Genomic DNA, 286548 nt, shown 5'->3' with positions numbered 1-286548 from the left:
GCAACTTTGGCATCGAAGTGATCGATGATCATCTCTTTGCTATTGGAGGCTTCAATGGCTCCAGCACCAGCTATAGAACGGAGTACTATGACGCTGCGACAGATCAGTGGACTTCAGCCTGTGGGATGGAGATCTACCGCAGTGCCCTCAGCTGCTGTGTGGTGTATGGCCTCCCCAACTTGAGCAACTATGCTTACCCTCGTGACAGCTTGCCATATTTCCATTTGGAAACCGAAAACTTAGAGTTTGAAGACGCTTTGTAACATTTTTTGGCATCTGGCAAGACCTAAAAATGAAATATATTTCTTTTGAGCATTAAATTGTTGTTTATGTTCTGATTTCTATAGTGTTTCAGTTTAAGAACTTGTATGTTTGACATTTAACAAGGAAGCAGACTGAGGGTTTGTTCCAGAGGGGACAGTTACAGAACAAATAGAAAGTCCTGGTAGCTACCTGGTTCCTGGTAAATCTAGCTCTCTGCCCTCTGCGACATTTTTCCAAAACAATCTGCTGTAGCTGCACGGCAGTGGACTTTTGGCAGATAACTGATGTTAGCGGAAACAGCTGGAATCCCTCAGTTATATTCAAAAGACACAACATTCATATTTAACTCATCTTTATTTTGACAATGAAAATGATGAAAATACCAGATGAAAAGGACCAGATGATCCCCTCTAAAACAATCCTGTCTAAGAGATATAATACTGAATTCATCCAAATATTGGATAAATTCAGACCAAACCAGAAAATCTGTAAAAGAAAATGTGACAGGATGTGCCTCGACTACCAAACCTACACAATGTCTTCAGTGTTTCTATTCAGGTTTTCAAGCATAAATTGAAAATGTTCATGAAGACTCGGGGATGGAAACACAGAGCAAAAATCAGAGTTCAGGAGTGAAAGAAATGGGAAAAGAAAACAGAGTGAAGAAGAGAGAAAGAGACCTGCAGAGAGAGGCATGTACAGGAATAATGTCAGAGGGATTCAGTCTCAATATAAGTTGGTGCTGTTACATGACTTTCTGGCTGATGTCAAGGACTGGATGTTCCACAATCTCCTCCAACTAAATTTGGACAAAACTGGGATTATTCAGGGGGAAGAAAAGCTTGAATGACTTCAGTCTGTCCTCTGTTTTGCCGCATGCACTCCCTCCCCTCTCTCTCTCCCTCTCTCTTAATCTCTCTCTTCCTCTCTTTTCGTCCTCTCTTCTCTCTCTTTTGTCTTCCTCTTTATCTCAAAGAAAAAGCATTGGTTGTTCGTTGTTGGGCAGAGTCACCTTGAGGAAAGAAATGTGGAGAGCTTGCATCTGTGTGTTTGAATACATCTGCATTGGAATATAGTGCATAGTATAAAATTGTACATAATGGAAATAATGTCCATTTTTGTTATTTGCAATAACCAATTGCCCAGAATTCCCACCTCTAAAAACATTTTAAAACTTGTTATCAAGTTATGGAGGAGGATAGCAATTCATGACTTTGCTGCTGTCGCTTTGTATATTATTTGTATTTTCTTGTTGTCATATATTTTAGTCTTGAATGACTGACCTTCAGGCTTTGCGAGTTTATACATGAGCATTTGTGGCCAGAAATAGACTCTTATTTATCACTGCAACCATCACACTTCACATGAAGGCGAAGCAAGGGAAAGCAGCGCAGCTATCGCGGTCATTGTGGGCTCGTCATGATTTAGCGGCATCCACCCTGACAAGCCTTAGAAGGACACGAGAGAGCGACTTCAAAAAGCTTATCAGGTTAATGCTTGGCCTTTTCGTTAAGGAACAGAGCAAAAGGCATGTAGTGGAAGAACATTTAGTGAATGTTTCAACAGGTCAGCTCTCTCATTTTCTTTCTCCTTCTTCTACCTCAAGGATGTGATGTGCATTCTGAGAGGCGTTTGTGATTCACCACAGTTAAAGTAAAGTAAAGAGTGGTTTTCTGAGTTACCAGCTCCAAATGGCTGGTTGATTTGATAATTGTACAAATAAGCAGGTGTGTAGGTGTTCCATATAAAGCATCTATAGCTGTGTCCCTGATCCAGGGCTGCACCCTTTAGAGGCTGCATTTGAAGATTATTTGCTTGCTCAAACTGGCATTAGCCTACTGGGCTTTTCTAGGTTCCAGTGAATGTGACCAATGACCCAATTGATCCTTAATTTTCCAGGGCTACAAAGAACCCAACAGGTTGTTCCTCTGATCCAATCTGTCTCAGGATTCATTGCATGCTGATAATTAAAACCAACAACCCATACATAGAGGCACCTTTAAATCTAAGTATTGTATTTCTGTTCAGCTGAACAATTAGCAGTACAACCATTTAAACACAGGCTTTAAAATCTCAAGTTTTTGTAAAAAGAAGTTGCATGTTGTCCAGTTTGATAGATAAAACGAAGGACCACACCTTTGGAGGATGCAAATGTGTTACTGCTTGGCATCAGTTGTGTTTCATTTACGCTTAACAGTCCCTCACTAATTTGCAATTTGTAACATCTAAAGATATTCCAGTTCCCTCCTCTGCCTGCTTATTATGTGCTATATTTTTGGTGTTGTTGATTCATGCAATGCAATAATGAATAATGGTCATGTGAGTTTAGATTAGTTCTGTCAGTACACTGTGTAGGAATTCCCTGGACGGTGGGGGAGTCCTTTCTGCAAAGTCTGGCTGTGCAGAGCTGGGTTCATTTACAATGTTCAGTTCCTCAGCAGAAGCGTTTGCCTGAACTGCCTGTACGACGGCTTTCATTCAGAATTGTGTAAGATGTGACGAAATATTCCCTGGTTCTCCGAAGGCCGACTTAAAGATAAAAACCCCCGGCTGCTTTTCAGACGGGATAAAATGTAAAATTAGCAGAGCATTCGCACACGGCAGAACATATCTAAAATGAATTCATGCGTGCACGCATGTGTCTCTAAAAGATGTGATGAAAAGTCGTATACAAATACAGGACGACAATCCCAACTCCTGCACCGCCTACACACACACACACACACATTGGGAAGGAGCCCTGACATGCACAAAGCACAGAGGTTTTTAAAAAATTATTAGCTAAAGTTGCTTGGCTGATGGTCGATGTTCTAAAAGCCCTGTGCAATACAACTTTAATAGCACTGGCAACAGGGTACACACACACACACACACACACACACGCACACACACACACACACACACACACACACACACACACACACACACACACACACACACACACACACACACACACACACACACACACACAGACACACACACAGCCATTTTCTCTTCCCTTATTTGCAATGTCTAGTTTCTGTCTCCTCTACTTTCTGTCTCAGTTTTTCCTTCATCTGTCTGCCTGCTCTATAGCCGAGGGCTAACACTAAAATACTGATTCTTGCTCATAAAACCAGTGAAAAACACACAAACAGTTATTGTTGTGTGTGAGCCACTGTCAGTGAACTGACAAACGACTCAGAATTTGTACCTCGCTGACACAGTTAGCTCCTGACATCATAAGTGTAGGGCCTGTGTGTGCCTATGAGTGTGTATGTGCGCTAACATGTTTGTGCATCTTACATATTGTGCAAACTGGTAATGATATTAAGCCAAATATAGTGTGTTATGTTTCAGCATGTGGTCTGTATGAGAGAATGTGTGAGGTAGAAGAGGGGTTATATAGATGTGTGTGTGTGTACAGCGCCTGAGGGCTTTGTTCTGTACTGGTGCAATAAAAGACACATTAGAGAAAGAGAGAGATTACAGGAAAAAAACATTATCAGCCATAAATGGCGTTTTCTTTTTTCATCTCACAGAAAAAAAAACAATAAATCTGTGTGGGTGTGAGAAGCAACAGAGCAGAGTTTCACATGATACATCTGCCTGGAAATCCAGGAAATGCAATGATCCACCACAACACATATTTTTTTGAGGAATATGACAGTGAGTTTGTTGTAACATAATCAGACAAATATTCTACAGCCTGAAATATACCATTGTATAAGCTGTAGCACACTCACAGTTGCATTTGAGAAGAAAAAACAGATGGAGTATGTATTTGCACCTGGGTGAAAATAGTCACATGGCACCTAGTCGTCGTTATTTACACCAAATATCCTCTACGCAGATGATACAGCTTTTTTTCCACACAGCATGGTCACATCATCAAGACAACAAAACACAACAATCGAAAAAACAGTTTGAATTAGCGCTTGATTTTTGCCACTTGTTTTCATTTATCAGCAGATCAACCCAGTACAGGATCATATCAGTCTGTTAACGCTCTCTGTTTTCCCTCCAACAACAGTTAAGACATTTCAGCACTAACTGCTTTATTAAGCAAAGAGAAAGCACAGAGCACAGAAACAGATCACAAATTGTATTTATTTTCTCCTGATCAATGGGTCTGAAAAATACAGTTGATGTCAGTCTGCTCAAAGGAGCTGTGGTTTGTGAAAATGGTTCTCACTTATTTTAGTGACGATGGAGCAAAAGAATCTGTGATAACCTGTGATCTTGTCCCATCAGGCTTTTTAATTTTAATTCTTTAAACTTTTAATTCTTCAAATAGATTAGCTGCCTGACAAATGATTTTCACTTTGGGATGAATAAAGTTATTCTTTTTCTTATTCTTATTCTTATTAGAGATAAATGACTGATGACTGATGGTGTGGTAGAAATTGTTGTATTGCATCGTACCAGCGCCATAATAGTGGATGGTATGTGCTGCTACTGTACAGAGACTCCAGTTCCTGTTTATCCTTATATTTTCTTTTCTTTTCTTTTTTTTATCTCAAAGCTCGTACTTGCCCACTGCCAAAGAGGGTTCTAAACTGTTTCATTGTTTAGTTTTTCTTTTTTGACAATGACATTAAACGGTTTAATTCTAGGTTTAAGTTTGCGGCCCTTTCCTGCATGCCATTCCCCCTCTCTGCCTCCCCATTTCCTGTCTCTCTCTCTCGACTGTGCTATCAATTAAAGGCATTAAAAGCCCAAAAAATATACTTAAAAAAAAGACTAGATAATAATAATAACTAGACTTGTGTTCAGTTTTCAGTTGCAGCTTGTTTGGCTTAGGGAGCAAAACACTTATAGCAAAAGATGATAGTTTGGATTGAAACAGGCCTCTGCCCAATGTGTTAGAAAGCTCCTCTGCCAGAACTTTCCCCAGATAGCTCACTGAAGTGGTCCAGGAGAGACTAAAACTCAGGTGTGAATAGCCACATTGACTCTTCACCTCAGGTGCAAATAGCATCACTGGCTACAGACATCTAGGTGTTCTTTCTACCGCGCTATACATATATCTAGGTGTAAATAGCCACATTGACTCTCCAGCGTGGCTGCATATATCATCTGTCAAAAAACTGTCAGTGGTACAGGAGGTGAAGAATCTGGAGGATGGAGAAAGAGAGAGGAAGAGGATGAGAGGAGGATGGATTAAAGACAAGGAAGACAAGACAGGTTGGGAGAGAGAACATGGGGGGGTTAATGGTGTGTGTGTATGTGAGGTGGAATCACGCTGAACACCTGTCTCACCCTCACAGCGTGTGTGAGGCAGGTGTGTGTGTATTTTAGTGGTGATGAACAGTCAACAGCTCCCCAGTTGGAAAGGATTCAATTTGTACCCAATCTTTCCTCTGTCTCCATCTCTTTCACACACACACACACTGTGTAGGACAGCTCTTACACTCCCTTTTGACCTCTGCGTGACCTCTGTCTGTTTCCTCTTACCTGCGTGTCAGTCATATGAAATCAGACCGACAACAGCGCTCCGCTTTAGCTCCGCGTTCCTGTCCTGTTCACCGTCCAGCAGTTACGTAGGTGGATGAGGTTTTTTCCCCCAAGTGCACATTGAAATATTACAGACCGAGCTGAGATAACTGCTGATGCGTTACCCAGTGAAGTCGAGCTGCAGAGGTTGGAGGAACATGGCAGATAGCAGGAGAGCATGAGTTAAGTTTCTAAAAGATAAATGTGATTTATTATAACTTGGCTCTTGTTTTTGTTGTTTGCATCACAGATTCCCGGTTCTACAATGTCATCGCCCCTTAAAAGTTTAATGCTGAGATCTGGGAACATTGTAACGTTGCTAAAACAAGGTAAGACAATCTGACAGGTGCTAAACAAACCCTCAGGTCAAGTAAACAAAGGTAAGTGCTAAAACATTTACCCAAGCTGTCCACTGTTTACTGTGGATTCATGATAATGCAATGTCCATTCATTCCATTGAAAGCTGTCGTCTTTGTTTTTAGTTTACTTGTGTTGGGCAGCGTCTCACATCTGCGTTGGTTTCTGTTACTGCAGGCCTGTTGGCTCGTCTCGTAGACATCATCACACATAAACATCTAGGTTTTTATAAGCGTAAGGAAAGTCTTGCAAACATCAAAACTTCATGGTTTAAAAATTCATGATTAAGATATGAATGATTGATCTCTCTTTGAGGTTCAAGGTGTCCAAGGTGATATTTTTAGTTGGGAAATTTGGAGGCAGGGCTGACTTAACATGTTGTATCTACTGTAGCTCTTTTGAAACATCCTGGGAGAATACAAACCGGTCTTTGCTCCAATCCAGGATTCTTGCTGACCTGCTGTAGGTCACAAGATCATACACACCTTCTCCCTACAGAATGAAGGATCAGTGGTAACATTTTTGATTCTGGGACGTTTCGTTTGTTCATTTGCCTCGGTTATTGAGGAGGAATATTCCTGAAGCTTCCACAGTTTTTCAAAATGTAGTCTGCGCGGTCTCCACTGTGATATGTTTGTTTATATGCTACACTGCAGCACTATGCACTGAGTTTTTTTTTCCATGCTGTACTAAAAGCGAACTCCACCAACTCTTGTCATGTGGCCATTAAAGTGAAGTGAACGCTGTTTCAGACTGTGATTTTGGGCTGTATAAATAAAATAGACTTCACTTCACTGTTTTTTTTATTGCTAACAAGCATTGGTCAAAACTGAAGTCACATTTTCAAAACTCTTAACACAGTCTGCAAAACAGAAGTCCATGTGGAACAAACTGTGAATCACTTCATTGCTCTCACACAAAATGCATTCAGTGACCATAGTCACCAAAATTCATGAACTCTTTTCTCAGTTTCTAGTCCACCACCTGCAAAAAACTAAACTTTTGCAGCACATTTTTCAACACACTTTGTTCAAAACAGTTACAAACACAATCAAAACAGAATGATGAAAAAAAAAAAAAAAAACATTGGTATTTTTGCTGCAGCCACATTAAAATCTGTAGAAAATCATGTCAAAATATTGAATAAATGAAATACGAAAAATATTGAAAAAAATAATGTGCAAAATACGAAAAATGAAAACGGCAGAGGAAGAAGCATCATTGGTGGGCAGCAGGCTGTGGATGTCCCTGGCCAGAGAGGAGCAAACATTACAGTGTGTGCCACTCTCCGCCATGATGGGTTGTCATCATTAGTCTCATTGGATCCTACAATACAGAGAGGTCAAAGGTCAAGAAACACAACATTTGTTGTAGTGCTGCAGTCACTGACTGTTTTGCTCATGTTGATGAAAATGCAGTCGAGAGGGAGTGAAAATGTTTTTTGTGTGCGCCCCCTTTGGAATTTTTTTCTTTATTTACAGTCAAATGTATTCTTCGTAAGAACTGTGAATCAATATACACACAACACACGTAATTGAAGCAAAATGCGGAATTGCTGATTGATTCTTGTTACAATATACAATACAACATGCAATAATTTAGTTCACTCAATGAAGTGCATCTTTTTCTATGATAAAATACTGATTTACCTGAAAACTTAAAAGATAAAAATGTCATGCTCTCTGTTGTTACTTCCCTGCACTTCGGCATAGCCATGTTGCCATGTTCCCAGATCTCAGCAATTACTTACATGAGTACAATGTTGACAGCTATGAAAACACAACCCATGCTGAAATAACAATATTTCATAATAGGTTAATATTATGCAACTTTAGGGACAAATGATCTTGCTGACAAGGCTGCACTCTGTTGTTAGTATTGTATGTACACCATGTGCGTAGTTGTGGCTGGATGTCCTCTCCCTCCAGCCCTCAGCAGACTGGTACCCAGGGAGAGACTCCTCTATTCAGGCTGTCTGTGCAACAGCCTCCCCTGACAGCCCAGGAGGTCAAACCACTGTCACTCACATTGATATGGAGAGAAAGACAGAGGGAGAAAGAGAGAAAGAGAGAGAGAGAGAGAGAGCAAAGTGAATATACAGAGGGGAGATAAGTAGAGGAAGAGGGAGAGTGAGAAGAAAGGGCACATACTGAAGTGAAGAGAGGAAAGAGAGGAGATGAGAATCCAAATGAATCTTCTTCACCCAGCGGACAGACTGTCAAGATCCGTGTGTGTGTGTGTGTGTGTGTGTGTGTGTGTGTGTGTGTGTGTGTGTGTGTGTGTGTGTGTGTGCATGTGTGTGCATGTGTGTGCATGTGTGTGTGTGTGTGTGCGTGTGTGTGTGTGTGTGTGTCTTACCTACTAATTGAAATGCGATGAGGTGTGAAACACCCCTTTAAAAGACCTATCACCATGTGTGAGGCTAAATGTGTGTTTGAGGGGAGGTGTGCGTGCATACGTGTGTGTGTGTGTGTGTGTGTGTGTGTGTGTGTGTGTGTGTGTGTGTGTGTGTGTGTGTGTGTGTGTGTGTGTGTGTGTGTGTGTGTGTGTGTGTGTGTGTTTGCGCGCAGTGCACATCCACTCATTTTGACCATAGAAAAAAGAAAGTGTATGAGTCTGTTGAATGCAAATTTGTGAGAACCATGTTGAAGCAGTCCCTTTTTGCATTCAAAATATTAGTGACAATTACATTAATACATGATGAAGTGAGTACACAACATAAGCAAGTATGTGCCACGCCACATATGAATCATACATTGTTTACATGAATAAAACAATAAAGGATGAGAGCTTGGCAGTTCCTGTGGATGTCTGTGGATGTCTGTGTGTGTGTATGTGTGAGTGCGTGTCTGTGTGAGTATAATTTCATTTTGCTGTCTCAGCCTCTTGTTAAGGAGCCATTTAGAGCTCAGGTCGAGTTTCCTCAACGCCTCCTGACACCTCTTTCCTCCTCACTGCCTCTCTGACTTCCACCATCTTTTCTCCATCTCTGTCTCGTTATCTCCGTCTCTTCCTCTCGTCTCTCCCATCATCTGTTCTCTCACTGTTGTTTCTCCTCCTGAGCAGTTACTTCACAACACTGTGTTTTACCCGTTCAGCAGTGGGTCATGTCACCGGTTATCATCATCATTGTTTTTATTCTGCACAGTTAAAAATGGGAACAATCATGAGTCCACAATTTGACTTCAGTCATTAAATAAATTTACCTATGGCTTCCATGGAATCTAATATAAAAAATGAAGTTTCTAAAGATCAATGAATAATTATTGATATAGTATATACTTTAATTTGTCTATTAACAGATTTGTACTATGCTACATGATTCTTTCCAGGAAACATCCTTGGAAATTATTTTGAAATCATACAGACCCATAAAAAAGCCTGACTCACAGATCTCAGTAGAAGCTTCTGGTTAAATCATACAGCATATTAAAGCAGAAGTAAGTGATATATTTGTGTTAATATAAGTCTTAAATAGTTATATCTTCCGACAGCAATCACTTACATAGAGTGTTTGGACTGAAACACGGGTCTCTCAGTCCCTCTGCTCTGCTCTGAGCCGAAGAGAAAACATTTATCGTATCCTACAGTTTTTATCCAATGAGGAGAGAGAACGGCATGCAGGGCTGTGTGTGCAGCCAAGGAACGCCGTGAATGTGGTGACGTAGCGACGAGGACTGTTATGGTGCGTTCAAGGAAACTCGTATTTTTCCGACCTGAAGTGGTACCAGTTCGATCTGGTACGAGTTCACCGGTCGGAAGTTACGAGTGGCCGTTATAGTGACTTTCACCGGTAAAACAGGTCGGAAAAACACGAGTGGGTTGCCTGGAACGCTACAAAGTCGTAAGTTGTGACTTGAAGCTGTAATTTACGATTTCAAAAACCTGCCTGGAACGCAGCATTAGCGAAAACGACCAGATCACTCACTTCTGCTTTAAGTAAAGTGGAAATAACACCAGTCAGTGCAGTTTCTCATCAAGCTGCCTGTGTGAGAAATGTTTTGGCTCATTACTAAAATAGTTTTTTCTGTGATAGCTGATAACAGCAGCAGCAGCATGGTCGTCCAGGAGCGTGCACTTTAAAAAGGATGCAAGTGTTTTGTTAACCCTCCTCCCGGCCATGTGCATTTGTTTACAACGAAGCAGGCAAAGAATCAATACTGTGGATAACGTTATATAACATATACCTACAGTACGATGTTACGACATGTATGTTTATGTAGTCTTAACTGTCATAAACAAAAGATTACGGGTTATGGAGCACTTTTGTGTTGCCAGGTACTACACTGATGTTGCAAGGTTGGTTTTCAGCCATGAGATGCCAGGTGAAGGCAGAGAGCCTCCATTCGCACAAACAAGTCACAAGCCATGTAGTTAACTATCACAATTACTCCAGAGCTTTTTAATTAGGGTAAAAAGCCACAGGAAAAATCCTGCATAGTTTCTCTTTAAGTGTGTTTGTGAGTGTGTGTGTGTGAATATAAGGGAGTTTATGAGTGGGGCCACACACACTTACATGCATACACACATACAGCCTTTGGGCTGCAGGTGTTTGCATATAGATTGTGTATGTGTGTGTACGTATGTATATAGGAAGCCCTCTATATGTTCCTATCAGATTGGTGAACCGTGATATTACACAGAGCTTTTATACATATTCATACATTTGCACACACACATGTGCACACTAACGCTGAAAGTCACTTGGCCTCAAAGGCCCTATTAAAATGATGCTGTGATATCATCAGGCATAAATATCCTTTTTTTTTATAATATGCAGATTTTTTTTTTTTTCATAAAGGTAAACACGTCCCAGGCCTGGAACATGGCACACATCGGTATTGCCATCACAAATTGCAAGCAGTATTTCCAAGCCTCTCATACAATTATAAAAGATTACAAGCGTTCATGGGACATTCAGTTACACAGTGGGCTCTTGTCCTATTTAAAACCATTACAAACAAAACTAATGAATAACCAGATGTTAGTTTCTACATTTGAGCCCTCTCCAAACTCATAACCTAATAGGTTTTTTACATCATCTCCATAGATATGGACTAGATTTTCCCGAACCTCTGTGAGACTGACATCTGCCTGAAAATGTCAGCATATGATGACATCTCTTATTATTATCAAACAAACATGTTAATTAAGTATAAAAGTCAGGCTAAATTATATTTTCTAGGTTATGTTTTCATAAGAACAAAATATGTTGACAATATGTTGTTGATACGGAAAAATTGTAAGTATGTTTTTGTTTTAGTCTAATTTTCCAGTACAATACCCATTTGTCCACACCACAGCATTGTTAAACTTTTTTTTTGTGGTTGTGTTCAGACACTCACAGCATTTATTCAAAGTCAGGGAAAGATCATGTTCTGGTTTGATACACGCTTCATTCATTCAATTGATAGATAAATAAGTGTTGCCTCCTAATCAGTAATTGGGAAAACAGTTTAATAATATTTACTAAGCAACTCCTTTACACCTCAGCATGTGATATTAGACATGAATAAATATGAGACAAATAACCTGGGAGCATGTGAAACATTTTATTGTGAGGTGAGCGCTCACTGTTTATCCACAGGGGATCTTACCTGTATGAAAGCAAAATTTAGTCAGTGATAGTAAAATCAAAGTTTCCTTTTGGGAAGTTTTATTGACTCATAAAAGCAAAGGGAAACACAAATAATGAAGCAGTACTTTATCTTATCATAAAATGTTGTATCTTTTTTCAGTCCAAACTGCACTCAGTGAGTCTATTTGCTATTTTTAGGGCTATATTATAGGACTGACTTATTAGTAATGGTGTTCACTGTGTAGGTGTACGTTTGAGTTTCACTGCCTTTCTGCTTTATGCATGATTTAAGGTGAAAACTACATACTGTAGGGACTGTGTATGAACTATTTAAACCTTCACCTGCTGAAGGCCAGAAGGTCAGGCATCATGGGAAACAGGAATTAACATATTTAAATGCTTTGGGGCAATAAATAAAATATTATCTATTTTTGCCTTCCTTTTCTCATTTTCTGTGTTCGACAATCCGTCTTCTTCTACGTCCCTTTGATTTGTTTCTCAAGCTCTTTATTAGTTGGTGTGTCACAGCAATATTTCATTGGGTCAGAGAATTTAACATTGTGATAGATTAACTGAAGTAATGACATAATTGTAAGATGATACAATAAACGTCAGATTTTAGTTGGTTAAAATCTTACATCAACAACAAAACAATACACCTTGTTGACTTCTGGACCCTTTGTGTTTTGGTACTGTCCAGGTGGGCTTGCGTGCACTGTGGCCCTGCACTGTGATGCCATGTTGTATAGGTAGGCAAGCACACACACGAACAGAGGCACTGACAGTAGCCATTATAGCTAGCAGGACTTTTTTTCAGCTTCACTGAATGTTAGAATTAATATCATTAGTGGACCGAAGGCAATAGAGGAAAATCAATATCTTTAGTAGGAACAGGAGAAAATCAATCACCTTTTAATAGAAGGTCATTTGTCTATAGAGGTAAAGTTCTGGCAGATGGTAGCCAATTACAGTCAATGGGATCGTCTGTGCGGCCAATAGTAATCTAAGTAACAGTGTTATGGAGACCAGCTTCAATAGGAATCATTGGAATCCGGTGAGAGCATGTGACGGTTAGTCATGCTAGATTTACTCTGGAGCTAAAGCTAATGTGGTGGTGTCTTCCTATAGATTGGATGGGTTATAATTAGTTAATAGTGTATTATGGTTTTAGAGATAACAGGATCTGAATCCCTGCAGTAGCCTAGTTTTAATGCTACATCACTAAAGTGAGATGATGAACATGGTAAACATGGATGTACAGACAGCGTACTTAGCATTATTTCAAACAACCTTTTGAGAGTAAAGAAATTACAAAAGAAATCAAGACAAAGCATGCTTGAGACTGACTGCAGTCTCCAGACTCTTACGTTACTCACTTTCTTATTTATTTTATACCATCTAATTAAAACCACATTGGTACACGTGTGCTCTCAGTTACTGTACATTGAAAACGAATCTTAATCACCTTCTGTTTATGTGGCTGCACCCATGAGAAGCCATTTTGTAACCCATGTGTCTAATATAGGCTTCATAAGCTGCATAATGTTATTTTGTGGCCACAAGTTACATATTAAAGGCATATTGTGTTATTCTTGGTTACAGTAGTTGTAGAAGATTATTGTATGTGATGCTGCAGGGTTTTTTCAATGTTTGTAAAGGTTTTGTTTCTAATAATATGAAACAGGCAAGTTTGTTTTCTACCAGAATGCACAGTTAATTATGTGCTTAGAGCAGAAAAAACCTTGACACACAACTTCTTTAAACTAGTTTTTATTTAGGAAGTGAAACAAAATGCCCAGTGTTGTCTTTGTGCTTTACATTGTTTCAAAAAATCCTCAGAGGAAGAACTCAAAACAAAGCAGGAAGCTCCAGAAAAAGTCATTATCATCATCGTCATTATCAACATCATCATCATTATCATCGTCATCATCATCATCGTCATCATCATCATCATCATCATCATCATCATCATCACTCTATACAGATCTGTAGAAATCATCGGACACCAAAGTCACATCAGTGCTTATGTACAAGGCCTCTTGCCGCAAAAAGAGTTTTCATTCACTCTAAAAAAAGGTGTGGTGAAGATTTTTTTTTTTTTCAAAAAATTACACGTGTATTTAAGTTGTTGATTTACACCGTGTGTCATTTTTTTTACCTACATTTTCATGTGTTATTCTCAAACAACACAGCATGTGTCATACCAGCATCTTTGTTGCTCTGATGTTGTTTTTATCATTGATTCATCGTAGTAGAAAAAAGAGAAAAAGGTTGTTATTTCTACATACAAGGCATTGTCTACCTGAATCTAACTCTTTCATTGTGCTACTATATTTGAAAAAAACAAATGTTGTAAGATATAGTTCATAAGAGGAAGTGCTTTTATATAAGAATAGGTAAACTAGCTTGTGGCTATATTAGGCTACAGTAGTTCATAGTAGAATCTAAGTGTTTGTCAATGCACTCTGGTGCTGAAATATTGACCAAATGTCTCTTCTTTCTCAACAATCCTTATAATTGCATTGGGAATCACCACAACAACCTGACAACAGAGAGAGAGATGATGGAAAGAAAAACAAGTGAAATTGTGCAGGAGGTTTAATGGATGTTGTTGGCTCTGGAGTCCTCGCAGGGAGTTTGTAAATTCATCTCTCATGTGAAGCCAAGGAGCAAAACTGATTTTTATCCAGACAGGGGGAAAAAAACAGTTGCTCACTGATTCTGACCGACTCATAGGAGGAAATCTCCTTCATCACCAATTAGAAACTCACCAGGGGAGAAGCAGAGACCTGCTCAAGGACTCCCAAGGACTATGGAGAGTCAAGGAGGCCCACATTCAGAACCAACGCTGTTGTAAAGCTGTTTCTCTTGAACAGATAAAACCAGCAACATATGAAGTACCAAAACTTTCAATAACTCTAGTTCTGGGTTTTTGTCTTCATCCATGTTTCAGCACCAGAGGCCTACAGTAGTACCTTCTACTTTCTACAATATTTTAGAATAATAATACGAGGCAGGCAGTGCATAAACCAAAAAGACCCATCCCGACCCAACCCAGAGCCCTCCATCTAGAGGAGTCATGCCATCTGTGTGAATCCCTGGAAGCCCCAACAGCTTCTAATGCTTGCACAGACATAGCTGTCAATAAGTTATTGATGCCAAGATACAACTATAACTAGGAGGCAGTTGTATTGGATAATATTACATAGTGAAACAGAGGTTTGAAAACTGGAAAACTGACACTCTGCTCTTTTTCAACACAAAGTCACTAGAGGAGGCCTCGAAAAGATCACACCAGTGTCACAGTTCTTGTAAATGTAGAGCTCTTAACCCAACCCTCCATATTTAACACTAGCTTGGTTTACTAACTCCCTGAAATTGTATTTCTCATAAGTACATAGAATAGTGGTACTTGACAAAATCAAGATGTTACAAGCAGTTATGACTCACGTTTCTTCAAAAAATATCATGCATTATTGCTCTATTGGATATGAATGAAATATTGCCCAAGACAGAAATTTGCTTAATTTGCCTGTTATCTAAGAGGTTTGGCAAAATATCCCAAAGATTCAGAAAATTGGCATAGATTCCATTATTAGGCTATTATTTTTTGCATGCAGTAGTTTTTTTTCTTTTAATAATTAAAGTGGCAGACAAAAGTAAAAAGTTATTCCGTAATTAGAAAGTGTCAAATGCTTTGGCATATTTGTAACAAAGGCAAAGAAAAATATGACAAAGTGCAAATCAATACAAAAACATAAAAATAAATAAATAAATTAGGCAATAAATAGACACATAAAAAAACATGTAAACCTCAAAGCTGAATACTGTGTGGTCCACTGGCAACAAAAACACTATTTTACAGCAACTGAGAAAGGTTTGACCTTTTGAAGAAAATCATTTTTAATGTCTGCGTCCTCGCCTGACATTGACAAGTAAAAATAGATAGCGGAAGATTTAGTTTGTAGGAAAACACTGTTTTCACCCTGGTGGCTCAGTGGGAGTTTTCAGCCATCTGATCCCTAACTGGAAGTCCAGCTTGCCTCCCTAAGTCCCTCTCGCTTTTACACTGTTAAACGCCGTCAAGTAAAGCACAAATGACAAAATTAAGTGTTTTAAGTGGTGTCTGTGCTCAAATATGACATTGGTTTAAAAGAAAATCACAAAAAGACAAATAGAAAAAACTTTTTTCCCCCACTACACTGGTGTACTTTGCCATTTCTACTATGTTCTGGCAGGTTTGCACAATATATTTTCTTCGCAATTCAGTGTAGTTGTGTACAGTAGGATGTCACTAGTGTAAATGGAAAAACATTATGTATTTTTGCTTACTTGCAGAGAACAATTACGATGTGCTTTCTTTGTTTTGATGCTTTATCCCCTTGTCGGTTCAGTCCAAGGTCAGTTTCACTAAAAGCAGGATACTAGATGTATCCTGAGATTTTGAACGTTTGTTTTTCTTTTTTCTTTTCTTAAAAAAAGCATAAAATATAAGTTCATTGAATCTCTTTGCAAGAAAATGAAAGATGTGATTCATGCTTCAAACCTCCTGTGATATGCCTGTCACACAAAGAGGAAGAGAGACATAGAGGAAGAATTGTGCTTCAGTGTTGTTTCGTTGTGGGTTGGGGAAAAAAAAAAAGAAGGACAAGGATAGATATGGACATAAATAGATCTAGGTATCTTCAAAAATGATGAGCTAGATGTGCTGTGCTTTATTTATCTTCACAGATACTCAAAACAGCCTGCGAAGGGGACGTAAATTATCGAAGCAGGTGGCAATCTAAAACAGGCATCGAAAAGTTTTCACTCCAGATAAGGAAATAGGAGACAAAGGAAGGAATGGAAGGGTCTTGATAAAAACGGACCTGTCGTCAATCTATTTTTATCATTTGCCTCATGATCCTTGCAGAGAAAAAAAAAAACACTCCTCCCTTGTAGCGCTTAAGCATACAGTACAGGTCATGTTGTTGGGGGAGAGCAGGAAGAGCAGGGAGTGAGTTCCAGGAGGATCTGATCTAGATAAATAGAATAAACCCCAGAGTCCATCATTCATCCACTGAGCTCATAGGAGAGAAAGCTCCCTTGAAACATGCAGACTCGTAGTGTTTGTTCAGGTAACTCTTGAGTGCAAACGTTTTGTTACAGCGTTTACACTTGTAGTGTTTGAAGGCCGAGTGCGTCTGCATGTGAGCTCGTAGGTTTGACCGGTCAGCGAATGCTTTCCCACAGTGGGCACATCCGAATGGTTTCTCGCCCGTGTGCGAGCGCATGTGGCCCTGCAGCAGCCACGGCCGGCTGAACGCTTTGCTGCACACGTCGCACTTGTGCTTGAGGTCGTGGGTCAGCAGGTGCATGGCCATGGCAGGCATGGAGACGTACACTTTCCCACACGTGGGGCACTTCTTGGCCATCTTGCTGTCTATGCTCCTGTGCGTCTGCTTGTGCCGGCTCAGGTTGGAGGAGGTGGCGTAGGTTTTGCCGCACTCGCTGCAGGTGTGCCTCTGGGTGGCTCCTCTGGGGCTCGCAGCAGCAGCGGCGGCTTTCCTCCGCGACCGTCCGTCCATGATGAAAAACGCGTCCACTGTGTAGCCCTCACTCACGGCCGTGTCCCCATTGATGTATCCGCCGGCCGACGACGAGACCTCGGACCGCGGGCTGTCCGGCTGGTCCGAATCGCCATTGATGTCACCATGGATGTCACCATGGATACCAGTGTAGGTATCATTGATGTGGCCATAGATGATTGACGAATGGCTTGGGGAGGGTACTTTAGAGATGACAGATGAGTCACTTCCAACCACGTCATCGTAGGGATTTGGACTCAGATAATCACTGACGTAGCCTGAAGGGACAGAGGAAGAGGTTAATCATTGGGCCTTGGCAGGAGAATTGATTGGAAATAAGAAACTGATCGGTTTGAAAATCTTTACAGAGATGCTACATGAGTACTAGAAAGGTGCAACAGAATCCTGAAAGGGAAATCCACTCCTTGAGAGGAATCATTCTTTCCTTCCTTTGACACTTGAGAGTACTTAGATCTGCTCTTTTTCCAACTGTATCACTATTATTATTATTTCAAGCTTAGGTTTTTGAGTTTAAAGCAATGTGCATCACTGAGGTCATAGTGCCTGGTCAAACAAACTATTTGCTGTCTTTCTAAAACATGAGGCTTATAATATAAGATGCTATAATTTGTTATGTTATAACTTGTGATAATTGTGTTGATTCTACAAATGCGTTGTGTTTACTGCAAAGATCTTTCAACCCATACGTTGCATCATGACAGTATCAGGAATAATAAATGAATCAAACCACAATAAACGTGATTACATAATTATGCAAAAACAATGGCATGCACTAAATCATTAAAAACAAGGCAGTTTACCCGAGGGCTACATGTTACTGTTGTCCTCGTGACCCCAGGGGCTCCATATCATCCACTGCTACCAATACAATTCTTTTATATGATGAATCGTTCATATAATTGTAAAAACACAGGCCACAAATCAAACTCATTCACCCAAGTTCATTCATTATTAATAGCGCTGCTTCGCATATTGTCTCCAGATAATATTACTGATTACAGCCTGGTGTCTGAGGATCACATTAACAAGACATTAACAACATGTACATTATGCTTTAAGACCGACGTCTGCCTTCCCATTAACACATGCATTCATATGAGACACAAGTCTGTTCCTGAGAAACACGCTCACACTGAGAGCTGTGTCACAGGCACAACCATTTTTGGAGGCAATATAAAGAAGGAGAAGGAGTTTGTGGTATTTATAGTGGTAGTAAAGTGCTTTTATGTCTTTGCCAGCAAGGAGGAGACAGTTTTCCCTGAGTGGGAAATCTTTATTCTTCATGGAGGGGTTCAGTGAGCACTCTTTCTCCTCATCAGCACCACCTTTCCTGACAGGTCTACAACGGCACACAGTCACACCTCGAAGCTGTCAAAGCTGCACCTGTTGTAGAGCATCTCTATTAGAGCAGCTGGAGTCCAGTGCTTTGCTCAAGGGCACCCTGACACAATTAAATTTAACTGTGTAACCTTTCCCTCTCACTCTTGAGCTGAACAGTAGGTTTATTTGCCTGAGACTCACAAATTCCTGAGCAATTTGCATATCCGTGCACAGCTCCTGACAAATGTGATTTGTTACCACGTTACGATGTCAGCTCCTTCATTATTTCTATTATTGGGTTCTGCTCTCAACAGGCTGGAGTCTAACAGAGACAAGGAGAGACTGGTAGCTAATACCCCACAGCCATGACTCCTGTAGATCTATGGCGATCAATAGCTCTCCATTTCAATTAGCACTCTGTGAGCATTTAGACAACGGCTGCAGAGGAGATACTATTGCTGGTAATATAATTTCATGATGCAGTTCTGAGAAAAGCTCAGAAGTTGGTCGATAACATGATGAAAGCAAGAGACAGAGATGGAGGGGGAAAGAAAGGAGAGGGACGGCGAGGTGAGACATAGACAGCAAAGAAAGAAAGAAAGAAAGAAAGAAAGAAAGAAAGAAAGACCAATTTGGTGGTTGTGGTTGGGTGGTTTGGCAGAGCTGTTTACAGCTCTTGTGATAATTTGACGGTTTGATGTAAATCAACATGTAGCTGTAGTTGAAGACAGAAAATGGAGGGGTGAGGTCAGATCAAGGAGGTTGTAAAAAAAAAAAAAAAGGTGGAGAGACAGAGAGAAAATCATGAATCATGAATATTCAATCATTGCACTCTGGAAAATAAGCACTATGTTTGTTTGTACATGTGCCTGAGTGGAGCGTGTTTTATGGAGCATGAGTGAACTCCAGAGAGATGACCGAGCTTCCAGTCTGGCTCGTCATGCTGACCTATGGACTCGTAAGTGGCGGACACTGAACAACTTCAGTGGAACAGTCACTATAGTCTCTTTGAGGGGACTGACGTCATGGATTTTACTTTCCCAGATGTTTCCCAGCTGTGCCATTATAGACATTTAAAGGGGGAAACAAAACCTGGCACATGTTGCTGTTTCTCATTCTCATCCACTTCTGTCCTGAAACTATACTGCACATAGATGTGGAAATACGTATCAACAAAGGACAGGCATCTTAATATCTAACTTATATTTTGTAGAAAATTAAACATGTTAGACATAGTATTTGATGTCAATGCAGTTTGAGTAGTGCAAGAGTATAATGTTAAATTGGAAAGAGGCACATCCTTTGGACACATGGGTATCCTCATTACATATTACTGTAATGTGCCCTGGTTTTCTTGTGCATAATTGTGGCCTGGTAGTTATGCAGGAATAAAGGATAAGCTCACCTTCTTGTGCTGGTAGTCTCTAGCTGATCTTATGTCTCCCCACTAAAGCACTATGCTCTTGACTTAGTCTGCTTTAAACAACTGTATGCACTCCCTTTAGTCAGCATCCTTTCACCTTTTCAGTGGATGTGTTTGTTTACTCTGCTCTGAAGATGCTAAGAAACAGGCTGAGTTGTGCATGTGACCAAGATGCAGTAACACAGAAATATAAACCGACTCCATCCCTTGTTTTAGGATACGAAATGTCAAAGTGCAATAATAGTGTGCGTATCGCCGCTTTCTCTCACAGACTTCCTTTTTATGATCACTGTCAATTAAACATGACCGTTCCCTGCAATCCCCCTTTGAAAACACTGTGTTGTGAACTGTAATTGCTGCGCGTCTCAGCATCTGTGTACTGTCTCTGTTTGTCTACGTCTCCCGCCAACTGTCTCCGTCTCCGTCTCGCTGTGTCAACTCTCTCTCTCATTTCAAAGTACTTTAACAGCATTAGAGCCGATCGCTGTTCTAAATGCTTATTAAAGATTAAAATACTCTGCCAAACCAGAGCCATCCTTCTTTTTATGTGTCTTTGAAATGCAGAGAATAAGAAACAGACAGAAAAACAGAGAAAATGAGAGACAGATACAGAGGGAAAGAGAAAAGCTGCAAGCTACAATTTAATTTTTGATCCAAACCAGCAGTAACTGACACACACTTGTGTGCTTTGGACACTTGTAGGTCACTGACTGCTTCCTCTGTGTATGTGTGTATGTGTGTATGTGTGTATGTGTGTATGTGTGTATGTGTGTATGTGTGTATGTGTAATGCTGTGCACTCAGCTGTGCGAGCTGCCTGGGAAATGTGCCGAGTTGACAGAAACACAGCAGTGTGTATGTTCACGTACATTTGTGTGTGTGCGAGCAACAAGCTGCAGCAGCTTCAGTCAAACTCTTGTTATATTTATAACAAGGGATAGCAGTCTGAGTCTTTACATGCTTGCTGCACTGCTGCTGCTGCTGCTGCTCTTGCTGCTGCTGCTCTTGCTGCACTGCTGCTGCTGTGCTGCATGTTCCTCTGTTCACTCTGTCATCAGAACACCTGGGATCTCTTCCTCTCACATTTGACCTTGCTACAATGTGAAAACCACCAGGCTGCACTAACACTGTAACACACCTCTCACTGCGCACCACTGACAGCCACAGTTTTTCCTTCAGCTCTTTAAAGCTGCATACATCAATTTCTGGGGCCACTAGAGGACAGGAACAAGCCGATATAGTCCCATAACCCTACACACATCATATATTATAGCATGGCTAACAGGTTAGCAGCCTACAGTATATTTACATATCCATCCCACAGAGAAGGAACAACATAATGAGATGCCATTTTTACTGTACAGTAGCTACACTAAAAAACTTTGAATACTGACTCCTCATTTAGTGAGGTTTGCTTCTGGAAACATTTCAGAAGAATCTGTAAATGTGCCATACAACCAAAACATTAAGCTAAATTAGGCTAAAAGGGTTCATAAAACTGCACACTGCTAGACTACACTTTCATTTTAGAGGTTTTTTTTTGTTGTATTTTAAAAGAAATGCTGATTCAACATTTAGTAGTAAGTAAGTAAGCCCCCATTGCTGTGGTGTTCACTTTGGTTTCTAACCTAACACCAGCAGAACAAAAAATAAAAAGCCAGAAGCCTTCAATAGTAAATATGAGACCATCCCCCTGTGTTCGGAAACTGGAGGCGAGAATTTCATCAATGCTTGAATTCTTCACACTGAACGTTTGACCCAATACTGTCCATTCTTACTGACTATTGTATTTTGCCTGTGCATCCAGGATTATATGGTGCGTGGGAACCATTTACAGTCGCCGCAGCAGGCCAATATTGTCAAACTCTTCACGAGAGACTTGCAGCTGCTGGAAACAACCTGATTTGAATAAAATACTGGGCGATAGATCAACGGAGAATCCCACTGTATGTGTCCTGGTGCCATATCAGCATAATTATTTAATGTTGTTTTCTGCAATCATCCTAGCTCTCTGGCTCCCTGTTGCTCATCAACCGTCTTCCTCCTTCCCCTGAGGAGAAAATATCTTTTTTCCTACTCAACTTGTTCATTCAGCAATTATCCTAGAGTTGAATATCTAGTCACTTTCTGCTTTAATTGAAAGACTAATGGTGATTTATATGCTGCTCATTTGTAGATTCAGTTTTTTTTTTGTTTTTTTTACCACTGAGTCATCAAAAATTCCCCCTGATGAGGGGTCTTTTTCAGAAAGACCCGTGTCCTCTGCCCTGACCTTTGACCTGGCTGTGGAAAGGGTCATCATGTATCACACACTCATCAGATTATATTACTTATACTTCTATTTTCTCACTCCTGGTCTGTTTCTCCGCGTGAAATCTGTGGCTGTTTCATGTTTCATATTTGCATGAAATACAAAAAAATCAGTAATAAGAATTTCACAGCTTGCAGTTGGTATATTTTTGGGTTGAGACCGGAGTTTGACCCTGTAATTCCTTTTTCCTCCTCCCTCTGAAAGAGTCATGACTAATGCTTTAAATCTGGGGATGAAAAATAAAAGATGATGAAGTATGGCAGACATTGTGTGTGGGTGTAGATTGGGGGGGGGGGGGGGGGGGGACTAACCTTTGTCATGATGGTGAAACCGCAGACTGAGCTCCTCTCTTCGGCTGTGACCGTACGAGCTCTCGAGGTCTGCAGCCGAAAAATCGTCCAATTTGACTTTCTTCACCAAGAAAGAGCGAGGCATGATGGGACAATAGTTGCTCCTACACTCAGTAAACACACACACACACACACACGCACACACACACACACACACACGCTTCCTTCTCTGATACTAACCCACTTTAAACTTGACCAGAGCCTGTTCAACACTCAATGGCCTGACTGAACTCTAACGTGCTGCCTTGTTTCAGCTACTTCAGGTGCGTTTGCTTCCTTCCACCAGACAGCCTCCAAAGTGCAGAGAAAACATGGCTTTTAAAGATCACACTAATCAAACGCTCCTCATGTGCCTTCGTGTGTTTTTTCAGCATGCCTAATGTTTACTTTTGATATCAATCAAATACACGCTGTTTGCGGGTGACTGTTGGTAGAATAAAAAAAATAAATAAAAAGGTCAGTTTTCATTCCCAAAACCTGTGGAGCTCTGAAAGGTCGAAAATAAATCAGAAAAAGTAGAATTAACCAGTTCCTGGTTGGCTATTGTCCCGGCAACACTGAAGATGGAAAATCCAGTGACGGAAAAAAAATGTTGTGTATTTGTTTGTTCGTGATATTCCCGTTTTTGTTTTTTGTTCTCAAAAGAAAAGCGTTTGGTTTCTCGTTGTTGGTGTTCAGCACGCGGAGAGCTCCCAGCAAACAGCTCCTCGCGCTTCCCTGTCCTGGCTCGCGGGTTCAGCACCGGACAGCTCCCCTCGTCGCCAGACTCTCTCCGCTTTCTGCTGCTCAGCCTGCCCCAACAAACACCAACCTGCCGCTGTTCCGTTCAGCACCAGGGGGGAAAGAGAGGAAGGAAGAGGGGAAAACAAACACTTTATCGTTTCCACCGTTTCGTATTTTGGCTCAAGTCGGAGCGACACACACTCGGGTGGAAATTCCCATGCAGGCGAGGAGTCAACTCAGCTCACCGGGTGTGTAGCGATGCCTTCAAACCCAAAAGAAAGACGAGACGAGTTGGTCGCGGTCAGCGAACGGTCAAAGAGAGACGAAGGTTAAAGGGGTTCAAAAGAAAGAAAGAAAAAAGACCAGGTCCAGGAAGATGTCTCGACACGTTCAGCGCCAGACTTCAGTTTCTTAAAAGACGCAAACTCAGGAGAAACGCCATCACAGTTCCTTATAAATATTGCTCTGGAGGTTTTTGTAAAAAACTGCAGTTGGAAGACCGGAGCAGCTCATCTCTCTCTCTCCCTCTCTTTCACTCTCTCCTCTCTTCGGCGCGTGCAGAGCTGCGGCTCTCTCTGATGCACGAGATCAGCTGTTGCAGCTTTATAGGCCGAGAGAGAGAGAGAGAGAGAGAGAGAGAGAGAGAGAGAGAGAGAGAGAGAGAGAGAGAGAGAGAGAGATGAAAGTGCTTAATTTTATTCGTCAGAAGAAAAAAAAAAGAGCATCTCGTCTTGTGGGACCAGCAGCGGCGCGCGGCGATGGCCTGGGAGGGATTTAATGCAATGGTTTTAAGTGCTCGCTCACGCTGATTTTTGATTTTTGTGAACGTGAAATGAAAAGGTAGAATAAGCTTACTTTATTGGCTTTAGTTTACGAGTCTTTTTTTGATTGGTTGGTTTGCATTTAAGCTTCATTTCATTTGTTGAGATACTCATTGTTTCCATCAAAACAAAGGAAAGTCTACACATTTCTTTCATTTACCTCTTGTGTTAAAGTAATTTTCAGATTTGATTGACATAGGGCAATAAAAACATGATGAGTGTTAGTCCACACCCACAATGTTGCGTGGATAGTAGAACATGTTAATTGATTTAAACTTAGTAAATTAAACTATGAAAAAAAATATTGATGTAAACATGCAACATTTTTCAAGACAAAACTTCCCACCTTTTACAACCCACATTCACAATAGCAGAAGAGCTCTAAAGACTGACAGTTATTCCCAGTTAATGTTCTTGACCACATGACAGATTCATTAAACAGAAAAGTGCAGAACAGTCGGTTTGCATGATAAAGATACAGCACTATAACTGTTGCTTTATAGGAGGAAAATCCTCCACCATCCCACCTGACGTTTCAGGCCTTTCAGGGGGACTGTGAACCATCAAACCAACCACTGAAAACCAACTTCTTGTGGCACTGAACACAGGTCAATGCTTTCACACTGCAATTGACCAATTGAGTTTCCTGTATGCAAATCAGTGCTGCTCCCGGGCCAATCACATCCTCTGTGTGTGAATCCATACACAGCATTAGCCAATGAGTTCAGTTAATGTAAGTGAGGTGAAGGTGTTTTTGCTGAATGGTCTCTCACAGAGCCAGAGCAACAGACAGAGAGACAATGTCAGGACTTTGCTACACAGTGTTTGTTGGTGTGTTCATCTGTCAGAGGAAAGGAACATGGTGCGGAGTGATGATGCACTGTTTTCATGTTTACACACTCATACAAACAGACTTCTCCCTCCAGCCACTACACACACACACACACACACACACACACACACACACACACACACACACACACACACACACACACACTTATGCAAAGCCCTACCCCCATTCATAGACATACGGGCGGGCAGGATGATGGTGTGTGATGTAATTCAGTGACGTGTGCATTTATGTAAGATCTATTCAGTGAGGTCCTTGGAGTTAACCTATTTTTTATAGTTCATTGATAAATGTTTGGGAGAGACAGAGAGTGTGTCTGTGTGAGGACGTGCTTTTTAAAACTCATGTTGTGCATGTGTAGCAAAGTGCATTGCAGAGCATTGCTTTTAAACTCATCAGTCTGTCTGCTTCGTTGGTTGTTGTCACTTAAAATTCCTGCTTTATTTATGTGTTGGTGCACTGTATGGAAGGGGTTTCTCCTTCAGTCTCAGATGGACTGTATAATTTTAGATACAGGGCCTAACAGTGTGCATCTGAACATGTTGTCAAGGGCTCAGAAAATACTCCAGAAAGTAAAGAGAATTGTCAAACTTTGATTTGGAGTTAAACCTGCCCTATTTCAACCCCTGTTTTTGCCTTGTAAAGGAATCGTTTGTAGTGTTGAACCCACTGAGATTTCATCCTTATGCAGCTCTCAGCTCCTTTTTGGTTCTTTTAACTTCCGGCCCACACATTAACTGTGTTCTGTATGGCCATGTCTTGTTGAGGCAGTTTGTAGCATTTCCAGCAAAAAACACTCTGATAATGACAGAAGCACAGGAGGCAAAGTCCCTATAGAAAGTCTGAGGTGGATGGATCAAGGAAAGATCAGACAGCAGATGGGAAACTGCTCCTCATCTCCTCATCCTGCCAGTCAGTCAGTTCAAATAAGTAACATATTTGTTATTGTGACCACTATAACTAGGCCTGCAGGATATGAGTAAAATGTGCAATGACACTGTTCAATGATGACGATATGACTTTCGATTAATAAGCAGAGTGCATATTAACCATACAGTTCCTGTGTCTTTCTGGGTACCTTGGTTATAGGTGCCCTGAAACACTGAACATAATTATAGAAAAAGCATATTATTACAATATTTTGAGCATACTTTTATTGAACAAATTGCACATGAATAATCAATCAATTAAACACAATGTTAATTTAAACCTCTCCAGCCTCCTCTCCTTACTTCTCTATACATTCACACACATTTTAGGCAACCTTTTGCGATTTATCACGCATGTTTATATCGCGATATCAATGAAAATACGATTAATCGGTCGGCCGTCATGAAAACATAGTTTTCCTAACCTTAAAAGTCAGTTTTGTGCCAGGAAGATATACTCAACTCAAATCTTTAATAACTAGTGTCAGTGAAAAGGATCTATTTTTTCACTACTCAACCGTTAAACAGACAAATTGTGTTGTCCTGCTGATCAAAGGGTCAGAATGGAAAACTCATGTGTCTTTCCTGAGGGTCTGGGCAAAGGACATATTTTCTTATTTAATTTGGAGGCAGAAAGCAGAGTGATAAACAAGTGGCTGAAGTCAAAATCAGGGTCTGAAAAACTTTTATTTTTATGTAGTTTTTACACTTATGATGAATGTATCCAAGTTTATTGTGCAAGGTACAAAGATGTTATACTGATATACAAATTCTCTATGTACTGGCTTAAGCCATGATGTGATAAGATTATCTGTTTTGTGACATTGTTTAGGATCATTACTGCCCCCTAATGGTCAGGAATCATCTGTTTGTACTTTAAGATGTAAGGTTTCACATGCATTTCTGTAAAATTAGTCAAAAAAAAAAAGATTTGCTGTGTTAAGTTTACAAATGATTCATAGAAGAAAAAGATGATTTCATTTCATTTCACTGTCTTGACATTTATCTTTTTCTGCAGTCTGTGGTGTCAACTACATACGCAGAGACTCAAATTAAAACCTGCTCATCTTATTTTATGGTATGTTTAGTTTCTTGGCTGCAGAGGCAGAGACAAATGCAGAGAGAGCAACAGCTATAGAAAGATTTTTGTTGGCGGGGGTCGACTGTGATTCTCTCAGTGTCTCTCTGTGCCGATCGATGACACACCAGGTAATACCATTTCTATCAGGACTATTTCAATGATGGTGAAATTGTCCACTCCTTGTTATTCTTCCTGCTAGCCTGCGAGTGCAGCTATACTGCTGAGCTCAGCGAAATGTATCTGTGTGTGTGTGTGTGTGTGTGTGTGTGTGTGTAGGCTGTGCGGGGACATGTGGAGACTAGAGACTCATTAGCATAATAATAGACTTGGATGCATGTAGACAGCCAGGCGGTGTGTGAGCATGTGTGTGTGTGTGTGTGTTTGTGCGTGAGTCCTGTCAGGAAAAAAGGGGTCCTTGTTGACTTTTCATTCCTCTGTCTTTTAAAGAGCCATTTAAATGACAGGGTTTTAAATAAAACTCCATTCAAATAGAAGGGTTTTACATATAAAGTAATATCCAGATGAAAGGGTTTGTAAACAAAAACTGACAGAGAGAGATACAGAGGAGGAAGGGAGGAGGAGAGAAAACAGAAGGAGGGCAAAAGACAGACAGAAAAACAAAGAGAGGGAGAAAAACTGAGGAAAATACAGGGGGCAAAATACTAACAGAGGACAAAAGGAAGGTCAGATGGGGTTTCAATGTAAAGGATAAAGAAGGAAGTCCGTTCAGAATCACATAAGTGTCATCACTGGGTTGATAAAGGTAATGACAGATGATCCTGACATTGATTTAAACCAACATAAATATCTTACATTAGTCTATGGTACAACCATTTGAGAAAAACACCTTAGCTCTTTAATTTTAGTGATGTAGCTGCTTTTCTTTTTCTTATAAAACCTGAGAGTGAGACTCTTAATTCTGGTATTATGCTAATGGTGGGTTGTCATTGAGCCAATAGAAATAGAAAAAGAAAAATGTAATGTAACATATATTTGAAGCTCTCCAAACTTGACGGCAAAATGTGTTGTTTGTCAGTGCTCTCCAAAATTAGCTATAAGGATTTTGTGATTACACACCCCCAACACTGGTTTGGTTTGGTTTGGTTTGGGCACGTAAACAACTTGGGGTCAGAGACACATTATGGCCATGGTTTAAAACAAACAAGGTCATGTGATAAGGAACAGGAAGTTGTAAATCTTGACACTAGTCACTTAAATCCATTTGAATATCTTTTTAACCATCTCTGTTTACGTGATGGTTATACATGTTTGTTCTTAAATTAACATAAATGAATCACTATCCCAATGGAAACATAACACTACTGTACATGAGCTGAACTTTGAGGAACTTTGATTTGTCACATGATTATTAATGCAACAAGAAAGAAAAAAGGTTTTGGTGTGTTTTCTCTCTCACTTATGTAATATTTGATACCAAGTGGTCTCAGACTTTTGAACCCCACTATCTCTCTTACAGGATTAAAAAAACAAAACAAAACTTGAACTTGAAGTAAATCCATCATGGAGGAAAAAAAATACTCTTTTGTTAAACTGCTCTCATGTACATATGCTCTGCTTTAAGGGGTCACAAGTGAAAACCAAAAAAATCACTGCTCTAATTCAGATCAGTCCCATTCAGTGTAACACAGTGTACCATCATAGGCGAGCAGAACAAAATGCAATACTCCAGGGTTAAGGAGACCAGCACACAGCTGGTTATAATAAAACAAAACAGAGAAGAAAGGAAGAGAATATCACCAGTAAACCCGTCATGTCCATGTCATTAAGATACATATATGACCCTGCATGTGTGCTATGAATATGTATGTTGTATGTATAAGATGTGACCCTGGACATTAATATGTATTGGGTGGTAATGAGGCGAATGGGCAGATCAGATGGGTCCTTTTTAACTGGTCACATGTGGCTCATTAGGATGGGGCCACACAAAGCACCTGATACCCTCAAGACGACTACTGCACCCCAAGAATTATTTTATGTAATTTTCTGTTTACAGGCAGGACACTGAGAGACGGACGAGAGATGACCAGACCAATGTCACCTCATCTGGACATGAACTCACTTGACAGGGATGTGGTAACTCACTGAAGTGACCGAAAGACTTCAAGGAGATGGTGTGAAAGTTCAAATGTGAATGATAACGACGTCCTGGAGCAAGATTTTCAGGTCTCAAGTGATTAACTGCTGCTCCTGTGCTTGACCCTGACCCTTGACCTTGTGGACAGGGGATACCAGATCTTGTCCAGAGGAAACCATCAAACAGCACTCTGTATGAGACGTGGTGATGACACACAGGCAACATTTTGAGCCGTAAAAAATTAATAACTATCATGTATTTGTATTTGTATTTGCAACTACTCCCTGGAATCATAGGAACAAAAACAAAATGATTATAGGAAATGAGTGGACAGAGAGCAGCATAATAGATGAGTGTGTCCATAATAACTAGGCACATGTGTGTCATTATAATAGGTAGATATATAACAGCTGATACCCAAGTGGGCAATGTGGGGTTATAGTTATATCACTGATCCCCACAGTGTTTCTCAGTGCACCTCACAATTTGTGCTCCCATCTCTGACTGCACAACTAAAAGTCCAGATTTTACAAGCTTTCAACTTTGAAAATGTTGAGTAAAGCAACAAACTCGTATAAAATACTAAAGTGCTACTATACTGTATATACATATATACTTGTGGTTTATGGGACCAGATTGACTGTATGGACGTTAGTCAACCTGACAGATAATTAGGTCTGTCACAGTGGAAACACCTGATACCAAAGACTTCAGACAAGTGATGATACTTGAACTGTTTGTGGCATAAAGGTATATACGTAACCTTGACATTGCAAATATAACAGTTATACAGCAAGCACAATGATATTATTTCAACTTCCTCTAAGTTGGATCCATCCCTATGTCATCATCCAACAGCTAATCTAATGATATTGCTTAAAAATGCCATGAAATTGGAGTTTTAACTGAACCAATAATATTGCAATTTTGCCACATATGACAATGAAACACCACTCCAATCCATATCTGAATCTAAACGCGCCCCTGCTTTGATTGTGCAAGGACTGATATTAAACTGGGAACACATTAGTCATAATGAATCCCCAGCTCTGCTTGAAACCTGAAAGTGATCAAACTTGTTGGTGCTCTCTCTGTAATCTTCACCTTAAGGACAAAAAGCTGCAGCAATGATTTCAAACAGAGGCAGAGCCTTAACTTGTTGGGAAAGGAGCAACCTTAAGACCTTGGATAGATGCTGATATGAATAGGATGAGACATGGGCATTGGAAGAAAGAAAAAAAAGGCCTCTGAGGCTTGTATATACGTCTGCCTGTGAAAAACAACCCCTACGTCCTTCAGTTAAGATTTTAAAACTTGGCAATAAATGAAGGCAAAGCATATCTCTCTGTCAGGGTAAAGAATGAACAGAGGTAAATTAGATCAGTCTAAACTACGTTTTCTAACAGCAGGAAGGATTCATTTGTGAGCAATCTGTTCATGTTTTAATGATTTGGGTCTTTGTTCTATCCAGGATCACTGTGATTATTGGATTTTGTGTGTCATTGCTTTCTGTAGTTTCACTTTATCTCTTTGCCATTACACACTGATCTGAATATAACTGATACATGCGTGTCCCAATATGATATAAGCACAGACAATTTTTCCAGTCTTATCGCAAACAGTTTAGCTGAAGTTGAAGAAAAGTTACATGCTGATAATGAGCTGCTGTGGAAAAGTTAGTTTTTTAATGTTTTTTTTTCATGTGGCTAAATTGTATGTGAATGCATTTTAAACTGGATGAGATGTATATTTTTATCTTTACTGTATTCATCTGTAAATGTTTATTATTCTGTCCTGCGTGTAAAAACTATTTTTACAAAGCCCAGATGAGGACAACACATGTACACAGACAGGCAGATAGATAGATAGACAAGTTTATGAGTCATTAATTCAAACACAGACAGCTTATTAACCAGTCTGTGTTCGCGGCTGGCTCACACCTGATACCTTCAATTGCCCCTAGACACCTTCAATTATGTGTGTGTGTGTGTGTCTGTGTGTGCGTGTGTGTGTGTGTGTGTGCGTGCATGCTTGTGAGGTTAGGAAATGCTTTTACTGCTTCCTTTCTGGTAACCATGCCTTATACTGTTGTATTTAAGCACCGGTATTTATATTTTAAATTGTAAACAAATATTTTTTTTTATATGTATTTGAGCACTGAGTTATGAAGGTTACAGCACAAAATGAGACGCAGGCCAAGAGGAACATGACTGAGTCTCACACATCAATGAATTTGTGATTGTGATGGAAAGATTCAGTACATAAAGAGCCATCATAAGACAACGGAGCACCATGTTGCAGGTGCAGGCGAAATGAAACTTGCATATAATATATAGAATGAATTGAAATGAACACTGGGGGTTCCTGGGGCTTTGGGCCATTTTTTATGTTATCTGATGTTCAAAATCTTTTTTCATGTATAGTATACAGTAGCTGTTCTTTTGCAATGACTGCATTAGGGGGGAAAGTCTTAGGACATGGGGCCGTGTAACATGCACATCAAGTATAGCTACTTCTTTAAAATAAGGCACAGTTCAGCTGAATCTACTGGTTCAGGCTTACCCTTTTTTAAAATGCATTTTGGCACTTTGTAGTCTGCTGTTATGGAAAGCATTTCTGTTTTGCAAAACAGGAAGTGTTTACATTCTCTGTATGTGACAATGTAGCATGCAAACACAAAATCTGCTTTAATACAGTAATCCTGCAGGAAGTTTCATTTCAACCTCTGGTGGTTGCATCCAGTGTTCAGTAAGAAGAAGAAAAATACCCTTCCATTACAAAATATGCATGTAAAAAATAATATGTATAAAACATTAAAAATGAAAGTGATTTCATTTAAATATTAAACCAGTATTCCTGTAGCGATACCAATTTCTTGCTCTACTGAGGTTTAATGCTTATTTCCTGTAGAATTATCAACAGGAGCTCTTCTCGTTAAATGTATGCATTTAAATAATATTTCTGATTCCTATTAGATGTTTGTTTATTCTCTAATTGGAATGAATCCAACCAGCAGGAGCACCACCAACCCATTTACCCTCCCTAGCGTGAGTAAATTAAAACATCTTCAACACTGATCATTGCTAATTTTATTAGTTTTCTTCTTATCATTAGTGCTGCTATCATTGCTGCTGTTATTATCAATGACATTATTACACTTATAAGTATCACTTTAATTGTTATCACGATGATAACCAGTGTGTTCAAAGAAAGGTTTTCTCTCTACTGTTGCTGAGTGCTTGCTCCTTATGGGAATTGTTGGGTTTCTCTGTATAATAGTTTAAGGTATTGACCTTATTCTGTAAAGTGCCTTAGATGAAAATCATCTAAAATTAGAGAGGTAAGAAGCAAAGCATAGACAGGTTTGATTGACATAACTGTGCTGTGATATTTGCCCCGTAATTTTAATTTGCTGGAGTCCATCCTCTAATTTGAAGCCACATCTATTTGAGCTCAGGTCGTAGCTGCGTCAACGTGCAGACCTTCGTGCGAGGAAAAGACAGTTCAGTGATCGCCCTGCTGTGATCTCGGACAATTTACTCTCCATTTGCAAAGATGACAACGTCACACGTAGCTAGTCATTTAAATTGTCTCTCATTTTGTGCAACAATTCAGCAGAGAGAAGAGATTCAGGGGGTTAATTGGGTCTAGGGACACAGCACACACACATACACATACACACACACACACCACCACCACCACCACCACCAAATCCTCTTAGCTTTATAATGAAGGAAGTAGAGATGGGTAGAAAAAAAATAAGCAGAGAGAGAAACATGGTGAAGCAGGGAGGAAGAGAAAGAGGATGAGGATGGAGAGATGAGAGAAAAAAAGAGAGAAACAGAGATGCAGGTCAAGATAAAAGGATAAACACTCAGGGATAAAATAAAAAAGGGAGGGAGGGATGCTGCAATGGAAGGAAGAGAGGAAATAGGAGATGGAGGAAAAAGTTGAAGGGGTGACAGTTAAGAGTGGATTGTAAAATAACAATGCTTTGTTGCCATGGAAACAAACATTTTTATCAGCCCCAGAGGCAGGGAAGTAACTTGCTTGTTAAACCTCCTGTGCTATCTTGTTAAGCTGTTGTTGTGTTTGTGCGAGCAACAGTATGTTTGCAGTCGTAGCGTTCCCTAATGAAACACTCTGGGCACACGTCTGGCTTTTGTTCTGTTCTCTTGTTTTTTTGTCTTTATTTTATTTTATTTTTTTATCCACCTTGGATTTTTTAGATTGATTGCTATTTGTATGAATGTGTGAGGATTCGATATGCTCACAGTGTCAGTAAAATGATCCATTTTTGTTCAGACCACACTATGGATTAGAGAAGTTGTAAAACTCTCAGTTTCTATCACCAGTAAGAGAATAAAATAATATTTCTTTCAAAATCCACAAAGGATCACATAGATTTTTTTCTGTAGCTGGTTTTAATCTGAAATCATGAAAGTCATCGTAATCCATATCTGAACTTCATAACTTAATGAACTGACACCAACAAAACACAGTCATATCCAGTCAAAGACACCCACATACAGTACTGTACACTTGCTTTTGTCACTTGTGAGTATTGATTTCACTCCCCAGAAGTTTACAGTAATGTTCACCATGACCTCAAATGCCCTCAAGGTTCAATATGGTTTAAACAAACTAGTGCGTATGAACCATGTGTGACGGCTACAGAGAGCTTCAGAGAGCCATTTATACTCTCTTACCTCCACACATCTGAGCTTCTCTCCAACTAAATAACAAGTCTGGACATTATAAACTGTTTTTTTTATTTCTCACTTCAAAAACCAAATGTCTTCAAGCTTGCATTATTATCAGTTTGGACAGAGAATCATTTGTATTCCAGCAGCATGAAGAAACCCAGAGCATTAAAAAAAACCCACAAATACCACTGATTTTTACAAAGAAAAATGTGTCTTTCTGATCCCTCCAGGGAGCACTGTGATCACAGACAAAATGCTAAAATCAGGTCAGGTCATATCAGCAGCTCCCATACCTCACATCACATGGTAATTTGGCACATCCTTTTTTCAGCACAAAGCACTGTCAACAAAAAAAATATCTGATCTAAGTCCTCACCTGATGATATGAAAGCAGGCTGATAGTTTATTTGATGGGCTCCAAACAGCCACAGAAGAGTCTGCCATTTTCAGGACATGTAAATCAAAACCTGTCCTCCCGTCACTCCGTTCCCTGTCTTTGTGCTACTGAGTGCTACATCACATCTTTATATCCTTTTCATGCTGTTTATATTTTCAGCAACAGCCATTAAATGTATTTAAATTCAGTATTTACCTTTTTTATTGTTGGAAGTGAACTTCACTGTTACTGATTGTAATTTATCTCATTCTCAACTCTTCATGTTTACAGATTTTTCTCCCCGTTGTTATCAGAGCTGTGTTAAGTTACAGCGTTTCGGAAACCAATTTGTCACAATCACGTTTATGTTTATTATGGTAACCATGACACACAAGGTCCAATATGTGTGTCGCTGTAGGTGTGCTACTTCAGGACATGCTCTTACAGTATGGGTTGTATCAGACAGTTGAAAAACCTATATGGCTGACCTATAAGGTTGAAAAAATAAACTATATGGTTGTTCGATTGGAAGATTTGTTGCAACAGCACACTTCCAGGAAGAGTTGGACAGTGTCTTTTACAGGAGAAGTCTTCCAAATTTGAAGATGTCCTAATGTCCAAACCATGTTGAGTAAAACAACATCATTTGTGTGTAACAAATCACTGAAGCTGGTGGATATTCATCATCATGTTTACATTGAAAAATGTAAGTTGCTGTCTTAGTTTTTCAGAAGGGCTGCTCTGACATTGTTGTGAAGCACGACGTTGTGTGTGCATTGCATTGCAATGGACTGGAAATTAGCAAAGGCCAATTACTGACTTTCTAATCCCTTGAAGTAGTATTTTAACTTCAACTGTATTTAGATTGCCTATAACACCTGTTCATTGTGTTGCACTCACTAAATAATGAAGTGATTATATCTATAAATGTGCAGCAAGGTCTTGTGTTGTAGTGTGTAGTTAATGTATTTTCTCTCACAGACACGTAAAAGCAGGACATCGTGGACGTAAAGCATGAAATTATTTTTGGGTGCTGTACTGCGCTTGAAAAGTGACTCATCCACACACAGTGACGCAGATGATGGAGCTGTATTATATTCTGTCATTGTCAATGTCAGTTTATTTATATAGGCCTAGAGTTTTAATCTGATATGCGATATAGTGGGTGGATTATTGCACAGGAAAATCTTGGTCAGCTAAGACGGTAAATGGATCAGAGGAGAATATCATATAGACATTTGGCACAAATACACGTACACATGCAGCAGCCAATCCTTCTCTCTCACCCTTTTCCTCACTTCCAGCGAGCCTCTCTCTCCCTCTGTGTAATACTGCTGATTTCAGTGTGACAGAGTTGCAGAGCCATGCACTTATTCCATTGAGTTATACTGTATCTACTCCAGTGGTGGAGAACTGGATCATATCTGGGCTTCCTTCAGTTTGAGACAAAGATGAAAGGCAGAAGTTATGTGTTTAATCGCCAGAAACCACACAGACCTCACTGAAGGTCCCCCCCACCCCAAAAAAAGAGAGACAAAATTAATGATAAGGCATAAAAGGCTTTGATGTCGTTATTAACTCAAAAAAGCTTTAATCTTTATTTTCTATCATTATCTTTTTTACATCAGGGTGTTAAATTTAATTTTGTCTGTGAAAAGTGAAGAAAAGAGACGACACAATGTCTTTCTTCTCTTTCCAAGAGATATAGTATAAAGATATTTATTAATGTGTTTATTAGCTTACTTTTCATTAACCATAATGAGACTAATAAGACATTTGTCCCTGCTCACTTTCCTATTTTGTCAGACAATTCCCCAACAAAAGGCTGTCACTGTTAGATAGATGATGAGACGGCTTAAATAGACCAACTCACTCCATCTGTGTTCATGTGTGTGTGCATGTGTTATAGGACGCAGGGGGAACAAAGGATTTCCATGACACAAGGGGCCCAGGACAGGACTGAAGGAGGGGGGGTTCGAGGAGGGGGAGGAGAAGGAGAAGGAGGAGGAGGATAAATTAGGAAAACGCACCCCAGCAAAGCCCTGGACAGATTTCTGGAGGAGTGGAGCCAACAGAAGAAGGGATCAGAGGATAAATGAGGAATAAATGACAGGGAAGTTTTAGAAAGACATGCTTTAATGGTTTTAGGTTGAGCACTTTTGAGGGCTTTTTTTTTCTTTGCAGTTTCTTAGCCCTGCCTCATTCAACTTTGTCACAAAGCTCACAGAAAGTCTGGTTAAGTCAGCTTAGGTCAGCTCAGTTAATGGGAGGCTCCAGCCGAGTCAGTGTAAACTAGTTAACAGAATTTTGGGCTCCCAAAGTCAACTTCAGCAAAGTCAGCCTGACCTTTTGTTCAATGCAAATTTTTAATCCTTGTCTGACATTGTCTGAAGGACTTGTAGTTTCTGCACTGCAGTTCCACAGTGAATTAACAAGTAAACAGCGCAGGGAGTCCATGCTGGGGCCATGTCAGTGCAGCTGGATCATAGTAATTTCAGGTTAAGACACCGAGAGGCTTTAACTGCAGCTCCTACAGGGATATTTTTATTAATCGTGTAGAATTTTGTGTGAAATCAGTTGGATTGTTTCATGGGATCAAACAGAACCAGGCCTTCGGAAAACAAAGGAAAAGCCTTCAAAGTTTCTCCGGGTGGCAGACGGTGCAGCAAGCAAAAGACCAAAGAGAAACTCATTTCTAATTAAGTTATTCTCCTCAAGAAGGTAAAAGTGAAACAAGCACATGCAGGGTAACAGGATAAAAGGATATACGGACAATTGGATTTTTATCTGAGACACCGGCATCCACAGTGACTGTGAAACAGCACTCATTACAACTGTGGCTTGTTTCCAAACACATGCTTTCCCAAGCCATTACAATTCATTTGAGAAAAACCTAATGATGGTTAAAAGAGTTACATTTAGCAACAAAAATAATAAGGATACTGACTACTTTTTATTGAACTTATGACATTATGTTTGTCCTGTGTGACTTGATGTTCTTATTCAGCTGTTAGTTGAGTCGAGCTCATGTAGAGCAGCCGAACACTTTTCCATGTTGTCACGCTTTTCTAGAAAATGCTTTGTAAAATCTGGTTTGATGGTTGATTATCAGCGCTCACCCAGACGTCTGTTGTTCCCCCAACAATAGACTACCACCACCAGCCCCTCTATCTCGCTTTGTGTGTGTGTGTGTGAGTGTGTCTGCGTGCGCGTTAATCATGCAGCTCTTATCAGCAACCGTCAGACCTGCAGAGACTCCGATGTGCTCCCTGCTGATAGCTGCACACAGAGAGGTCTCCTCCCCTCGTGGGGTTTTAAATAGAGAACTAATAGACCCCGGCATGGAAAATAAAAGCCGCAGATCATTACCAAGCAAGAACGACAACTCCTACAACAGTAACTAGAGTAACAGCTGATACACTGGCCTCTTCATGTGAAGTCGCTGCTGTACGAATCTATCTGACGGTAAATACGCTTTCATGACATATGCTGTGAAGTCTAATGAAAATCTTTCATCAAGTATCAGGTTTTTATTCTGCTCTACACTCCCATGCACACATTGGATAAAAAACAGAAACATAAAACTGGTTAAAAAAAAAAATTAAAAAAGAAAAAAGTTCATCCTCACAGTCTTCTCTCAGTAAATTAAAAACAAGTACAAAAAAACAGATTTTTAAAAAGCATTTCCTGCATTATATGTTTTTTGTTGTGTTTTGTTTTTTGCATCCTGAGGCATCAGGTCAGAACGAGTTGACTGTCTGCGTTTGAATCGTGTCCTGCAACTCGTGACTCTTGACTCTGATTTCAGTTTTGATGTTGAGAGAAAGAAACATGGAGAGGGGGGTGAAAGGATAAAAATCAATCATTAGTGTCTATTCACTCTGTCTCTATGGTGCCAATGGAACGGCTCTTAACCTGCTGACACACACACACACACACACACACACACACACACAGAGAGAGAGAGAGAGAGAGAGAGAGAGAGAGAGAGAGAGAGAGAGAGAGAGAGAGAGAGAGAGAGCTGTAATGAACAGTCGAGGGAGTCCATTGCCCCTTCTGCTCACATTTAGACTTGATTGGTCGAGACCTTTGACCAGGAAGGTCAAAAGGTCAAAATGTTGACTCTGAGGACAAGTCTGTGTGTGTGTGTGTGTGTGTGTGTGTGTGTGTGTGTGTGTGTGTGTGTGTGTGTGTGTGTGTGTGTGTGTGTGTGTGTGTGTGTGTGTGCGCGTGTGTGTCAGACAGTGATACCAAACATTACCCTTTATGAGACTTTAATTGTCAAATCCTGACAAGAGTTCACAAATATCTCTGAATAGACACATTATTAAGGGTCAGTGTGAATAGCAGGTCGGCGGCACATGAACTCCAGGTCCGTTTGGATGTGTGGGAACTCCAGTCTGCAGATGACAGCTCGTTAACAGGAGGAGATTTGACTGCCAACCCAATCACTCTCTTGCTCTCCCCTTCCCCCCTCAGGCTCTGCAGCAACAAGGTCAAACACAGAGGCTGAGTCGGAAGGCGTGATACCGGCAGGAGAGTGTTTGTGCCGATATTTCACACACAAACACACACACACACACACACACACACACACACACACACACACACACACACATCTGACATATCAGTGGATGAAGAGTCTGTCTCCAACACATTAGAAGTTCAGCCCACAAAAGTATATCTGAGGATGGAAGACGAGGATTTCTCTCTGTCTCTCCCTGCATCTTTTGTCTCCTTGCGTCACCCTGCACAGCACTGAGAGTGAGTCAGACCTCAGGATTAACACCATTGACCATGAACTGCATGGTCCCAGGTTCAAATCCAGCAGAGGACCTTTGTTTTATGTCATTCCCCATCTCGCTCATCACCAGATTTCCTGTCGTCTTTAGTGTCACCCCTACAGGGGGGGTCGCATAAATGTCCAAAAAACACTTTCAAAAACCAGGAATAGAGCACGATTTATGTCTAAGGAGACTGGTACTTTATAAAAGTTTCTATATTAGCAGTTCGACACCTATTTTAGGGGCTGTTTTATATATGTTTTTGAAAAACTACATTTTAAATGTAAATGTAAGAAGAAAGGCTTTATGAATTTCTGTAGCTAAACTGTCAACAATCTGAAAATCACAGTGGCAGGAAAGAATGACATCCTCTTTTCTCTTATCAGTTTCATTCTTCTTCTGTCACCTTGCAGTCAGTTACCTGCATAATGACTTAAATGCAGCTTTTAGCCACTTTGGAGACATTGCTCACCTCCAAACTGTCAGTAAAACAGGAGCAAATGACCAATTTTCTCTTCTTTTTTTACCACAGTAACTCACTTGCGCACGGGTGAATGTGGGAATTGTGATTGAGGCAGGTTTCTGTGGTCGTGCTGCTGCACAGTTTGCTCATTTGCAACAGTTTTTGCACTGTTTAAGAAAAAAGGTAAACAACAAAAACTTCTAGTGAGTGTGTGGTTGGACTGTAACAGAACAGGCAAAAACTGAGGATGTAGTTAAAAAGGAGAGAGGAGGAGAATCTCCAATAAAGCAGTTAAAGCAGAAGTAAGCGGAATTTTTGTGTTACTGTAATATAAGTCTTAAATAGTTACAGTATATCTTCCAACGGCAATCACTTACATAGAGTGTTTGGTCTGAAACACGGGTCTGTCAGTCACTCTGCTCTGCTGTAAGCCGAGGAGAAAACTTTCCTTGTATCCTACAACCTTTCTCCAATGAGGAGAGAGAACGGCATGAAGGGCTGTGTGTGCAGCCAAGGGATGCGCGTGAATGTGGTGACGTAGGGACGAGGACCAATAGATCCATGATGAGGGCGGGGGCTGCTAACTCCATCGGCTGACAAGAAGTTAGCCAAAACGACCGGATCGCTTACTTCTGCTTTAAGTTAAAAAGCTAACACGTTTTATATAGTGAGTGAAACAGCCCATTAAGACAACTTATAAACCTGGAGTCACTTCCAAGCTGCTACTCTGTACTGCTAAAATCCTGATTCAACAGGATTTGGTGACAAAATCATCCGACACATAATTAAAAAGACAAAGGCAACACTTGTTAATGTCAACTGCAACAACTATGAATATGGGACAAGCCATCATCAGTATCACAATGACAATTATAACTTTTCAATTCTATTTGCATAGTGGCACATCATGATAAAAATGATCTTGAGGCACTTTACAACGTGAGATCCAAACCTTACTTAGCTGAATCGCGTTCATTTTTCCCCTTTTTAACATCAAGTGTATTGAAATGTCGGCGCGGCCAAGTAAACTTTGTCCAGAAAATGGATGGACTTGGTGCTACTTGCAAAAGCCAAGAAACTTGCTGAAAATCCAGCAGCAGAAGGCAGCTCTGTCTGTAGACGCTCCCTAATGCCGGGATCAGACCTACACAATTTTTTTGTCTTTCACGATGGTCACCATGTCAGAGTAAACACTCTCAGTGACATAAATTATTGCTGTGTCTTGGTCTGGAGCCTGGCAACACTACAAGTGTGACCCCGACCAATCATCGTCCACAACCCTGTGCGAGTTCATGGGTCATCGGGTTGGCGTCACAACAAACTGTCATTCATTGCTACCATAGCGCTGTGTGTGATGCTAGCAGTCTTTTGCTCAGACACGAAATAGAAAAGGAAGAAAAAATGATCGTGGAGTCCTCCCTGGGTCTGGTGAAGAGGACAGTATGACCGTATGACCGTCTGTCCTTCAGAGAGAACATGAGGGACATTAACAAATGTGTAAACCTCAAAACCATTAACCAGTGCGTACATGAAGCGAGCTAACGTACGGTATCCTAGATCCTATCCAAGTATCCTAGATCAAGTATCCTAACCAAGACGCGAAATCGTTACACTACAGGCCCAATGCTCGAAATGTGTCGACCACAACAAAATCGTGTGAAAATCGTCCTGAATTTGTGTCGTCTGATCCTGGCATAATGGCATTAATACAAAATGTTTATTCCAAATCATTAACAGAGGAACGGCCAATGGGGAAACTCTTTGGTTGCCGGCCCACCAATGGCGTAACATGAGCTCTCAGTCACATGGCATCCAGTTGACCAATGGTTTAACTTCATCACTCAGTCAGTCAGTCAGTCATAGTATTTATACTTCTGGCCCTGCTGGTGCAGTCCAGCCAAAAATCAAATCTGCTGGAAGTCAACATGATTGTCAAACACCTGACACATTGTTAGTCACATCACATCCTATTTGCTTATCATTCCACCCTCCTGTCTTTAATCTTTGCCAAACGTGACAGTAATTGTGGGGTGCAGAGGCACATGTCAGCGGATGGATCGCTACATGCAGAGAGAGGGGTAAGGATGACAATGAAAAGAGATACAAGAGGAGCAAATACTGAAAATACTCCAGTGGAGGTCCCAACCTATATTAAAACACCAAACTTAAGCCTTTATGTTGCAGTTCATCTATACTGTAGCATCATATATGACAAAACTAAAGAAGATAAATAAACAGAGAGAGAGAGAGAGGGCAATGGAGAGGTGTAGAGATAGAGGGAGGTAAAGAATTGGGCCAAGCAGGGATCAGCTTCACACCGAGATCACAGACATGGAGAGCTGCCTCCCTATCTCTTATTTCTTCTGTCTGTCTGTCTGTTTACCTCCCTCGCTCCATCTCTACCTCCATCACTCTCAGATTTTTTCTTTCCTTTCTGTCTCAGCTCGTCTCAGAGAGAGAGAGAGAGAGTCAAAAAGACAAGAGCGAGAAAAAGAGATAAAAGATAAGCAGTGACAGAGAGATGGGGCAGCAGTGAAAACAGGCAGTTAGAGGAGAAAGAAAGAAAGAAAGAAAGAAAGAAAGAAAGAAAGAAAGAAAGAAAGAAGGGACAGAAGGCAAGAGAAAATGAAAATAGTTGTTTTATGGCCGGGTCAATAAAAGGAACAATGGTTCGCTTTCCATGCTCTCTTATTTTTCCTCTACAGGCTGCGGACAGAGCAATAAGGTCAGAGAGCAATCACAGAGCATTACAGACAGGGAGGGAGAAGGATCACGACCTGATCAATGGGCACGGCCAACAAACCTCTTTCTCCTGCTTTGTAGAATTCAAAAGGGTTTTTCATCGAGTCCAGCTCACACTGCCTGTTCCTCGAGATATAGTATACACTTAGATCTCAGAGTAACACTTTCCTTCTTTGTGCAATGAAAACCAAAGAACAAGAGGGGCATATGGATGGTAGCTATAGCTCTTTTTCTCTCTGTGTGTGTGTGTGTGTGTGTGTGTGTGTGTGTGTGTGTGTGTGTGTGTGTGTGTGTGTGTGTGTGTGTGTGTGTGTGTACATGTGTCTGATTGGACGGATTGTGTTGAGGGGAGTTCATGATGACACACGCACACAAAAAAAAATAACACGCACACATTTAGACATATACACAGGAAGAGAGGGAAGGAGAAGTGCAATCATCTCCAATCATGATGTTATTGATTTGCTGCTTGATTTCTCTCTCTTCACTCCCGTTCCCCCTCTCTCTCCCTCTCTCTCTCCCACCAGCACCTGGCTCTTGTCACAGTAGGACACTGAGGCTCAATAGCAGCAGAGACAGGCGCAGTTACACATCATTATCTTTCCGTCTTGCATGCGCGCGCACGCCCACACACACACACACACACACACACACATACACACACATGCATACACACACACACTTTCTCTTTTGAAGTACAGTACGCACACATAAACTCTCTCTTCGTGTGTCTGTTCTCTGGCCATTGGCTCTGAAATGAAACACATACAGATGTTTTCTGCTCCCGTCTGCTCACCAGTTGCGATTGGCTGCTTTTTGTGCAGCAACAACAACAACAACAACAACATCAACAACTAAACACAAGAAGAGGAACCTCCAGTTTTGGGGACACAGTGTGTTTCCATCGAGGACCGAGTGTCTTGTCTGCTCTACAATAACCTGGTTGAGCTTATATTTCATCATCCTTTTAAATTTGAACATGAAGGCAGGAACATGGGCCATGTTACTGTGTTACTGTTCAACTGTGTGTCCCAATTCCTTTCAACATAGTCTTATTTGTATTTTATATGTACATCACATATTACAGTAATGTGCATTATTATCAATTATGGTATAGTAGAAAATGTGTCAGTTAATTAGCATTTAACAGTAATGTAATGACACAAGGGACAATGATACATCGTTTTTGTTTTGTTTTTGTTTTGACGCCATTTAAGGAAATGAGGAATTAAGAAATGTTAATGTGTATGTTTGCATTTATTAATAAGTATTTCATTTGATATTTGCTGTGTTGAGAATTCATGCCTGAATCATAAAATTAACACAGAGTGAACAACTGGGACACACAGGTTGGCTTTTCAGCAGCAGAACTAAACTCATTTGTGTAATAATACATGAAACGCTCTGCAACAACGTATTTGCCTTTGGTGTGAAGACTGGTGCCTGTTTTGCATCTCACAGAGGTTGCAGATGAAGGACGCAAAGTAGTGCGCAGGAGAGGCTAACTAGGATGTTTTCTTACATAACTCAGACGATTCAGAGAAGCACGAAACTTTTGTTCCACTGTACTGTGATAAAACTCTCAGAAATTTCATCTTCTATCAAAGCCAAAGCTGTGTTGGACGTGCAGCATGGAGGTCACTTCAAGTTAGCAGAACTTTAGCAGGAGGAAAATAATTGTAGTTCACACTACTACTTGTATGGCTCCTTCTATTTCAAAACTGAGCTTTTATTGTGAAAGTCCTGCCATAACATATCTACACTGTATCCCACACAACACGAGTTAGAATATTCAGTATTTTCTCAACTAAATGACATCAAAAAGTAGATTTATTCTTAATCTTTTAAAACTCATCAATAAAATGTGTACGTGTTTATTTGCAAGTTGGGTCTTTAGTGTTTTAACAGACGGTGTGAAACCCGGTTGCAGGCTGGCATCACAAGGGATTCCCCAGATGTGTATGTCAGTGTGTGGGTGGGACTGTGTGTGTGTGTGTGTATGTGTCTATAGCCGTATGTTAATCAATGCCGTTAATGTTGCAATGAATTAGTAGTTTAGATGTCACGGGACGCTTAACACAGCTGATCCTTACCAGACACCCACAGAAACACACACACACACACAGGCACACACACACTCTCAGCCCACAGGACCCCTGGGGACCACAGGCGGACATTGTATAGTAGGCTAATTATCCCAAATTGCTAAAGTAGTAGAGAGGGTGTGAGTGTGCGCGTGCGTGCGTGTGCTCTCACAGCTGCTCCTGGTGTCAAACCTTTGATAGATGAGAGATAGAGAGAGTTTTCATTTACTGTTCCTCTCTCTCTCTCTCTCTCTCTCTCTCACACACCCCCCTACCACACACACACACACACACACACACACACCTGACTGCTCATTTATTGGTCTAACAGATTGGTCTTTTGTTGCTCGGTCGCTGGTTCACGCTGGAGGAACCGCTGAAGTTCAGACTACGACGCTCGGGGGGAAAAGCACCCTGTCGACGAGCATAAAAGCTTTAAACGCTGCAACCAGACCTCCTATGAAATTTGTGGTTATAATTAGGAAATCAGAGGTTTCATAAACAGACAGTAGTTTGACAATGAACAGACGCAGGGGAGAGCGAGAGTGTGATGGATGAGTGAATATGATTGCCTTCAGCACCAACAACAACTCCCACACAGGGCGTCTCTGTTGTCGAGAAGTTTTCACACTCTCTTATTCCCATTTAACCAAACTTTTAATCTGTGTGTAGTTATTTAAGGAGGAGACTGTTGGACTTATAAATCCAATTAGATTTTTATTAGATTTTTATCTTCAGATGGACACGTCACTCACTTTAGTCTTTCCATAGGTCAAAATCAACCATAAATTAAAAGCAACAAAAACAGTTTATTATCGTAGACTTGTCATGATAATTTAATAATTTTTTTATTAGAGGGAATTATTCATTTTCATGTTTTTATACATGTTTGATGTTCAATAGTCCTCTATTCTTGCATGTATTTAGACATTACATATCTACAAATACAAAATTTAATTAACAAATACTGTAAAATAACATCTGCCTTATCATTGAAATCTTTCTAACTCTAGTACATGATGATTATGCTGAAATCATTATTCCACATATGAATTTGTGTACATTATGATCCATGTGTAGCTACATAATTACGTAAATTGACTCGAATTGTGTTTTCCTCCCTGATAGTCTTCATTATGTAATACTGTAACAGAAACTATCCTAGAGAACTACAATATGGGGCATTTGTTCAGTTTACACAAAGTCAAGGCAACAACAAACCACCACCGTTGGATCAAAGGATGTACAATATAAGTTAGATGACTTTTTTCATTTGTATCAATACGTTCTTGCCCTGAAGTAAAAACATTTTTTAAAGATAGATAGATAGATAGATAGATAGATAGATAGATAGATAGATAGATAGATAGATAGATAGATAGATAGATAGATAGATAGATAGATAGATAGATAGATAGATAGATAGATAGATAGATAGATAGATAGATAGATAGATGAGACAATGCTTCCTTCCCTCCTTTCCTCTTTCTCTTCCTCCTCCACTCATCCATCCATCTCCTCATTCCTTCATCCCTTCATCTGTGTGATATTGATGAAGTGACGGGGCCACAGGCTGAAACACACCACCTCATCTGGTCTAAATTACCTCCACATCACACACACACCTGCACCACCACCACCACAGCCGTGTGACTGACTGAGTGTGGGCGGGTGAGGGGCGCGGGGAGGCGGTGTTAGTGCCTCTGGGATAGGTGGTGGGGGAACGCCCATGACCCCGACCATACAGAGAAACACACACACAACAGACAGATAGCAACAGAGCAGGTGGGGTGTGACATGGGCTGTAAGGCAGAGGGGATATTAAACTGCCACATGTGTTCTGTTTACTATTCTCTAATTAACCCCCAGGCTGTCTTATACACCCACACACTCTCCATCACACACACACACACACACACACACCTTATCTTCTCTGTAATAAATTGGATCGGGTGTCACACAGTCTGAACATCAACAGTGATAGTGTGTTGCTCCAAATTCAACATTTAAACGGCAGAAACTGAAGACTCTTGTACAAAGATAAAAAACACACTGGACCTTCAGTGAACTGTACATAAAGGACAAGTGTGTGTGAAGACGCTGACCTCCAAGTTTGACTTCTTTACCCGTCCCACGGCGCACAGAGGGAAGCCGTCTTACTCCGTGTCGTTGATGGATGGCTCGCCAGGAAACACAGACCGGAGATGTATGAGTTTCCTCCACCTGCACCATTTTGTATGTCCAAAAGAAAGATGATTGTTGGGCTCCAGGACTGAGTGTCTCAAAGGCAACTACACTGCAGTGGGAAGTAACTACTGCACAGTAATCACAAAGGTGTTATTCAGCACAGACAGGTACAACGGTTCTGTTTACATTGATGTTGTTCATGTCACATGCCGCTGTCCAAGGTGCTGATCAGCACGACTGTTTGCCAATATCCTGCTATAACTGATAATCAATTTCTTCACTCAATACTACACTCTATTTTATCTTCTCCTTTGTGCCTTTTTGAACTTGTGTTCTTGTTGTCAATACTGCTGCTTTGTATAAGATGTCTTTAGTTTGAAACTAATTTTTAGGTCTGTGAAGTAACATTGTAAACTCATCTTCTTTTTCATGTTTGATGCCTTACCTGTACTACACATTCGCATTATGCATGTTTTTCCTCAGCAAACATTTACATTGCATCATGTGTTTATGCAAAATTTGAATGCAATAAAAACATTGTTTTATATGCTAATGGTCAAAAACTCCACAGTTAACCTTTAATCCTGTTTCCCCCTTGGACAATTTTCAGAGAAGAAGAACTCAATTTCATCGAAACTAAAGGTCATTGTTTTCCACATTATGCAAATTAACCAAAAAATCAATCATGGTGCTCTCTATTGTCCACAAGGGTTTTTTTGTTTGAGTGTATTGAGTTGGAGATAGGAGTCAATTGTATAGTCAATAGAACTCGTGGTCCTTGGGGGTGGTGGGTGGAGGGTGGGGGTTGTCCAGTTATGTCGCTAACTCATTTCAGTTCACTGCAAATTGAGTGCTTAACAACCCTAATAATGAGACAGTACAAACACAATTGGGTTCTACACTGTCACTGTTAAACCCACACTCAAAAATCTAACCACAAAAACAAAGACATGCAGGTCCAGTCAAAAGTTTGGAGACACTCAGCTGTAGGTTTTTACAAAACCACATTTTGCCGTATTCACACAAATACAGCAAAAGAGAGAAAGTGAGCGTAGACTTGAAAGGTGAAAATACCCGTCATGACACGTTGTCACAGCTGGTAATTAGTTCTACGTAGTCAAAACTATTTCTGTAATGATAGGCTTTATAAGGGGCATGAGTCCCTTGTTGCCTCAGAGTGAGTGTGATAAAGTCACCTGTAATGCAATCAGCTGTCAACACTAATGCTCTCATCTGCCCTAATGGAGTGAGTCAGAGAAGAGAAGAGAAGAGAAGAGAAGAGAAGAGAAGAGAAGAGAAGAGAAGAGAAGAGAAGAGAAGAGAAGAGAAGAGAAGAGAAGAGAAGAGAAGAGAAGAGAAGAGAGGTGGACACTTGCTGCGTTTTGAGTGTTGGAAAATGAGCGGCCTCTTAATAGAATTCACCACGGTGTCTTTTCCTAAGGTGTCACACACAGATATAGACGCACAAAATACACAACAGTTGATATACACCCAACACACACACACACAGGGTTGGGGAGAGTGAGCAAGTCTAATTGAAAAGAACCAAGCAGAGAAAAATCTGATAGCTGCAGTTTGGCCCGAGGGGGGAGAAAGAGGGAGAAAAGAAAAGACAGACAAGGAGACGGAGAGAGAGACAAGAAAGGGAGCAAGGTAGAGAGAGGAGGAGGAGGAGGAGGAGGAAGCAGACTTTACAGGTGCAATGAAGTGACAGCTGTTGTTGTTGTTGTTGTTGTTGTTCATCTTTTATAGCTGTGTTTAAAGGGTTAATTACTGTAATTTTAAAACATTTAAAAACAACCTATATTTTACATCCTCTTCTGATTTATCAAGGTTTTAAGATCTAAAATTAAATTTAAAAAAGAAGAAAATGGAGGTTTTGATGCTGAGGGTGTTGAGAAACCAAAAACCAGGAAATGGTCCCAATGAAAAGTTCTACTCGTCTCGTTCTACAAACAAACAAACAAACAAACAAACAGGTTCTGCCTCAGATGTAATGAAACGCTGGTCGATCAAACTACAAACATAAGAAACAAGAGAGATGCACAAAGTGTGGACACAAACAAGGAATAATGAGAGGGAAGAGTGATCTCTGTCACTGAGATCTGGTTATAGCAAAGGACACAAAGTGAATGATATTAAGAGCCAAACAAAGAGCATGCACACTGTCTCTCACACACACACACACACACACACACACACACACACACACACACACACACACACACACACACACACACACACACAGTCTTTGTCTTGTTTCCACCGTCTTAACTCTCAGATGTAATTAGCCTCATGCTCTCTGTCCATAGCAGATACCGATAGCACACAGGAGGGGGTCACTGTGTGTGTGTGTGTGTGTGTGTGTGTGTGTGTGTGTGTGTGTGTGTGTGTGTGTGTGTGTGTGTGTGTGTGTGTGTGTGTGTGTGTGTGTGTGTGTGTGTGTGTGTGTGTGTGTGTTAGTATACTTACCCAACGGTGGTCCTCCCCATCCTTACTCACTCTTCAGTGATTGACCCAATAGGGGGCATCCCACAGAAGAATCTTTGTCATGTCTTTAATCATGATATAATTATTTAAAAAGAAATAAATAATACAAAAAATTATTTATTTATTTTAATTTGAGCCAAGATGAGTTTCAGGGTTTAAAGACTCAACACTGCCTCTGCCTGCATGTGTACAGGCTCACTAGTCAAAGACTCTGAGAAAAAAAAGTGAAACAGTCATTAAGTGAAAAGCTCAGCGTGATAGAGGACTGCTCTGAAGTGAAGAGCACTCAGAGAGAAACTCCCAGTGAAAGTGGCAGCGTAGTTGCTTCACTTAGGACTGTAAGGATCCATTTGTGCGACGTCTGGATGAAATGCTGCTCAATTTGCACCAAAATGTTTTTTTTTTCTAAATAATTGTGTCTTTCCACATGAAAATTAAGATATTCATAAAAACCCGTTTTAGTTATAAAAGATGATTTTAAACAGTGGACCACGTTTGTCATAGTTTCTACTGTTGGTAAGGTAGGAATTAACTGTGTGTGCGCGTGTGTGTGTGTGTGTGTGTCTGTGTGTGTCTGTGTGTGTGTGGGTGGGTAAGGGAACAGGGAGGGGGTCCAAGCGTCTCAAGGGACAGGTTATGACAAATAAGATTAATGTGTCCCCCATTTCCAGACTGGTGCACTGGCCTCTCTCCTTCACACACACATACACACGCACACACGCACACACGTCATAAAAAAAACACACATACTCCCTGATAGCTTTCTCTTGCAGGAGAGGGTCCATATGGGGACTAGACGAGGGTGGGAGTACGTGTGTGCCCCCACTAGGACGTCACCTCTGCCTTTCTCTTTGTTGTCACATACAACTGAAGAACAATTATATTTCACAATGCAATCCAGCTGCTAGTTGTTGTTAGTGTTAACACGGGTTGGAGGAGACACGTTGCCTTTATTTACCTTCTTATGATGATTGTATTAACAGCAGTAATATCAATGTTTGGTCCAAGCACCATTGCATACATTCACTTCATGCTTGTTAAATAGTGAATTCTTGCTGTTTCTATTCTCAAGTTCATGAAAACTGAAAATAAATTTTCCTTTTATTCAACTCGATTTGCTTAAACCTTTTCTTCCTCTTCTTAACAATTGCGGACCAATTGCATTTTGCATTTCTTCAACCCCTTTGTCATAAAGTAAAATCCATATTCAGTTTAAAAGGTTATTTGATATGTTTACTATCACTATGCATATCATTCCCAACTATAACCTGGATTACAAATGTTACCATCTGCACATTTACATCACAACATTTACATTAACATTGCTCTCTGACAGCATCTTTGTAATTTACAGAAAGTGAGTGTAAATAATATCGTTTTTTTTTTTTTTAGCACAGTTACGTTGTGTGTCTGACGGTGGATGTGATCACTGACATGAGCACGTGGCTGCAGTTTCAGCAACAAATATGACGTGTCTTCTCACGGCTCAGTTGACACAACAACTCTGCATTGATTCAACATGAGAACTGATCTGAGTTCAGCGCTGATAAGCTATGTCAGCAAGCGCACTGATGCTCTTTGTCAAGCTACAGTGCGTATGGTGTCGTCAGAAGGGTTGTGCTCACTAAGGGAAAAGCAAGCATGTTACTCTCTCTCTCTCTCTCTCTCTTGTTCTCTCTCTCTCTCTCTCTCTCTCTCTCTCTCTCTCTCTCTCTCTCTCTCTCTCTCTCTCTCTCTCTCTCTCTCTCTCACACACACACACACACACACACACACTGCTAAACCCCCTGACCCTTATTCACCCTTGGCCTCCGATCTTTGGGCCCTCCATGCTTGAGTGGTCATTACATATCACCAAGACAAAGAGGAAATCTGCCTGTGTCTGACCCAGAGAGCGAGAGAGAGAGAGAGAGAGAGAGAGAGAGAGAGAGAGAGAGAGAACAAGAGAGAGAGAGAGAGAGAGAGAGAGAGAGAGAGAGAGAGAGAGAGAGAGAGAATGTATGTAAGTTTGTATGAGCTTCATAAACCTTACTCTTACTCATCCTGATCAATTAAAACCAGACATCCGATGGCTCTGTTTAATCATGGTGGCAGAGGTTCTTGTGTATAATGTGTATTTCATGTACTTTTGCAAACATCTTAGTTGCCAGGCAGATGATACTGAACTGTAGGGGATTATCTCAACTGCCTGCAGATGTATAAGGGACACCCATGATGATTGTTACAGTTATTTAGAAATAAAACTGTGTGACACTAATAGAGCAAAGGGATAGTGTCTAAACTCCTGATTCATTAAGTATTTTCCTGCTGTAAATCACACATTTTACTCATTTCCTCAACACAGTCAACAATATGGGTAACACTGTACTTGAAGGTATCGTCATAAGAGTGACATGACACTGTCATAAGACTGACATGACACATTCATGAACGTGTCTTAAACATTATGTCAATGTCTTAATGTTGTAATTAAAGCAGAAGTAAGTGATATATTTGTGTTAATATAAGTCTTAAATAGTTATATCTTCCGACAGCAATCACTTACATAGAGTGTTTGGGCTGAAACACGGGTCTCTCAGTCACTCTGCTCTGCTCTGAGCCCAGGAGAAAACATTTATCGTATCCTACAGTTTTTATCCAATGAGGAGAGAGAACGGCATGCAGGGCTGTGTGTGCAGCCAAGGGACGCCGTGAATGTGGTGACGTAGGGATGAGGACTGTTATGGTGCGTTCAAGGAAACTCGTAACTCGTGTTTTTCCAACCTGTGAAGTGGTACCAGTTCAATCTGGTACGAGTTCACCGGTCGGAAGTTACGAGTGGCCGTTATAGTGACTTTCACAGGTAAAACAGGTCGGAAAAACACGAGTGGGTTGCCTGAAACGCTACAAAGTCGTAAGTTGTGACTTGTAGCTGTAATTTACGGTTTCAAAAGCCTGCCTGAAACGCAGCATTAGCCAAAACGACCGGATCGCTTACTTTTGCTTTAAGTGTCATTCGGTTTTTGTAGGGTTAGGTTTAGGGTTAGGGTTAGGGTTAACCGAATGACACTTAATGACAATGTTATGACATTGACATAATGTTTATGACACGTTCATGACTGTGTCATGTCAGTCTTATGACAGTGTCATGTCACTCTTATGACGATACCTTCAAGTAAAGTGTTACCCATATTTGTCAATGAGGCACTATTAAACCTTAATGTAAATATAAATTCTCATTCTCACGCTGTAGTCTGTTTCTTTATAGACTATACTGCATTCTTCTTGTTCTTGAATAGATGGATTCAGGCTTCATCCTCTAATCTCCAGCCATCTCCAGCAGGCCAGGTTTGAATCACACAGTCCCAGTCACAGTTCACATGTGAGGTTACATGTAGGCACCTTTGATTTTTTATCCCTGGAGTAGAAAGTGTATTTGATCAACACTGACTGAATGAAGAGTTTCATGTCCATGCAAGAGTTTAAAGAGACGGCCAGGCAGCTTTTTGTCGGAGCACACAAGGACTGGAAACCTTAAATGTCCAATATTTGGTTCCTCTACTGATAAAAAGTGAAAGGTGGTTTGCTAGATTTGGCAACACACTAAAAGTCAGTGTTGCTGTAATGTTGCTGTGGCCTAAATAGTTTGTCATAACATCTAGAGACAAATGGTAGAAAAAACTCAACTGTGGATTCAACTAAGAGGTGTGTTGTGTTTTTCAATCTCAACCCGATGTTCAAAGTTCAAGGTTTGGTTTGTGATGTTGCTTTGTGTGAGAGTTCAGTTTGTGTGTGTGCGTTGTGTGTTATAGCCCCAGAGATATAATCTTTTCCCCTTGTCCTCCCGCTGTGCATGTCTCTCCACAGATCTCTGCCTGTACCTCCGACTGGGACAATGAGTGTGCGTGCGTGTTGTGTCCTCCCAGTGTGTGCATGTCGCAGATCCCCAGGAGACACACAACCCATGGGATCTCCGGCACACACATGCCCGAGGGCCCCCAAAGGAGCAGAAAAGAGGGATAAATGGATAGAAATAATTAGTTTTGAAGCTGGATACCATGCACAGAGTTTGACTTATGTAGTTTATGTTTGAAATACAGATGTATTATTAGTGCCACGAGGCTCCCGCTCCAAGGCACTACTGCTATCCTGAGTGTTTCTTCTTCGTCTTCTTCTTCATCTTCCATGTCAAAGTTTAGTTTGCTATTCCTCCGACAAATTCTAGGACCCAAATTATGCATTAAAAAAAAGCCGGGATTTGTGCACTATTACTTTAGGTACATTTCAACTGATTCTCACTCTAAAGACTAAGCAGGTAAAATCATAAAGGCAACGTGGGCAAGGGCAGGCTGACACAGAGATGTTTTAAAGCAGATTATTGGGAATATCTAGGATGTTTGTTGTGTTTATCATTTTCTTTATTGTCAAAGTCTAACACACACACACACACAAATACACAGACAGGTTGACGGTGTTCAGAGACAGAGATGATCATGTATCTGTCTGATCTGCTCTGTCTGTGCATTGTGGGTTTGATTCCCATGTCGACAGAGACGCTCTCAATTTCTACGAGGACATTTTCTAGTTATTATTATTATAGTTGGTGGTAGTAGAAGTGAGGGTAGTGGTCATAGCAGTGGGAGAAACCAAGAAAGGACTAAAAGGAGGACACGAAAAAAATAAACAGCGACTCAAGGAGTGGACATCAACAATTTCTTATAACTAATTTGATTAATAGGCAACATAAATGAGTGTTGGATAAGCTGGTGTATAAGCGTTCATGTGTGTGTGTGTGTGTGTGTGTGTGTGTGTGTGTGTGTGTGTGTGTGTGTGTCTGTGTGCAGCAGCAGCAGCTGTGAAAAACAAGCCAGAGAAAAATACACCTAAAGAAAAGAAGACAGATTTAGATGGACAACGAGGGAGAGAGAAAGAGAGAGAAAGAGAGAGAGAGGCAGATTTAAAGAAAGGAGGGATGAAGACAGGAAAAATCATCAAGGGAAGACGAGAGAGAGAGAGAGAGAGAGAGATGTTCCTTCTCTCTGTCCTGGTCTGAAACTAATTGGTCCAGGATTAGAGGAGATTATATATTTAAAAAAAAAAAAAGAAATACACAAAAATTATACAAAGCTCTCCACAGGTCTGGTTTCCATGGCGATAGTCTGATGTGCAACAGTGCAACAGCAACAGGGATAGAAAATAAAACCAGTTGCTGTCTTGATTACCAGAATGACACAGTTATAAGCCAGTTGTACACGACTATTTACAGGAGAAGTGAACAGATCTGTGGAGGTGGCGAAGCACGTACCCAGAACTTTTTTAGCTACAATTAAGAAAAGTGTGTGTCCTGCTGTTCATGCTGTTTTTCTGCTTGTCTTGATCAAGCTGTGCAAGAAAATAAACATCTTCCTGGCTCGAGTTGAAGTAGAAAACAGGTGGAAACAGCCTGGCTCTTGTTGAGGTAAAATAAATAAATAAAGCAGCTACTGTGAAGCTCAGTAGTTTATATAATGTGGCTCATTCAACTTGTCGCTTTTATATTTCCACTTTTACAGTATAGCCTTCTAGTTAAACAAACACAACATGCTGATTAATGAGCATTCAGACAAACTTTGATCACATGGGAAGAAAACACACACCTCTCTGCATCACTGTTGTGTGATTTAACACAGCTGGCTTTACACTTTACACACACATAGAAGCGATGCTATAGATATGAGCTTTGTAGCTGTTTCCCTCTGATTTACATGCAGGCTTAATGCTAAGCTAAGGTAAGTTAATCAACCTCTGACTCCAGTGGTACGTTTAATTTCTCTCAAAATGTTGAACTATTCTTTAAATTTGCCTTCCAACCCAGTAAAGAATTTTATCCGCTCACGTTATACTATTAACACATGGTAGTCTAATTAATAACTGCACTCATAAGGATATTTTACATCCAATTAATAGGTGTTTTATGTTGAATCTGTAAATGATAGAGGGGATGAATGATAACAGAAAAAAATAGAAAAACACATATTTTAGAGTTTTAAATGGCATTTAAAATGAATAAACAAACGCATAAGCAAAGTGTAGATAAGTTGTTGGGGTTTTTACATACAGAAAATTCTAGAAAGTCAAATTTAATTGGCTGCAGTAATAAAAATAAAAAATAAAAACACAGTACTGTATGAGGATTAATTTTTTTTTTCAAGCCAGTGCACTTGAAGGCAAAAACAAACAACACACTAATATTCTCATGATACTAAATATTTGGTATTAGGGAAAAAAAGTTTTCTGTCTAAATTATTACAATTAAATTAAAGGACTAGAATTTCAAGTATGAAAATGCAACAAGGGAGAGAGAGAGGGAGGAGAGCAGGAGTGAGAAACAGAAAGCTCCCAAGGCGTCACACAGTCTGAACAAGAACACTTCTCCAAAATGTTAAACTTCACTTATTCGCTGAGGCATCCTCTCATTTCAACACCTAAAAAACCATCTGCTGTTAATTAAAAACAGACTTCCACCTTTCACAAAGCTGCTAATTCTTTGTCTCACTACAGTTGCAGTTTATGGATCTCAGCTAAAATAGTCACATGTGCCCCTTCAGGCTTTCAGGTGCAGCTCTGTATATATTTCAGTGCTTGAACAAAGGCTTTACAACCTGTCAGCTCTTGTGTTTTTCCATCGGCGTCACACTGCCGACTCGTCTGTGAAATGCACTTGACTCTGAAGCGGCGAGCTTTCCTCCCTGTCACTCTTACAGGCTGATCAGACAGGCTGAGGCATCAGTTTTTCCTGTTTTTTTCCCTCATTGCTTCTGAAATATATTCTTCAGTCTTTACAGAGGATTTTTGAACACAGACACTTGTACCTGTGACAAGCAGATACACCACCACCGCCACCACCACTGCCAGCAGCAGCAGCACCAAACCAACAAGAGAGAGACTGCTCTGCTCTCTGAAATATGACGCCTTTCTGGTCTCTTCTACTCTGTTCCTCAGTGAGAAGATGATACTGGTTTTTTGTTTTTGTTTTGTTTTTTTGTTTTATTTCCAGTTGCCCCTAAAGGTCAACGCAATAGCCTACAACAAAGATAGAGCTCTGTTGAGTGGGTCTCCATTTTGTTTCCTCTACCTGTGACACATTGTTAAAGTTTTCCACAATGGACCAACAAATAGGTGGCAAATACTGCTAATAATCACCAAATTAATTGGTGTTGTGCAGTGTTTTATAAGAAAGGAAATGCATTCAACACAGCAAAGGTTCCTATTATGGGCAGCATACTGTATGGACAGAAATGCTTCAGTCGTTAAATTACCTCCATAATAACCAAGCTATCAGAGTATATCATGGTAGTCCTTTGTTTTGTTTTGTTTTGTTTTGTTTTGTTTTGTTTTACATTACTACTTTTCAGTTATGCTGTCACTTGTACTTTATTTGTTAACGGTAGCTAACGTATTGAATAGTTTTCATTTTGACAGGAAATGTCAATGTTTGAAGGGGAACTATGCAAGTTGGTTGCTTTTTCTCTGTTTTGGTTGCTCTTTTTTCTCTACAGAGCTCCCCCTACAGTTTGGGAGTGCATATTTTCACTGTCGTAACAACTCATCACTAGCCTTCCTCCCTTCCCCCATGGCCCTGTGCATTTGTTTTCAACAGCGCTGGCAAGAGGGCAATCCGTGGAGTGATGTCTAGGTGGGATTACGGATTACCGAGCGTGTTTGTGTTGTAGAGCCATAAAGCACTCCCATGTTTCCCGCGAGACAAGCTCTGGGTCGGAGGCTCTGAAGGTTGGTTTTCAGCCAAGAGACCCTAGGTGGAAGGCAGAGAGGCTCCATTCTCCCCATAACAAGTCATTTAACCATCACAATTACTCCAAAGCTATTTAATTAAGTCTTAATTAAGTTCCTCTTTAATGGCCAAACTTTGCAGCTGCTATGTCTTTTTTTTTCCCAATTTCATCTCAGGTTGTTGATCATCACATTAACATTTTTACATACATTTCTTGCCCATGTATACATTCATCTGCTTATTTTGTTATTTATTTGTTTGTTATTCTACTTGTGTTTACACGTATTTCTGTTGTGAAGTAGACTGAGTTGCTTTCTGAATTAATCTTCTCCTACATTTATATTAGATTCTGCAAATGACATTTTATTTCATCACATCCACTGTGTTTGTGTGTGTTTTCTTAAACTGCAGTTCATTGAGCTCTCTCTTTGCTTGTAGGTCGATGATTGAACCTTTCTGATATTCTGATTACATAATCTAATCTATCATCACTGAATCTATCCAATACAGGCCACCGTGGTCCGATTTACAAACACATATACACCCACACAGGCACAAACACATACAGTACATACACACCTGGTCTTTTCCTCCCTCCCATGAGCAGATGTTAGCTCTGAGATTTGGATGTAAAATCAAGTGTGAGAAATGTTTTTAATTATCTAGCCACCTGGACTGAGTTGTAGCATGTGCACATACCGACACACACACATTTTGTGCATAATACCATCATGCTTTAACGCACATTGGTGTATGCCATGTGAATGCATTATAACTATAACCCTGGTTACACTTTAAAAAAAACAAAAACAACAATTTTTCCCAAATAAATGTCCTCACCTTATCTCATTTTGCGAGTTGTCAGGACCTCAGCAGGATAGAATAACACACAGAGACACACACACACACAGACACACACATTGTTTCAGGTAACAGATGTTGTCCTTCTTTTAATTAAAGTCAATAAATTAAGACATTGTACTTACTCACCGCTGCAGAAAAGGGCCCCAACACACATTCATTTCTGTCTTCTCTGCATTACTCTGTAATTGGCTGTAGGCGAACACAGCAGCTTGTTTAGGAACTCACTGAGATCTTAATTATTATTCAAGGACAGCAGCAGACACTTCTACAGTCCTGGACTTTGATGTTGCTCTTCAGACTGTTCTCAGGCTCTTGTTGTTGTGCTTCAGCGGCTTTAAGGCTCTTATTGAGAGCTTTTGAAATCACAGGTTTCAATCCAGCCATTGCACGCGAGACTGATGGTTTGCGCTTCAGCCCACTGAGCCACAAAGAGCATCATGGTGTTGACCCACCTCTCTGCATGATTTGTTTTGCTTTGTCTCTCCCTCCCTCTTAGCCTTTTCACACATGGTCTGAATGAAAGGGATATGTTTTATCTTCTATTTCTATTTCTTGCGAAACTTTCATGTGACGTTGTCTGAAGAAGTGAATCAATGGAGATGCTGGCCATTTTAGGTCAAAGCCAAAATACCAAACGTAAACCTGTCCTCATAAGGCACCCCCTATCTGTAATTAATCACTTAATTCATGGTTTTACATCATGTAATTATCTCTTGATCAGTTGAATACCTTTCAGATAAAGAACAGCAGCCATATGGTTAGTACTTTACCCATTATGACCTTTATCAGCTGCATGCAAACATTGAATCCCCCATTTAATGTAGTTATAAACAAATGTGAGGCAATTTTTAAGTCTCTTGACTTTTAAATTAATTTCATTGTCTTTTAAGATCTGTCATCAGCCTCTAAATGTGGGAGACAGTGGTTAACATAAACACTTAAATCTGTGTATAACTACATTATAGAACATGTTCATATACTGCTAACTAGAGGCTTTAAAGTGAAGTCCCTGAAATGGAAAAATCCTTTTGGCTCATCCTGTCTGTTTGGTAATTGCACTGTGATAAATGTTGGTTATAAAGTCGAAAGGATTTTGTTCCAGATCCTCTGGAGTCATTATCTAGAGCGTAAGTGATCATTGTCATGGTTCAAACTAAATAAAGGGAGATTTCTTATTCATGCTTATGATGACTTTAAAAACAAATAGAAATGTTTATTTATTTATTTATTTATTTATTTATTCAATTGCAATGTTGAAATGAATGTGGCAGGATGAATGATTCTTGGGTCCAACAAAGTGATGGCACACATTTTATCGGAATGAGACTTTATTGTTTCTATCTTTTAATCATTGGTTGAAGAAATCTTTGAATTTCTGAAAAAGACTTTTCTTTTTTCTATTGCAGAGGTCACCCGTATTACAGCACTGATAGTTGAAGGTAGAGACTTCTGGGTGTCTGAAAGCAAGAGTCTTGAAATCGCAGTTGTCATAGGGAATGCATCCATAGTAGGTTGTTTCTGAGTGGAGACAGTGTGAGAAGCTTAGCATGAGTTCTGTGGGCTTTATTATAATGCACGATAATGTCTGTACATTTCAGAGAAAGACTAAGAGAGAAGATCAGAGATGATGGATATAAAATAACATGTAGGTTTGTCTTGTTATTTGTTTTGAAGACGGGTTGGAAGTACACATCATATAATTCCAAACCATCCATGCAACATGTAACCTTATTTGCTGTCATTTCTTCTTGTACTGTCATTTCAAGGTGAATTTTAGTATAACAAGATAAAGACTTTTGTTTCCTTACCACCACTGGTGAGTTTGAAGCAGCTGTCTTCGCCCTCGGCACACTCCTGTTCGACTTCACAGGTGTCATTGTTGGTGCCATGAGGACAGAAGTGGCACCGCAGCGAGGAGCCTGGACAGACAGAGTTCACTTCATTACTGTAAACAGACATACACTGTGAGCTTCCTCATTTATTTCTATTCTATATGTGACAATGCCTGATATGTTGAATTTCAATAAACAGAACCAAAAGGCTATGACACAGCTGCACATGGGCCAAACTGCATGTTCTGAAACATCAGAGCAAATATTGTGAATGAATATTTATCACTGAGTCCTCGTAGTGTGAACTGAAAGCACATGACACAGCAAACTACACACTGATCTGCCAAAACGTTCCCTCAGGCTCTTATGTGTCCTCTTTGCGAAACATGTAATCTCTCTGACTTAGCCCCACTTGGCTGCGCTTTTCATGGGGTAAAAAAAAAAAAAAGAAAGAAAGAAAAAAGCGTGAGCATTAATGAAAGAGTTTCTTCTTCAGACTCTTTTTTTTTTCTTACCAAATCCAAACATGGCAAAGCTGACAGCCAGGAAAAACACCACAGAGCTCCTCATGGTGACAGTGTCCGTCTGGAAATCAAAACACAAAGTTTGTCACAGTTTGATAAAAGGCCGTGAATTAACTTAGTGGACGTGAAAATAGAAGAACACATGAAAGGAGTCAAAAAAGGAAAAAAAAAAATCTGTTGCAGTTTGTCAAAGAGATTTCACACAAAGCAAATTCATCCAACAAAACTAAATGATTGGGGGGTGGAAACTAACAAAATAAGACCTACAACCTTAGGATAAGACAGACAGAACCTAAGACAAATCTTGGGAGTACAGATGAATATTTCTTGATAATTAATATTTAGTGAATTGTCTATGAAATAAACATTTTAATCATCCAATGCTCACCTGTGGATGTAGAGAAATCTGGTGACTTTCAGCTTGTGACGGAGAGGCTTTTTGTAACAGCACCAACAGACTCAAGTAAACAAACCACTTGTTTGAGTTCAGAGTCTATGTCTGGATTCGATTCAGATGCCAATGCAGGTTAGACAACACAGTGCTACATCTCAGAAAGAAAATAGTCACTGATAGACAGGTTTATGGTCAAATATTTGAATATTTATTAATGTTTAACTTAGTTCTTAACTTTAAAAATCCACATGATCATTACATCAAGTAATAGTCTGTAAAGTGGACAGATATAGAGGTGAACAGAGAGATAATGAGGACACACAGGGACGTGACTACAGTACTTACATATTACACAATCAAGGGAATTCTCCTTGTTTTTTTATATTTTAAATATTTAACCAGAGATTTTGGAATGATAGGGAGGGCAAATGGGGAAAAGAGGAGTTGAGTAAGAGGAAAAGAAGGAAAGAAAATAAAAGGAAATAAAAAGATGCGAAACCAAACAACGAGAAATATGTGGGAGTAGAGGAACAGATGAATAGCATGAAAGAAAAGGCGGAGAGTGAATAAAGTTAAACAGCGTGAGACCGTTGTTTATAATGCAACACAAGACTGAGTTTTATATCCGTTCATAACAGATCCACTCAGCCTGAACAGAGGAGTCATGTGTGCCGTGAGCTGTTATTATTGCTGCAGCTTTCACCCTTAAAGTCAGATAAGTGTAATATCTCTGTCCATCACAGGAGGAGAGTCAGCACATTTCTGCTGAGAGAGAGGCTGAAACGAATCAGTGTAAAACTCTGCTGAGGTTATAACAGACGGGTGAAAACTACCCACAAACTCTCAGGTGAAGCTATAAATAAAACTCTGTGACTCTGTGATGTAGAGCGCACGTGTTCATTTGATCACATGAGCAGAGTTTTATTTTTTAATTAGCTTTAAGGAAAAGTGTGTCTATGAGAACAGACATAACCTGAAGAGGACCTTTAATTCAGAGATTGTAGGTCTTGTTATTTTCTGTCTTATTCTTTAACAAATCTTGTGTGTTTTCTGCATGGAGTTGGTTTCCAGCCACCAGTTTCTACTTCATAAAGGGATTTTAAAAAGAAAAAAAGAGAGAGAAGAAACAAAAAACACCAGAAATAAAAATAGAATTTCAAGTATTGCAAAAATGCATCATGCTGTATGTAAAATGCCTTTAGGACGTTGTTATGCTCATGAAACAAACAGAAATGCCATTTGGTAATAGTATTTTCTACATTTTCTCTCACTGTTGGAATCATTATATACCATTCGGGTTAATTATACAATCCTCCAGTTGTGATTTATAGCACCCAACTGTAAAACTAGCACCACCAGTTATATAGGCTATAAATGCACTTGAATCTCACCGATCTCATGAAATTTGATTCAAATCTGTGCTCCAATGTTGTCCAGCAACTATTAAAAACACAGTGAGCCACATCAAAAGTCCTTCGGCACCAAGCACAGGATCACTGTAGTTTTATTTTGAAATAATCCCACCTGTGTCCTGTGTGCTATCACCAGCAAAGTGTATTCATTCACAGCTGAAAATAGTCCCTAACAAAGTTTCTGTTTAGCCTACCTGTGTTTATGTGACATTTGCATTAAAAAAGAAAGAACAAAAACTACAGTGCTGTTTAACAAACAAAACCAAAAAAAGAATAGGCTTTTTATTATAATGGGATTGACACTGACAAAAATGAATGTTGGGCTGCATGAAACAGGGAGTTATAGTCCTCTTGAACAACAGACTAATGAGTTGTTGCGTTTAGTCTCTTCATGAGCTTTATTGACTTGTAAGACTTTGTTAATTAGAAGGAAATTAGCTTGAATCCTGTGGTTTCAGTTTCAGTGGTGTTGACATAAGATTGAAGACCTGGATCAGGAGGAGTCGGGTCCTCAAATTCACAAAGTCAATAGACTTCAAGCCCATCAAAGTCAGTTTGAGACAAAGAGTTCCATGCTGTGTTTTTCTATTAACAATGGAAACTGCCAGGAGAGCTGTTTTTTTATTATTATTATTATTATTATCATTATTATGAAGTTTCACAATGGCTCTGCCTCCCACCACTGTCAGCAGCGACACAAGTTTTATGTCAATAAACATTCAATCAGGGCTGAAACTCTGCTGCGGGTGTTATGAGTGCCATAATCCTGAATTCATATTAAGTCTTCTTTCTTCTTGCTCTCTTCCTCTCTCCCTCTCTTTCTCTCTGTGGGTCATTGTAAGCTCCAGAGCCTGCTGCAGGCATGGAATCAGAGCTCAGAGACGCTCTCATATCCATGCTGCACAAGCATGAAATCAAGTTCATGTTACAGTTTTTCCACTCCACGTATTTTCTTTATGGACCTGCAGCTTTTTTTCAGAAAAAAAATTCAGTTTTAGCTTCAGCACTTAAAGGTCGAGTGATCATTTCAGTGTATAATAGATAAGATTATACTATAACCTGTGAAAATGTATGGTAATAAAACCCTAAAAGTTGTGTCTTCACATATCTATGAGTTACTATAAAAGAATCAATTAAAAAGAATAATTTTATTTGGGAATCCGGCTCATGTTATGTTTAATTCAAAGGAGTCTGTGGTCTAATTGTGCATCATTTTTCCCAGGGGGAAGCGCCACACATTTTCTCACAGTGGTTTAAACGTCGCCATCTCAAAGCAACATGACTTTCCTTTGCCATTGCAGCTATTTAGGTTAATGACTGGCTGTCCTGCTGCTCATTACTTCTTGTCTGAGACCGGGCTAAAGGCTGGTGTAATGAGGCAAACCAGCGCTTTCATTTGTTTCTGGTGCCAACTCGAGCTTCACTGGGGTTTTCTTTGTACCTCTGCAGTGTGCCCACACCTCAGCAGGCAGGATTTCTACCGTTTTAGTTACATGTTTAAAGAAAACTGTTGACACTGGCGTTGTGGGAGGACAGCGTATATTGAAAACTTGGAGACTTGGAACTCCTTACCGATCATTATGTCAATTATTTTTCAAAGACTTGATACAGGAATCAGTTTTTTTCTTTTTCTTTTTTTTTATAGTCCAATTATGACAGAATTGAAAGCTGTAAAAAATAAAACATGTCATTCACATTCAGATCAGGTCGTGTGCTCACTCCCACTTTCCTTTAGTTAGTAGTTTCTACACTTGCAGGACTTCTTTCACACATATCCATATTAGCATTGCTCTGAATACCTGTAGGTATCATTTACATAAATAACCAAGTGGTGATAACAACTGGGAAAGTCAATTTTTCTGAATACTCAACTGAGAAATAGCCGTACTATATGTAGCTAAGTGAATGTTGTACTGAACAGGTGCAGCTTTTTAAACCCCAACACTAAAGTGACACGTGTAATACAGTTATTCTGAGTGAAATTAATATCAAACTGTCATAAATTCTCTCTCGCCCTTTCTCTTCTGTTTTCAATCCACATTTCCTTAATTTTCCAGTTCTGGTTTCTCTCTCTTTTCTTTACCCATCCCCCTTTCCTATTTTTTCCTCATCTTGTCCTTCATCCATTGAGTCCCTGCCATGTTTCTCTTTTTTTTTCATTTTCTTTCTTTACTCTTTTTACATCTCTTCCCTCTCTCTCCTTCAATGTGCCACCATTTCTCTCTGTCTTTCTCTCATTTCCCAGTCCACTGAGTTAAATATGGGAAAACCAAACCAATCAGGCCATGACATGGTTATTATTTTTAACTGATTTTTTTAATTCTCTCTCTCTCCCTCTCTGACATTACCATTTGTTCTCTTTTTCTCTCCCTCAATGTCTTTTTATTCTTTCTCTATCTCAGTCCGTATTCTGTCCATCTGCAAGGTTTCAGCACCTTGAGATTTAAAACCATGAATTAATAAATCATTAACATTTGACCAAAGTACGTGTGTGTGTGTGTGTGTGTGTGTGTGTGTGTGTGTGTGTGTGTGTGTGTGTGTGTGTGTGTGTGTGTGTGTGTGTGTGTGTGTGTGTGTGTGTGTGTGTGTGTGTGTGTGTGTGTGTGTGTGTGTGTGTGTGTGTGTGTGTGTGTGTGTGTGTGTGTGTGTGTGTGTATTCTCTAAAAGAGCCTACCATGAATTAAGAAACCATCCACCGTGTCTGTGCACACACAAGTGGGCTCTTAAGTATTTTTTTCCACTCGGTTGATCCATGAAAAACTCTAAATGAAACAGGTTCCATAAGAAGTCCAAAATGCATGCAGATTTGCACAAACTACATGTATTATGCAAATCATGCTCCAACTGGGCAAAATTGCTCACCTCATCCAGGGAATAAGACACTCATGTTAGAGCTCACCCTGTGGAGAAGATTCAAAAGTGAGCGGTGAGTGTCTATAGCGTCCTGTGCAGAGATGGGGGCGTCTGCCGTTTTTCGATAAATGATGCAAAAGCAAGGTTGAATTTTTTTTTTTTAAGTATAGATTAGGAAAGATTGTGCTTCTTGTTGTTTGAGTTGCATGAAATCCATGGCCCTGTTAAAATGTAATGGAAGACTTAATCATAAAAAACGCCTGCAGTAGATGTTTTTTTCTTCGCCACTTGAGGCCAGGGGAAAGGGGTTGCATACATAATATTAAAAAATTGTCAACCTTTAAGATGACGTGGTGAACTACTTTGCAACAGTTACCTCTTCACACACCCAGCAGCAACATTATCGCCAAGTCCTGAGGGAAATATCTGGTTCTTTAATCGCTAAATGCTTCACTGTGTTTGTTGTATCTATCTGTGGAGCAGGTATAGTCATCGGGGGGCGTGTTATAGAAAACAGCTGCCTGCTGTGGCCAAAAACAGAGGCTATGAGAGCAGTGAGACTGAACCTGGATGGTGAGTCAGACACAACGAGCTGAAACTCACTGGCTCCATGAAGCCAAAAGAAGCAGATTCAGGTGATGAGTCTCTGTAGGTTCATCACTGCAACCCTAAACCCCTTCACATAGTTTCTGTAATTCTATGCATTGTTGTCAATTATAACAGATTATGGTCAGTGTATAATTAAATATGATAACCACAGGTGACAGTACCTGGCAAGATCAAAACACTATGGTTCGACAAGGCAGTCATTTTAGAAGCTCGATTGAAATGAGTGAGTGACAAAAGTGTTGTATTGCAAGTTTGAGCTTCTCCCTTCAAGACAAACACTTGTGAGGGTTAAAGACTGCCTTACCCCACCCTTAAAAACAGCCCCCATGCTCCAAGTCCCTTACTGTATGTGTTCATCTAAGACATGAAAAATAACTACCATCATGATCAAGTTCAGTAGTTTTTATAGTATTTTTATGTAGCACTAAATCACAAGAGTTTGGGTTGGTCTAAGTGAAATGATGATGGTGATGGTCTGACCATCCATATCCACTTTACTGTAAATAGGTCTGTAATATCATGATATACCCTCATCTATTCTGCACTGTTCTTTGACGTGTTGTGTAGTTCACTTTACCATTATCTATAGTCTTATATTTTGTGTATCTTGCAAAGTGAAACCTCACTGATATAAATGGCGTGGACAAAATAACAGCAAACACTTCTGAGTATTATGCAATGCAGTTCGATAGCACCACAAACCATGTAGGTGAATTACTTCAACAACATCATCTAAAACAGATACAACAAGTGAACATAACAGACTTCCACTTATACTCACAAGGTCATAGATATTATCTGTAATGTCCTACTTATACACCAGCAGCATGTGTGACACAGAGGTCCCCACACACTTACTACTATAACGTTAAGGACTTTCACTCAGACATTCAGATCCCACAGGACAGCAGTTTTCAACTTGTCCGGTCATTTTCAGGACACTCGCAATTAAGTGGTGTAACTACCCTTTAATTAGATGTAGGAAGAAATAGTGTCCTCATTAAGGACGTAATTAACTCAATCAATGAACGCTAAAGAGCAGTGAAATACCAATTAAACTTCACATACATGTGGAACAGCTGTAGCGGTGCAGCGTGCCGAGTGTGTGTGTGTGTGTGTGTGTGTGTGTGTGTGTGTGTGTGTGTGTGTGTGTGTGTGTGTGTGTGTGTGTGTGTGTGTGTGTGTGTGTGTGTGTGTGTGTGTGTGTGTGTGTGTGTGTGTGTGTGTGTGTGTGTGTGTGCGTGTGTGTGTGTGAGAGAGAGAGAGTTTAATGTTCAATGAACAAACTTGTGATTGGGTGTGTGAGGTAAATTAATAACTGTATAGGGGTTGACAAAAAGAGAGAGAGAGAATGTCATAGGTAGTATAATTATCTTGAGTGACCTGAGCGTCCATGCATGTAGGACATATCTGACTCTCTCTCTCTCTCTCTCTCTCTTCCTCTCTCTCTCTCTCTCTCTCGCTCTCTCTCCGAGTCCCATTGTTTTTGCTTCTTCTCTCTCTTCATTGTTCTTCGCTCCACACTGGAACACCTCAATAAGTAATAAGAGAGGAGCAGCTGCCCTGTTGCTCACAGTATCAGGACAAACGTTGTAGTGATGATGGGATGATGTTCTACCTCTGAATCCTGCAGATAAATAACACGATAAACTCTAAATCATTTACTTTATGAATTAAAGAGAAGGAGAAGGAGAAGTGCGGAGGGGCAGACCTTACATCTGCCTTTATCCTTTGTCCAATATCTGGGAGGATGTGATGTGGAGCTCCATGTGTGTATGCGTGTGCGTGTGCATGTGTGGATTACCAGTGTTTGGTATTTATTTCAAGAGCTCCAGAAAGCTCTGTTTGACTTTTTCACCACAGGAGGTCCTGCTTCAATCACATAGTCTGTGTGCGTGTGCATGTGTGTGTGTGCTCTCGCTGCAGTTACATGTGTTTCTGTTGTGCCCATATTTGCCCAGTTGCAACATGTGTGTGTCTTTGAACTTGCTTTCTTGTATTTCAGCAGTGTGTGCATGAATGTACATGTGCGCATGCGTGCATGTGTGTGGTTTAGTATAATGTGTGTGTGTGTGTGTGTGTGTGTGTGTGTGTGTGTGTGTGTGTGTGTGTGTGTGTGTCGTCCAGGGTACATATAACTGGATTAGCCGTCATGCTTTTATTTTTGTAATGGAAACATCAGCTTCAGAAAGAAAGTAGGGCTGTGGCCAGGCAGCGAGTGTGTATGAGACAAGGGGGAGAGAGACGGAGGAGACAAGTGCAAGTCGTGTATTCTCTGACAGGAACCTCTCTCTTTCTCCGAGACGTTTTTCTGCTTCACATTCACTTCAAACAGCAGCGAGTTTGGGTTGAAATCTTTGATGATGCATCATTGAACAGGTCCATAAATCCCATTTTATATAAGTTTCCTAGAAAGCAGCACTGTCATGACTTAACGCCTGTGCTTTCCCAGCTATGACGAGTCAGAATATCTGCTGCGAGAAAAGTCTGCCCCTGAAATATTGATACATTTAGGACATTTCTGTATAGTATATTTCACACAGTGATAATGACCATGAGCATCTCGAAATGTAGATGTTTGCTAAAGCTGATGTTCCTGGTGTTGTTATATTTGCACTTCATTAATGTGGAGATTTTATGTATGAAACATCAAAATTGTACAGTAGTTCAGCTTTTTAAAGGGCATTTTCTACAAATTTTAACAACTTACTATCTTAAATGGGAAATATCTGTGCAGCAGTGATGGAGGTGTCTCCATATCTAGGAACTAATACCAATAATAACAAAGTACCAACTGAAAAAACAACGATTCTTGCACATCGGCTAAAACAAAGGAGATGAAGATAGTGTGTGCGTGTGTGTTTGACTTGATGAATGTGTGTGTTGAGAACATCTACAGGTTTGTTTGACAGACAGTGTAACAGAGAGTGACATGACGATGGGGGGTGTGAAAACAGGTCACTGGACAGTGTGTGTTTTGTCTCAGAGATTAGCAAAGTAGGGTCACCATGCCTGTGTGTGTCTGTGTGTGTGTGTGTACGTATGTACAGGGGCAGATGTCCAGGGTCCCATGCCATAAGCAAGCCTTGTGTGTGTGTTGCTGTCTGTTCATGTGTGTGAAGTGACGTGCAGCCAATCAACTCAATGTCCTCCTCTTCAGTGATTTGCGCGGCCAACAGCGAGTCACTGCTGACATGATTTCAGCTCATGTTTCATGTCTTGGGCCTAAAGCAACAGCGGAAGAAGTCAGGATTAGTGAAGCTCACCGCTCTGAAAGTACAAATAAAACCACAGCTTTGGACTGACACACGTTTGTGGACATTTATAAAAATGACCTCGACAACATATTTCTTGCCTTTTTCTTTTCGCCAACGACTTCCGAACTCCAGGGAAATGACTGGTTAACTGGTCACTTGTCTTCAGGCACATTTTGACAAAAACAGTCAATAAGACTTAGCAATGAAAGCAATTTGGGCAATGCCACAGAGCTGAACAGAAGTTTAAGAATAAATTATAGCACTGAGCTCTGCTGTTGTTTGTCATTTTACAGCTAAATGACCACAGAACTGAGAGGACCTGTAATCCTGTCTCACCTGGCTTCATAATGTCAGGTTGTACTGATAAGACACGGAAGTTACAGTAAGAAATAAATCATGATGATGCTGCTGCTGCTGCACTTTTGTTGGGAACTTTTCATTCTGTGTAGTTATTGATTGAAAATAAGCCTTACATTACATGATAACTCAAATCAAATTTAAGAAATTATAACGATGTCTTTTTATTGTGTTAGTTATTGTATTTGAGCTGTGATTAAAATTGTTGATCTTTACATAAATTAAACAACTAATGCCTGTAACCAGCTAAATCATGACAGGATGTAGTTAAATCTAATTTGACTTATGTGCTGTGCTTCTGCCTAAGTTATTGTAATTTCCCCAATAAAAACACATTCAAACTTCAGACACTCGAAATTCTTCTGCTCATTAAAGTGGAATGTGTTTTATTTATCTGAGCTGTTATCAGCCTGTAAAGACTTCACTGTTATAGCTTGGGGACAAATAGAGGTTTTACACAGGACTATACACAAGACTGATATATGAAAGGGTGAGGTATTAACAAAACAACTGCACCATCTAGTGGTTAATATAACCACACAAACACCCACACACACAGGTTTCAAATCCAGAGTCAAAGTGTGTTTTTATGGAGGAAGATGAATGTTTGCTGTATTTAGCAGGGTCGAAAGTAACGTTTTTCAAATAAATGTCATTTAAAAAGAAAGTATTACAGAAAGAGACATTTTTTTGTTGTGATCACCATCTCATATGTGTTCTATATCAATACCAGGTGTTATTTTGTAAAAATGTGAAACGACGTCGGTGTAATTTGACTTTGAAGAGAAGCTGCGCTTTGTTACTTTCGTCCCTCACGGCAGGGACGAAAGTAACAGGGGGGTGGGTCAAAAGTAACACGACAATATAAACTGGACTTGTTCTTATTTTTATTTTTATTGTTTTTATGTAAAATGTCTGACAATGCTCTTGTTAACATGTGATTACAAACATATTGTGACCTTTATCTTATTTTAAAATATATTTAATTTAATTTAATTAAATTTTTAGAATGAACGATCAATGACGCTCATTTGGATTTTTTTTAACGTTTGTAGATCGCTTATTAGCATGCTGATTTTCTCAAAATTCCTGCTATTTTCTCTAAATTACAGTGTGAATTGGTGTTAAATAAAATGTATTAACTTTTTTTTTACTACACTACACCTTGGGACTCTGCCAGAACAGATCTCTGTCGCTCTCCTGCTGACAGCCTGTTGTCCTGGTCCACTATGCAGTCTATGTCTGATCCTAGTTAAAGGCCTATGGCTTGTTGAGAGCGAATAACACATGGTTTATTATTACTGATGAGAACGCACACAACACATAATGTTAGAATTCCTTTGAATATTTATGGAGGTGTAACGCTGAGTTTGTTGAAAATAAATTTGGCACACCCAGTCTTTGCAGGTGCACACCCAGGGCCCTAGTTTGTTGGCGCAGCGCAGGTGGCGCAAGGTAACGCAGCTGGTCTAATGCAAGTTTCGACCAGCGCAGCCTAGTGCAAAGTCAGATTGGAAGATTGGTAGATCGCGCTGCGCTGAGATAGGCGTGGCCGCGCAGCAGGGGGAGGCGTCACAGATTCAGCTTGGTGCAGTGGAAGTTTTGTGCGAAAATGTCCCGCTGAGGTTGCGCTGAAAGCTCGCCACCTCAAACCAGGTCTACTCTCAGCGCAGGGCGGAGCGCAGCAGGTGCAGTGGAAGTTTGGCTGACTGACCTGCAGTGCACACACGTCACCAAGACCTCACAGACAGATCTCCACAGTTCCAGACACATTTCAATGCAATAAATATCCACAATAACCACTATTTAATGCAACTAACGGAATCAACACGTGGATTTATATCTATATAGATTGTCCCGTCACATCTGAGTCAGATCAAAGCAGAGATCAAAGGCTGTCGGCAGCGTAATGGAAACTCCACCTGAATTAACACAGCAGGGACGAACTGGCACTGAAAAGCAGCTGTGGATGTCCCAAAAGCAGGACTGAGGGTGGATGATGACTGCATGTCGCTGCCGTGTTGAGACTACGCACTGCCGTTGTGATGATCGCTTTATTTATTTATTTACTTATTAATTCATTAGCGCGAGCGACCGCGTCACGCAGCCGTATTGAAAAACAAAACACAAATCATCATCTCTCTTAGTCCACCACAACAGCCTCGGTATCAGATAGTCAGTATAGCCTATACTCAGCATCTCTTTCACAGAAAAAAAAAGAGAGGAGGACAGAGAGAGAGAGAGAGAGAGAGAGAGATCGCGTCCTTTAAGCTGATTTCATCCCGCATGGTGTTTGTTTATGTTGTGATTAGTGTAGGCTACACCTCTCATCTGTCTTACACAGGGAATAATAAATTGAAATGAATAAATGTGAGTTTCTTCATTAGTTTATTAGTTGTTGTTTCTTACACTGAGCACCGGTTCTCAGTGTATCAGATCAATCCTGGTTAAGTATGTTAGTAAACTCATTATTGGTCACTCTGAGCTCGGACCTCCGGACCAAAACAGCTGTTTCCTCCTGGGAGAGGTTCGGCCTCTGGCGTTGCTGTCTCCTCCGTCCATGTCAAAGTATAAAATGACAAACTTGCAGTGCGCATCACCCGCAGCGCAGTTAAAGGTGAGGAGAGGAGCTCCTTTGATTGGTGAAGATCCGAATCGGCTGTGTTAATCCCACTTCTCCTCCTCCTGTCTCCCTCCCGCCCTCTCTCCTCCCTCTTTGCCGTTTGCGCCGGTGGGAGGGACGAGGGGAGGGCTTGCGCTGGTCTAAGTCGGACTGCGCTGTCCAGCAAACTTGCGAAATGGACCTGGGCCACACCCCGCTGACGTGGCGAAGCTGCGCTGAGGTTAGACTTCACCCGGTCTAAGAAACTAGGGCCCCCAATCTCTTTTTTCTGGCTACGCCACTGTCTCTGAGATCTGTTATCCAGTATGATAAAGACAAGTAGAGACCGTATTGTTCACATATTTAGTCAGAGCGTGTTGATTGGACAGTGAAACCACATTCACAAGGTTTACTTACTCATCATGTGCTCACTGAACATGTTCTTGTACAAAGACAGTTTGTCAAAATACTGAGTCAATGTTAACTCAAAATGTCACTGTCTGCAACTCTTAACCATCAGCTCAAAGTCCTATGGGATAAAACCCCGCAGCATTTTGGTTTCCATGGTATAAGATAAGATAAGATAAGATTACACTTTATTGTCAGATCACTCTGAAATTTGTCTTGCGTCCCATGACGTCCAAGGTTTCACACAAATAATAACAAAATACCAAAAACATACATTTACAAAAAAGCATAAATGTTACCCTCAAAAATCACATTTAAAGAAAAACACAAACTACCTCCTAACTCCATTCACAACATAAATCCAACATTACAATGTGTCTTTGGTACAACACCCAGTGCTCAGTCTGTACATGAACCTTAGGGTCTACTTAAGAGCCCAAACTCTGATTTAACAGTTTGACAGACTGAGGGACAAAAGAGTTCCTCAGCCTGTTCAGTCGAGCTTGTGGAACTCTAAACCTTCTGTTCGATGGCAGAAGCTGATATTCCTCGAATAACACATGAGAGGGGTCAGATGAGATATTACTTGCAAGAGACAACATTCTTTTAGTGTATGCTGCTTGAAAATGTAACTCCAAAGTTTGACCCACAATCTTTGAACAGATATGTAGCAGTCTGGTTAGTTTGGTTTTAAGTTGGACAGACAAACAACTAAACCAGGCACTAATTCCGTACTGCATAACAGGATGTGTTTGTTTGCTCCAAATGACCTCAATCTTCTCAAAAAAATAAATACGTTGTTGTACCTTGCAACAAATAAAGTCTACATGTACACTCCAGGACAAGGTAGCGTCCACGTTGCCCAGATATTTATAGGAGGAAACTTGTTCAATATCAGCATTATGTACAGTAACTGCAGGGTATGAACCCACTGGGAGACCAAAAATGATTTATTTTGTTTTCTTTGAATTAATAATGAGTGAATTGTTTTCTCACCACTTCACTAATCTGTCTGTAGCATGCTGATGAACACAAGGATCATCTTCAGGGCTCAACAAAGACAACAGTGTAGTGTCGTCTGAAAATTTCAAAATAAAAGTATTTGGACATTCTGTTTTACAATCATCAGTATAAAGTGTGAAAAGCAACGGAGAGCTCACACAGCCCTGGGGTGCTCCTGAGTTAGTAAAAATAGAAGATGAGTATGTCTGGTTAACTTTAACTATCTGGTTTCTATTCGTGAGAAACGAACTAGATGCGGATTAATCTCTATTTGAATCATCTTTGCCAGTAGAAGTTCTGGCTGAATTGTATTGAATGCAGATGTAAAATCAAAAAAGAGAGCCCTAGCTGTACATTTAGGCTTGTCTAGATGTTTCAATATAAGATGTATTAATGTTACAACTGCATCCTCTGTGCTACGATTTCTCTTATACGCAAACTGGAAGATGTCCAGTTTGTCGTCTACAGACTTGGTGAGCTGTTGAATCACAATTCTTTCAAAGCTCTTCATGACAATAGGAGTCAAGGCCACAGGACGATAATCACAGAGTTCCTTGGGGCATGTTTTCTTCGGAAGAGGTATTATATGTGAAGTCTTCCACACCTCTGGAATTATGTGAGTATCAATAGAACACTGGAAAATAGGTTGCCACACAGGCGCCAGCTCATCCGCAAACGTGTTCAAAATAAATGCACTCAGGTGATCTGGTCCTGTGGCCTTCCTCTGATTCAGATGTTTAACTCTTTAACCCCTGTACCTGCACTGCAAGTTTTTATGACATTTAGCTTGATGAACTTCTAGAAGGGTAACTTCTTCACCTGAAGTTGTTGACAGGGAGAAGGAAAACGTTATTATCTTACAAGGAAATGTACATGTTCATTTGAAATGAAATGTCACGGTATCTAATGTCAAGCTATCACAAGTCACAAGTCACAACATATCATCTGTCTGTTTGTGTGACCTCAGACTCAATGAAAACAACACCACACACTCTCTGAGATGATGATGGTTTCCACTAGAGATGCAACAATCTGTTCAAGTCTCAATACATTTTAATGATGACTTATCTTACGTTGTGTTTGAAATATAATTTACGAACATAATGTATATTTGAAATATATATATGTGTATTGATATATAAAACATAATTTTGACAACATGGCCCCTGATAAAAATTGTCTTGTGTTTCAAAAACATCTGCTGCATTGTTAATGTGGTTCAAGTGTCAGGTTTAAAATAGGTAAAATATGCAGTTATATAATCTTGTCCCAACAGATGCAAAAATACTTGTTACACAGGAGAATACGAACGAACATTGTTAGCTGCTTTTACAATTAGTCTACTTGCCAGCCCATAGGGCCCCATTGTGAACCCGGAAATGTTGAGTACCCCAAAGTTTTATGTTAAATAAATATATAGTATGGGTCCCCTCCCCAGTATTCAGAAACTGCCGGATGCTAACTTATATATATTGGGCAATTAACACAATTGACATAATTAGCATAAATTAGCATAATTTCCTATATGGGCAATATTTCAACAAAATTGACTTGGCTGATCTGGGCAATATTGGAGTGGTTTTAGGGGTTATTGATGATGCTGAATCCGTTTCTGACATTTTCAAAATTCAAAATGGCTGTCTAAACCGGTAGTGACCAGATTTAAACCGCCAGTGGGCCGATTTTGATGGATTCAATCTGGTCCCTTCCGGTTTAGACAGCCATTTTGAATTTTGAAAATGTCAGAAATGGATTCAGCATCATCAATAACCCCTAAAACCACTCCAATATTGCCCAGATCAGTCAAGTCAATTTTGCTGAAATATTTCCCATATAGGCAACTATGCTAATTTATGCTAATTATGTCAATTGTGCTAATTGCCCAATATATATAAGTTAGCATCCGGCAGTTTCTGAATACTGGGGACCCATACTATATATTTCTAACATAAAACTTTGGGGTACTCAACATTTCCGGGTACTCATTTTTGGCAAGTAGACTAAATGTATTTGTCTGTTCCATCATAACAATAAAATAGATCAATTGTGGGTATTTTGACAGGTATGCCATATTCTAGTATAATGTTGTTATTGTGTAAATAAATTACTCTTTATGATTGTAAAATTGCATTTCTTCACAATATTGTACTTCTTGAGACAAAAAGATTGAAGGTTGGGGTCAGAGCAACATCCAAATTCTGAAATAAGTATGTAGGCTAATCTTCTTTAACAATTAGCATATATTAGTTCAATATTTGTAAAGGTTTGGTTGGCTCAGTCCAAATAGTCCCCAGTCTGATGTAGTGATGTGATTTCTGCTGCTCTGTACATGTGTCAATAGGTTTAATAGACAGGTATAGGAAAGCACGAGACACGGGACTCAGCCAATCACAGGCCGGGGAACAGAAGCAGTGAAACTGCAGCGGTTTTAAGCGGCGGACAGCTGCGAGTAGAGCTCTATACAGTCCAATACCTTGGGACAGTATCAGCCTCCATCTGCCTATTTTGCACAGTTTTTTTTTTGTTTAGTTAGTTAGGCTTATTATTATTTTATTTTTTTTGAGTTACTAAATTAGTTAGTTAGTTTTATTAGTTAGTTTTGAAGATGTTTCCCTCAGCGCTGTTCGTTCTCTCTCTGTTTGCTGGTTCGGGTTTGCTCGGTTCTGTCTCGGGTTCCTCCGCTCTGGAGACTGTGTACAGGGACTTGGTCAGCTTGGTGTCTCCGGGACAGCAGCATCTCACCGGGGAGTCCCTGCGCGCCCTCTTTAATACACTGGGGAACCGTGTGCAGTGCGGTGCAGTGCCGTGTGAAAAGGTAAGTTTTAGAGACAGGTGCACGGTGGACTGCAGGTTCTGTGGCGGGGGTTCAAGGTCCAACAGCCATTAACCAGATGCGCCTGCTGTTCCACTGACCGCGCTGATAAACTGAATTTATTCATGGGAATCTGTCAATATGCATTTTACTAATTTGCAAGTGCTTCACTAATTAGTTAATCAATTTTGAAATATGAATTCACTCTTAGCTCACAGGTCATGTAATTAACTGTAGCCTAGTTGTTCCTACAGAGAACCTGTTAAACTGTTTCTTAATCTTGCACAAGAAGGTTAAGATTTCTTTTCTGTTCATTCTTCTTTTAATCATTATTTAATTACTTAAATTTTTAAATGTCTTTATTGAGTCTATAGGGGCCATGGTTCTGTATAGACTACTTCATAAACTGTGTATATATTCAATTATAAAATCATGAAGCTTTCAGTCACTTTATCTCGGTATGTTTGACAACAAGTTAATAGATTAAAAAGAATTTGTCTTTTTCTTTCTTCCCTTTATGTCTTAGTCTCAGATGTTAGGTTACTCTATTAATTTATCTTACTCTTTAATACTTTTTTATCCATAATCTATTGTAGCACTAGTCCACGCTGGTTTTATCAAAGGCACTTGTATCAGTGAGTGAGAGTGAAGACTTTGTCAGGTGTAATCTGCATGAATGGACAGTGCATGATTGGTAAGCTCGAGTGTTAAACAACTGTAGCTGTGGAATGGAAATAAGCCAATGGCTTTTTTGTGTTTTTATCCCATTGGCAGCAGACGTATGTTTTCGTTTTTAAACATTTTGTCTGTTGTCAATAAAGATGTCAAATCAAAGCTAGGAGAGGAAAAGAAGGAAGAAAAAACAGCTTTACTGCTCAGGTGATAGCTCCCATTACATGACCTGTGCATTTCTTGATTCATTTCTTGATATCAATGTGGGCAGTGAGAGTTCTCAGTAGTTGCACAGGATTGTAATATAAAGTGCCCATCGTCAGTAGAGCTTCACCCTGGTTCAATAAAATAATAAACTTTGTGTGACCCACAGTAAAATGAATATAATGTCAAGGTGCCCTGTACTTTCACCTTGTGATTACATGTGAACCATTATTTACGGTTTTGGCTGTATAAAGGCTCAGTTCAGCCAAATTAGACATGTTGTTAGTCTAGGTTTTCTAGGCCCAGGTTCTGAGATATCAAACGTTTTCATCAACAACCACTCCAGCAGAATAAAGGCAAATTACATTATGTCTTGAAACATTATAAAATTGTATTAAAAAATCCATCAGGAATTTTTTTTTTCTCAGAAATCTCACTATAAACCATATTCTACATACATTTATCGTGTTTAAAGTGGAGTAAGAAATGTCCAAACCTGTGACAGAAACCATTTTATTCTAATTGAAAATATGTCAAATTAATAAATGACCTGAATAGCTAATAACTGCATGTGTTTTTCTTATCCTTCACTCTCCTCTCCCCCTCTCTGAGTTTCTGGGTCAGGATTGATGGTTGTCAGTATTTTATGGCATATTCTTGGTAAATGTATTCTTCCATACTGACTTCTTCCTGTTATCGGAAAAGGTTGATTAAAGCAAAAGGCAATAAAGGAGCCGATATGGTTTAACAATAGGCTACAGTTAATTATGTTTGAGTTGATTTTAATGTTGAATTTAACAAAGATTCATCTATTTTGAGCAAAAATGAAAAGTAAAACAAAGAACTTATTCAATTGAATATTTTTTCTTTGCATGTTTGTTAACCTGCAGCAATTAATCTGTATGTTTTTTCTGTGTTTGTGTGTGTGTGTTATTGTTTGCCCAGTGTGATCTAACAGAGGCCGTTCACCAGCTGATCAGCAATCACTCTGTCCACAGAGAGGATGAAAGTGGAAAAACCAGAGAGAATATAACCATCACTGTATCTCAGTTTACTGACGTTGCTGCCGGCTCTGTCCTGTACTTGGTGTCTCCCGGCCTGGTCTGCACCGCAGTCGGTCAGGGGAGGTGGCGGGAGGAGACCGAACGGTTCCTGCACAGAATCGCATATCACGACCACCATGAGCATCACCACGAAGAGAGCAGGGCAGGTCATGACCACGAACACATCGACATTCATGGACTGGATGAGCTGCTTTATGATCTTCATGACCACTATGAGCCATCACACAGTGAGGTGAGCTTACGACAAAAGAAACACAATAAACTCAACGAAATATGAAGTAGTTGCTCATCTGTGGTCAGCCTATTGCTCTGTCCCATGTCCTAATGGTCTTTTCCCTGTCAAACATCTGTTCATCTTGCCCTACTGGTCCCTTATGGATCAGTTTCAGCAAGTGCAATCAAGTAAATGTTGTTTATTATTTCCCCAAAGTGTCCCACTCCCCGTGTACTTGGTTTCCAGTTTGTAGTTTATTCAAATGTAACTATGTGAATGGGTCTTCAGCCACACTTTCCTCCTGCTGTTGGTCCCTTGCAGTATTTATCGCTCAACATCTTATCTCATCATCTGAGGGTGATGCCTGCAGTTAGACCTACTAGGCTTTGCCCTGTACTCCGCCACATCACCATCGCCCGAGTCATCACAATAAAAACACGTCTTTTGTATGCCAGAAGGCAAAGAAAAGTTCAGGGACGTTCAAGAAAGTCAGTGGTGATCAGTTTTCTGAATCATCAAATCATTGGCAAATGAGTTTTGAGCCTGTAGCTCGACTGTATGTATCGCCTCCTGTTGTCAAATGCATTTGTATTTGTGGTGAGGATAGTTTTTCATAATATGGACAAAACATTGCTATATAACTAAGTTATAAACAAACAATCAGGAATCCCTAAAACAACTTCTGTGCATGTGCATGTTATATATATATATATATATATATATATATATATATATATATATATATATATATATATACACTAGTAAAGTAAATACTATATATTATTAAAGAAATGAACACACTGTCCTGTCCACAGTGACATCAACAGATCTCATATTGAAACCCTCCGTTTTACCTTATCTCCTCGTCTTTTCTCATTATCATCACCATGGTAACCAGAGCTGTGTATCGGCTAGTGACATCATGGCACAGGTCAACGCATCATCACCAGACCAGAGGCCGGAAGTGGGCGCAGCTTTGGGCCGCGTCCTGTATCACGCTCTGCAGGGTCGCTGCTTCGTCAGCCATTCTCTGCCTGAAGAGAGCTTCTTCCTGGACTTCATCATGGAGCGTCTGCGGTCAGACAACGTTACTGTCAGGGGTAAATGTCCAGCACCTTTACAAAAAAACACATGGACACAGACACATGCATTGATAGAGCTGCCAGAATAAGGATTATCCTCTTTTTGCTTTCTTGTCATAGGATATAGGACACAGGACAGAGCTACTAATTTGAATTAACCATTATAATCTATATATTATAACCATTATATATTAGGCAACTAAAACTGAATTGAACTGCAGAATCTCACTTCATATCATTATGTGCATATTATTAGCATATTATTATTTTTACAGTTATCAACACACCTCTTTCCTTGGCATTTTAGTTGGTTTTATATGTCTTTACTTTTGTTTTATTGTTTTATTGCATGTTTTACTGTACATTACCTGTATCCCATTTAGCTTTATTGTTACTAGTTTTACTTGTGTGTTTTATTGTACAGCACTTTGGACAACTTGGGTTGTATTTTTAAATGTGCTATATAAATAAATATGTATTGTATTGTATTGTATTGTATTTATTTTCTATATGTTCTTTGTGTGTTAGTCGTGTCACCATATGACTCTTAAACGCTGTTTGCCTCTGTGCTGTGTAGACCTCGAGGCCCTGATGCAGAGTCTGAAGATAGGATCTGTACATGAAGAGGACCATGACCATGGACATGAGCACCACGAGGATGAGCACACTGATCATGAGCACCGTGTTGCGAAGAAGAGCAGTAGCCATGAACGTCATGAGGGTCATGAGGGTCATGGGGGAAATACCACCTGGGATCAGGTATTAATGACATATCTGTTCACGTCTGACTTCAGACAGCTGCATCAGAGAATAAGTCATGATGAGTTGATCGGTTCAACTTAATCAACATCTGTTCTGTTAGAGGTGCTGTTTGGTCTGTTTGAAACAGCGTGATGCAATCTTCTCACTTTATATTGACATAAAAATGTATCATTTAATCATTGGCAGCATAACTGATAATGAAAACAATCATCCATTGTAGGCTACTTCTAACAATAATAAACAGTCGTGAAAATACTTAATAAGTGACAGAATTAACAGACACCAACCATGGCTTAAACATTTTGATTTCTCCCAGCACTGTTTCTCAGCTGAAGACCTGGTCCGGATCTTCGGCCTGGAAGACAGCAGCTCCAGTCTGGACCGGTCCGCACTGGCTCGGCTCAGCCCTGCATTCGTACAGCAGATCCTGAGTGGAGCCTGTGCAGACAACACAGAGGGAGCAAAACCAGATGGGCTCACCAAGACAGAGAGTAAGTATATGTGTATGTGTGTGTACTGCCTCCACAAGTGAACACATCTGCCAATTCCAGATGCTGCACTTCTTATCACCTTTGAAAATGCATTTATTTGATATATCTTGCAGTATCATTTAGATTAATTGCATACATTTCCCTTCAGATGTATATTAGCGCTTCATTTAGTTGCAACTCATAAAGGACAATATCTGTCTCGTCTTTGTCAGGTTCATGTTTAACCCCGCCCTGTCTCTTTCTCTGATCTGTAGGGTACCTCTACGCAACCCTCGCCAACACAGTGATAACACTGACGTCCATGTTTGGCATCGTGGTGCTGCTGTGCACCTCCTGCACTAATGTGTTCCAGTTAAGCATCCAGTTTTGCATCAGCCTGGCAGTAGGTTCTCTGACTGGAGACGCCTTACTGCACCTGCTGCCCATGGTGAGCGGTCTAAACCATTTTAAAGCTGCAGGGGGGAGTTTTGCAGTTATGTTTTATTCTTCAAAACTCCTATGTCTTATCAATTACACAACTTTGTTGTGCAGCATGTACTGTACTCACTTTGACGTCGTCTTGCGGCCTCTGTGTCCAGTTTCTAGGGTTACATGTGCACGGAGATGGCGGCAGCCACAAGCACTCACATGAGGAGGAAACTCCAGACTACCTTTACAAGATGTTGGTTTTGTTAGCCGGGATTTATTACTTTTACCTGATGGAGACAATCTTCTCTCTGGTCACATATAAAAAAAATCACCACCATCACCAACACCATCACGGGGTAAGAACAGAAAACACCACTATAGGCAGAACTGTTGGTGATCATATGAATGTAAATATAGACAGAACACAATGCCTGTAAAATACTCTCTTGATTTGCATTTAATTGATTGAATTTCTTTCTTTTTTTTCTTGAATTTGCTCTTTATTTTATTTATTTCCAAATTGCAAAGAAGTTTTCAAAAAATTTTAACCATGCTAAAAATAGTTTTATGGAAATTGTTTTAGAAATGACTAGGTCGAAGAAGGACCTCTTCCTCTTTCCTGCAGTCTTTTGCCCAGTTTTTAACCAGTTCTCTCACTTGTTCTGTCTGTAGGAAGAGTCAGAGCCTCACAACTGTGACCATGGGAGGGTTTTAGAGATGTACCAACAGGAAAGGAAACAAAAAAACAAGTCGGTATCAAAAACAGACCTGGTGAGAAACGTAACACTAACGCAGACATTTCTAACAAAGAAAAACAGGACGTATTACTGGATGTTTTGCACGCAGTGAAATTTGATCTCATCTCCATTTCAGGTCGGCTTTGAAAATGAGAATTCACTTTCAGACCCAAAGGAGCGCACCAGAGGTGAGTAAAGCTGCTCCCAACACAAAAATAACCATGATATCATCAAGCTGTGACCGTGGTGCTCGTCACTGTGGCTGCTCTAACCATAATAATTGTGACTTTGTGTGTTTGCCTCTGCAGAACAGCGTCTGCTGCCTTACATGATAACTATCGGTGACGGGATCCACAACTTTGCCGACGGCTTAGCGATAGGTGCAGCTTTCTCCCTGTCATGGAAGTCTGGTTTGGCCACATCACTGGCCGTACTCTGCCACGAGCTGCCACATGAGCTGGGTAAAGAACGCACCCGAAGGCTGGGACGGTGTCTGGTATGATCATCTTTCATTCATGGTGTCTTACCATCATGGTTGTTTCTCTCCAGGTGATTTCGCCATCCTGCTACACAGCGGCTTGTCTGTCCGCAAGGCGCTGCTGTTAAACGTAGGCAGCGCCATGACCTCTTACATCGGCATGTACATCGCCCTGTCTGTCGCCACTGACCTGGCAACCAAACAGTGGATAGCTGCCATCACTTCAGGGCTCTTCCTGTACGTGGGACTGGCAGACATGGTGAGTGTTGGTGTTTTACAGACAATGACACAAAGCAGATAATGAATTGTGTGTATAAACGATAAACAGAAAGACAACACCTCCATCTCCTATTCTCCTATTCCAGCTACCCACCATGGTCCACATCAGCAACAAGAGACCCTGGCTGATGTTCCTGCTGCAGAACATCGGCCTCCTCACCGGCTGGGGGATTATGTTGTTGCTGTCACTTTTCGAAGAGAGTATCAGCTTTTAAAGCATGGACTCAATACGCCAGCACACTCTGGAGTAGCAGAATCAAATACTAATGAATGAACAACACATTACACATAAGCAGCTGTGGTGAGAGCCATGGGGCAATTAGAGAAACCACCACTGTGAGATGCTCCTCATTCCCACAAATGTAAACAGTTCCAAGTGTTTTAACTAATACAGTAGTATAATAATAATGTCAAGTCTATTTAATGCATAAAGGGTGGGAAAATATCTGTGATGGAGTCCAGTAAAACAAAACAACACACATGACAGCCAGGAGAGCTGAGAATATACACACCTCTGACAGTCTCAACAAAAAATGAATATGACAAGGCTCATCATCAGTGAGACTGAACTCTGAGTGTACAGAACATACCTGCATTGTCATAACTTAACTTTTTACTAGTGCTTACATAAGATCACTCACTCCATCCTTTTGTGGCCAGCAGTGATACATCCATACACACACATACTGTATCATCTTCTTCAGCTGACGTTGTACAGAATTTATCGGTTAAAGTGACTTGATCATGTAATTAGAGTTGATGTCACACTGTTGAAATCCACAGCAACACGCAGCTGTGACGGTGTCATTTCATCCGCTGATAAGCAGCAGCAGAGAAAATGCTGCACATGTGTTGGTCTTCCTTGAATTCCCTTAGTGATGTACTTGTATAGGGGCGTGCCAAAAAATCGATTCACATAAGAATCACAATTCTCATCTAATACGATTCAGAATCGATAGAAAATGTCCCAAAATCGATTTTAAAAAATAAAATAATGAAACAAATCTGCTGGCTGTCAGCCTCCATTTCCTTTTAAAAATTTGAAAGGCAGCATGTTTAACTGCAGTACGTTTTAAAATAAAGAGGCACTTTTAATTTTGTTACATAAGCAATACAGTATGTGTTATTGGTTTTATGCAGTTTCAACAACTCAATCTAAGTATGGATAAATGTTTAAAACTCAATCAATGTGAAAAAAGACACTTTAGTCATTCTGTCTTGCAAAGCAGACTGGAGTAGATCATGATGATCCTTTGCACACCGATAGACTGAAGCAGAAATCATTACGAATCAAATTGTTTTGAATCGAAAATCGATTTTGAATAAAATCGTAGCCCCAAAAATCTGAATCGAATCTAATCGTGAGATAGTAAAAGATTCCCACCCCTATACTTGTATCATAAAGCTTTGTCCTTGTTGTACTCGATGTTTTGTGCTTTGTATTACAGTAAATGTGTCTGTTGTTGAGTCATCAGGAAAAACAAAAAGAGAAATGGCACAAATGCAAACAATAGAGAGTTGATATTGACTGAATAAAAATCTCACAAAAAATTATGATAAATGTAAAAGTGTTAATGTTTCTATGTATGTTCAATTTTTCCCTTGTTTAAAAAAGTAGAATAAAAAGATGAAAACTCTCTCTTTGTATCATTTTTCCTCCCTTCCTATGGAGTTATTTTTGTCTCATAAATACCTGTAAACGCACAGAAGGTGATCTACAAATGTTCCTTGCTTTGCACACGTGTTTTGCTATCCACAAATACAAATTTCTAATTTGTAACTTGTATTTTGGTTTTTAAAAATAAATGTGTATTTGTAAATATATTGTGTATTTGTAAATGTATAATTTTCCATTTGTAAAAACAAAAAAGCCATTTGTAAAAACAAAAAAGCCATTTGTAAAACCGAAAATTCTGTTTGTGAAGTGTGACTCTGCATTTGTGGATCACCAATCACACACACGCATCTCTTTCCGCAATGACGTATTTCTGAGACATTCCTGCCGAGATCCACACAGATCCACAAACTCACAGCTGCTGATTCACAAAGGGCCGCTCTCCTCACCAGTAGCTAGGGGGCAGTGTTGGCGAGTAGCTGAATTAAAACTAACAAAGAAGACTGCTACTGGTTTATCTCGAGAAATTATTTTAATTCCCACTGTTAATGCGTCACTTTATTAAGTTTTAATGTTTTTTCATGCGATAAAGTAACTGTTTAGATCCCCAATATGCAGTTAGTTTATCCAAATCACGCCTGTTTGGAAGTTTGGTCCGCCGTTCGCGGAGCAGTGAAGCTCCATCTGTGGAGCAGCTAAGCTAACTAGGCTACCACCGGACGAGCGGTCTATCACAGAGGCTACAGCCGGTCTGCTGAGGTGGTCGGCCGGCTAACCTCCGCTGTCATCCAGGTCTCCCCCGGCTCGTTTTTTCGAGAGGGGTCTGGCTGCAGACCATAGACTGTAAAAAGAATGGACGTAGCGTCTGTGACGTCACCCATTGGTTTGGAGGAGTCTGTTTTGTGCCTCTACTACGGGGGTTTGAACCGCGCCATGTTGGATTCTACTTGCCATATTTGGAGCGGTGCGGCCGTTGGCCGGCCGAGAGCCCGTCCACTGGCCTCGTAGCAGCGGTCGCCGGACCTGTCACTCAACGGTTCTGCTCCCTAATTGGCCAGAACTTTAAACCTAATAATAGAGAGCCTAAGCGGAAGCAGGAAGTAACGGTCACCATGGGACCTCAACTCTGAAAAACTCGCCATTCAAATGAACGGGACTGAAAATTTTATTTCGTGAACCGTTTGAATTGTGCCATGAGAAAAAAATATGTCCTCTACCTGTTTAAAACATCACGTTTCATCCCGAGAAATCAGCCGTTTGTTGTAAAACTATTGTAAAATAAAATTCAGAATAATCTGTAACCAGAAAGACTACAAGTCGCGTAGGTGACGTCACACACCAAATGCCGCCCTTTCCCGTGTCAGTTGGTGACGTATTTTTTGTGGGACACAGACCTGTAGTCCGTAGAGCGGTCTTTACACAAAATACATTCTTCTGTTGCCGTTTCATGATAAACGGCTGATTTCTCGGGATGAAACGTGATGTTTTAAACAGGTAGAGGACATATTTTTTTCTCATGACACAATTCAATCGGATCACGAAATAAAACTTTCAGTCTCATTCATTTGAATGGCGAGTTTTTCAGAGTTGAGGTCCCATGGCGCCGTTACTTCCTGCTTCCGCTTAGGCTCTCTATAGTAAAACGGTAGAGTTTAAAAAAAAATTCACCCCCCTCAGAGTGTGTGCGGGGGTAGAAACTATCGATTGAGACCAAAAAAATAAAATGTACCAGGCTGTAAATATGTTTTTTTAAGCTGTAAAATCGGCTATTTTAACATGGGGCTCAATTGGAGTTGCTCCCTTCTGGAGCCAGCCCCCAGCGACAGCCGAGGGTATTGCAGCTTTTTGAACGTGGAAGTGAGCTTCACTTCTCAGACCGACAACTGCCCCCTTGCTGCAGACCTCCACCGTCAGGCTGCTTCCGGTGCAGGCTCCACGCTCAGGCTGCCTCCACCGTCAGGACAGGAAAAAACAAACTTTTTTGCGTCCCCAAAAGGAGTCCGGCATTTTCTTCATTTGCATTGATTCCACCATGACAACAACACGGGTTGTGTTAACGTTACCGTTTTAGCAGCCGCCTTTAGGATACATCTATTTATTTTATTACCGACTGAATGTTTATATGATATGATGATATGTTTTTATTTATATCATTAGTTTAAGTTAAAACATTAAAACATTAAAACATATTCACGAATTCATAACCGGGCCCAGACAGGACGTGAAAGGTGCATGTCCCGGCCATAAGATAACTATTGGTCACCCTAAATTAAAACTGTATTAACATACAGTGTTCTTCATGGTATAATGAAAATAAATTATTAGGTGGGTATCAGGTGTTCATTAAATAGGTAATGAAAACACACAAAATAACAAAATTTCATTGTTGCCTTTTATTCAACAATATTTGTCCTCCATTTCCCATTCTCATACCCTCGTCGGTCAGAAATACGCTACGTGTTTTGAACTTAAACGGCTCCAGGATGACTTCTCTCTCCACATCAGAACTCGTCGTGTCGTGAAGCCTCCTATTCCTCCCGGACTGGACTAAAAACAAAACATTTAATCCTTATTCCATCTTCATTTAGACAACAAATAACCCGAGCGTCAACTGCTAACCACCGTTAAAAATTACAACAGCTCACCCACATATAAACATTCAGTCGGTAATAAAATAAATAGATGTATCCTAAAGGCGGCTGCTAAAACGGTAACGTTAACACAACCCGTGTTGTTGTCATGGTGGAATCAATGCAAATGAAGAAAATGCCGGACTCCTTTTGGGGACGCAAAAAAGTTTGTTTTTTCCTGTCCTGACGGTGGAGGCAGCCTGAGCGTGGAGCCTGCACCGGAAGCAGCCTGACGGTGGAGGTCTGCAGCCAGACCCCTCTCGAAAAAACGAGCCGGGGGAGACCTGGATGACAGCGGAGGTTAGCCGGCCGACCACCTCAGCAGACCGGCTGTAGCCTCTGTGATAGACCGCTCGTCCGGTGGTAGCCTAGTTAGCTTAGCTGCTCCACAGGTGGAGCTTCACTGCTCCACGACGGCGGACCAAACTTCCAAACAGGCGTGATTTGGATAAACTAACCGCATATTGGGGATCTAAACAGTTACTTTATCGCATGAAAAAACATTAAAACTTAATAAAGTGACGCATTAACAGTGGGAATTAAAATAATTTCTCGAGATAAGCCAGTAGCAGTCTTCTTCGTTAGTTTTAATTCAGCTACTCGCCAACACTGCCCCCTAGCTACTGGTGAGGAGAGCGGCCCTTTGTGAATCAGCAGCTGTGTGGATCTCGGCAGGAATGTCTCAGAAATACGTCATTGCGGAAAGAGATGCGTGTGTGTGATTGGTGATCCACAAATGCAGAGTCACACTTCACAAACAGAATTTTCGGTTTTACAAATGGCTTTTTTGTTTTTACAAATGGAAAATTATACATTTACAAATACACAATATATTTACAAATACACATTTATTTGTAAAAACCAAAATACAAGTTACAAATTAGAAATTTGTATTTGTGGATAGCAAAACACGTGTGCAAAGCAAGGAACATTTGTAGATCACCTTCTGTGCTACAGGTATTTATGAGACAAAAATAACTCCATACTAAAAGCTCTCCTTTTAAAACATGACATCACAAGGACGTTCATATCTCTCTCTTTTCTTTTCCTCCCTTTCCTAGAAATGAATATCAGTCTGCTGAGGGTCAAGGGACACCCCATGCATATTTCTGATTGTAATATTTACATTTATGAGTCTGTGCAACAGCCTTTAATGCTGCAACAAAACTGGTGGAAACAGACATCAGAAAAACTTGATGAAACTTAGTAGTTTTTGTTTGTAATTAAGGAGCTATGAACAGATTTGGGAGTTTAACTCTATCCACTTGAATTAGACCTTTAGTTTTAGTAAAAGATTTTTTTAAACGTGTGTGTAATCTTTGTGTGAACATCAGTGGAGACGCAGTGGAGACTGGACTTTTGGTTTTTATCTGTTTCATCTAATCTTCTCGACTAACAGGTTGTGTGGTTATCTTCATTAGGGACAGAGTCCACTGCGCACTTTAGGAACATCCGTGCACACCTACTTATTCGTACAATTGTCCAATAAGACAAGCAGAGCAGCGCTTTAACATGATGCAGTGTGTTGCTGACCACCTTGTGCCTCCTTTTATGGCCACAATTTACCATCTTCTCATGGTTACTCCCAGCATAATGATCCACTATGTCACAATGTAAAATGGTTTAATGAGTTCAGTGAACCTCAGAGGTCTCCCCGTCACCAGATCTTAATCAAATTGAAAACCTCTGGGGTGCATGAGTGAGACAAACCTGCAGAAGTGATGTGATGCAGGGACCAGAATCTCAATATTAAGCACTTGCTAAATGAGAAACAATGTGTGCTTAGTCATGACTAGCGTCTACTTTGTCTCAGACAAAATGACCTATTTAATGTCAGCTGTGCGCTGATCCTTGGAGCATATGCCGTAAAAAACAAATTACAGAGATTACAGCATGAGGCTGCTGACAGAGGAAAACTGGATTTTCCTGAAGTCAGCTTTCCAACCTGTCATTCCCAACTTTTACAGAACAACGTCAGAGGTTTAATGAGTCTCAAGAGCCACGTAACTTTACCAATAAAACACCTCATAGTGACTCTTTGAACTGAGAATTATACAACATGATATTTACATACAGAATAAAATGAACCAAGACAGAGCAACTGCCTTCATAAAGAAGTGTGAATTAAATTAAAAAACAGCTTAATTATGGTTAATGTAAATGAGGACTTTTCATGTCAGTGTAATGTCTGGAGTCTAAATGATCACTTTGGAAACTCACACAGTCGAACACACTCAGATCCCCACATACTGTACAGCATTGAAGCTGAATTACTGTTATTAAGAGATGAGTAATGTCCAGGTGAGTCTGACTGAAGTTTCTGTGAGGTCAGTTGGTGACAGTGTGTGTGGGTGGGAGGTTGTACTGATGGTCACATTGTGTGAGTTACACTGAATGATATAGCTGCACTAAGACCTCTGTTTCTCTGCAGCAAACAAAACACAGTTTCCATATAACTGCAGAACTTGTTATCCCCAAATGGTGTTTCCTGAGAAGCCTTGCTTTAATTCGAATTTTCTCTGTGCACATACTTGAAAACATACGTAGGCATCTTATCAGAGGAGTGTTATCTAGAGGAATCTCAGAGACATCACTTTCAAAAGGCTGAAATCTGACCAATAATTTGTGGGGTTGCTGTGACCTTTACTATTGACCACCAAAACTCCTTGATTTCATCCTTGGCTCCAGGTTAATATTTGTACTAAATTCAAAGAAATTCCCTTAAGTTATCAGAGAGCTATCAAGGTCACAAGAATGGGACAACCTTATTTACCCATTTAGAGAGCCATAAAAACACATCTAACATACGAGAAAGAGCAGAATTATACTGATGTTAAATTGATAACTTTATTTCCCTAAGAATCTGTTTCTTCATCTGTTAAGAATACAAGAATGATCTAAAGGGGTTGTACTAAGACAAACACACTGTCTTTGTTCAATTCTACTTTCCTGAAGATTGAATAGAACCGGTCTCGTTCAGGAATAAACATTAACCAGGAGTGGCTATTGATTTTCTTTACTTAACCTTTCCAGAAAAGACTGAATCATTGACCCAGTATTTCCTTGTTACGCCCACAGAGGTATGTACATTTATCATGCCTCTGTATCTTGTGGTAGACATGGGTTAAAGCAAGTTTAAGAAAATCTTACTTAAAACCTTATAATTATCGTGGAGTTAACATGTTTGTATCAACATAAGTATGCAGCATCCTAGTCCTCCTAAATAATCATCCATCAACATTAACAGACAGTGGAAAGGACAACCATGGGAACTGCATTTCACTCAGCCAGACTGCTTAGTGTCTATACATGTACATAGACTCCTTGACATTTTATGACCTGTTGTCAAAGTCAGAGTCCAATGTAATGACACATTGAAGAAGGAAACTCAGGCTGCCACCTCACCTGTGCAGGTTTCCCTCCTGCATGTTGGCATGTTTCTGTTTCATTAGCCTCAATCTAAAGATGAGGCCGTGTTTTATCATTCATCTTTTACCTTCTACATTAGAAAGCGATTTCATTCAGGCTGTGTGTTTGCCATCTCCCACAGATTAAACAATAACACCGTGGTGTCTGGAGAGTAAAATATGAAGCTGCCAACATGGCACAGTGGCCTGGATGGACACATTTTAAAAGTCCAGCTAGCTCCTTCCCTCCATTTCCAGGCTCTGTATTTGAGCTAAGCTAACTGTCTGCTAGTTAGAGCTTCATGTTTAAGCTTCAGTCATCTAACTCTCAACAATAAATCAAATAAACCTTTGACCAAAGTGTCAAACTGATTTCTTTAGACCAGAAAATGAATTAACTATTAAACAAACAATTGTAAATTTACAAGAAAGAAAAACACAGCAAACACACTTTGGCAACTGTCTTGAAAAAAATTACTAAATTACTTTAGCTGCAAAAATCAGGTCCTGCCTTTGAAGAATTGCGCTTAATCTAACTTTAATAAACTGATTTGCTTACTTATTCCACTACAGCTCTCCTCAGTCCATGTGTATCTGCTGAAGCTGAGGAAATGTTTACCAAAACGTGAGACAAAGGATTTATGGGAAATCCTGCACAGAAGTGACTCACCATGATTAATTATCAAACATGAGCCATAAGGTATGAATATAAACAATAAAAGTCAATATTTGCAGTCTTATCAAGTGTTTCTCCCCTCAGTGACACACTTGGGTGGTGGGAGGAGAAATTCCACCTTGTTTTGGCTCTTCAGGTTTTACTTCCTTATATCAGGTCATTTGTGGGTCAAGACTTATTGGGTCCAAGATAAGAGTTTTAATTTATGTCAAAAGCTTCCTGAAAAGACTGCAAGACCAAGCTAGAAAAATAGAAAGATTTTATTTATACAGCGAACAAAGAAAAAACTTTCACATACAAAATACTAACATTGTAAAGAAAAAAAAAAAAGCATAAGTTAAATGATTCAACACACACCAGCAAAAACAAGTGTTTTATGAAAAAATTCATCCAAAACAGAGCTGTGCTGTTGTTCTGTGTGCGTATGAGTGTGTAAGTGCAGATCTGTATGTGTGTGTGTGGTTGGTCACTTGGTGCAAATGATCTCCTGAATGGCCAGTCTGATGATCTGGTTGAAGTCAAACTGGATGTACTTCCTCCAGTAGCGTCTGTCTCTGCCGTAGGTCTGAGCAGGGTAACACGGACTGCCTGCATGACACATTCACACACAAGGTATACGTTAATCCTTAATTTAAGCATTGATGCTCATTCACAGATGATAAATGCACTGGGATACAGATATCCCCGATACTCCTGATTCATCTCTGCTGGCACCTGTACACCTCAATGACATAAACCTGGTTTTCTTCTACGACTTCCTGCATGTGTTTGGTGCGTTGCAAATTAAAACAAAAGTCACTGTTGTGGAAGGAGCTGAATTCTTCCTTATTCTACAAATATCATCTAAAATGGAAGTGGTGGTAAATCATAATTACAGATATACATATATGTATTAAGTTCTATTCTATACATTTATGTTTAAAAAGTTCCAAACAATTGGAAACTATAGTCAATGTAAAATCACAGTACAATTTCTAATAAATTCAGCTCAATGATCCTGCGACATTTTATAAAAAATTGAGAGAATGTAACCTTCAAAGACAACTTAGATCTTAAATATCCTCCCAAAGACCGGCTGTCTGCCCATTAGTCCTATAGCGCCCTCTGGTGGTCCAGAGTTTGGATGGTAGTGTGTTTGGCTTTGGAAAACTGACTTCAGTCTTACGCACAAAAATATTGTTTAACTTTATAAAAAAGAAAAAAACTTGTCCAAGAGAAAATGCATTAAGACATTTACATTCTGTACATGTGTGGTGTGTTGTGCTCTCACCGATGCCGTGGAAGATTCTGGCAACAGCTCGTCCAGAAAACTTCTCATCGCTACGGTTGCCAAGAAAACTTCTGATGTCGGCTCTGATCTGACCTTCCCAGTCCGCCAGCTACAAACAAACAAACAAACACACACATTATTCAACCAGAGTTTTCAAGACCCACCAGCTAAAATGCCTGCCGATAATCCTGTATGTTTTACCTTATATTTGTCGAGCTCCTCAATGTCCACCGGTCTCAGTGTGTGGTCTCGGTCTCGCCTCTTGTCAAAGTATTCAGAGAGAAGGTGTTTCAGCTGCTGACTGCGACTCACATCCAAATCATCGACACAGGACAAAACGCTTTGGAAGCCAACACTGGAAAACAACACACACAGTTTGAGTAAGACAATCCAATAAAGCTCCAAGAGAGATTTCTGCAAGTTGAGTAATGTGAACGATGTAGAGTGTTGAGCAGTTGAATAAGGGATCTGAGAATCAAACATTTAATCACATCCTTACATAGCACAACTTACTGATCGACCAGAGATACAATATCCACTTATCATTAATAACACTAACGGATTAATTATTGAAATGAGGTAAGAGATCAGTGGTATTTAAGAGCAAAACAAAAAGTAATGTCACTTGCAAAGTAAAGAATAAACTGTAGCTATCTAAAACCAGTGCAAACAAAAACGTCCCATTCAGAGATCTGAAAACAGTGTGAGCAAATATGAATAACGTAGATATACTGTAGATGAAGGGAAAATCACGTGAAACATTGTGACTTTTAAAACAGCTCGTACCTCTTGAAGGACTTGAAACAGGCGGTCAGCTGGTAGAGCTGCGTTCTCTCCTGATCCTGCACTCGATTATGGAGGAACTGACAAACTCTGTCCATCTCCTCATCACTCAGGTCTCCGTAGGAGCGGAAGTAGAAAGATGGGGCAGAGAATTCAACCAGGATGCCGCTGCGCCCGCCACCTGTGACACAAACATTGACATTCAGGGGCATCATGGGGAAAAAAAATCTTCCAAAACACTCACACACCAAAGTAGGTTACAACATTTGCTACCTTCAACGCAAATAAGATCCTGGACGTTGCGGTATTCTCTCTCATGTCAAATGAACTAAACTAGTGAACAAACCTCTGTCCGTGCTCCACTGCAGCTGCCTGAGGCCTCTTTTGACAAGAGGAAGCTGCCATCCCATAGTGTCTGCAACCTCGACGACATCAAACTCCAGCTGATCACACGTCGCCACTCGTTCTCCTGCCATTCGCATCCTGGCCAGAACCACAGCGACAGGAGGACAGCTGTGGAGAGGACAATACAATATTCACAGATTCATGAACACAATGAAAACTGGTACATACAGTTTTTTTTTGTTTTTTAATGCCGTCAAACATTTCATACATTTTGGTGATTTTCTGGAGCTGCCTGGGTCCGTCGTAGCAGCTGACTTTACACACAGACATGGTGGGGTGGAGAAGTTCGACGAAGCGCTGAGGATGCAGCTCCAGGTAGCACAGCAGTGTTTCCACACCTCAAGTAAACACAAAGGAAGATTGAAACAGAAAGACTCAATACGTTCACAGGTATAACCGTTATGTTTATTACCGATTTTACACTGGAGTGAATTCTACTTTATTGTGAATAAACTGTACAGCTATACTGTTTCTTTGTGTGTGTTCCTCAAGTCTGTGTTTCCACTTACCTTCCTCTGTGATGTCCAGAGTCTCCACAGTCTGCTGGATGGGGATCGCTCTCTCGTGCGTGTGACACACTCGCTCTCCGGGCCAATCACTGCTCTCCTCTCTGTGCTCTCTCAGCAAATCACCTTCTGTCTCGGCCACTACATCCTGGTGTTTCACCGAACCATCGGCTCCCTCGTCTTCTACTGTTTGTTCCTTTTTGTCCACCTCCTTTTCCTTTCCTTCATGCCTGTCCTCTTGGACAGGCGATGTCGCTGAATCAGGGTGTGACGTCTCCTTACAGAGAAAACAAAGTCTCAGTTTTCAATCTCCTTATTTTCAGTATTACCTGCATTTAACAGTTTTTATTGGGTAAAGTTGTTAAAGAATAAAGATTTAAAGATATCAAAGAGTCTTTTAATTACCTGTGCTGCATCAGATTCTAGATTAGGATTAGTAGGAGGGTTCAAGTTGCTCTCCTGATCACACACATCCATCATCTCCAACAGCTCAGCATCCTCAATGTCCTACACACATGGACACATATATTACGGTTTTTATAGTTGAAAGTTTCAGCTTGACTAACCTTGACTCAGAAATATTTCACAGAGCAGCATGAGATACAGACACGTTACAAGTTACCTGGACATGTTCCTGTTGTTCCTGTTGTTCCTGTTGTTTCTGGTGTATCTGTTTACATTTGCATGGAGGGAAAACTTTCTGGACCAGCTTCTTTACTGTGTAGTAGTCCACTGTGTCTGCATAGATATGACGACGGAGCTCATGGAGGTCTCCACCCTGCACACAAATAAGGAAGTGAAGTGAATTATCCAACAACAAAAGCTCAAATTAGAGTCAAGTTGGTTGCTGGTTAAAAATGATCTCTATTCTCACCTCAGGGTCCAGGAAGAGGTGACAGTGTGCCGGTACTCCGTCTCTCCCTGCCCTCCCAATCTCCTGAACGTAGCTCTCAAAGCTCTAGGGGAACAATTAAACAGTCAGGGAACGCTGTTACAGAAATAAACACATATCTGTTTAAAAGTTTGGAAGCTTTCAATCAACTAAATTCAGCAATTATGCAATACAAGTGTCAATAATAGAGCAGTCTCTTTAACAAGCAGCCTTTTTAAACTTCTCCACCTGTGTTTAATTTATCATGGCCACAAATATTCCCACAGATGTTATCAGTCAGACACGGAGCGGGAGCTGTGGTTTCAAAGTTTGCGCAACCACAGGCGATCACCCACCTTTGGCATGTTGTAGTGGATGATACCACGGACGTCAGATTTATCGAGGCCCATGCCAAACGCCACCGTGGCCACCACTACTCTGAGTTCCCCACACATGAAGTTGTTCTGTACGCGACGGCGCTCCGATGCAGACAGGCCGGCGTGGTACGACTCCGCCTGCCACTTCAGTGGTTTACGAATCTTCTTCCTCGCTGAGAGCAGAAAGACATTGACATTGTGAAAACTGCTTCCTCCATTTTCATGAAAGATGAATTAGTTTTCTAGTTGAAACTCTATTTACCCAGCTGTTTCTTTCTGTCTCCTGCAGGGTTGCTCTGTGCCTGGCTGCTGATGTCTTTGTTTTCTTTAACCAGCACTCCCTGCAGGCAGGTCCTGAGCAGAGCGGCCACACGGGTCGTCTCCTCTCTTCTGGTGCAGTAGACGATGATGGAGTCCAGACAACCAAAACGATCACCTCTCAACAAGGACACTAAAGCCTTAATATTTGAAGGCAGAAGAGGTGGAGATAAAAAAAAAAAAGGTTCAACTTTTAAATGTCTCTAGAACTGGTGTGGAAAACTATACAACTGCTACAGTGTGTGCAACGTGTAGTCACAGAGAGTGACATTTACGGTAAATCAACACACCTGATCTTTCGCTCTATCCATGGACACAGAGAGACGCAGGTTCGGAGGAACTGCTGCTGATCTGACTGCAATGCCGTCTTGATCGGTGATGTCCAGATGCTGCGCGATGTCCAGAGCCGTGGACTGTGTGGCCGTAGCTGTAAGTCCCAGTAAGCACTTCACTCCCAAACGCTCCCTTAGCACCTACAAATACACACAAACACACAAACACACACACACACGTAACTATGGCACTCATCAGACTGTGTTGTAGCAGTCTGTGGTACATAGAAACATCATAAAGTACATGCTCAAGATTTCAGCTATGACCAGGAGAAAAGTCTGTGGCACTGACAGTCATATTGAAGATGATATAGAATAGAATAGAATAGAATAGAATAGAATAGAATAGAATAGAATAGAATAGAATAGAATAGAAAATATGGTATATGGATAATTTTTTTCATTATTTACAATACATATACATGGGAGGCTATTTATTTGCTGTGAGAATACCGTTTCAAACTTTGCAGTTTTAGATTTGCTGAAATTATGTCGGTCACATTTTTTCCACCTTTTGCCGTTTAAACAATATTTGTTTGCTAACCATCTGATAGATGGGTCAACCTGTAGGTCATCAACACACACACACACAACACACACAATCCTTTGCCTACCTTACAAAGCCTCAGGTAGCAGGGTCTGAAGTTGTGAGACCACTCAGAGACGCAGTGAGCTTCGTCTATACAAGCGAAGGCCACAGGAGGGAGCTCCTGAGCAGAGGGCAGACACCCTGCACCGGAGCCACCTCCACCAACCAAGGCCTCTGGAGAGAGGAGCAGCACACACACCTCGCCTGACTTCACCTGCACAAACAGAGAGAACACACACACACACTGGGCTGAAAACACCTCTGAACATGTGACAATTTGTTTTCAAGCCAAGATTTCTCTTTAACTTAAACAACATTTCTGCAGTAATACACCAAAAACACATTTACATCTGCTGATGAGGATCTACTCCTGTGATGTGTTTTTTACCTTTTCTATCGCAGCTTCTCTCTGTTTCATGGTCATGTTGGAGTGGATACAGGCGGCCTTCAGCCTGGCTGGTATGCCCGACAGCTGGAAACACACACACACACACAAGAGGCATTAACAACTGCTGCATCACTGTTTACAGAGGGATGATGCGTTTACTCTGGACCCGACATTCACAATTAGCGATGACAAAACGTTGGCCATTATTCTGATTACCTGATCGTCCATTAGTGAGACGAGAGGTGAAATGACCAGTGTGATGCAATTTGACCTCTGAGCGTACAGGTAGGCTGGAAGCTGATAGCACAGAGATTTACCCATCCCTGTTGACAACACCACGAGGGTAGAGAGACCTAGAGAGAGAGAGAGAGAGAGAGAGAGAACCATGAAAACACACCATATTTGCACAGATAAAATCACAGATATTCTAGTCTGTGTTGTGTTTATGTCCGTACCTGACAGGATCCTCATGATGGCCTCCTCCTGTCCTGGTCTAAACGACTTGTAGCCGAGGTCTTGCAGAGCCGCGTACACATTAGGTGGTGTTGCTGAACACACAAATACACAAAGTTATTAATAAAGATTCATTTTGAATTTACACCACTAAATATTTTGTTGGGAGTATTGGATGCTAAATGCCCGTAGATTGTGAACACAATCATTCTTTTAGGGAAAATATTTATATTTAAGACCCAAACAAAAAGAAATTTGAATTTGGATTTTTTTTTTTTTATTAACTGCGACGCCAATTTCTTTTGGAAAAAATTATCGCAACAAATCAAGATAAGGTAGAAATGCATAACAAAAAATGGGAAAAACTTAAGTTTGAATAAATGTATATTAAAGCAGAAGTGAGTGATATATTTGTGTTAATATAAGTCTTAAATAGTTATATCTTCCGACAGCAATCACTTACATAGAGTGTTTGGACTGAAACACGGGTCTCTCAGTCCCTCTGCTCTGCTCTGAGCCGAAGAGAAAACATTTATCGTATCCTACAGTTTTTATCCAATGAGGAGAGAGAACGGCATGCAGGGCTGTGTGTGCAGCCAAGGGACGCCGTGAATGTGGTGACGTAGCGACGAGGACTGTTATGGTGCGTTCAAGGAAACTCGTATTTTTCCGACCGTGAAGTGGTACCAGTTCAATCTGGTACGAGTTCACCGGTCGGAAGTTACGAGTGGCCGTTATAGTGACTTTCACCGGTAAAACAGGTCGGAAAAACACGAGTGGGTTGCCTGGAACGCTACAAAGTCGTAAGTTGTGACTTGAAGCTGTAATTTACGATTTCAAAAGCCTGCCTGGAACGCAGCATTAGCGAAAACGACCGGATCACTCACTTCTGCTTTAAGTAGTAACTGTAAATTTAATTTTAGTATGTTTTACATCGCTTTTCTTTTTCTTTTTTTTTCTTTTTACCTTTCTGTCCTGTTCTGGTGCTGCTTTATTATGTCGTCAGGTTTGTTCTGTCCTTTGTTTTCTGTTTGTCTGTTTTTGGTCAGTGTATTGTCAGTTTATAAATTGTGTATGTCATTGCCTGTTTCCAAGTTAAAATATGAGTTTATTACAATTGTGTTCTTCATTTTCATTTACTCTGTTTTTTTAAAAGTAGTTATATGTAAAGTGTTTACCCTGGACTTTTCCATCATCTGTGAGCTGATACAGTGGTTCCAGTGGTGGCGGAGCAGCAGGCCGCTCATAGTCAGGACGAATCACATTCAACAACACCTCATCCTGGCGCTTACGATCTGCTTCGCTGTCTTGGAGCCGCTCCTCGTTGACACCGGAAGACGACACTGGGACACACAAACACACAAGAATCAGTGAATTTCTTGCATTAACAACAGCGTTTTCCCCCAAAGTTGTGATGAACTTTACAAAAAGTACCGAGCGGCTGAGGTCCTAGAGTTCCTGTTGCCCTGGCAACCTCCTCCAGTGTCGGCAGCTCAAACGGCTCCTCTTCAACAGGCTGCTCCTCGGGAACAGGAGGAGGAGGAGGAGCTACAAAACAGGGTTAGGGTTAGAGTTCAGAGGTATCACTGGTATTAAATGTGACAAAGTGAGATCATGTGACAAAACAAGCCTCAGTTTTCAGGATGTGCACATTTTAAGCAACCAAGAAGATTTTAATCACAGTAACACCGATTCATTCGTTGTCCCACTCTGTGTTACCTGGTCCTTTGCACTCCATGGCCCAATGCCCTGTCCCTCCACACTTATAGCAGGTGTCGCCCTGGCGATTAAACCCCCCTCTGAAGCCTCCTCTAAAGCCTCCTCTCCTTCCTCTGCCGAAAAATCCTCCACCTCCTCCGAAACGTTCGCCTTTCAGTTGGAATTTCTGCATGTACAACTGAAACAAACACACATAAAAAAAGTTCATTAATGCAGTTATGTGAAACAGAATGCATGTGTACGTTTTCCAAGACAAATATACACAAATACAAATTTGACAGGTTTTGTGTGTCCTCAGTGCAAGTTCACTTTCTTGTATCTTTGATATATTTTCATTATAATGTAACTTCTGCATACAGTTGACGCATTAACGTACAGCGTAGGTCGGACAATCCAACACACACCTGTTTGCGTAGAGCCATCCCTCTGAGTGCGTATCCTTTGACGTGAGATTTCTTCTTCAGATTTATCTTCACAAAGTTTCCCTCTGCTCCTTTCGCGCTTCTGTAAAATTAATAAGAATAAGAATTACACAGGCTACAAAAAGAGACACAGCAGCAGCAGCGTTTTGCAGTATCTCACCCGGGTCTGACGGACTGAGTCTGATACATCCTCTTGGTCACAAACTCCTCCTCTATTTCTCCTAGCAGGTTCTCCTGGGGCATCTTAACAAAAATGAGACAACACTTAATTATACCATGTTTATTTTCACTAACACTAACACTAATGGGTCGTTCAGACCAAAAGCGTCAAAAGACGCTCTTGACGCTCTTGACGCTTTTCCGCGACGCTGGTGGTCTGAACACCCTGGCGTTTTTGACGCGCGTCAAAGAAGTTGACGTCGGTTGTGGTTGGTTGAGTGGGGGACATCTACACTCTGATTGGTTGCCGCTGCTCCGCATCATCGCTCATTAGCATAAAGTTCAGGAGATTTCAACTTTCTCCTGACGCTCTCGCCGCCAAAACGCGACGCCAACGCCTTTGACGCTCTTCAACGCTCCTCGACGCTGGTTCTCATTGAAAATGAATGACTTCCGGCCACCGCGACGCTCTCGACGCTTTCGGTCTGAACGCACAGTAAGGCATCAACACAAGAAATAATATGCAATAGGTTCTAAGGTGGATATAAATTTAACTCCTTACCTTTATTGGTGCCTTAGGTTTAGGTTTCTCTTCTTCTCCCTCTCCATCCTCCTCTACATTTTTCTTGGTTCTCCTTTTCTTCCCTCCTCCTCCTCGAGTTGGGCTGGGGTCCAACCCTGTGCTCTCCTCTTTCTTTTTGCCATTCCTCCTTTTCTTTTTCGCTCCTCCCTCCTGTGTCATCTCCTCCTCCACGTCTTCTCCCTCCCTCTGCCTCTTCCTTCCTCTCTTCTTTGGTCCTTTGGGCTTGGGACTGGCGTCACCATCACCTTCTGGTGCTGGAGGTGGAGGTGGCGTCCGTCCTTTCTGCAACTCCTCACCTCCTTTCCCTTTGCTTTTTCTTTTGGTTTCTCCAACTGGTTTCAGTTCGCCATCACTTCCTGTTTTGTCACTGGCAACGCTCTTCAAGTCCTCATCTCTTCTGACTGTACCTCTTCTTTCTCCCTCTGCATCTATTTCTCCTTTTCCTGTCGTTTCATCTGCTTGTATTTCTCCTTCTGTTTCTCTCTCTACTTTTCTGTCAATCTCCTGGTTACCTGCCCCCGGCGCCTCTTCTGCCCCCATCTCCCCAAACACCTGACACCTCTCCAACCACTTCCTGTCGAGAGAGCCCAGCCTGTTGGCAGGAGAAGGCTTTGCTCCAACTCCGCCTCTTAAACCTCCAATAAACTGTGGGCTTCCTCTAAAAGGAGTTCCTAATATCTCAAAATTCAGCTTTTTCTCTCCTGAAGCTCCAATACTGTCATTTAACTTCCCTGTTGTTCCAACATCTTCTCCTGAGGGAGGAGACAACGACAACAATGCAGAAGATCTGGATGAAGAAGGAGTTTGACTGGACCCATTTTGATTTTGCGTATTATTGACTTTACTTGTATAATTCCTACTGCTAATATTACTAATATCACTACAACTACTGGGGGCAGCTGATGGTTCTTCACTAAACTCTCTGACAGGTTCAAATGGTTTGAACGGCTCTTCAGGCTCCACCTGTTGTATCCTCTTTGAAGCCGGAGACCCCAGGCAAAATGGTACTCTCCTGTGGACAAAGACATCATTAAAAGGAGAAGTCATTAGTCGCTCTTACAGTTATATTTTTACAGTTTTTGCTTATATATTTAAGATTGTTGATGCAATACACATGAATATGGGGATACCTAGCTGGGACTAAATTATTTCATCACAATAATGGCTGTTTAAAATATAAAGATTGATTTTTGAGTAATTTATGAGGCCAATTTTCTGGTATCACTGTTTCAATGTGAAGTTTTCTGCTTTTTTTGGGGGGGGGGGGAGCATCATTGTAAATGTATTTAACATCTTTGGTGTTTAGAATGTTAATTGGATAAAAAAAAAAAGACAGTCTATTTTGACATTTCAAAGACACTTTATCAGGAACAACAATCATTATTAGTTGCAGCCTGAACTGCAATGCAATATTCAGCAAATATCTATAGTCTCACTGTGAGTAATGTTCTGATAATATGGAATTACTATTGAAATTGAAATTCTTGTTAATTTAACAACCTTGGTGAGAAGGGGTTAGGTTTGGGGTCAGTGGATGGGGTCTTGTCGGTAGCAGCAGCAGCAGGACTGTTTGTCTGAGCAGGCTGTCCACCTTTTATAGAGTTTAGAGGCACCCGACCAGGACGGACCGATTTCTTCAGTGAGACAGGTTTCTCCTGGAACAACAAAAGAAAATCTTACCAAAAGCACAAAAACCAAAGCAGTGATTGTTACCATCAGCGACCATTGTACGAAGTGTGTCTCACCTTACTGAGTGTGGCCAGGTTGCTTTTAAGCTTTAGGCCATAGTACTGGGCCGAGGCTTTAAGACTGTCTCTGTCCTGGGGTGTCAGTCTGGGAGAAGACGCTGGCAACGTGCTGCGATTCAGGTGGGCTCCCCAACAGTCTGACTCCTGAGCAGACAGATGATCACACACAGACAAGGACAGTGAGCAAAGGGGGAGAAACAAAAAGATAAGAGAATAACAAAGATAAGCACCGTCTGACCTTAGCTGTAGGCTTGGACTGTCCGGTCTGTTCGCTGGCTCCATCGCCGCTGCTGTTCTCTTTGGCTTGTTTCAAACTGCGATACTCTTTGTACAGCTCTGAAACACAGACACATGAAATGATTTTGTGGACTAAATATGCATGTGTAGGAAATATATCTGTTTATCTGAAATACAACTGAAGGCCAGTACTCACTCCTAGTCTCATCTGGAGCTTGGTCAATGTCCTCCTGAAATTATAATAATGAACAATTATCATTAGTCCAAAGCTAAATACACTTAAAATGCCAATATATCAATTGTAAATTAATTTTGCCTCCATAAACACTTCTGTTGTGAGCTGCAGTGTCAAATTGTGGAGATGTTTTTGAATTTGTAGCAAATTTGTGTCTATGCAGTGGGTTGAGCCTTCGGGGCCACCGTAGAAAGACCCACTGACAACAGCAATATCTGCAAATATACAGCCGTTTCTTGCGCAAACATAACCACAACAGAAATAACACTATAAAAACCATACAAAAAAACATGCAGTTCTTGTTGTTTGCAGCTTCGCTTGCAGCTGTGCCAACCTTTAACTCACCTTGTTGGGTTTCCTCTGGTGCTGTGAGACAAACTCCTGCTCCCAGCCTTTCAGCTGCAGCTTCACCTCGTTGTATCGATCCATGTTAAACTGCAGCCTGGGCAAAGTACCTCTTCTTCTTCTTGTTGTTGTAGTTTTCCATGGACAAGTACTTTGTCTTTATTTCTGACACCTGTATCGCGACCTAGCTTTGTAATACTGCGTCGGGCATCACTGCAGCGACCGCAAAGTTTATAAACAACAAGCGCAAAGCAATTGTTCTCTGAAACCGGAAGCAAAAACCTTCGTGAATACAACAATCCTGATTTATTTAAACTCGTCCCCCTCCTATCAAAGTTAATATTGCTTTAATAGTATAAACAGTGATATCCAACAGCTCTAGTAAAGAGCTTCGACTTCCGCAGTGTCTGTTTACGGATTTCCCGCGCCGGGTGACAACCTATGTTGCCAGGTTTCTTCGTGTATCCACCAATCTCACAAAACACGCACTTGCCGTCGTGAAAACATTTGGTAATGGTCGTGGTTTTATCACTGACTAATGATGAACATGATGTATATACCCTTCGACCAGATTAATAAAATAATACTAATAATATTTATTTATAACAACAAGAAATCACTCCCATGGTAGTAGAATTCAGTGGGAAGTCTGATCTGGCAACCCTGAGTAGCGCCTCCTCTCCCACTCAACTCCACCTCCTTCAAAAAATTAAAAGGACAATAATCGTCCGGAAGCTACTGCTTACACTACTATGATGATGGTAATCTAGGTCGGATCTATCTCTATGAAATATTTTCCTCACATTAACACTTCGCTTCAGACACATTTTCTCAGGTGTCACAAATGTATCACCCTACACAGAACTGTGATTGAAAATGTAATGTGCAGTAAGAATAATAGCAGCATTGTGACTTTTACTAAGACACTGAAAAGTGGAATGTTTTTCTGTTCCTACAATAATGTACGGTGTGTTCACTGTTCAGGTATGTATTTATAGATAGCAATATTTAAATAACATTTATATAAAAAAAAGTTAAACGTTTTTTTTTCCTTATCAAAATAGGTATCTGGATCACATTTTAATTGGTGTAAAAAGGTTACAGTTAATACTAAAGTAGATAATCAATTGTATGCATTAAAGCAACAGCAATAATCTTTAAAGCTGGTAATGAAACAGGACAACAATAGTAACAAAGAAAAACACTTTTATTAATAGGAGGCAGTGTGTATAAAATGTTAACTGTGGGGGGTTGATGGTGGCTATGGCTCTGGTAGTGATGATGGACATTATTATACATTTGTCATGATGAGACACCATTTTATTCCAGTTGGGAAACCTCATGGAAGTACGCTCCCAGCATCTTGATTCCCTGAATGTAGTTGGATCTGAAAAAAGGGAAACATAGACACACAGATGAACTTGCTTTATCGGTGGATAGTTGTTTTTATTTCAAAATGCATAACATTTTCAAAATGACTGGAGGGGGCTGACAGTAATTAACAACCTTAAAACAGCCCGAATTGTTTTTGTGGGGTTTTGTGTCCGACTTAGAAAAATTAGAAAATAAGAAAATCCAACTGTGACATTATCATACCTGTTGAGTTTCTCATTCTGGGAGTGAGCTCCATCATCGGAGGATCCAACTGGAAGCAGCATGACGTTGCGGCCCGTGGCCTCCTGGAAAGTCAGGGTGACGGGAATGCTTCCACCCTCACGGGTCAGGTCGGGCTCCACACCAAAGACTGCAGCACAGGAAGGGGGAGGGAGACACAGAGAAGAACCATTGATGAATAAGATGTCAAATTAAAACAACTGGACAATTATCATGATCTCCCTCTTAAACAAAAATAATGTTTGATATCAATTCAAGATCAAATTAAATACTTAATCTTTGGTTTGAGGTTTAAATTATCATTGTTTTCTAACTTCTGTGGACTGGCCTGAGTTACCAGCCTTTAGGGACACACTACTTTTGTTTTTCACATGTTTTCTGAGCACAGCAAACAAAACTCCATTACACCCCATTGTTGGACTCCCTGTACGGTTTTGTCCATTGTCTTATTTGTTTTAATCTGTATTCAAATGTTTTCTGTATTTTAATGAGTTTTGAATTTTTTCTATTTTACTTGTATTACCTGCTGTTTTTATTGTCTGTAAAGCGACTTTGAGTTCCCTGAAAAGCGCTCTATAAATAAAATGTATTATTATTATTGTAAAAGTAAGTAGGAGGTTGTTTAGTATTTTGAGTGAACTCATTCTTCAGTCATAAACATGTCTGTCATTCAGTCTTGTACCTGTCTTCATGGCCTTACGACCGGCCATGTAGTGTGGGTGGTTGAAGTCAGACACCCAGGCCTTGGCTCCGTGGCCCATGTACACATTCAGTTTGTTGGGAGTTCCCAGCTCAGCAAATTTCTTCTGCAGATGGTCGATAACCTTGACACATACAAAAAAAAAAAAAAGTGTCAGTGAAAGCAAAGCACCAAGAAGATTTGCAACAACTTTGTTTCTGAGGATAAAAATATCATTTTATAAGACAACAGTTGCTCTGTAAATCTGCTTTAGTGGCTACATTTTAGTTGTAGATGCAATATTCTTTCCAAAGCAGCACGACCAAGCGACTCATCTGTGTGACACACAACCAGGAAGTGATGCGGTTGGCAAAGTCATGAAGTTTTAAAATCTCACGTGCAGACACTCATCAGACTTTTACAGGGCTCTAGTCACATGAACACCACCAGATGATATAATCTGTGTCAGTGTTACCTGCTTCTCCACAACTTTGGGGTCCATGTCAGGGACGAGGCGGATGGAGAACTTGCCGATGACCTTGCGGGGGATCACGGTCTTGGCTCCTGCTTCGGCGAAAGCCCCCTCAATACCATGAAGAGACAGAGATGGGTACCTCCAGCGGTGCATGAGGATTTGCTCCTGAAGGACAAAAAATGAAGGACAGAACACGTTAGATTAGGAAGAACTAGAAGTGCAGCAGTGTAAAGAGTGAAGGACAGAAATCGGCTCCTTGCCTTGGTCTCATGCAGCAGATGTTTAACTCCAACATCTTTGCAGTACTCATCCAAGTCAAAATCAATTTTCTCATACAGCTTCCTCTCATCGTCTGTCAGAGGGGCCACGTCATCGGTCAACCCTGGAACCAGAATCTTCCCCTTCCTGTCTAAAAGGGAGCCTGTTAGGGAGAAAAAAAAACAAATCATGGATTAAAACTCCTACAGTTCAGAGAAATACCTCAAAATGTGTTTTTATATTCAATAATCAGCTTCACTTGCCCATAAGCGCAATGAGGTCAGTCATGGCCTCATGAACAGAGCCACCGAACACCCCCGAGTGCAGGTCCTTATCACAGCCGTCCACCTTTAAAGTTAAGAATAAACAGTCACTATAATGTGAAAACACAATCATGTCACAAAAAGGCTGGAGAACAGTACACAGGTTGGTCAACACTGAAAGTCGCTGCATATTGTCTCCACCTCAACAGAGAAGTAGCAGATTCCTCTGAGCCCGTAGGTGATGCAGGGTTTGGTCTTGCCCAGCCAGTAGTTGTCAGAGATGCAGACGTAGTCCACGTCTTTAAAGAAGGTGTCTTTTCGAGCAAACACCAGCTCATCCAGGCCCTCGGATCCAGACTCCTCCATCCCCTCGAAGCAGAACTTGATGTTGATGGGAAGCTCCTGCAGCACAAAGAAAAAAGAAAAACTTCTTCATTAAAGTTGAATTGCTGTACAAACAGAACAGAACAAAGATCTAAAGAATCAAAGACCAGTTTATCCTGCATATCCTGCATCACTGTGTTATTATTTTCCCTCGGGCAAACGGTTTCACTTGTCAAATACTGTTTCAGGGACAAATAAAGGTAAATCCAAGATAAAAGCCATGCAAGACTTTTGGTTTAATCATTAAGTGATGGGGCGATAACACATGCAACATCATTAACCGTTTCAGCCACAGACCTTTGACCACTTATCCTGCTGACGGCTCTAAAGTGATCAACAAGTAATTACTAAAGCAGCTCTGTACCTTAACTTAGAGATAAGTCAATTCTCAGAGTGATGCAGAATTACTTTTGGAAAGATCCTCTGTGGTAAATCTAAATATTCCATATCTATCGTTTTTTTCTTTAGCATCAGTTCTTCATTTATTGGGTTTTATCACTTGACATTTTGTCCAGGAATCAAAATATCAATGATATTTAAGGAATGCAAAAAATATGAATACAATGTTTGTTTCATATCATCATTTAGAGCCAGTTGGAAGTTAAAAAGTGAAGATCCAGCTAAATATTTACTTGGACCTTATGTTTGTGTAACACTGTCAGTGACTGTTTCCTTTTGAGAAAAGAATAACTTCTCTGATGCAGAGCACAGCGTCTTGTGGGTTGTGGATAAGGCTGCCGTCAGTGGAGACTACAACAAGGGTGTTTTTTTGTTGTTGTTTTTTTCCCACTGAATACCAGACTGAAACTAGCCGACATCAGCAAAAAAAACCACAACACCAAAAAATGCATATTTTCACAGCTAATTACCACTAATATAAAAAAAAGAAGGAAAACAACAAAGGAAGGTCCCATTAGACAACGCAGCACAGCGTCAAACTAAAAAATAAAAACAACATGAAAATTGCATTTTTGAAAACGAAAGACATTTCTTCTGAATGAACAAGGAAGTTGGGTGTAAACTGGAATTATCATTCCATTCAGTCTGTATGGAGACGAAACAATAATAACAACATCTCTTAATTATTCCACCTCGCCAAACAAACTGTATTCCAGTTTGTTTAACTACACCCAACTTATCAAGTCATACAAAAATAAAAATAGAAACCGGTTTGTTTGCCCTCACCATCCCCAGTGTAACAGCTTGTCATTGTTGTTACTGGCTGGATGGACATCAAGATGACACACAGTCATCACGATCAGTGACGTTCATTTCTATTGTATTGTACTGTATTTTTAAGGATGTATTTATTAGGATGGGACGTGTTGTTGGACTCAAAGTGAAAGGTTTGATGTAGAGTCTGTGGTGCAGACTGTGAGGGTGACTGTACCTGCTTGATCTTCTGGTAGGCCTCGATGCAGTTGAACCAGGCCAACACTGGACCCTTGTCGTCCGTTGAACCTCTTCCAAAGAGTTTACCTAGAAAGAGAGAGCAATGTATTCATTTGTAAAGGTACTTTATTTGTGAACAGAATTCCCTCGTGTAGAAAAACGTATGTGTCACTTTAACTCAGTTCAACTATTTTGTTCTCTGGTGTGTAATGACAAATATCTCACAACCTCTTGGGGTCACAATCGCAACATTTACGGTACTCTCAGACGAATAAAGCATTCCATTTTTTCTCACAGGGAGTGACTAGACTAGACAGGGATACAAGCAAAGTTACACAACACTCCCACATGATAAAATGCAGAAGGCAAATCTCTGCTGTCTGTCAGTATTCAAGTCAGATTCTTTAGCAACTGGACAGAGGGATACCAGAACATGACATAAGCAAGAACAGAGCTAAACAGCCGGGACATAGACAAGAGGAAGTGGATGTGGTGCTTTCAATCAGCTGACTATCACTGGAAAATACACCAGGCCAGTTGGGTATTAGTATGAGTACCACAAAAAAATCCGTCAAACAAAAAGGAAGGAGGAAACATGTATCTAATATCTATGAGAAATCCTTATCTAGACTGCTTAAACTGTCAAAGGGTAATTCACACTTCAGTTAGGTTTAGTTTTATAGTTCACATTCAGTTGAGCACATGATCTGACTCATGTCATTCTAGTGAAGTGTCACAGCGTTGAACAGATCTGTAAGAGCCTTAGTCATGCAAAAACAAAAACAAGGGATTTAGTCACTTGGCAGACGGTGTGATGTGAAGTATAGAGTTCTTAAACAATACATACTAGGGAACAGACGTATACCCAAAAGACTGTCAGTATACTGTATTTACTAGTTTCACTTCAGCCCTGTTGGCCTCTGAAAAACTGAGCTCACTGATTCACCGACACTGGTTCAACTTGCAACTTGCAGATAAGATGTGATTAATAAGAACACAGCTCAAGGCAAAGTAACTAACTGGGCTGGACTTTGGAAATATGTGGTCAGCTATGATATGATCACAAAGCTGATAAAAGCTCAACAAACAAAGTGTGGACAGCTTCTCTTCTATTTTTAAATATCTTGGAGTCTACATGACATTATTAGAGCTTGTGAGAAATAGTTTTGATGCTAAATTACAGTACCTATTTCATTTTATCCTATAGCACAGTCATGCCTCAGTTAGAATAAAAGACTCAGACAACTTTATTAATCCCGCCAGGGGCAATTCTTCTCTCCTTTTTGCCTGTCAAAAGGACATGGTGGTCTTTTTTCCAGTTTTGATGCCATAAAAAACAAAACAAAAAGTATTCCTATCATCGTATCACATCAGAGCTGGCAGCAGAGGCCAAAACATGCCTTGTCTTGCATACAAGTCTTCAACAGGGTCCAGAAAAGTGGTTTCATTTTTCAGACTCGACAGACTCTGAAAATTTGAAACCAAATGTAGCACAATAAGTTTTGCTCTTACCGTCTTTCTCCACCAACTTGAAAGGCTCTGTATCCCAGCCGTCATCAATACTGGCTGGCTGGACGTCGAGGTGGCCGTAGATACACACAGTCTTCTTACCCGGGTCTGACCCCAGACGCCCCAGGACGATGGGAGGCAAAGGGATCTCCTCTCCAGAGGGAAGCTGCAGGAACAAAATGTTCAATGTCGTCACTATAAACTACAATAGTTGCAGGGAGTTGGTTTGGATTTGAGGAAAAGTTGAGGATGAATCCTGCTTCGGCACACTGATTTAAAACCGTCAAAGCGAGCAAGAAATGACTGAAACAAGCATTAACATTAACATACAGTACCTTCTGTTTGCCAATGTCCACCATCTCCACTGTGCCCCCCAGCTTCTCAATGTCCTTGGCTGCCATCTCCATCATCTTCTTGATCTCCCCGCGCTTCTCTGGCCAAGCAGAGACGCTCTGGACTTCCACCCATTCACCAAGGCGCTAAGAAACAAGAGATATTCATTAACTTTTCATACTTTCAAAGAAAACACGATAAGTGCTTTCAAGTTTGAGAAATATGAGGTTCACATTTGATCAAAGTGAAGTGAAGTCAGAGACTGTTTTTCGTAGCACAGTAGAGTTAATGACTACTACATTTAAAGGGATAGTTCAACATTTTGGCAAATTGGCCCATTGCCATAATCGCTATAGTCATAGCAGTAGGTTCATTACCTTTAATTGTAGGTGTAAGCTATTTTCAGTACGGCGGAGCGCAGCAGCTGGCTGCTCAGAGCTACGCTATGGAGGCTAATGGAATTTCTTGGTTTCCCTCATTAAACTCATCAAATTCAACATCCCAAAACTCCACAGCGCTTTTGTAGACAAGTTGTGAGCTGCACAACCACCACGCTATGAGATAATGACGGAACGATACGAAACGGAGCCGTTTTCGAGGTAAATACAGGGTAAATACGGAGACTGCTTGCTGAAAAACTGTCCCTGAACGCAACGCGCATCAGCGGTTTTGTATGAATTTACCTCTAAAACAGCTCCGTTTCGTATCGTTCCGTCATTATCTCATAGCGTGGTGGTTGTGCAGCTCACAACTTGTCTACAAAAGCGCTGTGGAGTTTTGGGATTTTGTATTTGATGAGTTTGATGAGGGAAACCAAGAAATTCCCTTAGCCTCCATAGCGTAGCTCTGAGCAGCCAGCTGCTGCGCTCCGCTGTACTAAAAATAGCTTACACCTACAATTAAAGGTAACGAACCTACTGCTATGACTATAGCGATTATGGCAATGGGCCAATTTGCCAAAATGTTGAACTATCCCTTTAACTACAGCTACGATTAACATGTTCAAGAATGTGTTGTGAGTTGATCGAGTTGATCAAATCAAGAGAGGTTATTTGGCAACAGTCTAATCAATGCAATGATTAGCTGACCATAACAGCAAGAGCTTATGCAAAGATTAATCAATTAATTCATCAAATAAACTTAATCAAAGCTTTAGTCGGAATGAGCTCACCTGCACATACAGATCCTGGTGTTCGTCCACATACTTGAAAAGTGCTGTGAGATGAGCCATGTTTGCCGGTGACAGGAGGAGCTGAGGGTTCAACAGGCAGAGTGGTGTGAGAGTCTCCCTCAAACCCTGTGCTATTTTATAGAAGGACAAAGAGCACACCCTCCAGCTAACTGCTGACTGCTGCTGTATTTCCACCTCCTCTCTCGTGCACATGAGCCGTGAGAGTGACAGAAGAGCGTGTCTGATATCAGGAAGTGAGGCAGCTGTTTGTCCCGTTGCTTTGAGTATCTTGCAGTTTCGAACTCATAGTTTTTAAATCACTGACAGAGAGAGTTACAGTAATGTCAGTTTATATTATCATACTACAGGAGAGAGCTTAGCTCGCTCCTAAAAAATGTCAGAAGTTTCAACTTTTACTTTTTCATTTAATTATTTGAATTTGTACTTTTATAGTCTGAGAGATTTGGCAAAGTTACATTTTTCATCATGTGACTACCACAGAATCTACTCATTCACGTTATTTACTTAACAAAAATCTATGCACACTTTTAATATTCTTTATATACATAAGAGACCATTACATATTGACATATGATATGACACACCTGAATATTTTGTATATCATACTATGACTCACTGGAGTTTGCATTTTTATCATGCCTTTGTCACATGATGACATTTGACTCCAGGGCTTTCTGCCTGTAAGCCTTTGCATGTTATGAAACGGTCTGTTTTAATCCAAACTATGGTCTTTTCCCAAACCTAAGCAAATGATCCTGCTGCTTAAACAGAACCAAAACATTGAAAAGCAGTAGCTCTTAAATCCTTATGTCATTGAGGCTTTCTGGGAGGAAGTCCTGAAGGCCAACTTTTCTCTGCAGCCACTTGATTAATCAATCAGTAGAAGGGACAACAATCAGCTATAACTGCATCAATAAAGATTGTTAATGTTAGCTGAAGGCCACGGGGTTGTGCAATATTACAAGTCGGTCCTTAGTGTTTGGTGCTGTATGTGCAATAGATGGAAATGCGTGCAAGTTTTGGTTGTTTGGCCTTCTTTGTGTGTTTTTAGTAGGATTTTAATTTTGTCTTTTTTTAAGCAAATGAGTCCAACACAAATTGCATCAGTTGTAAGTCAGTATAGGCTTGAACGGATGTGGTTTATTCCTGCTGCATACGTTGAAATGAAAGAAGTTTTATTATAACAGTGAATTACTATTTGTTTTGAGACCTGCACATTATAACTTCAAACAGACAGCTAGTCCTGTTGTCAGGTTTCTGTTTGCTGGCACAAACCGTACTAACTTATAAACTGGCCCAGAGCAATAAGTGACAAGCTAAATGAAGGAGGTGGTCGCAGAAAGCAGAGAGATAGTATCTAGCTGAGTACGTCAAGTCTCCAACTGTGTGTGACAGCAGCTTGCATGACATGAGAGCTAGCTAGATCCTGAGACGCATGCATGAATAACCATTTTTTTAAACTACCTTTTAATTAAGTTGTCAAAGCGTCCACTCACCTGACACACAGCTCCTGTGTTTATGACCGACGGACAGCGCTGCTGCTCAAACCGAGACTGAAACGGTGAATCAAAACTGACGAAATCAGTCCAGAAAGTAGATAGACACCAGCAGCCTGCACGGAGGGATGTCAGGGCGCAAGGGATTGTGGGTAAGCGGTAACTGCCTCGTCACGTTGATCCACATTGTATCGTTCAGAGACTTTTTAAAGCGGAGAGTAGTTCCTCTCTGAAAAATCATCATACATACAGTACAGTCAGGCTATGGTACAGACGAGCCCTGTACTAAAATATTGAGTAGGCCTACTCTGTTTCCATATTATATTATATCAAAGGTCTTACTTTTTAACTCCTCTACATTTCTTTCATCATTACTCATGATTGGGTTAACATAAGAAATGTATGTCTTACCCATATAGCCTACACAAACAGGGGATAATAAACTCAAGATTTGTATTTTAAATTAATTTGCAAAACACCTCTGAAGCTATAGGTAAGTGTATATTGCTGCCAGTGGTTTTGTTCTTTCAATCAGAATTTTTTCATTGCAAAAACAGCAGGACTATAATTTCTGAACTATATTGCTTGGTCAATTTATTAAGCTCAAGTTTCTTAATTACAAAATTGGCTACTCAAATGCCACAAGTAGTACTACGTTCCCAATACATCTAGATTTTTGGATAACTAAAATGTGTAGTGACTTGAGTGGGCATCTAGCCCCTACAGAGAAAATTAAACATGGCATCCACCAGCATGTGGCCCAGGACTGAGTGTTCAGAGAGAATGGCCATTTTAGTGAAGAGCGAGGTCTGTACTATTGTCGTGACTCGTGATTACTTTTGAATTTGGTGTGTAGGCTACCAATGATCCACATAGGATGAATTGTAATGTCTTGTGACACCTGACCTTCCTCTGGAGCAACCTTGTACACACTAGTTTACAGTAGATGAACACTGAGGACTGCATGGTGGTTGCACTGATGTAGCAGCTTAGGCCTCTGTAAAAATAAGACAATTTGTGCTTGTACCTCCAGTTTAAAGTTTTATTACCATTCAGCATATTACAGAGGGAAAGCCAAAAGATGAAGACCACAACATACCGACTGCCCCAATACATGCATCTACAGATTGTAGGGTGGTTTTATAAACGGGTCATCTTATTGTTATTCCATGAAACTAACAAGTATTGCATATCATCTCTCACATGTCTGCGATCATGAAACATCATTAATTATGCTGAGAAATGTGCAGTGACAGCATGTTCCTTAAAATTGTCTAAAGATTCCCCAGACCAAGATGCAACTGTTTAAATCATGGATGTGTAATTGATACCCAATCCTTCTTAAAACTTTAATTTCAACAGCACATACTTAGACAACATTGTACACCATCAGTAAGCTTGCATCGATAAAGACACCAAGAAGGGTTGCTATATTATAAAATGTTGCAGCAGTCTCAGTTCATTCTTCACTGCAGTTCCTTATGGTGTCTAGAAGAAAAGAGAATTCAATTACACATTTACAGTTAAAGAAATACTTAATTTGCAAGGTTTATACTCACCTTTCCATCAAAACACCTCTCTGCACATGTCTTTTCTTTTGGCCTACAAACTTCTGTTGAGCACATGAAATAGATCTGCAGGACAAAGACATTCACCATGATGAAACTCAATAGCCTTTTCTCCGTGGAGTAAGTTGCACATTTTACCTTTACAATTTTAGTGAAGAAATGACTGTATTAATGTAATAAATGAACCCAAACCCGTTATTGAGTCAGGGCACCTTGTGTAACGGATGTGCACTCACTCCACCCATAAAAGACGTGCTAACCAACCCGCCAAGTGGTTGTCAACCTCTTGGCGAAGAGGTTAGCATCGTCGCCTCCGGTGCGGGAGGTCGTGGGATCGAACCCCACCTAGGGCAGGCCGTGAGAAACACAACGCAGAGGGCCAGATCGACATCGGCTACACTTGCTCACACAGTGCTCATTTTTGTCTGCAACAGTCATTGCTTTAGTGCATGATCAAAACTACTCCCGACTCACCTCTTCTTCAAGGTACTTGTTTGTCTTTTGATCCATAAACTGGAAGGCTTTAACCACGAAGCGCCTCTGGTGGCGATTTGTGGAAAGGTTGCTGACTTTAAGGATGGAAACACTTGGATCATAAGGGTTGGCACACCTGCAGAGGCAAACCACTCATCAGTAAGCAGCCAGAGGGCAAGGATACAAGCAGCTGGTTCACATGAGTCATGCTTACCCTTCATAAACGAGCACCAGTGCATTCTTTGCAGAGCGAGGGTAAGCTAGACAGTAATTGACGAGAATCACTGCATCTGGTTTGGGAGACTTCAGGCGTAGCTCAAGATAAATTGGTTTGCCAAGGAGCAGTCGCAAGGGCTGATGGTGAGTCGGGTGGTAACTTGAATAGGTTTGATCTGAAGGGATTATAAAGACAAACAGAAAACATAAAAATGGACTGTTTAAGTATTTGAGGGCTGCTTTTGTACTGTCTCATTCTAGTCAAATACCACACTAAATACATTTAATTTGAAATAATGCATGACCAGACCTGTAGCAATTCTCAGCTGGACCCCATATAAGCCACTGGAGACGACTGATTTTGGCAAGTCAGAAGTCGGGGTTATGACCATATAGCCAATGCTGGCCAGTCCCTTGTTAGGAGTGCCCCCTTTGCCGTAGCGACACTCAACCATGAACCTACAAAAGACATGCATTGAAGCTCAGCATTACAGTATATGCATGTCAAGGTACTGGGCTTCATTAAAAAAAACACTCTGAATAAACCCCACTAACCTGAGTGGATCGGTTCTTGTAATAATACCATACTTGAGGTTCAGAGCTTGGACAATAGTCTGCACCTCAGCTAGGTAGATCTTTGTCTCACCAACTTGCTGCAGAGAAATGTTCATATTATCAGGTGGTGGTCTCAGGCAGTACTGTACATCTTAAAGGGATAGTTCAACATTTTTGAAAATTGGCCCATCGCCATGATCCCCCTAGTAATAGCAGTAGGTTCGTTACCTTTAATTGTTGGTCCAAGCTGCTTTTAGATCGGGGAGAAGAATACCGAGCGGCGCAGCTACACTACGGAGGCTAATGGAATTTCTTGGTTTTGCTCATCAAACTCAGCAAATACACAACCAAAAAACTCAAAAACGCTGTGGTGGACAAGTTGTGACCTGCACATTCACCACGCTATGAGATAATAGCGGAAAGTTGCGAGATGGAGTTGTTTTAGAGGCAAAGTCGGACTTTACACTCTAGACGGCTGCTCGGCGGAGTGATTTCAAAAGCGCCCGTTTACTGCAGATACGTCCGTATACTACGGCACTGGCTGAGGTGCGCACACTGTGTCCCTCGTACCAGTGGTTCACTGAAGAAAGTAGTTCCGAGTATTTGCTTCACTTCTCTTAACTTTCCGCTATTATCTCATAGCGTGGTAAATGTGCAGGTCACAACTTGTCCACCACAGCGTTTGAGTTTTTTGGTTGTGTATTTGCTGAGTTTGATGAGCAAAACCAAGAAATTCCATTAGCCTCCGTAGTGTAGCTGCGCCGCTCGGTATTCTTCTCCCCCGATCTAAAAGCAGCTTGGACCAACAATTAAAGGTAACGAACCTACTGCTATTACTAGGGGGATCATGGCGATGGGCCAATTTTCAAAAATGTTGAACTATCCCTTTAAATGCTGTGCAACCGACTGAAAACACAGAAGACTGTACAAACATTTAGAGCATTGTTATGCATTAAATTATTAAAGCCAACATCTCACCAAAAAAGACCTAAAGACTTCCCAAACAGTATTGTAATACCACAAATGTAACATAAGCACTACCCGACACAAGTAAGTAACTTGGTGCAATATGAACTGACCAACTTGTGACAATTTTGCCACTTTGGGTCCTAGTGAAGTTCTATCAGAATAGCAAGTGTGATCAGAATAGCAAGTGTGTTTTGTTTGTTTTTTTAGTCTTCACATCTATGCTGCCTTGTTCAAAATATACACTGCATTACCACATTTTGTGATTATTCCCCTTTAAACATTCAATAGCAATCAAGTCAAATGAAAGCCTACGAGTCTGACTGGCACTATGGTGATTGTCCAACTTCATCCCGACTTCACTTGATCATTTTAACTGATACACTGTAGTGTAAATAAGTCAACTTACATAAGCTTTAGTTCCACATTCTGTGACTTTGAATTTATAGATGGCAAACTTGTCATTTACAATGACAGGTTTACAGTTTGTACCAGGAATAATAAGCTTGGTGGGGTCTACTTGGATAGCTGCAGAGTCATAGCGAATGGCAAAAACAAAGTGTTGATCCGCTGTGCACTCTAATGTGAAGACAAAAAAAAAAAGTGTTAGTTATGGAGACGTTATGAATACTTGAACTATCAATTACTTAATATATTAAAGCAGATATCAGCTTCACGGCCGTTTCGGCTAATGCTGCGTTCAAGGCAGGCTTTTGAAACCGTAAGTTACAGCTTCAAGTCACAACTACGACTTGGTAGCGTTCCAGGTAACCCGTAGCTCGTGTTTTTACCATCCTGTTGTCTGTGAAAGTTCCCTATAACGGCCACTCGTAACTTCCGACCCGTGAACTCGTACCAGATCGAACTGGTATGACTTCACAGGAAGGAAAAACACAAGTACGAGTTTCTTTGAACGCACCATGAGTTAGCAGCCCCCGCCCTTGTCAGGCATCAATTGGTCCTCGTGCTACGTCACCACATTCACGCGCATCCCTTGGCTGCGCACACACAGCCCTTCATGCCGTTCTCTCTCCTCATTGGATAACACTTGTATCCCAGAAGAAATGTTTTCTCCTCGGGTTACAGCAGAGCAGAGTGATGGAGAGACTCGTGTTCCGGTCGAAACACTCTATGTAAGTGATTGCTGACGGAAAATATGACTAATTAGGACTTATATTAACAAAAACATTTCACTGATATCTCCTTTAATACAACCAATAAGGTATCCAACCTATACAGAAAGCCTTACCATCCATTGGATAGTAGCAGGCAGAAGTAGAAGAATAAAAACAGCACCCCATATTCAGACAATCTGCAGAAGATATTCCTGACTGGCCACAAGCTACCCGCTCCCCTGCGGCGACAACACAATCTGAAAGACAAGTACATTATGAAACAGTGAGATCCTGCCGCAATCTAATTACAAATAGTGTAGCCAACAAGGACAGGTCATCCTTACATGCAAGAGATTAAACTGAACTCCGGGACCAAGACAATGCTCTGGTCTCATAAAATAACTTTGACTAATGACAGTGTCAGCGTCATGTGATTTTCTCTGATAAAATTATGGCCATCACCTAAGAAATTCAATGACGGAGGTTTGAACTCACTTTGACCTTTCGATGGTCCAGTGGTTGGTCCGATGGTCGGGATGGGGCAGCTATGCTTTTTCTGGGGTTTGTCATTGGAGCGAGGGACAAAGCCAAAGTTCAGACTTTCCTCACAAGATGCAGTAGCAACTTGTGTTTGACCAAACTCGTCGACGTACGACAACTGCAGACTATGCCCGTCAGCCTGTAATAATTTCAAGAACATGAACAGAAGCCCAGGCAAGCAAACAAATTTAGCAGTATTACAGTTCAGTATCTTACATGTATAACGTTGCACCCAGAGAAGGGTACAGTCAGAGTGTTTGTCAGATGGTTCACGTCAAAACCACAACCTGGAGCATCCATGATAGGCTGGTCCTTTGAGCCTGCAGGTGGAAGTCATCATCAATCGAGGCAATTAAATCAAATGGGACTTCAAATTAGCCAAAAAAGGTACATACCCAAAACTTTAACGTCACTGAAATTATCTGTTGGTAGAGTAATCTGGAATTCATCTTCACTACAAACAACAGTTAGCCCAGAGGAGCTTTGTTGGGTACCGCTAGTTCTTGTCCAGCTCATTGGAGGGGTACCATCAAATTCGACCTGGAATCCACCATCTGAACCACTGACCCAGTGTCTTGGCCCAAAATCTTCAACCTCCTCCTGGAATCCATGGTCAGCAAAAGGGTCGAATCTGTCACTGGTGGCAGCACCTTCAAAGTCAGGCATTGCATCTTCAGGAATCATTTCGTCTTCCTCTTCTTCAGTGTTAAACGTGTTGCTGTTTTCTTCACTGTTAAACATGTTGCTGTTGTCTGGAGGAGACAGAGAGTGGGTGAGGCCAATGTTGGAGATAACTGAAGTTCAATTAGTTCCATTTCATCTGGACCAGAGAAGGTGATTTTCTGTGGTCCTTCTAAGGAAAATTTGACTACACTTTTTGAAGGCTTGTTAATGATTTTGGATTCACTGATTTCCTGAAGCTGCTAAATGCATCAAATTGTTTTAGAAAAGCATATTAAAGAAGAAAACTGTCAAGTTACAAGAAGTAGTAGGGATGGTTTGGAGGTAGAAGTTAAAATACATCACATGAGCTGCACAAATGAGAACAGTAAAAGCTAAAAGGAAAACAATGACCACGATTTACCTGATGTGGTGAAGCTTTGAGATTCACCCCACTGCCCCGTCTGATAGAAACTGAGGAGCTGGGACTCGTTGATGGGCCGCCAGCCTCGACCTGAAACCAACAGTAGTGTCCCAAACAGGACCACCAGCAACTCGACCCTTAGCCCAGCCATGGATCCAAGCGAAAGCCCCTCTGCAGCTGCTGAACACCGGATAAAGACGCCGCTTCCCGCCGCGTACAAGTAGTGGTTTGTTGTTAATTGATTGCACCTGCTGGTGGTTAATTGATGACGAGCTAATTAATGTTTCAGGTGCGCAAACATAAACCGCCTACTTGTGGTGAGGAAGAGGGTTAAAAGAGACCGGAAGTTTTGTTTTTAAATAGTTGTAATTTTTTTTTTTTTTTACCACGATTTTGTGGCCTAAATTCATAAAGTGACATTTTGTTGACAAACAGTAGGCCTACATGCAAATGCAATCTGGAGCTATATCCAGGATCTACAGCCATGAAGCTTTTATGGTCAGTTCTTGTTAAACCTTTCTTAAAATGTATTAATTTAACTATAAGTTCATTATTAAGGTTATAGTTAGTTGTAGTGTTGTGCTGCATTACAAAATTCTCCCTGAATGGGCAGGGGCAAGTCACCAGTTCAATACTGCAAACTACAACCTCAGTGGTTAAATCAAGATTTCATTTGTTATGGATGTTATTATGTAAAATCATGTTATTATCAGAACCATATTCTATAAAAAATTATCTGAAAGAAGAATGAATTCCTTATTGAAGAGGGAATACTGCATGCTGTAAACAGAAAACAGGTGAACTCCAGTTATATACCACCTCTCATTATAACCACTTGAAAAATATAGAAAAACAGAAACACCTTGGTGTGGCCAAAGACTTTATTGCATATATATATATTTCAAGTACACAAACAGCGATGTATGCTACAACTGCACCACAGATCAAATAAACAGACTGTTCAACTGTCTTTCCCATTTGAAACATAGAAGGTTTTCATTTTTTAAGTCTTAGTTTCTGGAACCAATAAAAAAGGAAACCACATTATCAAAAACATGAACGTGGTTTTTCTGTCATCAGAAAAAAAAAAAAAATCACTTGTAGGAGTTTGCTTTATGTTTGGGCAAAAAGTAGAAATTCGACGGTACAGGTCCCAGGAGCATTTCACTGCAGAAGAGACAGGTTAAAAAGTTATCATCATGCATTTCATTTAATTCTGATTTTGAATGGTGTTGTTTAAAACAGTGTCTCTGCTCACCTGATCCTGACCCAATCCCCAACATTTTGACTGGCCATCAGCGACTCCAGGTAGTTTCTGCCCATGTAGTATGGAGGTCGCTCATTGATTTTATGAGGCACTCGCTCCAACAGGCCCACTGGAATATACCTGAGAGAGAGAGACAGAGGAAGATGGAGGAGGTCAGAGAAACATTGTTGTTACAGTTAAAGTCTTCTTTTTAGCACAGACAGAAGAATCTCTAACGCAATACTAGTGTTAACTATATATACTAAAACTGACAAACTGCAACCCCTGAGATGAATGGGATCTTATTTATTTTCTATTTCAATCCTACCAGGATTGTAAAACTGTAAATGGTTTATAGTGTAGTGTTTTTTATATCTTCAATTAAATCTTACAGTAATGCAGTTGAAGTCACTCTTCATTAGCTCTTTATTTAAAAAAAAACTGAATTAATGTCCCAAAGACACATTACCCCATACATTAATGAACAGCTTTTGTTTTGAGCTCGAACCTTTGCCCCTCTCACATTACAAATGTATCTGAAGCAACTTTATGTTATTCAGAAAAATAAAGAACTGAAATCTGGTATTACATTTTGTATTACCACAGCACAAGGGAAACAGTGATGAACATTGCTGCTTTGTACTAGACGACATACGAGATACATTGAAGACTGCAGCGGTTCCCACCTGCACATGAAAGAGAGCCACTCCAGCATGAAGGTGCGGGTCTTCTCCACACCTCGAGTGTCAGAGCCCCAGTGCTCCAGGCCGAAGTTGGAGAAATCCCTGAGGACGTCGAGTCGTTCACTGGACGAGATGTCCCAGTGTCTGCTCTCTTTTATCTCAGTGAAGAGCCACGGCTTAATGAGAGCACCCCTGAAGAGACAATGAAAACTGCCTCAACATTTTATTCAACTTTCAAAGTATTCTATGTGGATTTAATATCCTAATAGCACACAAAAAAGTAATGAAGAATATGAATAACACTGATAATGATACAACAAATACCAAGGAACAGTAGCAAATGGATGGAGGGAAGCAACATGTAAGCCTAGCAGGGGCTGACAAGTCATTTTTCCATAAATCCATAATTTATTTATAATTTTCTGTGTACCTTGCAATCATTATACCAGAAACCCCAGTCTCTCTGGCCTTCATGGCATCTTCATAGGACAAAATGTCTCCATTTCCTGGAACAATAAAATCATGTCACCTTAATTCACGTCATCACACTCACAATCAATTACTGTTCATTGGCCTCAAGATTTTGTAACTCTATGAGAGGATTTTCTTTTCCTCATCAGAGTCGTCGTCCCTTCAAAACATATTAGGAGCTCTCTTTACAAACTCTTTTTAAAGCCACATACCAAAAAGTGGGATAGGACTAGCCAGGTTGGAGCAGGAGTTGATGTAATCCCAATCAGCCAATTTAGTGTAACGCTGCTCTCTAGATCGACCGTGCAACTGCAAGAAAACAGTAGCATCAGCTCTACAACACAATCTGACACAGATATCATGTTTTATTTACTTAACAGACAAAGGAGGGAAACAAAAAATGTCACGCAAGAGGGACAATAGACAAGCTGCTTGAAAACGCACCTCAGAATGAAATCATTTTCAGTTTGACAAAGACACTCTCTTCATTAGAGTGAAACTAAATGAGAGATGGGAGCTCATCTATCAGATCAAGTGTTAAAGGGATAGTTCACCCTAGAATGATATTTCGCTCATTATCTACTCACCCTCATGTTGACTAAGGGCTGGAAGAATTTTCAGAGTCCACTGTCCCTTCTCTGAGTTACAGGGGGTCTTGGCGTCGCAGTGCATTTCAATGCAACGGTTGCAAAGGGACACCAGAGCTCTTCGTAAAAAAACACACACAAAAAAACATCCAAATACCTCCATGATGCTCGTATGTAATGTCCGTCTTGTGCTGAAGCCCCAAATTGCGTAATTGTCCCGAAAAAAATTAAATAAGTCTATATTTTAAGCTTGTTTGTAGCGGAAGCTTCTCGAAGCTCCTCTTCCTGGTCCGTCCAAATCTCGCGTGATTCGCAGTAACCGCACTGACGCCGGCGCAAATCACGCGAGATTTGGACGGACCAGGAAGAGGAGCTTCGAGAAGCTTCCGCTACAAACAAGCTTAAAATATAGACTTATTTAATTTTTTTCGGGACAATTACGCAATTTGGGGCTTCAGCACAAGACGGACATTACATACGAGCATCATGGAGGTATTTGGATGTTTTTTTGTGTGTGTTTTTTTACGAAGAGCTCTGGTGTCCCTTTGCTACCATGGCATTGAAATGCACTGCTACGCCAAGACCCCCTGTAACTCAGAGAAGGGACGGTGGACTCTGAAAATTCTTCCAGCCCTTAGTCAACATGAGGGTGAGTAGATAATGAGCGAAATATCATTCTAGGGTGAACTATCCCTTTAAGTCTTAAACTGTAGATTTAAACTCCAGTTTGTTGAGTGTGTATTTTAAATTAAGTTGAAACTGACATTGTGCAGGTAACTGTGCAGATTGCTTGACACACACCAGTATGTCAATGATAAAGGAGAGTCAAGCTCAACAAATGGATGAGTCAGTATTTCTTAGTGTAACAGCCAGGCTCACAAGACACTACTCCAAATCATAATCATGTGTGTAAATATGACTTTCAGCGCATGAAGTAAGTTGGTGCTGTTTCAAACGGATAATAATGGCTCACACACACTTTTGCTACCAAAAGACTTACAGTGATCATGGATACACCCCAGTCTTTCATCTGTGGGATGAGTTTGTGTGCGATGTTGCTCTTCTCCTGAACACCAGTTCGGATCTTGACTGTCAAAGGGACGTCCAGGACCTTCAGTACAAAAATTGTTTTTATTCAGGCTTAAAAATAAAAAACAAAAATAAACAGTTTTCAAGATATAACTAATACATGTTGCATATTTTTGAAATGTGTTGAATGTTCAAAAATAAAAATCAGGCACTTACATAATTCATTCCTTTGATTATTTGTTCAAACTTTCTAGTGCGTGTCATCAAGCCACAGCCTCCGCCCTGATGGGGAAGAGCAAATAAACACCATCTGTCAACGGGGGTCATACTGATGTTTTATATATCCCGTCAAATGTTAATGTCTGTGCTTATCACACTTCACACTGTATCACAACACGCGTAACATAAAAATGTATCTGTCACCATGGTATGGGTAGCACATGCTCCTATGTTTGTTTACCTTGAGTAACCTCCCTTATTTACCCAAGTAAAAATGACAGGTCTTTGTATGTGGTGTAGACACACTACAGATGAAACTAATGTTAAAAATGTGAAAACCAAACCAAATCCATGTATCTTTACCTTCTTATACACAAGATCGATGGGGCATCCAGAGTTGATGTCCACGAAGTCGACCTCAGTGTTGTTGTTGATGAGCTCTGCACACCTCGTCATGGTGTCGGGGAAGCAGCCCTCCACCTGGAGTCACAATTCAGACTTTAGACATGAGACACTCTCACACAATCTGTTAACGGACAAACAGCAACTAAGAGAAGCTGTGACATCTTTTCCAGTGCCCTCACCTGGACTCCAAAGATATCTTCACTTTCATGCCTCTTGAGGAGGGCCCACTCTGACTGCTGCCCCTGCAGCAGGTTTGTGCACATGGCCATTTCCCCGCAGGTGATGTCGGCACCAAAACGCTTGCAGACACGACGGTAAGGCAGATTTCCACACTGAGGAAAGAGAGGGATGCTTTTAGTCACTTTTGGAGGACAGAGAAACATTACCGTAATATAATGTTCTCTATCTAGCCTGGTTGTTCTTAATTATTCATCAAAGAGGTGATTAAAAACAATACAATTATTAGCATCATACACAATTCAGCCGGGTAGTACTTACAGTTGTTAGAGGAGCAAGGTAGAGCTTGTCTTTAAAGTCCACCTTGAACACACAGACACAAAAACATCCATGAACTAGAGCAGAGCACAGATTTCATTTTTCTGACATATTGATCAGTATCAGTCAGCTGTCACCAATTTGTTGATTTATTTAGTTTGAAAGATGACGACACAACAATCCTTGAGATTTTTAAAGTCTCTCCACAATACTGAGAAAAAGAAGAGATAGCTGGCTGAGATGTACCTGTTTCTTTTCACATGGACGCAACTTGACGACATCTGCATCAGTCAGTGGGCCGACAGTTTTCACAGGAGACGGTTTGTCTGTGCTGGACTGCAGATCAGCACAAAGAAAATGTGTAAAAAAAAACAAATAATAATAATAATAGATGCAAACCACCATGAAACACTCTTCAGTCTCTGCTTACTTTCATTAGCTGACTCATCAACTGTAATACAGTAGATGTTTGTACCTGTGTCTCTGCTTCAGCAGACACAAGTTGCTCTGCTCCCGTTGGATTTTCAGGTACTTCAGCTGCACAGGTTTCACCTGGGTGTGTCAAAAAAACTGAATTATAAATCAACATTCAAACCCATTCACATTACAAACATGACTGCTTTCATTATGCCATGTGTCTGTATTTGAAAATATGGGGTGATAGGAAACTAAACATAAAGCATTTCTAAATGAGCAGCAACACGAGGTGACTCAGTCACACACATTCATACGTGGAATTACACCTTTTCAACTCAATAGATTGGAAATGGCATATTTGTTGCTCAACTATAATTAAATGATCTGAAGCAATGAAAGGCTCACTGTGCTGATTGCTGCACTTCTGTCAGTGTCAGTGCACTTCCAACCCACTTAACAGACTCATTGTAAGACACAGAAAAGAATATGACTCACAGCTTCATGCTTAAGAGGGAGCAGAAAGCCTGGCAGAATAATAACAATAATCCTAGATGATATCTGCGTCTCAGTCAGATCATGTTTAAGTGTGATTTACTCGAGCTAATCTATGGAGTCCCCTTACCGTTCCCTTGCTGCTCTTTTTTGTCTTTGTTGTTTGAAAGTGTTTTCAGGTACTCTGCTGACTTCTTGAAGGCCACCGAACGCTTCCTCAGACGGTTCTGGAGGTCTTTACTCAAGCTGTTCTTCACCTGGCTCTTGCCCTCATGAGCCTTGATTAGATCGGCGTTCTCCATGGTTTTGAAGTCAGGGGTCGTGTGCGCCTTGGCGAAGCGGCAGGAGAGACCAAAGCCGCACTTCCCAAATGTGTCATAGAGGTAGCAGCTCTGCCCGATGTCAGCGGGCTTCGAGGCCATGTACGCTGCGACGTCATGATGAAAGTGGCATTTGTCTCCAAAAGGACATTCCCTATTGGCCTACATGGACAGGAGAATATCGACAGTAGTAGTTAGCCGACATAGCAAAACTATGTACCATATGTGGCATTGGTTAACGATAAGTTAACGTCTGCATACCTGTATGACTGACAGACACAGTCGCTTTTCATCATAGGTGGTAGGCTTATTGTGCGGCCTTGACTTATTCTGTCCTCGGAGGCGTTTTCCATCTTGCTTTCCCTCCTTAGTGCTTTCTTCAGTGTCTAGTTTGAGCTTTTTGATCTCTGGTTCCTCCTTTGTTTCCGCTGCTGTGTTACCATCACTGGTCTTTTCTCCCTTTGAGACCTGCCACTCAGAGTCAATAAAGCCATGAAATTTTTCTTTGGTTGTTAGGAATCTGCAATGAGAAGAGGAAATGTTAAGTTTCACAGTGTGACATTTAAGATACCTGAAGAATGTGGTTTAGTCTACATACTAATGTGAAGAATGTTCACACTGGAAAAGAGACAAATTGACTCATCCCAGAGTTCAGTGGACAAAGGAAATGCTGGATAGTTGATGAAAAATATTTTAAAAAGTAAGTATTAAATGTTTGATAACAGTAGTAGTACCCATGTGTACTTTGTACACAACGTCTCACTTCATCTACAGTGTTCCTATTTTTTGGGATACTGGTGATATCCAAGCTGACCTAGCTGTCACTTTAGGGGGTAATGGGTTAATTCACATTTTGTTAAATTGATGTTTTTCATTATAACAAATTATTCGGTTTATGGTTAAATTGCTTGAGCTGCTAGTGATATAGATCTGCCCATCCTTGTAAAACTGCTGCGCTGCAACATATAAATCAGTACTGTGTGCAATAAGTTAAGTGCATTCAGTAAAGGCTGTTCAGCCCTTTTGCTGACAGTGTAGTTCTCTTTGCTTCATCAGACAAAGCAGCAGCGGTGTAAAAGTGTTGGGGGAGGGGGCAGCACCTCCAAGTTTAAATCTGGTTGAACTGCTCTGTTAAGTTAGAGCAGTTTGGCTTCTGAGTGTTGTTGTTTCGTCAGCTGTCACATCATCTGTCTGCAGCACACACATACACACTTGGGATAACTCTTAACATCAGTTTCAAGTTTGATTCTCACCACACATGACATGTTACTCACTCTGGTCTGATGGCAGCTTCACCCTTTACGGCCACATCTTTCGCCTTTTCAACAGTGACCTCTGCTGCTTTTTCCATCTGTCGTGCCTTCTGAAACACATGGATACATCAGCTTTTCATAGATCAAAGTTGCTGCATGATAACTATCATCTCCTGATGCTCAGCTGTGTGTATGTGTCCTTTTTTTGCAACTATACTGTCCATACAAGGAATCTGATTCTCTGTGTACATGCACACAGTGATAATAAAATGAGCAGAAAGATATGCATGAAAATTCAAAAAGATAAACATAAGGAGAATAAATAATTATATGCACAATTATGCACATAAACACAGGACTATTGCATAGGACAGAGAATCTGCTGCATCATCTTTCTTATTCTTCTCTGAAAGATTTAACTGTAATCCACGTTACAGCTGATTTAACCCATGTTATTCTCCATTTAACTACCATACAAGTTTATTATATGGTCAAACTCAACCATCCACATGCACTAAGGAACTTACCTGTTACACCCGTGGTTGTCAGATAAATCTGCTACTGTGGCATGTTTTGCTGCAACAGTGAAATAAACGGAGTAACCCGGACCTTGCTAACAAGCTAACAGCTACCGGATGACAGATGACGTAACAGCCTGGACAATAACAATTGTAACGCAATACTTTTTTTAAAAAGTCTCGTCGACAAAAATATAAAATTAACCGAATATAGTCAACTTGCACTGCCCTTCTGTTTGTAACCCTGAGACGAACAGCAACAACCTGGCAGCATGAGGAGGAGGTTGTGCAGCTGTTTACGAGGTCCGTGGTGAAACGACCGGCGGAGATTCGTTCCGCAGCGCCTGCAGCTCTTTTTCCTCAGCATTTAGACTAAAGTACAGTTGTATAATATGTTTTGGTTTTCAAACTGGTACAGACCCATCTTTTGTGTTGCTAAAAACAAACTAAAGCTCACATTAGGAAAAATGCACGTTTATATACATTACAGTCAAAAGTTTGGACACTGTTTTTTCTTCATTTTCATAACTTTCTACATTGCAGGTTCAAACTGAAGATATCAAAATTATACAGGAACACGTATGAACTTATGTAGGAAACAAAAGAGTGTTAAACAAATACTGTGTATATATACGTATTAGGGCTGTCAAACGATTAATTTTTCTAATCGCGATTAATCGCATTTTTTCCATAGTTAACTCGCGATTAATCTCTATTAAAAATATTATATATGGCGCTTTGGACTTTCAACACTCCAAAGTGTTATAATCTCTAGACAAACAACTTTTAGACCAGACCTAGTAGGCCTAGTACCTAATCATGATGCATGAAACTCACACAGAATTGAAACGAATTGCATCCAGTGGAAATTGCCCGTTGCTTTGCTACACCTCTGCCTGGCCACGTGCATTTGTTTACAACAAAGCCGTCAAAAAATCAATGGATGGAGCTGTGGATATATGTTAGACTGTGTATATTTGTGTAGCAACCAACTTGAAGGTGCCTTACCGCCACCTACTGGACTGGAGGTCCCACACTCCAGTCCTCCAGTCCAGCAGACAGAGGACAAAATGGGCCGCGATTAACCGCGATTAAAAAAATTAATCGCGTTAATTTTTTTAATTAATCGCATCGCGATTAACGCGTTAACTCTGACAGCCCTAATACGTATATATTATATTCTTTGAAGTAGCCATATTTTGCTTTGATAACATTTTTGCACACTCTTGACCTTCTGTCATCACAAGCGGTCCACAGTCTTGAAGGAGTTCCCAGAGGAGCTGAGCACTTGTTGACTGTTTTGCCTTCAGTACCTCAGTTGGGTTTAGGTCAGGTGACCGATAGCACTTTTGTGTTTACAACATTAACTCCATATATGTTCCTCATAGTTTTGATGTCTCCAGTTTGAATCTACAATGTAGAAAGTGATAAAAATAGAAAAACCATTGAATGAGACAGTGTCCAAACTTTTGACTGGCAGTGGATGTGTATAAAAAGAGGAAGTGCCCTTCCTTGTTTGGACATAACTTTTATTTCAAGATTGCATCTACACATGAATTCAGCTCTCCAACATGAACAGTCACTTAGAAACTTTTGCACAAAAAAAAAGTTTTTAAAAGTAAAGCATGTGCATATTGACAGCTGTCAGTATTTCTTGTCAATTAACAACTTGATATTAGAGCTGTTAACAGTAAAAAGTCAATTACAATTGATCAAGCCAGCAAGTCATTGTTTTTAAAAATGCAAAACCTTCACAACTTCCAGCCTCTAATTATTTAGTATTTTCTTTATCTCATGTTCTGATAGGCTGAATATCTTTGAGTTCTTGATATCTGATTGGACAAAGACAGCAATTTGGAAATGTTATCGTGAACTTTAAAAAGCTCACTGTTTTCTGGCATTTAGTACAGTTACTAAAGAAAATCTATTAATTCCAGTATAGTTACAATATACAGTTAGAAAATATATTCTGGTGACAATACCAATGACTAAGTGGTGAAACCAGATGACATGATCATCCTGAAGCTAAATTCAAATTAAAGCAAAAACTCTAACATAATTACAGTACATTCATTCATCTGGTGAGGCACTAAGTCTTTCTATCTTTGCAACAAATCGCTTTTTGCTAGAGTCCAGGATGTTGATACCGTTCTTCCGGAAGTCATATCCTACTCTCTGCAGCTCTTCCAGTCGTCCCGTAATGTTCTCTGTGCTGTAGTCCAAAACCTTGGGCTTCTCCAGTATCTGCTTCATTGTTATCCCTCCTTTCAGGAGACAGTCCAGTTTAGAGCTCAATGTGTCCATCCCAATGTACAGAACCATTGGATAGCTGATGATCAGTTTCTTGAGGTCACTTTTATGACAGCCAAGTGACGCCATCTTCTCCTGAAGGCCCTTAAAGTTCTTCTTCAAATACTCATTTGAAAGGTCAAGAATCTCCGCTCCAGGGCCTTGCAAAAGAGCCAGCAGCTCTGGATCGCTCAGCTGAAGAGATTCTCTCAGGTTATCAACGTTAGTCTTGACTCTCTTTGTGCTTCGGATGAGAATGTAGAGGTTTCTGGATATGACAGCTTTGACGAACTGCTCTGGACTCTTCCCACCGAGCTCTGCACAGATGTCCTCCAGACACTCCACCATCTGCTTGTTGAGCTCCAGACTATTGGAGAACGTCCGCGGCGCTGTGGTCAGCAGCCGGTGAAGGTCTTTGGCGTTCAGTCCCAGTGAGGTCAGAAAATCTATGTTCTTCTCCAAGTTCAAATTATCACTGGATCTGAAGAAAGACTCAGGGGAGCGCTCCAGGATCGCCACGATTTCTGAATCCGCCTTGAAGATGTTTCTCCACAGTTGCCAGCGCTGTCCCAGGTGGTCAATCGAGCGTGTGATGGCGCGAGGATAACGAGATATGATGCTGGCGATGACTTTTCGGTTGGCTCCTTTGCTTTGAAGAAACTGAGCGAGGCCTTTCTCGTTGGTGAAGGCCTTACGGAGCACCCCAGGCTGACGCTGGCGTGCCATGTTCACATCGACTCCCATGAGATTCAGGTTCTCCAGCAGAGATTCATTCTCTGGGTTTGCCGGTGACTTCTGTTCATCGCTTCCCGTGAGAGCGCTGCAAAGCCTCCTGGGAAGGCATGTTGACCTCAGCTGCACTTTGACGAGCCTAAAGCTGTGCTGCAACGTCGCTGAGCGATGGAGGCCGAGGAGAGCCCTCAGTCCAGGTACCACTGCCATTTTCAGTGAGGGCTACGCTGTCACATCACTGCCAGTGTCAGTGGGGCTAAAGGGAAGAGAAATCAAGTCAAACCAGAGTACAATTACCTCAAAATCAACTCTATGCATGTCATTTCCTGGTGCTGATGAGGACACCTGTTAACTTGCAATGTTGCAATTGTCATTTAAGTTTATAGATCCTTTAACTAAACTGCACTGCAGAAATCCACCATTATGTGTAAAAGTAGAGATGCTATCTCTTTCACTTAGACTTTTTAATTACACGTTATATCTATATTATCAATAGGCTTTATGCACAGCTCCACTACTTCCTGAAATAAGCCAGCTCCTTTATTTCCTGTCTAACATTATTGGACAAACTGATTAATCCATGGATTAATCAGTTGGTCCAATAATGTTAGACAGGAAATAAAGGAGCTGGCTTATTTCAGGAAGCAGTGGAGCTGTGCATAAAGCCCATTGAAAGTCCCAACACTGTATCATATTTTCACTGTTGATCATGTTTGTTTCTGGACCTGCAAGGTGAATATGGCTGTCAAGATGAGTTTAATGGAGGAATAGCGTGAAATGACGAAGCATAAATTGAAAGTTATGAAGTGTTGCACCTCAATATTGAACTTCAGTGTGTGGTTGTGTGCGTTTTTTCCCCACATTTAAAATATGACTTGCAGTAACTTTGATGGTGAGTTTACTGAGAAGTTTTGGCTGAGCAGAAATCATACAACTTCAAACTGTCACAGCTTTTACCGCGAACAACAGATAATTATCAACGTGTCAATGCCAGAAGCCATGGTGTAGAAATTAAACACATTTTTTAAAAAAGCACATACCATTTCTATATGATAATTTGGCTCCTCACGAGCGGCTGTCCTCACGCCGGTGAGACGGGCATGTTTTGTTTTTTTGTGACACTGGCCACGGCGGAAACGTGACGTTTGACCCCAATCAACGTGATTTGCGTCGCTGATTGGCGCCACCTGGCGGCGCGGAGGTGAAAAGGAGTTTCATCTGCAGCCACTAGAGTGAAGCAGAGAACTTCAATGGACAGGTTTAAAGTTTCTACATGAGAATATGACAGTGATAATAATAACAAACAAATAAGTTATGATTAAATCACAGAGATTTGGGACAAGACGGTTATTTATCATTTAACAATAGGCAATTGTTAAGTCCATTTCTGTCAATACCTCACAGTGATTCAGTACAAAATACAACAACATGGTACACACAAGCTACAGCTCTTTAAAGGGAAATTTGGAGATTCTCTACAGCTAGTTGATTATCCCAAATAATCAGTTGAATTAATATTTAGTATTAGGTATTAAGTAAACAAATCAAACTCTTAAATTATGTTTTCTGTGAGCTGAATGATCCAGGCCTTCTGCATGATGCCGTGTTGTTCTGGTGATAATTTCTGCATTACATTTTTATCTAAGATCAGTGTGAAATTAATTATTTAAGTTGTTGTATATGTAAGTTGTGTGTAAACTAAGGAATGTGTACATGGCCTCGGGAGAGTTCACATATACGTAATTCATCCGCATTCCCAGAAATTCCCAGAGTTGTTGCTTCAGCATGTGGTACACTGAAAATACATATAAGAATAGTGCGTGTTTAGTCAAAGCCACATCTTCAGACCCGGTAGGTTTAATGGATTGCATAGTTATACAAAACACAGTACAGTAACATATATTAGACTGTGATTTGCAGCCATAATACCTTTGAGATACTACCATGTGAAAAACCTCCTGACCCATTATCTCTCCGAACTGATGTGTCTCACCACTAATGAATATTTTACAACACAGTGATATTATCATTATGCCAATTATTTTTTTTCTCTTGGCTGCAGTAAGATTGTTGAGAGTGTTGTGTATTAGACAGAACAACCTTCTCCACGACAGGCTAAAGAGAGTCCATTTTATTTTATCCCTTTCATCAACAGGACACAGTTTATTTTCCATTTAAACATGCAGCTCCACTTTTCTCACACTTGTCCAAAGTACTTTTGACTTGATTTGCATAATGATGTGATTGGGATATACTCTTATAGCCCACACTGCTGCCTGGTTAAATAGTTTTTAGTGTAGGGCAAATGATGAGAGGGGAGAAGTGGACAGAGAAAGTTGAATTTGATCTTACGGGAGTAAGAGGGACTGAATCACAGCCCATGGCCACTCAAAGTAAACCTGATACAGTCTAATATAGTCTATTATTTCTGTATCATGGCAAACATTTGGCCCATGACACATGGTATCAGTTCAACATTAGTGCAGAGTGTTTTCATCTCACAGGATTTCTCCAAAAACGAAATTTATATTGAAACCGATTCAAATTTACCATGTAAACAGTCAAATGAATGTATAACATTGGTTCCCCTCCCTTCAGGTACACTCTTTTTTTAAAAAAGAATTGGAAATCTTTATGGTTATAGCCATAATTTGCTCTTGGTTGTTTTGACTTGTCTCATCTTCATTTCTGTGAGCTTAGTTTGTCACTCACTCTGAACCTCTTTTATATGACATAAACGATACCAATTATTGAACTTTGTCCTGTCGTCTACATATATGTGGTACTGGGAGAATATTTTGTGACCATGTCAGCTGACCAATAAAAAGGTCCTGGTAAAATGTGGAAGTTGTTTTGGAAGGATAAAGCTGTCATTCTGTCACTTTCTGGAAACAAATCTTATTTCAAACAGGGTTTATTGAGCTTAACTGGTGAATTAGTTGCTGTTGTTATGAAGGAGCCATGGCTGCCATCAGTCTGACTCCCACAGTCCCACAGAGGAGACAAGGGAAGCTCTGGTGGTTGGATGAACGCCATGGTATCGGCTGTCAAGGGCGGCAGCTGAGACCAGGCCTCAGTCCCAGGTGTCACAGCTGAGCTACAAGCTCATGCTGAGGCCTGAGGGAACAAGTCCGGCCTGATGCTCAGCTCAGCCTTTTGCGCAGCACTGCTGTTGTGCTCTTAATATTACATGGAATCCTGTCCTGATCCATTTGTTGGGGGTCTGCTTGGTAAAGTTTCTCGGTTAACTGCTGACACAGTACTCCCTCAGTGAATCAATAATTCAGAAACTGACTGACGAAGCTTTCAAATGCTCAGTGGTTCCTGCAGACTTTGTTGCACAAACAGCGAGCGCTCACAGGTGGGATCAAACAGGTAAGAATGTCCAAAAGAAGATGGGTGGAATTCAAGATCTGCCAGACGATAAGCTGTTCAGCTCCTGTCAGCCGAAGACGCAGAGCATCCTCCCCTGCTGCTGCCACTGCTGCCACTGCTGGTACGTCTCCAATTAGCAATTTACCGTAGGAAGCAGAATAAACTTTCATATTTTGGGAAGCTGCAAATCCCGGATGATTACTTTAATTTTATATTTTATACAAATCATGTTACGCCACAAGGAAACAGGATACATTAATCAAAGGATGCTTGGATAATAAGCACAGTTAAGCTAAATTTGGGTAAGTATTTTCTGTGAATGTAGAACAACCTGAGAGGAAGTTCACATACACACTGCATGAGCTTTGTGTATTTTAAACCGAAGGATTAGTTTGTTTATGGAAAAAATATATATTTAAAGGGATTTATCTTTCCACCAGGATTATATGATGGTAAAATTTACAGAACATTATGTAAATGAACAAAGATAAACATGAAAACATTTTCCATTAAAGTCTGTACAGGAGGAATCTGGTTTTATATTGAACGTCATATCAAAACTTGTCTCTATGGTGTTTGTTTTACAGTAATGCTTTTCGGAAACAAATTAAACACACCCATTTATCCATTTCTTTATTTATGTTTTTTTTGATAGGGATAGACACAACAGCTGGCTGATGCAAGTATTACATTGTTTATAGCAGATGCCAATTTGCACTTCCATGGATAAGAAATTGAAACAAGTAAACACGAAAGAAAAATCTACATCGGTCTTTTACTGTAAAAATCCTGCTACAGCCCCGTTCATGGTCCTGAATACATGAAAACTACTGTATTGAATCTGAGCATCAGTGTAACAGCTATAACTGATGTGTTCTGTAAATGATGTCCTGCAGATGTTTGCGTTTGCAGAGTAAATACAAAGGAAGCTGTTAGCTCATAAGTGAAAATGTATCATCATATTATTTTTATTCTAAGACTGAGATCACTTCCATATAGATAGATAGATAGATAGATAGATAGATAGATAGATAGATAGATAGATAGATAGATAGATAGATAGATAGATAGATAGATAGATAGATAGATAGATAGTAAGTAAAACATCAGCCCACCTTTCCTTTTAACATCCCCCATCTGTCCTAGAAACTGATGCCAGTCTCTCATGTTACCTGCTGTCCCTTTCAACCAAGACGGCTCAAATGTTTCCTCTTTAAGAAAGTAAATTCCTCTATTGTTTGAGACATACCCAGAATAACTCAATCAACTGCAGTGCTGCCAAATAGGAGGTGATGGGTGACGCCTATATTAGGAGAAAACACAACTTTGAAATGAAAATATTTGGTGTTCAGTCTCAACTGGGACGACTCAGGCAACCTCTCCTCCTGTTACCATAGAAACTGTGCAGACGTTCCAGACTGAATACAGTGAAATTTGTGACAGTAGGAAAATTATTGTCATTAAATATATTGATTAGGCTATCGATGATAAATGGCAAAATTGTTGTATCTGTCTGCATTTCAATACAATCAATAGGCTACTCTGTAGAATTTTTATTGAGGATGAAAAATTGTGTTTAGACCCTTTGCTGTGACATTATGACATTGAGCTCAGCTGCTCACGTTCCCCTTGATTAACTTAATTATAGGCCTACACCATGATCGGAAAACTTCAATTGAACAAAAAGCCAACAAACAAAAAATGGCATGCACTGCAATAACTCACTGTAAATTACTGTAAAGGTTTTCAGTTATCATTTATTATTCTTACTCTAATTCTTCTGTTTAATATTATTAGCCTATATTATTATTATAAGCGCCCAACTGGAAATGGGAACAAGGTGGCTACTGTTATTGTTGTGCATTTTCTTATGTTTTGCTGTTTATTTGTTTAGTTTCTTGTTTAGTTTTTTTTTATTTTTTAGAAACAATTAGAAATATTTTATTCCCAATCAATTTACAGTGAATAGTAGGCTATACACAGGCTATGGTTGAAATCACAGTTGTTGTTGTTTTTTTTAATGTAGGTCTACATGCTTGTTTCTTATCTATTATTAGGCTACTAAGTGTTTTTGGTTACAATGTACAGTGTTTAGTAATAACTGTTGTTTGCTGTTTGTGTTTGTGATTTGTAGGCCTATTTACATGTATTCGTATTTTTAAGCTTATTTAGCATAGGTTTTGATGGCATTTATTTAGGCTACAGTAACTTGACACATTAGGCTACGCTAAACCATGCAGCGCATGTTTTGTCATTGTCAAATTGATGAAGTTGTCTTTAGTGAGCTCTCGGTGCCACTTTGTGAAATGAACAGGTATGTTTCTGTAGCACATCAATAGAAGAAACATACATTATTTGGCCAACAACGCTGATTCTGATTATGAGAAATCCCACACATTTGCACCGGCGCCTGAAGGCACCACTAGTGGAATGACAGTGGGCGTGGCCGCCGTGGCACCTACCCGACGTCATCATAGTTGGGTCTCATGTTTACGTGGAAAACATGGCGGCGGACTACCAACAAGGAGACAGCAGCTAGTGAAAAGGAGAGGTGGAAGTCTCTGACAGGCAGGCAGCGAGCACATTTAACCGCTGGCCTTTTTCAGTAGTTTTCTCCCGCCGCTGGTGTTTCGCATGAAGCCGCTTCCCTCTTGTTTCCGCCACAGGGACAGCGGTGATGGAGGACGAGGAGAGGCAGAAGAAGCTGGAGGCCGGCAAAGCGAAGGTAACGTTACGGACTCTTCAGTTTCTGTCGTTAGCTTCACTCAGTAACAGCGCTATATCACGGCTGGAAAAGTAGTAACTTAATATTGTTGACAACTTATTTCCTCACAGCTGGGTCTGTCAGCTGTTTCTTTTTAACACCCCCCCTCCCCTTTCCCCTTTCCAACCCTCCGTTGCCCCCCTCTCAGCTGTCAGTCCCCAGGAAACACGCGCCTCGCTCTGACAGCCGGCGGCTGGCTGGCTGGCTGGCTGGCTCGCTGCAGCTAGCCACAACCTCCTTTGTCATGCTGCCTGTCTGAAACGTTACTCCAGCCCGCTGCCTATCACTGTTTTTCTTTCTTTCTTTTTCTAAAAGTAACATGCACCAGTCTTCTGCACGCAAATGCTAATTTAATCTCAAGTCAAGCCGCCACATCTTTATCAAAGGCTTATAAACGCCTGCTAAAGTGAGGCTGACAGGCTGGAGGAACAGGATTTACAGGACAGGAGGACATACTGTATCCCCACTGGCTAGAGCAAACATTGTCCCACATGCCAGACCTATGTACTGTGCCCGTACTACCTCTGGTGTTATCAATAAGTAGCATCAAGAATTAGGTCAGGACAACCAGCCCACCGCCCCTCTCTCACACCTTATCACCCTCCCAGCCACATCTATAGCAGCAACTCATGCAGCAAGAGTAGGAGTAATGGTGGCTGTGAAGTTGCCTTGTAATGCAGCCTGGATGAATGCCCATGTCCGATTTATGTTGTCTCAGAAATTAGCATTGTTTGGTGTAATAGATGGCACGTTGCTGTCTCAGTTTTGACCTTTGGGTAGTTACATGAACTTGCAGCAGTGTTATTGATAATTGTGTAATTAAACATCATGGGTATGAATTGTTCAGAGATCCCCCTCTAGATGTATTATTATGATGCACCCTGCAGACATGTTGCTAATTTGATCTGAATGAAATAGATAGAGAAATGAAAAGTCTATGTATTGCAGAATGAATCCTGATCACTTAATATTCACAGAAGTATTTATCACTGCTGTTATTAACTATTCCTTTCTGTCCAAATTACAGTTTTTTTTCTAGCAGTGCTTCTCTACAAACCTCATATAGCTAGTTACTGACATTATAGTAAAAGTTGATTTTGAGAATCTTGCTTTCAAAAGGTGCTATAATGCAAACGCTTTCCACCCTGACACTGCAGAGACAACACATTTAATATGCCGTGTCAGGTGTGTCATTTGGTCTCTCCTGGATTCACAGCGGTCCTGGTGCTCTTGCTTTTAGGTTTGCACAGTGGGAGAGACCTTCAGAAAGAACATCTCCCTGGTTATAGCGTTGGCATTTTGGTTTATAAAGGGCCCCTCTGTACTGCAGGGGAATTTCGCTGCTGTTTTCTTCACAGCACAGTGTCGCCATGTTGTCACAAGCAAAGGAGACACTACGACATGTTATTCCCTTGGAGAGCAGAGCACATTGACAATGGCTTGCAGGGGCATCCGGGACATTATTCTTGTGATATATGTTGGAGTCACTTGGATAGCTATGGGCAGAGTTTGGATGATGCCAGGACATGTCTTACTATTGTCCTTTCAAAATTTAAGAAAACTGGTTTGGAGTCTAAAATAGATGATTACCCTGCATATTTTGCCTCACATCTTTTACAGAAATTGTTTTTGGTTATAATAGTTTAAAGGAAATATGAACAGCTGCTGTGATCGTTTGACAAGCAGCAGTGGACAGTGACTGTGTGTGTTTTTTTTAATAAGGCCTATAGGGAGCTTCAGTACTGATGGTTGGAGTGAAGTTAAAATTGTCAGTCATCTATTGTATTGCATGCCTGAAACGATGTGTATCCCGATTGAGTCACACCAGACAATGAGTAAAGCACAAATAGTGGGCTGGTGTGTTTGCAAGCTGCAGATGTATTGTTCTTTTCACTTTTCTTTTCTCAGTGCCTTACTGGCATCCTTCAGCTTCCTCACTTGGGACTCTGTTCTTGAAAACACCCATCAGTGCATTTATAATGGCTGTGTGGATTTGTTCTGTTATAGGTTAAACGATCTCACAGGCTCAGATACTCTATATCAGTCAGTCAATCAGTCTGTATAAATCACTTTTTTGCTACTTGTTTTGTTGCCACTCTTTGAAGAAATTGTATAAAATAAGTTTGCTTTTTTTGACGATACATCAGTCCTGGTCTGTGTGTCCGTCAGTCTGCCACACCCGGATGTCACTTCAGGTGATAACGTGTCCATTTGCTGTTCGTGCATGTTTAGAGCTGTACTACTGATCGTCTCAGTGGGGAGGGCAAAGCCGTGTTTGCTTAATTTGTCTTGGATGCAGACGTGTCTCACAGAGGATTGCATTGCTTATTTTGTTTCTCTGCTTCTCTGATGTGGTTTCTGAGCGCAGATTAAAAGTATGTTAGTGTAGCTTTTTTTTTTGCCATTATGATAATGGGCTGGTTTGTTCTCCACACATCCTCCTGCAAAACGAGCATCAGGGGAGTGAATATCTGATACTCAGTGTGTGATGTTTCTAACTGTGATGCTTACTGATACTGATTCCATACATAACATGTCACAGCTTTAAACGAAACTTTTATAGTAGTAAAAGCGGATTTTCTCAGGGTTTCCAAATAAGGTCAGTGTCACTGTCGGGCGCTGTTGGAGGTTTTGAGGACAGCAAAGGTACAAGTTGATCTACTTAGCCAAGGCCTGATTAGTTAATCCTTTAGGTGACTAAGCAAGAACATACTCTGTCTGCATCACTCTATGTGATGAATGGACCGTGACCATCAGGGTTTAGCTATTAACTTGCTTGGATGATGGAGAGTTTTACTTTTAGGCTATAGCAGTTATCACCTTTCACGCCACAACAGAAAACTGAACCCTTCTGAATCTCTTGTGTTGGCACGTTGTGCTGCTTGAGAAGGGATTGCCAGGTGATTTAATTGAATGTGATGGTCTAACAGCTGCCCAGTTTTAATTAGCCACAGCCCAGACGATGACTGAACTGAATTTTCTGTGCAGTTCTATAAATGCTCCTGATGATGAACCTTTCAACCCCCCTTTTACATGGGCATAGTATAGTTTTCACTTGATGCAATGAACAGCTAGCATCTTGCAGAAAGCTATAGGCAGGAAAGTAGATGTAATCTGAAGATGCTGTCACTCACCACATCTGATAACTACTTAAATCATTACCATGCAAGAGGCTGTCTGTGCTTCACTGTCAGTACGAGGTCAGGACTGGTGTCTGTTTGCACAAAATAGCTCATTCATCACAGCTTTAAGCCAATAGAGTGCTTTGTTTAGATTTAACTCTTGGGACCAGAAATGGTTTTTTTGCAGTTTGTTGAGTCTTTCGTTTTGGTTTGTTGGGTCACGCACTACAAATTTCATGCCAGTCTGGTCGTTGTCAGTTCACAAGCTTAACAATATTAAGTCATGACTGTGTTGTAGATCAGCTGCAGTTTATTATGGATGGAAATGTATTCTGTTCAACCAAAAAGAAAAACACAACACAGAATTGCTTCTTTTTTTTTTGGTTGAGCCAAAAATGTGAAATTTAGAACATGCAAAAATCATCTTACAAGCTAGATTGAAACCCACTCACTGAGCTAGAGAGGGACTGGATCTTTTTAATAGAAAACTCTTTTCTCCAGAGGCGTTTCTCTGTTGCTCACAGGACTCGGTCTTCTCTGGGGTTTGTGAAGGAGACTGTGGCTGCTGTCATCAGGGCGGATGATGGTGCACAAGCACATCTCTGCAGAAGCTTTAAGGGCACTTAACAATGATTGTGGCTTAAAGTTCATGAAAACGGGTTGTGCAAAATAAGAGTTTATTAATTCAGAGAGAAAAAGGGTGATTTATGAGTCTGCAGAGGGGATCCAACCATGAAAACAAACGTCTTTAAAAGTTAATCTGGGAAAGTCATTGTGATTTTTAAAGTACAAACCATCTTCTCTGTTGTGCATGTGTTGTCTTTGCATTGCTTAGGTTAGCACATTATTGATTAGCATTATTGCTATTTTAATCTTACACAATGTCAGTGTGAATAGGAATTTTTTTGTGTTTTATTTTGACACAAAAAATATGAAAATAACAATGATGTGATTTTTGTAGGGGTCTATACAAACCCCACTACATTTGGGGGAAAAAACACACAGTGCTCCATTTCCATTGTGACACATTTTACCTTCATCAAAAAGTTACAGTGCTTTTGGATATTGCCTCGGCCTTACTGTGACTTTGATACTGTTTTGGTTGTTAGTATTTTGAGACTCAACCGTTTTCATTCTCTGTGGAGAAGCCTGTTCGTGACGCAGCTCCACCTGCTGTGCTGTCAGTGAACCAGGTGGGGCCAAAGAGAAGTAGCTTCCGTTGCTGTTGTTTTGTTTTCAGGACTGTCAGCTATTGTCACTGGGAATGTGTGTGTTGTGTAAAATAGAGGATTTAGCCCTGAAGTATCCGGGTGTTGACTAACACACTGCTGCTGGCTCTGTCATTGGCACATGACATGGGAGGCTGTGATCCGGTGCCTGGAGAAGAAGCTGCACTGCTTTTTTTTTTAGCAGTGTTGGGAAACCTCTAACAGTATCTTATAGGCACTGATCAAAAAATAAACTATAGACCTTTGATGTGTAAATGAATATTGCTTCACATGTACAAAACTACTTCGATAGACTTGTTCTTTTTCTCCTCTGGGAAGATCTTTTAACTTTTTGTATGTCACCAAATCACAAATACATAAGAGTTATTGGGCAGCTTTGTTTCTCAGTTATTATCATAGATAACATGTAGCAGCAATGTTTTCCATAGTTCTGTCAAAAGCATTTCTATATACTGATTTTTATGCTAATGACTAATAACCTAAAGATCAAGATGCTAGTGAATCACATTGTGTTGGCTGTAGGAGTGGGCAATGTGAATGTTCAGTGAAATCAAATGGAAAATTGTTTATGACTAAAATAATCAGGGTGTGATGCATTTTAATCTAATGTGATCTAATCTAACACACTAACAAATTAAGGTCCTTCATCATTGAGTACAACAAAGCCCATAACAGAAAGTTTTATATAAGTCAGTGATATTGTTGTAATATCATCCTCTTACTGTGTTTTTGTATAATATTTTTATAAAATTGTCCATCTGCTTGTGACATAATATAGATGTACATCAGTGCTTAGTCTGACAGTGCCTCACTTGTTCAGTTCATACAGTCTTGTCATTACTATTTAGTGGCTATCACCACCTGATAAAAATCTAACAGTGTGAAGTGGATGTTGTTGTTGATGCTGTTAGTCAGCCGCTATTTGACACATGGAAAAAAAAAAAAAAATAGCTTGTTTATAAAATAATCTTGTGTAAATGTTTTCAGACAGCAGATGGTGGTACACCTACGTAGTCTCTGCCTCCCAGATGGTGATACAGCTACACACGCTCCGTTCCTCCATATGCTCAGCCAGCGCTCCGGTCTGCAGAGCCAAGTAGGGCAGCCTGCTATGATAAAACTCAGGGTGATATGTGCTGGCAGGTCCTCCATTATAGCTTGTGTGTTGTTCTGATTCAGTCATAAATGAAGGTCATCCTTGTGTTTTTTTTTTTTTTGTCAGTGTAACATTTGTAAGCCTGACATTCATTCATATCTCACGCCGGGTGCCCTGGTATTTGATAGATAAAGCTCTTCTGAAAATACAGATACACGGCGGGTATATTTGGACGAGGGGTGGAGCATGCGTGGAGGTGCAGAGGCACAGATCAAGAGGCCTTTGAGCTTTTTAGCTGTGAGTTGTAGGTGGGGGATGTGATCACGACGCCCACTCTCAGCTCCGTCGTGTTGACCTCTTAACTTTTTGTACAGCATCACCAAACCAGACCTGTCAAAAAAAAGAGGAAAAAAAGTGCGTACTGTTGTGCTTGCTTTGCTGCTGCTGCTGCTGCTGCTGCTGCAGGAGTGGGGTTTGAACATTTTCAAGCTGAAATGACCAAGTGTTGCCAGCTTCTCTCTGATTTCTCTGTGATAAATAAAATGCAGATCTGGGGCGAAGGGACTGTCAGTGTCAGTTGAATAAAACGTTATGAAAAAGTTATGAGAATACCACCTTCACCTTGGGCTGTGAGACATTTTTAAAAGACGTCGCTCGCTATAATGGTTTTGTACGTGTATCAGAATAATTGTTGTGCAGCCCTGAGGAAAAGTATAGTCGACTATACTTGTTTACAGTACACCGCCTCTGTGTACTTTCGAGTGTTTACTGAAACGCATCGTGTGTCGGTGAGGCCTTTCAAAGGTGTTCAGTGCTTCAGCTTTTCAATAAACATTTTCAAACATGCTGAAAAACCTTGAAGTTTTCTTGCAGAGGCATTTTCCAGACAGGTGAGCACTAGGCAGGCATTAGCGCGGTCTCCTTGGCAACAGCCTATCTATATAGAGATGGTGGTCCATGCAGCACCTGCGGTATGACACCTGCACCCCTGCTGTCGGCCTCGCTGAGCTGACTCTGCCACCTCTTCTCTGTCATCCGTTGCTCATACATAATGGATATCTGGAGTGCTGAGAGAGAGAGGGAGAGTGAGCGATACCTCACGCCTCGTCGGAAATTAGATTAGTGCCGTGCATGCTCATGTGATGCCTCATAATTATAAGAGTGTGTGTGTGTGTGTGTGTGTGTGTGTGTGTGTGTGTGTGTGTGTGTGTGTGTGTGTGTGTGTGTGTGTGTGTGTGTGTGTGTGTGTGTGTGTGTGTGTGTGTGTGTGTGTGTGTGTAAGTTAGTCGAGCAGGTTATTCAGCAGTAACAAGATGTGAAAGGAACAGGAAAATACTTGCGTTTCCTCGAAAGACCTTGGTGCAATCTTAAGAAGTACACTTTCTATGTACACTCCTACATTTCCTACATTTCAACATATATGAGGGTTAAAGTTTTTAATATAGATGAATGATGAATACTTATGTAAGTGGAGTTGTCCTTTTTTAAGAAAAAAAATCCCAATAACTTTTTTTTCTCATCACTTTTAGTCTATTTTTTCCAAGTAAACCTATTGAGAAATCTATGAGCACACTACTGTCCTGTAAAACAAAACATCAAATTAACTTTTATGTTTTCAATTTGGGTGGTAGATATTGGTATCCAGTGGTTAAACGGGTATTTCAACATTTTGGCGAATTCGCCTATTGCCATAATCCCTGTAGTTTTAGGACTAGGTTCATTACCTTTAATTATCGGTGCAAGCTGTTTTGAGATCGGTGGAGCAGAGACGTGAGCTGCTCAGCTAACGCAACGGAGGCTAATGGTATTCCTGCGTTTCCCTCATCAAACTAAATACACAATCCAACAACTCCAAAACGTTTCGTGGACAAGTTGTGACCTACACATTCGCCACGCTATGAAATAATAACGTATAATTATGTAACATTACGACACATGAAGCAAATACCCGGAACTACGTCGCTTTTGAAGTCACTCCGTCAAGCAGCCATGTCGGGAATGTAGTTCTGGTTACGTATTTACCGCGAAAACAACTTGTGACGTTCCATTATTATTTCATAGCGTGGTGAATGTGTAGGTCACAACTTGTCCACGAGAGAATTATAGACTGCTATTGATACCAATCAGCAAATCTGGTACCATTGTGGAGAAAAATAAATAATTATATGAGCTAATCCCTAATAAGAAGTCCCAGTACTCTCTTTGGTATTTGTACCCAAAAAAAGTAAAAGTAAAAATGAGTGGCAATAAGTAAAACTCAGGAAACATTAATGTTTAATGTTTTTTTTGTGCTGAGTAAAAGAAAGAATCAAGTTTTTGAAAAAAAGATAACCAAACATGTTAATGGCTGTTTGAACAGATTGTTACCATAGTTTAATCCCTTTAGTCAGGATTAGCACCTGGCACAGCAAGAGGCATGTGTCGGGTCATATGGACACAGGGAGGGAGGATTCGCTTGGAACAGGGAAGACGCCTTTTTGGGGCACATGATGTTTCGCTTGAGTTTCACCAAACTGTTCAGAGTCAGGGTAGGTTGATATGTTTCTTGGAATTTAATAGAAATATTAACTCTGTAGGCAGACTAATGAGTTGTGGTTATTGTGAGTTGGTTCTTTCCTAGAAGTCTGAGCATTAGGGTCAGGTAATCAAGCGGCAGGATGGAGGCAACGCCTGAGAACACAGACCTGAGTACTATTTTAAAAGGACGGGCTGCTTAAGTGTTTGCTAATGCATTTTTACTTTCAGGGATAACCTTTTACATTTTTATCTTTAACACTTCCTGTTTTTCCTCTCCAGCTGGCTGAGTACCGGCAGAGAAAAGCTCACGCCGACTCCCAGAAGAAACAGAAGAAGAAGAAAAAAAAGAAGACGGCAGACGACTCTGAGGGAGATTCGCAGGGACGCGTGGAGGTCGAGCCGGACCAGTCTGTGGGAGGAGAGGAGGTCTCAGGCGGAGGGCAAGATGGGTCACAAGAAGAAGGAAATAAAGCCCCACCCACCACGGAGTTCACCTTCGCTAGAACGCTGCGCAGCGGAGAGACTGTCAAGCACGACCAGACCTACACCATAGAGGTAGACACTTTACACTTACTGTTGGAAATATTGATACGTACTGAGTTCATGTGAATTTGCTTTGTGGTATACATAATATACATCGTTATATAGTGTAGCTATAATACCATAGACTTGAGCCGTAAATCTGGGCTGCTGCCATTTGTCAATAGCTCAACATGCTCGTGATGACATTCAGTTAGTGAGCTGATATAAAAAACAATACAGTTACAGCTGCAGGTCGTGTGAAACAAAAAAAATTACCAGATGCCATGTAGGAATCAATTCCCTGGTCTTTGCCAATTTGTTGAGAAGAATCAATTTCAGTCTCCAGTTGAATGAAAATCAGAGGCATTGTGGCCGTTGCACATCCATCTGTCCTGTTCCCGTGAACTCAATATTTCAGTAACGCTTTAAATTTGGTTCAAACATTCACTTGGTCTAAATAAATGAACTGATCAGGCTTTGGTGGTCAAAGATCAAAGGTCAAGCTCACTATGACAAAGCAATGAACTGCAGATAGACAGGTTAGAATGACTAGATCATGGGTTCACTATGTATGCAGTGTTTGCCCTAGCTTTTTTGTCTTGGGGGGTGGGGCGGGGCGGGGGTGAGTCCGTTCCATCCAAACTAACTTATATGGACGTATAAGGGGAAAAACGACTCAGCTTCAATTTTATTCTGAAAGACACGCGCATCTGCGATTCCGCGCCCCCGAAGCCTGCATCGCTAGCCTCGTAAACCAGCCTCTCGCGGAAATGCATTTCATTTCATTTCTCAGGAAAGTCTGGCCTCATCCCCGCTGCAAGCGTTTGGGGTGGGCGGGAGCTGGGCAGGAGCTGGGCAGGAGTAGTAGCAAAGACGGTTTAATATCTTTGGTAGTAGCGTTGACAGACAACCCCATTCAGCCAATCAGCAAGTTGGTGTAGTGACGGGGCTTTGCACCAGTCGGTCCCTGATTGGCCAACGTGCTGTTGGGCGACGCTGATTGGCTCGGCCTTCTGAGGGTTTCAGTCCAAACGCTTAGAATGGGGATGAGGCCAGACTCTCCCTCGGAATGAAATGAAATGCATTTCCGCGAGAGGCTGGTTTACGAGGCTACTGCATCGCATTCATGTGATCGGTTTTTGAGGGTGTGTGCTGGTATTTAACAATCAGATGGCAGAGGGAGAACAACGCTGTTTGGTCGACCCGTCTGCAGCTTCTTACTGGTGCTTCGGGTGGAGGGCTCCAACTGTTTTGGACTAGTCAGACCAACAGGTCCACTCAGGCTGTGATTGGCTCCCAGATTTCCCGTTTTTCAAGGAGGGCGGGGGCTCGCCAACAGAGCGGTGGGGGAAACACTGCTATGTACTGCTAGTTTCTGATGACTCAAGGTTCAGTCACAAAGTTACAATGTGTGATATCTGGTTATAAATCTTTCAGTAATTGCACTATGTGTTTGTATCTTTGAAGCTGTGCTTCATTTCTGTACTTTCATTCAGTTTTCTATTTTTATTCTGTAGCTTTTAGGTTATTCGGTTGTCTCTGAAATGAGCCATTGAAAATGAAGAGTTTAATCAATGAAGAGAGTCCAGGTAGATGGAGCTGTGCTGCTTTATCTTTACTGCATTACTGAGTGTTGATGCTTTAGTGACAGTTCAATAAAAGATCTTTTCTCCTTTTTTTGTATCTCTAGTGGGAGCTGAAACTATTTTCCTGCTTCAGTCTGCTTTGCCACTTCTTCATTCCCATTCTTTCTAAATCTCTTTCATTCATTTCTAACGTCACTGTATCCGACCAATCAGCTGTCTGCCTACAGTCCTTGAGTCAGCCTCGGAGACTGCACTTTGAATGAACCGAGTTTCTGTCCTATAGAATCTGGAAACCTCAGTAAACGTCACTATACACTTTCACTCGATCATTCTTTACTGAACTGGTACTGGAACTTTTTGAAAGACCTTCATATATTTCGAGATAATGCTGTACAGCACAGCCAATAATAAGCTTTTACACTCATAACATACAGATTGATTTGATAAATATCCCTTTAATTTTTGTCATTAACAAATTATGGCCACACTCTATGGTCTAAGGCTTATCTGTTGATAAGGATGCAACAAGATGCATATAGCTAACACACACACATCAATACAGCATATCTGCAATAAGCCTGTTTAGAGGTAATTTACTTATGCATTTATAAAACTTCAGTTTTGATAGGGACTTGAGCCAGACTTCAGCAAAGATACTTTGTTTTTTGTTTTTTTACTATTTTTCAACCATTTTTATAAAAAGTACACTGCAGCATTGTTGGGTGAAAACTTGTTCCAAAGTTTTGGTGGCTCTGGGAATTTGGTTGAACTTTCAGCAGCCTACTTTGTTCTCCTTTTAATACATCATTGATGGATACCTTCATCCACGATGCCTTTTGAAAGCGGGCCCAAGATTTAACAATGCATTCTGTGAATTTCATGGTCATAAATACTACTGCACCCACTCCCTAAGACCTGCTTCTTGTGATTTAAAAAGTGGTCAGTCAAATGTATGTTTCTTCTCCTTCATAAAAAAAACAACTTCCTATCTGGTATGTGGGCTTTGCAAACACGCCCGACCTTCAAACCTGCAACGAATTCAGCAGATAAACTGAAAAGCCGGAGCCTGAACATTCACGCTCTATAATGATTCTGATAAATAAACATTCAGGCATCAGCCATCTCTAAAAGCGAGACCTGAGGGCCCTTGCACATTTTTTTTAATCATCATTCGAGCCCTCTCAGTCTCTTTCATTGGCTCCGCGCAGCCTCTCTTTCCCTGAACCCACTGTACATTTGATGCAGTACAAGCCCACAAAACTACCGGTCGCCATGGAAACAGACAATTGCCTTTAAACAGGCTGAGATGCGTCGATCCGCACGACCAATTCCTGTGGCCTTGCAAAACCTTTCAGCAGACCCTAAGGTTCTCCAAGGTGTTTTTATTTGTTTTTTTTTCCTTCACCCTGGACCGACCCTCGTCCGCTCTGTGACAAAAGGCTGCGGGGGATGATGTATTTCTCTGATTCGTGGATACGACCTGATATGCATCAATAACAAATGAAAGTTATGAATTTTAAGAGACCATACCAACCAGCATGTGTGAATTATTTATGCAAATAGATCATATAACACTTAAAATTAAACGCTTAGTCTCCCCTGCGTCTTTGTTATTTTTCTCCTAACAGTTTTTTTTTTGCTCTTATCCCAGACAAAACGGTCACGGTGCTCGGCTCTCTGCTGCTTTCTGTGAGCATGAAAGGGTTGCTGTGGAAACACAACATGGATCAAAGTTTTCCATACTGTCAATAGAGTCTTTCACAGGCATCTTGAAAGAGATAAGAATTGAAAGTACAACTGTGTTGACTCATTCATGCCTGCTAGACATCAGCATTTGCAAGTAAAATTCCCGACAAGCTTGACAGAGGTTATTATAAAATGCAAACATATTAGAGACAGGGTTCAGTAGCAGTATCTGTCTCATTTAGATCCAGTATCCAATGAAACTAACGAATCTGAATCTTTTCAAATCTATCTAATATTTTTCATTCATTCATTCATTCATTCATTTTCTATGCTGCTTATCCTGCACTAGGGTCACGGGTGAGCTGGAGCCTATCTCAGCTGACTTTGGGCGAGAGGCGGGGTACACCCTAGACAGGTTGCCAGTCTATCGCAGGCCTAACATACAACCAGTCGCACTCTCATTCACACCTATGGGCAATTTAGAGTCGCCAACTAACCTAACCTGCATGTCTTTGGTCGTGGGAGGAAGCCCATCCAAGCTACAGCTTGGGTAGGTCTTTTGAGCTACAATTGACTGAGAGGGCAGAAACACTACAGACTGTTGAGAAACTATACCCACAACTACAGAAGGAGAGGAGCAGAATCATTAATAAAATACTAAGCAAACGATTTTCCATTGCTCATTGTAAATAAAAAGAAAAAAAAAAGGTTTGAGAAGACATTTTATACCCTCAGAACTTCATAAATCTCAGTATTTTAGTGACTGGGAATTGGATCAGACTACAGAGCCAATACCGAGTCCTATCGCTGAACTAGACTTATAACCCACTTGCTGCAAACAGTTTGAAGTAAAGTTGAAGTTCTTCAAATCAATGAAACCTACCGGTAGTTGTTTCTCTTCCCTTCCGTCCCGCACAGTCTTTCAATTTATGATCTAAGAATTGACCCGAAAATAGATTTCAAGGATGGCCGTCATCAGTCTGTGGGAGTGCAAACGGAGCCGCGTGGCAGAAGTAGGTTAGACCCACATTTGAATGCAGAGTGCCTTCTGAAGTAGACTGAACATTTTAGTATGTGCATTTTATATTGCATTTAAAGATATCTGGAAATATGAGGAGGACCCATCTCCATTTCACAATAAAAGACCCCAAGAACTTAAACTGTTTTCAGCTGTTTATTTGAGTGATGATCAGTAATCTGTCTTTGTATTATGATAGAAATCACTTCTTATCATCTGCTAGCTTTTTTTTAATGCACAGTATTGATGAAATTGCTTTACTTTTTTCTGTTGCAGCCGGAGAGTGAAGTGTCCACTACTGCTGAAGATTATTCCTCAGAGGTGAGACGACTCTCAGAATATATATCACTATCAGAATATATGTACTGTATATATATTCTAGTTTCATGGTAACTCATAGTTTTTTCCACCACCAAGTTTACATTTGTACACACTGCACCTTTGTATATGACTGCGAGTGTATCTGTGTGTGTCAGAGGGGGATTTATCGGCTGTGGCTGACTTTCTGTTTTGGAAAATCCTCATTATGAAGCTACCGATGGGACTGTGTGAAGCCTGACTGCTGCAGAGTGTGGTTTGCAGAGTGTTATGGACTGAGGAAGATTTAACATGTGGCTAATTGCCTGCTCTTGGCTGTCACATTTATTTTTTTGATATTTACACGTAGCTTGTTAAGTAGTTTGGCAGCGTGTTCCCGCTGTTTTCTAGAGTGGAAGGAAGCCGGTCACTGCAGTCAGTCAGTTTCATGGCTTATCTCATCATCGCTGTCCGTTGAGTCAGCTACTTGACAGGCGATAACAGGATCATGTGCTGGTAGAATTTGTATTTGGTGCATAAATAACTTAACCTGTTCTTAAACTGTGTCCCCGCTGGCTGCTGTGCCCCATCCCACCCCCCATCCCGCTGACCGTGAGCCAGTCCAATGAAACAGTTTCAGATTTCAGATTTTTTTTTTTTTTTTTTAATGGAAACAGTACATATTGAAGGACATTGACATGTAATTATGTGGGAGTATAGCCAAGTGGCTAATTTCCATCCCCAGTCCCATTGGCAGGTTGATGTTAGACATAAAAAACAATGACGATAAAAAGTACAAGAGGCAGGACTAGGACAATAAAACACCTTGACATCTTACACGAAACATATATGAACGACATACATAAACCACCAGTTAACTGACCAAAGACGGTTAAAAGAATGGGTAAGGGGACCAAAAGATTACTGAGAAGTTATAAAGTGCTACAGTGCTAGTTAAAGTGCTATGTGCTAAAGTGCTGTTTGCTAAAGTGACGAGTGCATAAGTGCAAGATTGAATTTAATTTGATTGCACGATGCCCCAATAAAGTGCAGGATCGACTTAAATTGCACTATCCCATAGCACATGATTGCACAGCTGATGTTAGTAACAGTAAAATTCAAAAGCAGCAAAAATCTGAAATTCCTAAAACTCTTCCTCCTTATTTGCTGATGTTTAGTTGCCTAATGACACTTGACACTAAAGGTTTTAAAAGGTTGTTAAAGTAATAAAATCTAAAACATCAATGGGAAGATGATGATAAATATCATAAATACGACTGATGTGTGATTCTATACTCTCAGTAAAACCAACATTTAAAATGAATCATACAAATCATCAGACTTGGTACAAATCTGCCCTGGGACGATTTCTGAAATCTTCGCAGTTCCCAAACCTTAACTTCTCACTGACAGCATTGTGAATTAACAGGTAAATGGGTGCCATGATGTGATGACAGAGAATCTAATGATGTCTACGAAGGATTTTATCTGGGTACAGTAATCCGATCAAGCAGTTCTTTTGGCTCTGCTTTTGGCTTCGCTAGAAAAACCCTCTGACTGCTAGATTTGACTCTCTGCTTTGTTAACATTTTAGACGTGTGCAAAAAAAATTCTGTAACTCACTAACCATGCCTGTTTTATGCTGCAATTAACCTGACTTTATACTTCTATTGTGTACATGTAATGTATCGGAAATGTATGGTGTGAGGAAATTGAAGAAAAAAAAATGTTTGTGTCTTGTAAATTCTCTTTTTGGAAGCACAAATGGGTCAGGAGTTTAGGCTTTAACGGGGCTTTGTGACATTTTAAAGGCGTAAATTATCTCTGAAAGCTACAGGAGGATGACGTGAAGGAGGGTGAGTGATGGAAAAGGAGGGAGAGGACAGTGAAGTGTTTGCAGGAGAGAGGATGTTACACAAAGACTGTCTCTTAGATTCACTGAGGTGATATTCGAACAGAGGATGACAGTGAGGTTTAAGGGACAAGAGGATTATCCAAATAGGAACTGATCTACAGAACTCAAAATATATGAGTGCCACCATAACTCACTGTAAAGTTTGCTTTCTTTATTATTCAAATGAAATTAATGAAACAGTTTTTGAGGAAACCGAATAATTATTTCCCCTGTGAGATACAGTATAGCGATCTGACAGTATTTCTGCCCCCCTTTGGATATTCATTGATTTTTGCAGATTTGCAACATTGAGTCTGGACAGATACTGTTTTGCTTTCTCATGTTAGTGACAGGAAATCTGAGGGGTAGAATTACAGCCACAGTGGGAAGTGTTGAACTTGGAACAAAGTCTTTCCTGTCCTGAGGTTTCAGTCCAATAAAAAGTGTATTTTTTTATTAGGAGCATGATTTTATGTTTCTTTCTTGCAAGAAAGAAATCCTTGTCTCTGATTTCCCATGAGTTACTGCAAGAACCCACAAAAATTATATCTCGCTCCCATTAATCAAATCCTTAAAAAAAACAAAAAAAACATGGGAAAAGATAAAAACATAAATGTAAAAAGAAACTGAGCTTCAACCAGATGAACGAGCAAATTGACTCTGACAGTGAAAACACAGAGCTGCTCGTGTCATTTATTCTGCGGTAACACGTCTCATATGTTAGCTCATCTATGGCGTGAAGAACCAAGGCTTCCGTAGATGCAACTTTAAAGGTTTTAGGTAAATTGAATAACTTTGTTTGCAGGATTTCTAGGCAATAACATACATCATTGGCAGACTGTATTAAAAGGCTTTGAGTTAACAGCATCAGCAAGGTTGTTTTTGGCCACAGCGCGCCCCTGCAACAAAACAGAACAGTTGATGATATAATATAAACATACAGTATGTACTCATACTACTTTCCTACACATTCCTTCATGTGGCTCCTGGCTTTTGTAACTAACTGCTGTTGCTGTGGGTTGGTGACTAAGATCTGAGCTCACACCTTATCTTGTGTCCTTGTGTAAATGCTGCCCTACCTCTGACTGTTACTCTCCAATTCAGGAGGAGGTGGAGCCTCTGCAACAGGTAACGAAGGGAGGTACGATGCAAGACATGGAGGATGCACTCGCTGCCAAGACCCAGGCAGTGGAGGAGCTCAGTCGAGAGCTTGAGGAAATCAGGGCTGCCTTCGGCTCAGAAGGAGTGCAGCAGGTAGATACTGTATATTTAATTAATGTTTACTGCATTATAGATCGTCAGCTGCCTTAGGATTTATTTACATTGTACTTTCACAGCTGCAGGACTTTGAAGCCGCCCTGAAGCACAGAGATGGCATCATCACCCAGCTCACAGCCAACCTGCAGCAGGCTCGAGAAGAGAAAGACGAAATCATGAAAGAATTCCTGGAGCTGACAGAACAAAGCCAAAAACTACATATTCAGTTCCAACAGGTGGGAAACGTCTCTTTCTGTCTAATTACTGTAGCAATTAATACGTGTGTGGGGGGTGATCCTGTACACATTATTGACAAGAAGTAAAATGCATTCCCTTTATTTTTTGGCATCCTTTCTACCCTCCATTCTGACTAATAATCACAGCTGCAGGCAGGCGAGACACTGAGGAACACCAGCCACAGCAGCACAGCAGCCGATCTTCTGCAGGCCAGGCAGCAGCTCGTCCAGTACCAACAGCAGCTGGAGGAAATGAACGCGGAGGTCAGAAAGCACCAGGACGGGAGCAGTGAACAGCTGGAGCACATCAGCCAGCTCCAGCACCGACTCGGCGAGATGGAGATGGTTAGAAGTCGCCTAGTGTGTTAACATTTTATTAAATTCAAGTGGTCACGGTCGTGTTCTGAATGTCACCTTTTGCTTCCATTGTAGTCGCAGAGAACATCAGAGGACTCGTTTACGCAAACGATAGAGGAAAAGGACCTGCTGATCGCGGAACAAGAAAAAGTCATCGCGAGTCAGAAGCAGTCGCTGACGAATTTAAGGACAACCGAGCAGTCTTTAGCACAAACACTGAGAGAGAAAAGCGTGGTAATTTCCGAGCAAACTGCAATAATCACAGAACATGAGCGATCACTGACCCTCCTCAGGGAGGAACTTGGAGCTCATGTTGGAAGGACTACAGACGACAATATTATTCCTCAGTCGGATGACAAAGACTTCGTCATAGCAGAGCAAGAGAGAGTCATTTCAGAAAGGGACTGCTCTGTCACACAGCTCGAGGATGAGCTCGAGTCTTCTGAAAAACTCCTGCGTGACCTCCAGCAGCGAATGGCTGCAAAAGAATCAGAACTTGAAAGATACCTGGATGATTTAGAAAGCACTAAGTCTGATTTAGAAAGCACTAAGTCTGATTTAGAAAGCACTAAGTCTGTTTTAGAAAGCTCTAAGTCTGATTTAGAAAGCACTAAGTCTGTTTTAGAAAGCACTAAGTCTGATTTAGAAAGCTCTAAGTCTGATTTAGAAAGCACTAAGTCTGTTTTAGAAAGCACTAAGTCTGATTTAGAAAGCTCTAGAAGTGAAATTGAGAGTTATAAATTAGAACTAGAGAAGGAGAGAGTAGAGTTAGAAAGCTGTAAAGGTGAACTTGCAACCTCTAGGCAGAAAGAGCGAATGTCCTCGAATGAAATCATGCAACTCATGGGCACAGTGGAGGAGCTGCAGAAACGCTGTCACCAGGGCAGCCTGTCTGAGAGCGAGATCATCCAAAACATGCAGTATGAGACTGAGAGGAAGCTGGAAGTTCTCAGGGCAGAGCTGGACGAGATGTACGGCCAGCAGATTGTCCAGATGAAGCAGGAGCTCAATTTGCAACATGCATCCAAAGTGGAGCAAATGACCGAGCAGCATAGTGCCGAGCTCGAGCTTCTCAAAGCACAGCTGTCTCACAGCTCCACCGTCGAGGTGGACAGTCTCAATGCTAAGATCAAGGAGCTGCAAGAGACATTAGAGCAATCCCAAGCAATGCAAGATAAAACCATACATGAGCTAAGCCAAGTTACCCAGGAAAAGACAGACCTGCAGGTCAAGGTCGAGGATCTTCTTCAAGATCTTCGTTCCGCTAAAGAAAACGCGGAGCTGGTCTCCCACAGTCTTATCTCTCAGGAAAACCAACAAGGTGAACTGCAGCGCCTCCAGGAGACGATCGACAATCTGAAGAGCGAATTGGCCGCTGCTCAGGAAGCTGCACAAGAGGAAGAAACAAAACACGAATCAGAACTGACCAATTACAAGATTAAGTTGGAGATGCTAGAAAGGGAGAAAGATGCTGTGCTGGATCGCATGGCAGAGTCACAGGAAGCAGAGCTGGAACGACTGAGGACTCAGCTTCTGTTTAGCCATGAAGAAGAGCTCACGACTCTGCGGGAAGACTTGCAGAGGGAGAATTTCCTGAACACAGAAAACCTTCTCAACGAAGCTGCTAGCAAACACGAGACGGCACTGGACGAGCTGCGAGTTAGTTACGAAGAAGAAATGCACGTGTTACGAGAGGAGAAGGCCACTTTTGCCACAGAGCGAGACGAGCTCTTGCACCAGATTCTCGGCCTGAAAGAAGATCTGAACCTCGCTTTGCACAGCTCCAAAGCTGACGAGCTCGTCGAGCAGCTGCAAGAGCTTCGGGTGGAGCTCGAGGAACTTAGAAAGGGTGGAGAGGAACGAGTTAGGATGGAAAAGGAAATTCAGGCATTGCTTGAGAAGACGGAAACACTGGAAAAACAGACGAAAGACAAAGAACTGAATTGGGAGAGCCAGTACAAAGAGCAAGAATTAGAAAAGAAGACGTTATTAGAATCGAATGAGGCTTTAAAAGAAGAGTTAGAATCAAAAACGTTGGGAATTGAGGCGGTCACAGCAGAGAAGAATCAAATACAGCAACAAGTGGATGAGCTTAGAGAGGAAATAGAAAAGCAGAGGACTACTTTCTCTTTTGCTGAAAAGAATTTTGAAGTAAATTATCAGGAGCTGAAGGAAGAGTACATGTGTCTCACCGAGGCAAAGACGCAGCTAGAGGAGAGGACGCTGAAGGAGTCACTCGAGTTTGAGGCGAAAATTGCCAGCCTTCAGTCACAGATCCGGGAGCTGGAGGAGAACAGCAGCGACATCAAAATGGAGGACACAACTACAGATACTACAGCTGTTATAGAAAAAGATACTACTGAGCTAATGGAGAAACTCACTGTTACCTTGAATGAGAAGGAAAGCCTGGCTGGGAGGCTTTCCGAAGTTACAGAGCAACTGATATTCACGGAGAGCAAACTGGGACAGCTGGAAGAAGAGCTCGTGGAAGTGAAAACAGAAAACGCAAAGGTCATCGCCCAATATGAAAGCCTGGGGAAAGAACTGGAGAAGAAACGGGAGATTATGAGAGAGCAAACGAGGGCGAAGGGAAAAGCTAAGCTCCGGGAAGAAGAGCAAGCTGTTGCTGAGCCGGTTCCTTCTCTTGAGGATCATCACCCTCAGATTCAATCTCTGCAAGAGGAGATAAAGGCTCTTCAGACCCTCTTACGGACAACTGAAGCCGAGCGAGACGGCATCCGGCAGACCTTGGAGCTTCAGAGGCTCTCGCAGACTCCGATTCCAGCGGCGGTAGTCCAGTCCTCGGGGGAGGGACCTGTTGAAGGACGATCCTCCCCGCAAAAGTCCACCGCCTCAGGGTCAAGCAGGCGCAAGAGACGGCAGAGGTCGAAGCAGGAGCGCAAACTGGGCACTTCTCTGACAGACAGCAGAGAAGAAAAGCAAAGGGAGGAGGAAGAGGAGGCAGTGGCAGAGGAAGAGAGAGCTACAAGTGCCGCAGAGCAGGAGATGCAGCCTCAGATGGAGAGCCAGGTTATGTCATGTTCACAGGAGAGGGCCAGTAAGGAGGACTCCACTGACGGGTGCCAGGGAGACGGAGACCACACCAACAAACGGGTAGGCACTCACATGCGTCCACTACACCGCTCTTCACTCAAACAGCCGTCTTTTCTCTGCCTTTTTTCAAGTCTCATGAAATTACATGTTCGATTGATTCAAGGGCTTTCAGAAAAAAAGAAGAAAAAAAAACGTGCTTGTCAGAGGGAAAAACGCAGTTCAAATTGCATGTATCACATTCACAGTTAATGCTGTGATGTCTGCTATTGTTATTAGCCTCATCAGAAATGCGTGCGCTGCATTCACAGCTTTAACACTGAAAGAGAATATGACTGAGGCATTTCAGCATTGACATGTTTTCTCTCTAGTGACAAACAGTCATGATTGCAAATTGCCCGAGTGTGTGCAGGTTTTCTCTCAGAGGAAGCGCCGAGCAGCACAGTCAGACTGCTGTTTTAATAGAGAGGCATACAGTATTTGTGTTTAAGTTCATGCAGTCCATTCAGTGACATTAGGCAGAGCTACTGTGAGGAGAATCAAGCAAAAAGAGAAATTGCACACACAGTGCAGCCTGCGTGTTTTGGTGAAGTATGAAGACTATCAATATTCTGCTCATTTCTACTTTTAAAGGGGCACTATGCAATATGTATTGCTTTGCTTTTGTTTGATGCCGCGCGTTCTCAGATGGAATGTTGACAGTGTTTTGTTTCTTTTTACAAAGAATAGAATAGAATAGAATAGCCTTTATTTCTCATTATGCATAACTGTACAATGAAATAGGAGACTGAAAATGAAAAGGAAAGGAGGAAAAATCAAAAGAAAGGGAGGAGAAGACAATCACCCACAGTCTTGTGTTAGTTGTGAATCGTTGCCGTTGTGTAGAAATGTGTACATTCTAGTTTCTTTCCATCCTGCAGGGAGTGAAGGGTTTAAGGTGAGAAGCCATTTTACCCCGGTCACTTAATGTGTCTGTGTCTCAGTTACACCTAAGCAAAAGATACGCTACAGTGTCCGTCTGCCATCTCACATCTGTGCTTCATTGTTTGTTTGTCACCTCCTGGGTTGGAACACTACACAATAAATGTCTTTGACCGCAAACACCTAACATGCTCATTTTGAAGTCTTGAAAGTCTTGTTTGCTGTTGTTGTTCAGTCAGTGGCTTATATGTCTTTAATGCTCAGTGTAAGACGTTCTACGTTTGTAAAGGCAACATCAGAACTTAAAGCGGTTTGTTTTTAATGAGCTTCTGTTTATTGTCACTCACACAATGACAATGTGCAGTTCTATGTAAAGCTGATACAATGCCTTTATAAACAACACTTAAGTAATTCATCGGGGTGAAACAGTTTACGTTTAGATTTCTTTTATAACAAAATATGGCAGATGATTTTACAATCATATTGGTTTCTGCATTCAGAATTCCTCTCCTCGCCTCTTTCCCTCTCAGGAAGTGATACATAACGGCTCATCTTGTCTTTCTGTCCATTGTCGTCATGTTTGTCTGCATCTGTGCTGGATTTATTTCTTCTTCTTTTTTTTTTCAAAAACTTACAATATTTTCCTCTATGTTTGCTTATGCAGGTGAGCAGACATGGGATGGGCAGCCGCCACACGGAGCCAGTCGTGTGTCCTGGAGCAGAGAGGGAAGGAGAGGAGACCACTGAGCATGTAAATGCCACTTAAGCTCACATCCTGCCCTTTGCTTTGCAGTGTCAGTTAGTTGCTTTGATGCAGCACATCATACAGTATAAAGGTCAATAAATAGGTTCTCGCTCAGCTGCAAAACAGTTGGCCTCAAAATGATAGCTTAAATATTGTGTCTGTGGTCTTCACAAAAGAGGTCTCCTTTCCTTAACTACATCAGTTTGTCAGAAAATACCCCGCTAAAGAGGAGGCATTTTGATGAGATTTGTTCATTTGAAATAGCAAATTTTCCCTAAACTGGCATGTATGGCTATTTGGTTTCACTCAAATCACACAAATTAGAAAAGTAAAACAAACAGCTGCAGTTTGGCAGTCAAGAATCAACAGAGGAAGATGTAACAAGTCGAGCACTGTCACAAGTTGTATTATAGATGTCAAAACAGTTGGAGCCAGTGAAATGTCACCAGAACAAAGCAGGACTGAATGAATAGTTTGACGTGAAGAAAAACCAAAGCACTCAATGACATTACACTGAATAAGCTGCTGTACCAAAACATGCCTGTGAAATCTAAAAACCCTTTGCAACCTCACAGTTAATTGACATGGTAAACACAGAATGCACGCAGCACGTTATATATTTTGTGGTTTATTTCATTTTAGTTGATTTCAATGTTAAACTCCACATATTTAGACATATTTAGATCTTTCTGGAGAAAAACTAAACAGCACCTGTGGAAACTTAATTTTTAGTAATTTTCTCCATCAAAGTAATTATGTTTTCATTGTTGGTGTTGTGTGTCGTGTGTTGTGTGCAGCAGCTGCACATCATAACACAGCTGCAACCTGCTTGTTATCTGCATGTTTTTAGCAGCAGCATTCGAGTGGCCACGGCTTTGAAAGGCCTCTCTTCACCACACCGTCAGATGTAGCATGGATGAAGATATTGTATCATAACAAAGCAGTTTAAATCCAGCCTAATTGAAATGAAGGGTGCACTTTAAAAACATGTGACATCAAAGGTAACACATTTGTAATTTCATAATTGAGTAACCCTAACAAATCTGTGCTAATGCATAATGCACAATTAGAGAAAGAAGCCTCAACGTGTGCCTTTTGTTCTTATTTATAGAAATGATAATATCCTGGAAACAGACGGCTTGTGCCACTACTCTGCTGTGGAAACAGGATTATGTTATTTAATCATTTAGCCTCTCTGATTAGGAAATACAAATTGAATTAATCAATTATAAGTGATATATGTATGACTCTTCAGCCTCAGCAGCATTTTCTTCTTGCCAATCACACTTGTCCTGTTGATCGCTTTCACAGATACTTAGACAAATATGCTCTCAAATATAAAATCACATTATACACATGACACACAGATGTTCCAGTTTGCATTATCAGCTCTGTTAATGTGACGCCGGTGTCTTCCTGTGTCAAGGGTGAGTGCCGGCTGCAGATGGAGGCCCAGCGCCTCAGCCTGTCTCAGATCCACGCTGCCCAGTTCGAGCTGCTTCAAGAGGAGACGGACGCCCGCACACACTCTGTAGAGCTGAAACTGCAAAAGCAGAGAGATCACGGTGACCTGGGTGAGCAGATGTGTAGTTGTTTTTCCTTTGTGTGCGTCTGTGGTAGTAAAAGAGCAGCATTGCCCTCAGGAACACTGATCCATCATTCATGAGGGATCAAAACAGAGCAGGATTTTGGTTGGCTGATATATCTAGCAATGTTGCCTGTTATGAATGGCTGTGTGTTTGTCAAAGAAAGAAATATTTGAAATGCACATTTAAATATGTCTTTTTTTTTTCTCTCTCTTTTAACAGCTGAGCCAAAAGTCTACAAATATCAGAGCATGTTACAAGCTGTGTCAGAGGAATGCAGTGAGATCATTCGGGTAATTACTAACTTCAAACACTGTAGTTTTCTCAGTAGATTTAATTAATTTCATCAAAGCGTTTCCACATCACCAAACTATGTAACCACGTCTCTTTTAGTCTTTTCGAAAGATGTTTGGTGAAGACTTTTTGGAGAGTGTTGATGTGGGCCAACTGCCTCCTCCAGAGGACAGACCAGACACTAGTGAATCCACTTCCACTGTACAGGAAGCCAGAGGTACATTTTTAAAGAGTTTTAATCTTAAAAAAAAAAGAAACATTGTGGACACAAAAGTCTGTGCTTTAAGTAAATAAATGTATACTAACGTTACATGTGTACCATAACTCTGTGTATTTACAATCCAGCAACATATTTGTGCATAATATAACAATGAATTGACTGAATATGCATCTAATCTAGTGTTTTTCTCTTGTTGTAGAGCTTTACAGAAATCTCCAGCAGGTGAGGGAGAGGATCGAGCAGGAACATCAGAGACTGTCGCAGCTCCAGGCTCTGCTGACAGCTGATGGGAGCAAAGTAAGATATGTTGACTGAATCTGTTTAATGAACAGAGTGTGGGATGATGGTGTGTTAAGAGCGAGACACTAACTGTTCTGTTTGTGTCCTAGATGATGGCCTTGCAGATGGAGTACGACGAACTGAAGAGCAGCAGCGTAAAGGAAATCTCTGACCTGCGTGTGCAGGTTGCCAGCTTGAGCAAAGGTAAACCAAAAGATGGAAGACAGTTGTATAATAAGATGAGAAACCTTTTCATCAAATAGTTTCTAATCTTAAAATGATCCAGTTTGTAAATTTGACATCTCTCCTGTGTGGTTGATCAGATTCAGAAGAGCTGCCTGGTGCACCGTCGACCTCCCTGACTGAGGAGCTACAGAGGATGAAGGGCGAGGCTCAGGAGAAGCAGCTGCAGCTGGAGGAGAGTCACAGACAAGAGATGGAGCATCTCAGAGCTCACTACCAGCAGCAGGCCACAGAGACCGAGGAGCGATACGCCACAGAGCTCTTCATGCTGCAGCAGCGACTGCAGGAGCTCACAGGCTCCGAGACACACTACAGGTGATGGCACATGACAACTTTGTACAGCAAACTCCCCATAATAATTATATAATTATGTTAAAATGTTAAAACAATAATTAATAAGTAAGGAAACATAAAATCTGACATTTTTAGAAGAGAAACCTTTTCAAACTCAACTCATTTACATTTTAGTTTCAAAATTCTCACCTCTGTGATGTTATAACATAAAATCATGAAACATAATGATAGTCAAAATATTGTAGGTTTTATATTTGTAGTACATCCATGCTGTGAGACAAGTTTAAATTACAAGTGCACATGTACTGTAAGAAGAGTCTGAGCAGACTGACCTACATGATCTCCTCCAGATAACTTCTAGTTTAAGCTGGTCTGCACATGCTGTTTAGCACGTGGACGCTCCCTGACCCAGTTACATTGACAACAACTAATGAAATATTCACTAAGTTGTTTAACACGTTATTCCTGCCTTTTGTTAGCCCACTTACCTAAAAAAGCACCTTTCAGCCACTCTAGATGGCTTCACTAAACTACAGACGTGCTGTATAGAAAACAAGATGAATGAAGCAGTTGGTAGGAAAAGGAATTGGTCTATATGGCTCATTACATGGGATATCTCCCTGTGTTAGAACTGCTAATGACACAGAACAAGATACTAAACCACTCTTGTCTGATATACTCATTATTAATCCACACAGAACAACAATTACAATGAAGACTGAGATGCTGCTGCCCTCCACTGTTTGATTTTGTAGATACACTTACTACTGTGGTTTTCATAAAACACTTTCTTTATAACCCTGGCTGTGAACAAGAAAAAGATTCAAAGGCAGTGCAGCAATAGTACAGTAATACATGGAGTCTAATCTCATATATCCAGACACAGTATATGCATATACAGTATTATGTAAAATCTATGTTCACTTACATGAGTTTTGGACTGTTGGTTGAACAAAACAAAGAATTTAAAGGAATAACATTTTCTACAGTTTTAGGTATTCCACATACATGGTTAAACCATTATTCAAGAAACTAATCAGCAGAGTATCTGATCATGCAAATATATTGTCATTTGCTAGCCAAATTATGTAATCACGCCATTATTTTATTTTACTTTTAAAATGTTTTTTGAAAGTATATAATTTCATAACAAATTCAATTTCTTTTGACTTTGCTTTTAAGCCCAATTTATGAATTCTCAAATAGTATCATAGATAAATATTCAGATTTAAATGGTCAGAGTTGTAGAATCTGTGAGCTTGAGTCATATGAAAGTAGGTGGGAGAGTCTCATTAATCATATTGCTGTAAAATTTGTTGATAATTATGATTCAGGATGCATTCATGGTCAGTAATGTCAAAAACTGTTTCCCATCCAAGTAAACTGGAACATGGTCCTTTCGATAGCAGAATTTACACTCACTGTTACCTCCAGTATGTGATGAAATAATTCTGAGTACAAGGAAATATTCTTTAAAGAGAAGGAAGAAAGGAGGGCAATTGATTTTGACGTTGCGTTTCCTTTTTGTCTTTCAGCCTGTCCACAGTCTCAGAGTCCAGCTCTGAGAGGACAGAGGAGCACAGCGAGGAATTAAAGGTTTGGCTCCTACTTTTTTGCCCTCATCTAAATCTTCTATGTCACATGCATTACATCTTACTATGAACTGAAATGTGTACATGCATTAAGGAGCTATGACAGTCAGGGTGGGTGGGAGGGGGCAGTTGCAGCCTTTAGGCTAAAACATGCCCTGAATCCCCAGCTTTGCTCCAGAAGCAGCATCGTGAGCGGACCTATATCTAATGATTAAAAGGGTTGGACGTTACATAACGCAGCACTCTAGCGTGTTACCCATGAAACAAGCGGACTTACTCTAGTCTAGGAGGCTGCATGAAAGGAGGATTCTGTCTTGCGTGAATTAACTGCACTCCATTTAAGCTATCTCTCACTCGCGTCACACCCACTTCCACACTTTGTTAAGTTTCCAACCTCCCAACTACGCAGCTCATGTGTTTGAGGCTCTGACATCCTCATGCTGAGATCAGAGTGGAAGATAGTGGAAGACTGAGAGACGCACAAGAGGAGCGAGAGCTGGAGAGGAACTGAAAAAGAAACGGGCGTGATGCACTTTAAGACATAGTGTGTTTAGCTTGGAAATGTTAAACTTGAGGCGAGTGGTAGCAAAGAAGCTGAGTGACTGTGAAACAGACAAGACAGGGATTCATTATGAGACAGAGCAGTAGTGTCTTAGGGGAAAATGTTAGCTGTAATGTAATGCAAGACATCTTTTTATCGCGCTATCATCCCTGAGGTCGGTTAGAACAAAATAGTGTATTTATCAGTGGTCAAAGGGTGGGTGGGGTTTGGCTGCAGTAAAGAGGACCTGTTTATTTCAGGAGCAGTCTTGAGTAACTTTTGTTGTCCATAACTTTATATCTCGTTATCTACCTCATTTTAAAACAATCCAGTCTGCTGTTTTTTTTTTTGGTAGGTTAATTTTTGTAACTCTTCCTCTCCTCCTATTTCCTGCTTTCTCCTTCTCTTCACAGGACCTGGGTGAGGAGGGACTGTCAGAAGGAGGCGTGGAGTCTCGTCGGTCTACCAGGTCGGCGGGCCTGACGGCACAGCTGCAGGCACTGAGGAAAGCGCTCTATCACAAGTATCTCCAAGAAGTCGATGCGCTCAAAGAACAGCACAGCAGCGAGCTGAGGGGACTGAGAGAAGAGAAGGAGCAGGAGAGGAGAAGAGAGGAACACCAGGGAAGGAGAGGAGAGAGAGAGCAGGATCTCAACGGTATCATCGGCACTGGAAGCTCCACTGAGAACCTCGCGGCTGCCGGGCAGGAGGAGAAAACACACTGGGAGAGAGTGGAGGAGGAAGTTGCCAAAGTAGGTGGCCGTGCATTTAACTGTTGACACTAGACTACTTTTTTATGAATAATGCATCGGGAGCTGAAACAAACCATTTGTTTCATCATTTAAGGCTGTTTTTTAAGCAATAGTTCTAGTAAAATTCAAATTCATTGGTTTTAGCTTCTTGAATATGAATATTCTCTCTGATTTTCTTATTGTTGTGATAGTAAATAAAACATCAGTGTGTGTTTGTGGTTTGGACAAAACAAAACATGTAAAGATGTTATCTGGACTTTGGGAAGTTTCATTTTTACTATTTTCCAACATTTTGTTGACCAAACAGTTAATTAAGAAACTAATCAGCAGAATAATTGATAATCAAACCAACAACTGAAGAAAAATGAAAATTGAACTGAAAAAAAGAAAAAGAAAAAATCTGAAAGCGGAAAAATAAAGAAAGTTGTACAGAGTTACTCTGGAAAATAAGAAACATGATCCTCCATTATATCACATCATGGTATTAAAAACAATAATATTGTATCTTTTTTATCTGACAGGCCATAGTTCAGATGTCAGTGGAGTTTGCACAGCAGACTGAGCTGGCTCGAATCAGCAAGCGCGCCTGCCAGACGAGCACCTCCATGCAGACCCAGCACGGTGGAGAGGAGGTGGAGGGGAGGGAGAACGAGGAGCAGACTCCCAGAGCCTCTCTCACCCCGAGCGCCTGGCTGGAGGAGGTGGAGCGGGAGAGGCTGGAGAGGGAGCTGGAGGAGAGGAACGCAGAGATCAGACAGCTGAAGGAGGAGCTACAGAGAAATGAAACGGCACCTGAGCAGGTCAGTGTCCCTCGCTAACGCAGCTGTCACAACCGATGATTTGCTTTCACCACAGTCTCGACATTTTCTCTGTTCCACCGAGGAGTATCCATTACTGCTGCACCACTGAGTTTTAGCTGCACTGACGATGCAGTGCAGATGTTACATGGATTAGACTGAATCTATATATTGTATCACTCATCATGTATGCTTGAGCTTTATTTAATGTTTTTTATTTTTTACAAATGTTTTTTCTATTATTTTTTTTTATTGGGGTTGTTGTATCATGCCGTGTGTGAACCAGACAGTTATTCTCCTCTTCACTTTGGGGTACAGCATCAAGATTCTTCATAATGACATGACAGTTTCTCAGTGTCTCAACAACAATTAATTGATTAGACAAGAGAATATTTGTTACCCGCCTTCATCAAAAAAGGATACTCTGTACATACTTTATGATCTATATTTCTCCTCATGTTGATTTGGGTTTTTTCTTTCTGTGCTGCTCGTTCCTTGAAGAGATAATCTCAGGGCCTGCTAGCCTTTCACTAACCATTTATTGCATGATTAGGCTTTAACTTTGTGATAGCAGTGGCTGTCAGGTTCAGTCCTCTGTGTCAAATCAGTTGCTGCCTCCAACACACTCTTGGTGGTGATTCACATTTATGATAATTAAGTAAAACAAAGTTCTCAAGCTCCTGTTACTGGATTAGATTCATTTAAATGATGACAAAAAACATCTTCGTCTTTCCCAGCTGTCCCAGTTTACGTGCAATATTATGTTGTTCTTTTTTAAATTCTCCAAAATTATCTTTAAAAAAGACAAGACAACAAGATATTTCATAATATTGAATACTGTGGAGTTGATCCATAGAAAATAAAAAGGTAGTTCAAGATGACTTTGAAGGCCAGAGGAATCTGTCGTTATTATATCCAGGGTTCCTACGCAAGTATGGAAAGTATGGAAAAGTATGGGATTTGATTTTATACATTTCCAGGTCTGGAAAAGGATGGAAAATGGAAACAATATGGAAATAATAATAATCTTAATATTTATCTGGGTTTGGCCTCATCTGAAGTTATTTGGGTTAATTATTTTGTATGTGCTATTGTACCTAGCTACAATCTCCAGGAAATTATTTGGTGTTTTAATGAAAACAAACGATAAATTGCATGCTTTTTTTTTAATATTATGCACATCTATTTACTCAAATATTACAAATAATTTGAATTATTTTACCGGGAAGTCTGGAAAAAGTATGGAATTTGGAAATTTCAAATGTGTAGGAACCCTGTATATCTCCAGCATAAAGCTTTTATTTTGGACAAACCTCAGATGTTTTCAAATGTAGAAAAAAAAGGATGGAGTAGGTCTACATTAAACATTTCTACAAAACAAGCTTAGAGAAATCAGGGTTGCTTTGTATGTTTTTAGTGTCTCACTCCAGAGTTGAATTTCATTTCATTTTAATTTCTTTATTTATTGAATTGGTGCCTCTCTCTATGAAAGTAATGGTTACGCCACAAGTATCAGTGCTGAATGTTGTCTGTAAGGAAAATGATCAGTGTCATTCAAATCGAGTGCACTCATATCTGTCTGAAAAAAGGATCCTTTAATTGAAAGCAGTGCCAGTCTCGCTCATCTTCAGTCTCTGCACAGTGGTCTTGTCAGAGAGACTGGAGTGAAGAAGCAGAGCTGCATTTCTGCTGTTTCCCCACGAGGTGGCGTCGCTGTGCCTCAGGTGCACCTGTTGCCATAGCAGCACAAAGATAGCAGTGTTTCTCTGGGCTCCAGGGGAGTTAGAAGTGCGTCTTTGTGAGTGTCCGTGTCCTCGTTAAAAAAAAAGGGCAGTGTGTGTCTACGTCTGGCTGATTTGAATTCACTTTTACTATTAGTCCCACATTCAGCCGCACTGTCCAGCACCGAGGAGAGTTTTCAGAGGGTCTGTTCATCCAACTGCAACTTTGCAATGACGGGGCTGCTGTCTGTGTTCTCTCTCCTGCCCGTCCAGGCCATTAAGAAGAAAGAGGATGGTCAGGAGAAAGATGAAGAAGAGGAAGATCCAGGCGGGCCGGGAATAAAGCAAGCTGCACATGTACACAAATCATCATCATCATCATCACCACAGGATGATGGAGAGTCGTCTGATAAGGACACTGAAAGGTAGTAATGCATTCATCCTGCTCACTAATTCACTAACAGTCAAATCAGCTTTGTGCATAGAGAAGTTGTTCCCTTATGATAACATGTTGCATGTTTCATTGATTTATTTCTCTACATAAATCAAAGAATATTAATGATTTCCAGTTAAAGCCAAAGTAGGTGCAGTCTTGATTTTACAACAGATGAATTGTTATAGCCAGCTGGCATTCCCTTATAACCGCAGATTTTTTAATTTTGTTTGGTATTGACAACATGTTTTCTCTTGTTTTCAGGAGCCTGTTGCGTAAGGCCAACGAGAGGCTCAGCCAGGTGCTGGTTGATGTCCTGAAGACAACGGCAGCAGCAGAGGAAACTATGGGCCTCCACATGCAAAGTCTGCGCGATGCTTCTGGTGCCGGGCAGCAGGCTGCAGCGCCCCACCCCACCGCACAGAGAGCAGCCTCCCAGAGAGTTAACACACAGCCCGCCAGACCTTACACTGCAGGCAAGTATCTCAAAGGTTTAGACATTATTTAGGTATTTACTGATCCCTTATCAGAGCAACAGGTTGAAGAGCCAGTATGTCAATGGAAAATCTAAAGTGACAAAATGAAATGTAAGTTTCCATACAGCGGTGTTACATAATCTTCCACGATTGCAGATGCTCTGCATGAGATTCCAGGGTTATCGTCACACTGACCTCAAATCCAGTTTGTGACATTCATTGTAGCTTAAAATAGGTTTGCATTCATCAAGTCTGTATAAATATCTGCAAACCAACCCAAGTACTATGAATCTGATTTAAACCACATTTTCAGGATTCTTAAAATAGTCTTAGGGTAGACTTCCAGAGTTCAAATGAGTTTCAAATGTGATTTGTGAAACACTTTGACAACATCAAAGTCACAACCAGACTGTTGTTAGCAGCGGTGACTGCACCTTAAGTAACCTGATGTTGTCTGGTGCAGTGGAGCAGAGCTGCAGTCATGACAACATCATGAGTTAATCCCCCTGTCCATTTTTTCGTTTGGCCTGGAGTTTCTTTTTGTTAAGTTTCTATATTGAAAACACACACTTAGTGTGTGTGTTTACATGTGAGCAGTTGTCATGCACATAGTCAGCAGATCACATCATGTACAAACTGCTGCAAGGACAGTTAGTCCTGTAATTCACATCTCATAAAAAATATCAAATTCGCCTGCAGTCTGAATTGTTCATTATAGGTGAACGTGGAGACTCCATGGCAGCTCGAGACAACAAAGTCTCTCAACAACAGTCTAATCCTTTGACAAAAGGGTGGCTGTGGTTTAATAGATCAATTGACATTATTTTTTTCACTTAAAACATTATAGAAATGTTGTTTTTTACAGTCAAACAAAGACATACACATATTGAAGCTTTATTCAGGCTTTAACAATGTCTGTGCTAAGTTTCTACTCTTACATGCATTACAATATCACTAGATGTCATTTAATGATGTGGTAGAAAAAAACTGTAATCTTGTCACCATATGGGAGAGCGGTTATTGAACTAACACCCATCAAATGTATTTCCTTAAAAGCTGCTGCTCCTCCTCAGTGCGGTTACTGACCTCTGCAGACATCACCCATACATTAGTCATTCCTGGACCCAAGGCAGATTGTCACAGCCGGTCTTATCACGTGTTCACATGCAAATATGGTCGGTGCTCATCAAATGACGCATCTGCCTGACGATTTGTTTGTACATTGGTTGTGTTTATCTAATCACGTTGTGTATGTAAATAACTTTTTAAAATTAGATTAAGCAGCAATATTCAGTACAGAGGGTCAATTGTATCCAAGCATTGGTCCACAGAGCTGTACGTCTCATATGGACTGCATGTTAAGTTAGAGCTTAAAGTCAGTTGTGTGAATGTAGTGTGCCCATTTGACCTGAGTGATCTAAGTCTCTTACTGCTATGGATTGTATAAATAGTACTGCCAAACATATTGTTCTATTATCAATACAAACGTCCCATTCTTGTTAAGGCACTCTCTCTGGGTGACCTTTGGGACAATTGGTTGCTTTGATTCAAGGGTGAACTGATTAAATTTTGGTGGTCAAAGGTCAAACTCAGTGTGACCTCACAAAGTATGGCTTTAAGTGAAGATAATGACAAAATACATTTAATATCTTTAGTTTATTCCTTCAAAGTCTTTACTACACATAATTTATTTTTATGGACCGATATGGATGTAAACTGCAATGTGACTCATTTGCCAAGAAATACAGCAATGAGGCTGTAATTGGAGTTAAAGGGAATACTTCACCCAAAATCAATATTTCACCAATTTTCTACTCACCGTCATGCCAAGGAAGGGTTTGGAATCATCAAAATGCTTTTAGAGTTCCAGGGGGGGTCCAGCTGGCAACGGATTTTCATATAATGGCGGCGGATAGAGTGCACTTTTGAATCGTCCAAAACACACACTATGAAACATCCAAATACCTCCATACTGCTCGTCTGTACTGACCCAAGTGTCCTGAAGCCGCGACATGAAACAGGGAAAAAATGAATTTGATCTCTGTTTTTAGCCTTGTTGTAGTAGTAGCTCCCAGTGGCTCACATGCGCGCATTTGTTTTGGACGATTCAAAAGTGAACTCTATTCGCCGCCATTATATGAAAATCCATTGCCAGCCGGACCGCCCTGGAACTCCAAAAGCGTTTTGATGACTCTGAAAGTTCTCCAAACCCTTCCTTGGCATGACGGTGAGTAGAAAATTGGGGAATTTTGGGTGAAGTATCCCTTTTAATGGTTGCATGTGTCCTACATCATGTTATTCAGCTCTGTGTCTGATTCATTTCTGCTCTCGGTTCCTCTGGTCGCACCAGGTCCCAGTGCAGAAAGTTGGCAGAGCAGTGATACCAGCGCAGGCGAAATGAGTCTGTGGTCTGGAGCGACAGAAGCTGACGAGAGTCTGGAGGTGTCCCGACAGATGATGGACAGCCTGCTGCTGGGGGCGGGGACGCAGTTAGAGAACGAAGGATATCTAATGGGCATCAGCAGCCGACTTCAAATGGCCCTGGAGAAGATGCTGATGACCATCACCAACACCACCAACCAGGTACAAACCACACTTCAGCGGCCAAGTGTTGTCTGCTTCCATTCACGGCACTAATCAGCTGTCATTCTCTGGCCTTAATGCAACAAAATAACACTTTTTGCTGGAAGCTTTCATTGTTTTTAATATAAGAAGATAAATCATTCTGTTTTACAAAAAAAAGTAATTTTTTCTGTAATATTCGTCTTTATTTGTGCAAACAAATAGCCAAAATAGTCAATCAAAAACAATGCAAGTATCTATTATAAATATAAAAGCACATGAATATCGAAACAGTTTTGAAATAAATAAAAGTATGTTAAAGAAATGAATTAAAGTAATTCAGTTTGATTAACAGGTTAGGCCTGATCGATACAAAGGAAATAAACAAGTCATAGCCTGATGAAGGTTAGCCTCGGTAGCATGAAGACTAAAAGAGGGAGCATGCGTCTCAAAAACTGACTGTTCAATATATTATATTTTATTAAAGCTGTACAAAAATGCATAGTTCACCATCTTTTGGCCAAACAGCCAGGGGTATCAATTCTCATGTTTTGAAAATGCCAAACTATTCTTTTATAAACTAATATTGCTCAAACTTTCCTAAATGTTTATGACTGTTTTATGACTGTTCAATCGGTTCAATACCTATTCTGATCAAATGAGGTGGATTTTTCAGTGATGTTTCAGTTGGATTTGTAGTGAATGATCCCGTGTGTGTGTGTGTTTATGTTTGTGTCTAAAAGATAGTAATAAACAGAAAGCTCTCGTGACACATTTAGCCTTTGTGAAAACATTTAAATGCCCACACTCAACACAGTTAACCCCCTCTGTGGGTTTCTACGCCCGTTCATGGAGGTATAATGGGGATGAGGTTGCAGAATGTGGCCAGCAACAAAGTTGGCCTGTCTAGAAATCACACACAAAAGAGCTGCCTCATTCTCAGTGGTTGCCTGTAGATACGAGCTGTATTTACACTGTGCTTTTGTTTGGCTGACCAGCCTATCATCGTCCAGTGGGACAGAACAACTCCACCCCCCCCCAGGCTGTCCATGGAGCAGCGTCAGACCACAGAGCCAGAGCCAGTTTAACTAGGCCATTGAACGTGTTACTGTAACTGACTGCACGCTGCATCTTCCCGTTGGCTGAAATTCATGCGTTATTTACGCTGAGATGGGTTTTATCTTGGCGATCTAAAAATAGCTTTAAAGACATTACAAGCCGAGCATCACAACATCGTTGTCCTGCATCCTTCTACACTACAGAGTGAATGTTGGTTAATGTTATATTCTATTCAGTCCTTTTTATTTAGATTTTTTTTAAAGGCTTCATTCACTACATTTGACAATAAACCCACATTTTACCGTTTGCATGGGTTTGTCTTTGTGGCTAGTTTTGCAATAGATGATGATCATAGTGATTGATTTAGTCATTTATAGGGTTATTACATAGTATAGCACTGCCTTTCATTTACTGCATTTTATTTATATACCAGTGTTAAGAAATGTTCACCTGTTTTCTAAAGAATAATGTCGAGATTACAATCAATTCAGTGTAGAAGCAGTTATTTTCCTTTTACCAAATTGCCCAAAAATTTGCAATCTTCTGTGATAGTAAACTGGATCTCTTTGAGTTTTTGACAATTGCTTGGAAAGAAAAATTTTGATGAGTCATGTATGAACAAAAAACAAAACAAACAAAAAAACGATTTATCAAAAACCAAAATAACTGTTGCTTGCAACCTCAGTGAGGAGCCAAGTAGTTTTTACAAGCTGCTTACATGTAAGGCATTTTATGTCTATTTCCAAGTACACACAATTAACAGCACAATAAACTTGTAATCAACAGAGCCTCTAATGGTTTATTCAATGATTTTCCTGTTGCCATCGATCCAGTGTACATTAGTCTCTCAGTGCCGGATCATCATGTCTGGGCTGTGAACAGAGATTGATGAAACCAGCCGGTCAGGAATGTTAAGCGTCTTGCTTGAACTCCTGCTGTAAATAATTTGCTCGGGGAAGGTGTTTACTCATCGCTCACCTCCAATTATGTGTCGGTGAGACGCCTCAGTGAAACGTGGAAATAGTTCATGTGCATTGACGGCTGACGTGCTCAACAGAGACAGTAGGTGGGATTAAGAGGCACAATGTCAGAACACCTCAATGACTTCTTTTTACAGCCAAAGGGAAGGAATCCGGTTTGACAGCTTCGTGTGGAAAGGGTGTGTGCATTGTCTGTGTTTATTAGTGTGTGTATGGGGAGGAACAGTGAGATCTATTTGCAAATCTACCTGGCCCTCTGGATTGAAGCCACGCCTGCTCCCCTCCCACTTTTGCCGAACAGTATCCTGCTGTGTGCGGTCAGTATAGGAAGTGGAAGAAAGATCCTCCTGTCTGAGTGGGGGAAACTTACGCTGGAAATCTGGGATTTAACCTTTTTTTTCTCTTCTTTTTAAAACCCACATGGGTGGAGAGAGGCAAAGTGAACGTAGCGAGTGACGCAAGTAAACCTCGCTTGACAGGAGCGCTGTCTGTCCGGCATCAGTGGGTAATGTGCCGTGAGTGAGAGGCATGTGCGGAGAGGGAATGACAGTCCTAGAAGGAAGTACGAAGGAAAGAGTGAGCGGCTGTCATTTCAACCTCGGCAGGCTGCCGCTCGGACTGAACAATTAAAAGGGGCCTCTGGGAGGCTTCCCTGCAGGTCGGGGTTGCTACGGTGGCATAGTATTGTTAATGAATCTCCAGAGAGAGCAGAGAGAGAGAGAGAGAGAGCCGGAGCAGACGTGGGGGAGTGAGGTTTACAGAGCGGCATGATATGGTTTCACTCTCAGGAAACAAGGTCAGGAATAACACAGAGCAAAAGGCTGGGGATCTTTAAAGAGGATATGAGGAGGAGGAGGAGAAATGCTCGCCTTTCTGTTTACCCACCTTTTGCGGTCATGTTCAGGAATGCCCTTTAAGCTGCCGGACCGAGCCGTGGCTTCCACCTGCTGCCGAAGATGACACTTTTTGGTCGGACTTTAAAAAATTCCCACCGTTGCCGGATGATTTCCTGCTTCAATATTTACCTGGAACTTGTTCTACCTCAACCGGGCAGCATGTGATTGACGTGAATGTCACCATCTCTAAGTGTTGTTTACCCTTCTTGCTTGTGTGGCAAACGCATGGAAACTGTTGCTTGGAGCTATCCATAACAGCCTCTCACTGCTTCATCCACCCCCCTCCCCTTGGACTTTATTTGTCATTTGCGGTTGCACAGCTCAGCCTTTCGGATCATTGCAGGTTGAAATGTCTTTTGATGACTCCTGAAGAAGAAGAGCTCCTATGTAACGAAACGAAAAGGTCGGAAGTGCTCGCTTCAGTCGTTCATCCTTTAACCATGGATTCGTACCGCTCTTACTGGAACTCCAGCAGGCAGAGCAGCCTGTGGGTGGAGGGTGAGGATCAGGATGTGTACGAGGTGGAATCCCGAGTACCCCTTCCCCGACCTTTCCCGTTCTGCAGCACCTTGAACGAGAAAAATGCCGTGGTGGTGCAGACACAGATCTCCCATGTCAATCACAGGACTAATGGTCACTTGCTTAAGGTTATCTCCAAAATCTCCCTGCCCACTCCTCCTTACACCGTGAGTTTCTTTTCACCTTTAGCCCACAACTGTGCGGTTTTTCAATTATACATGCAGAGCAGCTTTATGCAATTTTTAACAGTCTCTACATTGGATTCAGGGCATGTACGGTTGATTAATTTCTTATGTGCAAATTTCCTCACCGCCTTTGTAGTTCAGGTCTAAACATGCAGATGTTAGACAAGTGAAATGTTATTCCATGCAGGGACTTTCTGTGCTGCTTTTGAATCAGACAGTGAAAGCTTATATGATCTCTATGTGGCACATTCACCTCACCACTTCCTGCTTCCCGTAATGTCACAGTCAGACCTTTGCACAGGGAGATATGGAAATCTATGAAAAGTAACTGTGAGAAAAATGTGAGCACGTTGGCAGTTGATTGCATCGTCATGACTTTATAGCTGTTTATCAAGAAAGGGATGGCTTCTGTTCTGTCACCTGACGCTGGCACTGAACTTAGCAAAGCTATGTCATTAGTATGAGGATGTTTGTCACATTTGCACACACCTTGTTTTGTTATTGACTTTTGTACAAGTTGATTTTTTACACGGTCTAAGTACACATCCTGTACTGTATGTTGAAGTCTGACTGAAAAACATGGACATAATGAATTGTTTAATCAAATCAAGTGGTATGCTCTTAAAGGGGACAACAAAATGCTTCCCAGGAAGGTTGAAAAATACTAAAGTTTAAAATGAACTCACTTGACATGACTCATCAAACACCTGTCAGCTGAAACTCTTTTATATGGGTCTAACAAAATCTACCTCTTTTATCAAGTAGAAAAAAAAAATTTAAAAAAAAGTTTCCATCATTTTTTAAAATCTATATCCATATGTATATATTGAATAATTCTTTAGTTTGTATGTCTGCAGAATATACAATAACAAAATGAATGGTTGAACAATGTGCTGTGTCATCAAAAACTGATTCCACAACATGATAAGATATGAGTGCAGCTGTATTTCTAAGTAACGCTGCAGACAATGGATGTTATGAGTAAACAAATATTGTTTCTTGAGGCGTAATCCGGTGATTTAACATGTCACTTCTATAAAGTTTTTGAAGTAGCAAGGTAAACTCAGAGTAACAGATGATAGACATCCTGACTTCCTAGTGTGGGTTAAGCTCCAGAAGCAAAACATTTTCTGCTTCCATTATTGCATTATACTATGGATAGCATCTCTGATTAGCCTTCCTGTCTCCTAAATGCCCACTTCTGTCAAACTGTAGTGTGTAATAATTCAGACTCTCTGTTGTTGTCGCAAATCTTTGTAACTGATGAAAGCATGAACCATGGACTTAATACATCTAATTCCGCTGGTTAAGTAGATATTCATGTATATAATTGGTGGAGCACCTTCAGGGTAAGTGGTTAACATTAACAACTGTAGAAATAAATGTCTGCTGAGATTATTTAATGCAACGAGCAGTCGTTCCTTCTCACACTTATGTCATACTCTCATCTCTCTCCTCTTAGCTTGAACATGCCCAGATGACCCAGACCGAGCTGATGCGGGAATCCTTCCGCCACAACCAGGAGATGACTGAGCTGCTGCAGAAGCAGGAGGAGCTGCAGGACAGATTGTCTGAGGAGGCTCGGGCACGGGAGCAGCTGGCTCTGGAGCTTCACCGTGCGGAAGGTGTGTGTTTTTGTTGTTGTTTTTTTTTGAATGTGCATGAACTCTTGTGTATTGGGTATCTTTTTACTAAACAGGAGAAAAGGGAGACTAAGCACAGCAGCAGCACTCTGTTTCTTGGACCTCTCAGACATTTCCTTTCTCTTCATAGGAGGAAATGCAATTTCAATCACAATATCTCGGTGGATACTAATTGGTAATCTGATAATGATTACAGAAACCAGAGCACTGCATCAGAGAGCATAAGGAACTGTAGTGATACTACAGTACATGTGTGCATGTTTTGGGCACAGGAGGGGGTGTTGCTGGGAGTGAGGGGATCAGCTGTTTGAGAGGGAAAGTACAGGAGTGTGAGACCATCTGTGGTGAGAAATCGACAAATGGTAATTAATGTTGTACGTCTGTCTCTGGTTTGTATTTGAACAATTGATTGTATCCGTGTAACAACCACATTGCTGTGTGTGGAAATTAACGTATTTTAAGAGGAAACAGAGAAAAATCTTGAAGCCAATAACAATAGGATGGTTTTTTTTTTTTGTTTTTTTTTTGGTGCAACTTGAGAACTGCTTAAGTGCAGTCACAAATCTTTTGGGTTGGGGGGGCGGGTGGTGGGATGGGGGGGCAGCTGACTCGCTGTCCCATCCATGTCAGAGACAGCTGGTCCATGAGGGTCAACTGTTACGACCACATCCTCTCTCACACCCACCAAACCCAGTCGACTAGGCTGTTTTCAAAGTCCCCTTCAGTGCAGCAGTCACATTTTAGTCTATGGCATTTTGGACACCCTGAGCGACGGTGAGTTTACAGCTATTTCTAATCTTATATTGTCTTTTACTTGAGAAGGATCCTGTTACAATGGTTGTTTTTATGGATGTACAACAGTGGTGCTGAAGATTAGCTAATATTTGCCCTCAAGGAAAAGTTTATAGGATGGGCCATCAAAGACGTTGACCATTCAGTGAACTATAGAAAATAAAACAAAGAAGAACAATAAAGAGATTAAGGTTCCAACTATTCTTTTTTCTGATTATCTTCTTGGTTATTTCTTCATTCTACTAAATCTTAAGAAATGTGCACAAATATATGGGATTAAATGTTGTTATTTTGAGTTTGTAGCCAAACGTCAAATTCTAGACGCTGAAATCAGAAACCGTTTCATGTTTTTTTGCTTTGAAAATGACGGAAACACAATTTTCAGAATAGCTGCCGACCGACTTTCTATCAGTCGACTGACGGAGGATAAATGCCACGCGGTAAATGGTACAGAGCAGCTGTTTCTATGTAGTCATGTGAGATGTTTCCTCTTCATTCACTCTGAGGGAGTGTTTTGAATCTGCTTAGCCGTCTCGTGGACACAAAAGCAAATGCCAATGAATTGGAAGACACATATTTCATCTTTTATTGCATGGATGATAGTCGCAGGTGAAAGCTCAGGGTGTGACCTTTTGCAAACTGGTTTTGAGGTAACCCATGTGACAGGCTCTACTGTAGCTGGATGATGTACTGATTGATGAGGCTTAATGGGAGGTCTGGCGGTAATGATGAGATGATGCGTCTTTGTTGAGTGATGAGAGCTCTGTGTGTTTAGCTGGACAAAGTATATTAGTATATTTAACCAGCAATCATGTGCATCTGATAGCTGTGTGTCATTGAGGGATCCCTCCTTTGGCAAACTTTACACAGAGCTTCAGTTCCTGCTCACATGTCCGAAATAAAACAACACAGATGACATTTACCTGCTGTGTCTTTCAATTTTAGGTCAGGCAGAAGGAAACACAGTGTCAAGTTAGAAAATATGCAGATTTGATTCATTCTGCATCCGAGCTGCGGTTACAGTAAATAAATGAATGGTTTATTTTCCAGTGTGTTAGTGTGTGAGTAGCCTCCTCTCCTGTATCTATGAACTGAATGCCATCCTGGTGCATAATGCTTACTGACCTGTGACAGAGCAGTACAGTAATGATAGAGCTTTGCATTGTGTTTACAGCTCAGTCACATACTTCATGTCAAGCAAAATGGGGTCAAACATGCTCAATGTGTTCATCTCTGTGTTTGTATGCATGTCTTTGCGCCTCTCTGTTTTTTGTTTGCCTCCGTGTTGTCAGTATCCTTGGATTTTGTATCCCGCTGTTAGGTGTCCATTCATCTGGATAGCTGCCTTATGTGTATGTGTGTATGTGTGTGTGTATGTGTGTGTGTGTGGCTGAAACTTGACAACATGCTCAAACTAATTCCTCCAAATTCTCTTATTGAGGGACTGAAAGACAGGAGCAGAACAAAAGAAACTTCATAAAAGGGAAAAGAGAAGTATTTCTGCCCCTTTCTAACCGTTGTCCTCTCACTTTGTCCTCGTTCAGGTCTGATCGATGGGTACACAGGTGAACGAGCCGCACTGGAGGAGCAGTTGCGACATAAGGAAGAGCTCCAGTTGAGCCTCGAGCAGGAGCTGCAGGTGAGACATTCCAGCTGCAGAGAGGGGGGAGAAATAATTACCCTGTTAATGAGCCGAAACCTGACCTGATCATGTTGAGAGTAGATTTCTGTAATTTGCTTCTAGCGTGGCACAGTTAGTGACTCACGTGTAACTACAGCAACATCAAGTTAAATCTGGTTTCTGAACAACACGTTCTAAAAACACGAGATGTGTATAACCCAAAAAAAAGAAAGAAAAAAAGGTCAACCCTAACCCTTCTCTTGTCAATGCAGCTCATTAAAAGCCCAAAACCTACTAAGTCTCCATTGAGCTTTATTTGTGGCTGTAAAAACTACAAGTGCACAAAATCCACCACTGAAACCCATATTTTAAAGATTTTTATCCTCAGTAGGAACAAGCGGACTTAAGGCCATAGAATTGGAAATGTGCAAAGTATTGACATAACGTGGAGCTGGTATCAGTAAAACCAAATACAGTTGTTTTGTTTTTTGTGGGACACGTTAAGATATTGCTGTTTTCTTCCTGTGCTTCAACTAAATATCCCTTTTCCCCTGCAGGTTACAGGTAGCCGGCTGCACGAGTTGGAGCAAGAGAGGATTCAGATGGAGGAGGAGCGGGAGCTGCTGTCACGGCAACAGGACGCTATGAAGGAGCACGCCGGACCTCGAGAGCTTCGTACGTATTCGTATAAGTTCGATAACAAAGGCAGGAAGTAGCAGAGATAGATTTTTAATTTAGATACAATACTCACAAATAGTCATTAACTTGATGATTAAAAGGAAAACAGTTTGAAATGATTAATTCAACATGATGTTGATGTTATGTACAGGTGTAAATGCCGCCTTGTAGACATCATTGTTAGTCTCGCATAAAAGAAGAACAGAGTGAGTGAGACATAAATATAAACTCTCAGCTCCTTTGTTGCAGTCTGAAGAACCTTGGTTTTCCATTATCAATGTTCAAGGTTCACGTTTGTTTAGTGAGGAAAGGTCAAGCATTGCTCTTCTGCAATGAAACAAAAACAGTTCTTACAATTTAAATCCCTTAGAGCTTGATTTTGTGTGAATCATTAACCTAGAGTCAGCTGCATGTAGATATGCAATTCTGCATCTTTACTGTTTTCAGGGAGAGATGTAAAACTGATTTGGAGGTGCACATCACTTAGCGTACACTGTTTTCCTCTGTAGTTCTGATTTGGCCCAATGAAGGTGATTAAAACGTTTATGAGGTAATTGGGCAGCATTACCAGTGGCAGGTTTAAAGAGACAAAACGTCTATAAAGTTTTTTTATTTTGTTGGCTGTTTTTTTCCAAAGTAACGAGGCTGAACTCTTTGGTGTTATCGACCTTTCGTAAACACTTGCTGCTGGTTCTTGTGACAGAAGTCATAAGTTGTCTGCAGGTATTTTCCAGGAAGTGCTGCACCCACATTAGGCTTGTAAACAAGTTGCATTTGCTAATGTTGAACTGTATAACTCCTGTATTATCAAAAAAGGTATCCCATGAGTAGATTCACAGATGAAATGGTGAGTATTCAGTATTGAGGGGTATATAAACCAGACTGGGCTTTTTCAGAAACCCTTTTCCTTTCACAGCATCCTTTCTGCAGAAAAACACCGCCATCTTATCTTCACCTTTCTCTCTCCTTTTTCTACGAGTTTTCCTGTTCATGACACAAAAAAAACAAGAGCATGTTAAACTCCTGTGCTTTCTTATTCTCCTGTAGGCCTAGTTGAAGCTGCAATGGTTGCAGCACCTGAAGCAGGTGTGTCCACTATGAGCATGGCTCAGTCATCTCCTATATGTTCTTTTAATTGTCTACTGTAGCTGAGCGACAGCACATCTCTAACCCTAATCCGGCAACTCACCAACAAAGCTTGGAGCTTGCTTGCTATGGGCTCACAAACTCACTCAGTTCAATCACTAACCTTTGCTTCAGCTTTTCATTTTGATTGATTTTTGTCCTCGCTTGTCATTTTTATATGTCTTGGAGTCAGTGTTAGCACTCATTTTAGCATGATGAAATGAAAGTAATCTTCAGACATTTTTTTATAGTCATTGTTTCCTAACTTTCAACCATCTTCACTCTAAATTTAAAAAAAAGATCTTTATTTATATTTTAGATCCATGGATGCTGTGTTTACAGCTTTTCTTTGAGTGAGATGATTGGCCGTTCAGGAATTCCTTCTCCCCCCTGCCTGTTAAATGCTTATTGGGCATGGATATTGCAATGTCTGGACTGTCCACATTGTCTGATCTGTCATCTGCACTTTCTCATCTTGTTACTTTTGTTACTTTTGCACTAATCCTGGGGGTTTGATCCTGGGTGAACCGGCCGGGGGTTGTTCACTGGTGACAGCAGGAGTGCAAAGAGGCACCATGATGGGTGGTCATGTTTGGTAACGGGGCATTATGTTGGGAAACTGACTGAGATGTAAGAAGAGTCTGACGTTAGCCATTTATTTAAATGTTGCAAGGTTGTGAAAGTATACACAGTATGTGAAATCAATCAATGGTTTTAAAAGTTGATTATTATCCTTTTAGATGGGAAAAATGATCAACATGGGGGGGGGGGAGCATAATTAGCTTTAAATTTAATCACAAGGCTCCCAAACATCAGACTCTTCAGATCCATCTCAGCATCTTGTTAATCACTGAAATCAAATGGGAATGAATAAATAAACTCAGTTCAACCAGCTCTGGTTGCCAGACAGTGAGGGCTCACCATTCCCCCCCTTATCCATCGTGTCCTCTAGACCTGCTGGAGGAGACGGAGAAGCTGATGAAAGAGAAGGTGGAGGTCCAGCGTCAGGCAGAGAAGGAGAACTCCTACCTCCTGAAACAGGTGAAGCTGCTGGAGGCGGAGCTGGAGGAGCAGGTCAACAAGGTGATCGAGCTGGAGCACGCTCAGAGGACCGAGAGCGGAGACCTGCAACAGCAGATCCAAGCTCTGGAGAAACAGCTGGACAAGAACAGGAAGTTCCTCGACGTGAGTGACAAACAAAACGAGCTTGAACGCCTGAGACAGTTTTATCATATGTTGTAAAGGCTGCGAGAGATACATTATATTCATTTTGCATTTTTATACCCTTGAATCAATTCCCTCACCAGATCTAATTGTAGAGAATATGATCAATCAAGTGGTGTAAAATTAGGAAGATTTTTAGGCTCAGATGCTAAAATCAATGACATGTGTCCAGGTTCTCAACTGGGAGCATTTGCTGCCAAATGCTTTGGCATCTCTAGCTGTGTGAAATTTTGAAAAGTGTATAATACTGTAATAATAATGAATGTGTCTCATGATACATCGTTAATTAATATTTTTTATCGAAAGAAAGTTATTTTACTTTTTGGACAGTTGAATCTGGGACAAATTTAAATATTGGTAAATAAAAGCTTAATATTTATTTGCAGGTGGATAATTTGAAATAGACTGAAGGAGGTATAGCTGTTAAGAAAAGGTTTAGGCTCAGTCCTGCGAGTCCATCCAAAGCCAAACTGATGATTTTCATGTTTCTGGTGGGCAGCTTCCACATATTTGTCTCATGGTGTAATGAGTTTTGTTCCCATCATCAGAATTAGGCCACTTGGCCAGGAGTTGGCTTGTAATTGAGTGGCTGTGGTTCGAACACAGGCTTTTTTATTCCACTCTGTTGTTTTCTTTTGTGTGCAAGTATTAAACAAGCGTGTTTTTGAACATAATAGTAGTAGTAAAATAGTAAAATAAAGACAAGGGAAGAAATACACAACACATTAAAGTGTCCAATCATATACACGTAGATAGTTTTTTTTTAATGCAGTTCTTTAACCAGGACATCAATTTCTCAACAGGAAATTCTTAAACTATAGATGTCAAAATATTTATCTGTATTTTTTTTGTATTCACAAATGTACACTATTATTTATTGGACTGTCTTTCCACATTCTGTCTTTACTTTGGTGTCTAGGAACAAGCTGTGGACCGGGAACACGAGAGGGACTTCTTCCAGCAGGAGATCCAGAAACTGGAGCAGCAGCTGAAGAATCCACAGAAGCTGCAGGCCGGCTCGGAGCAAAGAAACCAAGAGGTAACAGGAGAAAGCTCTCGGGCTGTAAGAGAGATCCTCGTTTTACGAGCATGAACCTTGTTGTGGCTACAAGACCGAGCTCAGAGTCGCACAGCAGAACAATGGAGCTGGTAGAGTACAGGAGAAAGCTCTCGGGCTGTAAGAGAGATCCTCGTTTTACGAGCATGAACCTTGTTGTGGCTACAAGACCGAGCTCAGAGTCGCACAGCAGAACAATGGAGCTGGTAGAGTTACTGTGCTGCCTCTGAGTGATACCAAATAGGGGAGTGTTATGCAGGTGTTGTCCCGTGTGATCTTTTGTAAGTTGTGTAATAGTGGGTTTGTGTTTCTGTGATCACCAAATACACAAAACACTGGGAGTGAGGTCTAAGACTTGATCATGTTAATCACTGCACAGGTGCAGCCTTTACAAAACAAGAGATTATTGTCTAGATAGAATAAAGTCAGGTGACTGCATCAGCTGCATTTTGACTCAAAGACAATTACATGACATGGACCTTTGATGTCAAGTCGTTTGATGGTTTACAGGCTAAATTCAAATCATTTTGCTTCAAGCTGCAGCAATTGATGTTTTTATATGAATGTGACAGTGTGATATGAAGGTTTTTTTTGTAGAGATGAACCCAGAGACATTTATCACTGAACTCCGTAGGTTCACTCAGCTCTACAGAAAGTTTTAGCATATTTAAGGCCATTGTTTTAGTTTTACTGTCCACAACTTTTCTCGTTGCTCCCAGCTCATCTCTAACCTCAACAGCTGCTTTTAGCAAATCTCATAAAAAGTCTGTACAGTACCTGCTCAAAATCAGCAGACAATGTTAACAACTGGTCCTTGAACACCTTAAGATCTTCGTTTTTAGTTTTTTGGAGAACCAAAAAGAGAATTAGAAGCTAATTTATTACCAAGTAGGTTTTTCAGTATATGAGAAATTTGCTTTGGTCCATGACAAACATTGTAGGAAGAAGAAGAAAAATACAAACAAGAAACAAGCAGGTCAGATAGCTTCACTATGAACCTTTTGAAAATAATGTTGTACAATTAATATGCACACTAAAGCTAAGAAACGAAAGTCGTACCAGAACCATGTCCATGACATTATAATTTCTATTATTTCAATATTTATTTAAGTTGTCAGACCACAGAAAGAATTTTTCACCATCTCATTCGTCACAGCAGTTACAGTTTACAGTATTTGCATATTTGCTGCATTGCCTTTTTCCTGTTGTACTCAAGCAGTCATCATTATTTACAGCAGCACATTTGAAGCATTAATTATGTCCTCAAACCAATCGATCTAATCCTTGGACACCACACCAAAGTAATGTACCGTAAGGATTTAAACTTATTCATCATCATGACGTCTTGTTTATGAATAGACAGAGACTCAGATTCACTTCAGATTCAGACGATTCTCCTGTAGATTATATGTACTGTAAGAACTTTTTCATTCAGGGGGAAATGACTCTGATGCTCGGTGATATCAAAATGTTCTGTGTGTAATAACTGTAATGTTTTTTATTGCCCCTGCTGTTCCTTAGTCTTTGACCTGCCTGTTCATTCTCTGTATTTTAGATATTGACTTGGATGATGTCATTTCTTATTGCAGCTTTAACTAGCTTATTCTATAGGTCCTTTGTGTTTGAAGCATATATTCTATACCCCAGTTTCACCTCTGCTTTAAACTCACAGGTCAATTCCCCTGAGATAACCTCTACCACTTCTATAATTCCCAGAGACTCGTGACACTTTTTTTTTTATCACTAAGTGCTTTTTTCCTCCCCTTTTGCCCTTGAACTCTCCATCCTCTGATCCCTTATGCTGCTGCCTTTTCTCTCCCGTGGCTATTGCAGGTGGATGGAGTAACCTTTAAGGTATTGCTTCTAGCTTCATGTAGAAGTCTCCCCCTGAGAGCAACTAGTGCATTTTAGTATTTCCTTTCCATCCCTGTAATGATTAATGACTTGTCTATCTCTGTCGTCCCCTTCTCCTTCCGTTCTCCACTCTGGTCCTTCTCTGCTGTCTGTCTGTCTGTCTGTCTGAGTGCCTGACACTCAAAACACTGTCCTCTTCATGTCCCCCACACAAATGTTTCCATGTAAAATGGAAAAGAAAAATTCAAAGCAAGCTCTGAGAAAGTAATCTTACCTTAGAGTGAAGCTTGATTTTTGTAAATATTATCTTTGCAAAGTTTAAATCCTACATTTTTAAATGCCATTTTGGATGTGGGTGAGTTAAGGTTCAGTTTGAAAATGAAGAAATGTAAAATAATGTAAAACCATGTGAAAGATATCATTTTTAAAACTCGCCACGTGGCTTGCTTTGACATCGTTTATCATATCAGTAGTGCCTTTGTATATTTTATTATCTATCCCTCAGAAGCCATCCTCAAATATTGAAAAATGACCTTGGCGGATTAATCGCAAGAAATAAATTGGATAGAAAAACACACTTGTTCATCGATACATGAGCCAATAGGGACATTTTGGTAAAATAAAGTGTAGAGAAATGTAAATAACCCTAATAATATAAAATGCTGAAGTACTCTCATGGAGAGTCCATCCCCCAATCTACATATTAATATTTAATGAAGGGCTTCCAGTGAAGGGATGTATTTCATGTGGCTCACTACGTCTTCATCCTGATTTGAACAGAATCTCAGTTTCACTCAAGATCTGTGAAAATGTGATGAAGCAACACTCAGAGGACAATAAACCATCGAGATACCTTGTCTGCAAAAAGATCGTATCATTTTTGTTTCCCGGTTCATAGTTGATCCTAAACGAATCCTCCTCATGTTGACCCGTCTTCCTCCTCCTCACTGATGTGCTGCTGTTTTCCCGTCTCACAGGTGGATCAGTTACCTGCCAGCCGCCCTCCTGGTAACTGTACTGCTCTGTGTCTCGTGTCCCCCTGAATGAAATCTCTCTCTCCCCTCTGTCCCTGCACCTCTTTTCTCTCCCGCCGCCCCCTCCTCCTCCTCCTCCTCCTCCTCCTTTCTCAGGTGGATCAGCTGACCTCCCAGCTAGCTGCACATGTACCAGCTAGTAGCAAGTGAACGAATCTCACTGAACAATCACTTCCTCCCTCTCTCCTTCTCTCCACGTCTCTCTCTTTCTCTCTCTCTCTCTTTCTCCTGCTCTCGCTACCAGGTGGAACAGCTGACCTCCCAGCTGAAGGAGAAGGCGGATTGGTGCAGTGAGCTGCTGCTCAGCTCAGAGCAGCTGCGTCGTGAGTTGGGGGAGCGCGACGAAGAGATTGACAAGCTGGAGAGCCGCATCCGCGAGCTGGAGCAGGCCCTTCTGGCCAGCGCTGAATCCCTGGAGAAGGTAAGGAAGGGGAGGGGGAGGGGGAGGGGGAGGAGGGGATGAAGGATGCGCTGGAGATAAAAAGGCAGAGGCAGCCAGAGAGAGGAGAAAAACCTGAACAGCGGCTGTGGAGTATGTGTGTGTGTGTGTGTGCGTGTGTGTGAGAGCATGTAGAGGAGGTGACAGCTAGTGGAGGAAGGGATGGGAGGAGGGACGGGACGCATGAGAGAGAACAATGTGTGGGTGGGTCTACTTCAGCTGCCTCGGCAGTTTGCTGTGATGACACTGAGCTATGGCTAGCAACTGTCAAGATTGCCCCCCAGTGTTCATGTGGAGCCGTGTTGAACAAAAAAGAGCAGTGTAGGAAACGCTGCTGCTCTGTTGACAAATTGACTCGCTCTTGGCACGACACAGTATGTTCAATATGTTCCACCTCCTTAAAAATCTATTCGATTGCTTCGTCATGTGTTTCTGCACACATTGCACAAATAACTGCTGAACTTAATAGTGTCTTTCAAGTGTGCCGTTTGTGTGCGTGCGTGTGTTTGTGTGTTGCAGGTTGAACAAAAGAAGCAGCATGCATCCATCACAGAGAGCAAACACTCCACACTGGAGGCTCAGTTACAGACAGAGAGAGAAGCTCTGGAGCGGAAAGAGAAGGAGGTACAGTGATGTTCAGTTTGTGCTTTGAGGTTTTTCAAAGCAGCCAACCTGATTATTTTATATCAGCTTTCACTTTACAGCCTTACATCTTCGAGTTGAGGCTTTTTATTAAATGGATGTTGAGAAATATCTAAACCTACATTGTACTTATTGTAAACACTCATAATTTGCTTTGACAAATCTCTCATTTTTGGAAAGTAGCACTCGGTGGTAGATGTTAATATGTTTTCACGATTATGTTTTTAAATAATGAAATGAGTTGTAACTATCTGGCAAAATATTTTTGACACCTGGATCTTTATTGAACACAAATTAAAATGATACTGAAGCTGAATCCAAGTATTTTTCTTAATGATGCAAAAGAAAAGAGAATTCACATAAAGAAAACAGGGAACAAACATCAGTGCTATTGTGTCTTATTGTATCAAGGTCATTTTCTGTTGATGCACAGGAATAGTAAACATTCGGTAGCTTTTAGTCCCAACTCTCAGCTACATGTTGTGTTGTTTACCTGCAACCTCAGATCTGTAACCTGGAGGAGCAGCTGGAGCAGTTCAGGGAGGAGCTGGAGAACAAGAGTGAGGAGGTGCAGCAGCTTCAGATGCAGCTGGAGATCCAGAGGAAGGAGATCAGCAGCCAGCAGGAGTACCTAGAAACACGGGACAGCATGCTCCAGGTAAACACTCGTCATGTCACTCAGACTTTATGTATCTTTAAATTGAAATGTGAAGATAAACCACAGGTTGCTTTTGACTTTAAATCTGTTGATATGTCAGATAAACTTGTCTTGCTCAGCTACAACAGAAGTTTTGGGTGAATCATGAATCTAAAACTGCAGTAAACAAATATTTAACACAATTCTTTCTGTATAACATTCATATTTCTGTTCAGATGCTCTGTTTTTTTATTAAAATATGTTCTCCTTTGCTAATTTCAGTTTGCACATTTTTTATATTTTTATTTTTTTGGGCATCATTCTGCCATGTATGATGCAAGAGTGACGATGCTGCACATTTCCTCTACTGTATGACTCAGTTTCTGAACTCTCACTAGTCCGCCACAAGGCTGACCCTGAGTGGACTTGTCGCATGACGTGTTTAATAATAGCCATCGCATTATAATCTCTGACTTTTGAAGGTGATGGAGGACAAGGACAGGGAAATAGCACTTCTTAATGAACAGATCACTAAGCTTCAACACATGGAAACAGCTTCCGATAACAAGGTAACACAATATGTGTATACGAAATAGAACCAAAATCTATTTCGAATACGCATAGCTCCGTGGTAGTGCATCATTGTGTGTGTTCACTGGTTTCCTCTTCCTCCGCTTTTACTTTTGTTGGCTCAGTTTTTTTGTTTCATTTTGATGTTTTTTGTTGGGTTGTTTTTTTTTAGTGTGCGTTATGCTTGTTTTGTCTCGGTAAGAAGATCCACAGCACCATCTTTTGTTGTGAGGTGATCATTTCCTTGTGTGAGGTGGCTTATTAAACCTCTGAGTCCCTATTATAGACAAAGTCAGCAATTTTAATTAAAAATGCCAATTAGAAATACGTTATTCAAGGCTTAAAGAATCCTTCTAAACTCAGTAGGGACTCAGACGTTTAAGCTAACAGCTGGATATCCACGGGCTCCTCAAATCTGATATTTTTCCAGGTGAATAATGCCTGTTTTACTCTGTAGGAAATTGATGTGCGGGATGAGCTGATAAAAGACCTGGAGTCCCAGGTGGAGTGTCTCCGGAGTGAGCAAGAGCGCCTGAAGAGGAATAATGAGGAGGAGCTTGACCAACTGAATGCAGTCATAGACAAACTTCAACAGGAACTGGCCAATATCGAGCAGAAACAGGTCGCAGAGGAAGACGAGGACATCAAGACCGAGTCAGACAGCGGCGAATGTGGGCCGAGTAAAGACGAGTACGATGAAATGAAGCAGAGGATGGACCTTGCCACCAAAGAGCTCGATACACTGAAGACAGAGCACAGTAAGCTGTTTGAGACCTATCTGCGCTTGAAAGATTGTGCCGAAGCTTTAGCTGAGACAGAGAAGCTGGACAGTTCAAAGGACGACCTCGAAGAGGCTCTCAGAGATAAAACTGCAAGTCTTGTAGTCATGCAGGCCCAAGTACAAGCTCTGGAGCAGAGCGCAGCAAACAGGGTGGAGGAGTTGGGGCTCCGGATCCAGGAGCTGGAAGACCTGGTTGGTGAAAGAGACAGCGAGCTTAGCCATTGTCGCCTACTTGTAGAGCAAACAGAAAGCCATGCAGACGGTCTCCAGCAGAAGGTCTCCAGTCTGGAGGAGAATCTGAGGGAGAAAGTGGCTGAAGTGCTGGTGAGCCAAGCCACACTGGAGGCTTTCCAGCAGCAGCAGCAGCAGCAGCAGCAGCAGCAGTTACAAGAGTCCAGAGAAAGTCAGGACCTGCAGAGGGATGTGGAGCCACATGTGGAGCAACATGTGGAGCAACATGTCTTCGGCGACTTTGGTATTCCCCAAATGGATTTCAGTGGACTGGGTCAAGCAGGACAACCTCCCGCCAGGAAGGTTGTTCATCTGACCCAGAAGCTCCGGGAGCTGGAGGTGGGACTCAGTGGGATGCAGAAAGACCAGGAGCTCCAGAAGCAGCTGCTCTGCAGCTCCGAGGAGGAGGTGCTGGAGTACGAGAAGAGGCTGGCTGTGCTCATGGACCTGCTCAGCCAGATGAAGGCCAGGAGTCACCAGAGGACTTCACCAGATGTGGAGGTAAGAGCTCAGCTGATCAGTGTGAAAATAGTTTGAGTTGAGAAGTGGTTGCACAAAAAAAGATTTGTGACTTTGATACTGACTAACTCTTTCTCCGTTTTCAATCTTCATGCCAACATGAGCTTGGTTACTGGCTCTGTCTGTCAAACTTGTAAATGTGTCATGTCACCGGCTTGTCAGTACTGGTCCTTTTGCAGTACTTGTATTTCTTGCCTACGTGATTCACACAAAATCTGTGAACTGAACTGACTCTATATTAGAGAGCATTTGTAAGTTTTCTCAGCACTCAACTTAATCTTTCACCACCAAAAGCCAAGTGCAGCCATTCTCATTAACAGAGCAAATTGTTGTCTCTTGCACCATGCAGCTCTGACAGGTTTGGATCTTTGTGACCTTTTGTTTTGTTTTGTTTTGTTTTTTTATCAGGCCTCCTCTGCTGATCACCAGCCGTCTGTGTCGGAGCTTCTTCAAGAGTTGCAAGAGGTTAAAGACGAGACCTCGGCCACCAAAGAGCAGCTCGACAGCTACAAGGAGAGCTGCAGCAGACTCCAGGAGGAGCTCCAAGTATGTCACGTTAAACAGCTTCTCAGTGTTCATACTTACTGTGAGAGTATGTCTGAGGTTTGGTGGTGATCATCTGCTTTTCTTTCCAGGAAAAAACATTAACAATAGAGAGACTGCAGGAGCAACTTCAGGAGGTAAAAGAAAAAATATGATGTTGATGTTTTGTTTTTTTATAAAACCAGTGCTCACTAGTTGTCTAATACTACAACCTGGTCACCGTAGGTATCATCAAGCGGCAACGAAGAGGTCAAGTTGTCCGAGCTTCAACAAGAGCTCAAGGAAGCTCAGGATGAGTCAGCAGCTACCAAAGAGGAGCTGAACAGCAGCAGGGAGAGCGTGGAGAAGCTACAGGAGCTGCTGCAGGTACAGAGCCAGATGAACATGTAAAATCTTAGTCATGCTGAATCCATCTGTGGAGCCATCATTGCTGAATTCCTTTCTTCTTTTTTTTAATGTCTGTGCTCAAGTAAAATATTTCTTCATCAATTATGTGCATGTATTTATATCCATTTTACTGACATATGTATGTGTTTTTAAAGGAGCGGGAAATGACTATTGCTCACCTTAAAGGAGAACTTTTCCAAGTAAGTGTTGCAACTTTTAATAATATAATATGTCTCTAAAACTGATTAGGTTGTTATCTTTCATGATACCCAGTTGTTTGAATAGTATTGAACCAGCTCCCTAACTGTCCACCAGGTAAAAGCTGAAGAAGACCGAGCTGACAGGACGGAGCTTCTCCAGGAGCTTCAGGAGGTCAAAGACGCTGTGGTGTCCACCACAGAAGAACTAAACAGCTCAAGGCAACATAATGAGAAACTGCAGGAGGAGCTCCAAGTCCGAGAAGTTTCCACCTCTGAGCTCAAAGAGGAGCTTGAGGAGTTGAGAAGAAATGTGGACACCACCAAAGAGGAGCTGAGCAGCCACAGGCAGCACAATGAGAAGCTCCAGGGCGAACTGCACCATCGTGAACTGTTAATTTCTAAGCTCAAAGACGAGCTGCAGGAGGCGCAGACAGCTTTGATGAAGACAGCAGCAGAATCCAGTCCTCCCTCTCCGTCTCCTTCTCCCTCTCCTTCTCCGTCTCCTCAGCCTCAGTCCTCCGCCGCCACCCAGCCCAAGAGGAAGGGAGCCAAACAGCCGGCCGGTAAGGGAAGCAGTGCCAAAGATAAACCATCTCTGTCCAGGAAAAACTCTGCTGCTTCCAGCCAATCCTCCAACAGATCCCGCAGCTCGCGGCTAAACAGCAGCTCCGAGCAGCAGCACACGGCCGCAACAGACTCGTTCACACAGACTGAACCTTTCCAAATCTCTGACCTGGGCCTGGAAGAAAACAAGTCTGCTACCAAAGAGGAGATCGAGGAGGTCATCGGAGAGTTTCAGGACAAGATCGTGCAGATGCAGGAGCTCCACGCGGCAGAAATCCTCGACATGGAAGCTCGGCATATTTCTGAGAGCGAGAACCTGCGGAGGGACACACAAGCCCTGGAGGATGAATGTAAAGCCCTCAAGGCTGTGATTGACAAGCTGCGCACGATTGAGGTGAGAACACGACGAGACATGTTTCATATTGCTAATTTATTCCAACCGAAAGTCCCAAGAGCTAAAAATATTCCATGTGCAATGATATAAAATAAAGAAAAGTAGCAAAACATCACGTTGGAGAGGCTGAAAGCAGAATGTTTAACATCTTAGTTTCATTAGCTAACAATAAAGCAATCATCAGGACTCTTTCAGATGAAACCTTTGTCAATCCATGACCAATACACAGTTCAGCTCTGTTTTCATCTTCATGAATAATATATATGTACAATGAAATAACAGTTTGAATTATGTTTTATCCTTTCTAGGCAACTGCATCAAGACAAGAGCGTCCTGCCCCACAGTTCAAAGACGGATACACCAGTGGTAAGATACAGCACAGTCATTTCTCCTGTTATGTGAACAACTCCTCTGTTCATATTCATACAGTCTTTCATTTTTGTTAGTTATGAATAAGCTAAAACTGACTGATGAATTATTTTTTCCAGCAAAAGCTTGGTGTGTTTTTGTGGTTTCTGCCTCAGTAAACAATTTACAGAAATAACCTGAGAGCTATTAATAGTCCTGAGGAAGCAGACTGCTGTTTCACTGCCAGTCTGTTTCTGCTGTGTGTTTATGTGCCAGTGGAGTTCGAGGAGGAATTTCCTTTATGCTACAACAGCAGAGTTTTATTCCTTGAATCCCTTCTGATAATAAATCATCAAGTTTGTCATCACCTCTTGTTAATTTCACACATTAGCAGCGATGATAATTTCCATGCTGTGATGCTGCACCAGTGCTAGTGTCAACACAGATCCATCGGCTTGTGTGGATGCTCTGTAGTTGTTAAACATTTTCAGTAATTTACTTGATGATATATTTTTTGTGCTCTTACAGACAGCAGCTCAGACTACAGCCAGCGGACTGGGTATGACCTCCCGAGCTTGCAGCAGGAATTCAGGACAACTCCAGAAGGAGCCAGGAGAGAAGCCGACGATCCGCTGCCCGACCGGATCAAGGTACAACCTCTGCTTATTTTAAACAAAGGCCTAGGGGACACCCTTAAAGGACAAATCCAAGGAAATTCAACCTGGGGCTGTAGTTTCCTAATATTTTAGGTCTAAAAGAATGAATCTGAAGATTTTGTTTTTAATAGCTCCTGTTATGCAGTAGTTCTGTCTGTCGCTGCATCGCTCTAATAATGAAAGCAGACGGATCTTAGGCTGTTTAGGCTGTTTACATCCCACAAAACCGCATTTTTTTAAAAGTTTGTTTTCTCCAAGAAAGCAGACATGTTTGTAAACGGAGATGTAATACAAAATCTTACAAAGTCTCACGCAAGAGTCAAGTTGATGTGCTCAGTATGTTTACAGGTAGAATAAACAACAGCCAGACTTACTCTTATGCTACGAAAACGTTGTGCCTCTGAATTGATATTCCTTTGTCGATAAAGCAAAAGGCTTCAGACAACCTGTAAACATAGTGAGCACATCAAATTGACTCTCGTGCGGTTTTGTGGGATGTAAACAGCCTAAGATCCGTCCGTTCTCATTATATGAGCAATGCAGCGACAGACAGAACTACTGCAGAACAGGAGACGTTAAAAAGAAAATCTTCGGATTCATACTTTTAGACCTAAAATATTTGGAGACTACTTTTCTCCCGAGTAAAAAGAAAGAGTGAAAGCAACATTTCTGTGTGTTTGTGTGTGTAGATGTTGCTCCGTGAGGTGCACCAGGAGGGCATGCAGGTGCTCTCTCTATCGGAGCTTCCTCTCCCTGAAGGCGAGCCAGGCGGCCACTTCAACGTCCAAGGATGGATGAAGGAAAGAGACGCTTTGCTCGCAACCGTGGATTCTCTCAAAGGCCTTATCACTCAGATGCACAGAGAAACACAGGTAGAGGAACCCTGATGTTCTTTAATCCCAGTCAACCACCTGAGAGTTTATGATGTCAAGTTGTTTTACTTTTTTTATTTGAAATGTATGAGTTTGTGTTGATGCTTGTGTCTCTGACCTGCTGCAGACATCAGGTGACTGGCGTGCGGAGCTCCTGGAGGCGGTGAGGCAGGTGTTCCTGAGGGAACGCAGCGTGCTGAAGAGCGCCCTCTACAGCCAGCTTGAACTGCTTGACACCAGCGATGCCATCATCCACCTCAATCAGCTGGAGCGCAGACTGGCTGAATTGGTCAGTGACAACAATTTAAAAAAAAGAAAGATAAATAATAGGAATCAAATTTTAATGGATAATCCAGAGTTTTTAGTGAACTTTTTATACTGGGGACTAAAAGTGAAGATTTCTGTATCTTGTCTCTTCTGCTGCTTTGATTTTGACCATGTGTTAACATGCCCCCAACTTTATGGAGGGGCAGTATCTCTTAAAAACGCCTCCTTGGTGTGAACTGTTGTTCATATAAATTTTATGCTGAAGACGCCTTTTATTGCAACTGATGTCAGCCGTTGAAAATTATAGTTAATACTATAATGTACAGTGGGAAAAAGTATGGAGAGAACCTCCTGCTGTCATTCTAACCTGTCTATTGTTTTGTTGTGATCATGATTCAGGACTCCCACCACAGAGGTGCGATGGGTTCACTCCACACCGCAGAGAGGTCCAGTCTCATCTCTGAGATTCATCAGCTCCGTGGTCAACTGGAGCAACTCCACCAAGGTGAACCTGCTCACCTACATTTTCATTTCATGCTGGTGTTCATTATTGCAGCTCCACTGAAATATCACACAGCCTTAATCATAAAAAAAGATTAAATTTTTTTCTAATTTGGCTGCTGATTATGTCCCGGTACACTCTGTGACTGATGGTTGTTCTAATTGCTGTTATTCAGGCGTCCAGCCCGCAGTGTCTCTGTCTGGTGAATGCAGCATGAGGGAGCAGAGGGAGGGAGCAGGAGCAGATGGAGCCGCAGAGGCTCTGGTGGAGGAGCTGAAGGGTGAACTGTCCCAGACTAAACTAGAGCTGGAGACGACGCTGAAGACTCAGCACAAACACCTCAAAGAGCTGGACACACTCAGGTTAGACATGATGTTTGCTCACAGATATGTGTCCAACTCACCTGGACAAAAATACTATTCAGAGTCTTAATAATAACAGTATTTGAAGTGCTTTTACATATTTTACAGATGTGATTTTTCGGTTGTTTGGAAACTTTTTGTCTTTACAGTTGAGCTATAAATAGGAAATGAAGGAAAGGAAATATGACATTCAATAAAGTTCCCAGATCTGAATCGAATTAGGAAGGTTGCATTTATACTGTATATCCCCCTGCAATCACACTTCCAGTCACCGCTGTTTAAATCAAAGAAAAAGAGAATGACTAAAACGTCCTTTAGCTCTCCTCTCATTAGATCTATCTTTGTCTACAGGGCAGAGGTGTCTAAGAAGGCTGCTGAGGTGGATGCACTCAATGACCAGCTGATCGAGGAGAGGAAGAAAAGCAGAGATCTTCAGTGGGTCATGGAGAAGGAGAAATGTAGAACTGGCAGAACTGAGGAGAGTAAGCGAGAGGAGCTGGAGGTGAGAAAACAGTCATCACAGAGGCATTTAGAGTATTTTATTATTTATAAAGGCAGCTGTCTGAACTATCTTATTGTGAATTTTAAGAGTTGTATTCTGTTTTTCTCCCAGGACCTCCACCTCAGTCTGCAGGAGCAGAAGAGCCGCGTGGTCCAGCTGACGACGAGTTTGGACCAGGAGCGCCAGGCCTCGTCGCAGCTCTCCCAGCAGGCCGAGCAGGAGCGTCTGAGTCTCCACACACGCCTGCAGGAGCTCCAGGTCCAGCTGGAGACAGAGCGAGCTAAAGCCCAGGAGATGAGCACCGCACTGGGGAGAGAGAGGGAGCTGCGGACGGGCGTCTCCCCCGACGGCGAGGAGCGGGTCGAGGAGGAGAGGAGGGGGCCGGAGGAGGAAGGAAACCTGCTGGAAAGACTGAAGAGGGAGCTCGATGAAAAACACGCACAGGTGGGATGTTTGTGGTTTCTGTACTGTATTTACTCAAAATAGCCACAAGACAAAATATACTGCATCACTGTCTTATTTTATTTATTTATTTATTTTGCTGAAACAGTGGTTACTGGCAAAAAAAGACAAAGTATAAGTTAAATGACAGTTTGACCAAAAAAAACAGTGGAGTTGAGACTGAATTAATGAAAAACTACCTGCACAAAGACATTAGTACCACAATTATATGTAGGCAGCTTTGTAATATTATAAAGTGATTTGTTCATACTTTAACATCACAGATATTTTTTTTATGTATTTATTTATGTATTTATTAAGCCTTTATTTTGAACATGTAAGGTAGTATGAAAGTAACTGACAGAGGAAAACGCAAAAAACACACACAAAAACAAATAGTAATAGAAATCAAATAAAATTAATAAATCATTTTCATCAACAGTCTTAACATGCTCTAAAAAGTAACACTTGCAGCCTGGTTTTAATCCACCGATGTATTAAAATATGTGTTAGACAGTGTCTCTCCACTTTAATACTCCACTACACTATTAACTAGAAAACATCCGACTTCTCTTCCTCAGGTGGTTCATCTCCTCAGTCAGGTCGAGGCCGAGAAGCTTGAGTTGGTGCGAAAAGACGAGGAGACGACTCTAGCGAGTCAGAGGTCGAGGCGGGACCAGGAGGCGCTGCTGGAGGCTCGGGCCCAGCTGGAGAGCCTGGACGCACGACTGTTGGAGACACAGGAGCAGCTGGAGAGAGAGGTGGAGAGAAGGAAGAGCCTGGAGGAGGAGAAGGAGAGACTGGAGGAGAGGTTAAACCGAGCAGGACAAAGGGAGGAGAGCGGAGCTCGGCAGGATGATGGCCACAGTGTAAGTATCATATCATACATCAGAGACTCTTAAAGGAGAATTCCGGTCATTTTTGACCCCTAAATCATTGTCCTGATGGTCACCCAGTGTTGGGGAGAGCAAAAAACGCGACTAAAATTGATGCAAGCAACCCGGAGTTACACCATGGCTACCCGGCGCTAGCGCTAGCGTCAGCGCTGAAGTATGGGGGCAATTTTCAACCACAACAAACACTCAAAAGACAATCAAATATCTATGGTACATGACTCGAATCCTTATGACACACCACTGAACCCATAAACTGTACAGTATAAACCGGTATAAACAGTATAAACGTTGTGTTTTTGCTAGGGCCGGGACTCGATTTAAAAAATTAATCTAATTAATTAGAGGCTTTGTATTTAATTAATCGCAATTACTCGCATTTTAATCACATTTTAATTTTTGCATGTAATCACTCACCTCAGACAGCCGAACTCTGGAACGTCCTGGAAAGACATTACTATTCGATCGCAGAGCGCCTTCTCCCCAAAACAAACACTTTTTCCTTGTTGTGATGATTTCTTTACAAAAATAAACGGTCAGAGATATTTTGGACATTACCACTGCACTGCTCAACCGTTTATTTTACCATCAGGACAACGATTTAGGGGTCAAAAAAGACCGGAATTCTCCTTTAATCCGTCATTGGTCAAAACGTAAATTCATCTTAGTTTCAAAACTCAAGATTAATCAAAGCTATATCGTGTTTATCGAAGCAGCAGGCGGCATGGCACAGCGAGTCACACACCGACCGCACCAAAGACTGGGTGTTCCAGCAGAAGACTGGACATGTCCTGTCTGCCGGCTCCGTCTCGTCCCCCCACCAGGAGGTCTCTCCCACGGGACCGCATCAGGGTCCGTGGCGCACAGTGGACAAGATCGTGGGCAAACTCCACCTCGTTTCCTCAAAGATCCACAGCATGACGAGCAAAACTCCTGGCAGGTAAAGAAGAGAGCCTGACGGTCGATAGTTGGACAGTTGGACAGTGGACAGATGATAATAATTCAGGTTCTGCAGGTTTAACATGAATTAAAACTAAAATATCACATAGTTGAAGTTGCCTTTAAGCATTTATGTGGTTTGTGCAAGTTTATGTGCAATGTAAACAAAGAGAATCCATAAATTGCTGTTACAGTATATTGAATAAAAAATAAATAAGGGGTGTTACATTATGCACAGATCGACTGCAGAGGTCGACAGTGAAGAACTGGCCTGGGTTCAGTCCGCCGTTGATGATGTCATCACTATGCTGCAGCAGTCCCCCGGTCTACCCTCCGTCCCCGAGGTCAGTCAGTGTTTCTTTTGGTTTTAACTAATGCTATTAAATAATTCTGGATTGGAAACTCTCGACGTCTCGACTCGACTGTTTTCCAAACATGTGACGTCTGTGATTGTGACTGCTTGTCGATCCCCTGGCGTGTTTCCCCTCAGAGTGCGTCCCTGCTGGTTGGAGGCTCCTCCAGCTCGTCCAACTCCCTGACGGAGCGGCTGCTGCGGCAGAACGCCGAGCTGACAGGGTTCGTCAGCCGTCTGACCGAGGAGAAGAATGATCTGAGAAACCACACGCTCCGCTTGGAAGAGGAGCTCCGGCGTTACAGGCAGGCTGGACTGGGATCAGGAGACAGCGTGAGTACATTGCAGAACAACATACTGAAGGGACTAAGGACAGCTCTGAGATCAGGACCAGGCAACAGTTTGTTTCTATTACAATCAAATATAATAATTCGTATTGTATGTTCATACAGGCTTAAATATGTTCTTTTTCTTTTTTTTGTACAATGTCATTTCATCTCAAACCTTTTTTTATTCAGGGAAGCCAATTTAGAGCAGGCTCTCTTTTTCAATGATGCCCTGATTACAAGATTAAAAAACACAATTATAAACATATTCCACAATATAATCATGAAACTGGCAATAACAAATCATTAAAACAATGTCGGAAACTAAAGCACATTGAGCAGACACAAGGAAAAACAGCATCAGTGAGTCTTACAATCTATTCCACTTGTCCAGTGCATAGGAACTAAAAGCTTTCTTTCCTCCCTCAGTGTTTACATGTGGTAAGTTTAATCTCATAAACGATGCTGCGTCATTACCCGTAGACTTGAAATAAAATAGTTCTACTTCTCCTTTATTCCTCTGTTTTCCTCCTGCAGCCGAGCAGCCGGAGAGGCGTTTCAAAAATGGACTCGGCCAGTATGCTGCTGTCCCAGGAGCGGGAGGCGTGGACCCGAGAGAAGGTCCGTCTGGAGAAAGCTCTTCACCTGGCTCAGTCCCAGGTGGCCCGACTCAAGGGAGAGATCCGGGCCGACGCCCTGCGAGAGATAACCGGACCTGAGGCCGACAACGCTGCACTGAAGGTCAGCGACCACGAATACACCACTGAACATAGACGTTTACCTCAGTTTGTCACTGTGGTCCAAGTCAATCAAGAGGGTCGTTGACTCCATGTCCCTTCTTCTTCCTCTTCTTCTCTCTCTCTCTCTCTGGTGCTTATAGAGGATGTATGGGAAGTACCTGAGGTCCGAGAGCTTCCGCAAAGCACTGATCTACCAGAAGAAGTATCTGCTGTTACTGCTGGGTGGTTTCCAGGAGTGTGAGGAAGCCACGTTATCGCTGCTCTCCAGGATGGGCAGCCGACCGTCGGTCTCCAGCCTGGATTCTCTAAGTCAGCGCCGTCGGGGGCTGATGCGCTTCAGATCTGCCGTCCGCGTCTCTATCGCCCTCTCCAGGTAACCGGGGGCTGCAACTCTGGGTTTATTGATTTTTATAAATTTTACCACATTTACAGACTTGCTTTTATGTTATGTCATCCTCTTCTTTTTATCTTCTTATTTTGTTTCCTATCATTTTTATCTGTTAATGTACCCTCACTCTCTTAGTTGGTTTACTTCCCTATTCTACTTTTAGATTCACTGTCACTGCCCCTTTACTATTGCCTTATTTTATCTCAGTTTTACTCAGATGCTCTTAGTTTTACTTTTACGCCTTCTTCTGTTTCTTTTCTTATCTTATCATATCTCATCTTATCTCCTTTTATCATGTATACCTGCTTTTATTAATTTTATCTAATTATCTGCATCCTGTGTTTTAATTGGAGTCCTCCTGGTCTCAATTTGTTGTTGGGGTCTCGTATCGCCTCTGTTGCTTTAGTCAGTGCTTGGGCGGTCCATCTCTTATGGTTTTATGACACTTGTTTGTGTCTTATCTTTTGTAATCTATACATGTTGTTTTTGTCAAGCACTTTGTAAACTTGTGTGCTATATAAACAAAGTTACTTTTATTATTATATTAAATAAATTTGGAGAAGGGTTAAAAATGTTGTTATTTTAACAAAACTAAACTGTTTTTTTGTCTGTTACTGCAGAATGCGTTTCCTAGTGAAGCGATGGCACAAGGCGACAGGGATGAGCTCCACAACCTCCTTCAGTGTCAAGAACGGCACAGGACAAACATTAGGTAACCACAGCATCGTAACATTTCTTTTGACCTTTATATGCTGGAGAATATAATTTAGATGTAACATTTAAAACATCGTTCTTGACCTCTCTCAGGTACAGAGACGAGAGATTCACCATATCTTCACCCGGGCAGCGTGGAGATGTACAGGGAGAGAGGCGGCGGAGGAGGAGGGGTGGTGTCCAGCAGCAGAGGGAGAAGCGGACGGGAATCCCCCCGATCAGCCGTCTCCTCCACACACCACAGGTACAGTTGCAATGAAGCTTAGTGACAATTACAAATACTATCAGTTAATCTATTAGTCAGTTTTTTATTTTGTCTCTGAAATGCCAAAATAATTCAAAACCATATCAAGTACAAAAAAATGTGTTTTTGTCAGATCACACAATTTAAAAAATGCTAATATTTGAGAAGTAAGCAGCGTTTCTTTATTTCTTTTTAGTTGCTGGTTGATTGATTAACTGTACTGTACTCTCACTATCATAATTGATTCCTTAAGTCAGCTTCTTTTTCTTATATTTCATAGATTGTAAATTTGTTGGAGTGAAGTCTAACAGCAGACATGATGACCGTTGTTTCTGTGCTGTGCAGGTTTCATCTGACAGGAGACCACGGAGCTCTCACCTGTTCCCACCTGCAGAGCTACGACCCCGACCGAGCGCTCACTGACTACATCTCCAGACTGGAGGCGCTGCAGAGGAGGCTGGGGAGCGTGACATCAGGTAACACACACGCAGTGCAGCAGCTTCACTCGCACTTAAGACAAGAGTTTCCACAGCAGTCAGACTTTTTAAAACGTCCAGGCTGCGCTCAGAGTAAAGGAACCTGATTTCTTACCTGTGGAGAAGACAAATTCTGAGCCACTTAACTTATTAGGTCTCTTATAAGTTATGTAAAAGTATGCAAATTCTTGACAGAGACTATCCACAGCAGGATAAATGGAGAGTGTCTTACACCAGGATATGTTCTTGCCCAAAAGGTGGTCTTTGTCTGAGGCATGAATTAGTAGGATTTAATTCAAATCTGATGAAACCTCTGACACAAACTGACTGTTCTGAGTCTTCTATATTTTCAACAAATAAGCAGTAAACACAATAGTAGAGCAGTAAACTTGTGCTGTTTTGGCTACTTTGTCAGAAAAGAAAAGTTTTGTGAAGTTTACAACAACAGTCAAAAACAGAAACTTTACTCGTAAGCAGAGGGCCAAACACAGATAAATGTATGTATGATATAATTGGACATTGTAAAGATTGTCCCTAATTTGACTTTGTATTAGCATCATGAGTTTTGCCTCCTAAACAGGTCCGTTGTTTTCAGAGTTACCTAACATATTTCATTTTCTCCACAGGTGCTTCTTCATATGCTCAATTGCACTTTGGCTTGAGAAGATAGATGCTGACAAGTTACTTTGGCTTGAAGAAACTCAGTTGCCTTTTCTCGTGCTGAGCGCTCTGCTGTTTTCTATCATTCTGGTGTGGACTGTATCGTTCCATGTGGACCAAAACATGTTTTTTTATCAGTGTACGACATGTATTCAGGCTTTTTTGTCGCCGGCACTTGAAAAACAGCTATGTTTGTAATTTAATCTGCCTCTTTGTTGTGGATGGACTACAATCATGTATATTTGTCTAATGCTAATTTAAGACCTTGTGATTAATTTATATGTTTGTGTTGTATGGGTGGAGCGTTATGTAGAGAATGTTTGGATTTACTGTTAAGGAGGCTGCTACTGGATATCCTACACTACACTGTGTTTTGTTTAGACCGGACAGACTACAGAGGACATTTGTAGAGAACGTATTTTTGTAAAGCGTAGGAGCTTTGAATTTTCTGGGTATTTTGTCAAAAACTGAAATAAAGAGGACTACATTATTTCAAAGAGTGGTGTGTTTGACTTCTCTTGTTTACCACCTGGCAAGAAAACATTTTGTTACTGTAACTTATGTTGACATTTGCAAAGAAAAAAAAGCGAGTAAAACATTTTTCTCTCAAAACATTCACAATATAGTCTGTTCATTATTGTTGCAGTTCAGTCATCCGCTACTGAAGGGTTTCATTTTACACGTGAACATAGCCAGAAATATTTTATTTATGTATTTTTTTAATGATTTTGCTTAGATTCAATGTGACGAATTTTCTAGGTCAAACAAAGGCAAAAGTTATTTTTAAAGAAGGCATCATTATTCATGTATATTCATGACCATTAAAAACAAAAAGGGAAAAAAACTAAATAAGAAAATAAACCAACACATATTCTTGTCAAACACAAACTTGTAGTGAGAGAAAACGTCTGTATGAGTTACATGGTCGTTAACTCACCGAGGTTCAGCTGGAAAACACCTGATGGGCTCACGTGACAGAAGCTCGTTGTTTAAAGTGTCAAGGTGCTACACTACTGAACATGAATCCATGTTGGTGTTTGTCTGGTTTCACCTCCTCTCAGAGACGGTTTAACTGATCTTGATCTCACCAGCTCTTTGTACAGTTCATATCTTTCTCTTTAAGACACAGTCGATTGATTTCACATCATGTAGCTCCTCCAGGTGGAGCCCTCATGAGCAAACAGGTGGGACAGTATTGAGAGCTTCATAAGTTACAGTAATAGTATGATTGATATTTGGGACCTTATCTCCCCACAAGGTTTGTAAGAAGCTGTTCTGGAGCTTTTAAACATATCACGCGATCTTCCTCAGAGCAAACTCCGCCTGCTGATGAAGATAATGTGATGCGATCAAAAGCTCTACAGCGGCTACTTACTACTCTTGCCAAGGTCCAGAATTAACTTTCATCCACAGGATTGTTAAAATGGAGAAAAACAAACAACAATTTTCTTTTGTCACAGCTCTGGGACACAGCAGGAGTAAAACTTTCTTCCTGTTTTCACTCTATCTCCCCTTCGTGAAGGCGCTCTACTTCTCCATTTCTATTTTTCTAAGGATTCACATTGTGAATATGAGCATCAGTGTTCAGGTCAGAGTCACACAAGTGTATTTTGCTCTGGAAACACAAGAATCTAAAATATTGTTGATCTTCAGAAAAAGAGTTGGACTCGAGATCTAAAAATGAGGGAAGCACAGAAGCACAGGCTTAGACAGAGCAAAGTTCGTTTCATCTAATATTTCTTTAACTCAAAGTCCCAGGAAGTTAAAGATCCACTTCAAACATGATTGTTTCCTCCTTCGCGTCTTTGCTCCTCGACTGTCATCGCCTTCCTTCGGCCTCTCACTGTTTCCTCCTCTTGTATCTGATGACGGGGTTGTGTGGCGTGTGGATCATTGTGGTGTAGTTGATTGTGGGGAAATATCCGTCCACCAGGTCAAAGTCATACATGCGCAGCATCGTGGACCAGATGGTTTTAATCTGGACGTAGGCAAAGTTCTCCCCGATGCAGCGATGACGTCCTGAAACACAGACGAGACAAGGATCGATTTGATTTGGGTTTGATGCAAGTTTGACTCGATATCAAGTTTGTTTGTCAGTTTTAAAGTGATACGCCAACATTTTTTTTCATGTCTTGCCTCACTCCCGAGTCCATGACAAGCAGATAGACACCATCCTTTCGACTGTGCATGCAGTAACAAGGGAGATAGAGCCGTATCACCCGTAATTAGCTTAGCTCAAACGCTGGAAGTGTATAGGAAGGGATAGCCTGCCTCCTACGCAAGCCGAAATCAGCAGTCAGAGAAAGTAGCCGTTTAGATCAGCAATGTGCCGTTAATTTGTCTAAATACCAGCTGTTTTGTTCGGATGAATTTGGCGCTACTCAAGCTAGCCGTTGTGACCAACGCACTTCCGGCTACTTTCACAAAATAAAACACCCGTTGCCCTTTACATACAGAAAACTATGACGATAGAATTTCTGCTTTTACTTTGAAATAGGAAGCTAACCTACCCTCGATGTAGCTAGCTTGAACCAAAATAAACCATCTTTCCTTGAACCCTCTGTTTTGACCGATCTCGTCCCATTACCGGCATTTGACCGCTCAAGATGCCTTACCGGAGAGTTTTGTCAGCTCTGAGACGAAGATCGGTCCGTTTAGAGTTGCTGAAGAGTGTCTCTGATGACTTTAGGTGGAGGCAGGCTACCATTACCGATACACTTCCAGTGTTTGAGCTAAGCTAATTACTGTACTCAATCAAAGTACTTTTGAGTTTACGGGCGATCTAGCTCTCCCTCGTTACTGCACGCACAGTTGAAAGGATGGTGTCTATCTGCTTGTCATGGACTCGGGAGTGAGGCAAGACACGTAAAAAAAATTTTTTTGGCGTATCCCTTTAAGGTTATTTTTCTCACCAGCTCCAAATGGCACGTAGGCAAACTTCTCCCCTGCAGCAGGGTTGTCGTTGAGGTAGCGGTCGGGGCGGAACTCCATCCTCTCGTCCCAGGTGTCGTGCAGACGCTGGTTGACGGTCGGGGAGACGCAGACCTGGTGGCCCACAGGGATGGTGTAGCCTGCTGCAGTCTGGGAATTTAAAAAACAAAAAAACAAAGGGTCAATACACTCAAAATGGAACAGATGTAGAGAACATGTGACGTGTGTACTCGCACAGGTGGACGTACCTGAGGAGAACGAGCCATCCTCATCATGGTCATGATGGGCGGGCGGAGACGCAGGGTCTCCTTTAAACAGCGCTCCAACAAGGTGAGATCCTTCAGCTGGGGACGACACCAGGTCAAAATATTAGGACTATTTTAACTTCAAAACTTCGGGATTTATTTATATTTTGAACATGAATTACATTTATCTTTAACCTTTAAAGGTCTGAGTCTGTTTTTATTGTTTTTGAATACTTTTGATTTTACCTTTATATACCACATGGAAAAATATTCACCGTCCATACCCATGTTTGGTATCATCTTTTTTTTCAGCACAACTTTGCCTATATGATCTGACAATTATTTTTTCACTTTAACCTACATTATTGACATATTGAGTCCCAAAAGAGTAGTATCAGCCTTTTTTCTGTTTTGTAAAGTCCCACTTTCACTTTTTGCTATACTTATTTTTATTAACACTATCAAATCTCTGGTTTTACATGGTCTATCAACGTCAAACAAAAACTGGGAGAGAGTTTCAAATCTGCACTTTCCAGTGAAGTTGACAGCAGCGCTCCAGGTGACCTATTTCTTTTGTTACGGCACTTTGAAAACATCACGTGATCTGATCACAGCGGCGTGATCATAGACCCTGGAGGGTTAACGGTTCTGATGCAGCTCTAAAGCTTGTGGTCAATGGGCTTGAATGCATTTTTCACTGCACAATGTTTTTTTATTTTACTTTATTTACTTGTGTTGGAGCAGAACTCTGATGTAATGGTGTATTGGCTTTATGTCCTGTGTCTGTTTTGTACAAAATAAGTTTTAAATTAATAAGTACATGTCTAAAATGCTCTAATTCGGGTAAATATGAAATTCTTACCTGGTCAAAGTTGAGTGGCGGCAGCTCCTCTCCACACACGGCCTTCTGCTCAGCGAGGCAGCGCTCCTGCAGCGCCTTGTCCCTGGCCATGAAGAAACCCATCCAGGCGCTGGTGGTGGACGACGTGTGCTGACCGGCCAGCAGGAGACCGATCAACATCCCGGAAATCTCATTATCATTCAGGGGGCGTCCGTCTCTGAAAAAGTGATTTTAGGACTTTTATTGTATTATTCTCTCTAATGGTAATTTGAGCAACTGCTGCACAGAGTAAGTACTGTGCTTTTGATCAATAATAACTGATGGTGTCTTACTTGTAGGTGGCATCGATGAGCGTCTGCAGGATGTCGTCCACTTTCTCTCCAGAGTTCCTGCGTTTCTGAATGACCTTGAAGAAGATGTTCTTGATCTCTCTGTGAGCCTTGTCCCTCTTCCTGGCAAAAGAAGATACATATTTGTATCTGTGTTATTATTTCACTTTTTGCTCTTGTTGTTATTATTCTCTTTCTTCCCTAATGTATGCATCTTATTCTCCTCCAGTCGTCCCACCTGAAGCTGGGCAGGGGCAGCCAGCCGGGCAGCAGCCAGGCAGCGTGGCTGAATCCCCCGTCCAGGTCGGCGTAGAGCTGGGCCACGTGCTCGTCCAGCATGCTGCGGATCTCCTTCCCATGGAGGCAGCTGCTGGCCGTCAGGATGATCAGCTCGGACAAGGCCTCAAACAGGTCTGAGACAAGCAGGAGTTCATTCAGTAAGAACCAGCAGCAGCAAACAACGATCCAAACCAATCAGATCAATCAATCATACACACATGACATCACTTCTAAATGACTCTATTTGTTCTTGTTGCAGAGTAAATGATCTTACTGCTCTCTCCGCTGTCTCCCCATCTCTGGAAATACTCGATGGTCTCCGCCTCGATGATTTTCACATGCTCTTTGAAATGAGCAATGTTCAGTCCGGTCTTCAACATCTTCTTTTGTTCCAGAAAGATCTGCAACATATAAAAGAAAGTGCATATTAAGATCAAGATTAACATTATGGATCCCCCATAGGGGAAATTCAAATTGTCACAGGAGCACATGTGGGAAAAATGTAATAATGTAGAATGTAAAAATTAAATCAGAATAGAAACGTGTAATATAAAAATAAAACTTATCCATTATTATACTTACCCATTAACTTATTGTTTCTGTAAAAAAAAGTGTGCTGCAGTCTTTTTTAAGCTTTATGCAGGTAAATATATGGATTTGCTGCTGTGGCTTTTTTTTTTTTAATAAATGATTTGATACAAATGAAATTCATCAATTAGGATTTATTATCATGGCAGAATTGTAACTTTTCCACCGTTATTGATGTAGTGAATGTGACAGGTCAGCTGTGATGGACTCACAGGGTTCGGCACATCATATGCGACTCCTTTGCCAAACACTGGGGTGGTCAGTCTGGAGTAAACGTCCTCGGCGTTCAGGTCGTCATTCTTGCTGTTGAACATCAGCGTTGCTGCTTCGCTGCCCAGCAGGTAGGTGAAGGTTTTACCAACCATGGTGAAACTGAATACAGGGCCGTACTGTGACAGGAGAGCAGAGATACAAGGGTTAAAATAGATTTTATCTCATTGTTTTATTCTCATTTTTTTCTCAGTTTTTAATTATTTAACTATTTGTTTTTATTTCATGGATTGCAGCACTTTCTGTCGATTCTAATTTGTTTCTTGTTTCTTGTTTATGTTTTATGTCTTGTTTTGATTGTTTGAATTGTGATGGATGTTTATACTCTCGATAAAGTAACCTGAACCCGAAAACACTGCTCAGGGGTCAGGAAAGGTCAGTGGAGATCAATTCTTCACACAACTTCATCTTTTCAGGCCTCAAAGACTTTCACCATATGTACCTGCTGGTGATTTAGGCATCAAAAGCCAAAAACATCCAGAAACAGGAAATGAAGACAGATTAAGTGTGCATGCATGTCTATGAATCATTGAGTGAAATTAGATAAAGACAATTTACTTTCAGAAATTAAACTACCTTTGCAATAGCGTGCACACCCAAAAGGCTGCAACTAACAAATATTTTCTTCATTAATCAACGTGATTAGTATTTCTAAAAGCCCCTTTGACATTCAACCTGTTTTTGTTTTTTCTGATCAACAGTCCAAAAGCTATTAAAGGAAGTTTAGTTTGATATCATAGAGGGCAGAGGGAAAACAGGTAGGCCATAACTTGCATTTGAAAAGTTGGAACAATTCCTTTTTGATATTTTGAATGAAAATCTACTTAAACACAATGATTAATAATTAAAATATCTGCAGACAAATAGTTTCAGCTCTACTGTGCTTCTTACTTTATCATAGGCTTCTTCAAGAAATTCAATAGGACTTTTCCCAAACGCAATGGCATGGCCCAGGAAGGGGATGCTGGAGGGTATGTAAGGTGGATGTTTCTGCAAAAAAACAAAAACAAATAGGAGATAATGAATAGGCTACAAACCGGTGCATTTCAGCAAATCTTTCTCTCAGTGTTTATTTATTTATGTATTTATTATTATGTGAACTTACCCCGTCTTTGTCGGAGGACTGTTTGAGCAGTATTTTGGAGATATATCCCAGAGTGAGAGTGATGAGCGAGGCTGCCAGCACGATGGAGGTCAGGTTATCGTTCATTTTCCCAACAGTGTCCCCGAGCAGCTTGGTGCTCATCTGATACAAGTGCATCGACATGTTTCCAACTCGTTTCACTGCCGATGGTTAATCTGAGAAAGAAAGAACAAAAAAAAACCCTCCGTTGTATCGCAGCCAGGGTATGAAGTTGTTCCCTCCGTCCCACCGCGGCTGGTCACTCACTGCGCCTCCTCGGTCTCCTGCGGTTGGTGTTAATCCCCCCGCATCTCTACCTGTCAACGCTTGTCCCTCCCCCCGCCTGACCAACGGAGGCTTCCTATTGGCTGTCGGTGGCGTGTCCGTCAAGCAACCGACGCCCTGATTGGCTGCCGCTACCTGAACCCATGTCTTGCTATATGATGTCACTCCCCGGCAGGAGGACGACCGACCAACATCGATTTGTAAGGATATTTTTTGAGAAAACGTGTTCACCTTTCAAACTTTTTTCTTTTACACACTACTGTCACGTAGCCTAGCTACTGCATGTATCTCCCTTTAAACTCATTCATATGTTTGGGTAAAAGGTTTCACTCGTTTTCAGTTCCCTGCAGTAGCAGTAACATTCATCATTTTTTATGAGAAAATTATCTAAAGTTTAGCAAACTGTCGGCTGCTGCTAAAGGCTAATGTGAATGATGTACCTGCTACATATGACTCGGCAGATTGAATAAGCCAAATGCCCGTCTTCATAACAGCAAAAACATTTAAGTGGAAAAATTCAGTGTAATGTAATGGACCCTGAAAATGTTTTTATTACATAATATTTCATGCATTAAAAAAAAATTTAAATTATGTGCATTAGGTATATTTTATGCATATTATAATGCAACAAAAGCATTATGTTATTAAACAGTAATACTATACTAGTACTGTACATTAGTTTTACCAGTTATAGCCTATATTCTCTCTGTTGTTTTTGTTAAAAACCTCAATACAGCTACTTTTACTGCTACTGTAAGACAAAATACATGATTGCATCCTCTATATTAGCTAAAAATAATTTTCTAAAAACAATTTTAAAACATAAATTGCTAAAAAAAATAAAAAAATAAAAAGTTTCTAATGTTATCTTTGTTACATTACTCCATCTCTGTCTCATAGAAGACTTGAAATTAACTCTGTCTGAATGGGGCACATACTCATACTTTAGAAACAATTGACAGGACAAGTTCATCCATACATCAATCAGTTTATTAAAAACAAAACATTAAATAATAAACATATTTACATGCAACGAAAATATATGACTTTTCAAAATAGGCATTGTGAAGGTGTGAAAGACATTGGTAAGCCTAATATACAAAAAGAGGTGCCAGCTTTGCTCTTCACCCAGAGTTATTGCATTTTCTTCAGCTGTTTTCAGCCATAGGCGTATTTGTCTGTTACGGCTTTATCATTTGGAGTCATCTGTCCACTCAGCTTCATTAAAAGCTTCACAATTAGGCCAGCCTGTGAAGAGATAACAACCGTTTGAGAGAGATGCTGAGATTTCCATTTAACATCAAACATATCAATCAAGATTATTGTTACATATTTTGCTTTGTATATGAACTTGATAATTTTACGTAATTCTTAAAATACAAAACAAGTTTGAACCTCATGAATTTGGAAATATCCCCAAGTAGTTACCTGTTTTGTGTGGACAATGAAGTTCATTTTGTTGTCGCCACTGTGTATCTGGAAGTACTGATCAGCGTGTCCAAGCTGCCACATGAATGTGCCATACTCTAAACTGATGAGAAGCACCTAGGGGTTCAGAGATTCAACAAAATTATTATTTTAACTTGCACAACAATGTTCAATAAACTCACAAAACAAGACTAAAAAGGGACACCCATTCACAAGTCTTCCCATGTATTACTCCAAATAATCTTATCATAATGAACCTTTGGTATTCAGTTTGAAGTTTGAAACGTTACCTTGGTCTCCATGTTCATGAGGTGCAGTCCCTTGGTGTTGACCCCGACATAGACACGGATGACTTTGTGGTTGCTGGCGCTGGCCTTGGTGTAGACCTGGCCTGTAAAAAAAGCTGCTCCATAGGTCGGGATGTCCCAGCAGTTCTGCAGGAAGAGTCGCTGCAGGTGGTGCATCTCTTTGCTCACGCCCTCACTGGTGCTCAAAGCCTGTCAGAGAGGGAGGAGAGGGAAAGGCACGTCAGGGAACGGCTCGATTTAAGAGTGAACATAATCTTTACAGTGAAAAAACTGAACTTACTTTGTATTCATGAAGAATCCTGTTGGTCCAGTGGTACGCTTTGCTTTTCACCTTTGATATCGGCACAATAGATTTCAGGTTTTCCTCACTGTTGGAAATGAACAGAAAAGCAGCTTTTTCCTCAGTACACCAAGCACCATATTTACACTGAAGCCTATGACACCACTTAGAAAAATGTTTGGTAACCCTTTAATTAACAGGCCACTAATTACATCATAATTTCAAGAAATAACAATTAATTGCATCATAATGTCTAGAAATAACGGTCAATTTCATAGTAATGTCGAGAAATATGGCCAAGAAATAACGATTGATTGTGTAGAAATAGCCCAGAAATAACAGTGCAAGGACTTGGTGGAGAAAAATTCTGGCCTTTCCCAAAAAATTCAAAGCATGAAAAGCATGTGTAATCTTTTGCCTTTATGAAAAACATGACATTACTATAATATTTACCGTTATTTATAGGCTATTTCATGACATTACTACCCAATTAATAGTTATTTCTTGGCTATTTTTTGAAATTATCACGTAATTAGCGGCCTAATTACCAAAGGTTTATTTATAATATCATAGCTGTATCTATTATAGCAAAAACATCATTTGGAAAAAGTCTTGTACTTGAGGAATCCCTGCTTGTGCTTCTTGCTCTCATAGCTGCCGTAGATGATCTGCAGGAGGAGGCTGGCCAGAGTGATGAGCTTGGTGTCTGGAGCGGGAAAGAAGCCCTTCAGGAGGCAGTGACGGGCCTCGTCGAACAGGATGAGGATGGCCAGCGGATCCTCCACCTGGAACAGGACAATATATCGCAGAGTGAGGACTTTATAAGTAGCCCACAAACATACACACACAATATATTGAAATGAGCTGTCTTTTCTAAAATGTGTGTTACCTTTTTCTCGACTTCAAGAGGCAGGCGGACATCCCTGCGCAGAAACAGCTGAGGCGTCTCCCTTTGAGGATCCAGCACCGTCAGGTCCGCCACGATTTCAGTCCAGATCCGCAGGTGCTGAAGGGGCTTATGGTACGGCTTCAGCTGCAGGTCTGACACACAATACACACACATTTATTCCTTCTCTCATAGTGACCAGTTGTGTTTGATTTCATTGTCACTGTATGAATGTCAGAAGACGTATTTAACGCGTTGACTCACGGAGGTTCTCGGAGCAGATCCAGATAGTGAAGTACTGCTGGGTGTCCTGAGAAAGGCGCATGCCCTCCATGATCTGCTGTACCGTCGTGTTGTTGCCGTGCTTTAGCTCCACAGAGCGATACGAGCCGTCCATGCGGTAGATTCTCACCTTCTCATACTGTGTAAAAAAAAAACACACACACACACAGACAAATTCAACACAACCAAATCAAGGAGATTAGCCCCTTGACCTGCGCCTCAGGAAACAGCACCATCTAGTGACACACATATTCAACTGCTATTGAAACATATCAAACATATCAAAACTCATTTGTCACTTTCCTTCATAATAATTTCCAATACAAACAGAGTTATCAGTGTCTGATGTGCGACTCACAGGTTTGCTGCTTGCTTGCTGCAGAAGCTTCACCGTCTCCTCCCATTCGTTCTGCTTGTTCTCCTCACACACTTGTAGGGGCGACCTCTTCTGTTGGTCTTCTATGTGCTGTGGGTGGTGATATTTACTGTTTATCATCTACCTATTGCAGCTGTGTGATGAGATTTACTATGGTGAATCATGACACACAAACATGAATGTGCTCATTTCAAATATCAAGCAGCATAAAAAATGTGTGATTTCAATTCAAGGAAATAAAAAAGTCAATTAAATAACCTGTTAAAGTAGTGCATGTAGCAGTAGTCTTGACATCAATATAATGTTAAAATGGTGAGAGCCATTTGATAAAAGCAAACACAAGCATCACGTGTCCTACCCGGTCGATCTCAGGGTGCTGCAGCAGGAGTTGCACTATCTCTACGTGGCCTCCTCTGGCTGCAAAGTGCAGAGGGGAGCTGAGCTGGCCGTTGAGCAGGTTCGGGTTACAGTTACCCTTCTCCAGCAGCAGCTTGGTTGCTTTGACTTTACCGTGCCTGGGTGGAAGCAGACAAACACGAGCTCATCATTAACTAAACACAATTCAAATAAATTACAGATGCTGCAGACAAAGTATCGGCCTCACCAGCACGCATAGTGAATAGGAGCCCAGTGGTCACTGTCCAGCTGCTTGACTGAGAAGTTGCTGTCCAAAAGCTTAGTGAGCAGCTCTGTGTCGCCTTCACAGGCGCTGCGGTGAAGAGGAAAATCGTCCACCCACTGGCGCTCCCTGCAGAGACAGGGGACGGGACGTTTGTCTCTTGAGCATCATTGTTACAGCATTTACTTATCACTTAGATTTCATGCAAGAGGAAGAAATACAAAACACAAAGAAGAGCAGGCATTATCAGCAGACGGCAGTAATGATGACAACTCCTCACTTGTCTTCCGTCACACAGTTGGGACCATGTTGCCACTTTTCCCTCTTGGGAATCTGGATCTTAGAGTAGTCCGGGGCTCCGAGCCCGAAGTACGGATTGATGATAACTTTGTCTACCTGTTAGGAAACGGACACATAGGCAAAGATGATATAATTACAAAAATGCATCTTAATTTAAAATGTACAACTGAGATGATGTCTTTGAGGTTTCAATGAGATCAATCAGTGATCACAGAAACATCTCCTTTCCCAAACTCCACCTCGCTGCACGATGAGGACTCTCACCCGGTTTGTGTACTGCAGATCGGAGCCATAGAGCGGGTTGAGGATGCACATGTCTGCCTTCTCCAGGGACATCATCTTGCTCTTGATCTCCAGGGCGGTGTAGCCCATGTGCAGACCCTCGTCGCTCAGTTTGCCCTCGCTGCTGTAGGCCGGGTTGCTGACGTTGGTCTTCACCCGCTCAACAGGTGCCGGCCGGAACAAGGCTGGGATGGCGTGAGGTACGGTGTGCTGCTCTTCTAACCATCTGTGGAGGGAAGAGGAAGAGAAAAAGTCAAAACTGCAGCTCTGTCATTTCTACTTGCACAACAGGAAGAGCATGATTTCCATCCTCACTTGTCTAAGGCCAGGAGCATCTTGGAGGTGATGGAGCAGAAGTGAGCGCTGGTCTCGCTGCACACCCGCATGATGTCGTGGAAGCAGTAGAAGCTCGGGCTCCCAGCGCTGTGGACAGGCTTGCTGTTGTCTGTGCAAAAGGAGTCATTAATGTATAATACTTCCAATTTAAATGGTTGTAATCTTTAGTTTAGATCAGGGGTGTCAAACTCATTTTAGTTCAGGGGCCACATACAGCATAATCGGATCTCAAGTGGGCCCGAACGGTGCTATCGCATTATAACCTATAAATAACAAGAACTCTAAAGTACAAAAACTCTCTCAAAAACATCATTAAGATCTTAACATTTAATTAACTATCCTTTTACAAAGCATTATTAACAACCTGAAATTTCTTTCAACATTATGCCTCTTCTGTCTTCTGTGTAATCTTTCTCAAACTTGGCAAATTCATCCTGTGATTGGACCCTCTGGCAGGCCGGTTTTGGCCCACGGGCTGTATGTTTGACACCCCTGGTTTAGATACAAGATGCTGCTCTTTTTCTCACCTTTAACGCTGACTGGCACAACAAAAAGTGAGGCTTCTTTCCCTTCATTGGTTCCATCGAGAGGAAATTTCTTCATGTGCACCACACGTTTTCCTGCAAACCAAAACGCTGTTTAAGCACAGTGATGTCCAAGCCTCTTAAACCTACTCAAACCAGACAGTCTGGGGAGGTGACGTCACTCTTTGGTTGCACTTATTGCAACTCAGACATGTGCAGCCTGTGACACTGGGTCATGAATAGATCATTGCTTTACTTAAGGAGTCACGAAGTTGCTGTAGTGACCCTGTGGTTTACCTGTAGTCAAGCATGTCTCAAATTCATCGACTCATTCTTTTTAAATAACATGACTGGATGAATGTAAATGCATTAAATGTCAGAGACTCACCTATGAAGCCTTGATTGTTGGATATCGGTCTGATTGTTTCATCAACATAATCCAATATGGATTTGGATTTGTCTCCTCCCGTTTGAATCTTTGTCGCCAGGAGGACTTTCTTTCTTTTCTTCTCCTTCCCTTCCAAAGGCACTTCAATCAACAGGATCTTTACAGGCATCAGAGGAAACAACCAGTATTGTTACATTTTCATCTTAGCCCCTTTTTCTGTGGCTTTGGACAAGATGTAGAGGAGATCAAAGGTCAAATGTACAGTAAGATAGCACTTGTACCTCATAGGCTTTGGGTCTGTACTCCTTGGAGCTCAGGCTGACTTGACTCTTTGGCCTTATGACAGCAACAAACACGTCCTCCAGGCAGTCCTCGTTGCCCATCGTGCCTACGTTTCCTCAGTCCCGACAAAGTGTCCTACACACGGGCCAAATGCTGTGCAGAGGCATGCCTGACAGAGAAAATAGTAAGACAAAACAAAAAGAGTTGCATCTATCCATCCACTGACCAATAGGAACAAGGCTAACATGCTCATATTCACACCTACAGGCAATTTAAAGTTTCCGATTAACCTAATGTGGGACATGCAAACCTTCACACAGAAAGTCTCAGGCCCGGGAATTGAACCCAGAACCTTCTTGCTTTTGGCCTTTGTTATTATTATGGGTTTTTTTTTTAAAATGCAGACCATGATCACTGAACATACTCACACCACCACTTATATTTAAAGCCTTATATCTATATAATGTATGAGTCATTAACACCAATTTTGACACTTGATAGAGAAGTGTTAACGGTGACAGGGCATCAACTCACACTTACTGTCATTAATGATTAGTCTGCTTATAATTATATATAAGTCTTTCTTTTACTAATTTGCTCAAATCCAAAATGTTTTTGCAATTTTGACAAAAATATTGATATAGCCTACATGATTTAACAGCTGCCAATAATTGTTTCTGTCAACTGATAAAAAAAAAAGACTAATTATTTACTCTAATACTCATGATGCCATATAATGATGGGGATAACATTTGTTAGTACATTATAAAGCTGTACCAACATTAGAAATGCATTATGAACACGTTAGACTGCGTTTCCTTTGTATCTACAACACAGTAGTGGTCTTGTCTTCCTCAGGTTAAAAAAAGAAAAGAAAAGTAGACTCAAAGTGCTTCACACAACTGCACAAGAGCTGGAAGGTAGATTTAAAAAATGATAAAGCAGAAATAGGCGTGTAAACCTCAATTAACTATTTAATATATCGTCACAAGAGAGTATGAGTTTAAATATTCATAATTATTAGTTTTTAAAATCAACTTGTTGATTTTAAAGGAAGGTCACGCCCCGGAAACCAAACTGTTGTCTCAAAACAGTAAACTACACCGAGTCATTTACATCCTGAGCTGCACATTAAGACCCTGTGCAGCTGTTTTAAACTCACTGTTAATATGTTTTAACCCCAACTACACCCGGGATCAACTTTTACCGCTGAGCAGCAGCTGTAGCCGGGATGCTGCCGCCGCTAACAACCCCCTCTCTCTCTCTCTCTATCTGTCCGTCCGTCCGCCGTCGCTGTTCCGCTCGCTGAGAAACTCACCGAGGGCGACGGGACTTGTCCTCAAACGCATCAAACGCCGTTTCTCTCCCACCGCCGTCACACACTTCACTGGGTCCGGTCTGACAGTCCGCAGCCGACACGCAGCCCCCGGGGACGTTTCACGGTAGATTTATGTGTTAAAAGTGGCCACAGGCCTTTATTTTAGGGGCAGGGCTGCGGAGACAAACAGAGGAATCACGTTACGTTTGAGTGCAGCGGCTCCGCCCGGAGAACAGAGGACTCTGGTGGCGAGGGGGACTCAGTGCGGCCTGTAGCTCTGTGTGATGCAGCATGCAGCAGCTGTCCCAGGGAAAGGTGTTGGTCTGTGTGCGTTTTAAATGAACAGAATTAGAGTTGCAATATGTAGGACTATTTTTTCAGGAGTTTTTTTTTCTTCTAACATTTTATTGTGGAGTGTAAAACTACCAACAATCTGCTATTAATATGGGTCTAATATAGATAATCTACAATTGTTTGATAATTAGTATGTGATCATTATAAATCTAATTCCTTTATTATTATTATTCTGGTCGAATTGCTTTTCCAGTAGTAGCCTAACTCCAGGATTTGATGTCATAGCTCTTATTCCTTCACTTACAAATTACACTCGTTCCTAAAACAGATATATCCCCTAAATAGTGAAATAATTAAGTAAATGTTTAAAACAGGTTGTGGGTGTGAAACATTGTTTAGCCATTTTAGATTAACTCCTTTTAAATTCTTTTTCTAATTCACACAGAAACAAAATTTCCTCAAAGATGGTATGATGATAGTTTTAATCAATACTGACACTGTTTTTGCACTACATTCTGTATACATTTCTCCCAAATTCAGTCTGACTAATCAAATTCACACTCAGCATTTGGTATCTTTGGGTTCTCCATTAGAATCAGACATAATGCTCATAATGCTGATATTGATGTTTTGATGCTTTTCTGAGAGGAATCGCTGTCAAGTCAGGGATTAACTACTTAATTTAAAATGATCTTACCACCATAATGGCTCTTAAAGATGATTTGACATTGGGCCAGATTTCAGTTCATTGTCTGTCTGGTTTTATGAAAGCAGTTATAGTCACATTTAACAGATGTTATAAGAGCAGCTGTCTCTAGATTAGATGGGTTTATGTGCTGAATGGATACAAAATATTAGGCCCCTATAAAAGGCCTTTATCAACATGTAAAACTTGACTTTTTATTATGTATAAATTGCTGGTTTCAATGTAGATAAAATGGATTTCACAAACACACAACGTCATCAATAAATAATTTATACATTTTAATTGAAACAAATGTATAAAACTTCAGCATTTATTGGTCTGTAACATAAAGCAGCTGAAACATACAGTGGTCTCTTTGGAACAAAACATAACATAAAATGTCGATTCATTAACTAAATGCTGCCATACAGTAGATATATCAGGTTTAACTCAAGTGCACAAACACAAACATGGCTTTGGTGTATATATATATTTATACTATAGTATCATTTGTCTTTAATTGGTCCACAGCTCGTGATAGTGTGTGTGGATGTTGCCTTCAGAGGACGTCCTCTGTCCGTTGGTCCATGTTCAGGATGACGTGCCTTTGTTTTTGCACTGACTGAGAATGTCCTGCATCTTCTTCTGGATGTCCTCCACCCTCTTCGACCACTTCTCCCGCACCTCGTCCTCGTCGTCCTCTGTAACAGCTGTGTAGCCCATGAGCGCGATGAGGCCCATGTGGAACAGGTGGGCGATGTGCGAACAGCGGTGCTCCATGATCTCCAGGTCGCCGTCGCAGTTTTCCATGTACACCTTCAGCAGGGGTCTTCCAAACACCGAGTTTGTGCCCATCACACCGCGGTAGTACACATCCAGGCTCATGTCGCTCTTGTCTCTCTCGTATATCTTCTCAAAGGTCTCCATGTGGCGCTGGGAGTTATCTGGATCTTTCCTCACCTGGGCCACCATGCTGTTGAAGGCGGCGTACTGGTGCTTGATGTACTCTTCGTACTTTCCGTAGGTTTCGTTCACCTCGTCGATGCGGATCTGCCTCAGGCATTGGTTGTTCTTCTGGGAGATGGTCTCTAGTTTGCCCTTGATTTCCTGGAAGTCCTTGTCCAGAGCGTGGCCCTCATCGTCAGTGAGGCCCTTACGAGCGACCCCAACCAGCGAGGAGACGATGCCGAAGATGGGGTCGATGGAGGAGGCAAAGGAGGACACCTTCTCGACGCAGCACAGCACCTTGGCTGCAGTTTTCTTGATCTGTTGTGCGTCAGCCATCGCTGTTGGTTTTATTCTGCCACTTTAAGGTCCACACACTGTGAGTCTGGAGGCTGGAGAGATCACAAAACAAGAACCATATGTTCAGTATCTCTGCATTTCTTTCTAGATGTAGTAAATAAGAGCTTTAACTCAAAACTAGGTCATAGAGACAAACATAGATTCTTATTATTATCCTAAAGATTAGCTCCATGGCTAACTCTGAGGTTGCTGAGGCTGCAGCCCACATGCCACCAGCTGCTGCATGGTGCCATATTGTAAAAGGTGTCATCTTACACTCTTGTGTTACTAGCAACAGGTTGCCCACAATGAGGGTCTGTGTTGTCAGCCGTGACACACACACAGCTTCAACATATGACCAGAGGAGGAAAACAAGCCTGGAGGTCAAGAATCGTTTCATAATTGATGAAACATACCATTACTTTCTTGATTGAGCAGAAAATAGTAAAATATCACCAGCCCAGTTCTGCAAAGCAATATCTTGTTTTGTTGACCAATACACAGAAAACAAAGATCCATCCATCCATTCTCTTCCGCTTCATCCGGGAGAAAACAAAGATATTAGATAGATAGTTTAGTTTCAAGTCAGTTTAGTTCAAATGCCAAAAATTAATCAGTTCCACAATATTTGCTGGTATTTTGAGTGATTAATGAAATATATTTGTTTTCTTAAATAAAAAAAATATCTAAGAAAACAAAAGATATTTTATTAATCACTCAAAATATCAGCAAATATTGTGGGACTGATTAGTTTTTGGCATTTGAACTAAACTGACTTGAAACTAAACTAACAGTGAATAACTGAATAGTTGCCTCCAGCATTACTTTTTTTGTTCCTCCACAAAGAAAGAATTAAGCATTCAGTTAAGAGTAACATAAATTGAATTACTGTGTGAGATCGTTTCATTAAATATTGCTCCTTAACTTCCTTAACTACAGATGACATACCGATATTAGTATTTCATAATCAGTTTCTGAGACCACAGAACAAAATCCAAGTACAACTGATTTGTCCTCATAGTTTTCATATTACTCATCCACCTCAATGTTGTCCTGCTGGAAAAATAACTCAGGGACAACAGTGGGTGTGCCGTACTAGTAGTTACACAAGAAAGACTGGAAATACACAAATAAACGGATACTGAACTTGACCTCCAGTCTGTGTCACCTTTAACAGTTCAAATTAACTCCAGTCGCTATTTTGCACCTTGAACTTAAATTCAGGATGTGCTGCTGTTTTGTTTTCAAGCTCGTTTATCTCATTTCCTCATTTCTAACCACGCACACAGACGAATCCTCAGTCATTCACTCACTTCACTTTCATTTCATCGTTCCTTGATGACTCAGCTATCACCCAAAATCCAAACATTATTCAGTGCAGAGATTACACAGCACCGAGGCAGCAGATGTTTACTCACCAGAGATAAAGCTGTTGGTAACCCTCTCTCTACTCAAGCCGTCTGCCTCTCCTTTCCACCATTTTCCTCCCTAGTCAAAACAGGCACAGCCCCCTCCTGCCAAATATGGGAGTAAACACAAGGAAGTGAGTCATGCTTGCCCTGTGCTGATTGGACGAGGGGAGTTTCCTCCAGCTGCACTGCAGCTCAACCCACCACAGACACTGAATGACCGGCTATCCTTTTCATTGTGTTGTTTTAGCTCCACACACCTCCCAAACCAGTATCGTAACCACATAGCACAGATTATGATCAGGAATCACAAGTGAAAGAGAGACTGTCACATTTTAGTATCAGGAAGCAGGATCACTCAGCTTTTTTATGTCTGAATAACACTGACGTTGCTGAGGGTTTATTCATTTTCAATCAGAATTAATAGAGAGCAAAGACTGATAGATCTGATAAAGTTGAGGCAGGCAATATAACATATTTTGTTTGTTTGCATTTACACTATTTAAAAATCACATGCAAACAAGAACAACTTGTATTGTGCTTTTCTACCTCGATGGGCAAATCACTTTAACATGTGCCTCTCATTCACCCGTTCACATTTTGAAAATAAAACAATTTCAATACAGAGACCAAACTTTATTCCAAGAAACAGTGCCACAGAAAATGCGATCAAGACTTTTAATAAGGATTACTTATTTGTAAGACAAAACGTAAAAAATGACACCTGTTCCTGACTATGTTTAATGATTTAATGAAACCAAAGCTTTACTGCGTGACAATGTACTGTACCATCTTACTGTAACAGAGAAAATGTGACAAAAAGCTGAATTTATCAGTTTCTAAACATCTCATGTGAAATTAAAGATGTGACGGCCTAAATTTTCCACTTCTAAGTCAGAATTAAGTGGTAAAGATCTGTATTTAACATATGTGCCTTTAAACCATCAAATTGAAGAATATTGACTCTTAAAAAATAGAAAATCAGAATTAAAATCCTTAACACGTAAGATTTTAACTCTGATGTTGAACTATGTTTCTATTGTACACCACATCCTGTAACCCTGGTTTTGAAAGGTGCTTGATAATTAAAGCTTTACTTCCTCATTTTATGACATGTGGCAGTAGAAGAAGCACAGGTGTAAACATTGACATGATTACTGGATGCAGCTTCATTTTTAAGATCATGGTATTTGTTCATGCTGACTCACTGGTATAGGCTACACCTTGGGACACACAGAGCCATTGATGATAATATTACCTGTAACACCTGTGCTGTGTTTCCTACACAAGTTAAAATGTCTTGTGTGGAGAAAGATCAGGACCTGGTCGTCTCAGGTCATCTCCCACATCGTTGGCTGAGGGAGTCAAGTATCAAAATGTCAAGAACTTTCTCCTCTGAACTGAAGACGTATGAATTTATGTGGGTTATGTCTTGTCCTTGACTAATAATGTTATGATACTGTGACACTGTTACTGCACTGAGGGTGATGGAGGAGTCAGTGTGTATGTCGTCCTCATTGTCCTTGCATGTTGTTCCTCTGAGTCTCTTGCTTCTTGTGAATAACCTGTTCCCATGTTATCTTACATTAGACTATCTTGGTGTAAACTTAACTAGATGTTCAAGAACTAACAATTATCAGCCCATTTAGTAATTTTTCAGTGTCGGATTCAAATTGGTAAAGGTAAAAGTACAACACCAGTGTTTCCTGGGTTTCACCTGGATTCACATGATCTGATTATTGGTTGGAAAAAATTGCAAGAATGTCTATTTTCTACACTCTGGGTATACAACCTGTATTTACAGCTAACCAAATATTATTTAACAGGACAAGGACACGCCTGTTGTGTAATATTTGACTTCCCACACAGTGATATGAGACAAAATGGGAAAACATCTGCAGATTTTTCCAAATACTTAACTCACACGCACACACACATTGTCCAGAAATAACTTCACCGACCTGTCAGGAGCTCAGGGCCTCAAATTTCCTCAGCCTGTGTCTCACTAAGAGGTCAGATTGTCATGCAATGAAATAATATGTGGCAAAATATTGATTTTGTGGTTTTATGAGTGATGTCACTCATACAGCCTCCGAGATGTGAGATTATTTCACAGTTGAGCCTATGAGTTGGTCTGGAAAGGAAAACATTCAGTCAGAAATGTTAATCAACTGGTGAGAGCTAAGAAAGATTTGTCTGGTTGGTTAATATCTACCTGGCCAGATTAGATATTGATAATATTAAAGTTTGGTAACAACTGGAATGAGAGCGTTTTTGGGGGAAGAGTCTCTTCAACCTTATTTGGGGTTATTTATTTTGTTCCTGTGTTGAGCGTATAAAAGAGAGCTGATTGTGTGTCAGAGTGGGATGTCACCAGATCATGTTAGAGAAGTGGTTAGGGATCATTTCATCTGTCTTTTACTGGACTTTCAGAAGATACAGAGAATAATCTTTCCTTACAAGTTGAATACGGAGGTACTTGTACTTTGTTATCTATTTATTTTAGTATTTCATAGTGAAACAAATATTTGATATTATTATTATACAAATGCAGAAAAAGCCTTATAGTTTTTGTTGTGTGAAAAGCTGTGCTGTGTTGATAACCATCATGGTGCTGACCGGTCACATTTGTGTGGATCTTGGCAGCTTATTTATAATTTAATATATAACGAAATGTTTGACGTGTTCGGCCTTCAGCAGGTTTGGTTCTTTTTCAAGGTTGCCGTAGTGGATTTTAGCCTGAGTACTGACAGAAACTGGAGCGCCCTGATCAGCTTACAGTGTGTAGTTTGTTAAAAAACATTTGTCTGTACAGCGACAGAGGTGCAAGTTGATCTGTATGATCTTGTTTCACACCTTTCTGACAGTCAGGCTTGGTCTGAGAGGCAACAGATGCCGCCACTGGATGGTGTGACGCTTTTTCTTGGGATGTTCCCAAAACTTGAAAATGCTTTGTAAATTCTATTTATAGTTTTTTTTCATTCATTTCATATTATTTTATTTTTCATATCCAAGGCCTCACTCGTGTTTTTGCAGCAGTGTGACTTATTAAGGCCATTTATAACCAAACCAGTTGAATTTTTAAATTTCAGGTCTTAATCATATCACATGATCACAATTTGTAGATCTTTAAACAACAACTTTTCTCTACAGGAATTCTTCCTTTTTTTATCGGTAGATATGGGATCAATACTGGGTTTATTTTTGGGCTTTCACTAACTGATAAGAAACACTGTGGGAAATCTCTCAGCTGCAGCTGCAGTAAATACACATGAACCCCCACACACACAATCCCTCTGCTGTAATAAATCCTTTCAAAGTTTTGAATCTTTCTACTGATCGTGTGTTTCACGTGTTTCTACTGTGTGCACTGGACTTTAAAAGAATAATGCAAAGTAATCTATGATGCAGTGTGTCTCTGAACTGCAATAGATGAGGAACGTGACCAGTGGATACCCTCACACACACACACACACACACACACACACACACCCCACCACCCCACCCTCATATATGAACACACCCACTCCACTCGCACCCCAGCGTGCTCACATAGAGCTCAGCTCCTCCGTGGTATTTCCCACTATAACATCCCCGGGTCGACACACTGACTCTGTCATTTTGTCTCCGACCCCTCCGCTCCTCTCTCCGTCTCCCTTTTTTTTCTGTCCGTCATCTCCAGGCACCTGGACTGGTCAGAGGACAGACACCCCGCCTGGTTGTAGGTAGGAACTGGAGCGAACCAGAGCAGCACATGAACACATCAGCAGGTTTGACTCAGCAGCGGTGGATGGTTTGGTTCAGTTTTGGGATTAGAAAGCTTTAAGCCTGCCATTGAATTTGCCTGGAGGGGTGAGCTGAGGTCGACCTCAGCCTGGATCGAATTGTTTCCACTGTGTTCTCTTATTTGTTTTTTTTATTGGCTGACGCACCGTCATGCAGGGAAAGTGCTTTTTTTTCTTCTTTTATTTGTAATGTGCAGGTTCATACTTGCCTGGGGAGGAATTAGAGTTGAGGAGGAATTGAGTTTTATTTCAGGTATTTTAATTTAACTGGGCGTCCTAATCAGGAGTCATGACGGAAAGAGAGGAAGACTGAGGGATATTTATGCACCACACAGCTGAGGAAAGTACAAAAACTAGGTTTGCTCTGGCTATTTAAATGATCCTTAATCTGACCAGTTTGTTACTCACTTTGTTTCCATTCATCTAGAGGTTGTGTATCACTTGTGTATTCTCCTTGTCTTTACCTCTGCTGATCATAGGCCCTGTGATCAGACCTGAGAAATCGTCATGATGACCATCAGAGGACGCACAGAGAAAATGCAGGCGATGTGGATGGAGCTGCTGGTCCTGCTGGGGTGAGTGTGTTCAGGTGGATCACACACACAAACCCAACCAACTGATTACTGCTGTGATACAGTATCTATTCTTATTTGAGGTTTTGGTTTGGTTTACATAAGGCCGTCATAATGATATTGTCAAATCCTAGATTTTAAAATTTTGTGTGTTTGTTTCCTTTTAATGGATCTTGAGTCTAAATAATAAATACAGTTTACTACTACAACTTTTAATTAAACTAAGTACAATTTATTAATCCATGCATAAGCAATTGTTGTAAAGACATCTCCACTCAGATCAGTAATTGTAAAAACCACAAATAAAATTACACATTGTTGTGGAAATTTGTTTGGTGAGATCTGAAGTAAAGATATTAAGATCAGTCTTTTAGAATTTTTATTCTATACAAAAAACAGAGGCTTTTTGTAAAGTGTGTCGCACCCTACCACAAGTGAAGTTTATCTTTCTGAAATGGATTACAGTGTGCACCAAGGTCAGCAACAAGCGTCAAAAACAAGAATCAGGAGATGTTACATGAGAACATGCACAAGATGTATCTCTCTGTTGTATCAGGCAGAGAGCACAAAACATCAGACAAGTGAATAAACAAATACACACTGAACATTTTCCAATACAACATATTACATTTATGAATAAAAATAAATCCACAATTGTCTAAATGAGATCATACCAAACAAAAAATTGACTATGAATATGATCTTTTTAAAAATTCAATATCACATTATTTTATGTATGTTCAGCCTCATGTAAGTAATGATTTAAAAAACTAATGGGATAATCTGATTACGAGTTCAGGCTTTTGTTTTTACTTGGACAAACATATGATAAATATAATTTTCCGACAACCGTCTCCTACATCGTAGAGTGCTTGGTTTGAGCCGCGGTGCCATCCAGAGACCAGACTATGACGACACACCCAGCCCGGAGTTCTTGAACCCGGCCTGGATGGCCACTGTCCCTGACGACCAGCCGCTGTCTGAGGTCACCATGCCGGGAACCCACAACACCATGGCTCTGCACGGCGGTGTGTACGCTGAATGCCAGACCTGGAGCCTGGCCTCTCAGCTCCAGGCCGGTGTCCGCTTCCTGGACATCCGCGTGCGTCACGTCAAGGGGAACCTCACCATCCATCACGGGGTGTCCTACCAGCGGGCGCACTTCGGCCATGTGCTGGAGGGCGTGGCCGACTTCCTGCAGGAGTTTCCCAGTGAGACGGTGCTGATGCGTCTGAGGGAGGAGTTCAGCGAGACCCACAACATCTACGGAGCCGTGGTGGACTTCATCCACCGCTACGCTCACTGGGACCTGCTGTGGCACAGCCGGCTCGTTCCCACCATGGCAGAGGCCCGAGGGAAACTCATCATCCTGCAGGACTTCTCTGGACCAGACCTGGGGATGCGCTATGGATCCCTGGACATAGCAGACGACTGGAGGGTAAGGAAAGTTAGAATTGATTTCAAGTGCCTTTATAAAAAAAAAAAGGTCTTTATTGAATTTCCCAAATGATAGACAGTATCCCAACATATCTCCCATCCACCAAGCTAACAAGCTACAAGAGATTTTTGCAGTGAAGGCCAAAGTTAAACTGGTTATTTTTTGTTGAACTCTGAAATGTTGAGCCTCCAAAACATATTTGTCTGTGTTTAAATCATATTTGAGGCATCGTTGCAAAAGATGTAAGTTCATGTGAACATGAGGTATATCGGACAATTAATCGGTTATCTAAAATCTTTACTCCCTAATATTGGTATCAGCATTAGCCCCAGAAATCCCACATCAATTTGGTGCTAGTCAGAAGACTAGCCTCTAATGGTAGGGTTGATTGTGTTTTCATTTTAATTTAAATGAAATGTGACATATTTCATCCACCAGACATAAGCAGGGACTTTTGGAGAAGAAAATGAGCTGACATGGCAAAACCAAACCAATTAGAGCAAGTTAAAATACCATTCGGGTGACTGACAGTTCGTTGCTCTCTGCAGGTTCCCACACTTCTGCACGTGGAGGAGAAGTGGCAGAGTGTGCATGAACACCTGGAAGCTGCACCTGCAGGAGACAAGTCCCAGATCTTTCTCACCTACAGCAGCGGAGCTGGTGTGTTTGCGTACCCCAGAGCCGTCGCTCAGCGCATCAACGCACAACTGTACAAGTACCTGAAGTCCAAGACAGACCTGAACCAGCGCCTGGGAATCATATGCATGGACTTCCCTGCTTCTCCCATTATTCAAACGATCATTGACTTCCAACTGGAGTTCATGAGGAGACGACAGGCCTTCAACTCATTTCCTAGCGAGACAAGTTTGAAATATACCATTTCTTCACTGAGGAGGAGCAGGAGCAAAGACTTCAACATCAATGTCTGAGCCAAAGTCAAACACGTGTATGGGAACAGTAGGCTGATCAATGACTGTACAATCAATGAGGCATCGCTATGGACACCAAACACAGCTGCTGTAGCTTGGATGTAATAGTGAGATGAAACTTTATTACTCTACTATAGGGAATATGATTTAAAGGACACCTTTAGATTGTACCACAGATTAAACCTGTCATTGTGTCATTCACCAAAGAAACAAAATAAAAATCACTTAAAATACATTCTGCAGTTATACACTGCTGTGGAAGTGTACTACAATTACAGTTTGCACACATTTTTATTTTATAATTTTACTTTTCAGGGGTGTCTCTCAGGTCGTTTGACTTTGTCTCTTCAAAAATCGAGTCATGTTTGAGCCTGGATGGATGGAAGCAGTCACGTTTCATTGTCACAGGGAGGCAGTGTGGCTGCAGGGGACCACGGCATCAGACTGTGTTGGTACTCACATCCCGTGCCGACTCAATAGGGAACAACAAGTGTGTCAACCTTTGCATCACAAGCCCACTTCAACTGTCACACAGCTGCTTCACTAGGATTTGCTGCAGCTGAGACACATTTACAGTTTTTATCATTACATTCGAGGTTCTAAAGCAGAAACTCTGCTGATTTCACACATCAAAATCTGTTCTTTGAGTCAGCATCAGTCAATTATTTGTCAATGGACAAAATCTGGAGCTACAGAGTGAGTTTATACACCCTCTGTTGCCCGCTCCTCCTCTCTGCTGGAGGCTAGTAGCTCGAATCCACAGCAGCTGCAGCTAACATCACGTAACATTTCTGAACCTCTGATCCGAGGTCAGTTGCACTGGGTTTTGACAAGGAAGGAGAATGTGGGTGGGGATGTGGTGTGAGACCAGACCGCAGCTGGATCCCAGTCTGACAACCAGGGGTTTGTTTTCCTAGCAACTGCATGAAACTCTAGATTGAAAACAAGCAACCAATGGACCATCAGGGCCACCATACCTGCTTAAAAGTTGTAGGATCTGCTCAATAATTCTATGGATATTGTTTTTGCGCTACATTGTTTTCACTTATGTCTAAGCTGTGAACAGCCATCAAAGTCTCATCAAAGCAAAATACGTTTTCTATGAAACATCTGAATATTGCATGTTTATTATTGCTGTATTGCAAGTGAACAAAAACAACAATAAGCAGATGCACTCTGTTTTTAGTGTGTGTCTGCTTTACAGAAAATAGTAGATGACATATTAGACAAGTGATGAAAGCGCTCTGTGTGTTGACCACACTGACGAGAGCTGATAATGCAGCTCTTCCTGATTGTGCGCTGTAGATGCATGAGCACCGCTGGGTCTGCAGGGTCTGTCTGCACTGTGCAGTCCTGTTGAAAGGCTCTTTATGTTGTGCACAATTCTAAATTTCAGAAAAATACTGATTGCAAGAAAAAAAAAATGGATAGCATGTGAGACGTTTGTGGCTTGAAACACATTTTGCATACAGATTATTTATATCAGATAACAATAACGGATTTTTATCATCATTTCCTCTTAGAGGCTGGGGTTATTACGAAATACTTGTTGAAATGCTTTGCCTTGAAGCAATAAACCTTTACATCCTGCCAAAGCAGCAGGGGATGTTAACACAGAACTAGTCAGCTTTGATAAGGGGCGACTAATGCAGACTCATGCAAAGTGATACATTAGGTGAATATTGGAAGAAGAATAAGGCTTTATAGTGTCTCCATCCATAACTGGACAGGTAGAGTAACACAACTGCTGCTGCTAACACTCATCTCATCTTGTTGATATCTCATGACTCATGATTCCTTCTCTCTCTTGCAGAAAACATGATCTCGTTTTCACAGGAGGAATACAGGCCTCAGGGTGCCGTGGCCATTGCAACAGTTGGTTAGTGTTGGGTTTTCTCCATTATATTCATGCTTTCATCATCTCTCTTAAGCTTTTATACTAATTCTCTCCATCTTTCATGTAGTTGTGTTGAACATAATGTGGTGGATGGTTATGATCGCAGCCATTGGGTTAGGTAGGTGTCTTATTTATTGTTTTGTTTTTTGTTTTTTCATTTCTTGGACCAAATATTCATGATGTCACTCTGCTCTGTCAAAGGGGCCATGAATATGGGTCGTTGCCCGGTGCAGCCCTACATCCCCATCTACCTGATAGTGTTTGGAGCATCCAGCATCATCTCTTTTTCTCTGACCTACACTAAGAACACCTGGAGCGAAGGTGTTGTCTTCATCCTGTGCTCGAGCTGGGTGGCCCTGCTGCACCTCTTCAGTTTCTGCTGGTTCATTGCAGGTGAGAGAAACTGTACAAAAAATAGTATTTCCATTTCACTACTACATTTCCTACTTTCTGTCAGTTCTGGATGTTTTGCAGCTGAAAGCTTAATCGGATGGGAGAGAAGAAGATAACTCAGATAGCTGAGTAAAAAAATATAATAAAAAGTAATCACTTAATTTAAATTACTCTGCGGTCGCATCACACTGAGACTCGTATAAAAGATTACATTATTAAACTTTTTTTTTTTTTTAACATTTTCCTTTATAAGGAAAATTTGAGTGTTAAATTCCTAATAAATGATACTTTAAGTTGTTTTGAATCTTGATTTTCACTTATTTTGTCATGATTTTGATATTAAAGAGAAATACCTAATATCTGAATGGAGGACTGGGAGTTTTAAGTGGCTCAAATTTTAGTACCAACATACTGTAATCAATATCATTAGGGGTATAACTTTGGGATAACATGGGGGTGGGGTGGAGGGGTTAAGATCCCTGTCCAAGTAGGGATTTTTTTAAAAGCAAAAAAAAGTCAGTGTGTCCTAATGGGTGAAAAGTGCAAAATCATTAAGTTTGATAAAAGAACCAGGCTAATTTACCTCTTTATTTTGGCATTCCCGTATTTGGTATGTGGTAAATGGTTTTTCAGTCATTTACCAACATTATTCTTAACGCATTTCATTCAGTTCTGAGACCAGCTCCCTGGCTCTATAGCAAATCAGCCAACAATTGAGACAACAATTCACTTGCAATTCACTATTAGGCTCCCTCTTTTGGACAGTGTTTTCTTTCTTTTGTTTTTTCATTTTATATGATGAACCAACTATTTAAAATTGTTTGTTGGCCTTGTGGCTCTTTTCATTATGTTGTATTGATAATACAATATTGATAAAAGCACCTAACATAGCGTTTGATATTTATGATATTATTATGATCTATGGGATAAATCTATCATGGATATCCTATTTCTGATTATATTTTAATCACTATGACAGGATGTGTTGTCTAACAGATGATGTGCTGTCTGTCTGTTGTAGGTTCAGTCTGGGTTTATTCTGTGTACCCTCCCAGCGACACACCAGGAACCAAGTACTGCAATAAGACCTCCTACCAGTTTGCCTTTGTTACCACCACCGTGGTGTGGGTCTTTTTGGCTTTCGTGTTCACCTGTGGCTGTTGCTGTGGTGTACTGGCCTGCTGTAAGGTTGTGAGCGTGAGTCAACGCTTGATTCCCAGCCGCAGAAGTTTCTATGGCGCGACAGAAGAATCTGTTGCTAGTGATGCGTGAGTGGTGAAAATCCACTGTCATGTCTTCACAGTAGGTTTAACAGGTGATTCTAGTTCTGCTCTTGCTGTTGAGGATTATTTTTTATTATTTGTACTAGCTTTGTAGATTAAAAAAATTATTTGAAACACAAAGACATATTAATATTGTGATTTCATGTTGTTGTCTACTAATTATATACATTGCCTTTTTTGACTGCATGAATTTTGCCTTGAAATAAAAGTTTGGTGCTTGAATAAAAGTTTTACACTTGAGACTTATTTGCATCATTTACATTATTTGTATAATGTATAATAAGTAAATATAGGCTACATATCAAATAGTGGCTAGAGTATCTTTGCATGTATATGAAAGTAAAAAATGTATTTACATTGTATTATATATATACATTATTTACTTTCATGTATGCAAAGGTACTCTACAATTTTGTATGTAGCCTATCCTATGTATTAAGCATTAAAAGCACTTGAATTTTATTTCAGGATTTTTCCCGGACCACTATTGCAGCAGGTGGGGTCCTGTTACGTCATCAAAAGGCGACGCTCATAGAGTAGCTTTTGCTTTGGCTAACATGCACGCTGCGGTGACCGAAGTGTAAATACATTGGTCTTATTGGCTATACAGAGACTGTGACTAAACATTTCAATAGATCATAGATCTGTGCTGACAAATCGGAGAACGAGGGAGTTTGTCCGCGGTGCAGACGGAACATGTGGAGCTCGAGCCGCCGCGTCCTTCAGCAGCTGCTCAGTCAGACTGAGACTGCTGTCAGGAGTTTGTCTCTGACTCCTGCTCAGGTCAGTGTCTCTGCACAGTTTACAATCAATGGCATTGATCACTAACTAATCATCCGTATGTGCCCCAAGCAGCACCAGAGTGGCCTAAATGTGAAATGTATTAGCACTAAAGACAAAGACTCTTGTCTCTTTGGTCTTCAATACTGGTAGTAAAACCTGTGGGACGGAGGGATGCTCTAGGACTTCTTCTTCTCTTTTCTGTTATAAAGGCATATTTATTGTTTTAACAAATATTAGTATAATAATCAGTTTGTCCAGTCTGTGAGCAGGCAGTTTATTTTCTGATCTATAATCTGACTTCATGAGTGGAGGTTTGGTGGTGTGTCTTTAATTTCCTGTTTTCATTTTACAGAACTTGTGTTGCGTAACATTTTTTCAGGAGATCTTAATCTCCAGAAATTTGTTAAAATGACTTGACAATTTGCATTCCTCTAAGATGGACTGATGCACTTTGTCTTCCAGTGACTCAGTGTGTTTTCCTAAATATCACTGGTCAGTTTTACTGCTCAGGTTTTGGGGACTGGATTCATATTGAATATTTTGTCTGAATTACATCACCTCAAGTCCTAAATTCTTATCAGAATGATTGATGTTGTTTATCAAAAACACACAACACATTACTTGTCCTAAGTCTTAAGACGGAGACGAGTTTATATATCAAGTATTGGCACTCAATTACCCATAATGCTTCACTCCTCTGACCTACAGCTGCTTTGTGCCAAAGAGCCATAACAACAGTACAAGGTTACAAGTGACTTTTGTGCTTGATGTTTCCCCAGAACACAGTGGTGGTGGAGCGATGGTGGCAGGTCCCTTTGTCAAAAGTCGGCCGCCCACCGAGGCTCCATCCCCGAAGACACAGGGTCTACAAGTTTGTTGAAGACACCAAAAATGCTCCCAAGAAGAACATGGAGCTCATTCTGACTCAGACAGTACCAAGTGAGTATTCTTAGTGCATTAAACACATCAAATGGATTAACTAACTGCACTGACCTGTCATGTTTTTATTCAGGGACCAGTATATGTGAAGGAATGATGAACAAAGTATTTCTCTCTTGGCTTTGTCCTGACAGAGCTCGGTGGACGAGGAGAAACTGTGTTTGTGAAGAAATCAGTCGGCAGAAACAAGCTGCTGCCCCAAGGCCTGGCAGTGTATCCATCACCGGAGAACAAAGACATGTTTGCTGAGGAGTTACGAGTGCGTACTGACCTATAGTATCTGTATTTATTTACCTCCACATGTTAGACTGCAGCGTTGACCTGTTTATCACTTTCACATTGTTTCTCTTGCAGCTTTTGCGCGAGGGGAAGCCAGAGGACAGAATCCAAACGCGAACTGGAGAACTGGTGAGTGTTGGTCCACAGAAGTGTTTATTGTGTTTATTATATAAATACTGTTTTTAAAACACTGGTGTTTTTACAGACGGTGGAGTTCCTCAAACGCTCCAAGCTGAAGATCCACAAAATGCCCTCTGAAGAGTTCCAGCTCACTAAGGAGATCGTCTGCAGACAGTTTGTCAAGAAGGTCAGTCAGTCTTTCCTGTCCTCATCTTTCTCCTATATTATCCTTTTATCCTGAGGAATGTACGGTTTGACATTCAGAAAGTGCTTCCATAATTGTTTTTCATTGAGTTCAATAAAATTTCTTTTCAGCTGGGAGTTGTTGTGCCACCTCATGCACTGACTCTTCCTTTTGAGTCAATCAAGGAGTTGGGTGACTACTGGTGCGAAGTCACGGTGAGAAATGTTGATATTTTTTGTTTTTTTCAGTGCAACCCATGCATGCAGCTCCACGTTTTAGATGCATTTAGGTTGTTAGAAACTAAATTAAACAACTTAAAAATGCCATAGTTGCAGATGAGCATGTTTGACATACATGGTGTAAGAAGAAATTAAAACGTTTTTGTGATCTTGCCAAATTCTAAAACCACATAGGACAAAGTTTTAACCCCTTACTGCAAAGCTTAATTTGAGTTTTAGTCCTTTTTCACACCTGCCTGAAGCTGCATGGAAGCTCCAAAACAACTGCAAGTTTGGCCGTCGTTGTACCACAACAAGGCTCATTCTTCATATTGTTACCCTCCAGGTTAATGGGATAAGCACAGTCCGCATCCCCATGTCACTGCTGCCATATGAAGACCAGTCTGCAAGGCACCAGCAGCAGCTGAAAAGACAAAAGCAGCAGGAGGCCGCTGATGAAGACCAAGCTGTGGTGAAGGCAGTTTCAGAGACGGCAGCGGCCGAGCCTGCTAAAGACTCTGTCAGTCAGGTTGTTGAAGCTTCAGAAACACCTGCAACTCAAGATGCAACAGCACCACCAAGTGACGGGCCAAAAAAGGATTAAAAGGACTCCGAATGAAGACGTTCACACGGCTACAGCGGATTGTGTTTACCTGTAATACACAGTGTACAAGCAAAAACTGCTGTGGGTTTAGTTATTTAAATGTTTTTCATCTGGCAAACTCAGAAATCAACACAATCTCTCTTCTGTCACTTGATTCCAGTGGTTGTAGACGTACCATAAAACAATCCTTTTAGTAATGTGGAAGAATTTTTCATCTAATTTGAAACTGACTGTAAATACAGTGTTATTTAGTACAATGGAAAATAAAAGCTATATATGTTGACAATGCTGCAGGAGGAAATTATGTTTTTCCATGTTGCCTATGTTTTTTTTTGTTTATTTTATTTAACCTTTATTTACCCAGGCAAGCAATTAAGAACAATTTCTTATTTACAAATGTAACCTGATTTTGTGATACTGGTAATCATTAAAAAGAAATGCCCGGTGGCTTTCGAAGATACAGAGCCAGGGAAGGAAAAGATTTATTGATCAAGTTTAACTGCACAACACACATAACAAAAGAATAAGGAAAACAAAAAGAGTCTTTCCCAGTGTTGTCCAACTAACTCACCACCGTTAGGATTCCCCCTCCCGTCTGTGTAGGTCAGAGTACCGCGGCATGTCTCAACAAACCTGTGTGTATGTGACTGATGCTACAGTAAACAGATTTGCTAATTATAGGGAGCTTTACTGCACATGTTTGTACGAAGGTAGGTCGAGGAAAAGGTGCAATAATAATAACAAAAAAAAAAATCTCAACGTTATTACTGAAGCTGTATAACTTATATTCCTGTCTCTGAGATATGTTACATAAGCACTGCAGGTGACTGTAACATTTGAAAGCAATCCTGACTGCTGGTATGTTTAAGATGTTCATGTCAACATCAGATTAGACTTTAAGGCAGCTCAGGTTGTTCATGTGTTGGTACATTGAGCCTCCACCGTCAGTCCGTTGTGTAGCTGGAAGCTGGCCCATGAGTTCACACTGCTGCTCTTGGAGAACAAACAACACTGACGGGAGGTTTTCATCTATTGCTTCGATATAGGAAAGGGGGGAAACATGTTAAACTTTACAACGATGTCAATGCCTCAGTGAAAAGCTGATAAAAAGGCTTCTTCTAAATCCTTAACGTCTAAAAGAACAGATATCCTGCGGTGTTCTCCACAGCAGGAAAAAGGTGGCAGTATTTTTGTTTCGCCTCTGCACAGTTCATAGCGTCTTTCCTTTAACAAAAGTATTCACCTTATTTACAATACTCTGGCTCACTGGCTGTGGACAAACCACATACACACATATTCCTGGTTTATCATGATGACAGAATTTCACCTCTCTCATCCAGCTAAAATAAAACAGATTCATATAAATGCTGCATTCTGCAATCTGGAAAACGTCAAGGATCAGGGAGTCATCCATTCAGGGGGAAAAAACAAACGTTGGGATTTCTGAGTTCTGCACCTGGAGGACACACAGTCACGTAGAACTGAGATAAAGTTCCTGGTTAATGTTTAAGAAAATTCAAATGTTCTCCAGCCCGATCGTCACTATCCAACTGGGATGCATGTTTGGTTCTCTGGCAATTTATTAATAAATAAAACAAACTGAATATCTGGAAATCAACTATGAACAACTTTTAGTAGCAAATATAACTGGTTTATTTCCCAGCAATTACATCAACTCATTAAAAAGTTGTTGACTGTATAAATACATGTGTGTATGTTTGTATATATATATACAGTATGTGTGTGTGTCCCCTAACGACTTTAGTTCTTTTCTTTTCATCAATGAAAACAGTTCATTAATATTTGAGTGATTGCCAGAGAACCAAGCTGTTTAAACAGTGATGTCACAGAAAATAGGAGCCGTACATCAATGTCCCAACAGGAAGCACACGCGCACACACATCTGTAACGGCCACTTCAGGGTCACATTACATCCTTTCTGCCACAGACTGACCAAAGGTATCTTAAAAACGCCTTGGCGCTGTTATTTATAGGTATGGTACCAGTTTAGAAAAAGAAGTGAAATTACTGTTTATTCATGTAAAACTACAGTCAAAGGAGAGTTTAATGGCTGTAACTGGAGTTTCGATGTAGGAGGAACACCTTATCAAACAGTCGACCAAAACAACTATTGAATATTAACAGTTCAACACAAATGCAGGATGGAGGAGAAGGGGGAGATTTTGTATTTAGGTATGTGTACTGTCCCCCCCTCCCAAAAAAAAAAAAAAAAAAACAACCGTCCCTTTGTTTGGGAAATCTTGGAAAGCATTCTACTCTACTTTCGGATGCAGGGTTTCCACGTGCCACCAAGAGTCCGCAGCGTGACATTTAGAAACCATATTTGGCCTGGGTCTGCCGGCGGGTTAGCTTGTTTTCTGCCCAGTTGTTCTTCAGCTCCAGCTCACGTTCCTTCGCCTGTGAAAGAACAGATGAAGGAAAATCTTGGTTTAATTCTGCAAAACCATCTATTTTTACAAGTTGTTAAATTCCATGTGCTGTAATTTGGACACGCTTGTGACCACAGATATCAGGGGAAAACCTGATGAGCCAAAAGCCTGAGTGTACGGACGAATACGAGTTCTCAGTGCGACCAGCACAGCAGCAATGCAAATAAATCTCCACCCTGTGCGCTCGCTCAAACCACTGAACGCCATTCAAGGCGTGTACAAATAAAACAACATCCAATATTACTCACTAATGGGCCAAATTCTCTGAAAGTCAAACAAGTGAGATTAAGACAAACTCATCTACATTTATGGTGTGTTTGATTGCCTTGAAGATTTCTGCAACCTGCTGTAGGAGAAGTGCAGGCGTACAGTCGTCAACACAAGGCTTATGGTAGGGGGAGGGGATAAATGACCAAAAAATTTAAAAAATGGAAAATGATTACACCCACTTCAGGGATGGTGCATTGGGTCATTTAGGGGATATTTTGTATTGGGAGTTGGTACCTATCATGAAATAAACCCCCCACCCCACCTAAAAAACTAAATCGGACATGTTTTTTTCACACTTTTTCCCCCTGTTATCATTAAAAATAAAATAAAATCTTAAGATAACACTTTGATTCACCTGTCAGATGTTGACAGGTGTTCTAATGTAATATAATACCTACATAATGCATTGTGGCTCCTGGTTGACTGCAAGCAAACCATTGAAATCCCCAAGCAGACGATCATATTCAACACACCATCAGACAAGCAGTTAAACAAGAGCTGTCGCAGGTATGTTTTTTTTCTTCCTTTTTAACAAAATTATATAACAATTTAGCTTTGTGTCAAGTTCCATTCAATATTAGGCATACTTTTATCTTGCTAGCTGTAGCTCAAACTAGCTAGCTAGCAGTTAGTTCCTTGACACCTCAAAGTAGATAGCTAGCAGTAGCTAGCTAGCTAGATAGCAGTTGATCTGACATGTTTTTGCTGAAAATAACCAGCTAGCTTTATATTATTATTATTATTATTATTATTATTATTATTATTATTATTATTATATATATTTTTTAAATACCCTTGTTGCCCTATTTATAAATATTTATATTTAGCTAGCTAGCAGTAGCTAGCAGTAGCTAGCTAGCAGTTGATCTTACATGTTTTTGCTTAAATTAGCCAGCTAGCTTTATTATTAAAATATTATTATTATTATTATTATTATTATATTGTTATTATATTATTATTATTATTTTATATCTTTTTTTTTATATTCTTGTTGCCCTATTTATAAATATTTATATTTAGCTAGCTAGCAGTTGATCTTACATGTTTTTGCTTAAATTAGCCAGCTAGCTTTATTATTATTATTATTATTATTATTATTATTATTATTATTATTATTATTATTATTATTATTATTATTATTATTATTATTATATATCTTTTTTTAAATATCCTTGTTGCCCTATTTATAAATATTTATAGTTTTTTTTTTTTACCAGTCCACCACAGCGTGCACGGCATGTGTGAATGTGTTTGTTTGTATGTAATGCTGTAACTTAATCTAATTTAGAATATTTATCTTTTTCAGAGAAGTCACATCAGTCTGATGACATCATCAAACATGGCAGAGCCCAGACGCATGTCCACCACTAGATCCACTGGAATCATTTATAATGCAGATACCGACTTTCCTCCCTCCAAGAACTTCCAACCACCCACAAAACTCCCCACACTGCAGAGTGTCATAAGCATGATACGGTACCACCTGGAGATGGGCAATGGGAGAGTGACTACAACCATGGCAGCACGGGAAGTGGCAAAACAGGTCTACGCCAAGTACTACCACGATACTGTGTTTTGTGTTTCCTTGAGCACCATCCAGAGGAAGGTAGAAAGGGTCTGGAAACAGTTCAGTGAGGGCAGAAAGAGGTATGGGCAGACAGGGAAAGAAGACTCACTGGCTGTCCAACAATACAAAGAGTTATTTCATACAAAGTCTGAGCTCTTTGATGTATTTGCCCACGACCCCATACGGCGGCAATCACTGGAGAAAGAGTGGTGTGTAAGCATGAGTGAGATGGAGCACAAATACTATGAAGACCAGAAGACAGAGCGAAGGATGTTCTGTTCTAAAGGTGTGGACCCTGTCTGGTACCATAGCATGATGCGAACCCAAAGGTTGAGGGAGAGGAGCGAAGAGTACCAGAGGAAGAGAGACCAGCAGTTCTCATATCAAACTCTGGACCATATCACAGATATCTTGATTGAAGCTGGTGAGATATCCAGCTGCAGCAGCGATGAAGAGAAAGAGGGCACACCCCCAAAGCGACTGAGACAGATGTCTGAGACTGACACGCAGCTTCAAAAGGAGGGTGAAGAGAGTGAGGTGCGAGCAGAACCCAAGGGAAGGAAAAAAATCTTCACGGATGTTGCTGAACTAGACATGGATGAAGATCCACTACCACAAGAGTTTCAACACATACGATTGTCTGAGAGAAAAGTCCGGGATGAGTTCTATACAACTATAGCCAATCTCTCAGGAAAGGGACTGTCTATCAGTGAGGCGAGCTCAGCTGTGATTGAAGTAGGCAACACTATGTTTGGACGAAGCTGGAAAAGTGCTGGGGAATGTGATGAGATCTTTGACAAGGATACAGTGCCAAGTACTAGAAGCATAAGGGCAGCTCTGCAGCAAATTGAGGCCCAAAGTCTGTGTCTAGTTGTGGATAAGCTTGAGGAGGAGAAGGAGAAGGGTAGAATGATCACACATGCATCGGACAGCACCACAAAGAAAGGTGTAGGCCAGTTCATGGTACAAGGGCTGCATGTGGGTCAAGACAGCCTATTTCCTCTGCCTATCTTACCAATCCATCGAGAGACCACTGAGGACATAGCAATGCAAGTAGATATGGGGTTCGAAATACTGGCGTCGGTCAGAGGAGTCAGTGTGGAGGATGTATATAAACTTGTAGATGCACATATGACTGACAGCACAGAGCACAACAAAGGGTTTTCAAAGCTGTTGGCAGAGATGTACAGCTTGGAAACACCAGCAGGGCAGATATTTTGTGGCACCCACACTACACTGGGCTTCAGCAGTGCCATGAATAAGGTGATGCGGTTGGTGGAGGCTGATATGAAGATGGAGCAAGTGCTACAGAGTTTCATGGTGGATCTGGATGTAGACTAGCCTGACTCTCGCCAGACCCTTGTAGTTCCGCAAAGCTACGCTGAGCTCCACACAAGGGTCTGGGACTGCTCCATAGGCGATTCATTTCAGAAGGCGGGGCCTTGTAAAAAAAATCTTGTATGTGATTGGATAAACCACTTGTCCGTTATCTTGAATGACGTGCTACTTCAGCCACTCACTGCGAGCCGCCATTGTTGTTTGACTCAAACAGTCGCTTCAGCGCTACGTCACACCTCAGAAAGTCCCGCCCGGCGATCCTGATTGGTTCATTATTTTTTGCTCCGGGGAAGAAGTTTGCATTGGCCTCGAGTCCAGACCCTTGTGTGAAGCTGAGCGTAGCGCCTCTGGTGGAGCTTTGCGGAACTACAAGGGTCTGGCGAGAGCCAGGCTAGATGTAGACAGCAAGAATGCCAGTGTGGCTGGACAGGCACTGGACATGTGCCTCAAGTTGGTGGCTCCTGAGTATGCCCACAAACCCTGGAACCGCTACAGGGAATTCCTCCTCTTCCTTGAGCAAAGGCAAGTATCCAGTGTGCTGTTTTCCTACAAAGACAGCAGGTTTGGGTGTCTCTCCAGGGCGGCGGCAGTGCTAATATACCACTTAGGCCATCTGACGGAGTTCCTGAGCCAGAATCCTCACATTAACAACCGCCTGGCCTGCCTCGTCAGAGAAGTGATGGAGCTTCCCTACCTCAAGGTGGTCCTCGTGGTGTTTGCCTGCCTGGGTGTGCACTTGGTGGAGCCCTTCTATGCCAGAACCATAGAGAAAGATGCTACCCATACTCAGCTCAGGTCAGCCAATCAGCGACAACTACACGATGTTCACAACACCTGAGTATCCTGTAGTGTCTGACAAGCTTTTCAGTGGTGTAAAGAAGACCTACACAGAGGAGGTCCTGAACTCAGTGTCAGACGTGGCTGCCGAACACTTGGATGAAGTGAAGAAGCTGACAGAAATCATGCAGCCCCACCTGCAGACTGTCCTGGCCAGGCAGAGGAGGGAATATGGGATTGACGAGGAGACCTTCCCAATGGAATATCCTGTCAGTGAACAAGCTAGCAATATTGATGACACCCCTGTGCACAACATTGGGATGGAGAGACAATGTGGCAAGGTGGACTACAGACTGAGGAAGTTAGGCACACTGAACGCAGTCAGTAGGTCCATCATTTTACAGAGGAGCCAGGAGCTTAGGAATGGACAGATTCCATCCTTCAGGGGTTTCAAGGCAGCAGCCCAAGCCAAAAGAGAGGTTGAACTCAACTGGAGCAAACTTATGAAGGCGAAATTCGAGAGTGGGGCAGACCAGAAACAGGAGATGGCTCAAAGAAAGGAGAGGAAGAGACTTGACATGCTGGACACACTGAAATCTAGAGGTGGCCCCTTCACTGACAGTGGGGAAGTGGAGAAGTTCCTTGTGGATGACAGTGTGAACAACAATGCAAAGCTGCAGAGGATGAAGCTTGAGGTTCAGTTTGCAAGAGAAAGTACCACGCTTCTGCCAAAAGTCGATCCTATCTTCAGAATCCAGGTGACACTGCCCAGTGGGAAGAGGAGGATGAAAACAGCACAGGAGTTTGGAGATGCTCTCATGGCATACCTGGGCAAGAGGAGTGACCGAACCACACTGGAATATGCAAAATTCCAAGAAAGTCTTGAGAGGCTGGCATCTGGACAGGAGTGACAGAATAACATAGGAAAATGTGACGTGCTACTTAAGTCTGACAAGTTCAAGTTCTTTCCATGTCAATGTGACTGAATAAAATGATTTAACTGTTTTGTATTTTAAATAAAAATCTTTCAAGTATTCCAAATGAGTTCAGTCTTTTAGTATTAGCAGACTGTAAGAATAGTAAATGCATACAAAGGGCGGAACAGCCAAAAAATACGCTGTTTTTGTGTTATTTTTTAATTTTAAGGATTATTATTAAAGATTATTATTAATTAATTATTAATTATCTTCAAGATACAGAGTTACTTTGAGGTGTAACAGTTCTATTAATAGTGTTTATTAATTCCCAAATGGGTTGAAAGTATTTATTCAACAGTATATTGGCAAACAGTAAGCTTATAGCTTATGCATACCAGGCGGAATGTGCAGAAAATGCCACTTTTTTAGTTATTTTTTTCAATTTCAAGGGGTGGGGGGTTATTTTCAAGATACAGAGTTACTTTTGGTGTCAATGTTCTTGTATTGATAGTGTTAATCAAGTCCCAAATGGGTGTGTTGAAATTTTGAACTTGATGATTATCCCCCCCCCCTACTTATGGTTTGCTCTGTGCAAACAGGCATGACCGCCAACAACATGAAGCTGGGTGTGTGCCGACATGTCCGACTTCTGGTATGTCGGTAGAGAAACTCTGACTCCTACCCTGCCCTGCATCTCCTTAAAAACCAACTGAAAATTAAAACCTATTGCAAAGCAGATGCAGCTAGGTAGTTGAATTATGCTGGTGGTATAAGGATAACCAGTCCTTAAAAAAAAACATCAACTCAGACACAGTGTCACCGAGCAGCTATGTGATAAAATGTGTGTCACAAACACAGAAAGTGTCATTTGAGCGTTAGCAGCATTCACCTGGTGGATAAGATATGTTATCTGGTGCTTGCGTCGCTGCTGTCCTGTGGGCTGCTCTCCCTTTTTCTGCAGGAAAGAAGAGAATGAGAACAAGTTATAGTTACATTACAACACAAAACGATCAGCCCTGTGTGTGTGTGTGTGTGTGTGTGTGTGTGCGATAGTTAAAGTGTCCACCCAGTGAAATTGTCATGCGTGTTGTTTCTCTCAAACCGAGAAGACACGTGAGAGATAAGTTTGCCTAAAAAGTTTGGCTTGCATGAAACCATTCTTCCCGTAGCTTAGTAAACCGAGCCCATGTGCATTTTGAAGTAGAAACCTCAAACACCAGATATCCATCGCCATTTCCTTTATGACTTCATACACATTCCCAGTTTCAACCGAGTCTTGGTTTTGTATTTAACAGTAGTTGGTTGAATACAACTTCTCTCTACAAAAGCAGAGACGTCAACATGAAGCTGAGAGCGACCTCACACCCTGTCGGTTTTTCTGCACATGCAAAACTTGCAGCCAACACCCAGCAGAGAGAGATGAGGTCACCTTGCTGAAAGACTGGCGGGTCTGTTTCTCTTCCGTCATGCTCTTGGTCATCCACTGCTGGTTGCCGCTCAGCTGATCGTCTCCCTTGATCTCCAGGAATTTCACCTCCTCTTTCCCTCTGTTTCTTTTCCCCTGCAGCCGCATGAACTGAAATAAAGGGGGGGGGGGGGGGGGGGGGACGGCCGGTTTGAGTGAAACTGTTGCAGCCCTGTTTTCACGTTTCTGTAATTGGATGATACTATGACAGCTGCAATGTCAGGAAAAAAAGTTTGTGTACATTATGACATCTACACAAAATCATTTGGGAGAAAAAGTAACACTCTTCTTACCGCTTCATCATCAAACATGGCAGATTGTCCAGGCTCTTCAGCGTCCTCCGATAATCCAGGGTTAGAGTCTTGGTAGTATGACTCATTATAATATTCCTTTCGTAGGAGAAAAGGAAAAAAAGTCTGGGATGTCACTGATGGAGTAATTGTTCTCTACAGTATCAATGTTTAAGAATTAAAATATTAACCTTGTATGTTGCTCTGTGGCCTATAAGTTTATTCTTTTTTTTTTATCATAATAAATAAACATGAGGGTTCACTTGTATTTTTGAGCAGGGCTCATTTCCATATGTGCTCTATATTTGGCATAAGTGACCAGATGCTGGAGGAATGTGTGCCTCAGCAGTCATGGTTTCCATGGCAGCAATCAGATCTTATTACCCCACTGTTCAAATGACAATTCAGCTCTTCTGGGAAGACTGGCTCTGCCTTATTCTTAAACAAATTAATTTACACGTTTATATGAAAGGTTCTCACAAATGAGCAACAAGCGCGTAATTCCGTTGAGATGATGAGGTTATAACAAACAGTTTCAGTCGTAGTTACCTGAGGGAACGCCTCTGGGCCTGTCACGGGCTGCTGATACTGAGAATATTGACTTCCCCATCCACCAGCTCCCTCGTGGCTCCCTCCAAAGTCAAGAGGGGCATCTGACTGACCGGGCTCATCATCAGCAGCTGCAAAAGGGAGAGGCTCTGCAGGGGCTCCTGGCTCGGGGTCTAAGCTCGGGACGACTGCAGGGAGGGGCTGGGAGCTTTCTCCTAGGGAGAAGTAGTTCTGTGGGGTTATATCATCCTCGTTATCCTGGTCATCGGCGGCTATTTGTCTAGCCAGCTGCAGGGCGGCTGACTTTGCAGCAGCTTTGATAGCAGAGGGAGAAGCGCTAGAACCCAGACCCTGAGCGGGCGTCCCGGGCTTGGGTCCTTTGGGTTCTTGCCGTTTGGTGAGTGTATGAGGAATCAGGAGTCTGTCAGTCTCCTTCACTGTCAGGTTTTTCGGTTGTGGCAGGAGGGCAGCCAAGCCTGCACCCTGAGGGAGGCGAGATACGGATAGAAATAGGATGTGTGAGTTCAGGGATTTACAGGCATAATGAGATGTATTAATATATTCATTGTCGCTGCATTCCTGCCTTTTAATGTATTTATAGCCTCATCTGCAGAGTTAAAGAGCCAAAGAGCAAGTAGAAGAGTTAAATCTAGTCTGGTATGTGAAGCATAGTCTGCAGTGTGTGCAAATTATGCATGCAAACATTACGATTGATAACTCAACTCTAGTGTTTTATTAACACAACACAAATATTGTGTCATGTGTACACAACCCTATAATGTGGTTCTGAGGAGATCTGACATGACGGATACATTATTGCTTTGTTATCTGAGACGGAGATGAGGGAGGGAACATTTCTTTCATTTGTCACATTGAGATTTTCTCACCTGAGGTTGTGGTTTCTTTTTTGCTGGTTCGTCATCATCAGAGTCTGACTATAGGACAGAGACACACAAAGACTCTGAATTACAACCTGATTACTGTATATATATATATACCACAGGATCTGCAATATGGATCAACCCCTTCGGCTGGTCAGGCTCAGTACTCACGTCGTGTCTCTGGATCTGTGGCACAGTGATTTTGACAGGATCTGCTCGCTTCCTCGGCCTAGGCAGGCTGGAAAATAAACCTCCTTTAGATGGTGGAGGAGGATGTTCTAGGTCATCATTTGACGTGCTGTCCCCTGCTGAGGGCTTCGCTCTTTTCTCCTTGCTGCTTGGTCCATCGCTTCCTCCCGCCGATGCTGGCTTTTTAGGCGCAGGCAGGAGAGAGAAGAGTCCTCCTGTGCTGACTTTGCTCTCCGGTGCGGCAGAGGTGGAGGTTTCCTCTGAGTCACTATCATCACTGCTGCCGTAGGCGACTAGAGACATACTTGCTGATGTTGTTAAAAGATCTGCAGTAGCCCGTGGACATGGATAACCTCTTCCTCTTGGTTTTGTTCTCAAGAAGCCCTACTCACTTCTGGCGTTTTCCCGAGGAGCAGCTGACTTCCACTGAAGGTACGTTGCGATAATCTTTCAACTATAAAGCCGCAACGATGTGAAATTATTCCCAGTGGAGCTGCAGTGTGTGGACAGCAGATTAAAAGATGGGCCTCGCAGTGAGCTCGGGGAATGAAAAGCACTGTCCCAACTTCTCAGCGCTAGCTTAACGCTGGCTAGGCCGCCGCAGTCAACGATGAGAGCAAAACCGACCAAATCTCTCTCCGTCCGATAAGATCCGTCACAGACCCGCTGCTGCACCTCGGTCGATGCAGCAGGTGTGTTTTTACGCCGACTGTAGTGTGGTGTTACGCTAACAAGCACATCTAGTTAGTCCCTAGACTCCATCAAAACATTCGCCTCCATCATTCATGATTGAAAGAAACGACAACTGCGCAGCTTTCCGCGCAGCCATTTCTTCTTCCTGAGTTTTTTTTCCAAATCGGCTGAAAACTTACCGCCCCCCACGGACCGAGAGTGCATCAACATCAATTTATGCTGCTATGTAATATTTATTTCAACCGTTGAACTGAACACACTCTTTATCTCACACATGTCTGCAGTCTCTTTATTTGAGAGTTTTAGCAACAACAACAAAAACACACCCTACAACCAAAACGTGGTGGGTAAATGATATAATCTGATTTTAGCACATTCAGAGATGACATAAATATAACAACTAAATGAGCAAATGATACTTCCTGCCTAAAATGTTGTTTTATTTCTGGCAGTGTGCAAAAGAAACACGTACTTTTAATTAAAACGTACTTTTTGTTGTCCAATGTTCTTCTTGTTAGTTGTTTATCCTTGATACAGCCAAACACCTGAGGACACAATGGAAAAAAGTGGACATGTCTGTTTAGCTATTGTGTACATTTTGGGGCTGTTATTATTTTTTGGTTATGCATAAAACTAGATTTTCCCTTGAAAGTGACTACTTTGTGGTAATAAGTTGAGTTATTGCTCCTCCTGTGTTAAAACCCATACAAGGTTAATTGGGACAGGGACAGACATGGTCGGCCCATTATGTCCAATTAAATTGGTTCCAATTTAAATTCCCAGGCCCAGGTTTTTCTGCAGGATAGAAAACCTGCACATAATTGACAGATAGTGGCAGGAAAAAGAGGGTTAATGAGAGCCTAGCAGTTTATTTTCCCCCAGATGCATCCCAGCAGGTTCATCCAACCATGTAAATTAAACCCCATTTGCCTTTAGATAACTAAAAGTCAACGGGTCACGGGGGGAAACCTTTAACTAAAATGAATCATCCCTTCTTTATGGCATCGAGTTAAAAGCTGATTTACAGGCGGCTCTTTCTAAATTTGGCGCTGTTATATTATTTTCTACATGAGAAATTCTCAGTAGGAGTCAACAGGGGCGCTAAGTGTGCAACTTCAACCAGGCAGCAGGTACTGGGGGCGCGTCTGTCTGCGGAGGGAAGAAGCGGGTTTCAATTTCAAACCCAAACAGACCCAACAGGGACAAGGAGCCAGTGCATTGTGGGATATAACTGTGTAAACGAAACAGTTGCAGCGTTTTTAAGTTGAATTTGTAACGTTACTCAAACATTGACCAGCTGCTGCCACCACCGACCGACCGACCGCGGTTACAGTCCACAGGATCCGTGCGAAAAAAAAAAAAAAAGTCGCCCGCCGCGTCTTCTTCGCTCCAGTTTTTTTTTTCCGCGCCTGCCTGGTTTATTTGGATGACAAACGGACGCTTGGTTTGTTAGTTGTTGCAGGTGCAGTAAAAACTACCACTGAGCTTTTAATTTACACACGCACGTAGGTCTGACATAGCAAGCAAGCCATTTCATTTTCTACAAGGAAACATGCCGAGGTCCAACAGGCAAAAGGAATACAAACCTGGAGATCTTGTGTTCGCTAAAATGAAGGGATACCCACACTGGCCTGCCAGGGTAAGTGAGCAAAGCAACACGACATTTTTCATAATTTCTTGTTTCTTTCTAGCCTCAGGTTTGGTCTCTTCGTGTCGGTCGGTGGTCCGTGTGGTAGCATGATGATGCTGCTACTGTCACTTGTTTACCTGCGAGGCCTAGCAGCAGCAGCGGCTAGCTAACCGTTACCATGAGTTAGCCTCGCTAGCTCGGTCGGTCGCGTTAGCTAAGGTTGCCCAGCATCCACACACACACATACACACACTCACACACACTCACACAGATTTCTTTCTGGTGATTCATAGCGTGGGCAGACAGCTCGTTTCCCTGCACGGCTAACTAACTAGCTAACGTTACCTAAATGTGGATGTTGTTGCTAAGCTGCTCTTTGACAGTTAACGCGGCTTTCTGTCCGTGGTGCGCGAGGAGGGGGGCCTGTTAGGTTTAACGTTAGGCTCATGTTAACTTTGAGCTTAACCGTTAAAAAAAGAAGCAGCAGCAGAGCAGTTGGGTAACAGAATGTTGGCTGTTAAATAACGGTCATCATGTCACCCACAGCAACAGCAGACAGTAGTAACGGCTGTTGGTTATCTTAACGTTACAGTTGTGTGCTGCTAATGGACATGAAGCCACTCTGTTACTCAGCTATGAGTCAAATAAACGATACGAATACGAACACGAATTACTTTATTAATCCCCAAAAAGGGGAAATTCATTTGTCTGTTAGCTCATCTACCATTTGCAGAAGAATTAGAAAGCCACGAAGAGAGAGGAGCTGTCCACACCACCGTTGCTTCTTTGGTCCATCAAGGTGTTATTATGAAGTGGATAATCCGTGTTAAGTAAATAAGTCTCAAGTTTTTTTTTTTTTTTTTGTTAAACCAGGTTTTTTTTTATTAACTGTTGCGTTACAAACTACACATGGCTGCTTGTGTGTGTAGCCATATGCTTTGGTACTTTGTAAACATGACGGCCTGGCCTGCCTACGCTTGTTGTCAAGTGACTGTGGTGGTTCTGCTCCTACCGTTCACTTCACGTCCATTACGTAAAAAAAAAAACCTAGTCCAAGCTTATAAAAACGATGGTATAACTAACACCATAACGTAATGTCTGCCCGGTCCATAAACACACAGTAGCCTAACATTGTCGTCAGTCTTTCCTAATCATTCAGCATGGGAGCAAAAATGTGAACTTTATAGTCGGTTACACTAAGTTGTTTTTTCCTTAAAATGCTGCCACAGCCACACTTTTTTGGGTTTTGTTTTGGATTTTTTTGTGCATAAAGCGTGAGAGAAAGTTTAAGGGATAAAAATAAACCGGTACAGTTTGGAACTTGCACCACACTGGGGCAGGAGAGCCAAAATTACAACGGAAAAATGTTGACATCAAAGAACATGCAGTCTCCAACCACAACTGGCCTGCACAGTTCAAAAGGAAACACTAGATTGTAAAGTTTAAGCCAGTGATACTGTTTCTGCTGCAGCAACAATTCATGCAGTTTGCTTAGATTTATCTCATCCAGCTACACAAAATCCACCTTTATTAAGAGTGCCTTTGAATAAAAGCTAATTTTTTTTTTCTTTTGCCATTGCTGCAAATACTGATATGACTGTCAGCATTGGTCTGTGCAATCTTCCCTCCTTTTTCTCAGTCTTATCAGCCATGCCTCATCTCAGCTGGCTGCAGGCCCAGCCCCACCTATCCTGACACAGTGGCCCTATCTGAGAATGCCAAAAGGCCTGTCTGGCAGGAGGTCTGGCAGAGGCAAACGGACGCCACGCTCGGCCATCATAATAGTGCTTTCCTGTGCCTCGGTGTCTCTCTGCGAAGCACAAACAAACACTTAGCAGAGTGGTGGAGCCAAAACAGTGCATTGCGAGGATGTCGAAGCACAATGACCCCTGCTCTCACTGGGCTCATCAGGAGTTAGATTAGAGGGGATTTTGCTGAAGCTAGTGTGACCTCATCAAGCTAAGATGACTCTATTGTGCTGCATGACTTTTCCGGTCATAATTTAGCATTAAAAGGTCAGATGTTATTTTGTTGCTGGAAGTGACTGATTGATTATCAAATATGCCAAATATTTCCTGCTCAAATGTAAGGACCTGCTGCTCTTCCATCCTTTCTTATTATACATGTAGCCTGTCACCTTGAACTCTCACGTTTCTAATCCTTTATTCACTATATGAAAAAGAAAGAGAAAAAAAAGAACAGGTGAATCGGTAAACTGTGGTATGTGAATATATATATATATATATATATATATATATATATATATATATATATATATATATATATATATATATATCTCAGCTATGAATATGTTTTTGAATATAGATTTTAAACCTGTGACATCAAGAATACAAGTGAGCATGAGGACTTACGGTTGTCACAAAATCAGTATCGGAACCTTTCAGTTCGTGTTTTGCTTCATTGTAATTTACTTTCTGAAGAGCTATGAGGATTTTAGGGTTCATCAGAGCTCTCTTCTTAATAAACTGTGTTTTTGATTCACAGATTGATGAGTTACCTGAAGGAGCAGTGAAGTCGCCCTCAAACAAATACCAGGTGTTCTTTTTTGGGACGCATGAGACGTGAGTATCTTTAATTAATTGATACGTAAAGATCAATCTTATTCAAAGTGGAGCTTAAATGATAACAGAGACTTGAACTTGAACCACTAATAGGGCATTCCTGGGTGCCAAGGACTTGTTCCCATATGATGAATGTAAGGAGAAGTTTGGAAAGGCAAACAAGAGGAAGGGTTTTGCTGAGGGACTCTGGGAGATCGAGAACAACCCCACTGTCACGCACGAAGCCTACGAGGTGGGTCAGTTTTTTTAATACAGGACTGATGTTTTGCCACCGTACTGTGAGCACATAATGAGATGCTTTAGACTGATCAAGCATTGAGGCTGTGTAAACATTGGTTTGTTTAGCCAGAAAACTCAAAACTTACAGCCAATGCAACACTAATAGTAGATCTACCTCTAGTAGTGCTTTTAAAATTGGTATGGGTGTCCACAAAAATGTGTTATGAACGTGAACATTTGCATTCCACTCTTCTGGGTCTGCGCTTAATTTTTCTTCTCTAATATTTACATCTCTGCCTTAAGTCTTCGAAGAAGGACAACGCATCGGAAGGAGCCGGGGATACAGGTAGTTCGGAGAAAGCCGATGCCGAGGGCAGCAGCGATGAGGACGAAGGGGCCCTTGTCATCGACGAGAAGAACGAGAGGGGAGGAACCAAACGAAAAGCAGAGGAGTCCACAGAGGTGAGCTTTGATTCTGTCACTCATACACAGTCCAAGTAGATGGCTTCATATTCAGAATGTCAAGCTTATCTGCCTCTCCGACACCTCCTCAAACCTTTGGTAGGCATCTCCCAAGAGGCCGAAGGACACAGGAGTGGAAGGCGACTCTAAAGTAGAGAGCAACAAGTCTAACGCGGAGGCCAAGCTCAACGATGTGGCTGGACCCAAGGCGACTGCTCCCTCCTCACAGAGCGAGTCAAAACCAGAGGCCCAGGAAAATGCTCCAGCAGGAGGCCAACTAACAGCAGATAAGGTGAGACTCTACACTGTATGTGACTATTTGGTGCAAAGCAGCCACTGTTTGCAGTTTGCTTATGTCAGTGGTTCCCAACCTTTTTTGGCTCGTGACCCCATTTTAACATCACAAATTTCTGGCGATCACATGACTGCCATGCCAACCAATCAAGATGCGCCAGCTCAGATATTTCTATATGCTGCATTTTATTTGAACTCGATTTATATTTGAGAAAGTGAAAGTATAGAATGCAGTTGTTTAAGATTGTGTGTGGTGTTTTTAATCATAACAATAATTAGTTAAAAAAAAAAAAATTATCAGTAATTTTTTAGACATTTCAGGCGACCCCATTTGAATTCCAGGTGACCCCAAGGTTGAAAAACACTGGCTTATGTGTAAGTCTTACCATATCTATGGTATAACACCACTTTCAACATCTCTTTTCTGAAGAACCGCTTTGAAACTGGTCCTGTAGGGAAAGTTCCTCCAAGACACCAACAGAGATGCCTTTTGTAAAAGTAAAGGAAAACAAAAAACGCTTCCTCTGAGCTGGAACAGAAATCCCTCGTTTGTGCAGCTTGTCTCTCAGTCACACACTCACACACTGTGGCTCTTAGAAGTTGGTCAGGACATCGGGAGCCACTTTCAATTTGTTTTCCCTCGACAGGAATTTATTTCCTCTGTGACACATAAACATGGCAGACTGGACTAATGAAACACTTGAGGAATGATTAACCCCTACCAGACATATTATAAACACACTTGAGGAAACTTGCTAGCTTAAGGCTACAAACAACCCATCATGTAACACTTTCTGTAAAGAACAACTGCTGTAGTTGGTGTGTAATTATACCGTTTATTTATATATATCACAGCCTCGCTTTTTGAAGGATAAAAAAATATTGTGTTATAGCCAGTTCAAGTACAAATAGCTGTTGGGAAATCAAATTCAGGAATGAACATGGTAAAATATGGATGTTCTCTGAAGGATCTGATGTTTTTGGCTCTTTTTCTACACCAGAGGTTTTAAATGAGAACCAGTGCACCAGTCCTGTAGTTGGAAACATCCCACAAGCACTTAAATGCACCAACACTTTTTGAAGTAGTCTGCTAATATACAGCCAGCAAACAAAAATACATTATGAAAATTAAATGTGTATGTACTGTTGGAGATGCTTCCAATGCGTTCAATCTACTTGTAATAACTCCTCTAATTGCTTTCCCCCTCTCTGCAGCCTGTGACAGATAGTGCTTAACATCAACTCAGAAGAAAACCAAGAACCTTTGACGCTTCTCTGGAATTTAAGCATCAACATGGTTACCTGCAGGATGCCAGATTTCAGCTGTTTCATTATTAGGAGAATTATAAAAAAGAAAAAAAGAAAAACCTAAGTGTTTGTATTGAGAGACAAACAAATCCTCATTTGCCATTTTTGGGATATCATATATCCCAGAAACAAAAAGTTTGCTAATCTGATTTCAAACAATTGAACTGAGCACTTTAAGGCTCATTTATAAATGGGATTTTGGTGTGTATATATTTTTTATTTCTAAGTGCAATTACATAATTACAAAGACTAAATGCTAGGTGTCAAAACATTTTTTTTTCAGTTTAGAGGGAATAAACACTGAATATAAGGTAAATTAAATTAAAAAAAGAAAAATTTTAAACAAAAAAAAAGAAAAAAACAACAAAAAATCACATTTATTTGACAAAGACTCCGATTTAGTGGTTTTAAAACGTAGATATTGTACAGGAACGAGAACAAATTTCCACCCGTGATCTCTGCTTTAGTTTATAAATGTTTTACTTCATTTGTTTCACCTAGCTTCTCCGCTTCATCAAAATCATTTATTTGAGTTGCACTTTTATTTTCACTGCCCCATTCATTATCAGCTAGTTTACTAGGACTTTTTGTGCAACACAGGTTTTGTTGCATTGTAGTATTCTTCATTGCAGGTGACCAAATTACGTGATTAATTGCACATGATCCCACATGTAGCCTACGTGGTTTTTGAACGTAATGAACATGTAAAACCCAATATGAGAAGAACTATTTTAGGATTTAAACATTTACTTTGTAAACCCCTCTGTAACTTTCTGTAACTGATAATGTGCGTCATTGAAAGCAGAAAGACATTCCTGAATGTTGTTGTGTCTGAGCTCGGTCTCAGAGGAGTAATGGAGTAATAGTAGTTTTTGAAGGGAAAATAAACTAATTGCCAGATAATTCCCTCAGAAAAATTTCAACAAACTCTTTCAAAATCCATCAACTCAACTCTCACTTTCACATCATTCTAGTTTCCATCTTAGCTCCCATTAATGCTGCCATTGTTTCATACTGGAGATGTAATTGTGAAGAACACTTAATTGTATTCAGTAATTGATTGTACCAAATGTTTTTTTGTTTTTGTTTTTCCCCACAGATCTGAAATGTATTGCTGACATTGTTAATACCAACATATGGTCTACACAAATAGTGTTTTTTGAAAGTTATCGAATTGAGAAAAAGAATCTACAGTGAACAATCTGTAAATCTTAAGTTTCTGACTTTTTGGTTTTCTTACCCTCCTAACTGGAATATGAGTCTGTTTTACTTCATTGGTCTTATTTTTTTGGTTGTGAAACGAAGTTGTGATGTTTTGAAGTTGTGTTTTATTCAAACATTTGTTTTGACATGTCGGTCAATATGTGGTGTTGTTATTTTACACTATTTGTAATTTTTAAGGCCCAAGTGTTTTTATTTTCACACTTGGCCTTTTTCACCATGTTACTTGGATGTCCAAGTCATTTGCTTCAATGTTCTGTATTTGGCAACATGAGCCCACAGTTTAGCAAAGTATGAACCTAAGGGAAAATCATAACTCTTCAAAAGTGAAAATATTTCTGGTTCTTGGCTCTCAGACGGCCACCTTCCTATCAACACACCACTGATTTCATAATATGACGCTCTCAAAAGTGCCCCACTCAAATCTGTAGTTAATTCCAAGGGTATATAATTTGATATGAAAGTGTAATTCTTGGTTTAGCTTTCTGTGTTACTTTCGGAAGCTGCCATTCATCTTAATCTGCTGCTTGGTTTACTATTGTAGTTGCCAGTCCATTTAATAAATCTGTTGATTACAAAAAAAAAAACAATTACTCATGTTTTTTGTCATGTTTCCAGCCAATAAATGTTTTGTTTGTGTCACAGATTATTCACCACCTCAGACTGGAAAGCACCTGAAGCAATCAAGACCTTAGTCATTGTTTCAGTTTAACCGACGGTGTTGTCAGTTAGTCATACAACGCTTTCTGAACCATACTGATGAGACTCCCTGGCTCACAAATCAAGTATCGAGCATGGGGGGGGGGTTCTCCTGTCCAAACCAACTAAACCTAATGAATCATTTCAGATCCTGTTTTTTACTCTGTCACAAATGCATGAAACTAACAATGTCACCTTTTTGTATGTGTGTGCATGCACTTGTCATAAATAATTTGCTCCCAAGAGAGGCTTGCAGCACTGTTTTGGGCTTTAGGCTGTGATAGCTGAACTAGTTTTGTTGTTATATAACATGTCCTGACAGCTTTGAATTTGTCATGGAGGGTGGTTGAGTTCTTTAAATACAGTGTTCGGTTGGTGAAACAGTTTCAAATCCTTGCTCACGTTCTGTAATATCCACAAGGTGCTGGCGTGAACTGTTCTGTTGTGTTGTTGTTTCATCTTGGTGTTGGTCGATCTTGTGCTTGTATGTTTGATTGCAGGTTTCCAGAAACTGTAACCTATAAATATCACCCAGTACTGTCAAAGCACCACGACATGTAACTTGTAATAACTAACTGTATCTGCCTCCATGGGCGATCGTGGTTCCAACATAAGAAAAAGGGGCAATTTCACCTATTCAAACAATCCAGTTTTCCAGTTGAACTGCTGCAGTTAATACAAATGAGTTTAGTAAATACAAAGATGCTGCAATGTTTTTCAAGACTTCAAAACATCACGAATGCAGATGGGTTAATGGAGTGAGCTTGTCCTCCATATCTTTTTCCCCTCTAAATTTTATGGATGGAAGCATATAGCCTTTTTATTTTTCAGAATTAAAGTGTATATATATAAACTTTATTTCAGACACAGATTAGGTCCATAGAGACAAAACAATGAAACAATAAAAAACAACAACAGTAAAAAAAAAAAAAAAAAAAATGTAAAAGCTCCTTTAGAAATTGTTGTGTTATGTATAGGGATAGCAGCCTTGCTAGATGGTTCAACCAATGTGATGAATAAAAATGGGACAAGAATTTATATAATCTTCTAAAATCGGCCCCCCTACTTCATATAGACCTGTGAATAGAAAGAGGTTATATGTTGTAAAATGATGTATTGCAAACATTTTTATTTAATCATGTAATGTTGAAACTGTGACAAAATTGATGTATACATGTTTGCAATCAAAACATACCATGACGTTATTGACTAAGAAATGCCATAATGTTTAAATTGTGCTTATTGTTATTATGAAAATGATAACATTTTAGACAGTAATCCAAATGTAAATAAACTGCATTTCTTTTCCAGTTTTTCCCACCCCTGCCATGTAGCCTGCTATTTCAGATGTTTAGCCATTGTGAAGAGTGACTAGTCAGTCAATGTGCTGCTGCATCCTGCCATGGATGTATAATAGATCCATGCATCCTGCCCACAAATCAATCCGTCGTCTCGTCTCTGCTCGACTTGGCAACTGCGCATGCGCTGTGGCCTGTTCTCGCCCTCCCGCCCACCAGGCGGCGCTGCCCGCTGCTGCCGCCGAGGGTGAACCGCTGTCGGTCTGTCTTCTGCTGCATGTGACATTGACATCAACAGAGGTAACATCTTTTACCATGCCTTTCACTGTGTTTTATTTACGTTATTGCTGGGTAGTTTATTGAAAAGAGAGGCAAAACTGTCATTTCAGATTTGTGTATGTTTTATGAAACTGTGTTGTATTGGTTTAGTGGCCGTAAAACAACGTGTTGATGGTTACACCGCAAGCTAACGTTAGCCTAGCCTGTAAGTGTTGTCAATGGAGACGGCGGCTCGACCGTCTGTGCTACTGTAGTTAACTGCACCAACTCACAACGAGCCTTGATTTGTTTTCACCCCCGCAGCAGCACAATGAGGCTGACCGCTCTCCTGTCGATGGCAGCCCGGGTGGTGGTGCCCAAAGACTACCGCTACGGCACGAACAGACCGTGGACAGCGCCCGCTAAGAGGCAAAACCCTGCGGGGAGGAAGAGGAGGAAGGTGTTTGTGGAGCCACTGGCCCTGGAGGACTGGTCTGTCCTCAGAGGGGACATGGTGAGAAACACAGGGCAGGGGAGAGGCAAAGGAAAGCAAAGCAGTTGCCTATTTATTTAACAAACTTGCTTACTTTCAGATCATTCAATTACTTCACTCGTGCTCCTTGGCTCTTGGCTTTTGAGTATTTTGCACCATTCAAATGGGATAATATTTTGTCACAGCTCCAGTTGAATGTCTTGATTACCTTTAATCACTTCAAGCATATTATCATGGACTCCATGCATTAGGAGTGTACATGTACTTTTTGAAATGGATGCATGAATTGTTTGTAATCAGGGCCATTGGTAAAGAGAGCTTCCTAGCAATTTGCCCTCCCTGAATAAATAGGTAAAAGAGAGAAAGCAAACTGAACCAAACAGCAGCTTCTACCGAGAAATATGGCAGTACTGTGCAACAATCATAAGAAAAGTGTCTGCATGTAATCTCACACTGACACAGTGATGACACAGACCAGGGTGGGTCCTGTGGGAGCCAAACAAATGTTGTTGGACTCCTTGTTCTTCATGTTTCTGAGGATAGTTGTTTTTTTGACTGTGGCTGTATGTTTGTGCTTGATGTCATGTCATAAGTGGTTGAAAAGCATAAACTGCCTCAAGCTTTTGCACAGAGATGAATGTTATAACTGTAGGTCATAGTGAAACCAGTAACTGCTAGGGGTGTCACGATTCTCCAAATCCTCGATTCGATTTGATTTTCGATTTTAGGGTCACGATTCGATTCGATTCTCGATTTTTTTTCTTTTTCTTACAGCACAGAGGCCTTTGCTATTTTCAGACTAGTCTAGTCTACGATCATTGGTTTTATTCATCAAATTTTGTACAGTAAATCTTATTTCAAAAGATGGGCTACATATAAGTGATGCAATTTCCATAATGTATCACATTAGGCACTAATGGTCACATTTAAATAATTTCTTTACAATATAAAGGTAACATGCCCCCAAAAATCATGATCCTGGGGCCAAAATTGCCCCCAAGGTTTTGAAACAAATATATTTATATCTGTACATTATCATAATTTTATTTTCATTAATTTACCGTCGTGTCTCATTATTCTCCTGATGTCGACTTAATGTAATGTAAACAGATTGCGCTGATACGCGAGAGTCATGTGACAGCGGGGCAGAGCTGCAGCTGCTGTGCTGCCATGGACCTGATGATCCTGATCAGACTGGCGGTGGTCCACAGTCAATCAGTCCCCGATCCTCCACCGTCACCAGATCCCCCGAAAGCCCCCGCAAATAATACATCGACAAAAAGTGGCAAGTTGCACCCTTTCGTCGGCTTATTATTTGCGGGTTTTTTTTTTTTTTTTTTTAATCTTATAACGTCTCTGCAACATGCGGCTCTCAGCGCATGTCGGTGTTGTGTAGTTAGAGCTGTGTCTCCCTCCTGTTTCCCAGGTAGGAGGGACAATAGCCCACCAGGGCTGGGTGATAAAACACTATAAATTGTGAAATAACTTTTCTTCGATAGAAATATGAGACGTGGTCGATTCGGTTTCATTCATCCATGTTTTGGCAAATAGCCAATGATATTGAGAGTTGCGCCGTGCCGAACCAATCATGTGGCTGGAATAGAGCCAGTCAACATGTGCATTTGTTTGGGTTGCTGCAGACGTGCACATCAGCTGACACCGCCGGTAGAAAAAAAAAGAGAGAGCGAGGGAGAGGGAGAGAGAGAGTTGCAGAGAATGAGTGAGTGTTGTCTCGAAATAAAAAGTAAAGGAGAACTCGGACCAGTGACTGACAAGACGCTTGGTGCGCAATGGGGACAACGGGCAGTTGTAGCTTTGCGTGCGGGGGGGAGGGGGGATCGTCGATCCTCTCTTTGACTTCGATGCTCGAGATCGTGACGTAATTTCGATCGATTTCGATAAAAAATCGAAATCGTGACACCCCTAGTAACTGCAGCGTTGCATGTATGTCTGTAAAGACACGTCTTGAGTCCTGTCTTCTTTTGAAGTGAAGTCAGTGTCAAGTCCACGTTTTGATCTATAATCCTGAAAACAGAGCAAGGGGAGTACATTACACAGAATAATATTTATTGTCGTATCAAGAATATTACTTTAGTGTCATTTTTAGGACGCTTTCAGCACTTAGATGGGCGTTAAACATTTTGTACAACCCCCACCACTTGCTTTTAGCTCATCTCTGATGAGATGAAACACTTGCTGTTAACTTGTTCTTGTACATTAGTAAAGTATGTTATGCTTACCCAACCCATTAAAAATGCTTGACAATTTTTCCAACATTGGGAATAAAGACGGCATTGTAAATCTTCACTTGGAAATAATAAAACTGAGTGGAGGAGTGAAAAAAAAAGTTAATTTTCTGCTTTTGTTGCTCAGGTGGAGATTCTGGCAGGGAAGGACAAAGGGAAGCAGGGTAAAGTGACCCAAGTCTTCAGAAACAGAAACTGGGTCATCCTGGAGGGACTGAACACAGTAAGGAAGTGACCTTTGTCTCAGTGAAAAGTGAAATGAGGACATGCACGTATATACTGTACATCTCCTGTAACCACCAAATTGGTCTTTTTTCTCTCACTTCTACCTGTATATTATTTAGTGTTTAAAATGTAGTGTTGCTGTTGAGAAAATCAAAAGCTTTCTGTATCTGTTGTTATAATAACAATACATATATACAAATTAACAGATGATATTGCCAGTCTTTCATGTCACCAAAATTTAAGGTGAAATCTTCATGGTCAGTAATTGAAGTACCAGGATACGACCATATGTGTTTATTTTTTGTCTCCACCAGATGGAGCCAAAGGTTTAGGGTCAGCGTTATTACGGTGTAACTGCTGACCAAGTTGACAGAAAAAACTTTTCACCACCAACACGTTTGAGAATTGTAAAGTATTATTTTCTGTGTTAGCATCACAGGTACATAGGAAAAACTCAAGATTACCGTGGGACCTATATTTCCAGTGAGGCTCCTCTGCTGCTGCGTGACGTTGCCCTCATCGACCCCTCCGACAGGTACAACAGGCCCTGAGACAATTTTGGATGATAGTCGCAGCTTCACATGTGCATGCACCTTAGCAATATCTGAACCAGAGGTTAACAGTCAAAATGAATGGTGACCTCTGTTATCGATGGTCTCATGTTATTTGCAGCCCTGCAGCTTGTACTGAAGTTAAAGCTATAATTCCTGGTGTTGATATGATAACATTGATTTAGATTTATTTATTTTTTCTAAATGAGACATAAATATTAATTAACATTTTCAGGTAAATGTACTTGAGGCTAATTTCTGTTTCCAGTCCCACTGGCAAAAAACAAAAAAGGCAATAAAATTATTGAATACAGGCGAGAGATCTTCCACACTGTTGAGGAATTAATACAATTTTAAAGTGCAAGGTGCTGCTAGTACTAGATGAAGTGCTCATTGCTGCTGTTATTGCATACTACTACCTATTTCATATGGTCCTTATTGTTTAGTGAATTGCATATATTGTTGTTTTATAAGGTAATCAAAAACAAAAAAAAACAAAAAAGAATTAAGCACTATCAATGATCGTGTGTGGCAGTTCTGATTGTTTTATTCTCCAAACTACCATTTAAACGAGGGCCTCACAACAACGACCTTCATACTTGATAGTAAATGTTGAAACAGCGTAACAGTGCTGTTCAGGTAAATGCATGGGACCATTAATATCCTGATTTTGACAAACTGACATTGGTCATCCAGGAAGCCCACCGAGGTGGAGTGGAGATTCACAGAGGAGGGTGAGAGAGTTCGAGTGTCCAGCAGGACGGGTCGAATCATCCCGAAGCCTGTTGTGGAGCGACGGGATGGCATCGTACCAACGCAGTGGAAAGGTGAGTGTGTGTCTGTGTTTTGGTTGGAAGGGTATTCTTCTTGATGCAGTTTGTTCCATGTGTAGTTAATAGTCAGCACATAAAACCAGCTCTTTTTTTCCATCCTGTGCAGATTGCAATTCCAAAAAAAGGTTTCAGAGTGATTCAGTTTGAGTCTCTGATTCACAGTGGAAAAAAAAAAATCTTAAATCTAGGGGCTCAAACTTTTACCAACTCATTCATCTGAGCACATAATTGTTACAGTTAAAGCTCTTTTTTTTTTTTTTTTTTTTTTTTTTTCCTATTTTTATTTCTAATTCTGTATACAAAACTGAAAAAAGTTTAACACTGTAAATCGAGACGAAGCTAATGTCATGACACAAACCTGTTTTTCCAAATAAAGATTTAATTTAAAATAAGAAAAATAAAAAAATCAGTTAAAGCTCCTCTTTTACTCTTTAGAGCGTCTGAGTAAATCTTGACCTCAAATCTTGCCTCAAGTTAAAGAAAAAAAAGACCCAGAACAGCTGCTTGTTACAGTTAATGTTGTAATTTTGAGACACTTTTCTTTTTTAACTTTTCATGATCTGTTAAATCTTTCATTGTGACCTTTTTTTTCTTTTTACCCTCAGATGGCCCCAAAGACACGAGTCCTGAAGACACTCTAGAAAAAACGTATGTACCGTCTCTGAAAACCCTGGAGGAAGAGGTCGTGGAGAAGTTGGGTATTCAGGACAACAGGCGGCACCGAACGTCCTTCTGGTACTGACCAGACAAATCAGAGACACTAACATCCAGCATCATGTTAACACAGATTTTGAAGGATTTATCGAAAAAGACTCTGTCAGGATGACATCATTTATTGACCGATGGTGAAATACAGGTGAAACATACAAATTATCACTGAGGTGATGCAGAAACGTACATGCAACTTCAATGTTTCCTGAATCATTCTCCATTCAGAGGTATCACAGTTTGTTTCTTTATAAAATGTAATAAATAAATGTAACTTAAACCAGTTAATTTAATGGTCTATATTTTGGTTTATAAGTGTGAAACTAACTCTTAACCCCTAACCCTGTATAAATATATCTATATAATAATAATTGATGATATTCACTAAGCAGGTATAAGGTGGTTTATCTGAGGTTTGGATGGCAGTGTAAAATAATCCAGTTACTAAAGCCAACATCAGGAGAACAGCAGTGGACTCATGGAAATTCACACAAATACACCAGCTTCTGTCTGGGAGAGAGTGAATTACTTGACATTTAGTGTTGAACAATACATCACACACAGACTGGAAGACTGGAAAACCGGGATTGTTGCTGGTATTGGCAGGGTTAATGATGGTAATGGTTGCAGCCTGCTTGGATCACTCACAGGGCTGAAAATAGCCATATTATTTTACAGAAGCCCAGACATGCTGCTGTCCAAAACTTAAAGCTCCTAGACAAATGAGTCTGTCTTTCCAACATGTCTGGGAAACAGCGTGGAGAAGGAAATGGCCGGGGAGGAGACTATACAGACGGGATCGTTTCAACAAAGTTTGCGCTCACCTCATTTGACTCTTTATACACTGGCGCTGCATGTTATTCCTGTGATCTGTGAAGGCTACTGCATCAGGTTTCAAAAATGACCTCACCTACTAATTTATGACCCGCAATGAAAAATGACCAGAGATTCATGTAAGAAAAAGACTCATACTATCAAAGGCCACAGAAAAAATGACTGTATATCCTTTTCATATTTGTCTCCACCTCATTTTACCGTCTTTTTCCACCAAGCCCATTGGCTGCAGTTAGATCTTATCAATTTCATGTAGATTTTTAAAATGATCAAAATACATAGCTAACTATACTCCTAAAATCAACCCAATAGTCCCCAAAATGAAAGTTTTTTTTTTTTGTCAGTGTGTTGAAAAGGAAACATTTTATTGTCCATAGTGACATAAAACTGATCAGAATTTGATTACAATCATGTGATAAATATGATTTTTAGCCACAATTTCACAACATCTTTACATAATAAATGCGTACAATACTGATGTGAGGGTTCTAGTGTCTTCTGGCTCACAGTCACACTGTCATGGTTTACAGAGACACCAATGGTCCAGAGCCGTTGTTAATGTTACTGGTTACACCAACACTTCTTCTGCTGAAACATCAAATCTCCTCCATTAAAATATTAAAATTGAAATATAGGAGGACATTTTTACAGCAGCTGGTGAAGGAGGATAGAGCGTTAATTGTTCACTCGTTCCAGTCTCTCCAGCTGGTCGACACATTCAAACTGGCCAAACCTCTTAAAGTTTTCCCCCGACTGTCCGCCAGAAACCTTTTTTTAAATGGCTGAAAACATAATTCAGGGTGTCATGGATCTCAAAACACCTTCACATAAACCAACATGAAGCTGTGAATGTGTTTGAATGAGAGGACAATGCATGCAGGTCATTACAGTCACATCAGTAGGACCGGTGCAAGAAACAATAAGAGGAGTATCATATAATATCACCCGTTGATGTTTTAATGTGAACATAGATAATTCAGTCACCATCGAAGTTTAAGACTGAACATGACATCCTCTTTCAGTATTATAACAAGCTGTTTATGATTATATTATCGTGCCTAATCACACACAGTGGACATTTATTCTTTTAGAAGATATTTAAACTGTTGTGGGGGAAAAAATGAATGCAATTATATTGGATAAGCAAAATATAAAGAGATAATTATGTGCTTTCAACCTGAATTGCAGGGAAATAAACATCTTTACAAAACTTACAAAAAGAAAGAATGTTTGTGTGGCTGTGTACACAAACATTGGTGGATTTCCATAAGGCCCTGATTACAGTAAATGGTATTTCCCACTTTAACAAGACCCACACAGCATCACTCCCTGCACTTAAGATATCCCACTATATCTACAATTGTCCCGTTTTATCTCTATCTACCCTGGAAATACCCAGAGTCTGTTTTAAGTTCGACATCCTCAGCTGTACATTTATCAGTGATCTATGAGGGAGGCAGCAGATTAAGTGTATGAAGTCTCTTTTTCCTCGCTGGTAAACCACGAGTATTGATTTACTGAAAGACCACGTTAATTTGTTGCCAGATCTCCAGCTGCAGAAGCAACTAGCCTAACTTCCAGCCACTGACACATACACACACACACAGAAGAAAGAAAAGAAAAAAAAAACGATGTGTCACAGATTATATAGTTGCGTCAAAATTTCACAGTGGCTCTCCATACCCTAATTTCTGGTCAGTGTAGCAGCATCATGCAGAAAGCATGGCAGGCTGCTGGTTTGGCCCATGAGCGGAGCAGCTTTCCCACACCCGTCCCTCCTGAACCGGTTTGTCTCTGCCACTTTGCAACCAAGAGGGAATAAAAGCAGCCAGTCAGCGGAAACAGGGTTTTGAGGTTTTCGCTTTTATGGGAGGAAAAATGATTCAAAGGCTGGTCGTCTTTCCTGTCGGTGCAGAAGCGTTGCATTTCAATCTGGGATTACATCAAGGTGAAGTGTAAAATTGGTGAAGTGGAGCCTTTGCATCACTTCATTTATCCTCTTTTTTTCACATGCACAGAGGCAACAACGTATGTGCATCCAGACTTGTGCAGGGGTAAAGTGGCCACCTACTAATTTATACCTTGTGGTGATTTGACAGCGATTCTGGTAACCCAGTTAAATGAAACCACTGAACATGACTCAAGCAGAATTAAGAATACATAAAAATAAACTGCAGGCTTTGCTCTACGTTTTCAGCTGAGTCACATTTCAGCCACGTAAACTAATGAATCCCACCTGGTGCTGTTGGCTGCACGTGTCGGAGACCAAGTCACCGGCAAAAGTCTTATTGTTTGTTAATGTGAAAAGTCAGATTACAAGATGCAGCTTCTGTAACATCTACATGAATCTGCCTTCAGTGTAAGTACTTCAAGTCAATCTCTGTTTCTGTGCAGATTTCAAAACATACAATCATGATGTTAGATATTCATCACTGCCTGATAAGTAATAGGCCTATCATGTTGTCCTGGCAGAAACAGAAGAACCTGCGACCATGCAAATTTCTCCACAACATCTGAACACACTTTAAAGCTAAATGTCAGTGTTGCTCTTGTCTTGACTCACTTGATGATCTAAGCTCAGCTCACAATATAATGATAGTGTCTAATTACAGGCCGGTTGTTTGATGGCTGCTGGAAAATGTAACTTTAGCTTGTATGCAGGTCTGAGTGCATGGCTTTGCATGCATGTTTTCACTGTGTTTGCTCTAATTTACAGTAGTCGGCTCCCTACAGGTTCTCGTACGTGACTTCAGTCCTCCACAGATCAGCTGAAAATAAGGTAAAATACTCTCTTCTCTTATTTAGTTTGATTCTTTCATCCAGACATGGTTCATGAGTTTTATGTTCAACATTGGTTCACAGAGAGAGGAAAAGCCCAAAATACTCATGTATGTAATGTGATCTTAATCTATCATAAAACACAGCTGGCATCAATGTGTTTTACACAGCTGGGATGTGGTGGTGGTGACACTGGACAAACGTCTCCACCTCACAAACTTAGATTCTTGTGGAAAGTCCGCTCTGTTACTAAAATAATTATGACGAACCATTTTGGAAAGGAAGCCATATGACATCAGTAGTGGAAGAATTAATTATATCTTATTCCCAAGTAAAAGTATCTGTACAATAATAATGCAGAGTTGGCCTAGTCACTGTTTGATTATTACACATTGTTGCAGCACTTTAAATCCAATCCAAGTTTGTTTTGTCATTTACATTATAGTACAATGTACAGTCAATGTAATTTCCTCACACCTTTTAAAATACATTTTATTATTGGAAATTGGAACTTGAATGACCAATTTAAAGGTATATAATAATAAAACAAATTATCCATAAACAATCCATAAAAACATTTAAATCAATCAATTAATCACAGTGCTAGTAAAAGCAGACCAAAGTTTATATACACAATATTATAGATTAATAAAACTGTTCTGGAGTAAATAGTTACTTTCCACCAGTGTCACACACACACTGCCTATACATTTTTTTCAAATCAACAATGTTCATGTTTCTATATAGGATTTGATCAATATGGACTTTGACAAACTAAAAAGCTAAAAAAAAATTCCAGCAGGTTTTCTTTTCATGGCGAGGTCCATTTAGCAGCTGTTCTGGTGCTTTTGATCATATCACCTGATCTTCCTTAGCAGAAAGTGTTTGACCGGTTGTCTTTTAACTATAATTGGTGAAACCGTGCGCTTTTAATGGGCTCTCTCTCTGTCATACTGGACTACGTGACTTAAGTGAAACAGCAGAAACAGGAGGTAATTACACAGTAACGTCTCAGTGAACCTCAGATTATTCTCAGTTTGCCTTACAGACACCGGTGACGTGACTGAGCTGAATGGATGAAGTCTTTGAGAGGAAAGACGCCATCCCAGCTCTGATCACTCCACTCCACTCCACTCCACTCCACCCCACGACCCTGCTGATGAGGCCTCATGGCAGCCGGTGGTGGACGATGACGTCTTACAGCGGATGATAAAGTGCTGACGGGACATGAATTAATCTGGGTCACTGTGACAGCCAGACCCGGAGCAAAACCTCTGATCTCTGTCTGCGCTCTGAGCTTTGACGGTTCCCTCTCAGACAGTTCCTGCTGGTATCTGCGTGTCACATTCCTCAGGTGTGCAGCAACAACCGCTGCTGCCGAGCCACACACACGACCACTGTGAAGCACCGATCACCTCACCCTCCGTCCTCTGTGCATCTCTTTTGCATACAGTATAAACAGCTGGCAGAACCCAGTGACTTCTTCTGTATGGAACTGATAATGAAACTGAAATGAGCCCCCCCCCCAGCCACCTCTGCACTTTTTCTCTCCCCACTCATGATTTTATTTATTGCTATTTCTGTCTTTTATGTTCATGTCTCTCTTGCATGTCTGTCAGCAGCAGGACCCTTCCTCTGTTATTGCTTTGATTTCTTCTTTTTCCTTCTTGTTTTGAGGAGTTTTTCCTCCTCTGAATCGAGGCTTTAAGGTTGGAGAGTGTTGTATGTTGTTGTACAGATTGTTAATCCCTTTGAGGCGAATTTATGAATTTGGGCTGTGTAAATCAAATTATCTCGACTTGATGACAGGGCCAAGTGTTGACTTTTAACTGGCAAAGCAGGCAGCTTATAAAATTATGGCACTGACTCTCTATTTTTGCATCTTGCATGTTAAATTTTGAGTTGTTCTTAGGGGAGTTAGGGGGCTTTTGGTAAAATATTTTGACAGCTTTTGGGTAAATACTCAAAATGTGGTTAAGAATGTCTCCGGATGATGATTTAAATGATCTGCTGACCTTTACGCTAGCACTACCTTTTTATTTGTCCTGTAAAATGTCAACGTCTGCTACTGTAGATTACTATTTTTGCACAAAAATTCATTGTTCCCAGAGGATGAACCCTCCGGCTTGAGCCCCTGTTGTGCAGCCTCACGGAGCTGCGAGCATACGAGTCTTTGTCTTGTTTATCCTTCACACAACCTCTAACCCTTTTTGTGTAGAAACGAGTGCAACGCCACAACTGCTTTTGAAGAGACACTGGCCATGCGTCTGCTCTTTTGTCCCTGTTTTTAATCATTCTTGTTGATTTTTTTGTTGAGGCGCACCGTGTCAAATCTACATTTGTATGGTGCATTTTACTGAATACGTGTCTGTTCACTTTCTGTACTTGAGATGACAGGATACATAATGCATAGAGAGAAAAAATAGGGTAAGGAGGAGGGATGGAGGTGTGGTCTAAGCTCATTTTTGCCCATGGCCCCATGCAGGTTAATCTGACCATGAACAGGAGACAAATGCATCCTTTATTTCTCTCCAACAGCATCTGTGTTAACAATTTGAGCTTGTCGTTACACAACAGTATAAGGATTACTGATGTAATGTTTGCATCAGAATCATGATATATTTCCATTATGATGCAACTTTAAAGGTGCTGGTGCATGAAATGCAAATCTGACCTCTTATGGAGGACTATTTCTGTATTATTACAGTTAGAGACAACTGAACTGCATTAAATGTAATGATGTCAGATACAATGCAGGCCTGCAGGTTCAAGTTGGACATGATGAGGTTTGTCACACTGGGACTGTTCCAGCTGCTCATTGCTCCATGATGATGACGATGATGATGCATGCAAACTTGCTCGATGTGATTAAAAAAAAGAAAAAGGAAACAACAACAATGCATTTTAGTGCAGCAGAATAATAGGATGAGTCACTCTTCTAGTCAGAAACTAAAAGGACAGCTCCTTCAACTCCCTTCCTCCTCCTCCTCCTCCTAGTACAGGTGACCGTGCTGCAATATCACTACCTGCAGTAGCATCAGCTGCCCGCTCTGCTGACTCAACTCAGCCTGCTTTATCCAAATGACGCTCAATGCATGTGTCGTTCCCCTGCAGAGTAAAAAAAAGAAAAAAAAAGAAAACATATAGGTCATCTCCTCAGTGCAGACTTCACTTCACAGCCTATAACATCGGTTATTTTAGATGTCATCCCTCCCAACCTCCCTTGACAGGCATGCGCCATCTCCATCCCGGTTGTTGGGTGAAAAAGTGGGCAGTTCAGGATTTCATTATCTGCCTTCACTTTCTCTCAACTCCCTCCTTTTCTTTTCAAGCCTCGGAGTCAGTCGGACAGCAGCAGCAGCAGCTCCAGCTCCCAGCTCATATATACATATATACTCATATACATACACATATACCTGCACAGAGCATCCACAGCCCGCTTCCCCCTCTCACAGGACAGGAGTCGCAGTGCAGCAGAGAGGAGCTGAGGGGGAGTAGCTACTTTTTACAGCGGAGAACAAGTCAGCCCGTCCCGCATCCGCTGAAATGCTGCTGAGAAGAAGCCGGTAGGTTTTTCTGTAGAGTTGCAGTGATGATGATGAAGAAGATGATGATGATGTTGTTGATGATGCGGTTTTCTCGTTTCAAACTTCTCCTAAAACTCGTAGGCTAATGTGTCGTTAAAGAGCTGGTGCCGTTTATTGGGTTGTAACAGCTGCTGTCCTCAGCAGAGGTACTGAAACTGTGCGTGGCTATTTCCTCTCAGTCTTCTGACTTCGACTGACGCAGTTTGTTCAGTTTAACTTTTTCCTCATACAGACTTGACTTGAGTTCCCTTCTTCATCTTCTTTTTGTTGTTGTTTGGTTCTCTGCGCAGCTTGAGCCCCGCGCTCCTGCAGGGCTGCAGCTGCATTGGTTGGGGTGTTTCTGGAGGGTTCACTCACCTCCACTCTCCCCTCATCACCCCATCACAGTCTGATCACATGAGAGTGAGAGGGTGATGAAGCAGACTGACTGTCCTCTACACTTTTACACAGCAAAACCTGCTTTTAATGAATTCTGCTTTTGGCCATGTAAAGTGCAGATGCTGCTGTACTGTAATCTCTGAGATGTTCCAGTGCCTGTAGGCGACATAAAAAGCTGCTTTTTCTGGTCTTAAGTGCACATTTAGCCTCCTCTGTTCATTTTCTGTGCTGCACCCTGGGGCTCAGGTGGACTTCCGTAATGGACAGGTAGAGCAGTGGACTGTTAAAGATCCCTCTCTTCTGTCTGATAGCTCTCTGGTCTGATTATTTCTTACCTCTCTGAAAACTGGAAACGCTGCTTCTGTCTGACCACACATTTACAGACTGAAAGCCACGATCAACAAATCCTTTAGAATAAGCAGAGCCGCTCATTTATGAGCCATTAAACCCTGAATGTGGTCATCCAGTGCCAAGACTTAAACATGAGTTGACAAAAACAGATGCTGATTCCAGTTTTAGGCAAAACGTCGTCCCTAAACTCAACACAGAACATCTAGAAAGCGAAATTTTACTTGTATTTGTTTTAAGAAGGGAAATAATTCCAGTTGACTTTTTCTTGTTTTGTCCAAGTTAATAGATTTTCACAATGATTCAAATACTTGCAAATAGTGAAAGGGAAGATCCTTTAACTTTAACATCATGTAGAACAATATAATGGACAAATGAAACTGCATAGTAGTAATTAAACTAATAAGATGAAGCTGAAGTTTATAAAGAATATATTTTATTTCGTGAAGGATACAGATACCACCACTTTTTTCCCCTCATACATGTCATTTTGAGGTAACAGTCTCGGAGAGTGACCAGTCAGTATGTTTCTGCTTTTTAAACTTTGGAGCAGAAAGTGAAGAGCCTGGAGGGAAATTCTTGATTTTTGATGATAAACTCTTCAAGTAGAATTTCCCATTTATGTCTTAATATAGTGCATAAAAGGTTTTATGTAGCCAGGGTCAAGTTAAGATGTAAAGTTCAATATAAAAGCATCTATGTATCTGTTTTTTCTTGTTTAAGTCTTGAAGCTTAAAGCCACCTTTGTGTATATTAGAAGTAGAAAGACTGATTTTAAAAGTGATGTATATTTTATTTAGAAAGAGACAGAGCACAACAAACCATTACCCTTGGAGAGATGCACTGCATCAGGTTTTGGAGGTCTTGAGTCCTTGAGCAGGAATCATTGACTGTGTGCTGGTATAAGAAGATGTGGCTGCTTGAGAGACACAAATGAAGGAGTTCTTGAAAGGAAAATGCAACTCAGTAGATCATTCATCGCTTTGATTCAGCTCAGTTCATTGTTTTTATTGTCAGCAACACATGGCAGAGCACAGACTGGAGACTCCCTGATTTCCAGGCAGAGAGGGAGTTCACAGCCAAGTGGTTTATAATAGACTGGCCATGCACGGGCTGCGCTCCGACCATGGAGCGGTTGAGTCAGGCCTGAGATCAGGTGTTTGTTTGAAGCATCCTTTTGAGTCTTTTCCCCCAGCACAGTGGGTGGTGAATCATCTGGTGGGTGCCCTTTGCCAAAACTGCCATCTTGTTAAGACTCAGACATGTGGTTTATCTGAGATGTCTGTGAAATGATGTTTGGGAGGTGGAGGTGAATCCTGTATGTACGTGCAAATCATCAGATGTGTGGAGGCGCTTACCTTTGATGGTGCTGAGTAGTGCTGAGTGAACAGTTTGACCGGCGGGGGTCAGAAACTAAAGAACACAAAGGCCCATGATGAGATGCACGATGAGGAGATGACTGGACACCATCTGCTGCCTGAAGAGTCACAGATCAGACTGTTTCTGAGCCTAAACTCAGACTTTTTCCATCTAAACAACATCCTGTTAAGAATCAATCACAGATATGCAAAGACAGTGTTTTATTTTCCATTTACTTTAAAACTTTGGAAGCTTCTGTGGTGAGATGATGCATTTAATGGGCAACGTTGTGCTGGTGTTTGGTGCTTTTTGTAAGTGGTGCTTCAGTAATCAGGCTGCTGTCATCAGCATATATGAGTTTGTGGGCTCTGGTCTTTGGGGGTTTATTTGTACAGAGGTTCTAAAAGCATCACAATGTGACTATTTTACCTTGAAATTATAGTTTCACGATCATTTTGAAGTTTCATGGTCCTGTACCAGTCGACACAGTGCGTCCAGCTGCCCTGGTGTTACACTATGTAACTTTGGTTTTCTGCCCAGCACCTTTTCATGAGAACACATTGGTTTCGCTGTTTGGGAACACGTCACACACCAACATCAACACCTCTCACGTAGCTACAAGAAGCTAGCTACCTCACTATCGTCAGTATGTTCGTCTTGGCAGAGATGCCAAAGAGACCAGAGAAGACATTGTCGGAGGATGCAAAGGAAAAGAGCAGAGTTGAACAAGGGTAAAACCTGGACTGGCTTTTTACTTGTTGGCGAGAGAAAAGACGGTTTACATGGCCGACTCTGAACTTGCCATCTTGTTGCTGAACCAATAAGGAATATCTCTGTCGGTTAGGAGGGCTTCAGTTTGTCAACAAATGAATGTGTGCCACTGTCCGTGAGTGGAGGGTAATTCATTCACAACTCGTAATTCCAACAGCACTGTAAAAGGGAATTACACTTTACAACTGTAGGGGGACCCCGAGAGCAAAAACAACCCAATTCTTCCACACCAGGGATTTAAGGGTTCGTGCAGGAACGGATCCTTGTTGTGAGAGACAGTCCTCGTTCAAGGTGAATCCTTTGTCGTTGACCAGAAATCTGACAAAGACAAGATAAGCAGCAATAGAAAATAAGTTAATTAATCAGTTATCTGATTTTAGAAGCTTTCAAGTATCATGAGTGGAAAAGATACAGGGGAGTGAGGAGAATGACTTACCATAGTGCTGTTTCAACTGTTCATTCCTCGGCTTCATTTCTGTTTTACATTTTGTTTGAACTTCATGTCCTTGAGTCAATAAATCTGAAATCTAAAGAGGAAAGGAGTGGAGATGAAAGGAGACGGGTAAAGCCACAATGCTCCCGTGGCAAACAGTGAATTTCTGCCTTGTCAAAACACGCTCACTGTGCGTTATAAAGAGATCCCTACTGTATATTATCATAGACCAATTAGTGCCAAAAACCAGTCCAAGCTCAGCTCTCCGCAGAGTTTCAGTCAAACCAGTGTTGGTGCGTGTTTTAAACCGGCTGAACTGGGATCAGTAGTTATTTTCCAGCTTATTGGTGGAGACGAGGTTTTCCTGACTGCTGCAGAGACCACCCACAACTACATGTACCAAGCAACTTTCTGTTGTCAGTGCAGCCACTTAATTGTATGTTCCTTGTTTACAGTGACTTCTTGCATGAAAAAGTGAATCCGGCCACTGTTGTTTTGAGTCTGATTCACATGCGCCTGCTCCACTGACGACCAACATGTCAGTCAGTTCTACGTCCACTTACTGCAGGAGGAGGAGGAGGAGGAGGAGGGGACTGGATTAGTTCTGCTTGTAGATAATGCACTGGCTGCAGTTTAAGGACCTGTTAATGCAGCGGGTGGCATTGATTTCAGCTTGCCTTGGTTATTTACTTGTGTTAAAAAAAGAGCAGAGAGCTGCAGAGTGTCCAATGATGGTGAGGCCATCACATATGTCAGCACAAACTCTCACATTTGTAAGACGGGTGCCGCCGTGTCTTAATGTGGCTGTTCCCTTTGTGTGAAATCCTGCTCAGTCGCAGTGGTTTAAAACTTTCCATCCCTCAATAGAGCAAAAGAGAGAGAGAAAGAGGAGAGCAAGTGTGCCAGTGTCCTGTCCTTTAATTTTCCCCGAAGCCTTTTGTAAGGGAGTTGGTCTAAAGTGAAAGCACAGTGTGCAGCTGTCCTTCTGGCCCACTGCTCGCTTTTTGTGAGAAGTTTTCTTGTCAAGAATACTAATAGTGATACCAGCTCCGTGGAGTCGGCCCAGCTGGTGAGGAAACAGGCGGCAATTATGCTGCCATCAAAGGAGGCCATTTAATAAGTCACAATTTAGTTAGAGATGCGTATGTGTCAGCTGCGTACGAAGGATGCGTTCGATTTACAGACGTCGGCTCACTCCAGAGGCTCCCATCTCCTCCGGGTTATTATTAAGCTATTATTGAGCTTTCACATTAAAGACGACAGCTCCTGTAATGATGTGTTGATGAACGTCTGTGACTCTCTGAGGCTCAGAATGAGGCGATGCGTCAAAATCGAGAGATACAACTTATTCCTGTTTATTCATTCTCCTCATGAGATAAATGGAGATGATTGGCACACACACAGTCACAGCACACACACACACACACACACATATTCACAGTACCTCCTCTGTGCTTTGCTGAGGATTTCTTCGGAGGCTGATCTCAACACGTGCCCTTCAAGAGTTTAGTTGTTAGGTGACATCAGCAGCGGTCAAACTGATCTGGGACATCTTTGTTGGAGGTTTTTTTTTTCTGGACCTGTTTAAAGAAAAGCTGGCACAAACATCTGCTCTGAGAAAACATGATTGTATCAGAAACCCCTTCGTAACATTCAAGCTCTCTTTAGTTTTCACACAAAACACAACTGTCAGCATCACCCTTCTTCTTTTTTAGGGTGCTTACAGTTAATTGCTCTAAAATTAACTTTTGGAGCACAAAAAACAAATATGTCTTGGCTTTGTTTCACTGGCTGTAGTCTATATAATGGTAGAGTCATTGATTCCTGATGATGCATTTGTTTTTAGTAGTAAAGTTTATGTAAAATGTGGATTTCACCAGAGTGGTACAAAGCATGACAGAGATTAAACCTTGAACCTGAGGGGGAAGAGACACCTTGACGTCAACATTCAAACTGTGCCACATTTCTAAATGAAAAAGAGACACTTTGGGTGAATGATGATGAATGAACATTTGCAGCTCTATCATGGCCGCCTCAGGAGGTTGAGTGAGGTCACTGTGAGCGTCGTGCCATGCCTGCTGGGTTAATAACAGGGACAGGCTGGTGACGGAGCGCTGGCAGGATGCCGCTGGGCTGAGACGCCGTGTCATTAGCTCCCGGAGGTGATGAATGGCCTGTGGTCAGGAGCCTGTGCTCCCTGCTTCCCTTTGAAAACCAGAGAAGTTGCTCTTTCATGCTGCGCTGGTCGAGCTCTGAGATTTCATGGGACTTTTGTCAGTGTCTAGCACAACGATGTTGCTCTGTGTTATGATGTTCATTAGACAAAGAGGCTTTCTGCCCCTTCTGCCCAATTTGTCAGGATTTCTCTAAATGTATGCCCAGGTACAAGTTTATTAGATGCATTTAGCTAAAATCTTGTGCGAAGTTTTTAATCAATTTTTGTTCAAACGTTTTTTGAGAGACGTTGATTGAAATATTTGAGATTTTATTAACTTCTCTGGAGTTTTTCTAATCAGACTTGTAATTTTGGCTCATTCCCAGATCACCCAGAAAACCCAATTTATATCAATGTAAATGTACATTAGAGGATGATTATCTTTCTTTTTTATTATTACTATTATTATGAAGGTATTTTACTCCCAGAGACAGATTTTATGAAAAATTGTTGTTTGTTTTATTTATTTTATAAATTGTGATTTAAGGACCTTTTCCTAATCTTTACTCTGTATATCTGCCACGTGAAGCTCTCATTTGTTTACAGCATGTATTTGTAATATTCGGCCTAAATTATATCCGAAAGCTGCAAATAATATTAAATAGAAATGAGCTAAAATTCAGAGCACTTTCTACGCAGCTATCTGTACATGTAAGACTAAGAAAAGTGAAGGTCCTGTTATAGGTTGTGACCTTTAATATCACAATAAATCAATTTGGTGAGATCAATAGAGCATGTTCTCCTGACTAGCTGAACCAACACAATTCACGATTTACAGTATCAGAAACTGCTCTGCCCATTAAAGGTTAAATGCGTGTGAAATTGGAAACCAGAAACAAATCATTCATTCATCACTTTTTCATGTCCTTTCCCTCGTGAATCTACTCATCTGTGTCAAAACTGTATTCGGTCTTAGTTATTGATTGTGTTTATGTCTTTCTCTCCGTAGACATGTCCAAATCCTATCACTTCTCTGTGCAGTGTGCCGTCTCACTCTGGCCTTCCCCGCCCAAACAACATCTGCATACGGTATGTCCGCATTTTCCTATTGAATGTATATCTAAGTTATAATACAGCTTTGAATATTCTGTATCAGAGAAACTATAGTTTGTCATTCATATAAGCAAAGAATGCAAAAGTCCTTTAAAAAGTGAAGGCATGATTCACTGTCCTCTGTAAATTCACAGAGCCACTCTGCTCTTCACGCTCTGTATCCTCCATCTTCTCCTCTGCAGATGATGACCACCCCCTCCAGGTGAACATACCCCACTCAGGTCCTGTTTTTGCCCCACTGGGCAGCTCCATCTCCATCCCTTGCTTCATGTCTCTGTCCTCCACACCCACCACCTCCTCCTCCTCCTCTGCCCCCGTCGAACCGCGGGTCAAGTGGACCGTGGTGTCCGGCGGGGTGGAGACGCAGATCTTGGTGGCGCGGGGTCAAAGGGTGAAGGTCAACGAAGCGTACGTAGATCGCGCGGCATTGCTCAACCACTCGTCCTCTTCAGACGACGTGTCACTGTGGCTGGGAGATTTGCGCTCCAGTGACTCGGGTCACTATCGCTGCGAGGTGCAGCAGGGCCTAGAGGACGCCAGTGACATCGTACAACTCAAGGTCAAAGGTAAAGAAATGGCAGACATGGATTGTTGTCAAAACTTTTGTTTGTTAACAACAGGGATTTGCTATATTAGGATGTTGTGCCTCTTGTTATTGGGCTTACTTCTTTACTCCAAATCTAAAAGTGTTTTTAATGTGTGTGATGCTGTGTGTTTAGGTGTCGTATTTCACTACAGAGACGCTTTGGCCCGCTATGCGTTCTCCTTCCCCCAGGCCCAAATGGCTTGTGAGGCCATCGGGGCAGAAATGGCCACTGCTGACCAACTGCTGGCAGCTTATTATGATGGATACGAGCAGTGTGATGCCGGCTGGCTGGCAGACCAGTCTGTCAGGTATTCTTATCACCTCTGGATCCTCTGTATGACTGTCAGATTTGACTCACACAACTTCTCAAACCTGTCCCAGTTACATCGTTTGGTCTATTCTTAACATTTTCGGTTTGACAGAAACTGTTAGTTTTCACAATCGTTGGTCCATATGAATGAACTGTGCTGTTTAGTCAGTCACACAAACTTTAGGAGGTTAATGTTGCAGGACAAATGCTGAGTCTTTCGATTCCTTCAGGTACCCAATCCAAGTGCCACGTGAAGGCTGCTATGGAGACATGGATGGGCAACCGGGAGTGAGAAACTACGGGACAATGGACCCAGATGATCTTTTTGACGTTTATTGTTACGTTGAACAAATTGACGGTACGAATAATAACACATATTTCTACAGCTGAAACCTCACTGATACTAGATTTTTTTTCAGGCCAGTGCGAACTGACAATAACAATATGTCAGTTCATATTTACCTCAATATTTTCGCTATAGTGAGAATTGTGTGTAACATTTGTACTACAAGGGGCAGCTTTCTGTTGAATAACAAACACTGTTTTGTGTTTGTAGGAGAGGTGTTCCACGATCCCATCCCACAGCAGCTGTCATTTGATGAAGCACAGTCGTACTGCAGAGCTGCAGGGGCAGAGCTGGCCACGACAGCACAGCTGTACTTGGCATGGAGCAAAGGTCTGGACCGTTGCAGCCCTGGCTGGCTGTCCGATGGCAGCGTGCGCTACCCCATCATAAAACCCAGAGAGCGATGTGGAGGCCCCCAGGCAGGTGTCAAAACCCTTTACCGCTACAGCAACCAAACTGGTTTCCCAGAGATGTCCAGCCTTCATGACGTTTATTGTTTTAAAGGTGAGTGTTTTGTGACTCAAAAATGATTGTGCATGAGATAGAATTTAAATTTTATTTTATTTATTTATTAGGCACACAGTAATCAATCCTCTTTATGAGGTACATTTTATGAAAAAATAAATTTTGTGCACATTCTGGTGTGTGTAAACTTTTTTTTATGATTTGTATACTATTTACATAATAAAACTGTACAGTTGTCTTCATACCTATTACTTCATATTATTAACTACTTATCTGTCTTCCAAAGATCACAGAATTGCCCCAACTGACTCTGCTATGGACTACATGGCCACAGAGCCTGAAGACTTTGGACAAGATGTTGTTATTCTCACGGACACTGATCAAGAGCTGCATCTGACCCAACATGCTGACCAAGTGGAGCGTGAGGCTCAAAGTCTGCTCGAATCTTTTCCCTTTGTCTCCCAAACTTCCACTGAGGAAAATCAGGTTGACATACACTCAACAGTTAAATCAGACACGACAGAGTCTCCCCTCCACACCACATCCACGTTAGACTTCATAAAGCCACTTGATGAAACTTCATCTCCTACAGAAATGAGGTCTCAGGATCCTGCACTAATGAACGGCAGCAGCACAGAAACCTACAATTTTCCACAGAACACATCATTACTGCCCAGTGTTTACAATGAGACAGACTCCCACCAGAAGTTCAACTTCACCTTTCACCAATTCGAACTTGTGAACGCCACAGGGTTTCCTGCACCATCATATGAACCCCACACAGATAATCTGACAGCAGAAGACACAAACCCTGAAGAGCATACACAACCATCTGAAAGGCCAGCGGATTCTCAAGAAATACAGGAGATCAACTTTGGTTTTAACAGATCACAAGCCAACTACAGCACGACAGACAGCAACTATACTCAAGAGGAGAATATCGTGGCGGCAACGGCAGCAATTCCTGATAACATGTTCCAGGTGAAGATGGAGGAGGCAGCAGTAGCTGAGCCTTGGATGACGTCTCCCTTCACTCAGCCACCAAGAGAAAGTGGAGAGCTTCTTACACAAACTACTCAAACTCCCAGTGAAAACCTGACTTCACTATGGCTTGATGGATCTGGAGATGTTTCTCAAGGTAAGAGTTTACAGTAATAGCATTTTGATATAAAAAAAAGTTTATCAGCTCTGTGAGTTCGTACTTGCTAACATGTTGATGATTAACAGGTAGCCTATTGTATTCTCCATGTTCATCATCTTAGATTAATGTGTTAGCAGCATGCTAACATTTGCTAAGTAGTGCTTAACACAAAATACAACTGAGGCTGATAGTAATGTCATTCGTTTTTATGGTAATGGTTGGTAAACAGGACACAAACAATTTCAGCCTTGGGGCACAAGCTGTTCCAAATTGTATGATTGTCCATTATGATGTCAATTGGACTTTTAAGACAAAAAAATTACCAACTCCATGGTGGAGAGAAGTTAAAGCACTGCCAAGCAATAAGATTTGTTATCTTGGGATCAGAGTCATTTGTGTAAAATGGCACTTAAATTCCTCAAGTAGCTGTTGAGATGTTTCAGTCTGGACCAAAATTAACCGACTGAGTGACACTGCAGGCTAAAGAGCCATAGCATATGCTAGCATGGCTAAAAACATCAGTAACTTAATAGATAGCTCTGACCTTTACACATGCTTTGTTTTTTGTTTTGTTTTTCAGAACGTGACATTGACATTGAAGCAGTCACTGCCACATCAGATTCTTCCACTTCCAGCTTCACCACTCATCCGTCACCTTCCGCTACAGCTAGCAGCGCTCCAGCTGAGACTCAGACTGTACTCCCAGACCCAACGTCTTCATCCGAAAACATTGACAAACTTGGCTTCAGTATCTTCTCCACAGCAGCGCAGTTATGGGAGTCTCCCAGTTCTAAACAGGAGGGAAGCACAAGCGTAGAAACCGAAGACACAGTCACCATGGAAAGTGATGAAAAGCAGCCGCATCCCACAGAGGCTGAAGACAACCTTGTTTCTGGAGTAAGTTTAGCTACCACTGAGTCTCCAGAGGGGTCAAACACCTCTCAGCTGCCTCCTGATTCCACCACGGCACAATATCAGACATCATCGTACAGAGTCTATTTAGATACTGCAACCACGGCTTATGAAGAGGCAAGTGGAGAGGAGCCTGAGATGGTTACTGCAATCCTCGGAGAAGATATTACAGTTGCTCCAACTCTTGAAGAGGATGTAACAGTTCGCCAAATCCTTGAAGAGGAAATAAAAGTTTCCTCAGCCACCGAAGAGGAGGCAGAAGTTTCCTTTTCATTGGAACAAGAAGTCAGAGTTTCCCCAACCCCTGAAGAGGATGTTACAGTGACCCCACACCTTGCAGATGAAATTAAAGTTTCCTCAACTATGGAGGAAGAAGCTAAAGTTTCCTTTTCACTCGATGAGGAAGCTACAGTTGTCCCAACCCATGAAGGAGAAACGAATGCTCCAGTGCTTGAAGAGGAAGCTCACAGTGCCCCAACCCTTGAGGAAGCCACTTCTGCCCCTACTCTTGACGAAGCTAATGTTGCCCCAACCCTTGAAGAAGAGGCTGTTTCCCCGATCATAAAAGAGCAAGCTAGCATTTCCCCAACGCTTGAAGTAGAAGCTACCACTCCAACCATTGAAGATGAAGAAGAAGAAGCCCCGATCCTTGAAGACAAAATGAATGTTCCCACACCCATCGAAGAAGAAGCTGACGTTGCATCAACCCCTGAGGTTTCCTTAACCTCAGAGGAAGAAGAAGCTAATTTTACCTCGGCCGTTGGGGAGGACGATACCACCCTCCCTTATGATTCTCAAACATCTGACTCGGCTCTGCTGACCACCACGACTGGATCCCAAGAATCTCTGAACGGTCATGAGTACAACAGAGAAACCTCCTCCATCACCTCCACAGCAACACCCTCCTCCTCCTCCTCCTCCTCCTCCTCAAATACAAAATCCACCACCACCGCCACCAGCAGCACGACCACCACACACTGGTCCAGACGCACCTGGAGCCCCACCACCTCGACACCGAGGGTTCCCCACAAGACGACGGAGTCCCAGAAGGTGATGCACCTCATACCACCAGTGGATCAGGGTCTGGTGGATGTTGAGTTTAGTCTCACCCAGCCGCCCACTCTGCTTATCTTGCCCAATGAGAGGGCAGCTGTAGGCGGTGCAGGGAGAGCTTCAGGTAATGTTAAAGCCACTCTCATCAGCCTAACCGTCCTCCTCTTGCTACTCGACGCAATGATCCACTAAAATCCCCTGGTCTGTCCTCTGCCCCCAACCTGCCTTTGTTCCATTTTCTGTAAAACACCTCCCCTCCTTTTCAAACGACTTCCCACGTTTGTTTTCACTTGTTTCAGAAAGCCCACTCACCCCTCTGACTCCTCCCACTTCTCACTTCTGTCCCTGTGACCCCGCCTCCCCTCCAAGATACTCACACTGGGACAGCTCCCATTTGACATTTGTCAACAGTCCAGTCTTGTTATGCATGATGTTTTCTCCCCTTATCCAAAGATTGACTTCTGTGAAGTACTGTAATATAGTGGTGTGGTTGAATGAGTGTTTTAGTTCTTCAACTATGTGATACATGATTTTCTGCAAGAGTGATGGTTACAGCAGTATACAACATTTCACAGAACCTTGATCAGTGGATTTTGTTTCCAGAAAATAATCCCTTCACGAAACAAGTGCAAGTTATTCCCTGCATCACCACTGTCTTCCTGCTAACTGTCAAAACTCACCGTGTTTTTTGCAGTAATCTGGAAGTAACATGACAAAGGGACTCTGTAATAGCAACTACAATGAATGTAACAGCACTGACCGGTGCAATCGCAATAATGTATTATACTTAATAATCCATAACTGTCAGGTCATCAACTGTTAAAACCTCCTCTCTCCTCTCAGATTTTCAGAGTATTGCTATTTTAGACGGTTTAGTACCAGAAGCACAGATTATTGTTATTATTATGTTTATAAGCACAAGAATTGTCAGTGGTGATTTGTGTGAGTGGTAACAATGAGCAACAAGTTTTTGAATGTTCTTTGGGTCATTAATGTTTCATACTCAGATCATGCTCTATTGTTTAATCATAATCATTCAAGATTTGTATAGTATTGTGTTTTTAGGTGTGATAATGATAAAGTCAACTAAGTGATGTTTGTTTCTGGTCTTGCCATCAGTTTAAATCTGTTATTTTGTTTCTCTGCAGTGTCAAACATTTTTGTTTGAAGTTTTGAACCCCATCTCTGCCAAGAAAAGAAGTTAAACTACAGAATTGTCTCATATTTATTATGTAGTATCTCAAAATCTTGAGTTCCCTTGTGTATTGTTGACTTTATGAATAACCTTACGTCTGTTTTTTCTTTACCTGGCAGATATGTGTTTCTGCACAAGTGGCATAATCGACATAACTGGCATGATAATTTTCACCTTAAACTCCAAAAAAACCCTGGGAATTGCTTTTTAATACAATGGGTACACATTTCCAATGTTTTAATCAGAGAATAAGGGTATTTAATTTAATTTCAGCAACACTTACTCTAGTTTCTATCAAAGTGACACAGCAAAGTTAAAGAGTTGAAAATGATGCAAAGACATTACAAACCAGAGCAGCACTGCATTTGACTCTACACATATTTACAGGCACTTTTGAATTAGAATATTTTAAGATTAGATAATCGTTCCAGTCAGCCATATTTTTGGTGATAATTGACTCGCTTTGTGCAGCAGCTTCTCTCAGCATGTTTGCAATTACATTTAGGACTAGAGTCTCTCCAAATATATATACTCAACAAAATCTTATTTAAAAAGTATATTAACACAACAATATACACAGTAATTGAAAATATAATGACTCATGAGTATCATTATTCTTGGGAAGGCAATGATTTAAAAAAAGAATGTTAATTAAAAGGGAATTATGGAAAAAACAGCAGCTGATATACAAGAAGCTCTGAATGGAGGACGGAATATTTCTCAGCATGTATTATTCTATTCATATCACCCAATATACATTTTCTTTTACTGTAAGAGTGTTAGACTTGTTCATGGTGATGAAAATGAAAGGAAAGCATTTACACTTGCAGATCTGTATAACATACATTTTGCAGCACACTTTCAGTGCAGGACATTTAGTCAGGCATCCAAAACGTTTGCATAAATGAATGAAAATGGATCAGGAAAATTGATTTTCAGATTTTTTTTCACATTAATCTCAATTTCATTTTTTGCAATACACCTATTGAGCTATTTTTATATGGCAGTGTTCATAATGATAAACGACTGGAGTGGAGAAACAAAGTCACCATTCACTAAGCCTCACATCATCACCTACAGACAGTTTACTGTCATGTGAGGGAAAGTACAGGAACAAAATACATCAGGCAAACACAAATTGAACCAGGGTTCTTAGTACAAAAACAAGTTTCATTGCTTTATGCTTAAGACTTCAAAGGCCTCTCAGTGTTTTTTTTTTTTTTTGTTTGTTTTTTGTTTTATTTTGATTCCATATGATCCTCATCAGGCTTATGCAAGGCAGTTATTACCTCTCATACACACACTGATTGTCTAAATAGCAGCATGTGAGTGTTAAGCATAATGACAGACACCACAGAGTTCTTGTTTATAGGGTGTCAGAGAAAACAAATAAACCTAAACCACTTGTGAAATGGTTAATTTCATTCTGCCATCATTTGGGCTCTTTTACAAATTAAAAAAAAAATTAAACTGAAACTCCCTCTTTTTTCTTTAGGGTCTTAAAATAACAACCCTCTAATGGTGATACTTGGTTCTGAATCTTCAACTGAAGCAATATTTCTCCATATAGGAGTTAGACAACACAAAGGTCTATTAAATATATGTCAAAGAAAGCACACATTTTATTGGAAAGGAATTTAGTAATTACTAACACGGCTATAAAAGGTGTAACACCAGTCATCAGAAGAGGGCTTTTCACAGTGTAACCCAATGACAGTGGTCTCCATCAACATGCACCATCAAATAGAAAATATAAACAAGTACATAGATAAAGGTAGTAAAGAAACTAGTTATATTTTGAGTGACCGATCCTTTTAAAATAATACCACCCAGTCACACAGTGTGATGTAACCTGCCCACGTTTTGGCTCCACCTTCACGAATATGATATGAAAAGCTGAATATTAAGGAGGAATGGGAGTAAAAGGTAGAAAGGTGATGTGGGAAGATCCACCCAAACCTGCTGCAGGAAAAGGACGCGAGGAGTTTGATACCATGACTCTGTGAAGTTTGTCCTCCACTGCCATCTGCTGACTCATGTGGATCATGATGCTTTTTTTTTTTTTTTTTTTAATGCATGATGCTTCTTATCTGAGGATGTGTCTTGAAATGTGCCATTCTTTCTTTGTGTTTATTTGTCTCTGCATATGTGTATTCATTTAACCCATATCATCGTAGTTCACATAGCCTTGTGATGCACATAACTATAGCTCAGATGATGGATGCACAATAGATTTGATACATGATTTCAATATTTGAAATCGACAATAATTGTGATATTCTTTTTTGATCCAGCAAACCCACCTTTTTCTAAATATTCTCTTGCTTTCATTTGTGCTTGCACATACCTGCGAATGTTTCTATTCCTATTTCTATGCACTTTTAACAATAGCATACTGTTATTTGTTTAAACAGCAGGATCATCTCCTAATGACTGGATGTGACTGTTGTGTTTCAGACCTCTGTGTGGACAACCCCTGCTTCAACGGAGGCACCTGCACCGACCAAGACGGGCAGATTAAGTGTCTCTGTTTGCCAACATATGGAGGAGACTTCTGTCAAACTGGTGAGCTCTCTGCTGTTCTTTGTGTAGAAATCACTAGTTATTTCATGTCATGTTGATGATGATGAGGTTTTGGTGCTGCTGTTTCATAAAAGAAAGAAACATCATCATGCAAAGATGCTAAATTGTTGATTTATGGGGACATCCTTAGAAATCCAGGTCTTACATTCTACTATGCAAACAGACATACTGGGGAGGTTATGTACAGTCTTTTCAGATGTTCACACCAAACAGATTTCTTTTACAAATAACCATACACTTTCCTAATATATCCATTATACATTGCATGTAGCCCTCTCCGGGTAGGTACCCAGGGCCCAAGACCCCCAGCAGCACCAAAAGCTCTTGAGACATTGTCATTTGTTTAAGTTAATATTATTGTAAAACTTTATTTCTGATTTTATAGTGACATTATAGTGATTTTGTTGTGTTGTGTCTATGTTGAGTCATTATTGTTGCTGCTCATCTTTGCTTTTCATCAATCAGTCAATCAGGGATCAATATGAAAGACAAATGTAAGGTTGTACCAGGGAGTGCCCTGCATAATGAACTCTATGTGTCACTAATCATATTTTTACAAATAAATTGACACATGCTGAAGAAGTTATAACGTGTCATAGGAGATGCCGCTTGGCTGGTTTCTGTGTTTCTGTGTTAATCCACTCATTCATTCACTCATAACTATCAATATTTAGAGAAATATATGGATCTTTACGACTGTGTTTCTCTCAGATATGGAGCGATGTGAGCCAGGCTGGGATAAGTTTCATGGCTTCTGTTACCGACACTTCAGCCAGCGTCTGAGCTGGGAGGTGGCAGAGCAGCACTGTCGCATGCAGGGAGCTCACCTGGTGTCCATCATGACCCCTGAGGAACAGAATTACATCAACAGTAGGTCCACAGTGCCATCTGTTTGTACAGGAAATTAGATAGGCTAGTTGAGCTATTAGGGCCACCATAGTGATGAGTATTTTATCTCATTGCCTCCTCCCCAGGCAACTACAAAGAATACCAGTGGACCGGTCTTAATGATAAGACCATAGAGGATGATTTCCGCTGGTCTGATGGAAACCCACTGGTGAGTAGGATTAGAAACCAGGGGAAACTAACGTGTTTTTTTTTACTGTAGGCAGATGTGCAAACATTTCTCACTGTATCACAGAAGGATTAATATCGCTTAGATGAAGAATTTTTATGAAAGGCTAACCTGTATTTTTCCTATAATTTCATAGTCTACTTCATCTATTAGATTTCTCATTTTTTGATAGTGGTTGTTGTACTTGCATGTATTCTATCTATATTCAACACATTTTTTATTTCACCTAAAACAAATCTTAAAATGCATTGTGTTATATATACACATGCACAGACTCAACATTTCAATCCATTATGTTAGGGCTGTTATTTCCTTGCATGCAAAAACATCTAAAAGCTTATTAAATCTCTTTTCTCTCCCTCTTTGTAGCTGTATGAGAACTGGTACAAAGGGCAGCCGGACAGCTATTTTCTCTCTGGAGAAGACTGTGTAGTGATGGTGTGGCACGATGATGGACGCTGGAGCGATGTGCCCTGCAACTATCACCTGGCCTATACCTGCAAGAAAGGCACCTGTGAGTAAATGAACCAGAACAGACGTTATAGTCATAATTTAAAGCAACTTATGGATGAGCTCCCTCATGTGGTTACTTTGGGTTATTACATCTCCATACATTAGTTGAACAATTCAAAGATTCAAAGTTGGGAATAATAGCCTATGTGTTTATCTCTTCCAACAGCCTTGTGTGGTCCACCACCAAAGGTCCGAAATGCCTCCATATTTGGAAAATCTCGACAGAGATATGAAACGAATGCAGTGGTGCGTTATCATTGCGCCAAGGGCTTCCAGCAGAGACTTAATCCTCTGATCAGGTGTCTGTCTGGAGGCATGTGGGAGAGGCCCCAAATTCTGTGCTTCCGTGGTAAGATAAGAGATTGTTTTAACTCTTTCGTAATATATTGATGGCAGTGATCTTCTTTTACACAATGTCTGATATAAAGTGATTGGTAACTGCATTTATAGTATGTAGACCTACTTCCTGGATGAATTATAACTGATGAATTATCTTAATTTAGTTTTTAATTACTTACACAAATAAGAACACCCAACCAAAAAAAAAGAGAGAAGAAAAAAATGCAATCTAAGAGGGAAACACTTAAAAAAAAAAAAAAAAAAAAGATATGGTGAGATGCATAAAATTAAATCATGAGACAGGAAAAATTCATATCTTTTATTACTTTTCAGAGCCTGGAGGTCCAACCCAGCACCCTGAGGTGACATCACTGACCGACGGCTTTGCAGCAGCCGAAAACGAGTTTGAAGCCACTAAGGAGAAACCACAGTACTGGGACATCAAGTTTTAAAAAAATCAGCCATGCTTTCCTTTGTCTTGTTTTCCTAAACTCTGCTGTTGTAACATGACAAGGTGTAAAGAAACGAGCGCTTTAACCAATGAATGCTCATACAGGTCAAAATGAACCACAAAAACGTAGAAACACAGAAACGAGCTTTCTCTTTGCCAGAGACCGTAAGTGCACACAAAGGCTCTAATTTCCTCTGAGGGAGGAAATGAATATTTAGAAAACATTCCTAGTTTTTAATGTCCTTTAAAATACTTTCTAATATTTGGTTACAGAGATTTTAAATAGTAAATGCAATGACTGGCAGAACTAAAAGAGGTTAAGTCAATGATTCTTTTTCACTAGACAGAAATAAATGAGTATGCCAGTGTTGAATCTACATTAATAACAATCCTCTTTGTGGTTTTACATCAAGAACCTTGTTATGAAATGGTGCTAATGTCTTCAAGACCGTTTTATCCAACAGAGATTTTTGTTTTCAGTGTAATGTGGGAATACAGACATTTTCCTGCTTTTCAAAGAATCCTACAACTCCAAAGCACAAAGTCAACCTTAACAAATAGTCAATAAATACTGTACATATACTGGTTTTCACACCTGTGATTGCTGTCCTCATTTTTCCAAGAGAGACCTTTGATTTCCAACAGACACAGTTTTGTTCGTCAGCTTTATGTTGTAATAAAGTTTTGTAGAACAGAGCGAAGAATAAATTGTTCTCTTATTTTACCCTTAGCACCGTGTGTGGGCTTCATTTCACATGTGAGGTGGAAATATTAATGAAAAGATGATGACAGTGATTTTGGGGATTTGGTCTTTGTTTTGTGTTACAGCCTATTCTTGTTGTTGTTTTGTTAAATAAGTTAAAGTAAATTAATTGTTTTTTTTTAATTCTGAAATGGAATACAACAATCAAAGAAAAACTATAGTGTGGATTTCATGAAGACCTTTGAACTTTAATACCTTTTCAAAGGCTATAACAACAACAAAAAGTCACGGTCAGGTGATCAATAGGTGAACGTTGCGTGCCCACGTTCGCTCCAAGTGGCAACTTCCGGGTCTGAAAAAATGGAGCCAACATGAAAGTACCAACAACTTCCTGATTTGATTTGAACAAACACTTTTGGGACTGATTCGCTCTCCATGAAGTTTTTCTTATATAGCCAAATTAAACTGTTTTCTCATTTTATGCGCGTGGTCGTTGTCAGGTGGGTGACGTCAGAGTTGGTTAGCCGTTAGCGGTTAGCTCCTCTGAACGTGGCTTTGGCTGAAGATGAACTCTACTCTGTTGTTGTTGTTACTTTTGGTTGGGTTTAAGTATCGGACACATTTTTTGCGGGTATTCGACTAAATGGCGTGGAGGAAGTCTTCGCTCTTTCCTTTTTTGTGGTGAGTGAAATTCTAGTGTTGTTTTATTGCTGTGCTGCTGCTAGCACTGATTAGCACAGGTGGGTAGAGTAGCCAAAAATGTTAGCCTACTCAAGTAAGAGTATTGTTAGCTGCTTTAGAAAAATATAACTCAAGTATAAGTAAAAAGTAGTCATCCAAATATTTACTTGAGAGTAAGAAAGTAGGTCTAGGCCTAGCCTACTTGGTGAAAGAACAACTCAAGTGGGCTGCTGAGTAACCTTTTTTATTAATAATGAGCGCATGAATGTAGCCTAATCAAATATCTCAAAAAAAAAAAATACTAATGAGCAAATTCAGATACTATTGCCAAAGAACAACACTTAACAACTAAAACAATGAATTAAATCTTTACAAATTAACATAAATTAAGGCAAATTAAGCCAATAGGGCTGTGCACTGGCTACCTGAAATACTGCTCATAATGCTTGCCCTTTGCGTTTCTAAAACACCTAACACAAGGGAGTAAGCTGAATAACCCCCAAATAAATCAACACAAATCCTGCAGAGTTTTTTTGTCTGAAGGATAGGTTGTGTAGTATTGGCTCACTGACAGCAGATGACAGCCAGTCAGTGTTGTTTTCTGCCACCAGATGGCATCATTGTGCTGTGATTTAGCAAAGTGGCAAAGTGTCAGGGAAACCAGATATCTCAGCTGAGTCTTTATTAAATATTTTGATCAGGACCATATTAACCCGAGAGATACTGAAACAAACAAAACTGCTACAGACACTTGCTCCTTTATGAGATATACCGACAAGATATTAAGAGTAATTTGTGTTTGGCTGAAGATGTTACCTCTGTTGTCTGGATACTTGAGCCTTGGCTGTTGCAAACCTTACAACTGCCTGCATGTAAATCTGTAAAATTCTGTAGATTTGGTATTGAACAGTCAGTCACACCACAAAACCACTGGCCCACACTTAGTGTCAATTTTTATTTTATTTTAGCTTTTGTAATCTACCAGCTAGAAATGATTTCAGTTTATTTACAGTTGCATAAGACCTGAGGCACACAGTATAGCAACTATCAATGTTAACCTGGTGACAATTTTGCAGTCAATTTTTAGTTGATTAGGAAAAGCGAATCAGTTTCCAGCTGTTTGAGGAAAAACATCCCATAGGCTTGTGCACAACACACACTGGAATCGGAAGGAAACCAGCAGCACCTTCATCTACAACCCGCTCTGGAAACTTTCAGACAGCTGTGCATTTTACCAGATGCTGTGTAAATACTTGTTAAAATCATCATTAAAATCAAAATTATTATGTTATTATATGTAAATTGGATATTTTGGGGGGTTGGCTTATCAATCAGCCTAAACAAGCAATTGAAGACATCACCTTGGACTCTGTGAATTTGCAGTTCTGTTATTGGCTGGAGTCTGCTTTGCGGATCAATGAAGTCTGATCCCTTGTAGCCTATAATGTATTATTGTATATTTATAACTTTTAAAATATAATCACAAAAGTGTCAAGTAGCATAAAATGGAAATACTTAAATTAAGTGCTGAAGTTAAGTACTTGAATAAATAGATAGTAATAATAAATGTTGTTTTTATAGTAAATTTAGGACTCAACCATCAGACATGGCAACAACAACACATTTTTTCATCATCAGTATTTTTGTGTGTGTGTGTGTGCAGAATGCAACATGTGAGTAGTTTCATATCAAGGTAAACAAGAGCCACCTTTTCTTTCTCAGCAATATGCCACTGAGCAAGACATTAAGCCTGATAAAGCTCTGCATTAGTGCTGCTCAGTGGCCAAAAATACAAGCTTATAGTTGCTCCAGGCAGCTCCCCTGTTGTGCAATATGTTTGTGTGCTAGCCTCCTTCCCACTGTTCCAGCTCAATTAAAAAAGACAGATCCACATTTTCAGACCTGATCAAACGGTGAAAGCCCGAGCGGATGTTCAGAGAGGTGTCTCTGTTGGAGCGGGGCTGCAGTTCTCAGGCCTTCAATAGCAGCACACTGCTCCGCCTGAATGCAGCAGGTTGGTGTCCGTCCCCTCAGTCACAGACCTGATAACACAGCTCCAGATGGGAGTGCATTGTGGGCCGTGACCCCGAGGTCACAGGGTCAGGGCAGAGTGAACAGAGGTCAATCTTTAAGGACTCCTCATGGAGTTCCTCTTTCTTCCAAAGGCGCGTGGCTCGCTAATTGAGGGCCCACCTCCCCAAACCCCAAGTGCGAGGTCATTGACACTCAGAATTGACCACTGGTGTGAAATGCAGGAAGAGCAGAGAACCATAGGGAGTGAAAAAGGGAGGAGTAGTAATTATTTTGTGTTTGAGCTGAAGCTGCTGTTTTATTGTCTTCCTTTTTCTTAGTTTGTAGCTCGGACTTATTCTTTTTATTGTTGCTTAATCTCTCTGCTGGTCTTTATTGATTGTGTGAACTATAAAAAGTCACTGAAATCCCCATTACTCGTCACAACAGTTCAAACTTATGTATTTATCCAATTTTTTTCTAAGCTGTCCAAAACCCAATATTTTCAATATACACTGATTATAAATCTGAAAATCTGAAAATTTGCATATTTAAGAAAATGGAACCAGCAAATGTTTGGGACCTTTGCTTTATTATTTTTTTGTTGACAGACTAATCAATTTCAGCTTCTGATCTTTTCAGCACTGTTTTTTGCTATGGAATAACTTTTCTTTTTTTCTAAAGAAACATTTATACCACATTCACAGCATACATGAGAGTTGGGTTCAGATCAAATGTAGATCTATGAAAATAATGATTTTTTTTTTTAATTCTTCAATTCAATTCAGATAAATTTTTTTCTAGATAATACGTTGTCCAGTTGTCATACTGGGAATCGATGTGAGATGAATTTGCTGTCAGATGTTCCCAATTGAAACAGAAAAACGAACATGTCAGTAATAACCAGACAATTAGTCGACTTCATGCGATTCTGTTTGTCTGCACAATGAACAGACAGAGGGGTTGAGGAGAAGTTGAAAAGGCGTGCCAAGTTGGCTGGGAACCTCAGGAGAAAGCGTTACCCACAACCCTTCACCCCACCATCACCGCTCACTGGGATACAAACAACCTTTGTGGCTTCTCTGCCAGAATAAGTCTTCTCTCTTATGCAAAAAACCAACAACAACTCGAGGTTTAAGCATTTACATTCCTCTTATAAAGTTAAATTATTAGGTTTCATTCATCTTCCATAGACCTATAGTCAATCGTACTCTCACAGTTTTATCACAGGTTCTTACATATTTAGGGAATTTGGTGATGATAAATATATATTTGGAAACTATACAAAGTGAAATAAT

At 41.0% G+C, this 286548-nt stretch overlaps 19 protein-coding genes across 29 annotated transcripts in view; 9 read left to right on the top strand and 10 right to left on the bottom strand.

The window, feature by feature from the left end:
* Positions 1-263, top strand: part of LOC310993204 (kelch-like protein 10) — a gene marked incomplete at both ends in the record, with an annotated part of 3346 nt that extends 3083 nt beyond the window's left edge. The window contains one exon of the mRNA XM_083981519.1: positions 1-263. This exon is cut by the window's left edge and continues 100 nt beyond it. Coding sequence (XP_083837645.1) covers positions 1-263 — 263 coding nt within the window.
* Positions 264-16722: 16459 nt separating this feature from the next.
* Positions 16723-22750, bottom strand: LOC310993280 (transcriptional repressor scratch 1-like; the record flags this gene model as incomplete). Its single annotated transcript, XM_083981596.1, has 2 exons — positions 16723-17519; positions 22627-22750. 2 exons carry the CDS (start codon positions 22748-22750, stop codon positions 16723-16725), a joined length of 921 nt encoding a protein of 306 aa, XP_083837722.1.
* Positions 22751-75468: 52718 nt separating this feature from the next.
* On the top strand, positions 75469-82519 carry slc39a4 (solute carrier family 39 member 4; the record flags this gene model as incomplete). The annotated part of the gene is made up of 12 exons (XM_083981518.1): positions 75469-75678; positions 77497-77847; positions 78728-78929; positions 79489-79670; positions 79990-80164; positions 80419-80591; positions 80743-80928; positions 81245-81343; positions 81446-81497; positions 81618-81770; positions 81859-82046; positions 82153-82519. The coding sequence occupies 12 exons, from the start codon at positions 75469-75471 to the stop codon at positions 82279-82281; spliced, it is 2100 nt and encodes a 699-aa protein (XP_083837644.1). The 3' UTR covers positions 82282-82519.
* Positions 82520-90852: 8333 nt separating this feature from the next.
* recql4 (RecQ helicase-like 4) lies at positions 90853-102218 on the bottom strand (the record flags this gene model as incomplete). The annotated part of the gene is made up of 28 exons (XM_083981459.1): positions 90853-90982; positions 91665-91773; positions 91866-92019; positions 92451-92628; positions 92794-92960; positions 93061-93190; positions 93362-93635; positions 93764-93865; positions 93981-94136; positions 94233-94316; positions 94586-94779; positions 94869-95064; positions 95215-95397; positions 95871-96059; positions 96234-96317; positions 96450-96586; positions 96689-96781; positions 97865-98029; positions 98121-98234; positions 98406-98583; positions 98810-98909; positions 98988-99070; positions 99549-100581; positions 101070-101224; positions 101315-101461; positions 101556-101653; positions 101751-101784; positions 102135-102218. The coding sequence occupies 28 exons, from the start codon at positions 102216-102218 to the stop codon at positions 90861-90863; spliced, it is 4743 nt and encodes a 1580-aa protein (XP_083837585.1). The 3' UTR covers positions 90853-90860.
* A 1105-nt stretch (positions 102219-103323) lies between these two features.
* On the bottom strand, positions 103324-111875 carry cndp2 (carnosine dipeptidase 2). Its single transcript, XM_083981585.1, has 12 exons — positions 111730-111875; positions 110213-110293; positions 109044-109187; positions 108712-108874; positions 107198-107286; positions 105625-105825; positions 105424-105508; positions 105163-105323; positions 104903-105067; positions 104431-104572; positions 103731-103878; positions 103324-103521 (listed from the first exon to the last, which is right to left on the bottom strand). Exons 2-12 carry the CDS (start codon positions 110270-110272, stop codon positions 103455-103457), a joined length of 1425 nt encoding a protein of 474 aa, XP_083837711.1. The 5' UTR covers positions 110273-110293; positions 111730-111875; the 3' UTR covers positions 103324-103454.
* Positions 111876-113081: 1206 nt separating this feature from the next.
* On the bottom strand, positions 113082-118398 carry LOC310993202 (zona pellucida sperm-binding protein 1-like; the record flags this gene model as incomplete). Its single annotated transcript, XM_083981517.1, has 10 exons — positions 113082-113217; positions 113289-113363; positions 113772-113907; positions 113986-114163; positions 114298-114446; positions 114543-114640; positions 115918-116087; positions 117119-117302; positions 117731-117915; positions 118248-118398. The coding sequence occupies 10 exons, from the start codon at positions 118396-118398 to the stop codon at positions 113209-113211; spliced, it is 1335 nt and encodes a 444-aa protein (XP_083837643.1). The 3' UTR covers positions 113082-113208.
* A 769-nt stretch (positions 118399-119167) lies between these two features.
* dus3l (dihydrouridine synthase 3-like) lies at positions 119168-126677 on the bottom strand (the record flags this gene model as incomplete). Of its 4 annotated transcripts, none has more annotated exons than XM_083981710.1 (16): positions 126392-126677; positions 125886-125974; positions 124873-125131; positions 124422-124773; positions 123813-123934; positions 123629-123718; positions 123386-123427; positions 123067-123219; positions 122846-122962; positions 122480-122545; positions 122235-122345; positions 120860-120956; positions 120607-120682; positions 120180-120368; positions 119506-119634; positions 119168-119414 (listed from the first exon to the last, which is right to left on the bottom strand). In XM_083981710.1, the coding sequence occupies exons 2-16, from the start codon at positions 125960-125962 to the stop codon at positions 119342-119344; spliced, it is 1953 nt and encodes a 650-aa protein (XP_083837836.1). In that variant the 5' UTR covers positions 125963-125974; positions 126392-126677. The 4 variants fall into 4 exon arrangements, with proteins under 4 accessions (XP_083837836.1, XP_083837835.1, XP_083837837.1 ...); XM_083981709.1 differs by having other exon boundaries at positions 125886-125971; XM_083981711.1 differs by having other exon boundaries at positions 123858-123934; positions 125886-125971.
* Positions 126678-128015: 1338 nt separating this feature from the next.
* mterf1 (mitochondrial transcription termination factor 1) lies at positions 128016-130521 on the bottom strand. 2 transcript variants are annotated; one of them, XM_083981476.1, is made up of 2 exons: positions 130444-130521; positions 128016-129641 (listed from the first exon to the last, which is right to left on the bottom strand). In XM_083981476.1, exon 2 carries the CDS (start codon positions 129611-129613, stop codon positions 128453-128455), a length of 1161 nt encoding a protein of 386 aa, XP_083837602.1. In that variant the 5' UTR covers positions 129614-129641; positions 130444-130521; the 3' UTR covers positions 128016-128452. The 2 variants fall into 2 exon arrangements, with proteins under 2 accessions (XP_083837602.1, XP_083837601.1); XM_083981475.1 differs by having other exon boundaries at positions 128016-129659; positions 130444-130518.
* Positions 130522-135274: 4753 nt separating this feature from the next.
* On the top strand, positions 135275-199670 carry akap9 (A kinase (PRKA) anchor protein 9). Its single transcript, XM_083982234.1, has 56 exons — positions 135275-135503; positions 143786-144061; positions 148595-148639; positions 150045-150107; positions 151614-151763; positions 151847-152002; positions 152150-152347; positions 152435-152910; positions 153079-155473; positions 156996-157082; positions 158503-158650; positions 158885-158955; positions 159056-159173; positions 159376-159473; positions 159566-159659; positions 159779-160013; positions 161528-161588; positions 162539-162877; positions 163399-163677; positions 165669-165820; positions 166093-166308; positions 168662-168887; positions 173968-174130; positions 176485-176579; positions 177119-177236; positions 178287-178325; positions 179317-179549; positions 180508-180627; positions 183778-183954; positions 184492-184596; positions 185120-185272; positions 185734-185820; positions 186279-187334; positions 187761-187898; positions 187988-188032; positions 188121-188261; positions 188438-188482; positions 188598-189440; positions 189749-189806; positions 190317-190438; positions 191134-191316; positions 191444-191605; positions 191983-192088; positions 192261-192447; positions 192799-192949; positions 193061-193393; positions 193972-194259; positions 194997-195223; positions 195461-195566; positions 195713-195907; positions 196438-196641; positions 196781-197013; positions 197649-197740; positions 197836-197986; positions 198332-198462; positions 199089-199670. The coding sequence occupies exons 1-56, from the start codon at positions 135456-135458 to the stop codon at positions 199130-199132; spliced, it is 12462 nt and encodes a 4153-aa protein (XP_083838360.1). The 5' UTR covers positions 135275-135455; the 3' UTR covers positions 199133-199670.
* Positions 199671-199678: 8 nt separating this feature from the next.
* On the bottom strand, positions 199679-205995 carry cyp51 (cytochrome P450, family 51). The gene is made up of 10 exons (XM_083982233.1): positions 205711-205995; positions 205497-205595; positions 204548-204724; positions 204022-204148; positions 203707-203881; positions 203472-203591; positions 203161-203356; positions 202302-202397; positions 202035-202203; positions 199679-201141 (listed from the first exon to the last, which is right to left on the bottom strand). Exons 1-10 carry the CDS (start codon positions 205870-205872, stop codon positions 200963-200965), a joined length of 1500 nt encoding a protein of 499 aa, XP_083838359.1. The 5' UTR covers positions 205873-205995; the 3' UTR covers positions 199679-200962.
* A 990-nt stretch (positions 205996-206985) lies between these two features.
* Positions 206986-213879, bottom strand: krit1 (KRIT1 ankyrin repeat containing). The gene is made up of 17 exons (XM_083982728.1): positions 213623-213879; positions 212304-212473; positions 212023-212179; positions 211638-211730; positions 211090-211219; positions 210757-211000; positions 210473-210588; positions 210178-210321; positions 209932-210088; positions 209556-209663; positions 209180-209336; positions 208919-209070; positions 208648-208814; positions 208030-208117; positions 207732-207938; positions 207442-207558; positions 206986-207261 (listed from the first exon to the last, which is right to left on the bottom strand). Exons 2-17 carry the CDS (start codon positions 212403-212405, stop codon positions 207172-207174), a joined length of 2229 nt encoding a protein of 742 aa, XP_083838854.1. The 5' UTR covers positions 212406-212473; positions 213623-213879; the 3' UTR covers positions 206986-207171.
* A 1000-nt stretch (positions 213880-214879) lies between these two features.
* rpz2 (rapunzel 2) lies at positions 214880-217633 on the bottom strand. The gene is made up of 2 exons (XM_083981946.1): positions 217304-217633; positions 214880-215938 (listed from the first exon to the last, which is right to left on the bottom strand). The coding sequence occupies exon 2, from the start codon at positions 215883-215885 to the stop codon at positions 215193-215195; it is 693 nt and encodes a 230-aa protein (XP_083838072.1). The 5' UTR covers positions 215886-215938; positions 217304-217633; the 3' UTR covers positions 214880-215192.
* Positions 217634-219650: 2017 nt separating this feature from the next.
* LOC310993528 (1-phosphatidylinositol phosphodiesterase) lies at positions 219651-224459 on the top strand. Of its 4 annotated transcripts, none has more exons than XR_014595740.1 (6): positions 219651-219769; positions 220977-221064; positions 221559-221654; positions 222519-223089; positions 223638-224125; positions 224334-224459. XR_014595740.1 is itself a non-coding variant. In XM_083981904.1 (5 exons), exons 3-5 carry the CDS (start codon positions 221587-221589, stop codon positions 224016-224018), a joined length of 1020 nt encoding a protein of 339 aa, XP_083838030.1. In that variant the 5' UTR covers positions 219660-219769; positions 220977-221019; positions 221559-221586; the 3' UTR covers positions 224019-224253. The 4 variants fall into 4 exon arrangements, 1 of the variants encoding a protein (XP_083838030.1); XR_014595742.1 differs by having other exon boundaries at positions 219660-219769; positions 220977-221019; positions 224334-224456; XM_083981904.1 differs by lacking the exon at positions 224334-224459 and having other exon boundaries at positions 219660-219769; positions 220977-221019; positions 223638-224253.
* Positions 224357-227805, top strand: LOC310993529 (transmembrane protein 272-like). Of its 4 annotated transcripts, none has more exons than XM_083981908.1 (5): positions 224357-224466; positions 225832-225897; positions 225983-226033; positions 226117-226308; positions 227330-227805. In XM_083981908.1, the coding sequence occupies exons 2-5, from the start codon at positions 225837-225839 to the stop codon at positions 227578-227580; spliced, it is 555 nt and encodes a 184-aa protein (XP_083838034.1). In that variant the 5' UTR covers positions 224357-224466; positions 225832-225836; the 3' UTR covers positions 227581-227805. The 4 variants fall into 4 exon arrangements, with proteins under 4 accessions (XP_083838034.1, XP_083838033.1, XP_083838032.1 ...); XM_083981907.1 differs by having other exon boundaries at positions 224364-224508; XM_083981906.1 differs by lacking the exon at positions 224357-224466 and adding an exon at positions 225613-225748.
* Positions 227806-228109: 304 nt separating this feature from the next.
* On the top strand, positions 228110-230994 carry mrpl9 (mitochondrial ribosomal protein L9). Its single transcript, XM_083981790.1, has 7 exons — positions 228110-228374; positions 229154-229313; positions 229448-229572; positions 229668-229721; positions 229798-229899; positions 230028-230111; positions 230461-230994. Exons 1-7 carry the CDS (start codon positions 228288-228290, stop codon positions 230716-230718), a joined length of 870 nt encoding a protein of 289 aa, XP_083837916.1. The 5' UTR covers positions 228110-228287; the 3' UTR covers positions 230719-230994.
* Positions 230995-231231: 237 nt separating this feature from the next.
* On the bottom strand, positions 231232-242620 carry prcc (proline rich mitotic checkpoint control factor). Its single transcript, XM_083982374.1, has 7 exons — positions 241394-242620; positions 241229-241276; positions 240342-240824; positions 239796-239891; positions 239467-239613; positions 238927-238992; positions 231232-233136 (listed from the first exon to the last, which is right to left on the bottom strand). Exons 1-7 carry the CDS (start codon positions 241712-241714, stop codon positions 233050-233052), a joined length of 1248 nt encoding a protein of 415 aa, XP_083838500.1. The 5' UTR covers positions 241715-242620; the 3' UTR covers positions 231232-233049.
* Positions 242621-243237: 617 nt separating this feature from the next.
* Positions 243238-250461, top strand: LOC310993751 (hepatoma-derived growth factor-like). The gene is made up of 6 exons (XM_083982212.1): positions 243238-243743; positions 246240-246316; positions 246410-246548; positions 246839-246997; positions 247101-247289; positions 248507-250461. The coding sequence occupies exons 1-6, from the start codon at positions 243657-243659 to the stop codon at positions 248525-248527; spliced, it is 672 nt and encodes a 223-aa protein (XP_083838338.1). The 5' UTR covers positions 243238-243656; the 3' UTR covers positions 248528-250461.
* Positions 250462-252042: 1581 nt separating this feature from the next.
* mrpl24 (mitochondrial ribosomal protein L24) lies at positions 252043-257419 on the top strand. Its single transcript, XM_083981598.1, has 6 exons — positions 252043-252117; positions 252400-252589; positions 254942-255037; positions 255471-255574; positions 256287-256417; positions 257029-257419. Exons 2-6 carry the CDS (start codon positions 252407-252409, stop codon positions 257163-257165), a joined length of 651 nt encoding a protein of 216 aa, XP_083837724.1. The 5' UTR covers positions 252043-252117; positions 252400-252406; the 3' UTR covers positions 257166-257419.
* A 9644-nt stretch (positions 257420-267063) lies between these two features.
* Positions 267064-281857, top strand: LOC310993201 (brevican core protein-like; the record flags this gene model as incomplete). Its single annotated transcript, XM_083981516.1, has 15 exons — positions 267064-267146; positions 270784-270863; positions 271070-271453; positions 271607-271781; positions 272014-272141; positions 272340-272633; positions 272881-273732; positions 274316-275507; positions 275607-275824; positions 279353-279460; positions 280190-280348; positions 280453-280535; positions 280923-281067; positions 281233-281415; positions 281739-281857. 15 exons carry the CDS (start codon positions 267064-267066, stop codon positions 281855-281857), a joined length of 4203 nt encoding a protein of 1400 aa, XP_083837642.1.
* Positions 281858-286548: the final 4691 nt, after the last annotated feature.

The sequence above is a fragment of the Trachurus trachurus genome, assembly GCF_905171665.1.
Source record: "Trachurus trachurus genome assembly, chromosome: 11".
Lineage (NCBI taxonomy): Eukaryota > Metazoa > Chordata > Actinopteri > Carangiformes > Carangidae > Trachurus > Trachurus trachurus.
Note: the sequence above shows the minus strand (reverse complement) of the source record. Positions and strands in the feature narration are given on the sequence as shown.

Bases quoted from the DNA above. Each gene is read 5' to 3' on its own strand.
- cndp2 (XM_083981585.1), bottom strand. From the start codon at position 110,272: ATGGCTCATCTCACAGCACTTTTCAAGTATGTGGACGAACACCAGGAT. The intron at 107,287-108,711 runs GTAAGAGCAAAA...CTCTCTTTCTAG, and splicing joins CAAGTTGGTGGAGAAAGACG to GTAAACTCTTTGGAAGAGGT. The intron at 105,068-105,162 runs GCAAGGAGCCGA...TTTGTCCTTCAG, and splicing joins ATCTGCTGCATGAGACCAAG to GAGCAAATCCTCATGCACCG.
- mterf1 (XM_083981476.1), bottom strand. From the start codon at position 129,613: ATGGCAGTGGTACCTGGACTGAGGGCTCTCCTCGGCCTCCATCGCTCA.
- akap9 (XM_083982234.1), top strand. From the start codon at position 135,456: ATGGAGGACGAGGAGAGGCAGAAGAAGCTGGAGGCCGGCAAAGCGAAG. The intron at 155,474-156,995 runs GTAGGCACTCAC...TTGCTTATGCAG, and splicing joins GAGACCACACCAACAAACGG to GTGAGCAGACATGGGATGGG. The intron at 198,463-199,088 runs GTAACACACACG...TTTTCTCCACAG, and splicing joins GCTGGGGAGCGTGACATCAG to GTGCTTCTTCATATGCTCAA.
- cyp51 (XM_083982233.1), bottom strand. From the start codon at position 205,872: ATGTCGATGCACTTGTATCAGATGAGCACCAAGCTGCTCGGGGACACT. The intron at 203,882-204,021 runs GTAAGATCATTT...TGCTTGTCTCAG, and splicing joins GGGAGACAGCGGAGAGAGCA to ACCTGTTTGAGGCCTTGTCC. The intron at 203,592-203,706 runs GTGGGACGACTG...TTCTTTTGCCAG, and splicing joins CTGCCCCTGCCCAGCTTCAG to GAAGAGGGACAAGGCTCACA.
- krit1 (XM_083982728.1), bottom strand. From the start codon at position 212,405: ATGGGCAACGAGGACTGCCTGGAGGACGTGTTTGTTGCTGTCATAAGG. The intron at 211,220-211,637 runs GTGAGAAAAAGA...CCTTTTGCACAG, and splicing joins TGTGCCAGTCAGCGTTAAAG to ACAACAGCAAGCCTGTCCAC. The intron at 210,589-210,756 runs GTGAGAGTCCTC...GTTTCCTAACAG, and splicing joins ATCTGCAGTACACAAACCGG to GTAGACAAAGTTATCATCAA.
- rpz2 (XM_083981946.1), bottom strand. From the start codon at position 215,885: ATGGCTGACGCACAACAGATCAAGAAAACTGCAGCCAAGGTGCTGTGC.
- LOC310993528 (XM_083981904.1), top strand. From the start codon at position 221,587: ATGATGACCATCAGAGGACGCACAGAGAAAATGCAGGCGATGTGGATG. The intron at 221,655-222,518 runs GTGAGTGTGTTC...CCTACATCGTAG, and splicing joins GAGCTGCTGGTCCTGCTGGG to AGTGCTTGGTTTGAGCCGCG. The intron at 223,090-223,637 runs GTAAGGAAAGTT...TGCTCTCTGCAG, and splicing joins ACATAGCAGACGACTGGAGG to GTTCCCACACTTCTGCACGT.
- LOC310993529 (XM_083981908.1), top strand. From the start codon at position 225,837: ATGATCTCGTTTTCACAGGAGGAATACAGGCCTCAGGGTGCCGTGGCC. The intron at 226,034-226,116 runs GTAGGTGTCTTA...GCTCTGTCAAAG, and splicing joins GATCGCAGCCATTGGGTTAG to GGGCCATGAATATGGGTCGT. The intron at 226,309-227,329 runs GTGAGAGAAACT...TGTCTGTTGTAG, and splicing joins TTTCTGCTGGTTCATTGCAG to GTTCAGTCTGGGTTTATTCT.
- mrpl9 (XM_083981790.1), top strand. From the start codon at position 228,288: ATGTGGAGCTCGAGCCGCCGCGTCCTTCAGCAGCTGCTCAGTCAGACT. The intron at 228,375-229,153 runs GTCAGTGTCTCT...ATGTTTCCCCAG, and splicing joins TGTCTCTGACTCCTGCTCAG to AACACAGTGGTGGTGGAGCG. The intron at 230,112-230,460 runs GTGAGAAATGTT...GTTACCCTCCAG, and splicing joins ACTACTGGTGCGAAGTCACG to GTTAATGGGATAAGCACAGT.
- prcc (XM_083982374.1), bottom strand. From the start codon at position 241,714: ATGTCTCTAGTCGCCTACGGCAGCAGTGATGATAGTGACTCAGAGGAA. The intron at 241,277-241,393 runs GTGAGTACTGAG...TCTGTCCTATAG, and splicing joins CACAGATCCAGAGACACGAC to TCAGACTCTGATGATGACGA. The intron at 240,825-241,228 runs GTGAGAAAATCT...CGCCTCCCTCAG, and splicing joins AAAAGAAACCACAACCTCAG to GGTGCAGGCTTGGCTGCCCT.
- LOC310993751 (XM_083982212.1), top strand. From the start codon at position 243,657: ATGCCGAGGTCCAACAGGCAAAAGGAATACAAACCTGGAGATCTTGTG. The intron at 246,317-246,409 runs GTGAGTATCTTT...AACCACTAATAG, and splicing joins TTTTTTGGGACGCATGAGAC to GGCATTCCTGGGTGCCAAGG. The intron at 246,998-247,100 runs GTGAGCTTTGAT...AACCTTTGGTAG, and splicing joins AAGCAGAGGAGTCCACAGAG to GCATCTCCCAAGAGGCCGAA.
- mrpl24 (XM_083981598.1), top strand. From the start codon at position 252,407: ATGAGGCTGACCGCTCTCCTGTCGATGGCAGCCCGGGTGGTGGTGCCC. The intron at 255,038-255,470 runs GTAAGGAAGTGA...TTTCTGTGTTAG, and splicing joins TCCTGGAGGGACTGAACACA to CATCACAGGTACATAGGAAA. The intron at 256,418-257,028 runs GTGAGTGTGTGT...TTTTACCCTCAG, and splicing joins CGTACCAACGCAGTGGAAAG to ATGGCCCCAAAGACACGAGT.